At 39.7% G+C, this 288,358-nt stretch overlaps 6 protein-coding genes, 1 long non-coding RNA gene and 1 pseudogene across 20 annotated transcripts in view; 6 read left to right on the top strand and 2 right to left on the bottom strand.

The window, feature by feature from the left end:
- Positions 1 to 3,976, top strand: part of RBM20 (RNA binding motif protein 20) — a 192,833-nt gene extending 188,857 nt beyond the window's left edge. Inside the window, exon 14 of the mRNA XM_034931454.2 lies at positions 369 to 3,976. Coding sequence (XP_034787345.1) covers positions 369 to 479 — 111 coding nt within the window. The 3' untranslated portion in view covers positions 480 to 3,976. The remainder of the gene's footprint in view (positions 1 to 368) is intronic.
- A 31,358-nt stretch (positions 3,977 to 35,334) lies between these two features.
- Positions 35,335 to 62,257, top strand: PDCD4 (programmed cell death 4). Of its 3 annotated transcripts, none has more exons than XM_003825579.6 (12): positions 35,335 to 35,528; positions 39,471 to 39,575; positions 44,729 to 45,031; positions 46,500 to 46,594; positions 48,746 to 48,859; positions 51,154 to 51,375; positions 53,024 to 53,121; positions 54,048 to 54,162; positions 57,584 to 57,691; positions 57,905 to 58,015; positions 59,443 to 59,582; positions 61,535 to 62,257. In XM_003825579.6, the coding sequence occupies exons 2-12, from the start codon at positions 39,533 to 39,535 to the stop codon at positions 61,593 to 61,595; spliced, it is 1,410 nt and encodes a 469-aa protein (XP_003825627.1). In that variant the 5' UTR covers positions 35,335 to 35,528; positions 39,471 to 39,532; the 3' UTR covers positions 61,596 to 62,257. The 3 variants fall into 3 exon arrangements, with proteins under 3 accessions (XP_003825627.1, XP_003825628.1, XP_063463955.1); XM_003825580.7 differs by having other exon boundaries at positions 35,391 to 35,528; positions 44,771 to 45,031; XM_063607885.1 differs by lacking the exon at positions 39,471 to 39,575 and adding an exon at positions 39,622 to 39,742 and having other exon boundaries at positions 35,397 to 35,528.
- On the bottom strand, positions 62,237 to 83,640 carry BBIP1 (BBSome interacting protein 1). 7 transcript variants are annotated; one of them, XM_008950904.4, is made up of 4 exons: positions 82,629 to 83,072; positions 81,616 to 81,708; positions 65,024 to 65,098; positions 62,237 to 64,024 (listed from the first exon to the last, which is right to left on the bottom strand). In XM_008950904.4, exons 2-4 carry the CDS (start codon positions 81,650 to 81,652, stop codon positions 63,858 to 63,860), a joined length of 279 nt encoding a protein of 92 aa, XP_008949152.1. In that variant the 5' UTR covers positions 81,653 to 81,708; positions 82,629 to 83,072; the 3' UTR covers positions 62,237 to 63,857. The 7 variants fall into 7 exon arrangements, with proteins under 7 accessions (XP_008949152.1, XP_003825634.1, XP_054949351.1 ...); XM_003825586.7 differs by having other exon boundaries at positions 82,353 to 82,874; XM_055093376.2 differs by lacking the exon at positions 82,629 to 83,072 and adding an exon at positions 68,805 to 68,886.
- SHOC2 (SHOC2 leucine rich repeat scaffold protein) lies at positions 83,039 to 176,835 on the top strand. 5 transcript variants are annotated; one of them, XM_034931455.2, is made up of 10 exons: positions 83,046 to 83,156; positions 115,093 to 115,277; positions 127,611 to 128,547; positions 149,120 to 149,257; positions 163,887 to 164,017; positions 168,069 to 168,257; positions 170,685 to 170,807; positions 172,404 to 172,541; positions 172,872 to 172,989; positions 174,778 to 176,835. In XM_034931455.2, the coding sequence occupies exons 3-10, from the start codon at positions 127,845 to 127,847 to the stop codon at positions 174,984 to 174,986; spliced, it is 1,749 nt and encodes a 582-aa protein (XP_034787346.2). In that variant the 5' UTR covers positions 83,046 to 83,156; positions 115,093 to 115,277; positions 127,611 to 127,844; the 3' UTR covers positions 174,987 to 176,835. The 5 variants fall into 5 exon arrangements, with proteins under 5 accessions (XP_003825630.3, XP_034787346.2, XP_008949160.1 ...); XM_003825582.4 differs by lacking the exon at positions 115,093 to 115,277 and having other exon boundaries at positions 83,039 to 83,156; XM_055093374.1 differs by lacking the exons at positions 83,046 to 83,156; positions 115,093 to 115,277 and adding an exon at positions 83,495 to 83,645.
- LOC100979885 (large ribosomal subunit protein uL13-like) lies at positions 83,652 to 100,751 on the bottom strand. Its single transcript, XM_063607890.1, has one exon. The coding sequence runs from the start codon at positions 100,745 to 100,747 to the stop codon at positions 100,136 to 100,138; it is 612 nt and encodes a 203-aa protein (XP_063463960.1). The 5' UTR covers positions 100,748 to 100,751; the 3' UTR covers positions 83,652 to 100,135.
- Positions 176,836 to 239,925: 63,090 nt separating the features above from the next.
- ADRA2A (adrenoceptor alpha 2A) lies at positions 239,926 to 255,318 on the top strand. 2 transcript variants are annotated; one of them, XR_010113281.1, is made up of 2 exons: positions 239,926 to 240,674; positions 251,969 to 255,318. XR_010113281.1 is itself a non-coding variant. In XM_034931457.3 (2 exons), exon 2 carries the CDS (start codon positions 241,114 to 241,116, stop codon positions 242,482 to 242,484), a length of 1,371 nt encoding a protein of 456 aa, XP_034787348.1. In that variant the 5' UTR covers positions 239,926 to 240,674; positions 240,765 to 241,113; the 3' UTR covers positions 242,485 to 244,002. The 2 variants fall into 2 exon arrangements, 1 of the variants encoding a protein (XP_034787348.1); XM_034931457.3 differs by lacking the exon at positions 251,969 to 255,318 and adding an exon at positions 240,765 to 244,002.
- An 8,926-nt stretch (positions 255,319 to 264,244) lies between these two features.
- LOC129393142 (leydig cell tumor 10 kDa protein homolog) lies at positions 264,245 to 269,257 on the top strand (annotated as a pseudogene).
- An 8,227-nt stretch (positions 269,258 to 277,484) lies between these two features.
- On the top strand, positions 277,485 to 281,702 carry LOC130540572 (uncharacterized). Its single transcript, XR_008954567.2, has 3 exons — positions 277,485 to 277,533; positions 278,000 to 278,127; positions 281,066 to 281,702. It is a non-coding gene; the product is annotated as an uncharacterized LOC130540572 (long non-coding RNA).
- The last annotated feature ends 6,656 nt before the right edge of the window (positions 281,703 to 288,358 follow it).

Genomic DNA, 288,358 nt, shown 5'->3' on the forward strand with positions numbered 1-288,358 from the left:
TAATTTTTTGTATTTTAATTAGAGACGGGGCTTCTCCATGTTGGTCAGGCTGGTCTCAACTCCCGACCTCAGGTGATCCACCCACCTCGGCCTCCCAGATGCTGGGATTACAGGTGTGAGACACCACGCTCGGCCTGTACTTTCTACATTTGCTACAGGAGACATGTATTACCTGCAAGCTAACATAATGAGGTACTTAGCATAAGTTCTGTAGCCCCAGTGGGGATCTCTGAACCAGGAAAAGGGTAACCCCCACAGCTGGGCACAGATGCCAGGAGAGGGATGATTGAGGCATGTCCGCTCCTCTCCTCTCCATCTAGGTCCCTACTAACATGCCCCTTCCTCCACTTCCCCTCTTCTTTCCACAGAAATATTTGTCCCAGCTGGCCGAGGAGGGCCTCAAGGAGACCGAGGGGGCAGATAGCCCGAGGCCAGAGGACAGCGGAATCGTGCCACGCTTCGAAAGGAAAAAGCTCTGATGCTTCTTCTTCTGCTGCTACTGCTGCTGCTGCAAGGTTGGAAAGGAGAGCTTGCCGAAGTGGGGCCTTCCTGATTCTGGGGACAGGACTAAAGCCTGAGAGGAAGGAAAACCAAGCAGGGCACATTGCTTGGGCTTGTTCCCAGAGACTCAGTGAAATGCCCCTGATATGTCTCCAGGAGCAAGTCACCCAGGTGTGTCCAGCTCACTGAGGGTCACCAACTCTGTCCCTGCTGACTCTTGTTTCTCTCAATCTTTCAATTCGTTTTTCTCTCTTTTCCTCTTGTTCTTACTCTCCCTCCCTCCTTATGTGCCAAGGATCGTTTCCTTTTCACAAAACCCAACTTCTCAGGGATTTTCACAGTGTTTAAATTCTTGGTAGGATATAACAGGTCAGGCCTGGCTGAGTCAGGCAAGGAAAAGGTTTAATGGAAACTCCTGGGTCAGGCGAACCCCTGCAGTGAGTCTATAGCAGTATCTCTGCCTGGTGTCCCATGTATCCCCTGCATGAGGAGCTGAGTCAGGTCTGCAGTCCTGGTGAGGGGACATCACGGACAATCTGTTGGCAGAGCTGGGAGGGTCTTCATTAACCTCTTCCTCCAACTGGGCCACCCTTTTGAAAAGCCCCTGTTTTTAATAACTCTTTCATCCTCTCAGTTATTCTAGAAATCTGCCAGACTTATGCCTTAAAGTAAAATTAAATGAATTTTAGAGAAGATGAAAAGAGCCCTTCATTTTGGAAGCTCTGATAAGTTTCCTCCAAACTTATTCCCCTCCTCTTGATTTCAGGAGATGTCAGGGTTTGTTCTATTCTGGACAATGAATTTGGTACAGATTCACTGTAATTAAATATAAAAACAGAAGCATCTTCCTCCAGCTAAAGCAGCAGTTGGCGTGGGCTTAGGTTGAATGCTGGCCTCTCTGCAAAGCACAGCTTTGGCTCGAGAGGCACAGCTCCAGGCTGTGGAAAACAGAGTTGTCTTGGGGGTTAAATGAACTTATTTAAGTCAAGGAAACATCATCTGTCCTTGATTCAGCCTTGGTGCCTGCACTCTGGGGTACAACCACCTCACAGTAGGATGGTTTTTAAATGGCCCCCCAGTTGGGGGAGAAGCTAAAGAAAGAGAAGGCTGCAGATCCAGAGAGTGGCATTGCAGTTTGCTGGGTGTCTGTAGGTGGACCCTTTCCAGCTGGGCAGATAGTTGAGGGCTCCCTGGGTTTGACTGTATGTGCAGACTTTGATACCAAAATGTTATGAAAAGTCATAGTTCCCACTGCTCTTTCTGGTACTGGAGGGTGGGTACCTTCAGGCTGTGGGGTCTCTAGCCTGATATTCCATTGAAAGGGTGTGGGATAAAGGTGCTGGGGGAAATGAGGCTCTGCCACAGCCATAGAGAGGCCCTCGGGCAGTTAAGAAGGGAGCCTGGAGCTGTTTTCATGAGCAGAGATACTCTCCTGAAAGCACCCTTCATAGCTTAGCCCAGGAAAAATAAAACAAGGAAGACAGGTCACTCTCCCCTAGGCAGTTCCTGTTGTTTCTGTTCCTGACCTTGGGCAGGCAGACTGAGAAGGGACTGTGTAGGGTTTTGTTTTGTTTTTTTTCATTTTCCTTTTTATGGCATGTGAGAGCATACTGTACATTCTGTCCTCTGTACTAATAATGGAGGAAGGGCAGAGAGATTAGTTCAAGGCTAACATTTTATATCAGGTAACTGAGGCACACAAAGGGAACAAATGAAGAACATAAAATGATCAGTGTAAACCTGAAAGCACGCAGTCATCGGCAAGGGACAGACTCATGGGAGCCGGTGACAGAGAACAGTTAAGGCAAGCACCAGGGGAAAGCAGACCAACTTGAACAGATGTGATGCGGAGAGGTTGGAAGAAGCAAGAAACCTGAACTCATCATCAGGCTATTAAATAAAATTTATAGGAGGCTGTTGGTTTGGACTGAGCTCCTGCAATAGGCCCAACAGACCAAAACAAAAGGGAGTCACTCATGTTGAAGTTCTGTCTTCCAGGAAATCAGGAGAGAGAGAGAGAAAGAATAGCCAAATCCCCAAACAGGCCAGTTTTAACCAGCATGATGAAGTGTCCTTGGTTTTAACCTTTATAAGGAAAGCAGCTTTGAGATGACCAGTCTGGTTTTTGTTCTTTGTGTCTGCTTTCCTCAGCCCTTTTCTGTCTATAAAGCCAACCTCCTCCACTCAGCTCATGGGAACACTCATTCTATTTTATAGAATGACATGTTGCCCAATTCTAGAATCAAAAATAAAGGCCAACTAAGATCTTCAAAGTAAATTTGTTGTAATTTTATCTTTTGAGAAGACCATATGGGGGCTGCTGAAAAGTTGGTATCTCAAATAAAGTCTGAAGATCACGGCTCAGCCCAGATTGTTCCCCTGGCCAACTCCACAGGTTTGAACCTGGCATTCTGGACACCAGCTATGCCTCCTCCATTTCTCAGAAAACCTTTGATCTTGTGTGTCTTTCTTCCTACTGAAGGGAATTGTGGGGGCAGTTCTTTGGCCTTCTTGCTGAACTTTGCTGGAAATAGCCCACAATTTTTATCAGAGGTTAGAACTGTACATTATCAGAGAGACTGGACACTTTATCCCCTAGCAAAGTGGGAGAAGATTTTACCAGCTCATTCCACTCCACCCCGGCCTTCCCCCACCCCCCATCCCCAGCAGCATTTCCATGCAAATCCAGATGGTCGTGTAGTGTTATGGCTCTCTTGTGATAGACTGGCCTTCATATTGGAAAGCTAGGGAGAGCCCCTGGGAGGGAGAGAGATAAGGCGCTATCTGCCTTCAATCAGAACCTTCGGTTTAAAATCATCTAAGAGTCTATACTTGTGTGTACATACGTATTTATTTTTATTTATTTTTATACAATTCCATTGGCATGGTCCTTCACCGACCCTATGATTTGCACTTTTTATTCCTATGTGTGCCACACACAATGCAGTATTAATGGCAACCAGGTAAATATTGATTTATTTTTTAAAGCTTTTCTTCAGTGTTTTGTCAACCATTTCAAAGTGTCTCTCAAAAAAGGATGCTGAAGAGCAATTGCTCCCTTAAGCAACAGATTCATATTTACCCCGGGTTAATACAACAAAAGGCCTGTATAATTTTCTTTTCATTGTTAACACCCAAAATAGCATCTATCTAGACAGTATCCCCAAAGAATTTGGAAAATCTGATGGTGTGAGCAGCAGCCGTTAGTATCAGGGTTTCCCATTCTTGGACAGTCTGAGGCTGTGATCTGTTAGATAATTAGATTATACTTGAACTGGACCAGAGTTTGTTTTTTGAATTTATGAGAAAAACCAAAACACTAAGTTAATTTAAGTTTGAACTTGTAAAGTATTGAAATTTGTTGAGTGTCCTATAAATTGTCACTACTTTTCCTGATCTGTATAACTGACTGCAAAGTGTTTGTTTTTACAAAAGAGAAAAGAAAAGATTTTTAATAAAGAGAATTTGAAAGCTGTGAGTGAGTGACTCTGTGTCATGCAGGGGTCCCTGACATTTGGCTGGGGAAGGCTCATCAAGCAGAAAGGTTGAGATTTGGTCCCTTTGAATTGCGAATTATTTTCAAGGGTTGAACAGAGAGGACAAAACAGGTTTTCTTAGGGCTCCAGTTAGGCTACCAGAGAGAATCAGAGATTCTCAGGGGTGATCCTCGGGGGATGAGTCTGACTAAGTGGGGGCTGCTGTCCTTTTGGAGGCTCAGATACGAACATTTCTTGGCCTCTTATAAACTCCTAGCTTTGCCACCCAGCGTCCTGCACCAGGGTTAGGCCATTTCTTTAAGTTCCATTCCCTGTGAAGATGAATATCTGGTGGTCAATGCTGTAGTGGAAATAGCAGGCACAGGCAGAGGCCTGGCCCTGCCCCTGTTAGCCCATGACTTCCTAAGGCCCGCTTCCTTGGGTGTAAAAGAAGATAAGAATATTACTTGCTCTGGGTGTGGTGGCTCATGCCTGTAATCCCAGCACTTTGGGAGGCCAAGGTGGGTGGATCACAAGGTCAGGAGATCGAGACCATCCTGGCCAACACGGTGAAACCCTGTCTCTATTAAAAATACAAAAATTAGCTGGGCGTGGTGGTGTGCACCTGTAGTCCCAGCTACTCAGGAGGCTGAGGCAGGAGAATCGCTTGAACCCAGGAGGCAGAGGTTGCAGTGAGCCGAGATTGCACCACCGCACTCCAGTCTGGGTGACAGAGCAAGACTCAGTCTCAAAAAAAAAAAAAAAAAAAAAAAAGGTGAATCGCTTCCCAGGGTTGCTTCAGGGTTAAGATAATTGCTGGTGGAAGCACTTGGTGTGCTGCAAGTCACCGAATCTTGTTTGTTTTTGCAATCTGGACAGCAGCCCTCCAAATTTTAGGGGTTCTTAAGTTGTTTCTCAACCATTTCTTCTAGCAAAACAATGCCAGTCTTCTGGGCCCAGTTGGCCAGTCCTTTGAATGGCCCGGAACCTTCTCTGGGCCCTTCCCTTTTGTTGGCAGTGCTCCTGAGTCAACAGGGAGGGGCTGGGCAGCCTGGACCCAGAGGGCAAAGTGAGGGGGCCGCCTGCAATTCCTAGGAACAGATTGCAGGTCTGAGGAAAGTTCCTGCTGAGCCTGTTGCTGTCTGCGCCCCACCCCCACCTCCTGTGGCCATGGTGGACCAAGCTCAGGCCTCCAGTTTCCAACCAGGAGGAGTAGGGAAACCTCCTTTTCTGCAACTGCTATCTATGCCCTAGATGGCCAAAGCAGTGAATGGGCCTAGACTGGTTCTGCTGCCCTAAGTACAGGATCCAGGATGCTTGGGGGTGCCCCTGGTGCCTAGTCCTAGCATGTTGTTCTATGTGGCACAACTCTAGAGAGGGCATCCACATTGTATCCTATAGGATGGCACCCCCTGGAGTTGTGCAATGCAGACACCCAGCCAGAGACACCCCCTTCCCTCGAGTTGCAGTTGTTCCCCCAAGCCTGGGTGTTCCCATTTGCTCTCTGATATCTCTGTGGGCCCTAGAGCCTGGTTCTGAGCCAGTCCACCAGGCTGGACCTCTGACACTCAGACCTACTCCCTGTACCACACCTATCCCCAGGGATCAACTCCAGACTGCCCCTGCCTGACTCTGCCACAGCCTAGACACTGGGTTTCCTCCTCATAATGCCCTACTAGGTCAGGGCACTTGGATACTAACCTTGCTTTCTTTTCTTTGTTTGTTTGTTTGAGACAGGCTCTCACTCTGTCACCCAGGCTGGAGGGCAGTGGCACGCGATCTCAGCTTGCTATAGCCTCTATTTCCTGGATCCAAGCCATCCTCCTGCTTCAGCCTCCCAAATAGCTGGGACTACAGGCATGTGCCACCACCTCTGGCTAACTTTTTTTTGTAGAGATAGGGTTTCACTATGTTGCCCAGGCTAGTTTCAAACTCCTGGGCTCAAGCAATCCACCCACCTCAGCCTCCCAAAATGTTGGGATTACAGGCATGAACCATCAAACCTGGCAACAGCAACTGTTAACTGCCCTCTTAGGCAGTGGTTGGACATCTGGGCTCAACCCTGTCAACTCCCCATTCTCTTTTCCCACAATGACAGTCATATAAATGTGCCTATCCTGAGTGAAATTCCAAGCATGTTGGAGCAGGATGGCCCCAGAGACCCCCAAGCCTCTGCTCTTCCTTTTACAAGCCAGAAAACAGGCCCAGAGAAGAGAGGTGACTTGTTTGAGGCAACACAGCTTATTGGTATAGGGCCAAGACTAGAATCCAGATCCCTTGAGTCTTGCTGGGGCTACTTGGAGAGTTTATGATATTTCGATTACATTATCATGTGAATTTTCCAGGTCTGGTCCTAGCTGGACTTTGGCACTCAGCAAGGGACTTGAGAGAAATCATGGATTCTCATGCTTTGGGTGCATCAGCCGCACCTGGTGAGCTTGCTAAAAATGCATATTCCTGGCGCCCCCATGGAGATTCTGACTCATTAGGTCACGGGGAGGACCCAGGCATTTGCATCTTAGCAAGCCTGGGGGGTAATTCAATGCAGGTGCAGTCCACTGATGACACTTAGAGAAACACTGCCCTAGATGTCAACCAGGGACTTCCCCAGTAGCTCCTGGAATAGAAGCAGCATTTATTTTACTGGGTGGTAGGGCCATTCAAGGTAGGGGCACTTTAGTGTGAAAAAGGCTTGACAGTAGGAGGCAGAGAAAAGGAGACCAGCATGGCCATGGCAGAAGGGGCTGGTGGCAGCTGGTGGGTGGGGGAGGCGGCGAAGGATGGGGGTGGGAGCGTGTCACAGTCATCGAACTGGATTTGGGAGCATGTGTTATGATTTTTAGTTGGGTTTGGACTTACTGTGCTCAGGCAAAAGTCAATTTTCCAATGCTGTCTTTATCTTTGTTAATGGCTGGAAGTGTTGTGGTTATTAAACAGCTCCTCGAGATCTGATGGAAGCCCTGCTGCTGAAGACAGAGAGCTGTGTGGAGTCAGCAATCCTTACTCAGAGGAGAAACAAGGAACAGGGCCACTGCCCAGGGCCACGTCGCTGTCAGCGAGGAACTCTGGGGTCACACACACTTTCTCTCCCTCTTCCACGAGACACTTCTGCTGTCAGCTCAGCTCTGCTGATTCCTGAGTCCCCCTGCATGGCACACTCAGTGTACTCCATAGGGGCACTGTCTCTTGGCCTCTTCACAACTGGAGAAGCAGGTACTGTTATTCTCCCCATTTCATAGATGGAAAATGAGGCTCCGAGAGACAAAGTGGTTTGTCAAGGGTCAGACGACCAGTAAGTGGCAGAGTTGGGATTCAAACCCAGGTCCACATGACTGTCAAACCACACTCTTAGCCACTATTCTCCACTGCCTACCTCCTGTTCCTGCATCTCCCTAAAGACTCTAGACTCTGGGTCTGCCCAGAGCTGCTTGGATAAATTAGAAAGTCTAATTTAGCAATACTGCAGTTACCTATGACTGAATTCCTGTTTGTTAAATTCCAGAAACTGATTTCTCCAGTACCTCTCCTCCTGGAAAGTAAAGAAAGGCCTCCACCCACAGCACTATACCCAAAGAAATACTGTTTCTTCCTTCTTCTCACTTGGGAGAATTTTCCAGGGGAGCTGAGTCTGAGGGCAAGAGAGGAAGGAGGGCCCCGGGGGCTGCTCAAGTTCCTCCTGTTTCAGGGAGGAGAAGAAAGAGAAGCAGCTTGCTTTCTGCTCTCAGGGGACTTGGGGACAAAGGGGAGTGATCAAAAGGGGATTTCCCACAGCCCCAAAATGCTAGCCGGATTGCACTTGTGACCTCTCCTTCCTGAGTGAAACTAGATTGTTGACTTGCCTGCCACCTGTTTCCAACATGGAGTAGAGACGTTGCACATACATGATGCCAGGTGTCCAGATTAAGGCAACAAAAAAATTATAAACAAGGATTGAAGAAAGTTGGAGGCAGCAAATATATGGTCTGTAAGGGCTCACACAGCAAGAGATGTGACTAGAAGCCTCCTGGGAGCCAAGGCAGAAAGAAAAAAAAAAAACATGCTGTGTCCTTAGGCTGGAGAGAGCATTCCAGGTTATCTGGGGAGATTGTTCTACTTGACTCTATATTCTGGAATAATTCTCCTGAGGGACAGTACAGAGGAACTGAGAGGTGTTGGAAAAATCCTTAGGGAGCTCACAGCCCAACATTGGAGAAGAGCATAGTGGGAGCCCCTCTGGAGGGGACACTGGGATGGCTTCTGGTCTGTGTGAAGTGGTTCCTGATGTCGGGGCAACACCTCCCAGTGTCCGAAGGCCTGATCCTTGCTCACACCTGCCCAGCTACCTGAGAGTAAGTATGCTGGCTGGAGTTCATGAATTTTTGTTTGGGTTTATTTTCAAGCTCTGTTTTTCAAATTTCTCTGTTAAGTAGCTGAACTTCCAGGAACCAGTGTTCACAGGCCAAGGAGGAGGTCACCATCATCTCTACTACCTGAGTGCCCTGCCACACCCACCTAACAATAGAGAGCTCTAGGGTGGGGCCCCTGCTCTTTGGATTGTTGGGGAAAATAAACCTCTCCAGCATTTATTCTTTGGGGTTACCCCAAATGGATGACCACAGCCAGGAGGGAACAAATCCTGACTGGGAAGTGCTGATTCCTTCTGGCAGTTTGGGAACTGCCCCTCAAACCTGTCTGATAAGGAGCGGCCTAGGGAGGAGGGGTGCAAAAGGCGTGCCCCGTTTGCCCGTGAGATCTCTCACCATCACTGTATGCAAGCCTAGGAAGAACAGAGCTTTCTGGCTCAGGGACAGATCTCCATGCTGGGAATCAGGACCTTGAGTTCCTGGGTCAAATCCACAATGAACTCATTCTGAGATGCAGGCAAATGTTTACCTTCTGTTGCTTCGGTTTTCCCATCTGTGCATTTGATGTGTGCCAGAGGTTTTTGGGAAGAAAATACGAGTGGAGACTTGCTGTCAATCACAAGGTGGGGGGTGGTCACTTCTCTACCTGAATCTCCCACATGGGCCTGTGGGGAGCTATGTTCCTTATTACCATCCTCCTGCCCCCAGCAGGGGAGTCTACCCATGAGGCAGGCTTGCTTGGGGTCGGCCAGCCTGGTCTCTGTGGTTTTTGTCTCCTGTGCTCCTCATATGGCTTAGCTTGGCCCTCCACCGACCCTACTTAATCTTGCCTCCTCTCCACCCACCTTCTCACCCCTACAGCCTCCATTTGTGGTTCAGCCATGCTCAGTGCCTCGGGGGTTCCCAAATAGGCCCCTTCCAGCTCCTTGATTTTGTAAATGGTTTTCCCACTGCCAGGAATACCTTTTGGCCCTTTCTGTCTATCTGGAAACTATGACTTTTTTTTTTAACATTCTACTTAGATGTTGTCTTCTTTACGAAGCCTTCCTTGACTTCTCTGACCTCCCTACAGGTATTGCTGGTCCCCCACTGTGTCTCAGAACACTTTGTACCCGTAGCCCAGGCACACACACAAAGGCCCCTCTTTTTTTTTTTTTTTTTTTTTTTTCTTTTTTTTCTGAGGCGGAGTCTCACTCTGTCGCCCAGGCTGGAGTGCAGTGGTGCCATCTTGGCTCACTGCAAGCTCTGCCTCCCGGGTTCACACCATTCTCCTGCCTCAGCCTCCCGAGTAGCTGGGACCACAGGTGCCCGCCACCATGCCTGGCTAATTTTTTGTATTTTTAGTAGAGACGGGGTTTCACCATTTTAGCCAGGATGGTCTCGATCTCCTGATCTCGTGATCTGCCCGCCTTGGCCTCCCAAGAGGCCCCTCTTTTATAGCCCTTATCATGTTGCCTTGTTATCTGTTTATAGATTTGCCTCTGCAGTAGTCATTGAGTCTCCAAGGTCAAGAAGTGTATCCTGCTTCCCCTATGCACACTGGTATCCCCACCACAGAGCAGATACCAGTGAATGTTAGTTGAAGGACTAAGTTATCCGTTGCTCACCTCTGGGACTTGCTGGAGCAACAGAGACCTGAGTCCTAAGTCTCTGCCCAGTCACACACTGCCCAGGTACCAACCCATGGTACCTCTGCCCAAGTACCATGAGGACTGGCACAGCTGGCTGGCTCTAGGAGCAGGGTGGGTCCTTGAAGCAGTGCCCGGGAGCACCCTACCCACCCACCACCTTCCCTCCCCCTACCCATCCTTCCCTTCCCTGGTCCCCCTACCCCAGGGCTGGCAGTTGGCTCTGACAGTGGATAACACAGCCCTGCTTATATTGCCCAAAGCTTGGCCTTTTAACAGCTGGCTTCTTCTATAGCCACAGAGCCAGGGCTCCTGTGTAGGCGGCATCTCTGTGTCCCCAGGGGCATCTCCTCCCCAAACCTGTCTGTCCTCTGCACCTCCACCTAGCCAGGCCCACCCAGTTCTCTAGGACCTTCCCAGGCAGAGCTGAGAACAAAGCAGGGTTTATGACAGTTCTGTCAACACTGGGTAGATGGCCTTGGTTCACCCTGCACTTTGCAAACCACGCCTGCCTGCCTGCCTGCCTGATGCCCACACCTATTCAATGCCTCCAAAGACCCAAGGGCTGCAGGGAGGCTCCTGGCACCTTCCTCTCTTCATGTCTAAAAAGCATTGGGAGACTTGGGTCACTGAGTGGGAATTTCACAGCCCTGGAAGAGAGAGGCCTTGGTCTAGATTGATTAGGCCAGCCAGATGATTAATAATGAAACTTGACCTGTTCCCAGACACACACATACCCTGCAGCCAGGAATTACCAGAGAGTAGGGGCTGAGAAGGAGGCTTTGAAGCTTGGCATGGGACCAGCTCTGAAAGCCCCCAGGGAACTAGGCCTCTTAGTCTCAGGGGTTCCTGCCCACCTATCCCAGGTCTACAAATCCACCTCCTAATAAAACCTTACTGACTTTTTCCACAGGCTCTGAGCTCAGAGCAGGCCTTTGGCAATTCCTAGGGTGCAGGCAGCCTTGGCAGCTCTGCTCTGGGGTGGGATTTGCAAAGCAGTTTGGACTTCAGCTGCACCTGTGTTGACACACGATTTCCTCCTGAGCTCCTCCTGAGCACAGCCTCTCCCCTTATTTATACTCCCACTGCTGAGCACCCAGCAAAGGGCATGGCACACTCAGCATACCCAGGACTGGCTTCTTGCATGATCCTGTCACAGCAACAGCTCAGAGAGGTGGGAACTGGCCAGTCTGGGTGCAGCCCACCCACATCAGCAGGAGCCTCCTGAGCTCTCCCAGGGGTCTTCCCCAACCACGAGAACACTGAGACTGCACAGCTGGCTGCTGGACACTATAGGGGCCGAGGACCCAAACACTAGGGTGCAGCTGGGTGGCCAAAGTGGGGCTCCCTTCCTCCCTCTCTCTGTAGACTCATCCTCCCAGCTTTTCCCTTGTTTTTCCTAAGGTCCTGGGGAAGCATGATCTTCTCCCCGTAGGCTGCCTTCCTGCTGCCCCTTCCTCCTTCCAGCTCCACATTTCCCCAGTTATGAGGCTTCTTCATCTGGGGGAGGCCACTCTTCAGCATGTTGTCCAGCCTTTTGTGGCTAGTTTTTACTTCAGGTGTGGGGATAGGAGTGTGACTTCAGCCCCTATGATGCCTTGGTCTGGAGCCAGCTAGGCTAATGCAACCCTTCTGCTTTGGGATGAGGCAAATCCCCCAAGCTCTCTGCAGCCCAGATTTCCCACCTGAGACAGCCCAGCAAGCCCAGGAAAGCCATATGAACCCTATGCTGCCCATCCTGCTTCTTCCACTGAATTGCAGGGTGACTTGATTGGGTGACTTCCTTTTCTCCCACCTCCCCTCCTGACCCCCAGGCCTTTTCCTCTCTGGAAATGAGACCATCATCCTGGCCCAGCCTCCTTCCCTCCTGGTGTGACGTAGCAGAGAAAGACATCAACCTATTATTTAAACACGTGTGTGCAAGTGCACGTGTCTGTCCACATGTGCATGTGTGCAAGTGTGTATGCGTGCATATGAAGCTCCCCGAGAGCTGTCACGTTTGGCAGTTTCAAATCTGAGCCTTGCCGGAATGCCCCATCATAGGTAACACTCCCATCCATCCTGGCCCTGGGCTGCAGCCGCTCTATCTGCCTGTTTCTCTTGGCTCCTGGTTCAACAAGTATTCCTGTGGGACTATGCAAAGCCTCTATCTCTTTCCTCATCCTTGCTAAAGAAAATTTTAACTGCCAAGCATTTACTCCTCTCTCTTTTTCTTATTAAGTAGAGCAGCTCAATCAGCAGGGTTGGGGAAGAGCCAGAGGAGCGGGGCTGGGGAGAGGCCCAGCAAGGATGGTTGAGATGGACTTCCAGAGAGAAGAGGAAAAAGCGGGGGAGGAAGAAAGAGAACACCCTCTCACACTCTTTCTGGGGAAGCAGTCAGGGATGTTTTGAGGTGTTTTGGTGGAGAGTAGAGAGAGAATGTGAGGCTTCTGGGTTAAATCTCCAAAAAAAAGGAGAGATTTAACGACATGTTGCTATGTATTACATATCTGATCTCACTTTATATTCTTTCAAAGATCCAAATAATATTTTTCATCTAAGATGGCATCAATTGTAACTCTCTCATCTTTATTTTTTGTACAATTAAGAAAGAAAACAACACAGTCAATTAAACTCTAACACACATTTGTTAAATACATCCTAGTTTCAGGAATGTTAAAATGTAAAAAAAATTGTGTGTATTAAAATATTTGGATAAAGTTCTTTTAGATTCTTTAACACACAACAACATGCTGGGACTGGACTGCATGGGGCTCTTAAATTTCTTCTGCTGACAGTGGTGCATCTGGGTCAGGTCCTCTCCTCCTCACCCTGTTTTCACCCTGTAGCCCTCATAGCACCTACTGCATGTGCCTGCACATAAGACAAACTCATTTAAGCAGTTAAAGGTTGAGCAATCACGTATTCTCAAGGGGCTGTAGTCAAGTCCTCTCCTAGTCTTCATAGATTTTTTTTTTTCATTTTAATGACAATCTGAAAGATGGGTAGAAAAATAGGTACATGCAGCCAGGCACAGTGGCTCACAACTGTAATCCCATTCCTTTGGGAGGCCGAGGCAGGCAGATAACTTGAGGTCAGGAGTTTGAGACCAGCCTGGCCAACATGGTGAGACCCCATCTCTACTAAAATACAAAACTTAGCTGGTCATGGCGATGTGCGCCTGTAAACCCAGCTACCTGGGAGGCTGAGGCAGGAGAACCACTTGAACCCAGGAGGCAGAGGTTGCATTGAGCTGAGACTGCACCACTGCACTCCAGCCTGGGCAAGACAGCGAGGCTCCATCTCAAAAAAAGAAAAAAGAAAAATAGGCATATGCACAGAACCACATCCACACATTCCCCCATACCCATACCATAGTCTGGACATCTGGATGGTCAAATGACTTGACCCCTCCACCCCCCACACCCACCCATGTATGTTTAGGTTTACGATAGCGTTGGTGCCCATAGTGTATTGATTGCTCTGATTATCCCAGGCTCTTGAGGAGAATATTGTTGGAGACTTAGTACACAAAGAACATATTTGTGCATGCAGAAGGCAGTGTGGTCTGCAGTGGTTTAAGAAAAAAATGTCTTTAGAGACTGGGGACAGATCAGATTGCCTGAAGGGAAGGAGGTTTTATGGCAGAGCCCTTAAAGACTTCCATCATCTGAGGGATATGCAAAGAGTCTGAGAAGCAGCGGCCAGAGAATTAGGAGGAAATCTGGGAAAAGTATGGCATCGAGGACATCTGAGAATGAGAATATTTCAGGAGCGAAGAGTTTTGTTTACTAGAGTTGAATGCTCCTGATTGGTTGTATTAGTTCAGTGTATCAGTAATTCTGAGAGTAAGTAAGTAGATTCAGAGTGTTAAATGGCAAAAGTGAAAAAGCTCAGACAGGTCAAATCACATTTGAGTCAGTGCCATTTTTAAACTGCAATGGCTGGTGTGACATAATGAATTTCCATTGACTTATGAATGGTCTAGAGAATCATTCTCTATCCCCAGCTTCTAATATCTGAATCCCTTTTGCCTTGCTCTATCAGCCATTCCTGAAGACCCACTGGATTCCAATTCCTGAATCAAGTCTGGCTGAGATAGGGAATATATAAGCAGTCATACCCCAACATTGTTGATGGGAGCCACAGAGAGAAGCACCTGCCCTTGCAAACACACATAGTACCCACCACTGCAGACACACACACAACCTGACCAAACCTGGGTCTGGTTGCCTCATCCTGCCTGCTGGGCTAAGCCAGACTGGCTGCAGGACATGGTGCCCTCAGGGGCAGGGCTCCTGCCTAAGAATCTTTTCATCACCTTTAATCCATTCTCCTGCCTGGTGCTGGCCTCAGGTTCTCCCAGGAATAGGCCCAGCCACTAGCCTAGACACTAACTTCTTTTACCCTATTGAACTGATGTTTTACATAAGTTATTTTTGCCTGTGCAATATCCCTTCCCTCTTGTTCCTGCAAGAAAACCACTGCTCATTGCGGGAACCCATTCCCTGTGATTTGCATGGGCCCATCTGTCCTGTCCTTGCCAGAGAGGTGTTCACATGATCCAAGCCTGATTAATCAGAGAACCTCATCCTCCTCATCACAGCAATTGATTCAGGATGAGGAATATAATCCAAATGGGCCCATCAAAATCTTCCCTGTGATTTTGTCAGTACCATCAAAAAGACACACTCTAATTCTGAGGTTGCTAGCTGTAAGTCAATGGTTCTCGAAGTGTGGTCTGCAGATCCCTGCATGAAGTCAAAACTATTTTTATAACTACATTGAGATTTTATTTGCCTTTCTCACTGTGTTGACATTCACACTGATGGGGCAAAAACAATGGTGGGTAAAACCACTAGCACCTTTGCTGTTCTGTGGGAAAAAGCGAGAGGCTAGGAGCTGAGCGGTAGTCAAATGAACGCTGTGCTGCCCATGCTCTGCCCTGTAGTTAAAGAGATCATGTCCACTGTCATACAGCTCCAGGGCACCATGTAATATGGTAGTCTATGAGAGTGGTCCCATCAGAGTTGTTCAGTGCACAACCTACATGGGTGTGCCCAGTGGTCCTGAGAGCTGTGCTCTCCAAACTATGTTCCATGTGACTCTGGTGCCACAAAATGCAACTCACAAAAGAATGCCACAGTTAAATAAGCTTGGGAAGGCTGCATTCTATATACTTCTCTCTTGAGACTCTCAATGGAAAGCCACACAGAAAGGTTTCACAATCAAGTAACCTGGTTATTTTATTAATCCCTGTTTTCCCCAACTATTTCACCATGCAATCATTTTAATTCAAGAAATATTTATAATGTACCATGGAACACTGAGCTTTAGCAAATGCTCTTAAACACCATTACAAACTTCATGACAGCAGAGACTGTCTTATTTTCTGCAGTGTGCAGTATGCTCATGGCCTGATATGGTGCCTGACACATGAGACCCTTGAAAAATTTGTTGAATAGATTAATGAATCCATGAATGATTGATGCTTTCACAAGTATCTGATCTCCTTAGTATTCTCTATATTTACAAAAGGTGAAGTCCTTGTAGTGCATTATTTATGTCATTTTGCCAACACTGAACTCTGTGCTGTGGTCAGTTGTCTTCCCAAAATGATATGTTTTTCAGGATGCAATGAGATTTTATGCATTTGATTATGTTCCCTCCGTGAGCGGGGCCGGGCAAGCACAACTGTTTCCCATTACCCAGCCTCTCTGAGGCCGCCCTTCTTCTGTGGTTTGAGGTGGAGAAGCAGCACAGGCAAGCCCTTCCCAGCGGTTTTTGTGTGGTTGACAGAGAGCTAATGCCAGCTTTGGAAAAGGAAAGGCCTTTAGCAGCTCTGACTCTGCTCAGTTGGGAAATAACGAAGCCCCTGGGACCTATTCTCTGGAGTTGTCAGGCTCAGACTTGTGTTTCCTTCTTTGAGAAGGAAGGGGCACCAAGAACAGGAGTGAAAGTGTCTTGGAAACCCCAAGGTTTTAGAAAATGCAGGACTTGGAAGATTGAGGCCAGAAAGAGAGAGAGCGAGAGAGAGAGAGAATGAGAATACTTTACTCTCTAGTATCCTCAAGTGCAGGGGCTGACAAACTACAGCCTGAAGCCAAATCCAGCCCACTGTCTGTTTTTGTGCTGCCCTCAAGCTAAGAATCAATAAAAAAATTAAAAGAATATTTTATGACATATGTGAATTATATGAAAATCAAATATGAAATACATAAAATCTCTTTACACATCAGCATTAACAGATGAACATTTGCGATTGATTTTAATGATAGAACACTTTGAGCCCCAACTAAGGAAAATGCTATTTATGAAAAAAGAATTTTAATCTTCTTATTAGGAGATGTGTTTTATCTAAAAACTGTATTCATTATTATATTTTGAACTTCACTAATACAAATATCATAGGAATTTGTTTTCTCTTTTGCTTTTTAAGTACCTATATCATAACCTCGATTTTGCCACTTGCCTGGGAATCCCAGATTTGTTTTGAGACAGAGTCTCACTCTGTTGCCAAGGTTGGAGTGCTGTGGTGCCATCAGGCTTATTACCCTGCCAGGCTCAAGCAATCCTCCCAGCTCAGCCTCCCAAATAGCTGGACTATGGGTACTTGCCACCATGCCCAGCTGATTTTTAATTTATTTTATAGGGGCGAGGTCTTACTATTTTGCCCAGATGTACTAGCTGATTGCTTACAGAAAATGTCTGCCAATCCCCGCTCAAGTGGATTTTCTGCAATGACTTAAGCTGTTTTATATGGCAGGGGAAAAGGGAGCCTAAGTAGATTCTTCCTATATTCATTTAGTCACCAGGTTCTTCTAGGAGTCTTCTATGGTCCTGAGTGTGCAATTGGTGAACAAAGCGGACACATGGACATGGTCATTGTCCTCAGGGACTTTACTATCCAGAGGCAGGTCACTGGAAATTGATCAGCCTGCATGTACATGTCGATAGGATGATGAGTCAAAGTGAACCCTGACAGCTTTGGAATTTGAAGTGTGTCAGCTGGTCAGTGAGTCACATTGCCCAGGGCACGGCTACCTAGAAGTGCTCTGTGTGAAACCTTCCGGGAGGAAGGATCAGGTGAGCGCCATGAGACCAGCAGGGGAGAAGCCAAGTCCAGGAATGTCAACCAGGATAGGGCTGCTCTGTCATATTGATTCAGGCAGTTGGTCAGAGAGTTAGGCAAAAGCAGCACCAGCACATGAAAAACAAGGTGGAGAGCGGCATCCCAGGGCAAAGCTGCCTGCTAAGGCCTTCTTCACATTTTCTGCCTAGGGTAGCTAATGAGATGCCTTAGCCTCTAAGAGCTCAAGACTCCTGAGCACAGCAAGGGTGCAGGGATGGTCCTCTCAGGAGGCTAAGTACTTCTTTGTAACTTTGTTTCATTTCTTTGTTTCATTTGTAACTTCGTTTCATTTCTTCAGATTAGAAATTTTTCTTTCCTTATGGCTGCAGCCTTTAGAGGAGTCCACAGTAATCGCCTTTTGTCCTCTCAGAAAATCTGTGGATAAGACAACAGGCACATCATCTTTCTCACAACTTACCACTGAGGAAACGGTACAGAGAGGAAGAAAAAAAGCATCCCAGAAAGGCAATCTAGATCACTCAGTGACTACCGCCTAGCACCTCCAGGAACAGAGGCAAAAGTTGAAAGCAGGGTGTGTCCCCAGGACATCCCTGCAACTCACCCTTTCTCCTCTGCTTCCAGAAACATCCAAGCAACGCCTCTAGGGCTAGTCATAGACTTAATCTTGTCTGCCTGGGTCCTTAAGATCCCAGATAGAATCCTGTAAGCTATTCTTGCTAACCCTATACCTCGGGAGCAGCCTAGCAATGTGAAATGAACATGGGCTTTGGGGCCGAATGAACCTCACTCAGAGCCTGGTTCTGCTACTCAGTAGCTCCATTATTTGACCTTGGCAATGACAACTTCTATAAGCCTCAGTAAATTTACATACAAAGCAGAGAGAATACTTTCACCTATAAAAAATGCGTGTAAAGAGAAGAGTCTTCTTCCTCACCAATCCAATACCCTTCCCAGACTTGTATTAATAATGCTTTGGTTCAAATGCCTCCAGATTTTCCCTAGGCTTATACTGACACAAATATGTATAGATACAGATACACATGCATATTTTCACAAGCTACATATTACTGTACATATTGATCTGACACTTGCTTTGTTTCTATTCAACAATATGTGTGTATCATTTCAAGTCAACACAGATAAAATATTGTACTATTCAGTGACTGTATAATATTCCCTAATATGGATAAATGATAATTAACACAACCTACCGATGGATGTTTTTCTTGGTTTAAATGTTTTTCTATTACAAATCTTGCTGCAATGGATGTGCAGGTTTATGAATCTGTGTTATTATTTCTGTAAGACAGAGTACTGAACATGGGGTTGCTGGGTCAAAAAGGACACACATTTAACATTTTAGTAGATTCTATGAAATCACCTTCATCCCAAAGTTGTGCCAGTCTACACTTGCATTAGCAGTGTGTGAGAGAACTCCAGATATCCTTGCAAGCACTCTGTACTATCAAGTTTTTAATTATTGCATTTCCCTGACAACAGAGGACATCTTTTTATGTTTATGGGCCATTTGCCTTTCTTTTGTGAATTCATTGTTTATATTTCTTTCCTATTTATCTATTTGGATGTTTGAGTTGTTCTTACTTATAGGCACTTTTGTACATTAAGCATAAACATCTGTTGGCAGAGAGAAAAGACACTGTGTTTTGAAGCTCCCAGGGGTGAGTATCAGGGTCTGAAGCAGGTACTGAAGTGCCAGAGGTCTGTGTTTGATATTAGGAATATTAATCTTTCATGTTTTAAGTGTTGCAAATATTTTACCTAGGTCTATCATTTTTTAAACTTTGTGCTGTCTTTCATCATGTAGAAGTTTAAAATGTTTCAATATTCAAATCTATAATAGTTTTCTTCATGGCTTCTGGGTTTCCTATCTTGTGTAAGCAGTCTCCCCATGCTGATGTTATGTAATTATTTTCCTCTGTTTGCTTATAATACTTTTGTGGCTCCATATATTTATAATTGCATCTTTAGTATATCAGAAATTTACATTTGGAATAGATGAAGAATTTATATTCTCAGCATACAGGATGTGTTTCTGAGGTTGTCTTCTCTCATCACTCTAAATGCACTGGGGGGGCTCATTTTCGGGTAAAAGAGGTCAATATCAAATATGATCCCATTATTGTACTCACTTATATAAACAATTCTACAATTTGTTAATGTTGATTATTAACTAGAATGTTAATACTGGTTATTTCTATGTGATGGGTTGCAGATATCAACTTTTTCATCTTATCACCTATATTTTCTTTTTCTACATAAACAATTATGATTTGTGTAGTGAAATGTATTTAAAGAAAAAAGTGTCAGGAGGGCTGCTATTGTCAATATCTCATATTGGGCAGCCACCTTGGTGGCCTTGAAAAGCACCAGACCGTAAGCTCCTTGAGGGCAGCCCCATGCTTCTTGGGTGCCTCTCCTTATCCCAGGGCACAGTGAGTCCCAGACAGAGGTGTGTAGCTCAATGGGTTGCATTTTTCTACAAGCCCACAGTGTTTACCCCGATGTGAAGATAACAGCTCCACTCACTGAACAAAGACATTTCTTCTGATTGCAAATTTTATTTCCCAATTCCTCCTTTTAGTGCCTCCCACAGTGGGTGTGGCATCTGTGTTGGGAAAAGTTCACACTCTAAATACAAGTGAAGGCATAATGAATTTACGTTCCAGGCCAACTCATCAACAAGCATGTTTGTTAGTATCATTTCTAAGAAGTCTTCAAGAATAATTCAACACCAGCCAGGCATGGTGGCTCACGCCTGTAATCCCAGCACTTTGGGAGGCCAAGGCCAGTGGATAACCTGAGGTCAGGAGTTCGAGACCAACCATGGCCAATATGGTGAAACCCTATCTCTACTAAAAGTACAACATTCGCTGGGTGTGTTGGTGCATGCCTGTAATCCCAGCTACTTGGGAGGCTGAGGAAGGAGAATAGTTTGAACCCGGGAGGCAGAGGTTGCAGTGAGCCAAGATCGCACCACTGCACTCTAGCCTGGACGACAATAGCAAAACTCTGTCTCAAAAAAAGAAAGAAAGAAGAATTCCAGACCAAAGTGACTGCTCCTCACTGTCCTAGTGGTTAATTTGGGTAGTGTTTTATACATTTTCAGTACAATAGCATCTCTATTATTTGATCTGATCCTTGGACAAAACTCTGGCATGCAGAGAACAGGTATAACTGTGTCCTCCAGAGCACTCGTGAAAGAGTTACGCATTTTCCCATATATGAAATTTCAAGATATTGAAAAGTTTCCCCCTTAAGCACCAAAACTTTATTTACTAGAAACATTTGTAAGAAAATTTTCCAAAAATAACATTCGGTAAAGCCCTGCCTTGTTAAACAGTAGTTACAGAGTACAATCATTTGAAATTTCCTTGGAAAGCCTTTGTAAGCATCAATTGTCATACCAGGCTCCTAGGCAGATGGCTTTGTAGATACTGCCACGTGTAAATGCCTTTGCCCTAGTACTAAACGGTTCCCATTGCTTTGGAAGATCTTGCTTCTGCCCTACAGTTTTTCTTTCCATTTCCTTGCTCTCTCTCTGCTTTTTTATGTTTCTATCAGCAATCAGTGTGCCTATCTCTAGCAGCTGAACTTCCTGCTCATCAATTGTTTGTCATCTATGATAGGCTCGGAAGCCAGAAAACCAAGCATATTCTCAACATGTAAACCAAGAAAACACAGGCTCCAGGAGGAGCTCTAAGGGATTTTTATCTGAGTAAAGGGGATAGACTGATAAGAGAGGTCATTTCTTCTGCTCATTCACAGGTCTTTTGAGATTTTCTTTGCTTTCACACTGATGTGGTTTTACTGCACTAGCTCCATTTTACGGATGGGGACATGGATGCCAATAAGACAAGATGACTCAGTCAAGGCCACATGGCAAGTGAGTGGGTGTCTTCCTCCATCCATGGCCCTGTCAGTTTTGGCTTGGATGAGCCAAGTGGTAGAAGCGTGACTGGGGCAAAGCTCACCAGCACCTCTCCTGGACTTTTCTTCAGAAGAGAGGGTCAGCAGTAGCCCCTCTGGGAGGTTTAAACAACTCCATGATACACCTGGATCCCTTCTGCTAATGCAGCAGGCCCCTTCATTTCCAGAAATTAGAGCTTGCCAAACAGCTGTGTTTACATTCAGAGCCGTAGTTTATCGCTGCTGGTCCTGGAAGGGATTGTTCAAGCTTATCTTCTCTAGATAGCAACGTGCTGAGGGTTGCACAATTCTGACCTAGATTGAAATCAGCTGCAAAACACCTAGTCCTGAACACACACACGCACACGTTTCAGGAGACTCAAGGCACTGTAACTCACTGACACATTCTCTCCTCAACAGGCCAACTCTCTCCCATAATCCTGGGACCTGGGCCAAGGCAAGGCGGTACGGCAGCAAAGGTCCCAGGGGACTTTGTTGAGGCAGGACTGTTTCCCTGAGCTGGGTGCCGGCCTCCTGCCCCATGTGCCTCATTCTCTTGTCTTTCATGCAGGGAGACAGCTGGGTGAGAGGGCACAGAGAAGAAAGACAGTAGGCATCATGCTGCAGAAGATTCAGGGCCAGAACAAAGGGCAGCCATTGAAAGCTGCACATTTTATGCAAATCTTGAACGGTTTCATCCAGGGAACAAAACCCTTGTGAAAATGGTGGAAAAGGGCCCTTTCCCTTTTAGAAATTCTACGGTCTGACTACTCCAGATGGTAGAAGACTAACAAAAGGCTCCAGCCCCCATGGCTCTGGTCTGCCCACTGCCTGGTCAGAAACCTTTAAGAGCTTTCAACAGTTGGCCCTATAAAGTCCAAACTCATTCAAGACTCTTTATGGACTGGCCACATCTTTAGCTCCCTCCCGCCCCAGAGTCACCCTCTGCCTGCTCTCAACCTTCCTGGTCTTTTATCTGTACCCCTCCTTGTGCACTTATCACTTTCCACTATGTACAATAGTTGTTTTTATGAGTCTTATCATTCCTGCTGGCCTAGTCTATCAGTTCCTTAAGGGCAGGGCCTATGCTTGTTTATCTTTGTACGTTGAAGCTTTAGTATGGTATGCATTATGGGGTGCCCAATAAACTTTATTGAATTAAACCAGGGACTCTCCCACAGGGATGAACTTACCTTGAGAAAGACATCTAAATTCCTCACTGAACCCAGGAGCAGGAAGGACACCTTCACCCCAGCCTGCATAGGAAGTGTTTCAGATAGTAATCTCAAGGTCATGTGGTCCAACTCTTCTATTTCAGGAGATGAAGAGACTGAGATCCAAGTGCTGGGCTAGGGACAGTAGATGTTATGAGTTTCATCTATAGGTGAGGGAGCTGAGGCTCTGGCAGCAGAAGTCACTTTCTCTCTTTTTTTTTTTTTTTTGTGATGGACTCTTGCTCTGTTGCCCAGGCTGGAGTGCAGTGAAATGATCTCAGCTCACTGTAACCTCTGCCTCCTAGATTCAAGCAATTCTCCTACCTCAGCCTCCTGAGTAGCTGGGATTACAGGCATGTGCCACCACGCCCAGCTAATTTTTGTATTTTTAGTAGAGACAAGGTTTCATCATGTTGGCCAGGCTGGTCTTGAACTCCTGACCTCATGATCCACCTGCCTCGGCCTCCCAAAATGTTGGGATTACAGGCATGAGGCACCGCGCCCAGCTAGAAGCCACTTTCCTAATGTCAGGAAGGTAGAAGGTGGTAGATTTAAAGGGATTTAAAGCAGGGTCTGCCTGACTCAGAAGCTTATTTTCTGTTGTGAAGGAGCCCACCCACAGCCTCAGCCCCTGAACATCCAGCTGCCTTGCTGGTTTCCCAGAACAGGACTCTGGCTGGCCAAGGCCTGGGGCTGGTTGGACACTGAGGTAGGCAGCACCTGGCTTGGGTGCATTTGGAGCTCCGTGGCTGGAGAAGCTGTTTATGAACTCTGCCCATCCAAGGCCTGGCAGCACAGCTACCCCAGCTGGGTCTTTTCACAGAAGGCCTGTCGGGCAGGTCCTAGAACATCACACAGAGCCTTTGTCCAGAAGGCATGGTGTTTTCCAGTGAGAAGTTTGCATTGCCTACACTGGCAGGAGGCAAGGGAAGTGGAGACCACCAGCCTTTTGCCAGCAGGAGTCTGCTCCCAGAGGGAAAAGGGGAGGAGAGGGAGCTCGGGCCAAGAAGGACCCAAGTGGAAACTCGAGAGGGAAATGGCCTCGGCAGTATTTAGGGCAGTAGATTGGGAACTCCTTAAGAGCTGGAATTGAGTTTTGTGTTGAAACAGCTCAGGCTAATTTCAAATCTCAAGCCTGCCCTTTACTGCTTGTGAGGCCTTGGGCAATTTTTTTGACCTTTCTGAACCTTAATTTCCTCATTTGTTGTGTGAGGGGGATAATAGCAGTATCTTGCTGGATGTGATGAGGATCAGAGACCAAGGAGTATGCAGGCACACAACAGTCACTCAATAAATGGTGGAGTCCACATACATTTTTGTAAGCATTCCTTCTGTTTCTGGATTTATGAACTGATAAAAGGCCAGGGCTGCAGAGGACACCCAGGCAATGGTGTCACATGACTGTTAACTGAGAAAAGGAAACGAAATTACCAGGAGTAAACCCACATTTAGAGGAACTTTGGCCCAGAAACAGCTGGGGGTAAGGCAATCTGTTTCTAGTTAGGAAGCAGCCAATGGAAGAACCGTGAAATTCTTCAGTTGTTGCTAGAGCTGTTGCTTCATAAATGTTCTAAACTTAGCATGTGTATGGGGGTGTGTGTGTATCTATGTGGTGTGTATGGGGGTGTATGTGTGTGGTGTATGGCATGTATGTATGTGTGTGGTGTATGGCATGTATGTATATGTGTGTGTGATGTATGTGTATTATGTGTATATATATATGTGGTGTACATGCTTCTCTATGGTAAGATTGTGGAAGCCTTGTCTTTCTCACCTTCAACAGTGCTCAATAGTACAGGAAGGAAAGACACATATTTATTTTAGAAATGCTTGATCCTTTAGTATATGTTTTTTCTGTAATTCTCCCAGTGGCTCTCGGACAAGGAAAGTGAGGCTCAGAGAGGCTTCTTGTTTAAACTCGACCTGCTGGTTAGTGCCAGAGGTCCACCCTGGGCTTAGATCTGCTTGACAACAGTAGGCATTGTTGGCTTGACTCCTAAAAGAAGAAAGCCACAAATGCAGATACAGTCGGGGTTTTGTTCTATGGTCTGCTCTTCAGGCAACTTTTCTTGTGGTATGTCACCTAGGTACCTGTGTTCTGTTCTGGCTCTCAGACTTGCAACTTCCTGCACAGCACGTTGTCACTCTGGTTTTATTTTTGTCAGCTCTTCCTCTGAACCAGGCCTCACCCCAGAGAAGCAGACTCAGGGACGGCAGGAACAGCTCTGGGGCTATTGGGCCTAGCCCCTGGGCTGATGTAGAAGCATCAGTTCTGCCTCAGGCTGGGACAGCTGGAGTGTCAGCCTGCGCGTTCTGCCTGGGATCCAGCATGGCTGCAGTCCCTGGAGGGCTTCAGCTTCCCGCCATTCCTGGGAGGCCTCTACAGATGGCCACAGTTCACCTTCTGGCAAATTCACAGCAAACTCAAGCATGAGCTGCAAGTGCTGAGGGCAGCTTATTACAGTTCATTCTCCTGAGTAACTCCACACACACCTAGCAAATGACAGGTAGGCATCTGCCGGGCTAAACCAGGAAGTAAAACTCTGTGGGCAGCCTCAGACAGGCTCTTGTACAGAAAATAGAAATCTTATTAGTTCCTTTAGTCTTTCACCAAACATTTATTGACAACCACCTGCCTACAATAAGCCTGATGCAGGGGCAAGGTTTTTGCCTTTCAGAAGGCCACAGTCCAGTGGGGAACTGATGTCAAAACAAAGAGCTGATCTTGGGGAGCAGCATGATAACAGATAGGCATATCATGGCAGGAATGGAGGAAGAGGCTCTTCACTCTGCCCTGGCCTGGGGAAAACTTCTCATGGGAAGCATTACTTTACCTAAGCCTGAAGGATCAGTTAGATTTCAATAAGTAAAAATAATATCGAAAGCTATTAAAGTATTATTATTATTTATTAGATACTTGCAATATGTCAAGCATCCTACTAAGTACTTTACAAACATTATTTCATTTAATTTGAATAACATCCCTAATTCAACAGATACTGTAATTATCCCCATTTTACAGGTGAGGAAACTGAGGATCAGAAAATGTGAAATAACTCACTCAAAACTAGGAAATAGAAGAACAAGTAGTCAAACCAACTTCTGCAGATTCCAGAGCCCAGGCTTTTATGCTTTTTAATATGTTCAAAAAATATAATAATATAAATAGGTAAATGTCTTGTTCCCCTCCTGGCATCTCCTGCTGGTCTCTGTATATCCCATACACACCAACTGCCTACTGCCCTTATAGATGTAAACAGTTACATTGGTTTTTTTATATGTTATTCAGTGTTTATGTCAATATAAATGAGTCTGAATAAATATTCTTATTTACCCTTCTTTCTTATTCAAAAGTGGCATATATTAACACTGATTTGTACTTAGTGTAGTCTTGGAGAGCTTTTTATTAGAGTATATAGCAATCTTCCTCATTCTTTTGCACAGTTGTATAGTACTCCATTTGCTGAGCCCAGGCTTTCAAACACAAGGCAAAGTTCAGCTGGAAACATATAGGTAGGCTTTGCTAAACTGTCTAAATTTCATGAGGCATCAAGGAGCAAAGGGGTAATGATATGGATTTATTTTTAGAAGATTCCTTATATTAGGTAGGAAGATGCACACAGCACAGCCTGCCTAAACATGTAGCCCCACCTCAGTACAAAGACATGATGTGCTGCCACAGTGGTGGCTGGAGAAAAGCCCTTCCATGGAACAAGTTCTGACTTATCTCTGGCCCTGTTGCCTGCAGCCCTGTGGCCTCTGCTTTTTAAGATGTCTTCCCCATGATCTGCCTGTGGAAATTTTACGGAACAGGGTGCAGAAAGCACGTGTAGTCTTAATGTGTCACCCCGGGCTACTTCTCTGGGTGACGCATTAAGACAACTTATAATAATTGTGCAAGAGCTCGAGACGCTTCACAGGTGGTACTTAAAGTATTCCCAGGCCTCTAGTATTCCCTGGGAAAGCTTGCTGTCAGGGCTGTTACTGACTCAAATGCCTTTGAAGGTAAGCTGGAGTCAGCACTCCTTTTCTCTGAGAGAGGGGGTTCTCCCACAGAGTAACAATACCTGTGGTAATAACTTTGGTTCTTTGAAAAGAGTTTTCTCTTTAAGGTTATGTGATCACAGTTGCTAAAACCTTGGTGGCTTCAAAGAGGTTGTGTAGTTTCCGAAAATACAGCCCCATCAAATGCACATGGCCACCAGTCAGCTGCCTTTGTGTTTGCTGAGTTCTATGGCTATGGACCTACCACACATATTCATCACAGTGAATAAAGCTGACCCAGCTTTACAGCACTGGTTACATTTTGTTCTGGTGCCTCGACGTTTGCCTTATCTCTCCAAAGAGTTCTTAAGAGAAGGTAGCTTATAAGTGAAATCATTGCACCGCACAGTCTCCTGGAAGAAAATATGCATAATCGTGGACAATGGCTATAAGCAGAATCTTAGACCAGATCTCAGCCAACTCACAGATCATATTGGATAGATTACAGCCCCAGAAAGAATCTGGGAAAGGTTTTAAGTTCTACACCCTTGGAGCAATCAAATTACTCAAGGTCATACTTCCAATTAGTAGCACAACTAGGATTGGGATCCAAACCTCTTGCCTTCTCATCCAGACCTCAGTCCATTAAATGTGTTTTCCAATATATATTCCATAAGACGTTAATAGACACTATGTACAAAAGGGTGTTATGGTCAGATAAGAACAGCAAACATAGGGTTAAAGAAAATTGAACGGGTTACTTATGACAGAACTTCTCAGAGCCTTTAAAACACCATTATTTATTGTGATTTTCTAAGAGGGGAGATGATTAGCAGTTTTCCTAAACTTACTTCATCCTAAAACCCTTTTGTGGTAGAACATCTGTGGAGCATATTTTGAGAGACACCATGTAATGCTTCCTCTCTTAAATAAGTTCAAGAGTTTTTTAAAGATACACTCATGGGTAATGGGGCTGACTTTTGTTTAGGAAATGTTGGGAGGTTTGGCTTATATTTTTGGCCCACTGAAGTCACCATAATGGGAGGTAGGTGCCAGGCCTGACTGGAATGACTATGGGGTGTTCCAAGATGGCAATTCGTCTCTTTTTAGGACCACTGCTGTCTTAAAAACCAATTTTGTTTTGTTTTCCTATTGTTACTTTGAAGTACTTTGACTCTGCGCCTGGTTTGACATACAGAGGAAAGGTAAGTCTGGTGGCCTCTCTTGATGAAATACTGGTGTGTCAAACCCCTATCTACTCCAATGGGGATAGCGCCAGGATCAAGAGGCAGAAGAAGAGACCCAGAGCCAGCAAATGAGACATGGGGTTTGGCTGGGGGCTTACATACAGGAGACAGAGTCCAGTGATGGTGGGCTGGACAAGATAACTGCAAAGTGCAGTGGTGGCTGGCTGGACAGAAGAACCACAACTGATTGCAAAAGGCATGCAGTTTACATATCATTTTCACTTAGCATCCTTTCCCTAATAACCTCCACCTGGCAACCTTCACTCAACCCAAAACTCAGGGCCTCAAGCTGCTGTACAGCCCATGTTTCACAGGATGGTCTGGGGGCTCAGATGTTCCTGACAGACAAGGAACGAATCTCCTGGTTGGCCACTCCCAGATTCCCTAGCTCAGGACACACATTCAGGTGCATTTGTCATACAAGTTCATTCTCAGGGAATGCTTTAGTTATTGCTATCAGATGCATTTACCATACAAACACCCAATCTGAAAACGGGCCCAAATGTAATAACATGTAATAACATAAATGTAGAAACATATTCCAGATGTTCTTGATCTTTTCTGGGACATGATTCTTTTGGGGGCCTTATGGGAAAAAGTTATTGACCCATTGTGGCATCAAATGCATATTCATAATAAAACTTGCATAAAATTTTAGGGTGTTCTTGCACCCTCTGAAGCCAACCAATAAATCACTGGGCTAGATTTACTGTCCTCAAAGAGAGCTCTCTGAAAACAAAACATATCATAGACCTATGTAACACAAGAAACGATAGTAAGACTCTCAGTTTGTCCCCTGAGCAGTTATTTTTTTTCTTTCTTTTGAGCTCTTGGTTCTTGGAGGGTGGCCTGTTGCTTGCTAGTTCCTGTTTTGATGTTGGCTTTGTCAATTGCGCTGAATGACTGTCAATCATGTTACTTCAATTGCGGTACTTGGGGACTTCCTGGAGCTGTTGTTTACAAATGCCAGTCCTAGTTTTTCTTTCTGAATGCTGTCCTCCTAGCTTTTTGGAAAGAAAAAAAAACAGGGCAGAAGGACAAGACACATGCAGAGAACCATATGGAAAAGGAAGGCAGCTGTTGGCCGTGGAATGAGGTCCTATGGCTCTGTCTGTGTCTTGCCAGGAGCCGCACCACTTCTGTCTGGGCCTTGGTTTGCTCATTTGTTATCTGAGCAAGTTGTCCTCACCAGGTCATCTCCTGGGACTTTATTCTTTTCTCTGAACTTCTACGGGGCTAGCTTCATTTTTATTATAAACATTTCATAACAAAAAGCAACATCTTTCTTGGGTTTCCCTTGTTCTTCTCTTGCCACTACTTTTATTTATTTATTTTTGCTCAAAATAAATAGAGGTTCGATTAGTTCCATTAATTAACTTCTACCCAGCATTTGTCTCTTCAGCCATCCCCCTTCCTCAACCCTGCCTTACCCCTGCCCTTCTCTAGCCTTCTCTGTTTGTACTTCCTTATAGATTTGGCTGTCTTAATCACAACCCAAGATCATTCATTTCATTTATTTTCCAGAATGAAAAGTTCCTCATTTCTATACCAGGCTCTCTGGGCCCTACCTCCTTGTCTGGGAAGCAAGCCGACACTGCAGACATAGAGGGGAGGGGGGCATGATGGCAGCTATGTGCACTCAGGGCAGCTGGAGAAAAGAGGATTAATTCTGAGACATGTGAAGCCTAGCCCAGGATCCAGTGTTCCAGAAGAATGCAAATAAAGCCCCGAGAGATACAACTGGAGGAGCACTTCTCTACCCTGACTCAACACTATTAAATGCAGGGCGTGGCAGTTATAATAAATGCTGAAAAGCATCGGGTGGAATGGTCTGTGTTTGCAAAAGTCTAATGAACTGGAGTTTGCAAAGGCTTAGAACTTAGGCCAAGTATAGGAGATGTGGTAAAATTTGTGTTTTGGCGGGGGATATGGTGCGGGAAAGATTTCTTGCTGGAGTTCCTCAATGTTAATTGAGCTTTTTTTCTAAATCTCTAAGGTGGTAGGAGTGATTTGAGGGGGGAAAACCCCGTAAAAGACAAATGTACTAAGAAAACCTTTCGAAACCTGAATTGAGGAAATAAAATCTTAGTAGTCTTTCGATTTTTCTTGGTACATACCACAGTAAAATATTGCATCTATTTTTTGAACTATGCTTCACATTACTCTGTGCTTGCTTTTTACCCCAGGAAAGACATGCTAGAAATGCCCCTTGAAGGGTTTCTAAACGTTGTACAACGCTTACTACCCTTTCCCTCTTCCCCACTTTCAGGCCCCTGAGATGGATTCATCTGATACCAGGAGCCTCTAGGACCCAGAAATTTAACTGTCAATCAAGAGGCATGTGAGGGAAAGTCCAGCCCAGCCTGGGTGCCAGAAGGTCTGGATTCCTGGTCTGCACATTCCCTACAACGCTGGGCAGAGATCTCATATGTACTTCTGGCTCAGCTACTAACTTAGCTGTGTGGCTTTAGGTGACCCACTTAACTTCTCTGGATCTGTTTCTCCATTTGTAAAATAAAAGGTTTGGACTAGGGAATCCCCAAATTTCCTTTCAGTATAAAAGTTCCATGATTACCAGTGACCTGCTTAAGGTTCATTATTTCCCTCATGTTTAAAGCACAGAATCTTGTCCACTTCATAGGGAGGTGGTGAAATTCTATGCAAATGTGCTCAGTAAATCTTAGGGCAACACAAATGTCAGCTATCATCATTATTATAAGAATTCTTTATGCAGCTCTTTCTTCAGAACATGTTTTATATCTTACCATTTGTGCTAAAGTGCAATTTTTGCCTTAGAGAAATTCTCAAAATTCAGGCTTTGGTTTGACAAAAGGAGACAAGGCGTCAGTTCAGGTAGATGAAGTTGCTGCAAATGACAGCAGCATCTAAAATTTCTTAGGAAGGAAGTGGGCTAAGACCTACCCTTAGTCCCCAGAAAGACAAATTCTTCTCAATTTCATTTAGGGGCATGACCATTTCTTATTAAGAAACAGAACTCTCAAATGAGGCTTTACCCTAAGAATGAAAAGGCCTTGGAGAGTTCCAAAGGCATTAATAGTAAATCTAGGTGCTTATCTTTTGCCTTCAACTGTGCTTTTTCAAGTACTTTACCCAAATTAATTAATTAGCGCTCCTAAACCCACACCAGCCATCACTTTGCCTTTGGGATGGAGGGAGGTGATATTATCTGAGCTTTGCATTAGGAGAAAGCCCCTGGGTTGACAGTCCCTCTGTCCATACCCGGTGGAATCCTCTCCTGCCAACAGTGGCAAACTCCTTTGTTTGTTTGTTTTGAGGTGGAGTCTGTCTCTGTCACCCAGGCTGGAGTGCAGTGGCGGGATCTCAGCTCACTGCAACCTTCGCCTCCTAGGTTCAAGAGATTCTCCTGCCTCAGTCTCCTGAATAGCTGGGACTACAGGCATGCACCACCACGCCCAGCTAATTTTTTTGTATTTTTAGTAGAGATGGGGTTTCACCGTGTTGGTCAGGCTGGTCTCAAACTCCTGGCCTCAAGTGATCTGCCCACCTTGGCCTCCTAAAGTGCTGGGATTACAGGCATGAGCTACTGCACCCGGCCAGCAAACTTTCTTATCTCTTGTTCTCCATTCCCAGGACTCCCATGGTACCAACTCAGTACCTTGCTCAGCATCCCAGGGTGTTAGAACTGAATGGCTGCTTATGGACTCCCTGCAATGGGCACCTCCTTCTTTTACAGCACAGAAAATTGAAGCATTCAATTCACTCAGGGAGAGGAAGTGAAACACCCAAAGCAACACAGCTAGTTAGGGACAGGGTCACTACCTTGTCTTAAGAGGCGAAAAATAGGAACTATCTCCCACACTCTCCCCTGACAAAACCAAACACTCTTTGCGCCCCTCCAAGTATCTCAATACTGCTTAAGCCTGAGGAGTACGGGGAAGATGAAGTATGTAACGTTTATCTACTCACAAAGCACAGAGTTTCTGTTGCCACCTCTGAGCAGCTGTCTTGTTCTGGGCAACTGTGATCTCCCTTCCTCTCCTAAGCTCTTGGAATGAATCTTTCTTAAGGGAAATGGAAGTTGCAATTCCATTATTCTGTATAGAGTGAGTTAAGGGGAAGGCCTCTCTCCTTTTCTGTCATCTAATAGCTAAATTAACATAAGCCCATAGGCACAGGGATTCAGGTAACAGAAACCTAGTTTGTGACAATTACAACGTGAAATGAAAACGTACATTGTGGCCCAGAAGCCCGGGCAGCTCTAGGCTTCAGATATTACCTACCCTAAAGTAGTATAATGCCTTTTACCAAGAACACAGCTGAATCAACTGTGCTTTTCATAGAACAGGCACACACTAAAATATGTGTGGATTGATTTGGTAGGCAAAAATTCTTGGCACTTGGATACTTCTCCATTTTCAGCTTATTCTTAAAAAAATTTTTTTTTGTTAAATGTTTAGCTGCAAAGGCACAGGTGACTAGTGTTCAACACAGCTGGAAGGAATGTTGGTGACAGTGGCTGTCATCTATATTTCCCAAGTTGGTTTCTAAATAACACTGCTTCTGGGGTATCTTGAGAAAAAAAGGTTCTGTGTTCAAACAAGGTAGGAAACATTACTAATCTTCCTACCTTGGTCTCCCAAGATACTAAAGGCACATAGCTTATTAAAAACACTGAGAAGGCTGGGCACGGTGGCTCATGCCTGTAACCCCAGCACTTTGGGAGGCCGAGGAGGGCAGATCACTTGAGATCAGGGGTTCGAGACCAGCCTGGCCAACATGGTGAAACCTCAACTCTACTACAAATATAAATATTAGCCAGGCGTGGTGGCAGGCGCCTATAATCCCAGTTACTGGGGAGGCTGAGGCAGGAGAATCACTTGAATCCAGGAGGCACAGGTTGCAGTGAGTCAAAATAGTGCCATTACACTCCAAACTGGGCGACAAGAGCAAAACTTCATCTCAAAAAACAAACAAACAAACAAACAAACAAACAAACAAACAAAAAACACTGAGAAGAGTTGTGGGTAAAGAAACAGTTTTATTTTTGTTTAAACGAGTTATTTCCAAGACCATTTGACCATGGAACAATCCCTCCCACATTTTTTTTTGCATGATATCTATTAAAGTTCCACAAAATTCATGTTCTTTGGAAAATAACTTGGGAATTACTGATTGAGCCCAATTTCTGAATTTTATTGGTAAAGAAAAAGGTCCTGAGAGGGGCTGAAGTTCTTACAGGAAGTTAGTGGGGGAGGTAGGACGACAACCCTATTTCCTGAGTGTCTGGCCCAACCTTGTCAACCACACGCAAATATGGCAGCATTCTCAAAGGTGGGTTCTGGGATCCCAGCCATCATGGGTACTGCTTGAGATGATACGCAAAAAGGACATGAACGTTTTCCTCCCTAATGGGTCCTTTGGGGGCAATTTGCTAAAACATAACAGGTTGTTTTAGATGCTTCTTAAAATTGGTAATCATATCCCATTCTTTTTTTATCTCATAGAACTTGGGATGCCTACCCAACACAGCCTGATTATGCTATATGTGCTTAGTAAGTACATTCAATGAATGACTAAATGAAAGACAGGGAGGAAGAAGGAAACGGTCCAGAACTGAAAGGGATGAGAAGAGAAAAAATGTGGAGAAAGAGAAGGATGGGTAACAAAGGAGCCAGCAGTCACTGATCAGTAGAGTATAGGTGAGAGAGGGGAAAGGAGACAGCTGCAGATAATGGAAAATAACAAAACAAAACTGAGGTCTGGGAAGCTCCGATTTTAAAAAGTGAACATGAGTTATGAGACTAATTCAGATACTGGCCATACCAGGAGGCCCCCGCCCAGGAGATGAGGATGACCACCAACTGCTGAGAATCTTTGTAAACTCAAATCAAGGTGTATTTATTGCACAGGCACAATAAATGAACAAGGCATCTTAAGTACTACAATAACAGGTGAGTGGGTCAGGCACAGTGGCTCACGCCTGTAATCCCAGCACTTTGGGAGGCCGAGGCAGGCAGATCCCTTGAGCTCAGGAGTTCAAGAGAAGCCTGGGCAACATGGCAAAACCCCATCTCTACTAAAAATACAAAAAACTAGCTGGGTGTGGTGGCACAGGCCTGTAGTCTCAGCTACTTGGAAAGCTGAGGTGGGAGGATGGCTTGACCCCAACAGGTTGAGGCTGCAGTGAGCCAAGATTGCACCACTGCTCTCCAGCCTGGGCAACAGGGCAAGACCCTGTCTCAAAACAACAACAACAACAAAATCACAGATGAGTAAGACACAGGTCTTTCCCTAAACAAGGTTACAGTCTAATGGGCAGAAGGGCTAGGACAGGGACTCAGATGAAATAATGCCAGGTAGAATGTGATCAGTGCCCCTGGAGGTGTGGCAAGCCAATACTGTGAGGAATCAGCGGCAGGAAGATCATATCAAATCACGAGGCTCCAGAAAAACTACGAGGGTCCAGGAATGGTGGCTCACGCTTGTAATCTCAACGCTTTGGGAGGCAGAGGTGGGCTGATTGCTTGAGCCCAGGAGTTCAAGACCAGCCTGGACAACATGATGAAACCCCGTGTGTACAGAAAATACAAAAATTAGCTGGGCATAGTGAGCGGCGCCTGTAGTCCCAGTTACTCAGGAGGCTGAGGTGAGAGGATCGCTTGAGCTAGGGAGGCTGACGGAGGTCGAGGCAGCAGTGAGCTGTGATCATGCCACTGCATTCTCCTGGGCTAAAGGGCAAGCCCCTGCCTCAATTAAATAAAACAACAACAACAAAATAAAAAACTACCAGGAAGGGCCATGAGGCACAGAAGGATTGCATCAGGCAGAGATAGGAGATGAGAAGAGAGACATTTCAAGGTGATATATAAAGAACTACCAGGGGGTGAGGAAGCATATGGGGAGATGTGTGGAGACACAGCCTGAAAGTCTTGAAGTCACATCACGGAGCCTTGAATGACCGACCGAGGCGCTGACACTCAAGAGAGGCAATGGGAAGCCAGTGAGGGTTTGTGTTTGTGTGTGTGTGTGTGTGCGTGTGTGTGCAGAGAAATAGTAGCATTAGAGATGATTCCCAGGCAGGGTGACTGGGCAGCCAAGGGAAAGCGCTGGCCTGTGCGGGATGAGGCAGTTGGGTTCTGGAAAGCACAAGCGATCATTCGGTGCTGCCCATCAGACAACTGAAAAATCTGATCAGAGGCGTGGCTAAGTCCCCGCCTGGGAACACAAAGGAAGCATAAGGTTGTGGTTATCACCCTCAGGGGACCGTGACCTTGAAAGAATAAGGATAGTACCAGCCAAAACCAATGCAGCCAAGAGGAAAAGTCACAGAGAACAGTGAGGGGAGGTGGAAGTTTCAATACAGAAATTGTAGCCATGGCTGAGAACCCCAGCACTGGAGGCCGGAATTTGTGCGTTTGAACGCCAGAGGCTTGGCTTGTCATGATTAGCAAAGGAACTTCAAAGAGTTTTGGAGCCTGCTTTATATCTGTGAAATGGGAATTATTTCCATCTCAAAGGTTTGAGGGGATTCGCTGAGAGAAACTTCTTAGCATGGGATCTCCAGAAACTAGAAGCCACAGAGAAAGCAGCGGCCAGAGGGAGGAGGAATCGGACAGGCTGATCACTTGGAGGGTTCGCCTAAGCAGTGTCTAGAAATGGAGGCAGGGACCATCAGGAAGCTCAAAACCTTTGCTTCAGCCGAGTTTGCAGAACGCCCTGTGAGGAGAATGGGTGAGCTGGGTCGAGGAAGCTTCATCCTCGTCCCCATCCCCCAGCACTGCCCTTTTCCCAACGCTCCCATCCCGCCACGCCTCCCAACATACCCCCACCCCGACTTCCCGCTCAACTCCCACTCCAGCCAGTCCCAGGAGCCACATGCGCATGCGCCCTCCCGCGCCCCTCCCCAACTTTCCACGTTTCACTCCTCTCCCTTTTCCTCCTCAGCTCCGGCTCCGCCGCCACGATTGGCCAGCCGACCACCCGGCCTCGGCCAATAAGCGCCGCCCTCTCGGCCCCGTGTTACTGGGTAGAAGAAAACAAAAACAAACAGAGCGAGAAGGCCCAGAGACTCTCCGAGGCGGCGGCAGAGGCAGAAGAGCGGGGTCGGGGCCGGCTGACCAGGAACCTGGGCGAGCAGCGGCGGGGGCCCGAGGGGTCAGTACCAGTAGGCGCGGCTCACACGCTCGGGAAGACTGCGCCCTCTCCCCCATCCCTCCTCGGAGGCAGCCGCAAGATGGGAGGGGGCGGGGGCGGAGGCGTGGGGGTCGCGGCCCTGTCAGGTCCGGGCCTGCGGTGCGGGGGTCCGGCTGCCTTCTTGTAGCCCCGCAGGTCCAGCCGCGCCGTCCCCAACGCCCCGGACTGCGGGCATCCGGCCTGGTTCCCTCTTTCTGAGCCCAGCCTGGAGCGTGTCGGCGCGGGCCCGCCCCCTCCCGGAGCCATCTCCCCACTGAGAGGGGCGCGCGAGGCGCTCGCCCTTGAAGGTCCCCCTCAGTCCTCCTCCCCCTCTGGCGGAGGTTGAATTCGGGGGCCGGGATTGGAAGGCGTGTTTCCGGCTGGACTGAAATCCTGTGAGGAAGATTCGCGCCCTCCCCGCCCCCTGCCCTCCCTGGGAATCCTCTGAAGATGCGGCCCCCTGTCCGGCGTGACCCCGGAGCCCCGGCCTCGGCCCAGCCCCTTCCGGGGGCCGACCCGGGCTGGGACTTCGGGGGTCCTAGCCTGAGCCCGCTGCGGGAGAACTTGCCCGGCCGCTGTGGGGAGGGGCCGCGCGCTATCCTCGCCGGGGGCGCTGGGAGGCGAACACGTGCCCGCCGCCCCAGCCCTGCGCGAACTTCGTCGCGCCAGTCTTCCGGCAAAGGGTCTCTTTTTTTTAGTTTAGGTAAAATAAAATCTCCCAGAGAAAACAAAGCCGGGAAGGGAGCCCCCTTTCTGTGAAACGCATGCCATCTTCTGCAATTGTCAGTTTGATGCTGTAACGTACATGGGGTTTTGCAAGAGCTTCAAAACTGTCTGCAGACGTCAATTTCGCCCCCCTCCCCCTTGTGAGAACTCGCTACGTAGCCAGCAACTGTGTAGTGTCTACAAATGATGAAAACGATCAGAAATGCGATTAGGTGTCGGGGAAAAAAGGGTTTCCCCTGTTTTTAACTTGTATTTTTACTTTAATTGTTATAATCTTGATATTCTTAACGTGACTTTTTTGGGAAACCACCAAGTGCTTTTTAAGCAAGGAGTTACTGGTTTTTATGCCCTTAATATTCCTTCATTATAGGCTTATTGAATACGTTAATATCTCAGTAAGTGTATTTGAATTATAATTGACTGGCTTTTTCTGTGGTACTAATGTGAAAGGAAAAAATATTAGGACTGCAAAAATAAATGCCGCTTGAATATTATCTGTAGTGCTTGCTTTTGCATTACTGTAGTAGAATGCTTTTAGCTGGTTTTAAGCTGCTAGTTAGCTGTTTGTAGCCGAAGAATGAATACAAGTAATTCTAGTTAATAAATGGCCAAAGCTTGACTCCCCAAAATGCCAGAGCAATTTATGAGGTATATTTCAGGAAATACATATGTATATATTTCGTGGGGGAGTGGAGGGTCTGTCTCTTAGGGAATGTCTTGGCAGTTGAATACTTCTGATTGTATATTTCGTGTAACACACTGGAGAAAAGAACTGTTTAATGTCAGCCTTCATTTTCTTCTAACTTGTATGTATAGTTTTCTCATCGAAAATTCATTTTTGTAGGTTAGTATGAAGGAAATAGCGTTTGGATTTTTTGCTTTATATTTTCTTGTTTGGGCCAATTAAGGGTTGTTAAATAAATTGGAAAAAATCCTACTACTTTAAAGAGAGTAAAAACGTGGAACATGTCTTATCTAAACTCTTAAAACGTGTTTGTTGCTGTCAAATATGACTTGAGTTCTTGATCGGGTTATCATTGCCTAAAGACACAGGACTATTTTTTTTATTAAGATAACTTTGTTTTTATCTTAATAAAAGAGATGATAGTCATTTCCTGACAGTTTTGTCTGACGGAATGCCTTCTGTATAATAGTTTAAAATAATTATTTTTAGTGTTTGGAAAACAGCATTTAAAAGTTTGAACAGCAGAAGTCTGTTTTAAGAAGCTTCTGTTAACCCTTGAAAAGAATCTTCCTGTGGGATATTAAAATTTTGGATTGAACTTGTGCAAACAGTACTGGATTTGGAAGGTCTGGATTCTCATCCTGGCTGTTCCACTAAGCAGCTGTCTGTCCTTGGACATAATCACCTACCCTCTCTGAATCTGTTTAGTTGTGTGTATGGTGGAATACCTACCCAAAGGTTTTTCTGTAAGGTACATTAAATAATACATGTACAATTCTTTTTGAATTGTAAAGGGCTTTATGAACATCAATTATAATCATTTCGCTTATTAGGTTCTGCAGAAAGTATTCTCTCAAAAGTTATACCTTCATCAAGAATGAAAAAGACTTTGTAATGGAACTCTAAAAAACTGAAACACGTATCATATGACATTATTCCTTTCCTATATGTATTTCATGCATGGAATTAAAACAGAATGTAGCCTTTTCAGCCATGAAGGATGCTGAGTGTTTAGATTTGCAAACCATTTTTGTTCATATATTTATATGAATCTCTACATATTTTTAAGATTTTTTTTCATATCTAAAGTTGGCGGGAGTTATAGTGAAAAGTGATTATAAAGATTCACATATATTAATTTATTCTTAACAGAATTAGAGAATGATCTCACCATTTTCTTAAGTTCCCAAGCAATATGATAGCATATTAGTCTGAGGATTATACCATAGTAAGAAGCCTATAATTTTAACATAAGGTCCATTTGTTTTTGTTTCACAAAATAATACCCTTTTCTGAAGAAAAGGGCTATAAACTTATGTTAGCAAATAATAGTACATAATGAGGAATTTAAAAGTCAGTTTCACCTTTGAGTCCCAGGAGGCTCTGTATATATCATTGTTATCCTAAAATGACATCTAACAGTAGGTTAAGTTATATGGGAAAAAATGTGCTTTTCTGTAATTAATTTATTAGGCATTTTCACTAATTTGTGCATTTTATGTCTCTGAAGAGCACACTGCTAGCAACCTGATTGTAAATGACCAGAAGGACTTATATCCAACCTATGTGACTTAAACATACACCTAAGTACTCTAAACCACTATTTAAAAAATACTTCTAGAGAGATTCTGAAATCTTAATTTGGTTGCACTTTCTGGTAATATATTTTTTGAAAACTATTTTGATATTTCTTTCATATAACATTATTGGATCTGTATCACTAAGTTAATTGTCTAAAAGGTAACTGATTTCATCAAACCTTCCAGTATTAATAATTTTTAAGCCATTTTGAAACTGAGGCCTAAAATACTGAAATGCTTATGTCGTTGTACTTATTCCTTTCTGAAATGATCAGATTTTTAAAAAATGGATTTCTCATATAAATAATATTATCAAAGGATTTCTCATATAAATAATATTATCAAAAAAGCTGATTTTAAAAGTTTCTCCCAATCTTAAAGTCTTATTCTAGTAATTATAGAGACCTAGGTAATGAGTGGCAGATATATCTGCCTTTCAGATATGCCGTAACGTGAAAAATAACACAGTCATGTGATATTCTTTATTAACTAAAACTGTGTTGTTTTTATTTTGGAGTAGTTCTCATAATTCATTGGTAGGGAACTATCCAGTATTTATATTCCTATGTATGTATATCAGATTAATTTTGAGGCTTGGTATTCCTAAAAGATTTGGATGTGTGTATTTCTTTAACTTGACGTAAACATGTATCACAAACATATCTTTTAATTCCAATTAAAGGGGTGCTTTGGCACATGCTGAAATCTGGGATTTTTTTTTTTGACTTTGATAAATTTATCAAAAAGATTGGAACCAAATGTTAATTAGGGTAATTTGTCTTTGAAAGTAAAGTGAACTGTTTTATTTAATGGAATTATGTGTTTTTTGTTGTTGTCGTTTGTTTTTACAGTGTGTTTAAGTAAGTTTAATTCAGCTTAATTACATCAGTTTAAAAGATCTTGAAGCTTTCTTTTTTTCTTTTAAAAAAACAGATTCTGAAGGAAGATTTCCATTAGGTAATTTGTTTAATCAGTGCAAGCGAAATTAAGGGAAAATGGATGTAGAAAATGAGCAGATACTGAATGTAAACCCTGCAGGTAAGTAAGGATATCCTTTTTTCTTTTTTTCTTCGTTTTGAGACAGGATCTTGCTCTGTCACCCAGGCTGGAGTGCAGTGGTGTGATCATGGCTCTCTGCAGTTTTGACTTTCCTGGGCTTAAGAGATCCTCCCCTATCTCAGCCTCCTCAGCAGCTGGGACAACAGGTGTGTGCCACCACACCAGGCTAATTTTTTATTTTTTGTAGAGATAGGATTTCACTATGTTGCCTAGGCTGAAATATCTTGAAGCTTGACTATGTTGTGAGGAAGCTTCAGACCATTCCATATTTTATAAAAACATGATAGAAAAACTATCTTTAAATACTCTTTTATTCATGCTGTAAGAAAACAGGCTATATTATTTTTAAAGTCAAGTTTGTGATTTTTTTTTCATGGAAATTCATTACATGTCCTATTTTTCTGCCTATCCTTTCACATTCCACATATTCCTATTCTCTGTTATATAGTACAGAATAGAGAAGAATAGTGAGCCTGCTTATTTTCACATGGGCTAGTTAGTGATTTCCGTAATATAAACTTACTGGTATCTTTGATATCTTTCCTAACAAGTAATTTTTATATTCTAAATTACCTAGGGTATTTTCCCTAATTCTCCATGGTGCTTCAATAGCATGTTATTATCATAAAAATGAACAGTTTTGTGGAATAGATGACCAAATGTGAGTAACTCAAGATAATTTAAAATGTATTTAAAAATAATCTCCCAAAAAGTTAATTAGAATTGTGTAATATCTGAATAGTGAGAACAGTTCATATTGGTATACTTTGGATAATTCTTTGTCTTATAATTTTATTAATATTGAAAGCTCTCTATTTTCTGTCATTTTAAGTGTATTTCATAACTAAATACTACATCTTTATTTCCTCAGTGACTTAACTATTGTTTACAATGCACATAGTTTTCTTTGATCTGAACAAACACGTTGAATTTGAAGCTTCTTTACCATTGTTTATTTACAGATCTTTTTAAAGTATGGTAAAAAATTCAAAAAAAATTTATGTAATTAATGATCATTTCTGTGCTGCTGTATACAATAGCCGTGTGAGTATGCTTTAGGGTTATAAATGGATAATATGTACCTACTTAATTGAGATGGGGATGGTAATACAGTTTAGAATATATTTTACATATAGGTAATTGCTTCTTTTCTGCACTGTCCAGTATGGTGACGACTAGCTACATGTGGTTATTACTCCTGGGCTCAAGTGATCCTCCCTCTTCAGCCTCCTCAGTAGGTGGATTACAGGCGTGTGCACCACTGTGCTTAGCCACATGTGTTTGTTGAGTACTTGAAATGTGGCTACTCTGAGTTGAGATGAAGGTCAACTATCTCAATAATTTGTTATATTGCTTGCATGTTGAGATGATATGGTTATATTAGATTAAATAAAATATATTTAAATTAATTTCACCTGTTTTTACTTTTTAATGTGGCTACTGGAAAATTTAAAATTTCTTATGTGGCTTGCATTCTATTTCTATTAGAAATAGAAACACAGCTTTAAGATGTATACTTTTTGTTTCCTAACTACAATAAGACCTAGTTCTAACCCTGTTCTTGGTGCTTGTGTCCAGCACTGCCTTAAAATAAAAGACTTGTTCTTCAATATTTGGATAGGCCTAAGATAGACCCTCTTTGTAGTAAATTCTTCACATAGCAAATAGTCCAAGTCACACTCTTACTCTTTTACTTGGAGGAAGTAGGTTATTCTGACCTTCAGTTTTTTCATGTATAAAATTGGGATATAAATACCCTCTGTATAGATTTATAATTAGGATTTAGTGAGATATTGTATATGTGTGTTAAGTCTGTGAAGCACATACTAGGTATGTAATACATGAAAGTGTGGTAATGTTATTCTAATTATGCCACTCATTGGACACCAGTAATTGAAAATGTGATTTTCTGGTGCTGTGGTCATATACAATTGGAGTGGTTACTATTGAGATATCAGAATTCAGAAAGAGGGCACAGCAGGAAACAATTTTGAAGTCAATCACATTCTGTACTCAGCTTATCATTTTAATTTTGGTTTTCTTAAAGTCAGCTCAATAGGGGTTATGGAACTCCAACAGTTAGGTGAGTATGAGTAACAAAATATAAAGCAATTAATACAAACATGGGTTAAAAATGATAAGGTCAAATATATAAATTATACTGAGAGAATGTTTACTGCTGCAGAGACACAAACATACTTGAAAGGATGTTAAAATTGTTGAAGAAAAGAAAACTCGATTATGGGAAATAGATGTATTTAAATTGAATACTCCAAGGGACAGTTTAAGACATTTTATTATAGTTCTGACTCCTGTGTCTTCTGGACCAGTTTTGTGGTTCACCTTAATGGCACAATGATGAAAGCACTATGTTACAGGTAGATGTTTAATGTTTTTCTCAACCATCCACTCTTACACGAAAATGTCATTAATTTATGTGATCCTGGTCTTTCTGTCCCCTTCCACTTAATCATTTTTGTTTATCTCTCTTTACATTCACGCCCTTGTTCGTCTCTTTAGCTGTCAATACTCTGCTGTATTCTAGTTTTGTATTTTCTGTAGTTATATGGGATTAAAAATGTGGGTTTGAATTCTAGCCATAATCCTTTCTAGATATGTAACTTCTTGTGAAACACATTCCTTCTGTAAAATGAGGATAAACAGTTTCTTTCTAGAGCTCTTGAAGCTTATAGACCACATATGTAAAGTGCCTTAGCTAATAGGTACCAGGTAGTGTGGAATCTAATAGGTACCAGGTAGTGTGGAACCTGGTATCTAATAGATGACAATAGTAATGGTAATGATGAAAGAAACAGTACTACGACTACTTCCACTAAGACTATAATTACTACTGATGGTTATGATGATGTCCCAAACACACCATCCTAACACCGGCTTCTTACCAGTTTGAAAACTTTTAAGGCATTGTTTGACTTCTCTTTAATCCTAGATACATTCTGCTTAAAAGTCCTTCATTATTTTCTTTAAAAGCGTAACATTATTATTTATCCCACAGTTACTACCCTTGCTCTTTACCAGTTAGCTTGTGACTGAGTTACTGAAGCATTTTCTTAGCGGTTTCCTACTTTATACTTTCTCTTTTTGTAATATACTCAGTATTCTTTTGCCAAATGAATCCCTCCCATCTCTTCCCTGTGATATCTAACTTAAGCTCTGACAATTTGAGTGTGGGAGTAGTTAGCAGTGATTCTGGTGAGGTAAGCAAGATCATAAAGGACCTTAAGTTACAAGGTAAAGAGTTTACATTTTGGCTTGGTGCGGTGGCTCACGCCTGTAATCCCAGCACTTTGGGAGGCCAAGGTAGGTGGATCACGAGGTCAGGAGATCAAGACCATCCTGGCTAACACGGTGACCCCATCTGTACTAAAAACACAAAAAAATTAGCCAGGCGTAGTGGCAGGCGTCTGTAGTCCCAGCTGGGGCAGGAGAATGGCGTGAACCCAGGAGGCAGAGCTTGCAGTGAGCTGAGATTGCACCACTGCACTCCAGCCTGGGTGACAGAGTGACACGCTGTCTCAAAAAAAAAAAAAAAAAAAAGTTTACATTTTTTGTGACATAATGGGACTTCTTTTAAAGGATCTTCAGTGAGGGCATGCTTGAGAAAATCAGTCTTCATTCAGTATAGTTTGAAGACTGGAGGCAGGGAGACTACTTATGAGACTAGTGAAATAATTTGGCTCTAATTGATGATTTTCTTTAAAACAAAACATTCCTACCTTCCTAAGTATGTCAAGAATTGTAAAGATTTAAACACATGTATGCTTTTTATAGGTTGATGAAAATTTTTGGTTTCAACATGTCTTAAAACATATTAAAGCCCATGCACATAGACCTGACATGTTATAATTATCTTTAGGCATATAGAAAATGATTTGAGTGATTCAGCTCTGATTTGCGTTAACAATAATGAACAAAACTGTGGCCCAGTGGTAGCTAATTCAGTAGCCTTTCTGACTTAAAGAGCTTTCAGGGCAAAGCCAAGTGCCTCCACTTGATCTCCATGGAATTTGAGTATGAAGGACACTCTGCTAGGTGATGGGGATACAAAGAAGGACATACAGTCTGGTTGTGGTTTCTCCTTTGAAGCTTATGACTTAATTGGAAGATAAAGACTGCTATATAAAAAGAAAGTGATTTCCATGACGTGTTGAATGAATAGTATGTGAGCAATTAGTGTTCTGTAGCTAGAGTTGTTAGGGAAGTTTTAATGCAGGGAGTAAGACTTGGGCTATATCCTAAAGGATTTTGATAACTGAAAATAACAGTGAGGGCGACATTCTAAGTAGGGGAACCACTGGGAACTCCAGTATGTTGATCTCTTTCAGAAGAATCAATTTTATATAGGCTGGAAGATTTTCAGGATGGTAAGTAATAGGAGAAAAGTTTAGGGAGATGAATTAGGACTTTGAGATGATGGCTTTTCTTGAAAGCAAACTTTGTCTTGAGGCAGTAAAGCATCAGCAGTTCAGCTCAACAATCATATGCGATTATTTGCTAAATGCCTTTCATTCTCTTTTGGATTACTAATAGTTCTTAAGTGTTTATACCTAGTTATGGGACGTTTGGCAAATCATTTAAACATTCTCAGCCTTAGTTTCCTTATCTGTCTTCAATGTTACAATAATTAACTGCCAAACTTGTGCATAAATAAATGATAGAGTGTCTAGCACAGTGCCTAATAGTAGGCATTCTATAAATATTAGTTTATCTCTCTTCTCAAGATGCTTTGTCTTTTCTTAATATCTCCAATTAGCTCATAAAAGTCTAAGGGTTTTATATTTGGTGTTGCTGTTAGCATAGATTTTATGATCTAAACGTGAAATAACATGCTTCTTTTGGTAAATACAAACAAATTTGGTTTGTTTTTGGTAAGAAACAAACATGCTTTGTTAAAATTCAGTGCCTTGGTTTACTTTCCTTGATAATGTGAAAAGTAATCTTACTTAGTTGTTTATTAGATTGAAGTAGATAAAATTCCCAATATGTGACTGTAATTTACCTACAAAAATGGTAATGTCATGTGATTCAACCTAATCTAACTTACCACTATATCTATAAAACAGTAGATACTTAAAATACTTAGAATTTTTTTCTTCATTTTTCTCTTTAAGATCCTGATAACTTAAGTGACTCTCTCTTTTCCGGTGATGAAGAAAATGCTGGGACTGAGGAAATAAAGAATGAAATAAATGGAAATTGGATTTCAGCATCCTCCATTAACGAAGCTAGAATTAATGCCAAGGCAAAAAGGCGACTAAGGAAAAACTCATCCCGGGACTCTGGCAGAGGCGATTCGGTCAGCGACAATGGGAGTGACGCCCTTAGAAGTGGAGTAACTGTGCCAACCAGTCCAAAGGGAAGGTTGCTGGATAGGCGATCCAGATCTGGGAAAGGAAGGGGACTACCAAAGAAAGGTTGGTATATATCATGTCCAACAAATGGAAGATAAACAAGTGGAAAAAATTTGTCTGGTTCTTGTACTACACTTTCCTTGTTCTAGGAATGAGAGAGATTCAAAAAGCGATAATGTAAGGCTTTACAGTTTGTATATATTTTTACTTAGTAATAATGTGAGAACCATCTCACTTTTTCTTTAGGTTGATGTTTTTTCTTGTTTGAGTAGATTTAATTTTCTTGAGCAGAAGGTTAACGGTTTATTTCCAGCAAAATATACACTGATGTTTTTCACTGTTACGAGTTTTACGTATATTCTCTAAGTTTGAAAGGAGTCAGAAATCCATCATACTTATTTAATATAATTATGTCCATTACTACTACTAATAAATATACATTTGATTGATAACGTCTAGATCTGAATTTTAATGTTTTCCTAGATCTCGCAGTGAGTTCTCTTTAGCTCTTTATTTTGGGTTCTGTAGTAGATTGATTTGTTTCACTGCTGTTTCTCTAGTACCCGAAATAGTGACTAGTACACTGTAGGCAAATATTTGTTGAATAAGAGTTTTCTGACGATTTCATCACCTTCTGAATGGTGGGAACTTCAATTTATAGCCTAGGTTTCTTGTAAAATGTTTTTGTGATCTGTCAAAAATTAGTTTTGTTAAATGCCTCTGCAATCATGTTTTATATCAAAATGAAACCTGGTTGTCAGATTCTGTTTTGGTCTGATGGCAAGGATATACTTGGTACAAAATAAAAACCTCCAAAAACAGAAATGTTGGTGACATTGTAAAGGTTCTTTAAAAAATAATGTAGTACATTAGTCCTTAAAACATTTCAGTAAGTTGATGTAGAAAAGCAACTTTGAAAATTGGAATTGTTAAGCTTCTTTTGGTTGTTTTGTATTTAGAAAACAGAATTTTCAGGGCTGTTAATGCTTAAAAGCAGTTAGAATTCTTTTCTATATTTATAACATATTGCTAGTTGTATGGTTTAATGTGTACTTTTATATTTAAAGAGTACTGTATTTGACTTTAAAATATTTGATGGTGGTTACTGTCCTTTTTTGTTAAATAATTTTTCCCTTGTTGAGTTTTCTATGCTATGCTTTACCGGCCCAGAATGTTTCTTTTTGTCTTAGTCTCAAAGAAATGTCGAATAAAATTTAGAGCTCAGCTGCAATATCATCTCCTTTGAGGTCCTCAATATAGCTATTTTTTTTATCTTTATTTGTTTTTGCTTTTATTTTAAAGCATCTGCTTTTTTAGTTTTTAACTTCATAAGCTATTTTAACTTAATGTTTTTGGAAATATTGAAAGAGTGGTCTGAACAAAAACCAGTAGGGGAAGAAAACTGGAAAAAAACTAACACGTTAAATACAATTTTTTTTTAGCTGTTGTTTAACATCGGAACATTTTATTTTAGATTTCAACAAATTGATGAATTTTGTGTTTTTTCTTTCTCAATTCTAAACTTTTTCAGGTGGTGCAGGAGGCAAAGGTGTCTGGGGTACACCTGGACAGGTATATGATGTGGAGGAGGTGGATGTGAAAGATCCTAACTATGATGATGACCAGGTATCAGTGCTTTGCTTTTTCATAATATTTAAAATGTTTATGAACTTTTTTGACTTCATGTTTGTAGTTTACTCATACATGTGTCAAATCATATGTATAAATGTTTTGGATTAGGAAACCAAGTAAACTGACAGTAATACATGCATAACTTTCACTTGGTTTCTGTAGTGAGTCGAAAATAGCTCTTTAGAAATTCACTTAGGATTATTAAGTTGACCATTTTTCAGTAAATTCTGTTAATATAGTTTGTTTCTATAGTAATGATAATTGAGAATATCTTCTTTTGAATATTATGAGTTACAGATATTAGATTCCTTTTAAATATTACTGTTTAGAATGGTAACTATATAATACATTTTGTTTTGGGGACATGTGCATCTTTTAGGGATAATGCTGAAAATGTAAATTTTTAATAGATTATGAAGTGAATTTTTTATTTTTTTAATGGAAAAAATTTAAAGTAGAATAGTATAATCTGCTTGTACTCCTCTCTTAGCTTTACAAACTTAAATAATTACAAACTCATAGGCAGTCTTGTTTAATTCCATTTACTCTCCGTCTTCTATTGGCCCCTTTGCCCCCACCCTGTTTTGGATTATTTTGAAGCAAATCCCAAATGTTGTGATTATGTTTTTTGAAAATTTGTCTTTGCACAAGGTGAGACATGGTGATGGAAATTTTAGACAGGAAAACGTTAAGAGTATGTGTTAGGTTGTTTTTATTGTGTGTTGTATGTATGTATTTAAGTGTTTTAACTAATAGACATGGAAATATTTCTAAGAGAATATGAAAAATATGAAACTAGTAGGATTCAAGTACTGTAGAATCTTTGCTAAAAATGTGTTAATCTTTCAAGTATATGTTTTTAGGCTGAAGCCAGTCACAAGTTGTAAATATAGCAGTCCCCTCTTATCCGTGGTTTCACTTTCCGCAGTTTCAGTTACCCATGGTTCAATGTGGTTTGAAAATATTGAGTGGAAACTTTCAGAAGTCATTCATAAGTTTTAAATTGCATGCCATTCTGAGTAGTGTGATGAGATCTCCTGCTGTCCAGCTTCATCCACCTCATCCTGCCCAGGATGTGAGCCATTCCGTTGTCCAGTGTGTATCCGCAATGTGTACACTACTCGTGCATTCGTCACATGGTAGCTGTCTAGGTTATCGGATTGAGAAAACAGTATTTATTGGGTTCGGTACTATCTGTGGTTTAAGGCATCCTCGGACGGGGCTTGGAACATACCCCTTGTAGATAAGGGGGCACTACATTTCAGAGCTTTTTTTGCATGGGGAGAGAGGAATGGTTTGATGATGGATGTTAATTTTCTTTTTGAAATTTCAATTGAACAGTGCTTTTTTCCTTAGAGATTTTTTTTCTGTCACTACAACATTGATCTTTGTGTTATACTTTTTATTATAATAATGCTAATCGTGAAGGCTTTGGTTCCTGCTTCATTTTTTTTTAAAGTGAAATTTTAATTAAAACACCATTTATGATAGGAAGCCATCATGAAACTTTTTGATTACTAAAAGATTGGTTTTGAGAGAGACATAAAAATTTTGAGAGAAAAAATTAACAGAAGACATGGGGGTTGGGAGCAAATTATGTATTTGCTGTGGTTAATGGTTCTAATCTATATATTGGCTTATTGTATTCTGATTTTGTAAAAGAGCAGTGACATATAAATTCTACTATTTTTATTATTATTTATTATTATTATTTTTTAGCTTTGTTGTCCAGACTGGAGTGCAGTGATGAATTATAGCTCACTGCAGCCTCGAACTCTTGGGCCTAAGAGATCCTTCTGCCTCAGCTTCCTGAGTAGCTAGGACTACAGGGGCAAGCTACCATGTCTGGCTAATTTTTAAAATTTTTTTGTAGAGACAGGGTCTTGCTATGTTTCCCAGGCTAGTATTGAACTCCAGGCCTCAAGTGAACCTCCCGCCTTTGCCTCCCAAAGTGTTGGGATTATAGGTATGAGTCTCCTTGCCTGGCCTAGATTCTGTTTTTATATGCGATCAATGTATGTAGCATGTCTTTGTCTTGTGCTAAGTGGGGATTATTAACCGCTTAGAATATAAAATTGTACAACAATTTCATTTGTTTATTTGCATTTTGTTTTTTATAACTCTTACTCCCTTTTCCCCTCAAAGGAGAACTGTGTTTATGAAACTGTAGTTTTGCCTTTGGATGAAAGGGCATTTGAGAAGACTTTAACACCAATCATACAGGAATATTTTGAGCATGGAGATACTAATGAAGTTGCGGTAGGTTTAAAGTTGCAAGTATAATTTATTTAATATAGGAGAGAAGACATCTTTTATAAGCAAAATACATCTAGAATGATCTTGGGTCACTGAATAAATTTAATCATTTTCTTTTGCATAAGTGAATTTCTAAGAAATGGAATAAAATCTCATTACATTAAAACAGTTACATATTTGGGATGTGATGAGAGCTGTGTGCCATTTTCTTCTCTGAAAAATTACACAATATTTTTATAATTTTTATAATTATAATTTGTAATGTATATGAATTTATAAAATCTGTTTTTATAATTTGTAAAATATAATTTTAGCAGTTTGAGGGCACTTATAGACGCCCCCCCGAAACCTCTGCAGGGATCTCAGTTAAGAATGCCTGACATAGTTTCATTTTTTTGACATTTATTTCAAGTATGTTCAGAAGTAGGATAAAATCTTTTTGTACTTTGTCCAAAAAAAACCCCACAAATAATAAAGATTTGAAAAGGAATATACAGAAGCCATGAGAATAATCATGATTTGTTCATAAAGTAAATCTAGGATAAAACTATTGGTCTAGTTAGGATTATCGAATTAAAGTAATACGATTGTAACTCTTTAGAAGACTTTGATCATTTAGATTCTTAAAATTTAGACTGGACTTTTATGATTTGTCTGATACCGTGAGGTTTGATAGCTTTGGATTTGTAGGATTTGAATATAAGACAAATATTTGTTCAGTGCATACCATCTGGAGGAATTTGTAATAGGTGATTCTTGCCCTTTTGAAACCCAGTCAAGTGAAAGAAATGATATGTAAACAGATTATGAAAATATGTGAAACATTCTGTTATAGAGGAAAAGTTTCCATGAGTCCTATGAGGGCAGGGACTGTTGAAATCTTGTTAATCTACCTAGCATAAGGTCAATTGTATACTATGTATCTGTTAACTGAGTAGTGTTTGGAAAGCATAAAATAGAGAGTAATAGTAGAGATGATTCTCTGCTGTCTGAAGGATGTTGAGGAGTTCGCCAGTTAAGATAGTTTTCCAAGAAAGAGGAGTATTGTGTTTGAGGGTAGTGGATTAGTTGTTAAAGTGCGGTCAAGGAAGATGAAATGCAGTCAGTGAGAAGAGATTACTAACAAGGACACCAGTTACATGGCTGTGAAAATAGTTTTGGCACTCTCTTAGTAGTATATCATGATTTAAAGATTCTAAGAAAACTTTCATTAAAGAGGAGGGCACTCTAACTGAATTAGAACTTAGCTTCTAGAGTCAGACTGCCTTTATTCCACTTTCAGTTTGGCTGCTCCAGCTGTGTGCCCTCTCTCCTTTGAGTATGATAGGTGTGATAATTTAATACTCAAAGGGCTATTTGAGTATTAAATAAGATAATATAACTAAAGAGGCTATTATAATGCCTGATACATTAGTCAATAAGTATTAGCTGCAGCTATTATATTTCTAAAAGGAAATTTTAAATTTACCCCAGAATCTTAAACCAATAATCCCATTTAAAAACAGCTGTTTAAGATCTCATTTTAAACTTGATACAAAAGTGTGAAGTGAATTTTTATTTCAAGAGAAGGCTTTGAAGAAAAGTAGAATATAAATAGCTTATGATAATCTAAAATGAATTTTTCCACAAATTCTCATAAAACAATATTTATAGTAATAATAGATTGTAAGGCAGGTTAGTTAACTCCTAATACCAATCTCAGCAATATTATGTAGTTTAATGAACTAGCCATGAGCTGCATAATGACGTTTCCATGACAGACTGCATATATACCTTTGGTCTCATATAATACTCTTTTTACTGTATCTTTTCTGTGTTTAGATAGGTAACCATTGTGTTAACAGTTGTCTACAGTATTCAGTATAGTAACATACTATACAGGTTTGTAGCCTGGGAGCAATAGGTTATACCATGTAGCCTACATGTAGGCTCTGCCATTTAGGTTTGTGTAAGTACACTCTATAATGATTGCACGCTGATGAAATCACCTAAATGGTGAATTTCTCAGAATGTATCTGTGTCGTGACCCATGACAGTATTTTAAAGGTATTTCACATTTTTGAATTTAGCGATGTTAAGGCAGTTAAAGCTTGACAAAGTGGATCAATGTCTGATTTATGCACAGGGAAAGGTGTGTTTATCCTATCTCCTAAAACATGACTGGGTCTTTTGATTATTTCCAAAGAGTGAGACGTAGAGATATATAGATAAAAGCTCAATTTTTCAAAAATAAAATTTTATTGAACTGTAGGTAGTGATACACTTTTAAAATGTTTTTAAATTATTTTTTTGAACAGGAAATGTTAAGAGATTTAAATCTTGGTGAAATGAAAAGTGGAGTACCAGTGTTGGCAGTATCCTTAGCATTGGAGGGGAAGGCTAGTCATAGAGAGATGACATCTAAGCTTCTTTCTGACCTTTGTGGGACAGTAATGAGCACAACTGATGTGGAAAAATCATTTGATAAATTGTTGAAAGATCTACCTGAATTAGCACTGGATACTCCTAGAGCACCACAGGTTTGTATGATTCTTCTTTTTGTTCATTCCCTCCCACTACTATATTCCTAATTGTGGAAATAATGTATACTCCTAGGAAATTTTAGTAGATGGAAGGGGATGGCCCACATTTCCTACCACACCGAAATATCCCGCTAGCATTTTGATGTATTTTTTCCTAGTTCTTTTGTTTTTTAAACATGGTCTTCATCATGCTATAAATTTAATGTTATCTCATACTTTTCCCCTATGATCTGCATAGTTTTTAGGTAATTTTTTTTTGCCATATATATAGTCTTTGTTATATGTAGTTGTTTTATTAGCTAAGATTTTTTAAAAATGTAGGTTATGATTGAATGCTTCACTAATGTTTATTATAAAAAGTCATAAATAAGACTCTTCCCTTTTGTAGCTTTGAAAATGTGAAATTGTTGCTATTGTCAAAAGTTTTTAATCAAGGTAAAATCACTTTACTTAAAACATTAATTTAGAAATAGAATATAGGCATGTCAGTTCCTAAATGCTGTTTCTGTTATACTTAATGACAGACAATACTCGGTATGAGATATTAAGTGGTGATTCTGATGCAGACATTTTTTCCTTTTATACCAATACACATACTTTAAGAAAATTATTATATAAGTTTATATTTATTGTAGAATTTTTGAAAAATAAAAGCCAGAAAGAAGAAAGGCCAGCAAAAACTGCTACTGGTGTTAAGTTTTCCATTCTCCTTTCTGTGGGTATATATCAATGTATGGCTTCTATAAATCCTTAATTTTTTAAAATTAAAAAAAATGGAATCATACCATTATGCTATTTTATAAACTTGATTTTTCTCATACCATAAAATATGGTAAATATCTTTCCCTGTGGCCACATAGTATACCATTTTACGTGTATACCATTTAACCATACCTTTATTTTTGGACACCAATTTCCAGTTTTTATAATAATTAATGCTGTGAACATACTTTCAACTATTTCTATACAACTTTTTTTCTCCACAAGATAAATTCCTTTGATTAGTTTTTGAGAGAACCTAGTCCTTTTTTTTTTGTTTTGTTTTAAGAAGAGAGGACGTCACTTGACCTTAAATCATTCGTTTAACCCCAGCACTTTGGGAGGCCGAGGCAGGTGGATCACGAGGTCAGGAGTTCGAGACCAGCCTGGCCAAGATGGTGACACCCCGTCTCTACTAGAAATACAAAAATTAGCCAGGTGTGCGCCTGTAGTCCCAGCCACTCGGGAGGCTGAGGGAGAAGAATCACTTGAACCTGGGATGTGGAGGTTGCAGTGAACTGAGATCGTGCCACTGCACTCCAGCCTGGGCGACAGAGCGAGACTCTGTCTCAAAAAAAAAAAAAAAAAAAAAAAAAATTGATCATATGCTATGTATTCAGGCAGTGCGCAAGGTGTTAGGGATTCATTAGTGAGCAAAACAGATGTGGCCCCCACTCTGGCACTTAACTTGAAGGTTAAGATGTGGGAGTGTATGCCAGGCATAACAGGTACTACATAGGTTTTTTTTAAAAAAAAAATTCCAGCATCTTTTAGGTACTGACTGTGTACTTCAGCTAATCTTCATCATTTATGTATTTAGAAATTGTGACCTATAAAAGTTATTTAACTTTTTTTATAGCTCTTTTTTTTTTTTTCCTTTTTACAGTTGGTGGGCCAGTTTATTGCTAGAGCTGTTGGAGATGGAATTTTATGTAATACCTATATTGATAGTTACAAAGGAACTGTAGATTGTGTGCAGGCTAGGTAAGTAAATCACTTTTCCTACTTAGAATTTCAAAATAGGGGAAAATTCTACAGGATCCTATTGAAATGACACTTGTGTTAATCAGACACTCTGTACATCTGTTTGTCACTTCTCTATATTCTCCACTGTTAAAATGGAGAGACTATTGGCATGATATACCAGGAAGAGGACAGTACTATAATGGCAAAGTTCTGGAGTTTAGCTAAATCATTAATTACCTTCATGTCAAGCCACTCTTCTTTGGGCCTCAGTTTCTTTATTTATGAAACAAAACCATTGGACAGATCTTTAAGTTCTGTTTTCAGGTTCTAGCATTGTGTAGTAGTTTAATATTCTAATAAGATGGATAACCTTAAGAAGAGAGGCCTCATTTATAGTTTTATTTTGTATTTATCTACTGTAGAAATCTTAGTCAGAAAATATCTTTTTCACTCTTGTGATTTAGTATAATTAATATGATATTTGGTATAACTAAATGTGATATTTGGGAGTTATGCTATTTGATTTTTCTTAACTTCTTGGAGACTTGGACTTAGCCATATCTTAGTTTTCCTCAGGTCTATATATTAAGTTAATTTTCTAGGGCTACTTCACATCATAGTGGAATGGTGTCCCTGGGTAGGAAGGCATGGATCTAGGTGAAAGTTAATTATATGTGAAGTGTTTCTTCTCAGTGTAGATCAGTTATTTTGTAATGTGTTTTGATTTTTCTTGAATGAGAAATGAAATAGAGCATGAGAATATTAACATGAGAATCAACTTCTTTTTGCTCCTTTTTGTTTTGAAAAAGTGTTTTGAATTTTATTTTGCTTTTATGTTATGTGAAAGATTTAGGGCATATAGGATTTTGTCAGCTTTATCCCTAATTTAGTAAACTTTAGGTATGTCCAGCTATCAAACTTAAATTTTTTTTCTTTCTCTGTAGAGCTGCTCTGGATAAGGCTACCGTGCTTCTGAGTATGTCTAAAGGTGGAAAGCGTAAAGATAGTGTGTGGGGCTCTGGAGGTGGGCAGCAATCTGTCAATCACCTTGTTAAAGAGGTAATGATTGGGTATTGTTTTTAACTTAATTTATATGTATTCCTCTGAGTGAAATAAATTGTGGCTACTAGCTGGTATTTTTATGGACAAAAATTAAGTTCGGTCTTACAGCTGCAATTGGAAAATGAAATAATTTTTTTTATATGTGGCTTTATAACCTTTTATTATAAATTATATGATTAAAAAATAAGTGTTAAAATGGCTTTCATGAATAATTATAAGCAAGCCATCTATGAACTTCAAAGGAATGCCTGAAATCTTTTTCTTATATTATTAATTTTCAAATGCTGTTGAAATGAGATTTTTCTGTGTTTTAGCTATTCAATAAATATGCTTTTATATGAGCAATTTAAAACTAGATAGTCTTAAATAATGAGTTATGAATTATGAGCACTAGAGCAGATCAGAGTGTTAGATTTTTGTGAGGAAATTCACTACCCATATGCATGTTTTAAAAGAAAATTGATTGTAATCCCAGCACTTTGAGAGGCTGAGGCGGGTGGATTGCTTGAGGCCAGGAGTTTGAGACCAGCCTGGTCAACATGGTGAAACCCCGTTTCTACTAAAAATACATAATAATTAGCCAGGCATGGTGGTGCGCACCTGTAATCCCAGCTACTCGGGAGGCTGAGGCACCAGTATTGCTTGAACCCAGGAGGAGGAGGTTGCAGTGAGCTGAGATCACACCACTGCACTCCAGCATGGGTGACAGAGCAAGACTCTGTCTCAAAAAAAAAAAAAAAAAAAAAAGCGATTTATTGCATTAAAATGCCAGATTTATTCCCTATGGATTTTTTTTTTTTCTGGCTGCATTGTGGTATTCTATAACAAGAAACCAAAAAACAGAAAAAACTCCTTATCTGCAGATCTCTTTAAGAAAAGGCATGCAACTAGAAGATTTGTAGTTCATGTGCTTCTGATTTTTGAGTATAATCTTTTCATGTAACTATAATTTTGATTTTTAGTAAGTCTTTTAATGAGGGGTGTGTGTGTGTGTGTTTGTGTATGTGTATCTAGCTTAAGTGTTAAGGAGTTCAAAATGTAGTTAGAGCCTTGACTGTTTTTGCTTTTATATATGTTAAAATAGATGAGTCAGTGTTTGTAATGTCGTGATTGCAGTATCTGTTTTTTAAAAATTAAACAATTATTAGAAAAATTGAGGTATAAAAATAGTCAAGATGCCAGGGCAATTAGGCAGGAAAGATAAAAGGCATCCAGATTGGAAAGAAGGAGATAAAACTAGTTGTATTCCCAGATAACATGATCTGTATACAGAAAATTTGAATGAATCCACAACATTTTTTAACTCCCCAAAACTGAAACCAAACTATTAACTAAAAAATGAGTTCAGAAAGGTTGCAAGATAAAAGATCAGTACACAAAATTCAATTCTCTATACAGTAGGAATGAATGATCTGAAATGCAATTATTGCATTTGTGATAGCATCAAAAATAAAATACTTAGGAATAAATTTAACAAGATAAATGCAAGTCTTGTACACTGAAAACTGCAAAACAGGTTGAAAGAAATTAAGGAAGACCTAAATAAATAGAATGATCTCCCATGGTTATGGATTAGGATACTTAATATTGTTAAGATGGTAATACTCTCCAAAATTAATATTTTTGGAAACTGGACAAGCTGTTTTATGGTGTGTGAATTCTCTCTCAATAAAGAAAATTGACAAGATAAAAATCGAAATAAAACTGCCAGTATATGAGTTTGAGGTTGACATTATTTGGATATTTGCTTACATGGAAGGGTTGGATCAAAGAAGACTTTTAGAAATGTATAAATGTATTTGTAATTTATCATTCTCAGAAGTGCATGGAATTTGATGGGGGATATTTTTAATACTTCTAAAGTTATGTAACAAATGTTAAAAGTAAGTAATATAATTTGAATAACAAGTACAGTCATGTGCCACATAATGATGTTTTGGTCAGTGACGGACTGTGTGGGATGGTGGTGGTCCCATAAGGTTATAACGGAGCTGAAAAATTCCTATCGTTGAGTGATATGGAGGCAGTTGTAATGTTGTAGCACAGTTACTTTATTTTTTCATAAATTTAATGTAGCCTAAGTATACAGTGTTTATAAAGTGCATAGCCAGTGTATGGGTAATGTCTTAGGCCTTTACATTCACTAACCACTCACTCATTGAATCACCCAGAGTAACTTCCATCCTGAAAGCTCTATTCATATTGAGTGCTCTATACAGGTGTATCATTTTAAAAATCATTTACACTGTTTTTTACTGTACCTTTTCTATGTTTAGATACACAAATACCATTGTGTTCCAATTGCCTATATTATTCAATATAGTGACCTGCTGTACAGATTTGTAGCCTAGGAGCAATACGCTATACCATATAGCACTGGTGTGTAGTAGGCTATACCATCTAGGTTTTTGTGAGTATACTCTATGATGTTTGCACCATGACAGAGTCATCTAACACACTTTTCAGAATGTATCCCTGTTAAACGATGCATGACTATGCATTAGTTTGTAATTGTAAAAATACTCAAATGCTATGCTTTAAATATTTACTTACATGTAAATATTACAATACATATTTACTTACATGTAAATATTACATCCTAAAGCATGACAGCAATTAAATTTTACTTTACCTTTTATGAAAATATCTTATAGAAGTTGGAAGGATACTTAAATATGATTTTTTTAATTCAGTCAGCCAACATTCAACATTCAGACAACTAGATATGTGCCCACCAAATACAAAGGGGATTTTAACAAATAACATATAGGGAAAAATATTCCTAGTTGAAACTCTTGTGCTGAAAAAGTTCTCCCACTTTTTTGAGATGTTCAAGTTGGAGCAGGAAAATCAAGACTTGTCTCTTTAGCTACAGCTGGAAACTGAATTATTGAACATTTTAGATAATGAGTTTAAAATTCTCAGTTGTAGAGAAAAGAGAAACTATGTGGAAATCTTTGCCCTCTCTAGTAATGCCCCATTATCATCTCTCATTTTTTGGCTCTCAGTGCACTAGTAAGAGCATCTTGATAGAAGTGAAATATTTTATGCCACTTTATGTTGAAACTTTGTTAGTGCCCTCTAGTGGTGTTTAAAATCCCTTATTTTTAGTGGCACACTAGAGCATTATGGTCACAACCCAGGACGCATGCATTATAAACCTATTCGTAGATCTCAGTGATTCAGACACACTGAAGCATTGCATTTGAATCATAATTATGAACCATTTAAAAATTGGGGATTTATTTTTTAATTATGAAAAATTCTGTTATAATAGTACCACATCCAATGTATATGTTATTAGCTGTTTGTTACCCACTATTTCATTATATTAGAATGAGGGCAAATAATCCTGTAGGCAAGCACGATATTTTAAAAGTTAGGAATTCTAACACATCTCAACTTTTAAATCTAACAGATTGATATGCTGCTGAAAGAATATTTACTCTCTGGAGACATATCTGAAGCTGAACATTGCCTTAAGGAGCTGGAAGTACCTCATTTTCACCATGAGCTTGTATATGAAGTAAGATTACCTTGCCATGTCAAAGATAATTATTAAGTGTTCCTTTTTGTACTGTAGCGACTTATGCTTTTTAAATAATGTACATCCTTTTTTTAATATCAAAGGAGGAAGTGGTTATTAAATTTCTACGATTACAAAAGGCATCTAGGTGCATTTTAGGAGCAGTTTCATATATGAATTAACCAAAAATTCACTCATTGATTCAATTTTTAGGCTATTATAATGGTTTTAGAGTCAACTGGAGAAAGTACATTTAAGATGATTTTGGATTTATTAAAGTCCCTTTGGAAGTCTTCTACCATTACTGTAGACCAAATGAAAAGAGTAAGTATAACATTGTTTTTGAACAACTTTTAGGATTATGTCTTAAATATATGATTGAATACAGATTATGAATTGTCAGTGAAATTTTCTTTAGGTATGTTTAGTGTTAATATGCCTATATGTTTTGTTTTTTCTTAATGGTAATGTTTGAGGTTTGAACCTTTTGCAACCATTTCTTGGAAAGTAACACTGCAGTGTTTTTTTTTTTTTTTTTTTTTAACCTACTTTAACAAATGTAATTATGTATTCTACCTCAAGGGTTCGGTTTCTAAGATGTGACAATTTCTATTTTATATCTAGAGAGAAACAGGAACCTTTAACTTTTAACAAATTATAAAGTACTTTTTTACTATTAAAAATTTTATGATTATTGTTTTAAATGTTTGTGAGGTTTTTGTTTGCCTTGTATTTTTTTAAAAAGGTAGTAAGTGTAAATAGAGAAGTAGATGGGAAAGGAGTTTGCCCAATGTCTGATGTCTGCTTACAGCTCTTTTAAGAGAACAGTATTTAAAAAAAAAAATTTTAGCTATGTAACTAGTTTTACTTATTTTTTTATTTATATTTTTAATTTTAGATATCAGAGGGGTACATGTACAGGTTTGTTAGATGGGTGTATTGTGTGATGCTGAGGTTTGGGCTTCTAATTAATGATCCTGTCCCTCAGGTAGTAAATATAGTACCTGATAGGTAATTTTTCAACTCTTGTCCTCTTTCCTACCTCCCCACTTTTGAAATTCCCAATGTTTATTGTTCCCATCTTCATGTGTGTGTGTACCCAATGTTTAGCTCTCACAAGTGAGAACATGCATTATTTGGTTTTATGTTTGTGATAATTTTCTTAGGATAATGGCCTCCAGCTGCATCCACGTTGCTGCAAAGGACATGATTTTGTTCTTTTTTATGGCTGTGTAGCATTCCATGGGCATATATGTACCACATTTTCTTTGTCTAATCCACCATTGATGGGCACTTGGATTGATGCCATGTCTTTGCTGTTGTGAATAGTACCCGATAAATATACAAATGCAGGTGTCATTTTGGTAGAATGATTTATTTTCCTTTGGGTATACACCCAGTAATGGGATTGTTGGGTTGAACGGTAATTCTATGTTGAGTTCTTTGAGAAATCTCCGAACCACTTTCTACGGTGGCTGAACTAATTTGCATTCCCACCAACAGCGTATAAACCTTCCCTTTTCTCCTCAACCTTGCCAATGTCTGTTATTTCCTGACTCTAATAAAAGAGAACAGTTGTAAAACACTGTAACAAATCTACTTTCTGTGCTTCTCACGATTCAAATCTGACTTCAGTTTAACCATTTGAATATTTGGCCTTAAATACAGATTGATGACATAGTGATGGATTGTGTTTTATGACATTTATTTTATATGGGCTAACAATTCTGCATGTAATTTCATTGTTGTAGGGTTATGAGAGAATTTACAATGAAATTCCGGACATTAATCTGGATGTCCCACATTCATACTCTGTGCTGGAGCGGTTTGTAGAAGAATGTTTTCAGGCTGGAATAATTTCCAAACAACTCAGAGATCTTTGTCCTTCAAGGTACTTTATTTAAATACTACTTTCTCAACGTAAAATAGTGGATGAGGTCTTTGGGAAGGTTAACTGCTAAGTTAATTTATCGTTCCCTGAAGTCACTGAAGAACGTGACTCTTGTGAGTTCATGGAGAAAGAATGGCGAAGCTTGTTTTAGCCCCCTTGTAAATCTGTACAGGACTGCCTCATGAAGTCCTAGTTTATGTGAAAGAAACTAATCTTGTGGAGCAGGTCCTTTGTTGTAAGTAGTTTCAGTGTTATTTTAGAGTAGGTATTATCAGTGATAAGATGAGAAAATTGAGGCTTAGGGAGGTATAATGTACTTTTTCTAAGGTCACATGGCTAGTACATGGTAGAAGCCAAGTATGAATTCAGGACTTTTCTGGCTTCAAAGATCTGGGCTCTTACCTGTACTGGATGTGGCTTCCTTGACTTCTTTACAGGTTGGAGAATTAGGGCTAATTGGATGTTCTCACTAGAAAGTGTGTGTGTTGGGGGGTGTGTGGAGGATGTTCTCACTGGAAAGTGTATGTGTGTGGGTGATTTTCCTTGGAGCTATTAATATTTTTGCTACTAGTTGGTAAGTTTTTTTGTTGTTGTTAAAGCTAATAATGAAGCTTATAATGTAATAATATAAATGTTTAGTAATAGCTAAACTTTTTGCTTGTGTGGGTCAGTTTTATATAATCTTAAGTTCTTATAATTTTTTATCTGGAAAATTTCTTAAGCTTTGATATTTTTAAGTGCATTGTAAGAATTAAAAGTCAGAAAAATATTTCCTGGTAGGGGCCTTTGCTTTAGAATTTTAGAAGCCATTAAAAGAGAGGGAAAAGAAAGTGATGAAAGATAGTTTAATAGCTTTACTAGAAATGTTTGGAAATACAGGCGTTAGCTTGGTGATGGCAGGATTTATGAATGGATGTGCCAAGTGATATACATCAGTAAAAACTCTGAACTTTGGCCTTCTTATTATTGACTGCTTTTTCATTCCCTACCTTGGTCTCATAATATACAGTCTGAAGCCTTTATGTTCAAGATGATGTAGCTGTTTTCCACTTAGACTTAATATGAAAAGGGGCCAGTACCCTGGCACTGGCTTTTTGAAAGTTTTTCAGCCTCTGTTTGAAAGTCTGATTGTTTCTGTGTGGCTTTATTCTCAAGGGTCACATGAGGCCATAAACTTTCTGTGTATACATACCATACAGCTTTGACTTGGGTCCTTCATCTTTTAGCCTATTTGGGTGAGGTGCACATTTGTATGTGGTTTTGCATGCTTGTGCCTATTGGCCTGGGGTCAGAGAGTAAGGGCTAATGTTGCCTAAGTTCTATTTCCCACTTACTGCTTTAGGCCACTGGCCAGCTGTTCCTTCTGGGCTATTGCCACTACATGTAGCTAAGAGTGTGGTTACATTATAGAGCAGGGCTTCTTGAGTTTGACAAAGCACGAATCCCAAAATGGGGCATAGGCTGTAATTCTGATTTTTTTCCACATTCAAGTTATGGCTTTTCTACAGTTGATAAAACATTTTTTTTAAATTGCCAAACATGGATATTTTGATAGGTTCCACAGCTCCAGTTTGCATAATTCTGAATTATGTTAGTGTTTCCTATTTGGCTTACTGTTAAGCTTACAAATAATAATTAGAAATTAATTAGAAATAATTTTAAATTTCTAAATAACATGTTTTAGTTTGAGTCAAATTTTTTTAACGTGACTCTGTTTGGATAGTGAACTTACTAAAACAAAAACTCAGATTTGATATTGATGTTTTATGCTAAGATATATAGTAGGGAGTCTTTTCCAAAGGAATTAGAGGCATGCTTTTTTTTTTTTTTTTAATGGAAAACCCTTTAAAAGCTAACACGTAACGAAAAAATACCAAGTTTTTAATTTTTTTATATATTGACTATAGTCAGAATTTGTATCTGTTTTCATGTCTTTTTTTTCTTCATTACAGGGGCAGAAAGCGTTTTGTAAGTGAAGGAGATGGAGGTCGTCTTAAACCAGAGAGCTACTGAATATAAGAACTCTTGCAGTCTTAGATGTTATAAAAATATATATCTGAATTGTAAGAGTTGTTAGCACAAGTTTTTTTTTTTTTTTTTTTAAGCACTTGTTTTGGGTACAAGGCATTTCTGACATTTTATAAACCTACATTTAAGGGGAATTTTTAAAGGAAATGTTTTTTCTTTTTTTTTTTTTTTTTCGAGGGGGCAAGGAGGGACAGAAAAGTAACCTCTTCTTAAGTGGAATATTCTAATAAGCTACCTTTTGTAAGTGCCATGTTTATTATCTAATCATTCCAAGTTTTGCATTGATGTCTGACTGCCACTCCTTTCTTTTAAGGACAGTGTTTTTTGTAGTAAAATCACTGGTTTATACAAAGCTTTATTTAGGGGGTAAAGTTAAGCTGCTAAAACCCCATGTTGGCTGCTGCTGTTGAGATACTGTGCTTTGGGAGTAAAAAAAGAAAGTTATTTCTTTGTCTTAAAGAATTTTTTAAAAATTAGTCATGAGACTTATTCATCTTTCCAGGGAACATACTGATTGGTCTTAAAAGACTAGACAGTTAAGTAAAAGGTGGCTGGAACATCTATTTTTCTACAAAACTGGAAAAATGAACCTGGTTCTAGAAGAATGTACACCAAAATAAAACATGTGAAGCAGTGTTGATTCTTTATTGGGAGTACATTTTTTTAGGTCTCTTAAACTTTAATTTCACACAGTAAATTTTGAATCTCATAAGGAAGCATATTTGAACCTAGTCAATTTAATCTTAGTGTTCCCTTGAAAACTTTTTTTCCCTACAAAATTTTAAGTGAAAAATACAATAGTAAATTAAGATTACACTGGGGGAAAAAATGCAGGTATCACTTTACTCCATTGTTATCTGACCTAGAGCTTAATTAAGTTTTAGAAATATGTAATACCTTCCATCATTCCATCATCCTTAAATTCTGTTACCAAATAATGGCTAATGTTACAAAAAGTTATACTCCAGAGACCCAAAGCTTGACATTTACCTAATGTATGAGAAAATATTACCAATTAACAATAAAGAATGATCATATTTTTAACCTCTTTTACATAGCCTAATAACTCAGCAAGGCCTCAATGTCTGTGCTAATTTAAACTGCCAAATATTGACTGCAGCAAACAAGAATTATATTCAGAATTTATGAGGGTACTGTTAGGAGTATACTGCTTACAGGTTTAGATATAGTCTGTTAGAATTAAAACCAAGTTTAATGTTCATATTTACCTCATGGGCTTTATCAAGCCCATATTACCTCGGCTTATATAGTTACCATTTTTAGGTTTTTAATTGTTTGACACTTGGATGATAAATGCAGTCATTTTATTCTCAAGTGCTTAAAATTAATGTAATTAAAAGCTTAGCTGACTACAGAATAGGTGAGGGTTTCTTAAAAATGAGATTTAAGGGCTAGGCATGGTGGCTCATGCCTGTAATCCCAGCACTTTGGGAGGCCGAGGTGGGCGGATCACTTGAGGTTGGGAGTTCATGACCAGCTTGACCAACATGAAGAAACCCTGTCTCTACTAAAAATACAAAAGTAGCCAGGCATGGTGGCGCATGTGTGTAATCCCAGCTACTTGGGAGGCTGAGGCAGGAGAATTGCTTGAACCTGGGAGGCAGAGGTTGCAGTGAGTCGAGATGGTGCCATTGCTCTCGTTTGGGCAACAAGAGTGAAACTCTTGTCTCAAAAAAAAAAAAAAAATGAGGTTTAAGACAGTTTTGTCATTACTGGTGGGATCTGGTCACACAAGATCGCATTAAACGTGACATGGCACATAAAATTGGTTTAAAAATTTTGTTTTTTAATTACGTAATGTAAAAGCCCAACACACACTTTATGCAAGATTGGAATGTATCTTCAAATTCAGATTTAATAAACATGTAAAGATCCTCTGTATATAAAAGTGGTATTTAATCCCTTGTGCCCAAGAATGCTATAAAAGATCCCAAGAATGTTATCTATAAAAGATAGCAATAGGAATGGTGAACAAATAATCTGCAATTCTAAAAACATGACTTAAACCCCATAAAACTTGGTTCACAGTTTAACTGTTTATGTTCAATACAAACCAGAGTGTTTACATTCACAATACAAATTTCATCAATCTTGGATATTTCTGTATTTCTATGAATACTATCAATTTTATTGATAACACATACTTTCAGCACACAGAAGCATATTTTCTAGTTATTGTTAAATAGTAGATAAGGCAGGTTGTTCCCTAAAGTGCTCAGTTATCATTCAGTGGGTTATTTGCCGTTGATCCTTTTCTGCCATTTCTTGTTGGCGAATTGTATTCTGTGCTGCTTGATGCATTTTCTCTAGTTTTTCCAGAGTCAGAGATTTTAAGGGTAAAAGTTTGGGTTTACACAGCACCATTGTCGTTATATCTTCCACAAACAATGGCCCTAAGTTTAACAGAAATAAGAATTAATTCAAGAAAGATAACCCAGTTGTTTGGTAGTTGGATTTGCAGCTAGAATGAAGGTCTAAAAAATTAATCTCTTGTCACTGAAAAACTCTTGGACCTAAATTGAGTTTTGCTGTGGAACCAGAAAGATCATTGTCACTCTATAAGCACATTTCTTACTAGTAGGGTGCTTCTGAGGAAGACAAGTTTTGAGCGTTCTACCCAAGAATCTATGCTACCATAAGACACAACTTTTTGTGCCAGAAGTTTAATTTTAAAATAAGATTTGGCAGAATATATATATATATACATAGTGCAAAAAAATATAGCAAAGTATGATATTTAACGTAAATATTCAAATGACTGAAGGTTTAAACCTTCGGCTTTTCTTACTGTTGCTTCAGGTTTCTCTTTCTCCACTTTCAGACCTTATTTAACATAGTAAATTCCATTATTTCTTTCATTGAAGTTTCATATTGAGTCGGGCATGGTAGCTCTTACCTGTTATCCCAGCACTTTGGGATGCCAAAGGGGTTGGATTGTTTGAGCCCAGGGGTTTGAGACCAGCCTAGGCAACACATTGAGATCCCTTCTCTACAAAAATAAAAGCAAATTAGCCAGGCATGGTAGCACATGCCTGTAGTACTAGCAAATCAGTAGGCTAGGGCAGGAGCCCAGTTGTTCAAGGCTGCGGTGAGCTACGATTGTGCCAACTGTACCCAAGCCTGGGTGGCAGAGTGACAACCTGTCTCTTAAAAAAATTCATAATGTAATTAGCAATTTTAGGAATTAGCTAATTAATAGGCAATTTTAGGTATAAGAAACAATGTTTCATTTGTTATCCTTTTACTGGATGTCATGAAAAAGCATATAGTAAAAGACAGTAAATGAGATAATACGGAACACAATAGCTGCAGATGTTTAGCTATTAAGCCTGCTATGTGACACTGCCTATCACTTCTTTAATCAATGACCTCAATATTTGTGATGTACATACCTTGCTTTGGAAGAACTTCCCGGAACATTGACTTCACTTCCGCCATATCTGAGTTGTTGGATATAGTGTTTTTTCCTTCAATGAGAAATCAGTATTATTCAAGAATAAATTCCCAAAGCAGACTGCCTGAGACATTTCCATTGTAGTTTAAGAAGTAAAATCCAAATTCCTATAGAAAGTGAACTACCCTAACCTTGTATAATATTGCCATTAATTTCCTGTGACCTTGGGATAGTTTGTATAAGCATTTAGATCTTGTCAGCTTCCATTAGTCAGTTGTGGTGTTAACTACAAGGCTAGGTGTTGTAATTTTTTTTCTCTCATAGTGAAAACTTGGTAGAGCTTCAGTTTTTAAGGCAAAGATGATTAATATCATCTGAGGAAAAGGTATTTGTGTGTAGCCAGCGTGGTTCGTTGATAGCATCTCCCCTGAATGGTAGGTGACAAAAAACATGACCACCATTTGATGGGGGTGGTGAGGCAGGTAGTTAGGAAAAGTAGGAACTGGCAGGCTAACATTTCCTAAGATTCCTACTTGTCTCAACGGCCAACAGCTGGTTTCTACTTTGTGTCTAACAAAAAGAATCCTATGGATCACTGACTACACAGCTGCAATTGGTAACGAAGTAATACAATAGGTGAAATTGGCTCTTGCAGAACAGAAATAGAGTTTCAGTTTACTATTTTCCTCTCATACCGAGATTCTATATGTGAAAGGACCAACAATATTTAACTATGAGTATTTGTTATGAACATCCCAGCATATATGCCATTTTTGCCAGTGACATTTGCTCCAAGTATTACAGCCAAGATTCTGCTATGCTGTGTGTTCAAGGTGTTCTGGACTAAGCTGTAGAATGATCCCTTTCCAAACACAGATGCTTTTCTAGACGGTCCCACCCACTCAGTGATTCACCTTGCTGATGCAACCTTACCATGCATCTTTCACAACATCACCCCCACAGATTTATTATTTACAAAGTGGTGAATCTGGCTTGGTGCCTGCCTTTACCAACCGCTGCAAATTAATTATAATCAAGTGAAGCTTCTTCTGGTCTTTGTTATTCCCGCTCCACTACTTTGACATTCCTAATAAAAGCTTCCTACTCTGTATTCAAGTCTCTTCCTCTCTCTTGCTCAGATTCTTATTCTGGAACGTCTAAGTTCCTGAAAACCTCTATCTGCTTTCCAGAACTTTGTCATCAAACTTCACCCCTATACTGCTCTAACAGGGAGAGATGATGAAATAAGTAATGGACCAGGAATAAAGCAACTCATCACTAAATGGAATGTGAAATAAATACAATACACAATTTCCTTAGACTGCACAGCTTCTCCTACCATATTCTTTTCTTTTTAGGCCTGCCAGTGGTACCTAGTGATCACTGCCTTTTTTTTTTTTTCCAGGTTAGGATGAAGGTTACTAGCATTGCAGACCCCCTGATTAGCCTTGAATTGAACTATCAAAACCACCACCTAGCCTCTCCATTAAATACATCACAGTGAAAATATTCATTATGATCACATTTCTTTATTTGAAGCAAACCTGACATGATATGCCAGTGAAAGGGAGGACATTATAGATGTTGATAAATGTGAAGGAAATACACAGGAGCTAAGGATTTTTATATGTATCACCAAAATGCTAAAGTGGTAGATAAACAACTCTTAGCTGTTATATAGTGTAAGCAACTCCAGCTACTCTGAATTGTCGCTATCCTTTGTTTTCTCTTAGTCTGATACCTCTTTCACATCCAAAATCTGGCCTGACAAAAACAATGAAACTTGGTGCACTACCAAACCTCAGTTCTCTGTTTGACTAAGCTGCCATTGTTACTGTAAAGGGTGTGGAGCCAAAGGGATGGTAGGGAGTGGGCTGCGCCTAGTGTGGGGGAGATCAGTGCCAGTCACTTGCCTGGATAGAATGTCTGTTTTAATAGGGTTGGTTCTTGTTTCTAGGCCCCCTTAGGCATTGGCAAGAAAGAAACAGGAAGGGAAGGGCTAAAATAAGCAAGGTGGTGGTTGGATGGCCAGCACTGGCTGGGCTACACTTTCTTGATAATCAGCTGCCCTGGGAGTCCAGAGTAGGAAGGAGTACAGTCATGTGTTTCTTAATGATGGGATATGTTCTGAGAAATGCATCATTAGGTGGTTCTGTCATGGTGCAAACATCCTAAGAGTGTACTAACACAAACCTAGATGGTATAGCCTCTTACACAAACCTAGATGGTATAGCCTAATATAAACCTAGGCTATATGGTAGAGTGTACTGGGCCTAGGCTATAAACTTGTACATGTTACTGTACTGAATACAGTAGACAACTGTAACACAATGGTATTTGTGTATCTTAACATAGACAAAGTAAAATGTTCTGCCACAATATCATGAGCATTACAACGGGGTATGACATCATTAGGCAATAGGAATTTTTCAGCTTCATTATAATCTTATAGAACCACTGTTGTATATGCAGCCTACTGCTGATCACATGTTGGTATACAGACAGTATTTCCTTCTCCCACACGGCCTGCTAATAGCCAGACATGGGTGATTTGCTTAGAGTAATGTACTGTAAGCAGTTGTGGCTACTTTTAAGAGAACTTTCTTGTCAGGTGAGATGTATTTAAACCAGGGACAGATGGGCCAAGGGAGAAACATAACAGCTATGGCTGAAATTCATGTGTATTCTACAACTGCCATGGCCATTTAATTCAATAAATATGTGAGTTTTTTTTTTATCATATGCCAAGCATTGTTCATAATTAACAGGACAAAAACCCAAACTTTTGCCTTTTTGGAGCCTACAGTCTAGAATAAGGAGAGAAACAACAGCATGCCAGAAGGTGGTAAGAACTATAGAAAATAACGTAAAGGGGATTAAGGAATGCTGAGGGGGGTGGTATTTCAGTTTTAAGAAGAAAATCATGATGACCTCATTAAGAAGGTGACATTTAAGCAAAGACTGCTTTTGTGTGTATGAGTGCATGTGTAATGTCTTTTTAAACTGCAAAAAAGTTAAAAGTCTGATAGTATCCACAGGTAGGGACGGTATAGGGAAATTAGCACTGTTGTTAAGCTTTTTTAGAGGGATATTTTGCAGTACTGTATCTACTAAAACTAAATATGCACAATTTTGACTCATAGTAATTGGTTCTAAAGAACACAAATGTGTAAAAATAAAAGCGTGTTCATTAAAGCATTGTGTTGAATAGCAAAATGTTCAGCAATAGATGAAGCTAACTAAATGTTCACCAGCAGATCGAAGGTTAAATAAATCATGGAACATCCATAGAACGGAATACTATGCCAAATTAAAAAGTGATGCAGATTGTCAAGGCATACCTTAAGAGAAAACATTAAATTACAGAAAATGAAATTATTCTTACATTAATAGAACCAAACTTATAATGCTCACAGAATACAGTGTCCATCATTTTTTGAAGGCCTTGGTTTAGGTAAATGGAAAATAATCTGCTGTTTCCTTTTCTTACACAGATTCTAAAGTTTGTAATTTCTCCCAGAGATAATAGTTTTGATGAACAGTGCATTCCAAAATCATGACAAGGTACGCAAACCTGTTGTAGCTATTTGAGCTGGATGTCTAAAATTAATGCTGAAAAACTTGAAGGAAAACCAAATCTTTGTCATGAAATATTTTACTCTGTTTTAGGAGTGAGAGTTAAAACGCAGGTCTAGGATGGATTATTGCCTTCAAATCAATCACATACATTTGGCAAGTTAAAAATCCCTGGTGTGGGGGCTGGGCGCGGTGGCTCACACCTGTAATCCCAGCACTTTGGGAGGCCAGGCGGATGGATCACAAGGTCAGGAGATCGAGATCATCTTCATGGTGAAACCCCGTCTGTATTAAAAATACAAAAAATTAGCCGGGCGTAGTGGTGGGCGCCTGTAGTCCCAGCTACTCCGGAGGCTGAGGCAGGAGAATGGCGTGAACCTGGGAGGCGGAGCTTGCAGTGAGCCGAGATCGTGCCACTGCACTCCAGCCTGGGCGACAGAGCGAGACTCCGTCCTCCCCCCACCCTCCCCCCCAAAAAAAATCCCTGGTGCGATTTAGTTGGATAACCAAACTAAATAATGGGTGTGAGACCAGACTAGATCACTGAAGTGTCCTTCTGAACTTGGAGAATGTATTATTAGTGGTCCTCAAATTTTCTACTTGCATACTCCCAAAGAGATTTTGGAAAACTAGGTATCACTTCATACATTGATGTTTAACTTTCTTATCATAAATTTAAATTATAAAGGATATAATTTCCAGCATATTTAAAAATAACTGTTACCTCAGTCTTTTAAAAACATATCCAATATAATCTAAATATAACAGCAATTTGATAGCTACCATCATCCATTAATAAAAAGAAGATCATTTTTAAGTTAGAAGTTTTATATCATCTTTTTTTCTTCCTGGACCTCTATTTCCAACCCACTTTATTCTAGTGTAACGTATTTTCATGCCTTTTTTTTTTTGAGACGGAGTCTTGCTCTGTCGCCCAGGCTGGAGAGCAGTGGCGCGATCTCGGCTCACTGCAAGCTCCGCCTCCCGGGTTCATGCCATTCTCCTGCCTCAGCCTCCCGAGTAGCTGGGACTACAGGCGCCCGCCACCAAGCCCGGCTAATTTGTTTTGTGTATTTCTAGTAGAGATGGGGTTTCACCGTGTTAGCCAGGATGGTCTTGATCTCCTGACCTCGTGATCCGCCCACCTCGGCCTCCCAAAGTGCTGGGATTACAGAGGTGAACCACCGTGCCTGGCCTCATGCCTGGTATTTTAATGATCATCCTATCATACTTCTTTGCTACAAAAATGTTTATAAATTTAAACTTTAAAATATTTTGGATTCAGTTATTACAACTGGCACAAAATTGGTCAAAATGAATTACACATTGATAAAGCAATTGTTGAACATAAAAGTTATTGGCCATATATCTGTTAATAAGAAGACAGCTTTATTTTCTCAATTAGTTCACGTATATACATGGCTGAAATTTACTTATTGCTACAATTCTATTCTTCTTCCTTTTTTTTGAGATGGAGTCTTGCTCTGTTGCCCAGGCTGGGGTGCAGTGGCACGATCTCGGCTCACTGCAACCTCCGCCACCTGGATTCAAGCAATTCTCCTGCCTCAGACTCTCGAGTAGCTGGGGATTACAGGCGCATGCCACCATGCCCGGCTAATTTTTGTATTTTCAGTAGAGACGGGGTTTCACCATGTTGGCCAGGCTGGTCTCGAACTTCTGACCTCAAGTGATCCACCCCCGTTGGCCTCCCAAAGTGCTGGGATTACAGGCGTGAGCCACTGTGCCCAGCCCTATTCTTCATTTTTGTAGATGTAAACACTGAGATGAAAATGGGAAAATTTTTTTCAATCTTTGAACTTACGTTATATGCTAACAATCACGTAGTGACCTATCATCAAGAAATAATTTTAAATGACCAGCAGACTACTCAATTAGGTATTCCTTCAGTATTGTTGAAAGCTGAGAACAGTCTCTTGACTTGCAAAAGCACTACTTAATAATTAGCGAAGCCCTTAGTCTTTCTTACTTGAGTTACCAGTGTTTCCTTGTCTCTGTGTGTAGCTCCTAAGAGATGTTTATTTCCTGGAGCATTTTTGTCATAGTAAGATTCTACCAGGCTAGAGAGATGCCTTTCCTTCATATATCCTTAGAAAAATAATTGTGGGACTGGTGCGGTGGCTCGCATCTGGAATCCCAGCACTTTGGAAGGCCAAAGTGGGAGGATCGCTTGAGCCCCGTTCAAGACCAGCCTAGACAACAAAGCAAGACCTCATCTCTACAAAAAATTAACAAAAATTATTCGGGCATGATGGAGTGTGCCTGTTAGTCTCAGCTACTCGGGAGGCTGAGGTGAGGGTACTGCTTGAGCCTGAGTTTTAGGTTGCAGTGAGATATGATCACGCCACTGCATTCTAGCTTAGGTGACAGAGTAAGAGCTTGTCTCAAGAAAAAAAAAAAAAGAAAGAAAAGAAAGAAAAATGGTGAAAGAGGAGATAGGAAATGAGATGAAGCATGATGGTTTATCCACAGGTCCATTTTCTCAGGGAATGCATTATCAGCAGACACTACATATAAAAGTTTAGGATCTGAAAATTGATTGTTCTTAACCTCGCTTGCTTGTACACCCCTCCGATTGTCTTCAGGCATCTTGAAGGATATGCAAATCCTGGTATAAAGGATGGTGATTGATACAATAACCACGTTGTTCTTTAAGATGTTAATGGACTTTCTGATAAGATTCCATAGTTATTAAATTTGAGAAGCCCTGGGAAGGAAAAAAGTTAAATTTTCTTTTTAATAGCAGGACTGTTTAGAAACTTTAATATGCTAAAGTATGTGATACATTTCAAACAGGGAGTTGAGTATATATTGTTTCCTAAAGTTATTTGATTCTGGAATTCTTTAAAAGTGCAATTATGGGACCAGTATTGCCTAGAACACACTTTGTATTCCTAGGGCAATGTCACTTTCAATATGGCATATGTAGTAAGATGCTATATCTTAAGCACATTTAAGGAAAATACCAGTATTTACAAATAACTAATTTTGAAATTAGTAAAAGCTGTATTTCTTCTGAATGTAACACTTATTAAAATTAAGTGAAGAATGACTTTTTTCTCTGTTAAGTGAAAAGTTTAGACCATCCTGGACAAAGCTGTATTTTTATAAAGGAATTATTTAAATATGAAAAGATAAAATCTTGCAAAAGACTTGTAGACTTGGCAAAAATGACATCTTTTTCTCCTATCACAAGGATATCCTGATGTGGGGGTTTCTAGTGACACAAGTACAATATTTTGTGCCAAAATGTTAACTAATGATTATTTATGGGCCTTATTTCTACTTTCTATTACATGAACATCCATTACTAAGAAAGGGTTAAGAACTAAACTGAAGTATTCAAATAGCAAGTCATCTTATATTGAAATTTTAATTCAGCATCAAACTTACTAAGGCATAGTCTCTAGGCTTGAGGATCCTGAAGGATGGGGGTGGAGGGAGAAGAAACAGGCACATAAGCGAAGAAGCATAATGCAATATAAGTTCTATACTTAGAAGTATTTGTAAAAATGCCATGGGAACACAGAATAGGGAGCAATTGTGTCAGGTACAGATGATGGGGGAGGAACTTTAGGTGCAGGTAACAACAGTTTGTGCAGAGGCATGAAGATAGGCAACACAAAGCACATGGTGCATTATGGGGGAGGCAAGGAATGCTTAAAAAAAAAAAAAAAAGAGTTACGAGCAATCTGTCTGGAAACAAACCCTAACCATACTGCAATTAAATTGATTTTGAAGGAAATAAGGAGAACCACTGAAATATTTTAAGAATGAGAATGACCCGAACAGATCTAAAATGTATTCAGGAGGACAATTACAGGGCTATTTCAAATAGTTTAGGTGCAGGTGAAAAATGGGTGCTTCAACTGAGCACCTAGCTACGCTGTGAAATCATAAAGCTAGGGAAAGACAAGATTTAAGTAAAAGCTGTGATGGGGTGGTGATTAACTCAGGCCAGCAAAACAATGATATCCTCAACAGATTTTCCATTAATCAGGCAAGCATCTTCACAGAAACAACTTCAAACTGTAAAGACTAAGATTTATATAATTTTGTTATGAAAAGGTTGGCCTTTATTTTTTTTTGAGACGGAGTCTTGCTCTGGCACCAGGCTGGAGTGCAGTGGCGCGATCTCGGCTCACTGCAACCCCCACCTCCTGGGTTCAAGCGATTCCCCAGCCTCAGCCTCCTGAGTTGGGATTACAGGCATGTGCCACCACACCCAGCTAATTTTTTGTATTTTTAGTAGAGATGGGGTTTCATCATGTTGGCCAGGATGGTCTTGATCTCCTGACCTCGTGATCCACCCGCCTTAGCCTCCCAAAGTGCTGGGATTACAGGCATGAGCCACCGTGCCCGGCCAGAAAAGGTTGGCTCTTATGTCATCTTTTGAACTTAAATGTTGTGGACTTGCAGGAGACCTACAAGTGAAAGTCTTAGAAAAAGACAGAATCCTTCGCTAAGATCTTCCCTGCACACCTATTACATATTTGGGAAAACAGCCTAGCTCCTAGTTCTTTGTTCAAGAAAGTATAAATCTTTACAGTGGACAGAAATTGTGAGTTGATAGGCCAAATTAATGCTGTACCTTGTATTCTATTTGGAAATAAGCACTGGACAGTAAAGACTAGAGTGATAAACATGAGAATGATGTTGTTTTAGGTGACAACAAAAGCATTACTCTTTCAGAGTAGAAAACTAACAAATGTAACATAAAAATAATTTGGAATGATAAAGTACCTATACGAACAGATTTTTTCTTTCAACAAACATACTAAATGTCTATAATGTACCAGCCGTAGCTAAGTGAGAGAGACAGAGTAGGTAAAAACCAGTTCCTTTCTTTGGTGGAGGTGAGGTAGGGAATGAGACACACGTAAATAAATAATTATAATTGAATACAATGTACTTTAATAAAAGCATGCCTACTGTGCCTTAAGAAATGAAAACCATGAAAAACTTGGCTAAGGATAGGGGGGACAACGGGTGGTCTCTGAAGAAGAATTATTAAACATGACATTGGAGCTAGTCCCAGAAAGCTGAATGGGGGTTTACTAGGCAGAGAAGGAGATGTATAGCAAGGGGCAGATGTTCTAGACAAAGCGAAAAATACGTTCAAATGAAGAAGCATTAAAAAAAGTGTTCTGTCGGAGGACATGGCTAGAGTGCAGTGTGTGTACAGTGTGCATACAGTGTGCACCAGGTATTGTGGTGGGACTGACCAGCTGGAGGCCAGTTCACACTCAGTCTGCAACGCTGAATTTGGACTTCATATCCTATAGTCAGGAGGGAGCTAACTGGATGGTTCTAAGCAGTTACATGACATGATTCATGTTTTGGAAACACATATTCTAGACAAAGGAAAAATGAGAAGAGACACTAGAGGAAAGGAGATTAGTAAGGAAGCTATAATTGTTTAGGTAAGATGATGAAAGTATGAATTAAAGCAGTGATAACAGACACTAAGAGGAGAAGATATGAGGTAATTAAGGGTACAAGAAGTTGAGATTCAAACATCCTCCACCTTCCCACCCCCCACTGCCAGTGGGTGATAAGGAAATGATCACAGACGACTGAAGTGAGCTAACATGATTGTGGATATACCCATATTAATTCATACCGGAAACACAGATGAGAAGGTTGAGAAGGAATAGTAAAGACCATGAGTTCGGTTTAGATTCACAGAGTGTGGAAGTCCAAGAGGAAGGTAAAAAGGACTGAAGGCCCAGAGTCAACTGTACAGGAGTACAAGCTACAGAGGTGGATATAATCACTCAAGAAAGATATGGCAAAATGGTGAGTGGTGGGGTGATGGTAAAAAGAGACAAGGGTCTAGTGTGGTGGTTGAAAGAAGCAGCTGAAGTCAGATTAGTCACTTAAATTACTTGATTTTCTGAGCCTTCGTTTCAACTGCAAGATAAAGCTTACAACGGCATCAACTTGAGATGGCTGGTGCATTAAAGATATAATTCATATAAAGCCATTAGACCAAACCCTGCATGAGAGCTCAATGAATGTCAGCAATTCTTACCATAGTGTACCATTATAATGTTGGCCTAAAATTAGATTTTCAGAAAAAATAAGCTTATTAACATGTATTAGTTATAGAGGCTTATTACTAAAAATGCATGATGAAAAACCTATGGGCAAGCAAAAATATTTTAGAATTCTCCACCTCTTCTCTCAATACCCATACTCTTAAGAGTTATATTAAAGGCAGAATTGTTTAAATGTCAGGGCATTTACCTTAGCTTCTTTCCTTTAGTTAGCCTAGTGGCTCTTAAATTTTAGTTTGCTTAAGAATAACAATAGCAACACAGTGTTTAGTATGAAGTCATGCATGTATTTCAACTAAGTAGATATTTTAAGGAATTTTCTGCAGTAATTTTGAAAAAACTTTTATCACCATAACTGGTGATTTTGGAATTGAATTACCCATGTGCCCATCCACCTCCCATTGCATCTCCCAATTGCAGCGGGAGGTGAACGGGCACATGGGTAAAATTATATATTGGGTACACATATATATATGATGAAATTTAACAGACTAAAACAAGGTTTAAGAAGAGTTATCTTGTCCAACATCATATAGTCGATAAGAAACAGGATTTGAACTCGGGTCTGCCTTACTCAAAGGCAAGATCTCTTTTCAGTTTTCTCTATGCTACATCTGTAGGATAGGGAGATCCCAAGCAGGTTTAGTACGGTGCTTCACTGAAGGAAAGATCAACATTTAAGAAGACGGTGGAGAGATAATCGTAGACTATGGTGTGCAGAAGCCAACAAAGGCTGAAGTAACATACGATCTTCAATTTCTACTGAAATGGGAAATTTTGAAGACACTAATAACCCTTACAAAGGAGGGTGAAAATAAAATATGAGGCAAACAGTAAATCTCAGGAATGAGGTAGATGAAAAAATAAGCGCAGCATATTGACTAAAGCACATTTCTTCCTCTATAGTTTGGGAACTGTGTCACAGTCGGACCAATATATGGCTCTAACCAACATGTAGCTTTTCTTTTCTTTTTTTTTTTTTTGGTCTTCTTAATTTGAGGATTTAGCATTCCAGTTGTCATGTTTGATGCCATTCTGAAATAAATCTCTTAGGAAGAAAAACTGCTTTTTGACTCTAGATTTTGTTTATAGCATTAAATATTATTTAAACACGATGTCACTGAAACTTTCAAATCCTAAGCTTAATTAGAAATATACAACACTTTAAAAGCTTACAAATTTTGCATTTTTAAATTATTTTCATCATATCACAAATTATATGACAGCTTATATCACAACTCATGAGAAGATACTGATCTTGGGTTAAACAGCTGAAGAGGGCAATTAGCTTTAGACTGCACCTATTTTCATCTAGCCATCTGGAAAATGTAAGCTGTGGTCACACAGGGGACAGACAGAGAAGGAGACTAAATTACTAAAATTCAAACTGCATTCCTGATTACTCATAACGTATACATATGGATCAGAAACATCAAAATGAAAACATATTGTGGATGCCAAAGTCAAGTCTTGGTTTCTAAAAATGTTCAGGATGGGATTCGGATGTTTTTAAAACTGTCCTCCCCACACTAAGTCTCCTTAATCTAGTATTTGATCTTTGCTGGGAGCCCCAAGGAGCCGTTCCATGGGTCTATGTGTTTATCCTCCATAATATGTGCCTACTACTCCTAACCTGTCACTACATCTTCAATGTAATTCCTTTTTCCCTCTATTAATGCATCTAAACTTATCAGCTTATGCTAATTGTACAGACCCCAGTTTTAAAGTTAGAAATAGAATCCTCGAGCATATCCTAGGATTCCGTGTGTTTTAAATAAACTATGACAGTAAAATCCAATGTGTGACCTAAATAAAACAGAAGCTTATACTAGAGTCTGTCATTTCTTTCTAATCAATCTATTTCACCTTTATGTTTTAAATGAAGTACAGGGTTGCTCTCTGGTGCTAACTAGTTGTACTCTATTTCACATTTATACTTTAAATGGGGTACATGGTTGTACTCTGGCCATGCCGCTAACTAGCTGTGTGACCTTGAATACATTTCTTAGCCAACCAGAGGTTTGGTTTTCTCATACAAAACATGTTTATTATCTGTCCTGGGTTGTAAGGTTCAAGTGATAAGTGGATGTAAAAGTCCTTAGAAATACAGTATGACATTTATTATTCCAGGACTAATTTTCATATTGCTATAATAAAGGACTTGTTCTAGATTACCATAAGGTATCTTCTGTCTCTAAAAATCTTTGAATCTTCATAAATATCATGGTACCTATAAGACAGCATGATCTATTTAAAGGTGCTTTTCTTTAAAAACCTGTTTCACTTACTTACTTTTGAAGCAGCATGTGCTGCCAAATTGTGTTCTTAAATGTTTTAAAAAGTATTATAATAAAGCAAACCTATTTCATAATACAACTCAAAGCTGAGAAAATGTGAACAAACTTTTAAAAGGGCAGCAAAGGTTAAAACCTTTAAAATTGTAATCAAGGGAACAGAAGCTTGTTGTCTAAATTTTAATCTACCTTGAATTTTTGATGGAGATGACAGGTGACTTGTTGCCTAACCTAGAGAAGTAAATGCAGTTGACATATGGCAAAAAGAAAACATTTCTGAAGCATTTTGAGATTCTCAACAAAAGCACCACTTATGTTTTCATGTTAAGAAACATACATGTCATAAACTGGTAACCCTTGATGCTATCCACTTAAATATTTTGTTGGTTTATAGGTTTTTAAAAAGTATTTGAGCCAATGTTTAAAAATCAGGAAATTTCACAAAAAATCCAAATTTTAGCTCCACTTGACAAATCTGGCAACGTCAAGCCCACATTTCAACATGGCAAAATTTGGCTAGGGCTGGGAAGTGATGCTTCACTTAGGTAAGCACATGCTCTGGAATTCTCCAGTCCTTCCTACCGCCTATTGTTTCCTCTTACCTTACTTGCCCATCCATTGTAGGCATCTGACTTTGCAACTACAGTAAAACATATGCCAAGCTGTCTAATTTTATCATTAATGGGCATTGAGATGCAAAAATACAATCTCTGGGAACTGAAGGAGTAGTCAGGAGCAATCATGGCCATGGACTGTAAAGGATACTTTATGTAAAGAGTATTTTTCTTCTATGAATATTTATTAAGTTGGGTCCCTTAAAGTAAATTCAACCTGCCTAGTGTGGGGGTTCTGAGAGGGGGTGGTGAGAATGGTAGAATAACAAAATTTTTATCTTTTGTCTTATCCAAGACTTGTGGTTAACTGACAGATGAATTTTCAAAAACATACTAGATTTCTGAATGTAAATATGAGAAAAAGGTGAAAAGGGGAGCCCAGAAAGAATGCATTTTTCAGCAAACATAAAGTAGTAATACTCACTCTTACTCAACTGCCCACATGCTAGCAGAATGCTTAATTTGGATTGATAATGTTTATCTGGAGATGCCAAGCAACATATGACATCATATGTCATATATCGGAGACTACAGCAGATTCTATTCTGCTTTGCTATCTGGCATCTGCTGGTAGAAAAATGTTGCAACGTGTTCAATTTAGCTAATTAATTCAAGCTCATGTGAATAAAATGTGTGGTGTCTAGCTTCTGAAATGTACCTAGGCCTAAGAATGGGAATTCTTCTTGGGTGAACTTGGATGATGCCACTGGCTCTGGGAAAATCCAGTAGCAGACACTACTATTAAGTTAGTAATGATACATCCTACTCATGCAAAATGTCTTTTTCTAATAACCCTTCCTATTTCAAAATTCAGTAGTAGACAGTGGTCCTAAAAATGTTAGCTATTAACCTTTTAAAAAAAGTATTTGCTCAGCACCTGAGATATTTAGTTAGCTATTTCAACAGTGTGCAAGGAAAGAGAAAAGTTGTTTGATACTTTACAGAGTGCTTCTTAAAGCCCAGTCCCCAAATCATCGCATCAAAACTCCCTGTACAATTATTAAAAATACAGATTTTTCTGGAGTTCTTCAGAAATCAGAATTGCTGAATCAGAATACTTTTTCTTTTTTTGTTTTTTTAAGACAGGGTCTCGCTCTGTTGCTCAGGCTAGAGTGCAGTCGTGCGATCATGGCTCACCACAGCCTTGACCTTCTGGGCTCAAGTGATCTTCCAACCTCAGCCTCCCAGGTAGCTGCGACTACAGGAACATGCTACCCCACCCAGCTAATATTTTTATTTTTTGAGACAGGGTTTTGCCGTATTGCCCAGGCTGGTCTCAAACTCCTAGGCTCAAGTGATCTGCCCACCCGAGCCTCCCAAATTGTTAGGATTACAGGCATGAGCCACAGCAGCCGGATCCTAACTTTTAATTAAGTCCCCCACATTAAACTTAAGAGAACTACTGTCGTAGATTCATTCCTTCACTCACTAAATAATCAATGTCAATATGTGCCTGAATTCAATACGTCCCCTAATTGGATTGCGTTAGAAGTTATTAACTACCATAAACTGACTGCACTCCATGTGCTATAAACCGAGGTAAAGCACTTTATATATATTTGAATTAATTCTGTAAAACAATCCTTAACGGTTTTAAGGCTCGTTTTAATTTTTTTTTTTCTTTTTTGAGACAGGGTCTCGCTCTGTTGCCCAGTCTGGAGTGCAGTGCTGCAATCTCAGCTCACTGCAACCTCTGTCTCCCAGGCTCAAGTGATTCTGGTGCCTCAGCCTCTTGAGTAGCTGGGACTACAGGTGTGCATGACCAAACCCGGCCAATTTCTGCATTTTTGGTAGAGATAGGGTTTTGCCATGTTGGCCAGGCTGATCTCAAACTCCAGACTTCAAGTGATACACCTGCCTCGGCCTCCCAAAGTGCTGGGATTATAGGTGTGAGCCACACCTGGCAAGGCACTGTTTAATAGATTATTAACAGAGTGAGTAGGCTGTCCAAGGTCATCCAGTTATTGAATAGTCTTATTCCTGAAACCCAGGTCTGATGCTGAAACCTGTGATCTTAATTGGTATATTATTTTGCCTTACTTAAATCTGGATTATTTCCACACAAGCAAATTCCCTTCTACACAAAGGAAGCAACTAATGGAATGCACTACGTAATTTTCAATATGATGGCTAAAAACATTCTATACCAATCTAAGAAATTCTGTCCTCCCAGAGCATTTTCTTCTGCTCCCTTATGTGCAGTTTTTTCCTTTCACTTATCTTTCATGATCAAATATAAGTCTAGGCTAGGAGGAGTATACGACGTTGGCAGTCTTGAGTTTTCCCTTTGTGATTATGAAGTAAATTCCACAAACACTTCTCTATCCATTGGGCAGAGAACGTATCTAATGTACTAAGTGTTAAGTATAATCTTGATATTGCAATTTTTAATAGGCTCTGCTTAATGCTACCAAAAAGCTATCATAAAAACACCAGGACCAATTAAGACTTGCATGAGAATTTCAGTGAGAAAAATAACATTGCCTAAATTGGAATGTGACCAGATGGCCAACAGTTGCCTTGGTATTTGCTTTGATAACATCAAGATTCATCTGTATTTGAATTGCAGGGCCCACACATCTTTCAACAATGTCTGCAGGGTGCCAGGAGTTGAGACTCATAAACTATGCTGACATCAGTACACTTTACTGCAGAAATTCATTGCATCAGCTCCAAGAATAGGCAAAGTAGCAGCAACACTTTATTAAAGGTAGTCAACGTTGCCAACCCAAGGCACTAACACATACTCTATACACACAGGATTAAATGCTACCCTCTTCTTTGTAGGACACTGGAGAGGGGTAAGCATGCTAAGAAGTGAGATGGATTTAACCAGCAACTCACGGCAAAGGTGCGTATAGCTGCGTTTGAGAAGGCTTAGTCATGGCTAGAAAAGTGTGAATACTGTGACATATCCTTGCAAAAAAAATGTTCAGCTTAAGCCTCTAGACTAACTTCTGGTTTACAAGAAGAAAAAAGGGGGGGCCCATTTCCAAAAAGACTCCTGGCTTGAACTCTTCAAAATGCCAATGTCACAAGGGGAAAAAAAGATGGGGGAACTCTACTACATTAAAGCTAAAGAAAAATTTTGACTGGATCCTGATTTTTTTTTTTTTTTTTTTTTTGCAGGTTTGGGAAGGAGAAGGTATAAAAGATATTCCTGGGTAAATTAGGAAAATTAGCACTTGGCCTAGATTTTAAAAGTTACAAAACAGCTGAAATAATGATATTGTGTTTTGCTGGAGAACTTCAAAATTCTTAGGAAATTCATGCTGGAAATCTTAAGGGTGTCTTGCCTAACAATAAGTGTCTGCAACTTTTTATGACAATGAAAAAGTGGGGAGGAATGAAAAAAAATGGCAAAATGTTAACTGCTGCATATAGATGATGGGTACATGAATATTCATTAAATTATTTAATTCTTTCAGCTTTTAAATATATGAACACTTTCATAATAAAACATTGGGGAAAAAAATCATGTCAGAAAGACTTCACAGGGGAAACGTAAAACAAAGATTGAGTAGCAGGCGCTCAGCTGAATTTCTGATAAATTGAAGGTCTCTAAAACTTGGCTGGAAGTGTCTTGGGCATCCAAGAGACACCCGATATATTCAAACTTTCAGTAAGTATTTACCAAAATGATATCATGTGCATGGTGAAAATGACGGGAAGACGAATCAGATACAAACCATTCTATTTAGGTGCAGACATGGTAGTGAAGCTAAAAACATAAGCGCTATTATATATATAACATACTGATTGTCATAAAAGATGTACAAAAAATGCTAAACTCAGAGGAAATTACTTCCTGCTGGGAAGAATCTGGAAACACATCTCCACGGGTAACAGAATCAGATACAGAATCACAAAAGGTGACTGCTACAACAGATTTCAGTAATTAACAGCAAAGAAACAAGAGTAGTTCATTTTGGCTGGCGTGTAAGTACTAAGGAAGCAGAAATTAAGTCGAGAAGGTAGGTTTGCATCTGTATTGTTGACTGGCTGGATATTAACAATTTTCAATTTTACCTGAAAGTTCTGGTCTTTTTGCTGCAGCTTTAAGCATCCAACCCGGTATTACCAAGATGACTTAGAGTTCTTGACTCAAGCATACAGAAGAAACTACAAGATAATGTATGATAACTTTGTAAAGGGCCATATAAAAGCAATACAGTATTTTCAAACATCTTCAACACGTTGTTTAAGAAAGTGTAGACCTGCAGGATTAGGATAGTATATCCCACCACCAGAACTGCAGTCAAAGCTTACAAAGACTCAAAGGAGAGACGCGGAAAGGGGGGAAAAATCAGAATGGGAAGGCAGGTGGCAGGGGAAAAAGACTGAGGTCTTGCCCTGGTGGTAGGGGCTCATCTTTTCCTTTTATAGGTGAAGGTGGAAAATGATTTTCTGAAGTTCCCGAATTCTCCTCCCTCCAAAGGCCAAGGAGTGAAAGTACTTAATAGGAACTTGCGGAGGCGTGGTCAAGAGCTCCGTTTTGCCGGAGTTAGGAGCTCCGCCCCGAGGTCCCCGCCCATTCCCCGCTGGGGTCCTCCCGGCCGGGCTGCCTCTGGCTGGGTTAGGGCGGCCTGTAGAGCGGCCTCACCCCACAGGGAGCCTCACGGGGGCGGGCCGCCGCCAGGCCAGCCCGGAAAGAAAACCGCCTTCCAACGGAAGCGGCCCTGAGCCCCGCTCGCCATTTCAGCGCTCTGTCCCACAGGGACCGTCCGGCCCGGGTCCGGCCCACTGGTTGGGGTCCAGGGACTCACCTCACTTTGCAACTAAGGTCAAAAATAGGCATTCCCTGGGGCACGGGCGGCCAGGCTATTAACACCCTTCCGCCATGACCCAATTCGGAAGTGCCAAATGCAACTTCCGGGCAGGAGAGGGCATTTCGGAGCCCTAAACTGTTGTCCATCTCCGTAAGTGACCAGACGTCTCAGTAAAAGAAGGGCCAGGAAACTGGACGTGTAATCCGGAGTATGAATTAACTTGTCTAACATGGGATGTGTGGTCACCCACGGTACCTCTTTGGGCTTACTTACAGATGCATCCCTTCCCAGACGGCTCAGCTGTTGCCCCGGGTAACGGTGAGACTGGCGAAGGAAAAAAATCTACGTCACCCTGGAAACAGGAAGCCAGGAATCTCCTTTTGCCATTATCAGTTATGGCCGCCTTAGCTTCAACAGTAACTTCCGATCGGGGAGTTGTCACTCTACCCTGCCGGAGGCTTACTCTGTAGCCCGGCTAGCCAGCGGCGCCCAGTGGGCGGGAGACGGCGTAGAGGAACTGAGGAAAGGACAAGGGCGGAGAGAGAGAAGCTGGCGGCACTGCCCGTCTCTGATTGGGCAGCTTCTCTTGCCCCGGTTCCGCCCATTTTTCTTGCCTAGCGAGTGACGGGCCCACGCCAGAGGGGTGGGGCGGGGAGGCTGGAGCGAGAGTAGTGGCGGGGCGGGGCGAGTGGGGGAGGGGCGGGCGGGGGGCGGCGGTTGGGCAGCGTCGCTTCTTAGGAGGAGGAGGAAGAGGAGGAAGGAGGGCGAGCGACGAGGATGGCGGAGTCGGGGCTCCTGACGGTAACCCGGGGCCGATGAGGCGGAGGGTGTCTGTTGGTCGGTTCTTCCTGCCTGCCTTCCTGTCCGTCGGGCAGTCGGGCTGGCTGTCGGTAGGGGGAGGCCCCGCGCGCCCTGACAGGCGCGAGCCGGCAGCGCCGGGGCGAGGCCCGAGGGGCCGGGGCCCTGGGAGGCGCCGCCGCCGCCGCTTTCCTGGTTGCTGTCTCCGGGAGTGCGGGGCCCTTGGAGCCGGCTCGCGTGGGAGCCTGCAGCCCGGCGCGGAGAGGAAGGCGGTCGGGTGTGACAGCGGCCGGGGCCGGGCCTGCGGCGGCGGCGGCGGGCGGCCCGGACAGCGCCTGGGCGACGGCGAGCCGGCGCGAGGGCGCGGGCCGGGGGCGCCCGGCGGACAGTCTCTCTCCTCTCGGCTCCCTGGGACCCCGGGCCCAGTCCGCAGGGCGCCCCGAGTCGTGTAAATCGTTGGCGAGGGCCCGGGCGCAGCGGCGGTCATACAGGGTGGGGTCTCTTCTCGCCCCCTCCCTGGAGTCCACCTTGCTCTCCCGTTCTCTCCCTAAAATCCCTTGAGTGAAGAGTGCTGGATCGGCTCTGGGTGTGTTGCCTAGCGAAGCGAGTTGTAGCCCTTCGAGACCGCCTCGTAGAACATGCCCGATGGCAACCTCTCCCCGTGATAGCACAGCTTTTAGGGAGAGAGGAAAAGTAGTCTCACTCTTCCCCGACTTCCCCAGGCTCATAACACAAGAGGCTTTGGGGCAAGACGATTTTTCCCCCAGCACCTCAATATCCATTGTTTTTGTACCATCCCCCTCCCCCCATGCCTAGGTGGAAGAGTAATGACTCCAAAGCATTAACTTGCCTTTCTTTCTCTTTATTTCTTTTCTTTCTTTTGCTTTTCTTCCTTCCTTTCTTTAAGCAGGCAGTTTGTGTTATTGTGGAATTATGGATTTACAAACAGGTGGAATAAATACCGATTCGGGAGCTAGAAGGAAGATGCTTTGTGTGTGTGTTTAAGCCCTTACAGTTGGCAGTTTGATTTTTCTTGTCTGTTGCTTTGTATCGTAATGGGGGTGATGAGAATAAAAGAGGAAGCACTGTTTTGCAACCTACCCAAAGAAATATTTTCGAAGTCTCTGGGGACGCTGAAGCAAAATTAGGTTGCAGATGTGGACTGTATAGTATTTGCCTCCAGCGTGATAACTACCAGCAGTGTCTAGGCTTACACCTGTGCCATTTCGTATACTTTAAGAAAAGTATAGATACCGAGTGCGTCTAGTTTCTACTCAAGAGGGACTACTATATCAAAAGCTTTTTGTTACGGTTTTCAGAATCCTAAGGTACATTTGTGTAACCAAGTGTTTTTGTAACTAAATGCAGCAACACCACTGAAAAGTAGTTTTAATTTTAAAGACCTCAGTTTATTAGTGTACTTACTAATCTTTACCCTCATCCTCCATGCCGTGGACTGTAGAACTGTTACTGTGTACTTGAAGAGACTTAGCTATTGCATCCAATTTGTAACATTCAGTAAGGTTATATTTATAATTTGAATTTATCAAGTGTTGATGTTTTGCTGTGTGACAGTGAAAAGAATTTTAGGAATAAAGTATGCAAATGACCATTCGCCACATATGGAACTTAGACTGAGTATGATAAACCTTTTGTCTTTATTTGGACATAAAGTATATTGTAAACTTTTTATGCAATTATAAATACACATTTGAAAAATAGACAAAAATAAACACAAAACTGAATAAAAGTTTTGTCTAAGGTTTGTAACTTTCAAATGTCTGAAATTTAATATAAAGCCAACATATAAAACAATATTGAAATCCCAGTTTCAAATTATGGACATGTCTTTAAGGGTACTGCATTTTCCCAAGGTGCTTGTTCAGTTTTATTTTTAGTTTTTAATTGTTATGGGTACATAGTAGGTGTTTATGGGTTATATGAGATATTGATAGAGGCATACAATGCATAATAGTCACGTTAGAGTAAATGAGGTATCCCATCATCTCAAGCATCTACCCTTTGTGATACAAATATCCAATTATACTCTTAGTTATTTTAAAATGTGCAATTAAATTTATTGAGTATGGTCACCCTGTTGTGCTATGAAATACTGGATCGTATTCATTCTGTTTTTTATATCCATTAACCATCCCCACATTCCCCCTTCAGTTTTTGAGGAAACAGCTACATTAAAAGTTGACATTTGTTTTCTGATCACTCATTATTAATATAATTTTTAAGTTTAAAAATTTTTCTCATAAATTATTATGGATTAAAGAGTGATATTAAAATATACATTAATAGTTTGCAGCTAGATCTTTTTTTTTTAGTTTTTAAACTACCGTATTCAGAAAGTTCATCAGAGCTGTTTTTCTGGTAGTTGTAGCAAGTAAAAGGTCATGCATCAACTTGTGAACTACAAGCCAGTTGGAAATTTGAAACATTTCATGTTTAAATAGAAACATGAAAATTACAAATTCCTTTGTCACACTTGCTGGAATTACGCCTTTAAAATGTTACTCTTTTTTCTGTGACTTGGGTCAGGGAAGAATGACTTTTCTCCTTCCACATCAGAGAGACATAAACTGGAATTCTATGTGGAATGTTTCCAAAGATGGCTTCCGAGTAGTGATTGGTATAGTTATTGCTTTGGCTTACCTGTATGAATTATGGAGGATGGGTGAATAAACTTGAAATTCTTTATTATACAGGTGGATAAATTATAGTTATATTTGCCTTAAAAATATGCTCATTTTCAATATTTGTTGTATCATTTAATATTTCTGGAAGACTTCTTTAAACTGTTCAGATATTTTGATTTTTTTGTAAAAATATTTAAATACAGAAATCTGTGTTTTAACTAAAAGATACAAACTCTATATGTAGATATAAGGATGCATATTTTTGGAGGCTGAAGATTAAGTGAAATGTATCTTTAGAATTTGGTTTACTATATGATTCATGTATCTTTCATGTATGAAAAAGCCTTAAGATTAATGCTTATAACAAAATAAGATTTAAAAAAACCCCAAACAATAAAAAACAACAGAACAAGTTAACTCACAAATCCTTCAGTGAGTTCTGAGATTTATAACTTAGACTTGGAAGAATTTTGCTACTCGTTTATAAAATATCAATTAACAGAGGAAATTTAAATATAAATTGGATATTTTGACATTTCTTAATGAGACTAGCAGGGATTGGTATTTTGCTATAGATGAATAAATGGAAACTGTAATTTATCAGTAGAATTATACATTAAGTACTTTTATGTGATACTTAAATGAGTACTTCAAATATTAAGTGAGTTGGTATTTTTGCTTGTTGGTAGACCTGTATTTCATGCATTATGTGTTGTGCATTAGACATATAAGTTGGCTGAATCTTAGACTAATTTATGGACATATATCATCTGCTATCCTTGTAATCCCCTATTTTAACTGCTTGGCCTTCTGAATTTTGTTTCATTTACTTGTTACACTGCATCAAAGTTGTGCCCTGTAGATCTTTTTTGAAATATTTTCTCTTAATATAGTAAATTTTTATATTTTCCTACTGTGTAAACTGACTTAAAATCTGAATAATTTCTGAATTACAGAAGACCTATGGTATGCTTGAACTTCATATATTATAGAGTGTTCTTAAAAGTGTTTGTTAATCATTACAGATTGAAACATAAGTCTGAGAAACTTTTATGTTCTAAAATATATAATTGAATTATTTTAATATAAATTAATGTTCATTCTGGTTTTGTTTGGTATTTTCCCCTGGGTCTCAACTTTTTAACACAGCATCTTTAATTCAGCAAAGCAAAGTTTATACACGCAAAAGGATATTTTAATTACCAATGATCCTTAAGCTTTTGAGATGATGGTAGCGTATGTGCTTCTTGAGAAAGCATGCAGTTCCCATTATCAAGATTTAAAAGAACACTAATTCATTTTCACACTGTATATCTCATTCCAACTTCTCTAAAGGTCAGAACTGATTGCAAAAAGTAGTACATGCTCTAAAAGGTAAGGATTCATTTATGAGAAAGAGTGAACCTACTGCTTGTAGCTAAAACATTACAGGAGACCTTAAAAAGGGGTATAATGGTCCCTATGTGAAATGAACCTGAAATATTTTTATAAATTATTTGTGCATGACTATCTTTTGTTGATAGCACTAGGAAGACTTCTAATGTTTAAATACTTTATTTGCCCTCAATTACTATTTAAAAGTCCTATAATTTTAAGTAATTTTACAGCTGACAAAGATAAATATTTTTTTCTTTTAGTTTTTCTAATGTCTTGGAGGTAAAGTGGAAATGGCCTGTTTTGACACATAATTTCTAGAACTTGGAGTTAATTTGATCAGTTACATTTGGGTTTTTTTCAGTTTCCAGTTTTGTGTTGTATAACACTTCTTCCTGCTTTCAGTACTTTCTCAGTCTTGCAAATAGTCTTTAACTTTTCAATTTTGTTCTATAAATATTTCTTAGTAACTACAGTTTCACATTCACCAATGTCATGGAACTTCTGCTGAATGCCATGTGTGTCCCAGGCTCTGTGGAAACAGAGATAAATATGTTTCCTTCTTTCAGTAAGTTCAGAGTTTGTTGCATGAACCGGACAAGTCAATAGTTAATTGTTAAACAATGTGACACATGCTTTTAACAGCAGTATATACACTGGCAAACTCAGATGAGTTAAGACTCACACTGCACGTATAACTGGCAATGCCTACTGGAGGACAGGACTGGAATGAACTCTTGAGGAATAAGTAGGATAGGGGAGGGTAGTAAAAGCACAAAGGTTAGATATGTTTAGGTCCACTTGGGCAGTTAGAGAAGAATAACAGTTTGGATTCTAGTAATAATATTAGGTCATACGGTAGACTTCGATTAAAGCTTGTATTATTATTAATAATAATATTTCTTGTGTTCCTAATTTTATTTGGGCTTTGAACTGCAGATCTGTATTAATGTTGACCAAACTATTATTTAAAACTTTACCTTCAACACCTGTGAAAAGGGAAAAATTTTCACCTATTTTTCATTACTATTTTAATTAAATACAAGGAGAATATATCAGTGTAACATGGGGAATAATTCCCAGGCTTAGAACTTGGATAATGTTTCAAAATCATACTTAAGGCCGGGCCTGGTGGCTCACGCCTATAATCCCTGCACTTTGAGAAGCTGAGGCGGGCAGATCGCTTGAGGTCAGGAGTTTGAGACCAGCCTGGCCAATGTAGCGAAACCCCGTCTCTACTAAAAATACAAAAAATTAGCTGGGCGTGGTGGCAGGCACCTTTAATCCCAGCTACTCTGGAGGCTGAGGCAGGAGAATCTCTTGAACCCGGGAGGTGGAGGTTGCGGTAAGCCGAGAACGTGCTACTGCACTCCAGCCTAGGCGACAGAGTGAGACTCTGTCTCAAAAAAAAAAAAAAAAAAAAAAAATTAAAATAAAAAGCAATACTTAAATGTCTTTTCTCAGCATTTATGTATCATGTTAAGAGTAACATTTATGAACTTTCTTAGAATTCATGGTAAAGTTTTTTTTTTGTATAATCATTTAAAATGTACTCTTTTTTGAGTACACTTTAAAAAACACTTTGCATACTTACTTGACAGTGCCACTCTTTAGGTAAGTCAGACTGTATGGTCAACAGTTATACCCTAGAAGCAGGCTTTGTAATTGTCTTGTATGATTTAAAAGTTCTCTGAACTTGAGAATTGACTAATTTTTCACGCAGTATTTTTTGGGTTTTTTTGTTTTTAAGACAGGGTCTCTTTTTCACGCGTTTTTTTGGTTTTTGTTTTTGTTTTTGTTTTCAAGACAGGGTCTCGCTCTGTCACCCAGACTAGAGTGCAGTGGCACAATCATGGGGCTCATTGCAGCCCTGACCTCCCTGGGCTCAAGTGATCCTCCCACTTTAACCTCTCGTGTAACTGGACTACAGGTGTGTACCACCATGCCTGGCTAATTTTTCTATTTTTTGTAGAGACTAGCTTTTGCCGTGTTGCCCAGGCTGGTCTCAAACTCCTGAGCTCAAACAATCCACCTGCCTTGGCCTCCCAAAGTGCTGGAATTACAAGTGTGAACCACCGCGCCTGACCTTTCATGCAATATAATTTAATATTTCTTCCAGGGCGTATCATGTGAGGCCTAATTTTGGTATCCCAAACTCCATTCCCTGCAGAGCGCCATAGTTTTCTGTGTTAAAACACTCATTTGCATTTCTTGATCCTTCTAATTATTTTTATTATAGAAATCTGAGAAATTTAAAAATATTAATATTTTAGCAATTGCCTTAAACATGTTGTTACACCTCATTTATCTTGAGATTACTTATAGGAAACTAAAACTATCTGGTGTCATCGGCTTGGTTACTACCTCATGCACTCTTCATGTAGCTAAACTCTAATCACCCTTCAGGCCTCAATTTTGTATCCCAGACTTTGGGAGACCTTCCTTTCATCCCTAGTTAGGTTCTTCTGTTTGAAGGTATCCTAGTGCTTTTACTTCCTTTTTTATAACACTATTTTTGTAATGATATATTTGATGTCTGTCTTTATTGCTAGACTGTAAGCCTTAAGATGAGCATTGAGTATGTCTGTCTTATTTACTGTTCCACCAGTATACAATGTCTAGACTTTGTAGGTTCCAAGTGGAAAATTAGTTTTAGATGAATAGTCCACAGCTCCAAAACAAACTGAACAGGCCCAAAGGAAGGACAAAGACATGTCATAATGTTCTTGTTTTTAAACACACATTTTCTGTTTTTAGAGTCCTTCAAGCCTTAATTCAGGCATTTTTATTCTCACGTAGTGCACAATTTTTAAAAGTTTGGTAACCAAATGTAAAAAGGACTGAAATTACTCCTAGAGGGATAAGAGAGTTGAAAATAAGAGCAGAAGAAAAACTCGAAAAGCCAGATGCAAGACATTTTGTAAAAACAGCAGTTTATAGCAACTTAATGTTATGACAAACATGCGTAGAATCTTTCAAGACACTTTGTTTTATACATAGAATAGTATAGAAAATAATGATCTAGGATCATGAAGAAGAGGTTATTGGATATTAGTAAATTTTGTTAATAACCTCATGTATTTTGGAAAAATTCCATTCAAAATGATACAATTTAAAACTTTTACTGTGTTAAGCTTTTCTTACTGGGAAGGTTTGCTTAATGAGGTAAAACATAGTAGGTAACAGTATTTATTGAACAAAATTTAAGTTGAAACAAATAATTATCTGAAAATACTGAATCAGTGCAGTATGATATACTACCTTGTAATTTGTAGAGGTAGATACTATAATTACTATGTGTTTCTTTGTTTACTTTGCTATGAAATATGTAAAATTGAGTAGCAACATTTTTTTCTTGACCCACTTTTAATGAAAACAACCTGTTGCATTGATAAGACAAAATAAGTATTTCTTCAACTTTTATTCTGTTAAAGAAAATAAGCTTAATTCCTTGGCATTTCCTGGTTAACCGGACTGGGAAAATTAGGTTGAAAGTCATAGTTCTTTGCTAAAAGTATGTGGTGTCTGACAGATTGGGTGACCTGAAATAGATTATATTTAATTCAGTTTGGGTTTGTATATATCTGCGATATAGAATTCAAAATTTCACCAGAGCTTTAGTTCTGGTTCAAATTAATTACATTTTATTTTAATATTGTGATCTCTTGAATTCTGTGACTATAAGGATAGGTAGGAGAGCTAGTTATTTTGCTCCTAAAACAAATATTGGTTTATCTACCATGTGCTAATTGCAACTCTAAACTCATAGAAATGGGATGCTTATATACTAGGCAGCTTAAAATAGTAAGGTTTTATGATTTAATCTTGAAGACATTTATTTCTGTACTTTGGAAGTAGTGATTTGAAATTCTTAATACTAGAAAATGGCCTAGTTTCAGAACACCCACTAAGCAACTGTGGGAACTCAGTATGCTAAATGGCTGGTAGTGCTGCAGTATTTTTTAAATTTTCCCCACCTCCTGTTATATAATAGCTTATAGTAGTACAACAGAATGTGAGTATTTGGGACGAGAACAAAGCATATTGAAACCGCAAAATGATGTGAGATTGTGTCAGGCTTTGTGTTGGGCACCAAGCACCTTAAGATAGTCAGATATAATGATGGTTAGTGAATGTTTGAAATAAATCAAGTGGTAATGTTTTAGGTTGCAAATAAGGCTCATGAAAATAATTATTTGGAGGCTTGAGAAAAATGACTTTTAAAATGGAGTCACTATTTTTAAAACACAATACTCTTTTATTAGAAAAAGTTTGATAACTCTGATATAAATATTCCGTTGATGCTTGTGTACAATACTTAAAGCTTTTAGTGAAAATAGTTTTTATTTAAATATTTCCCCTGGCCAAGTGTGGTGGCTCACACCTGTAGTCCCAGCACTTTGGGAGGCCGAGGCGGGTGGGTCACCTGAGGTCAGGAGTTAGAGAACAGCCTGGGCAACATGGTAAAACCCTGTCTTTACTAAAAAAACAAAAATTAGCTGGGTGCAGTGACGCATGCCTGTAATCCCAGCTACTTGGGAGGCTGAGGAAGGAGAATCGCTTGAACCTGAGGGGCAGAGGTTGCAGTGAGCTGAGATCACACTACTGCACTCCAGCCTGGGCAACAAACAAGCAAAATAATTTCCCGAGACTGTTGTGCAACCCTGTCATTGTAGCATTGTTTCAGCCTATGAGAACCAGATACTGAAATTGATTAGAAACTATTAAAAAAAGTTCACTAGTTTATTTACTTTTTTATTCAGGAAAATATGGTTATAAAGGAATTTGATAAAACATACTTTTACTAGCTTATTTTGTTAATTTATAAAGGGACCAAGTTGAGCCTGCACTAGTTGTAAAAGATAGATTAATATTAAATGTTTCAGATAAAAGGTTTTATGATATGAAAAAGGATGGACTTAAATTTGCTTTAAACATCAGCTGTATGGCAGGCACAGTAGCTTATACCTGTAATCCCAGGAGTTTGGGAGGCTGAGGCAGATGGATCGCTTGACTCACAAGTTTGAGACCAGCCTGGGCAGCATGGTGAAACCCCGTCTCTACCAAAAATACAAAAATTAACAGGGTGTGGTGGCATGCATCGGTAGTCCCAGCTACTTGGGAGACTGAGGTGGGAGGATGGCTTGACCCTAGGAGGTGGAGGTTGCAGTGATCCTAGATCTTGCCACTGTACTCCAGCCTGGGGAACACATCCAGACCCTGTCTCAAAAAAAGTCAGCTGTATAACTCCTGTAGAGTTAGCTCTGTGAGTAGTACCTTAATGCATATGAAAAAACTTTCCTGGCTTTTTCTCAATTGGAACTCAATTATACCTGATATTTGCAGGTATATATGTGTATTATATAAATACCATAATATAACAACAATGATCCTGTGCCAAGATCTTGAAGATTTTTGTTTTATCAAAGAAAGCTGAAATTGTTTAATATAATTGAAGTTTTCTTATATTTTGTCATATTCAAATTCTTTGAAAATTGATAATCTATAAATAGTAGATTGATGTGGTAAAAATAAAAATTGTTCATTAGCACATCTTATGGCCATTATCCAGTTTTTATAACTAATTATGCAAATTGATAATATTTGAGTTGCTTCCAAGAGCAACTAAGAATCACTAATGTCAACATTTTTTTCTTCCTGGCATGATTTAAATAATATATCACTTGCTACCTGCAAATTACTACGTGATTTACATGTTTGTGGTATGGAAATTTTTTTCATATCAAAGCTTCTGATGTGGGAATCTTATTTCATATCAAAGCTTCTGATGTGGGAATCTTATTTTGAGATTTTCTTTATCTGCTCGAACTGCTATAATAAAATACCATAGACTGTGTGGCTTAAACAACAGTATATATATTTCTTACAGTTCCGAAGGCTAGAAAGTCCGAGATTGAGGTGCCAGCTGTTTCTGTTCAGGGCGAATGAAGAGTCTCTTACAGGTCTTCCTGCTGTATCCTCAGTTGGCAGAAAGTTAGAGAGCAAGTTCTTTGGTCTCCTCTTACAAGGGCATTAATCCCATTATGAAAACCCCACCCTTGTGACCTCATCTAAACCTAAGTACCTCCCAAAGGTCCCATCTTCAAATACCATCACATTGGAGGTTATAGCTTCAGCATAAGAATTTGGGAAGGACACAGTTCAGGACATAGCAGGATTATATTCACAAGATAGTAGTTAATACATACCAGTTGGGAATTGTAGGGTTGTGTTTAATGTGTTAAATTACAAAAATAAAGTATCCCTTTATGTATATTAAAACATATAAGAGCTGCCTTTCAATATCTTGAGTAACTTCTGATGGGAGAAATTCCTTATTACCCTTAAATTGAGTATGGCTGCTTATTATGTTTCTTTTGATCTTATATGAGGAAGATTTTTGCTTTGTGATATTTTTAAAAATGTAATACAGAGATAATGAGATTATATTTTTAAAACCCAAAATATAAAAGTTCTATTTAATAAACCAAACTGTCAGAATGGTAGATAAATAGTTGAACATAGAGGTCTTTTAAAGTCTCAGAAATGGACCATATAAATGTAAGAAAGGCCAGTTGTTTTATAATCATGGCAACTTACTAAATACTGACTGATACTCGAATATAAGATACCTTGAGACCACACACTCCTAGTCTTGTTATTGAGAGCGCATTTATTATTTTTTTTTTCTGACAGTTTCCGATAGTTTAAATAGAGTGAGTAATGGAAAGGATTTATAATGAGATAGACTTAGTGAAGAAATATGTGGCTTTATATGTACAAAAAAGTAGTAGTTAAATTTAATTAACATTTTTTAGTTTAAAAGGTCTGAAAATCTTTTTTTCTTTGAAAATACTATATTGAATATTGTAGTCATCTTAGTGTATGTAGCAGTTATATTTTCTCTTTTGCTTTACACTGGTAATTAAATAGCCTTTTTTTTTAAATTGCCAGTTTGCATGGGAAATGAAAAGTAAAGTATATCTTGGGAATACTTAAGTTGTGTATGACATGTTCGGAGTTCCTTGGCAAGAAAGGCAATTTAAGCAAATATTCACGAGTAAATCTTTTTTTTTTTTTGGTAGTGTTTGTGTGGCATTTAAAACTTTTCAGATAATGTTTGGTCATTTACCATTTGACATTTACCATTATATCTTTGTACTTTTGAGACTTTTAAATCCCCTCTTCCCTATCCTGCCTTTTAACTGTGAGACTTTGGTGAAGAATTTTGCAGTTTATGCATATGGTGAGTTGAAGTGTTGTACAAGAGAGCTGTAATCCCAATTATGGTTTATATGGTGGATTGGGTAAACAGGAATTTTCAGTTCTTTGCTCTAAACTCTTGTTTTCCTAGAATGTAAATTACACGTAAAGTCTTTTGCCTTCCCATAAGAAGTAATGCAGGTTTCCTAAAAAACTCCCATTTGCTGCTATATAAAATAAATCAGTCCCATGTCTCTCCATGTCTTTCCAAAATATTTTATTTTGCTTCCTTACCAAGGAGGGAAAAAGTTGAATGAATGAATTTGAAGATGCTATGAGTTGTGGACTCTTGACATAATTCTAGTTAAATGGACAAGTGTAGAACATTTTATTTTTGTGGACTATCTCTATCCCCTACCTCAGGTTCACTTGTGCTGCTTAAAGATGTGCTTTTCCATTTCTCTGTAAACAATAACGTTCTTTTGAGCATGTTAATTGTGGGTGTTTTCTCATTCTTTGGACCAATCTTTTGGTCTTCTAACTTTGAAAGTTCCTTTTTAAACTCTTAAACTGCAAAAATATATAGGTTTACATGATTTAGGTGGGAGAGCTCTTTCTTTTTATTTAAAAGAATAAGAAGCCTTTACATCTTAATAAATAATGGGAAATACAATTGAAATCTTGTCATTTTTAGGTATTCATGTCAAAATTTGAGTGACCTGGAGTTAATTTTAAGTAGGATATAGGGGAACTCCATGCATGAGATGAAACCTTGTTTATTGTTCATTTATCATGTTATTAAACCAGTATTTATTGAGCATTTATTTTGTGCTCAATAAAAGGTTCGTAATATTATGTTTAGAGTTATTTATAGAGTAAAAATTGCTGTCTAGAATGGCAGATAAAGCCAAATTAGCAAGTATTTATTGTTCTTTCAATAAATATAAGTGTTATATGTGCTAAGTATTGTCCTAAGTACTAGAATACAACTGTGAAAAAGGCAGAAGGGTTCCTATTTTCCCATTACCTTTAAATGAGAGAGTCAGACAACTAACCTGCCAAGTCTAATAATAGCATGATAAGTGTTCTGTTAGGGGAAGTTTTAAGTGGGAACACAGAGGAGGTGGTATGCAGAAAGGCTTTTGAATAATTAGGAAAAGCCTTCCCAGACCTCTAAGCTGAGGTCTGAAGAGTAAGTAGGAGTTAGCTCAGTGAAGAATTGTAAATCTGTGTTTCTGGCAGAAGAATATAGCTTGTGCAAAGTCCTTGAGACAGGAGATAGAAGACGCTGCCATGGGATGTGAAAGAAGTTCATGTGACCATAGTGCAAGATGGGAAATATTAGAGTTGTGGCAAAAGTATGCAGGGGCTAGATCTTCAAGACATGTGAATTATTATTAAGAAATTTGGGTTTAATCCTGAGGACTCCCCTCAGTTCTTTTAATTGGACATTAACCTGATTAGATTTGAATGTTTGAAAGATCACTCTAATTACAACATAGTGATTAGGTTAAGAACAGGATGGGAAAGTGGATATGGTGAGACCAGTTAGAAGGCTATTAGAAGAGAGAATTTGGTATACCTTATAGCAGGGTAATGGCAGTGAGAATGAAGAGAAGCCAATGGCATTGAGAAATTTGGGGAGAAAAATTGATAAGATTTGGTGATTGTCAGAATGTAAACATTGAAGGGGAGAGAGAAGTCAGGATGACACCACCTGGATTCCTAGCCCCCTTTCACCTTTTTTGGTTGATTCCTGCTTAGATGTTATCTCTTTTAAGAAGCCTTTCCTGATTCCCCTAACCTCCAAGGCTAATTCAGGTGCCTTCTCTTTGTGCTTCAACAGCACTTACTCGACTTTTTTCTTGCTTTACTCACTTGTGTATAAGCTTTCAGGCAAGGATTGTGCTTTATTGTTATTGCATGGTTTGCACCTTGCAAAGTGCAAGGTATACTAAGTGCATTACACTTAGTATAAATGTTGACCAAATGAAAATATACTTTTTATATTTATAAAAATTTAAATGTAATTGGAGAAAATTGGTTTTCTGAACTGCTAATATTCAAAACTTGTTTTACAACTTTAGAGTGAGTCATATCATTCCATGTACTTCTGAATGCCCCCTGTAAAAACAGTTTATATTGTAATTCTGGCTGGAAGTAGTAGATATATTAAGTTCTTTATGGGTAATCATAGACTAAATGATCTCTGATTATTATATAGATCTTTTATGCATTCAGGTTTTCTTTGTAGGTAAAGTTTTAATTGGCTTTATTAGTTTAAAAATTAACATCACTATCAGTGTTACATATATTTTGTTTCAAAATGAGAGTAGCTTTTTTTCTAATTATGAAAGGAGTGATTACTCATTGTATACATTTAAAAGATATACATACAGAGATAAAAAGTGAAAATCACCTGTAATTGAAGGATAGCATTGCTAACACTTTATGTTCTTCTAGACTTTGAAAATTTTATATATATTTATGATTATATATGATTAAGTTAAAAGAAAAATTAACAGTAAATACTTATGTTTGTACAAGATAAGGTATTAATATCATTTATAGTAAGAATCTTAATAGCCAGTATGTAGCCAAATAAACCAATAGGACTAGGATACTAAACTTCAATTATTACAGGAGACCAGGCAGGTAACATAAATGAGTGAACCCAGTAGGGGAAATATATGAGGTGGTTGAATTGTAGAACACTTGGAGAGGGCAGCTCCTTTTCAATGTCAGTTGATTTTCGTCATTAAGAAGTATGGAGCTGGGCGCAGTGGCATGCACCTGTAGTCCCACTACTCTGGAGGCTGAAGTGGGAGGATCTCTTGAGCACAGGAGTTCAAGGCTGCAGTGCACACCGATCACACCTGTGAACAGCCTAGACACTGCACTCCAGCCTAGACAATGTAGTAAGACCCTGTCTCTAAAAAACAAACAAAAGAAATGTGGATCCAGTCCAGTGATGCCCATATCTTTTGATTTTTTTTTTTAACGAAAGTTTGGATTTTTTTGTGAGGCTCCCAAAGATTAAATTCTGGCAAATTAAAAAAGCCACAGTGTGTGTTAAGCACGATGTAGCTATTAGCTGTATTTTGTTTGAATACCACAAACAGTGGAAGAATGGAAAGATTTGCACACTCTTACTAATATGTAGATTTAAATAATATATCATTTTCATATGTCAGATTGATGAAAATGATTACTAATTTGCAAGGCTGGAAGAGTATAAGTTGATGCAGGCTCTTTGGAAGAAGGCAGTTTGGAACTACGTATAAAAATTTAAAATGCATATTAGTTTGGACCTGACAGTTCTACTTTCAGGAATCTGCCTTACAGAAATATTAGTCCCTGTGGGTGAAGATTGATGTTCAGTGAAGCATTATATATCTTGGTGAAAACAAGATTAAAAAATGTAAAGGAAAATAGAAACAACCTAAATATCAGTTGATAATAGGAATGATTAAATTATGATATAGCCATATCACAAATCATAGGCAATGAAAAGATGAAATATATCTGTATTCCTGTGTGGAGAGAGTCTAGAATTTACTATTTGTTAGTTATATACAAAAATTATAATTTATATACATAAAGTTATACTATGCTGTCATTTTTAATATCTGTACAACATTGCATAGTACCATAATTTAGTCTATTGATGTACATTAGGTTATTTCTAATATTTTGCTATTTATATGCACATTGCAGTGAACACTCCCTTTACATATGTCCTTGTAGTGTTGTCTCCTAAGATATATTCCTTTTATATCTTACATGGTGACAACATTAAATATCTGAACTCTGTGACATCTTGGGGACATACATTTACCTCTGATAATTTGCTATTTGTATGACCCTTGAATTGAGTAAATGCACCCTAGGCATGGTAGACCAGAGAACTAACCAGAAAAGTGGCACTGTGTTTAGTCATCCTAGATTCTTTAAGATTTTTAAAGGTAACTTAAGTAGTAGTTTTTGTCTAGTCCATACATGCATGTGGTGTAAAATTCAAAAGATATAGAAAGGTAAAGTAAATCTTTCTCCCACTCTGAAACCTCTTCTACCCAGTTTCTGCTCCTGGGAAACTACTATGAGTTTATTCATCCTTCTGCACATATTTTATACATATATGTATATTTTCTGCACATATATGTGCATATATATGTATATATTTTAAGTTTTTTGTAAATGATAGCATACTATGCTGTTCTACAGTTCACTTTTTCTCACTTAACTATAATAATATCTAACACTTACGTAGTGCTTTGTTCTAGGCCCTGTTCTAACAAGTGTTTTTGTATTGATTACTAATCTTCATCACAAACGTGAGAAGTAGGTAAATATTATTCCCTTACCACAGAGGAAGAAACTGAGGCACAGAAACTTTAAATGACATGCTAGTAGGTTGTCAGCTGGAAGGTGAACTCCAGCATCCAGCAGTTTGGCTACAGAGTCTTTTATATTAGCCCATTTGCTATACTAACTCAATTGTTGCCTCATTCTTTTTATTAACTACATAATATTCCCTTGAAAAAACTTTAGTTTATCTAACTAGGTCCTAGTTGGTGGACATTTAGGTGTTTCCATATACTGCTGTTATAGATGATGCTAGTGTGAATATCCTGGTGCTTATAAATGCCTGTGTCATTTTGAATATGTAAATCTCTATTTCATTTTCGTCCATTCAAATTTGGGAGTTAGGGGAGTCTTGTGTTCATATAGTTACATTCTATTTTGAGATCTAATATGAGACTTTTTTTTCAATGAATGTATTTAGCTAATTTATATTTATTATATCATTATGGTTATAGCCTCATCTTTTGTAGCTAATGGACTAAGAGATAAGTCAAGGTATGTTAACAATTGAAATATACTTAAAGATGTAAAGCAGTACAGTATAAAGATATTAGCATTCCTCAGTCTATTTACTCTCTCATGTTTTGTTGGTTATATAAAAACATTATCAGGAATTGTAACAATTACATTATATTCTATAGCCATAGCCATAGTTTTAGACCAATAGTTAAGTGGATTCAAATGCTCAAAGTTTGTGATTTTCGATAGTTTTTAAAAAATCTTTTAGATGGCTGAACTTTATCATCAAGTATTTTCTTAATGTTTATGAAAACTATTCCTTAGGGTTTTGCATATTTAATGATGTTTTATGCTGGGGGTAAATTCTCGAGTACTCTAGATATTGCTTCACTGGTTTTTTTTTTTTTTTTTTTTTGAGTCGGAGTTTCGCTATTGTCGCCCAGGCTGGAGTGCAATGGCGCGATCTCGGCTCACTGCAACCTCCGCCTCCTGGGTTCAAGTGATTTTCCAGCCTCAACCTCCTGAGTAGCTGGGATTACAGGCGCCCTCCACCCTGCCCGGCTAATTTTTGTATTTTTTTTTTTAGTTGAGACGGGGTTTCACCATGTGGCCAGGCTGGTCTCAAACTCCTGAACTCAGGTGATCCGCCTGCCTCGGCCTCCCAAAGTGCTGGTATTACAGGCGTGAGCCACCGCACCCAGCCTGCTTCGCTGATTTTTAAACATTGATTCCCTCCTCCTTCACATGTTAAGATAGTAATGTTTTTTGCGTAGATTCTCAAAGGATTCTCTTTTTAAATCTTTGAGAAACAGTAATTTTACTATTGCAGTATTTATCTTGATTAGTCTGCATCAGCTTTTCTTAGGAAAGGGCATGTCCTTTTCTTTTCCTTTTTTTTTTTTTTTTTTTTTAAGGAGTTAACAGTCTTTATTGGGCTCAGACCAGGAGTCCGTGGATCTTGAGGACCTCTGTGTATTTGTCAGTTTTCTTCTCCATGTTCCTCTTGGCCTGTTTCCGTAGGCTCATGAGCTGTTTCTTCTTCCGGTAGTGGATTTTGGCTTTCTCTTTCCTCTTCTCCTCCAGGGTGGCTGTCACTGCCTGGTACTTCCAGCCAACCTCGTGAGCCAGGTGCCCCAGATAGGCAAACTTTCTTGTAGGCTTCAGACGCACAACCTTGAGGGCAGCAGGAACCACCATCCGCTTTTTCTTGTCGTAAGGCGGTGGGATGCAGTCAAACACCTTGAGGCGGTCCAGAGCGGCCTGGCCTCGCTTGGTCTTGTGGGGCAGCATACTTCGCACAGTCCGCCAGAAGATGGGGCTGGGAGCCCGGAAACGGTAGGGGCCTCGGAAAGGGTTGGTGTTCATCCGCTTGCGGAGGAAAGCCAAGTACTTCAACTTGTTTCTGTAGAAATTGCCAGAAATGTTGATGCCTTCGCAGCGTACGACCACCACCTTCCGGCCCAGCAGTACCTGTTTAGCCACGATGGTCGCCAGGCGGCCCAGGAGATGGCCTCGACCATCAAGCACCAGGACCTGTACCTCTGCCATCTTTGGCTGCCGCTTGGGAAAGCTGCTTTTTTTTTTTTGGTCCAATCCTGACTCTGTGTTTCAGTGATGCCAAATGAGGTCTGTGAAAGCTTCAAATGTTTCAAGCAAGGGACTGTTGGGTTTGCTTTTCTGACTGTCATGTAATTTACAGAACTGAACTAATAGTTTTAAGATGTGAAGATGCAAGCCATTTCCCTGGCTTGAGCTCTTCTAGCATCCCTCTTTACTTTCACTGTATTTAGTAGACCTTCTCATATATTATGGTTAGGGATATGTCTTAGTTTGTTGAAGAAGTAGTTTGTGTTTCTGTTTCTCACTCTCCTCTCCTAGTTGTTTTCAGATATTTTTAAGAGGAAAAGAGGGGACCATACCATCTTTCAAATTAGAAATCCTAAGAGCTACAGGTCAGTCCAGTTTTGTCAGAATTAAGATAACTTTAAGGGATAAAGTATGGGCTGATGTAGTTTTCCGAAAGCCAAAAATAGTTCATTTACAGAGGCTCTTTTGGATAATTTTTTTTTATTAAACAAAATCACAATTTAACATATGAATTTGATTATATCAGTTTTTAGTTATGAAGTCTTGTGCATTAAAAAGCATTAAGAATGAAACTAGTAAGTCTGCAATTAAGAATTAAGCATGAGACTAGAGACTAATGCCTAAAGACTAATAACTAAAGTTAGGGTTTAGTTTTAGAGTGCTCATCAGTTCTTCAGTTTTCCTTAGATGGTGATTCTTCTTTCAACTGAATCTGAAAATTAAACTTTCATGTACAAAGTTCTGCTACTAGAATATTTTTAAGTCCTTTAGCTTAATGAATGTTAGTTCTGGAATTATCTGGTATTCTGAATGGCATCTTGTTTTTCAAGGGAAGTGTCCATTTATTTTCCTCACTTAATTGGTCCTATATGTTAAAAGAAATATGTTTGAAAAATTTTGATAGCTAGTGGGCAAGCCTTCTTCTGTTCTCTGATTTGAACATATTCTTATATTCATTTGCCTGAGTTTCATTTTACCTGTGGCACCTGAGAGAAGCTAAGTATTTTTTCCACCCCATTTCTTTTGTGTGACTGACTATATATTTCTTAGTCTCAAATATAAAAACACATCTAACAGCTTCACAGAAAATTTTAATGCTTGGTAGATTATTGGAGCTTTCAATTTTTAGCCTTTGTTACTCTAGTTATTGATCATTTCAGTATTTTTAAAATCTCAATTACATTTTTAATAATTTATAATAATAAAATTTGATCAATGTTTTAATTTGATAATGGTGCCTATGTTTACTACTAAATAAGTGTACTTTGAGCAGTTGAAACACTATGAGATATTGATAGATATTTCCCAAAAAGGGTTTTGTGATCCAAATAAATTTGGGATATCTTCTATGTAATATAATAATGTACTTTGCGAAGAATGTATAGAACACTAATAATTTCTACTTAAAGGAAGAGTATAATTAGATTGGAAGCACTTCTTATCCCAAACCTATTTGATAGTGGAACTAAATGTTGTAGAAATACATTTTGGGAAATGCTGAGAATATATTATAGAATATTTTCAGATCAATGTGTTGTTAACGGTATTCCAGTACATGTATTTGCATGTCAGTTGCTTTTTAATAGGGATAGATGATAATTGCTGTCCCAGGATGTAAATATAATCAGAACATTTAACTGTGGTAGTATGTTTTCTATAAATCTGAGGGTTTTTTGACATGGAAATTTTGTTACCGTTGATTTTCCAGACTAAAAGTAATTTTTGAGTGCCTCCTATGTATTAAACATCAAAAATTGATCTTCTTTGGAACTACTTTCTGTTAAGTCTTAGCAGGAGGAATTTTGGAAATCTTGTAGCCCTCCCGACTTATTTTTCAGTAAAAACTGAAGCCTAGAAATGTAGCTTTTGCCTAGGTCACATTGGAACCAAACCCTATAACTCCAGATTTTTTTGCTATTTTTTTTACTGCCTTAAAAATTTTATTTTATTTATTTATTTTTTTGAGACTCGGTTTCACTGTGTCACCCAGGGTGGAGTGCAGTGGCACGATCATGGCTCACTGTAGCTCCTATCTCTTGGGTCAAGCCATCCTCTCACCTTAGCCTCCTGAATAGCTGGGACCGTAAGCACGTGCCACCATGCCTGGCTAATTTTTTTTTATTTATTATAGAAATAGGGTTTCCTTATGTTGCCCAGGCTGGTCTCGAACTTCTGGCCTCAACCAGTCCCCCTACCTTGGCTTCCAAAAGTTCTGGGATTACTTTTGAGTACATTGCTTTTGAGATGGAAAGCTAGGTGGTATCTCCACTTAACATGAGAATTGAGGTAAGATATCGAGTCATCCATATGATGTTAGATTGATGTTAGATTATGACGTATGTCAACTTTGATGTTAGATTATGACGTATGTCAACTTTAATATATGTAGAACTCAAGTTTCTAGACATCTAGTTTCCCCCTCAGTTCTCTGAATTATTTTTCTCCTAAGCAAGAGAAAAAGTAGTTTTAAAATAAGCATGTATCCTTACCAATGTTACTACTAAGGAATAATCAGTGCTAGTTTTTAAGAATTGGTGCACAGGCCAGAGATGGATGAGTCAGATTCTTTCCTCAATTGAGCTACATCATCACTTCCTAATGGTCAATTATGGAAATATTTTCCTACTATTAATGGAAAAGTGGACTTAAATGACTATGAAGTTAATCTCTAAGGTGCTGAATTAAAATTTATAGAATATATTCTTTTTAACATACTTTTCAGAAGATACCATTCTGTTGAAAATAATTGGCCTCTTGGTTATATGAATTATGCATTTAGACATAATGTATTATTGGAAGAAATTTCTCTTTTAAATAGCAGAATGATAAAAGTTATTAGTGCCATCTGTAGAATCAGGACTGAAATGATAGGAGAAAAATTTTTTTTTGAGATAGACATGTGGATTTTGTTGGCCACTCATTTTACTCAGTTTCCTAAGACTAGAAAGCAATGCTGCCTTTCCTAATCTTGTTTCATCAAAGTTTCTTGGGCTTTATGTGTCTAATTTTTACATTAATTGTGGTGTATGTTCTTCTATTTCTTCTTCTGTGCCTCTTTCAGAGATGCATAACTCTCACGTACCTTTATATTTCTCTTAGAAAAGAAATGAATCATATTAGGAAGAAGGCACATCTTTAGGGTTAGGTTCAAAAGTCAGCATATACATGAAAATAGTGTATATTAAAAATGTCCATTCAAAGTCCTCTAAATGTTCAAAGTATAATGTGATTTTGCATGTATCATGTATGTAAATTCAATTATTTATAGTTATACAATTTTATATAGAGGTTATATTAACAAATTATTCAGGTGCTGCTTAGGTATTGCAGCATGTTTATGAACATTTCAATTTACTGATTCTGTTTCTTGTCATCTTTATTTACTGTGATGATTTTATCAGTTCCTCTCTTAGTTATTTAATGGTTTTCTGTTGTCTTTAATTTAGATTTTTTCTTTAACAAATTGAGGAACTGTCACCATCCACTCAACCTGGCCACTTGGATAATTGGTATACGTTTTTTAGAATGTTTGGATATGTTGAAAAATGATTCACACACTCTTTCTATAGATTGACCACACACATTTGTCTTTCTTGAGGAAAGACAAAATAGTGGTATTTGTGGTGGTTTTTTTTTTTTTTTTGTGACAGGGTCTAGCTCTGTTGCCCAGGCTGGAGTGCAGTTAGCACAATCTCTACTCACTGCAACCTCCGTGTCCTGCGCTCAAGCAGTCCTTCCACCTCGGCCTCCCAAGTAGCTGAGACAACAGGTACATGCCACCATACCCAACTAATTTTTAAAATAGTTGGTATTTACATTATTTCTCTCTCCCCATCTCTCACTTTTTTTTTCTAAGTTGTGATAGGTGTGTAGTGATCTGTCATTGTGATTTTAATTTGCATTTTCCTATTGATTAATGATACTGAACATCTTATTTGAACATACTTGTTTTCTGTATCTCTTCTTCCGTGAAATGTCTGCTTGAGTCTTTGCCCATTTTCTGCTTGTATTATTTCTTTTATTAATGTTGAGTTTTTGTTTGTTTGTTTTGCATTTTCCTCTGTTGCCCAGGCTGGAGTGTAGTGGCGCGATCTTGGCTCACTGCAACCTCTGCCTCCCAGACTCAAGTGATTCTGGTGCCTCAGCCTCCCGGGTAGCTGGGATTACAGGTATGTGCCACCATGCCTGGCTAATTTTTGTATTTTTAGTAGAGACAGGGTTTCGCCATGTTGGCCAGGCCAGTCTCGAACTCTTGGCCTCAAGTGATCCACCTGCCTCAGCCTCCCAAAGTGAGGCATGAGCCACTGTGCCTGGCCTAATGTTGAGTTTTGAGAGTTCTTTTTATGTTTAAATGTAAGACTTTTGTCGAATACACGGTTTGCAAATATTTTCTACCAGTCTATATAACCTGTTTTTTTCATTCTCTTAACAGGATCATTTGTGGGGCAAAACTTTTTAATTTCGATGAAGTGCAGTGTATTGATTTTTTTCTTTTATGAAAAAAAATTTTTTTTTGCCTACAAATTACTAGTATTTGAAGACTTTCTTGTATGTTTTCTTCTCAGAATTTTATAGGTTTACATTTTACATTTAAAACCATGATTTTGAATTAACTTAAATTTTGGATTAGTTGAATTAATTTTATATACACTGTGAAATTTAGATTAAGGTAATTTTTTGTTTTTGTTTTAGCTTATGGATATCCAGTTGTTCAGCACCATCCAAAGAATTTTTCATTCTCTGTCAAGACAAAATTCATTCGTTTGTTTTGTACTTTGAAGGGTTCTTTACCCACGTGTGATTTTGATTCATCATACATTGGTCTTCTGGAAAATACTGGCTCTTTGAGTTACGCAGATTTTCTAAATGTTGACACATTTTATCATACAGTATTAAATAAAGACATTTGTTAATAATTCCACTGATTTCGTCAGGAAGGTCTTTAAATATTGGGTTGCTTTCAAGTTCATGGTGGTGAATGCATGCTTTCTAAAGTTCTAATTTTTATTTAGGGTCTAACTTTATCACTGGCAACAAATATTCTGTTATTTTGTTTTCGTTTTTGTTTTTGAGACAGGGTCTTGCTCTGTTGCCTAGACTGGAGTGTAGTGGCTCAGTCGTAGCTCACTACAGCCTCTAACTCCTGAGCTCAAGCAAGTCTCCCGCCTCAGCCCCACAAGGTGCTAGGATAGGCATGAGCCACTGTACCCAGCTCATTTGTTTTTGAATTAACAGGCTCATTTCCTTTATTTTCAAGAAAATGTCTGCCAAATACTAGAGACTGAAGAGCCGCACGTTCTCCTCAACTGGCTCAGGTTTTGATAATCCATACCAGGCTACCTCTCTGTAATAACATCCTCTTGGTCTACTCAGACTCTTTCATGTATATTTGAATTACTTTCTAGTGTCCTTCCATTTCAACCCAAAGTACTCACTTTATTTCTAATAGGGCAGGTCTGTTAGCAATGAATTCTTCTGGTAATGCTTTCATTTTACCTTCATTTTTGAAGGATAGTTTTTATGGATATAGAATTCTTGTTAGACAGTTTAAAAAAATTCTTTTAGAACTTTGAGTATGTCCTCCCACTGCCTTCTGGCCTCTATATTTTCTGATGAGAAATGAAATGTTAATACTTAGTATCTCTTGTACATGATGAGTCATGTCTCTTGTTGCCTTTGTTTTGAGTTTTTTCATCCTCAGTTTTCTAAGATGAAGAATTCTTTCTGTCTGTCAGCAGTTTGATAATCATCTGCCTTCATGTGGATTCTCTTTGAATTTATCTTCCTCGGAGTTTGTTAAGCTTCTTAAATGTATAGATTGATGCTTTTCTTCAGAATTGAGATGTTTTCAACCATTATTTCTTTTCCTTCTTTCCTTCTGGGACTCCCATTATGAGTATGTTAGTTCACTTCATGATATTCCACAGGTCTCTGAGGCTCCGTTTCTTTTTCTTTATTCTTTTTTTTTTTTTTTTCTGTTCCTCATACTGGATAATATAAATTGACCTATCTTCAACTTTGCTGATTCTTTCTTCTTCCTGCTCATATCTGCTGTTGAACCCTTCTAGTGAGTTTTGCATTTCCATGATTGCACTTTCAACTCCAGGTTATTTGGTTCTTTTAAAAACAACTTATATCTCTGTATTGATATTCCCTATTTGGTGAGACATTGTCCTTATACCTTCCTTTAGTTCTACAGGCATGTTTTCCTTTAGTTCATTGAACATTTTAAAAATAGCTAACTTACAGGAGATTTGATATTAAATTTTCATTTACAACTTTTACCTAAGTGAACATGGGCTATCACGACCTTCTGTGAGCCTGTGTCTTCAACTCCAGGGCGTGATCAATAATAAATGGCTGAGTTGTCCTGCTGGAACACTGAAACCTTGCTAACTCATAGAGAACAAAAAGTAGTCTCACTATGTTAAATATTAAGTGAGTAACTTGTGTTTGTCAAATTGAGAACCTATTTTCTTATATCTAAACAAGGAAGTTAATCTTGAGGCAGTAGGAATGGAATTAAGCATTCTGGTCACGGAAAGTCACATTGGCCTTCTATGGATCAGTTTTAACAGTCTGCATTCTCCTTTTCTTCTTGGCAACCCAGAATCTTTCAACCAACTCTTTTAGCACACTTCTTCCACATATTATCATTTCAGATCCTCTTTTGCCCCAACTTTGCCCCAAGTGGCTGTGGATTGGATTTGATCTCACCAGTCTCCTCTTTCTTGCTCGTCTCAAAGGAAGACCTGCCTATTATTTCCCTGCTTTTTTGTTATTACAGAAAAACTGAGAATGACAAAAACATACCTTGGAAAATTTATTATGAAATCTGAAATGTGACATGTTACAAAGTTCATAAACTCCTTGTTCCATAGTATATTGTTATCTCCATTCTTAGGATATTCTGTTGTGATACTATTTTCTGCTTTTTATTTTGAAGTTGTTACTTATCCAGGCCCTCTTACCATTTTACCATTATCCAGTGAAAATCTATGGATTCTACCTTTATGTGTGCTCCTTCTGCCCACAGTGGAAAATGAAGATAATCCAGATCACAAATGAAAAGTATGTATCTTTGAGCCAAAAAAAAAAAAAAAAGCTGACTTAGAAGTGTTTAATAAGTCCAATATCTGGATTTCCTCAGGGACAGTTTCTGTTATTTGCTTTTCTTCCTGTGTATGGTTCATATTTTCTTGTTTCTTTGCATATCTTATAATTTTTTGTTGAAAATTACATTTGGACATTTTAAATAATAAATGGTCTTTGAAATAATGTGGACATTCTAAATAATATAAAAATGTCCAAATAGTGGAGACTTAAAATAATTTGACAACTATGAAAATCACATTTTGCCCTCTCTTCAGGGTTTGTTGGAGTACTTGTAGTTGTTTCTTCATTTAATTTCTTTTGTGAATTAATTCTGCAAACTCTATTTGATGTGTGTGACTACCTCAGTAGATAATTCAGTCTCTAGTTGGTTAGCTTAGTTGTTGCTAATGACTGGACAAAGATTTCTTTACATGCCTGGAACCAGTAAACCTCCTAGTCTTTGCCAGAGGATTTTGTGTGTGTGTGTGTTGGGGCATGCCTTCAACACTCAGCTGGGTAGTTGGCAACTCTGCCTTGTCCTTATGTCCTGCTTGTGCAGAGCTTCAAAGCTTAGGCCCTTTTCAGGTCTTCCTTGAGCATGTACACAGCCTTAGGCATGTGTATGACCTTCTGGATTCCCAGTAATATGTCAGAGCTTTTCAAAGTCTGTTAGGGGTATTTCATTCTCAGCTTTTCCTTTTAAGATTTAAGTCTGTTGCTCCAACTGTTATTCACTGCCTCAAGTAGATATGGTATAAAACACTTTACTGTAATTTTTTTCAATGAATATCTCCCTGGGGAAAAGGCGTTTTGCATTGTGCAAGCTCTGAGTCAGGTCACATACGGTCAGCATTGCAAATAGGGTCTTCCTGGAAACAAGACCAGTCAAGTAATAATTTGGGGAGAATGAAGCTTTGAATGAGCTACAACTCTTGCTGCTTTTTAACGTAGCTTCTAGAGTGCACTGGGAATGTGAGCTGTCGTTTCTTCAAGACTACTGTGGATCTGGAGAGCAAGGGTTGGGACTAGGGCAAGTTAAAATAGAAAGCTCATCATTCTTAATGAGATTAAGCTTTTTAAAAATAAATGCAACTTGGATGCAAGCTTTTTATTAATTTTTAGAGTTCTGATAAAGTTGATTCTATTTTCCAGTTTTCTTTGTGCTTTTGTGGAAGAGACAATTTTTAGAGATGCTTACTCTGCTGTTTTCTGTGATGTCGCCTCCACTTGGGCTTTGCCATCCCACACTGACAGACCTCCATGTTTGACTCTTCCCTATCTCCGCCCCAACCCCACTCAGACTCTGACTCTCCATGCTAGGCTTACCCTGTGTGTGAATACCTTTTCACCTTGCTTGAAATCTTAACTGTTCATGTTGCGCAGCCTCCTCCTTAACCATCAAGCCTATTATGTAGAAATCTTCCTCACTCTCATAGACTCCAGTATCACACCCTGGTTCATCACTACCTGTGGATGTTCTTCTCACCCCCAATCAGGTTCTGATTCTCTGTGTTGAGCTATCTTCCTATGAGCATACCCACCCTATCCCAATTGGCCTCTTAAACATCTTGTGGGTTACCATCATATGTCAGTGTTCATCTCTTCCTGTTCTGACTGATACCGTACACAGAACTGCATCTTTGTGGGATTGTCCTTTTCATCCTACTCAGGCCCTGAGTAGGATTTTTTAATCAAATAAAAATCCCTTCAGTTTGAATAGTATAATCATGATATCACTCAGTGAAATCCTTGATATCTTATTATTGTAGTGGTAACTTCTGATGGGTATGGGAATGACAATTCTATACCATGCCTTCTTTATTTTTCATTTTAGTTTTACTGAGATAACAGATATTTTGAAGCTGATCATTTATATTTCTTAAAGAAGAAATTTATTCTAAAAAATTATGTCTAGATACATTAATTTGTTGTTTTATTCATGTAGTAACCATTTCTTGGGCATCTAGTATTGGCCAGGTTCTAGGCTCTGAATATACAGCTGCAAACCAAATAGTCAGAAGCCCCTGCTTTCACAGTTTTCACATTCATAGAGGAGAGGGAGATGATAGACAAAATAAATAAGTAAATATGTTTCATCAGGTAGTAAATGTTGTGAAGAAAAATAAAGCAGGGTAAAAAGAATAGGAAGACATTTCTCTTTTATATGTACATCAAGAATGAGATATTTGAGCAGGGAACAAACAATGTGGATATTTGAGAGAAAGGGCTGTATCTATGCAGATGGAATAGCTGGAACAAAGACTTCATGTGTGAGCATGTAGATCTGCATTCAAAGAAAAGCAAGATTAATATGAATGGAATGCAAGTACCTAGCGGGGAGAGTTGGAGAAAAGCTAGACAAGTGTAGGGGCTAGATCATGTGGAGTCTTAGAGGTTGGAGTAAGGGCTTGCCTTTTATTTTGAAAGATGGGATGGCATCAGATTTTTTAAGCAAGGGAGTGACTTCATCATATTTAAAAGTTAAATAGGAAGAGTGATGTTAGTAAAATGTCAGAATAGTAGTTTTCAGCATTTGTTTCTTCACAGAAGCATTTCGAATAACCACTCATAGACAAAAATACCTTCACAAGAGCTAAGGATTCCAAATGATAGATTGTAGCACCCGGGTGTAGCATAGATAAAACAAATGATGCATTGAAGAGGATAGGAACTACAGTTGCACATTAATTGTTTCACCCCTTCCCAAGCCTGTGCAGCACAGTATGGAGAAAGATGCCCTCCAAGTGGAGGAAGGAGAGTCAAGTGAGCCCCTAACTTTACTGTGAACCCCAGCACTAGAACCACCTCAGTGAACCCCAGTGCCAGGCTGGCACCCATGGACCCAGGCACCAGGCCAGATCCCACAGAACCAGTCTCCAGACCCATCCTTGCGGACCCAGTAACTGAGGCTAGCCTACTGGAGAAGTCAAGCAGCAAGCCTGCTCGTGGACTATGCCAGCCATGCTGTCCGGAATCTCTGGACAGGCTGACTGGTAAAGGGCTTCCTATGTTAAAGCTCCTCTGTAAAGACTGGAGAGGTGCCTACTTCTTCAAATATGCGGACACCAGTGCAAGTCCATAAGGATCTCAAATGATCAGGGAAACGTGACACCATCAAAGGAACAAAATAAAGTTTTAGCTATGATAATTTGTTGATAAATATATAATCTAAAAAGATATAAGTTGTGTCCTCAATAATGTAAACTTGGAGAGGGTGTGGAGAAGTTAAGAGTTTTTGTATGTGATTGAAATTAAATTTTTATCAGCTTAACAACAGACTATTATAACTACAAGATGTCTTATATACATTTCGTGGAGAAAAACCCCTGTAAATACACAAAAGATAAAGAGAAAGCAAATAAGTACCAAAAAAAAAAAAAAAAAAAATCAAATCGCAAAGGAAAACATTAAGAGAAGATGAAAGAAATAGAGGAGCTACAAGATAGTCAGAAAACAACAAAATGACAATGGTAAGACTTTATCCACAATTACTTTTAATGTAAATGGATTAAGTTCTCTAATCAAAAGGCAGAGTTTTTTAAAATATATTTTTTAAAAGATCCTACAGTATTATGCCTAAAAGAGATTCATTTTAGCATTAAGGACACACATAGGCTGAAAATGAAGAAATGGAAAAAGATATTTCACGCAAGTGGTAACCAGAAGAGAATGGGGTGGCTATATTTACGTAAGATAAAATAGACTTCAAGTCAAAAACTGTCGTAAGAGACAAAGTCATTATACAATGATAAAGAAGGCAGTTCATCCAGAAGATATAATAGTTGTAAATATATATACACTCAACATCAGAGCACCAAAATATTTTTTATAATGAGAAAGCCAAGATTCTAAAATCTTAACAGAAATGATAGGAACAATAGATAGTAATATAATAATAGGGACTTTTGTACCCCTGCTTTAGCAATAGATAGATTAGCCAGACAGAAAATCAATAAAGAAATAACAGACTTGAACAACATTTTAGGCCAAATGGACGTAACAGGCATATACAGAGCATTTCATTGAACAGTAGCAGAATATACACTCTTTTTAAGTGCACATTGAACATTCTTTAAGACACATTAGGTCATAAAACAAGTGTTAAGAAATTTGAGAAGATTGAAATTGTATCAAGTATTTTTTTGTAAGCATAAGAGTATGAAACTAGAAATCAATAACACCAGGAGGAAAACTGGAAAATTTACAAATATGTGGAAATTAACACATTCCTGAACAACCAGTGGATCAAAGAAAAAAGGGACATTTGAAAGGGTGTCTCGAGACAAAAGACAGTGGAAACACAACATAGCAAAACTTACGTGAAGCAGCAAAAGCAGTTTTAAGAGGGAATTTTATGGTGATAAATGCTTCCATTAAGGAAAAATGAAGATAATCAAATGAACAACCTTACTTTGTATCTCAAAGGACTAGAACAAGCTTGTCCAACCTGTGGGCCACATGCAGCCAGGGATGGCTTTGAATGTGACCCAATACAGACTTGTAAACTTCCTAAGTTTCTTAAAACATTATGAGAGATTTTTTGCATTTTTTTTTTTCCCCAGCTCATCAGCTGGCGTTAGTGTTAGTGTAATTTACATGTGGCCCAAGACAATCCTTCTTCCAGTGTGGTCCAAAGAAGCCAAAAGATTGGAAACCTTGTACTAGAATCCAAACCAGACGTAAAGTTGTTAGAAGGAAAGGAATAATAAAGATCAGAGCAGAAATAAATGAAATAGGGACTAGAACAACTGTAGAAGAGATAATGAAACTAAGAGTTGGTTTTGTGAAAAGAAACTGAACTGACAAATCTTTAGCTAGACTATGCAAAAAAAGGACTCAATTAAAATTACAAATGAAAGAGAAGCCATTACAGCTGATACAACAGAAATACAAATGAGATAATAAGAGACTACAATGAATAACTATACACAAACAGATGGATAGCCTAGAAGAAATGGAAATTTTTTTCTAGAAGCATAGAGTCTACCGATCATGAAGAAAGAGAAAATCCAATCACACCCAATGACTGTAAGGAGACTGAATCGGTAATCAAGAACCTCCCAAAAAAGAAAAGCTTTGGACCTGAAGGCTCCACTGGTGAATTCCAACAAACCTTTAAAGAAGACATAGCACAAGTCCTAAAACTCTTCCAAAACCTTAGAGGAGGGAATACTTCCAAACTCATTTTACAAGTCTGGTGTTGCTGTGATACCAAAGCCAAACAAGGACACTAAAAGAAAAAAAAAAATACAGGTCAGTATCTCTGATTAACGTAGACGCAGAAATCCTCAACAAAATACTACTAAACTGAATTCAGCAACACATTAAAAGGTTCACACACAGTGAGCAAGTGGGATTTATCCCAGGGATGCAAGGATGGTTCAGCATATGCAAGAACCAATAAATGATACACCACATTAACAGAATGAAGGACAGAAATTGTGTGATCTCTCAACAGATACAGAAAAAACATTTGACAAGATTATCACTTTGTGATAAAAACTCAACAAATTAGGGATAGAAGGTACGTATCTCAACACCGTAAAGATTATATAAGCCCTCAGGTAGCTGGAAGCTTGTCCTCTTAAGATCAGGAAGAAGACAAGGATTTCTTCTCTCATCACTTCTAGTTTATAAAGTACTGTACATCTGAATCAAAGCAGTTAGACCTGAAAAAGAGATAAAAGACGTGGAAATCAATAAGGAAAAAGTAAAATTGTCTTTCTGTAGATAACATGATCTTATATGTAGGAAACCCTAAGGACTCCGCCAAAAATGTTAGAATTAATAAATGAATTCAGTAAAGTTGCAAAATATAAAATTAGCATACAAAAACCAGTTGTGTTTCCATAAACTAACAATGAATAAGAAGTTAAGAAAACAATCCCCTGTACAGTAGCATAAAAATAAAAAGGAATGAATTTAACAAAGGAGGTGAGTGATCTACACAGAAATCGATAAAACATTGATGAAAGAAATTGAAGAAGACACATAAATGGAAAGATATCCTGTTTTTGAATTTGAAGAATTAATATTATTAAAATGTCCATACTACCCAAAGCAATCTATGTATTTGATACAACAGCTATCAAAATTCCAATGATATTTTACACAGAAATAGGAAAAGCAGTCCTAAAATTTGTATGTAACCACAAAAGACTCCAAGCAGCCATAGCAAGAACAATTCTGGAAGCATCATACTACCCGATGCCTCCATAATTGTTCAAAATATACTACAAACCTAGTAATCCAAACAGTGTGGTACTGGCATAAAACCAGAGATAAAGACCAGTAGAACAGAACAGAAAGCTTATACCGTGTGTACAATCAGTTGATCTTTAACAAAGATGTTAAGAACACAGAATGGAGAAGTGATAGTTTCTTCAATAAATGGTGTTGGAAAAACTGAATATCCATATGCAGAAGCATGAGCATAAAAATTTCATTCCTGTACTATATATAAAAACATGAAAATAATTACACCATATACAAAAATCAACTCAAAATAGATTAAAGACTTAAAGAGCGAAAACTGTAAAATTACTAGAAGAAAACAAAGGGAAAAGTTTCTTGAAATTGGTTGGGGCAATGATTTTTTGGATATGACCCCAAAAGCATAAGGAATAAAAGCGAAAATAGAGAAATGGTATTGCATCAACTGAATAAGCTTCGGCACAGCAAAGGAAATGATCAACAGAGTGAACAATAATTGACAGAATAGGAGAAAATATTTGCAAACCATACATTTAATAAAGGCTTAATATCCAAAATATATTTAAGAACTCAATGATACAAAAACAACCCAAGTTTTTAAGATGAACAAAGGACTTGCATTGATGGTCTTCAAAAGACAACATACAGTGTACATCAGGTATGTGAAAAAATGCTCAACGTCATTAATCATCAGGGAAATGCAAATAAAAACCACAATGAGATGTCACCTCATACCTGTTAGATGTCACCTCATACCTATTATCCAAAAGACGATAATAAGACTGTAAGTGTTGGCGGGGATATAGAGAGAATAGAACTCTTTTACACTGTTGTAAATTGGTACAGCCATGTACTGAAAAATAGTATGGAGTTTCATAAAAAAAAAGAGAACTACCATATATGATCCATCAATCTCATTTCTTTGACTTCTTGGTACATATCTAGAGGAAATGAAATTATTATATTGTGAAATGTCTACGTTCCCATGTTCATTGCAGCATTGTTTACAATAACCAAGATATGAAATCAACCTATGTCTTCATTGATGGAAGAATACACACAGAAAATGTGACGTTCAGCCTTCAAATCTAGGAAATCCTGATATTGGTGACATGATCTGATCTTGGCCCACTGCAACCTCTGCCTCCCAGGTTCAAGCTATCCTCCCACCTCAGCCTCCCAGGTAACTAGGATTATAGCCATGTCTGGCCAATTTTTCTGTATTTTTGGTAGAGGTGGGATTTCACCATGTTGGCCAAGCTGGTCTTGAACTCCTGACCTCAAGTGATCTGCCTGCCTCAGGCTCTTAAATTACTGGGATTACAGGTGTGAACCACCACACCTGGCCTAATAATGTCTTTTCAATTGATTAAAACTTACAGGCACAGGGCTGTTTTTATTTTTGATTTAGGACAGACTTAAGAGGTCATCTGTAGATTGTTAGAGACAATGAAACTACTAGTTTCTCTTAAATATTGCCCTCTTTCACACTAGTTAACCTTAATTTTTTGCCTTTTTACGTTTTGTTTTTTTCAGCTTTTAATAAAGCAGTAATTTAAGTGATTTTTTCCCAGTTAAATTTTTAAAATATAGTCTTCACTTTTAGATAAATTTTAGGTTCATAGCAAAATTGAGTTGGAAGTACAGAGTTCCCGTATATTCCCTTTTCCACCCTACAAGCGAAGTCTTCCCTGCCACCACCATCTTGCATCAGAGTAAGCACATTCATTATTATTGATGAACTTGCATTAACATATTATCACAGAAAGTGCATAGTTTACATTAGGGTTTTTACTGTTGTAGGTTCAATGGATTTTGACAAATGTGTAATGACATATAACTATCACTATAGTATCATAGGGAATTGCTTTACTGCCCTGAAAATTCCTGTGTTCCACCTATTCATCCCTCACTCCCCCAACCCCTAGCAATAACTGATTTTTTTTTTTTTAAGTTTACTTTAAGTTCCAGGATACATGTGCAGAATGTGCAGGTTTGTTACATGGGTATACATGTGCCATCATGGTTTGCTGCATCGATCAACCTGTCGTCTAGGTTTTGAGCCCTGGCTGCATTAGGTATTTGTCTTAATGCCCTCCCTCCCCTTGTCCCGCACCTCGCAAAAGGCCCTGGTGTGTGTTGTTCCTCTCCCTGTGTCCATGGGTTCTCATTGTTCAATTCCCACTTATGAGTGAGAACATGCAATGTTTGGTTTTTTGTGCCTGTGTTAGTTTGTTGAAGATGATGGCTTCCAGCTTCATCCATGTTCCTGCAAAGGACATGAGCTCATTCTTTTTTTGTGACTGCATAGTATTCCATGATATATATGTACCACATTTGTTTACCCAATTTGTCATTGATGGGCATTTGGGTTGGTTCCATGTCTTTGCTATTGTAAATAGTGCTGCAGTAAACATATGTGTGCATGTGTCTTTATATTAGAATGATTTATACTCCTTTGGCTATATACCCAGTAATGGGATTGCTGGGTCAAATGGTATTTCTGGTTCTAGATCCTTGAGGAATCGCCACACTGTCTTCCCCAATGGTTGAACTAATTTACATTCCCACCAGCAGTTTAAATGTGTTCCTGTTTCTCCACAGCCTGGCCAGAGTCTGTTGTTTCCTTACTTTTTAATAATCACCATTCTGACTGGCGTGAGATGGTGTCTCATTGTAGTTTTGATTTGCATTTCTCTAATGATCAGAATCACTGATCTTTTTATTCTCTCCCTGGTTTTATCTTTGCCAGAAAGTCTCATAGTTGGATTCATACAGTATGTAGCCTCTGCAGATTGGCTTCTTTCATTTAGAAATGTGCATTTAAAATTCTTTTGTGTCTTTTTGTGGCTTGATAGCTCAATTCATTTTAGCGCTGATTAATATTGTATTTTATGATGTACCACAGTTTATTCATTCACCCATTGAAAGACATCTTGGTTGCCTCTAAGTTTGGGCAATTATAAAGCTGCCATAAACATCTGTGTACAAGTTTTTCTGTGAACATAGTTTTCATCTCATTGGGTAATACCAAGGAGCACAATTGATGGATTGTATAACTTGTGCGTAGTTACAGTAAATCTTTGAGAGAGAGATATATATACACACACACACACACGTGTATATATATATATTTTGATAGGTTTGATGTGTATATATATTTAAACCTACCATCTTATGCCACATATTTGGTGGATTGGAGGGAATAGAAAAGGAAATATACTTGAAAAATGGATATCTGGTGATACCTCTTCTATAGTATAAAAAGGAAAATTTTTAATTATATATAATTATTACTTTTTAATATATTTAACCTAAGTGAAGTCATCTATCTTGGTTTATTTTATTTTCTAATTTGGCTTGTCTATAAGCACTGATTTAGTTTTTGTTGACCAAAAATTTGTTGAAAAATTACATTTTTATTCTAAATAATTTGTATTCAGGAAAAGCTACTGTTTGCCTCTTTTTAAGCAAAAAAAAGTCCATTGTTTTTGTGTATAATTTATTAAGGTTTATATTCCAATTTAGTGTTCACAGTATATACTAAGTTAAAATATTTACTTATATTAATATTAAATATTACAAATTTAATTTCTTTTTTACTAAAAGATATTGTCCTAGAATAGAAATTGAAATATTTGAATTAATTACATGTTTTATTTTCTGATTATACATTTTTTAACATGAGAGAGGCAGCTTGGTTAGGGTGGCAGGAGTATATTGACTATGGAATCAGAAGACTTGGTCATCTAGAATCATCTCATTCACTACCTAGTTATATGATAAATGTTTATGTTAGCATCAAAATAAAGGGGTAGTATCAGCTAGCTTTTTGCAGCAGATTCTCAAGTCACTTTGAAATTAAAAGTGCCTTTGAAATTAAAGTTTAAATGTTTTGTTATTTTAATATAGGTCTTAATCAACTACTATAAAACAGGAACTGATAAAGATGCTAACAGTATATTTGTGAACAAGACAGACCAGGTCCCTTATCTTATGGAAGGAAGTCTTACAGAGCTTACATTCTTGCAGGGAAATGGGATGTATCATAAGCAAATAAACATAAAAGAGTAAAGTAATTTCATATACTAATAAATGTTATGAAGAAAATAAAACAGGATAGATGGTCAGAGAAGGCTTTATTTAAGGGGTGAAGCTTGAGGTGAGTCCTAAATATTAATAAAAGAGTCAGCCATGCGAAGACTGGGGAAGAACATTCCAGGCAGAGGAAACACAGACAAGGGCTTGAGGTAGGAAAGAAATTGATGTTTTCAAGGAACAGTAAGAGCAGTGTTACTGGGGAATAGTAAGCCAGTGAGAGATTGGTAAGAGATAAGGTTGAAGAGACAGTCAGGGAAACCTTTTCCTAAAATATGTTAATTTTGAGATTTAATGGGGCAACTCTAAGATGTCTTTTCTTTACCTAATATTTGAAAAATTAGCCATTTCTAGTCCTCTGTAACATTTTGTGCTGCATACAGCGGAAAGCCATTAGAGAATTTGAGCAGGAGAGTAATATGAACTATTTGTTCAGTTTTTGGAGAATGGATTTAAAGTATGTGGGAATCAGCAGGCCAAGGTAGGAGACAAGGTAGTTCAAGAGAGAGATGATGAGAGCTTGGAGTACGGTGAAGGCAATGAATGTGGAGAGTAGATGATTTGTGATTCATTTTGACTAAAGTCCACCATGTTTGCCAAAGGTTTGGATATGGGAAATTAAGGAAGGAGGAATAGGAATAACTCTTAAGTTTCTTGCTTAACTGAATGTTGTCTTTTACTGAAATGGAGCAGTTTGGGATAAAGATCTGATTTTGGAAGGAAATCAAGTTTGATGCAAATGAGGTAGGTTTTTAGTGAGATTGGGAGGAAAATCTATTGATTATCTCAGTTCAGTTTAAAAGACATTTATTGAGGTCTCTGTATGCAGAGTTTTGTGTAGACTCATTAACTGCTGACTTAATAAATTCATACTTGCAATATCACGTGTGGGACATCTGTTAACCTGTAGTGTGAAAGGGAACTTCAGGGGGAAAATAGAATCTTTTAACCAAGAAATACATAATGTGACTTTGTGTCATTGCTCTGTTTTCTATAATTTTTGTTTCAACCAAAATATTATAATTTCTTTTTTACTAAATTACATTGTCCTAGAGTAGAAATTGAAATATGAGACTTAATTACATGTTTTATTTTCTGATATTACAATGTTCATTCAACACTGAACAAAGTTCCTGTTCTCGTTGAAGAGTTAGGAGGAAGGAAGGGTATAAAGACATAAGGAACAATTAAGCAAATAAAGTAATTTTAGATAATTTAAAGGTCATTGTCATCAAAATTGGAAGATATGACAGAGTTGTAAGTGATGGAAACTTATTAAATATATGCTTTTTAAGTACATGGGTCACACAACCCAAATATATGGCTATGTATGGGTAGCACATGCACCAACATATGTAGAGAATTATAGACTTTGCAGAGTCACCTGTAATAGCTTCCTCTGGTATCTGCATGTGCCTAATTGCCTGAAATGACTCCTGTGGATCCAACAGGTTTTTTACATTTCATGTCTTTTTTTTTTTGAGACGGAGTTTCGCTCTTGTCACCCAGGCTGGAGTGCAGTGGCGCTCACTGCACTCTGCCTGGAGTGGCTGCAGTCTCGGCTCACTGCAACCTCCGCCTCCCGGGTTCAAGTGATTCTCCTGCTCAGTCTCCCAAGTAGCTGGGATTACAGGTGCGCGCCAGCACACCTGGGTAATTTTTTTTGGTATTATTAGTAGAGACTGGGTTTCACCACGTTGGCCAAGCTGGTCTCAAACTCCTGACTACATTTCATACCTTAAGACCACTCTGCTTCTTTGGATATAGCCGCTTGCAATTCTGCTGCTTTGCCTAATGTCCTGTGATACTTTGCTGCTTTTTAAAAAACCTTTGTTTTTCACAGCAGTGCTCCTTGTCCTAAAATATGTTGAAATTGTGGAATAAAAAGTTTAAGACTTTTCCAGTTTGAAAACTCTTCTGACATGTTAAAAAATGATAGTCTTGTATAAAATGAATGTTTTAAATCTTACATTTATCTTGATCTGCTTGGGTTTAGATTGTCTGCCTCCGTTACCTTATATAATCATTATGTATTTCATGTTTATGAGAAATAAAAGAAAAAATAAATGATTGGGCCCTAGGAAAAATCCTTTTTTTTTTTAAATAACGAAGTATTCCGTTTAATGTTCCTTTTAATATATTGCCAGTGAAATATCTCGTAAGTAGCTTCTTCTTGTAAGAAAATTAGATATATTTGTAGCCTCTTTAATTGAAAGAAAAGGTTTTAGCTGACTTGCAGAATTAGACATCAGGGTACCTTTTCTGGTGAACCTGGAGCTTTGTTCAGAGATCAAGAAAACAAGCTCTTTATTGGGCATTTGCCCTAAGGCAACATTAACTTAATAGATATTTTCTTCCTGTAATTTGCTGATCTTTGTATTTAAGTTTGGAAATAGCAGTATTCATAAATGGGTACCTTTGGTTGTAGTATTGTTCCGTGCTTTCATACCATTTAAATGGTTCATCAAGATAAAATATGTTATTGTAGTCAGCAAGATTGGTTAGAATAGTGCCCTGAATATCAGTAGCTCTGTATTCTAGTTTCAGCAACTCAGTGACTCCAATATGTGCTTGAGTAAATCAGCTCATTTCTTTACTTCTCAAATTCTTAGGACTGTTGTGATTGAAAGCTTATTGCTTTGTTTTGCCATAATTTACTATCTTTTTAGCTTTTTAATGCTCGTCTGTTATACCGACTCTTTGACTTAATTGAACATAGTTTTTTACCTGGTGTGTATAATGCCGCATGTATATGTTTGTGGATAAATGTAAATTCTCCTGCAGGAAGAACATCAGATTCTTAATCATTAAGATACCCACCCCCAGCCCACAATTTCCAACTCACTCTTCCAGTTTCTTGATCACTCCCTTTTCCTCTAATTATCTAAGAAACTAATGGCTTATTAGGTTCACTTTTTTCTCCTTACCAGCCCAAACTGTACTGTCTGGTCCCTTATTTTTCTGCCACACTTGCCCTGTGAATCCCCTCAACTTTAAATTAATTTAGGAATACAATTTAGATTGCCAAATACAGTTTTGGAGATTGATGCCACTACAAATTAATGATATCAAAATTTATCAGACTCAGCAATTTTATTTATCTCTGGTCTATGTCCTCATACATTCCTTTTACTTCTTTCATCAACCCCTTAGCAAACTTTGCCTTTCATGTTCTCAACAGATTAATTTGCTTCTGTTTCACCAAACAAATATGATTCTGTATGTAACTGGAGATGATAATCCCACTTAACTCTCTTATTCCTCCTCCCTTCAAACAAACTTGTCTGTAGCTGAATCCATTCTCATTTTTTAATTGAAAGGAAAAAAGATCCATCTTCTCTAAGGCTAAGTTTTCTGCCAGTATGCTACATATATTTGACTACTCCTTCCTTCTAAAATTTAAATAGATGAACTGGCTGCTGCTTTGACAATACCCTTTCCTAGTTTATGTGTACCTCTGTTTCTCTTTGAGGCCTTTGTCTTCCATCCATTTCTTTCTTCTTTTTTTTTTTTTTTTTTTTTTTAAGACGGTGTCTTGCTCTGTTGCCAGGCTGGAGTGCAGTGGTGTGATCTTGGCTCACTGCAACCTCTGTCTCCCAATTCAAGCGATTCTTCTGCCTCAGCCTCCCGAGTAGCTGGGACTACAGGTGTGCACCACCACGCCCAGCTAATTTTTGTATTTTTAATAGAGACGGGGTTTCACCATGTTGGCCAGGATGGTCTCAATCTCCTGACCTCCTGATCCGTCCGCCTCAGCCTCCCAAGATGCTAGGATTACAGGCGTGAGCCACTGCACTTGGCCCATCCATCCATTTCTAAATAATTATCTTCCCCAGAGTACCAGTATCATCTTCTACATGCGTTTTGTGGATAGTCTCATCTGAAACCTTTGCTGTTGACACCAAAGCTGTATCTTTATTTCTAGCCCAGACCTCCCTCCTTTATTCTAAAATCACATTTTCAAGTGTGGACTAGACTAGAATCTAAGTATAAATTTGTTCAAAATTTTACTAATTTTCTTCTTTTTGTTGTTCCCTGTCTTGAATAATCATGCTGCCTCCACCTGATTTAAGCCGGCTACTCAGACATTACCCTGAATCCCTTCCTTCTCCCTACTCCTGTTCATCCCCAACTGCTTTCTGTCTCTAGAATTATTCCTATATTTTCCTAGTACCTTTGTAGTTTAAACCAGTTGTTCTCAAGTACATCAGACCTAATATCCCATTTATGCAACATTCTGTAACACTTCCTTACTCTTCTAAAATGATAGTAACCTACATTATTTTTAAAAATCTATGTAATTTCTTAAAGGAGATATATAAGAAAAATATTGTACATTTTATATGTTATGTAAATGCTTAGGCACAATGATATTAGAAAAAAATGAAGAATTTATTATACATTTTATGTTTCAGTATTTAAGTGTTCAGGCACAATACCAGAAAGCAATGAAGGGCAAAAGTTTGTACATATGTCCTCATGAATGTGATTGTTAGAAGTGCAAACTGATATAGACGTGTTATATTTGTGACTCGGATACCAAGATCAGTATGAGTATCAGTGATCATCAGAAATAACAAATAACTCTTAAAGAATAGTGCAAAAATATTGCAGTTTTTGTGTAAAATGGAATTAGGTGCTCAAAATTATAAACAGGTATTTCACCTAGTTATATATCTGGTAGGTATTTGAAGGTTGTACAGTATGCAAGGATAGTTCTCATCTCCAGACCTGGCCCATTAAATGCCAGTAGCATTTCTCTAAACATTGAGACAACCTAAAGTGAACCTACAAAATTCCAAAATACTGTAGCTAAAAATAGTTAGATTGTACCTTTATCATGTTTGGCATGGACTGTTGCAGTGGCTTCCAAATTTGGCTCTACATAGAATCACCTGGAAAACTCTTTAAACATACAGCTTACTGTTCCCTACCACACATATTTATTTTGTTAGCATTCTTGGATTAGGGGTTAGGATTTCTAAGCTCGCCAGATGATTCTTGCTGAAAATGTCTGGCAATGATTGAACATTAGGGAATTCTTGCTGAAAATGTCTGGCACTGATTAAACACGAAATTATTATTGCTTTTTAAATTTTCTGCCTTCCTTCTGAAGTCCTGACTGTTTACAGTCATTCTAAACATTGTCAGGTAAATTTTGTTAAAATATGACTGTAATCATAGCCTCTTCTCCTTCAGGAATCCTTTATTGGCTTTTTATATTTACTCTTGGCAGCCCCTAAGAGTACACTGCGGGAACATTAGAGTTGAAAGAATCATGATGTCTGCATGATAAAGTCCAAATTACTAAATTTGAATAACCAGCGTTTCCAAATTTGGCAGCCTACATTTTTTACTTCTTGTGTCCAATTTGCATAAAAATATAGTTCCTGAAAGGAATGATTTAAAACCTGACACTGACTTATGACAGGGCTTGGGAAACTACGGCCTGATGGCCAAATCCAGTTTGAGGTCTGTTTTTGGTAAAGTTTTATTGAAACACAGCCACTCTTACTCATTTGCATATTGTCTACTTTTATGCTAAACTGACAGAATTGAGTACCTGCAGCAGAAAGCAATCTGTCTTGCAAAGCCTCAATATTTAAAATCTGGCCCTTTACAGAAAAAGTTTGCTCACCCTTGACTTAGAAGCCATTAGAAGCCTAAATGAATTGTAATCACCACCCTCATATAGTCATGATTTGGATGTTTTATCTCTGAAATCCAACATGGGATGGGAAAAGAATATATCTGGGCTTTTGAGTCCTGACCAGGCTGACCTGGTTTTGAATTTTTCCTTAGTCACTTAGTAGGTATCTGACTTTGGTGCCTCAGTTTTCTCATCTGTAAATTGGGACTAGAGGAGCTATTCTACTTAGGAATTTGAAATTCAGAGTTTTCATAATTTGGAATATAGTTATGTTCCAGAGAAAAATGGTATCAACTCAGAGCTCCACCAAGTTTGTAGTTTTTATTTGGTTTTGTTTTTGAGGAATTTCTCTCTGTCGCCCAGGCTAGAGTGCAGTGGCACAATCTCAGCTCACTGCAACCACTGCCTCTTGGGTTCAAGTGACTCTCCTGCTTCAGCCTCCCGACTAGCTGGGATTACAGGCGCCCGCCACCACGCCCGGCTAATTTTTGTATTTTTTAGTAGAGATGGTGTTTCACCATGTTGGTCAGGCTGGTCTCGAACTCCTGACCTTAAGTGATCCGCCTGCCTCAGCCTCCCAAAGTGCTAGGATTACAGAAGTGAACCACCACACCTGGCCAAATTTGTAGTGTTTTTGTTTGGGGTCACTAATGGTTAAGTGTATTCAAGGGAGCTAACATATCAAGTGCTTCATATGCGGTAGTTATTAGGTGGAGGTGAATAAAAGAGTCCTCTGGGGTAGTAAAGATCCCAGTATAAAAACCTCCTTGCCAGCCTCAGCTTAATTATTGTTGCAATTTTATGCTTTTATCACTAGATTTCAAGCATTTTGAGACTGGGTACTGTGTATTCTATTACCTAAATGAGTGCAAGATTCAAATTTTGTGCAAATATAGCCTTCCCCCAAAACATAGTGGAGTTGAAGTGATTAAAAAACAACTATTAAATAAATAACTTATTTCCAAGAAACATGAAAGATTACTCTCAGTATGTTTTCTTATCTAAAACATTTGACAGTGTCACCTGATTCAGGTCTGAACTAGATCCAGAACTTAATTTTTGACTGTCAGATAATTTGTTAGTTCTCTTGGCCAAAAATATTTTTACTGGATGTGAAAAATTTTTAGTTAATAGCTAGGTCTGTCTGGTTAGTTAATTCCCTTAAGTAAAGCATAGTAATTTTGTCAAAGTCAAAAGCTTTATTCTCTGACTAGTTATATTTCTTATGAGCTATTATTGAACTATATATATCAGCAATTCTCATTAGGTACAAGTGCTACAGGATGAGTTTGTGGGTCACTAGTTCAAATTCATCACCACTGCAGTAAACCCATCAGACAGTTCAAGTATCAGTCTGAATTTCAGATACAGTGGATAGTATTATGGATTATGGAAAGTCCTTTTAGATTTCAATGGGAACTTTATTAATAACTTATATTTTCATTAATACAGTTTCTTTCTTGACCCACCCATTACCTTCAACATTCATTGTTTTTTAATTTTATTTGAAAAATATAATATTAAATATACTGGTGTTCAGATCTTACATTTGGTCATATCATGTGTTTCCCGAACTTGATAAGCTTTTGTTGAGGCGTTTATTTTTATAAAATACCTAGACCCCCTCTCCCTAAAATTTTGATTCAGTGATTTGTGATGGAGCCTGGGAATTTGTATTTTTAAACAAATATCTCAGGTCACGTATTTTCTTTTTTCGTTTTTATCATTAGAAAAGTTTACTTTTTATTTCTTTCCAAGTTTTCTTACCTTTTAATAGGGATAATCTTGTTCTATCCTCTGTACTTAATATATGTGATTTTACACCTTATATATTTCATTTGATCCTTATATAGGAGGTGTCCTTCTAAATTTAGGGTATACATATCTTGCTAAATAGAAATTTGATTTCCAGAAACTTGATATAATGACATTTCTTAAATACAAATTGATAAGCAATGCCTGTAACCCTTTAGCTATGCATATTTCCCATTATTCAGTTGTATGGTTTTAGTAAATGTACTTTCATATTGGCTTATCAGCATTATTTTCTGAATCAGTATCTCTAGAGTTTTTCTTAGTCTCTCTCCATCGCAGCGCAAAATAATTTTTTTCTTTTTTTTTTGAAAGGGTTGAGTAGTAATAGATAGAGCTCTCCTGGTGTGCTAGCAAATAATGATGTATTTGTTTAACTGTAGAATCTTATATACCAGTAAAGTTCATACTGTGCAGTTTCAAATTTACAGATTATTCATCCTCTACCCCAGTTCCTGTTATTTCTGCACATTTGACCATTTGCTTCAGCAAAGTGACACATTTTCAGTGTCCCGTGCAAACTAAGCTCCACTCCCTATTCTAGGCAAAACTTTCTTTTTCATGCCACCCACCTGTAATGCTTTGCCGTCTCTCCTTTACTTGCTTGAACACAACCCATTAATCCAGGACTAGTTAGCCTAAGTCCTGTATGCTTTTCTCAACCATTCTCACTGTTACAAATTTTCTCAAAAGTGCTATAGCATATGCCACTTGCCTGAGGATTTAATAATATGCTGTCTTATCAATTACTTGTTATATGTGAGTGTTTTGGCTGTCTAATTAAACTACAAGCTTGTATACAGAGAGGTTCACATCCTATAAAAATAAATTATTAGCAGAATCCTTAGCACTTAACATAATCACATCCTTTTGGTAGTCTGACAAAATTCTAATAACTGTTTTAACCTCTTAAGCTAGTCAGGTAAGAAGTTATTTTATCTTTAATCTCTAGTACCAAATAATTACCAGTTAGTTAAATAGAGTTAACAATAGAGTCATAAAATAAGAATTACTAATTTTAAATTTCAAAATGTTTAGGGAGGACTGATTCCTTCCATAAATATTTTACTAATCTTTTTGTCCTTTGCCAATCTTTTCGGCCTGTCATTTTACCAGCAGACTTTTTCTGCTTTTAAGAACCCTGTGCCATTGATCTTTCTTTTTCAGTCCCTAGAATATACACATCATTGGACATTGCCCTTTGTCACTGGTTTTCAAAGGTGATCCTCAGGTCTACCTCCATCAGAATCATGTAGAGTGCTTATTAAAGTACAGATTATTAATGCCCCTTTCCCTGAACTGTGCTGTTTTTCATACATATTTCACTTTGTTCATTTTTTTTCTTTTGCCAGACTGCTCTCCCTTCTATCGTCACCACCACTGAAATATTTTCTGTTATCTAAAGCTATCCGCCAATTAATTGTAGCTAGAACTGTTTTAGTGTAGTGGGTTAGCAACATAGGCTGTGAGCACATACTACCTAATTTGGAATATTGGCTCCATCATGTTTCCAAGATCTCAGAGTTAGTTACTTAAAAATATTTCTGTGCTTTAGTGTTTCTTTGTATAAAATGGGGATAACAATGTATCTCATAGGGCTGTTGTATGTGTTATATTAATACATGTGAGTTCCTCAGAATAATGCTAGTACATAGAAAGCACTTAATAAATATTAAGCTTATTGTTGTGGTTTCTTCCACTTTTTAGGTCTTATAAAATTTTCTAGTAAAGTAACTTACATTCATACATCTTCCTATTAGATCGCAAGTTTCTTGAAGGTAGAGCCAGCCTTATTAAGCTGTGTAGTTTTAAATGGATTTTTACCTATAAAGGATGTTCATAAATATTTGAGAATGAAATCATAGGAAAATGGCAAACTCTAATAAGATTGTTTTTCAGAGCCTATTTAATATAAATTATCTTAAGTAATTTAATACTGTCTATATTATATTTCAGGAACTCTAATGAATCATTGATTGACCAGCACTATTTTACCAGTTGGAATGAATGATCAGAAATGGGCATAGTGCTTTTAGATCCAACATGTAACAGATGGATGTTACTCCATGCTGATTACTTCTTCAAGCCAGTACTTTTTTGATTGTGTAGGATCTTTGTCTCTTCATCTTTGAATTCAATTACTGGAAAATAAAAGGAGTTCATGTAGTTTTTGTCCAGGCTTGAGTCACCATGAGTAGTAGTTTAGGAAAAGAAAAAGACTCTAAAGAAAAAGATCCCAAAGTACCATCAGCCAAGGAAAGAGAAAAGGAGGCAAAAGCCTCTGGAGGTTTTGGGAAAGAGAGCAAAGAAAAAGAACCTAAGACCAAAGGGAAAGATGCCAAAGATGGAAAGAAGGACTCCAGTGCTGCCCAACCAGGGGTGGCATTTTCAGTTGACAATACGATCAAACGGCCAAACCCAGCACCTGGGACTAGAAAAAAATCCAGCAATGCAGAGGTGATTAAAGAGCTCAACAAATGCCGGGAAGAGAATTCAATGCGTTTGGACTTATCCAAGAGATCTATACACATATTGCCATCATCAATCAAAGAGTTGACTCAATTAACAGAACTTTATTTATACAGTAACAAATTGCAGTCCCTCCCAGCAGAGGTGGGATGTTTAGTAAATCTCATGACACTGGCTCTAAGTGAAAATTCACTTACCAGTTTGCCTGACTCTCTTGATAACTTGAAGAAGCTGCGGATGCTTGATTTACGGCATAATAAACTGAGAGAAATTCCTTCAGTGGTGTATAGGCTGGATTCTCTCACCACTCTTTACCTTCGCTTTAATCGTATAACTACTGTGGAAAAGGACATCAAAAACTTGTCAAAACTCAGCATGCTTAGCATTCGAGAGAACAAAATTAAACAACTACCTGCTGAAATTGGTAAGAGGCCTTGGATTATTATTATTTGTAGTATTTGTTATGCTAAATAATTTTGAGTGCTTTCTCATGTCAAAAAATGCCTGATACTTGCCTAAAAACAGCTTATTTCTAAATTACAACTTTTTTATGGTTTACTTTATTCCATTTTCAGCACTGTTAATAGTACATGGCTTGAAATTGTTTCATAGAATTAAAAAGTGAGTTAGAAAATAGATGTAATTAGATCTTTCCCACACAAACCTAATCTTCTTTAACTTTCATTGGAGAATAAGTAAATTTAAAGAAGAAAAGATGTTTGCCTAATTTTCAAGTTGTTGCTAACTGTGTTTAAAGTATCTGTTGATACAATTTTATTAGATATATGAAAACTACATTTTCTCATTCTCTGACTTTTCCACCTTTATCTGAAAGATGTTTAAATTCACATCACTTTCTACCTAATTTACCACAAAAGGTTGACAAGTCAGAGCCTTACAAAAGAGCAGTGTCATAAGAAATAGAAAAAAAATTTTTTTTTGCATCTTGAAAGTACTTACATGTTTATTAAAAATAACACAAGAATTTAGAAGGGTAGAAGAAACGTCACCTGTAGTGAATGCAGCACTGTTACCATTTTGCTAATTTTCATTCCAGTCTTTCACATAAAGCTAACTTGTACTAAAACAAAGAAAATGTTTTTTAAAGGCTGGTAGTAGGAGAAAAAAATAGGGAATATAAACGTGTGAACATGTCAGTAAAAAATTAAAAATTAGTTCTGGCATTTTTAATTATGGAAAAACATTCTGAAACATTTGGAATATAGTAATCCATTGACATCAGTTTTGAAAAATTGATAAAGGTATTGCCTCTGTGGGCCATTTTTATAAGATTTGTAAAAATTGTCATAAAATGTTGATTATGAAGCTTTTTAAAGGATGTTTTCTTTTTGTATTAAAGGCAATTTATTCTGAGAAAAATAAAGATTATATTTTTGTTGCTTTCAGCATTGGTCTTAAAATGAGTGATAAACTTTCTGATTTTTAGGTTTTGCAGCTTTTCAAAGATATGATATTCTGTGGGTGTTTTAATATTTTGTTTAGCTTTGAAAAAAGATGTGGTTTAAATTTTAGGTATGACTTGTTACATTTAACTCTTAACTAGACAATCCAAATATTAATTAAATTTTGGTTTAATTTAATGTGTTTAGAAAATTTATGATAGGTTTTCTCAAGTAATGTACTGTAGAGTATGACTTACTCACGAGATATTAAAATATTCCCAGGAATTTCTGGGTGAAAATGTACCATTCCATGTCTTCAGATAGGAATGTGGTTGTTGAATGACTTGTTTTAGTGTCATATTTAGTCAAAATTTGACCTGCATGTTATGGCTCATTGTGGAATAGAATTATAGGCAATTGGAGAAATAAATGCTGAATTTCTACATAGAAATATAAAAGTTACTTCCTGTCTTTGTTCTTGTTTTGTGTATGTGTTACACTCAGTCCTAAAAGTCTAGCTTTAATTCACAAGTCTCTAAGGACTTTCTCCATAGCAATGCTATCAAATTACCTAGGAATTAAGAATATACATATATGTTCTTGAGCATATAGATAGCATTTTTACTAAAAAGTGAATGTATCTTTTAAAATTGGCATATTTTAAGTAATTATGTGGCTTATATTTGTGGCTACCTAATCTTTTGACCTTTATTCCTAAATTGTAATTTTAAAAACAGCCATTGAATTTGTTAATGGCCTCCTTCCCATCATTAGTGACATTACTGAAGTTTGTGTTTTTGTAATTGCTGTACTTCTGTAAAAATGGTAATATCATAAATGTTGCTTATTTCATTCTAAGCAGGGCATCAGAAAGTAAACTGCTTTTAAAAGTATAATGTTTTTCATAAGGAATTATGATTTATAAAGTTTAACTTAGATACATGGATCTGGGGCAAACATGCAGAAGTCTGGGTCATCTGTTTCTTTATAGGGAACAAGAAAATAAAGGTTAGTAAAAATAACATCATAATAATAAGAATGGCTGTTGTTTGAGCACATGAATCATAATACTATACATTGTTCTGTCCATGTATACTTTAATTATACTATCTTATATCCTTACAGTAACCCAATGAAATAGGTATTTTCCCCATGCTACTGAAGAAGGAACTGACACTGTAGAAAAATTAGGTAATTTACTGAAGATCATGCTTCTAGGTTGGCAGAGTCAGAATTTGAAATGTAAATCTTGGTCGTTTCCACTGTAGTCTCCCCACAATCTAGAAAAATGGGTACCACCCCCCATGGATTTTGATTCTCTGGTAGGTCCAGGGTCTGTACTTTTAAAGAGCAGCCTGTGTTAGTTTATGTGCAACTGCAGTTGAAAGCCATTGCACAAGATTGCGGGGGAGGATTGGGTTTAACAGTTTAATTATAATATAATTCACATACCATACAATATACACATTAAAAATAAACAATTCAGTGGTTTTTAGAATATTGAGATTTATGTAACCATCAGAGATAATGTTAGAACATTTTCAGTACCTCCAAAAGAAACTCTGAACCCTTAAGCAATCACTCCTAATTTCTCCTAACTCATTAACCCTAGGCAAACACTAATCTACTTTCTGTCTCTATAGATTAGTGTTTTCTGGATGTTTCCTATAAATAGAATCATATAATGTGTGGTCTCTTATGACAGGTTTCTTTTAATTTGCATATTTTCAAGTCTCATCAAGGTTGTAGCATGTATCAGTACTTCATTCCTTTTTATTGCTGAATAATATTTCATTATATGAGTATACCACATTTTATTTATGCATTTATCAGTTGTCAGACATTTGGGTTGTTTTTGCTTTCTGACTGTTATGAGTATAGTTTCTGTATTTGTGTACAAGTTTTTGTGTGGACATTTGTTTTCACTTCTCTTGAGTATATACCTAGTAGAATTGTTGAGTCATATGGTAACTCTATGTTTAACCTTTTTGAGGGATTACTAGACTGTTTTCCAAAGGGACTGCAACATTTTACATTCCTACCAGCAGTGTTTGAGGGTTCCAATTTCTCTGCATCCTCAGTAACCTTGTTATTATCCGTCTTTTCTTATTATAACCATTCTATCGTGTGAATTGGTATCTCATTGTAGTTTTGTTTTGCAGTTCCCTGATCACTATATATTTGTTTTTAATTCTTGAGAGCTATCTTTTATTGTAACGGAAAGACAGAAATAGTTATTTTCTGTGATGTAGATCTTGCTTTAATGGGTTTTTAATTTAAAAGAAGTTCTGAGCTCCTTGGAGAATGTTTATAATATAAGACCTGTGCTCAATGATCAAGTAAAATGGAAATTTGACATTTTTTAAAGTGTTAAACACCTTTAATGTAATTTGACTTACTGCAGAAACCCATAACAGGGAATTTTTAATTCAAAATATATGCTAATTATAATTTTGTTAAACTTTCATTTATGCATATTAGAGCTACATTATTTATAAATATATATTAAATTTATATTATATTAGATGCTTATTCTTCATTGTTTGAATAAATATATCACTTTAAATCATGCCATCCAGTTTTTATTCAGCAGTATATTTGAGGAATATAAGTTTTTTGCTGGGCACTGTGACTCACACCTCAAATCTCAACTACTGGGAAGACTGAGGCAGGAGGATCCTTGAGCCCAGGAGTTGGCTGGGCAGTCAGCTATGATTGCGCCACCGCACTTCAGCCTGGGCAACAGAGCTAGACCCTATCTCTAAAAAATAAAAATAATTTTTTTAAAATTAGGAGTTTTCGAAATAGAGCCTACTATTTAGTTTAAATAATATAATTGGAATTTAACCACTACACAAGGTTGGGCTATGCTGTTGCCTTGATAGGAAAAAAATATTAGAACATTTATCCTTTTAAGCATTAATGACATTTTTATTAATGTAATGTGATTTGATACCAGTGATACATATTCACATGGGTTAAGATTGGCAGAAAACAATAAAAAGATACTGGAACAGACTGTTCAGAGCCAGAGATCTATCAGAAAGTAGCTAAGAAAACTTTTCATTTAGTAATGTTCATTTACTTTTCTCCTTTTGTATGTTAAGGCATAGACAAATAAAGTAAGTGTCCCTTCTTTTTGGGTTAAGTAGACAAATTGAAACCTTAGTCATTGCTTTCTTTTATAGATCAGTGTTCCATTCTTCCTGTCATTCCTTCTTTCTCCATTTCTAATCTTGAAAAAGACTCTTCACTCTATACAAAGACAGTCAAGAACCCATGTTTTCAGAGGGAAAACAGGAAATAAGCACTTTTTTACCTCCTTTCCCAACTGATTGGTTCCTTTGAGTTTCTTGTAAAAGATGTGCTTTTGTATATTCTCTGTTTATGAGTGGATTAGAGCAGGGGCCACCAGATAGACAGTTTGTATAATGAATCTATTTATTCAGGCAACTCTAGACAGTGAAGTTTTAAAGGATTTTATTTTTCTGGGAAGGAAATCGTTGCTCATTGAAACCAGGTATAAACTTCATTTTGTATTTTGCTAATATTCCTGTGATTTCTTTTCTCTCTGAATTGTGGGTTTAGGATTTCTTCTCTTTCTTTAAAGTTTCCCTTATTTATTCTTCTTTATAAAAACAGAAGTTGGAGTATTTTTAAAAATGTGTTTTACCTACATTGTAGGTTCAATAAAATGCTACATATTTATGTAGTATACAATTTCATGTGGGTCTAGTTGTCAAAATAACCTTTTTTGCTTAGGAAAATTATCTAATATATTAAAATATGCTTTTTGAGAACCCATATCATTTTCTTCATTTACAAAGCAATTCTCACATCATTCATATGTATGAGAAATAATAATGAGAAATAATAATTGTACCTATTTGTGGTTTACAATGTGATGTTTCCATACATGTATACAATGTGTGATAATGAAATCATGGTAATTAGCACATCCATCACCTCAAACATTTATCATTGCTTTTCACTGGACACATTCAAAATCCTCCCTACTAGCTATTTGAAAATATACAATAAATTGTTTGCTAAAGTCACCCAACAGTGTTACAGAACAGTAGAATTTAGAACAGATAGAATTCCTCCTATCTAGCTGTAGTTTTGTGTCCATTAACCAACCTCTCCCCATCCCGCTGCTCCCCAACCCCCGCCCCCCTTCTCAGCCTCTAGTAACCACTATTCTACTCGCTACTTCTTTGAGATCAACTTTTTTAGCATGAGAGAACATGCAGTATTTATATTTCTGTGCCTGGCTCATTTCACTTAACATAATGTCCTTCAGGCTCATTCATGTTGCTGTGAATGACAGAATTTTATTCTTTTTTTGGCTGAATAGCATTTCATTGTGTATATATACCACATTTTCTTTCTTCATCTGTTGTTAGAGGTTGATTCCATATCTTGACTATTGTGAATAGTGTTGTAATAAATAAGAGAGTGAAGGTATCTCTTTGATATGCTGATTTCCTTTCCTTTGGATATATACCCAGTAGTCAGATTATTTGGTCATGTGGTAGGTTTTTGTTTAGTGTTTTGAGTAACCTTCATACTGTTTGCCATAGTGGCTGTACCAATTTATGGTACACCCACCAACAGTGTATGAGAGTTCTTCTTTTTCTGCATTCTCACCAGTATCTATCTGTTTTTGTTGTTGTTGTTGTGATGATGTTTTTTTTTTTTTTTTGTCATTTTGATGATAGCCATTCCAATAGGGTTGAGATACCTTCTCATTGTACTTTCGATTTTCATTCCCCTGATGATTAGTGATGTTGAGCATTTTTTCGTATACCTTTTGGCCATTTGTATGTCTTGAGAAATGTATACTTAGATTGTTTGCCCATTTTTAAATCACATAATGATGATTATTGTTTTGCTGTTGAGTTCTTGTATATTAATCTATTGTCAGATGAGTAGTTTGCATATATTTTCTTTCATTCTGCAGGTTGTCTCTTCAGTCTTTGTTTCCTTTGCTCTGCAGAAGTTTTTAGTTTGAAATAATTCCATTTGTCTGTTTTTGCTTGGGTTTGCCCTACTTTTGAGGTTTTACCCATAAAATCTTTGCCCAGACCATTGTCCTGAAGTGTTTCCCCTATGTTTCTTGTAGTAGTTTTATATTTTTGGTTCTTGACATTTAAGTCTTCAATTCATTCTGAGTTAGTTTTTTGTATATAGTGAGAGATAGGGGTCTAGTTTCATTCTTCTACATATATATATCCAGCTTTCTCAGTACCATTTCTTGAAGGGTCTGTCCTTTCTTCAATGTATATTGTTGGCTCCTTTATCAAGTATCAGTTGGCTGTAAATATGTGGATTTATTTCTGGGTTCTCTACTCAATTGATCTATTGTCTTGTTTTTATGCCAGTACTGTGCATTTTGGTTACTCTAACTTTGTGTGTACTTTGAGGTCAGGTAGTGTGATGCCTCCAATTTTGTCCTTTTTGCCCAGTATTGCTTTGGCTATTTAGAGTCTTCTATGGTTCCACATGACCTTTAGGATTTTTTTTTCTTTTAAGAATGTCATTGGCATTTTGATAGAGATTGCATTGAATCTGTAGATCACTTTGGGTAGTATGGATATTGTAACAATATTAATCCTTTTAATTCATGAGCATGGAATGTCTTTCCATTTTTTGGTCCCTTTGAATTTCTTTCATTGTTTTACAGTTTTCATCATAGAGCTTTTTCACCTCCTTAAATTTACATTTAAGAATCAGCATTTTAAAAATTACCTATTTGACTCATCAACATTTATTGAAAACAAAATCAGTTTCTTACTATTGTGCAATATGGAGGTGTTATATTTGATTATAAGTCAAATGATGTACATATAACCGACACATACATGTGTATATAATTAATATCTATATATAAAAGCATATTGAACAGAGTCAGCAACTTTTTCAAAAAGTTGACCTTAAGAGATTTAGTTTAACTCCTATTATGTAATTTTTCTGTGAATTTTTTAGACATTAAGTGGTAGGCTTTCAATAAATGTGGCTTGAAGGAAATTTAATAAAGCTCAGTACTATTAACCTATTTTTATTTTATATTTTAGTATTATAGTATTATGGTATTATTACTATAACTTTATAATTTATAAAAACTATAGTATTTTCAAGATTTTAGTATTATATACTTTATTTTAGTACAGCATTATAATATTTCAGTAATATTTTCAGTATTAACTAAAATTGTAACTTGTGATCACTAAAATTCTTGGAATTCTCTCAGGACTGCCGGGAGTGATACAATTGCTTATATGGTCCAGGTAACATTATTTAATAATCTCATTTGAATGTTTGTACAAATGCTAAGTAACTTACTTTAGCAGGAATGATAAATCAGTAAAGGGAATTCATAGTTGTTAATAAATAACTCCTTTTGACTGGGAACCAGCAAGAAACATTAGAAACCTACAAATGAACTCTTTACTTATTACTGTTAGGAAATTGTCGTGATTTTCACTAAACAACAAAAACCCAGAGAAATTATTATTGCTAAAGGAGGCAAAAAAACAACAACACAGAATAGCACTTTGGGAGGCCAAGGCAGGTGGATTACTTGAGCCCAGGAGTTTGAAACCAGCCTGGGCAACATGGCAAAACCCCGTCTCTACAAAAAATTAGCTGGGCATGCTGGCACACACCCACAGTCCCAGCTACTCATGAGGTTGAGGTGGGAGAGTCACCTGAGTCCGGTAGGTTGAGGCTGCAGTGAGCTGTGATCTCGCCGCTGTAGTCCAGCCTGGGTGGCAGAGACCCTGTCTCAGGAGAAAAAAAAATGGAACACAGAAAAATAGTACTTGAACTGTTTTAGAAGGACTTGATAGGATCAAAGGAGACAGTTTACTTTCCATGTGGCTGAGGTATGGGAAAGAGAGGGAGGCAGACATTGTACCCTAAAGACAGCATGTTACAAAATCAGAGGAACATTGTCACTTGTCCATGTCCCTTAGTTGCAGAAAACTTGCTTAGAAGAGCCCCTGAAGTTGTCTTTGCAATGAAAAGGAATAATTAAGCTTTTAAGACAAGTATAAATAATGTTCTGGTATAAATTCTGACCTCTCTAAATCTGTTCAAACTTGTGGGACAAGTGTTTCCAACTCTTTTTAATTATATAGTTTTACAAATGTATTTTAATAAGATTTGCTCTGATTTTTATAGAGCTGAACTCTGAATATTTGAAAAATATCCCTATAAAGAACAAGAGTTATTTTAGAATATAAGAATCCTAAATGTGAGTCAAATTAAGAGTAAAGGAAAGTTTATAACCGTGAAACAAACCTAAATTACTCATTTACCAATCTTTGATTGCCTACTAGGTACATTTTCAAAGGGCCTTTTTATATATTTCTGGATTTAATTTACTAAAATTTTGTTAAGGATTTTTTTTATCTGTATTCATCATAGATATTGATCTGTAATTTTATTTTCTTTTTTAAAAATTTTGATCATGGTTTGGTATCAGGGTAATACTGTCCTCATATCATAGAATGAGTTGAGACATGTTTCTTCCTCTTTTATATTCTAGAAGGGTTTGTGCAGAATTAGTATTATTTCCTCCTTAAATGTTCGGTAGAATTTATCAGCCATACAGTCTGGGACTAGGGTTTTTTTTGTGTGTATGGACAAGTTTTGAATTTCGAATTCAGTTTATTTAATAGACACATAGTTATTCAGGTTTTCTATTTGTTCTCTATTGAAATTTTGTAGTTTGATCTGTTAGGGCGTTTGTCTATTTTGTACAATTTGTTGATTTTGTTGGCTTAAAGTTCACATTTTTGTTATGCTTTTAATGTTCCATATATGTATATACACTATATATATATAGTGGTGTTCCCCTTTCATTCTTGAAATTGGTAATTTGGGCCTTCTCTCTTTGCTTATCAGTTTGGCTTGATGTGTATCAATTTTATTGATCTTTTAAAAATTCTTTTGTTTGTATGTTTTCTTTGTTTCTGGTCTTTATTTTTAAATTCCTTATTACTTTGGGTTTAATACGCTTTTCTTTGTTTTCTTAAGTTGGTCATTTGGATTGATTTGAGGCCTTTATTCTTTCATTATATAACTATTTCATAGCTAGAAATTTCCCTCAAAGTACTTTTTTAGCAGCACACAAATTTTGGCAGGTTATCTTTTCATTATTCAAAATATTTTCTAAATATCCCTTTTTATATCTTCTCTGATCCATGGATTATTAAGAAGTTAATTGTTCAGTTTCCAAATATATGAGAGAGATTTTCAGATTTTTTTTTTGCTTTGATTTATAAAATAGGGCTTGTCTTGATAAGTGTTCTAAATGCAGTTGAAAAGACTATATTCTGTTGTTTTTTGGAGGATTGTAAAAATATCAGCAAGGTCAAGGTGGTTGATAATGTTTTACATTCAACAGTGTCATACAGTGCTTGCATTGTATACCTTTTTCTATCTTTTTAAAATGGGTTTTGTAAACAGCATATAGTTAGGTCTTGTGTTTCTATCCTGCCTGACAGCCACTTGTTCCTTTTTTCCCTTCCTCTCTTTTCTTATGGATTAAGTATTTTTTAAATAAAAGTTTCATTTATCTCAACTTTTGGCATATTAGTTACACATCCTTGTGGGGTTTTTTTTAGTGTTTCCTCTAGTGTTTACAATACATTATCAGAACTTGACACATTTTACTTTGAAATAATATTGTATTATTTTGCATATATCCTAAGAACTTCACAACAGAACACCTTTATTTCCCTCCTTCCATTCTTCATACAATTATTGTCAATACATTTTACTTCTTCACATTATCATAAGTCCCATAATAATACATTGGTATTATTTTGCTTTAAGGTTTAAATTATGTTTTTAAACAATTTTTCAAAATTTTTTATTTTGAACAAATTCTAGACATACAGAAAAGTTTCAAAACCATTTTGGAAGATTTCCATATACCCTTCACTCAGCTTCTTGATATTAATTAACATCCTATATAACCATTGTATAGTGATCAGAACCAAGAAATTAACAGTGATACAATACAATAAACTAAACTACAAATTTTAGTTAATTTCATCAGTTTTTCCACTAACGTCCATTTTCTGTTCTAGAATCCCATGTTACTTTTTTTTTTTTTTTGAGATGGAGTCTCGCTCTGTCGCCCAGGCTGGAGTGCAGTGGCGCAGTCTTGGCTCACTGCAAGCTCCGCCTCCTGGGTTCATGCCATTCTCCTGCCTCAGTCTCCCCAGTAGCTGGGACTACAGGTGCCTGTGACCACGCCCGGCTAATTTTTTGTGTTTTTAGTAAAGACGGGGTTTCACCGTGTCTCGATCTCCTGACCTCGTGATCTGCCTGCCTTGGCCTCCCAAAGTGCTGGGATTACAGGCGTGAGCCACTGCGCCCGGCCTGTGTTACATTTTTAATAGTCATGTGTCCATAGTATCCTCTGATCTTTGACAGTCTGAAAGCAAAGACTGAAAGGCTTTCCTTTTCTTTCATGGCTTTGATACTTTTGCAGAGTACTCTTCAAATGTTTTATAGCATATCACTCATTTTTCCTTTGTTTAATTTTTTTTTTCATGACTAGTTCGAGTTTGGTTTTTTTGTCAAGGATGCCACAGTGGTGATTGTGTTGCCTTTTCCAGTGAATTATATCAATTCATATTGATAAGTCTCATTACTAGTGATTTTGACCTCGACCAGTTGGTTAATGCTTCTCCACAGCTTCTCCACAGCTTCTGCTGTGCTTCTCCACTTTAAAGTTAATATTTTTTTCTTTTTAATTTATCTTGGGAGATGTTTTTAGACTATGCAGATACCTTGTTTTTCCCTAATCTTTTGCTCACTAATTTTAGCACTCGTTGCTGGATCTTCTCTTCTTTTTTTTTTTGTGAGATGGAGTTTTGCTCTTGTTGCCAAGGCTGGAGTGCAATGGCGCAATCTTGGCTCATTGCAACCTCTGCCTCACGGGTTCAAGTGATTCTCCTGCTTAAGCCTCCCGAGTAGCTGGAATTACAGGTGTACACTACCATACCCGGCTAATTTTTGTATTTTTAGTAGAGATGGGGTTTCACCATGTTAGCCAGGCTGGTCTCAAATTCTGTCCTCAGGTGATCCGCCTGCCTCGGCCTCTCAAAGTGTTGGGATTACAGGCGTGAGCTACCACACCCAGCCTCAAATCATTTTCTTTTGCCCAAAGAACGTCCGTTAACATATTGTAGTACAGGTCTGCTCAAAATGAATTCACTCAGCTTTGTTTATTTTAAAATCTTTATTTTGCCTTTTTTTTTTTTTTGAGGCAGGATCTCACTCTGTTACCCAGGCTTGAGTGCAGTGGTGTGATTATGGCTCACTGCAGCCTCGACCTCCTGGGCTCTAGTGATCCTTCCTCCTCAGCCTCCCGAGTCGCTGGGACTACAGGTGTGTGCACCACACCCAGCTAGTTTTTGTATCTTTTGTAGAGGCAGGGTCTTACCATATTGCCCAGAGTGGTCTTCAAACTCCTGGGCTCAAGCAATCCATCCACCTCAGCCTCCCAGAATGTTGGGATTAAGGATATGAGCCACCACACCTTGCTGCCTTCGTTTTTGAAAGCTGTTTTTCCTAATATAGCAATGCTAGTTTGAAAGTTTCCTTTTTTTCCCCCTCAGTATTTTAGACACCTCTGCATTTTCTTATAGCTTGCCTAGTTTTTGACAAGAAGTCTGCTGTTATTCTGATCTTGGAGTTTATAAGCCTCTTGGATCTGTGGGTTTATGGTTTTCATCAAAATTAGAAAAATTTTGGCCATTATTTCTTGTAACTTTTCCCTTTCTTGGTCATTTTTTTTCTATTATGTGAGTCTCTTATTACATGTATATTAGACTTTACATTTTAGGTCATTGATGCTCTGTTTGTCCATGTGTGTCCATGTATATTTTAGATAATTTTATTGCTATTTTTTTGTTGTTGCTGTATATCATTTCTTCTTCAGTGTCTAAATCTTACTATTCTATACGATGAAGTTTTCATACCAGGTATTTTGTTTCTCACCTCTATACATTCCATTGGGTGTCATTTTTATTCAAGTTTTCTTTACCTTGAACATATGGAGCTCATTGTTTAACAGCTTTTTCACTGTCCTTGTCTTATAGTTTCCTCTTTTATTTTTGTTTTTATTGCTACAGAATGATTTTTCTCCTGGTTGTGGGTCATATTTTCCTGCTTCTTTGCATGTCTGGTAATTTTTTTTTGAGACAGAGTTTTGCTCTTGTTGCCCAGGCTGGAGTGCAATGGTGTGATCTCGGCCCACCGCAGTCTCTGCCTTCCGGGTGCAAGCGATTCTCCTGCCTCCCGAGTAGCTGAGATTAGAAGCATGCACCACCACACCCGGCTAATTTTGTGTTTTTAGTAGAGATGGGGTTTCTCCATGTTGGTCAGGCTGGTCTCAAAGTCCCAACCTCAGGTGATCCGCCCGCCTCAGCCTCCCAAAGTGCTGGGATTATAGGCGTGAGCCACCGTACCCATCCTGCATGTTTAGTAATTTTTAATTGGATGTGAGCTTCATAACATTTTCACATTGTTGAGTCTTGGATTTTGTTGTATTCTTTTAATAGTGCTGGACTTTGTTCTGGCATACAGTTAAATTTTTCTGTAGTCAGTTTAATCCTTTCGTGGCTTGCTTTTAAGCTTTGTTATGGTAGTTTTAGTAGCCTTTTGTCTACATCTAATTTAACCCCACTACTAAGGTAATAAATTTTGATGACTCCCTGATAAACTATATATTATGAGGTCTTTTTGTGGCTGGTAGGAATTCACACTATTCACAACCTTGTGTGACTGCTGGGAATTGTTTGGGTTGCTGCTGCTAGGTCTTTGCCTAGCCTTTGGTAGTTTGTTTGTACCTAATGCAGATAAGAATTTAGGCAAAGACTGCATAAGACTTTCTTGCAGATTGCACAAATCTATTTGCTGCTCTCTTCTGTCTCCAATTCTGCCTCCCAAATTCTAACCATCTTGGCTTTCCTAGACTAAAATCGTTTGCCCTAACTTAGTAATAACTATTGGCCCTTGTTCTATATTCCTTCCCTGCTTTTTCTGTGACCTGGAACCTGCCTCCAGGCAGTAACCTGGGGCAATCATGGGACTTCTGTTGTTTTCCTGTGATACAAGGGAATACAGTCATATATGGCTGTTGTCTGCAGTCTGCAAACCATTTTCTCAAACATTTTGTTCATTTTCTAGTTGCATCATGGTGGTAAATAGAAGACAGTCTAGTAATTCTTGATTGGCTAGTATAAATAGCTAATACTGTAACTCCTGTGGATTCCATTATCCTCTGAAAAGTATTACATTTTGTTCTGCTAGGCGGTTAAATTGCTGTTGAGTCACCTTGACCGTAGAGACTTAGATTTAGCTCTTGTAAGGGTGATGCTATTTGGTTATAGCCTTAAACCTAGGGTAAATTCCTTAGTTTTGAGATGTGATCTTTACTCTCCTATGTTATAGCCCTTTTGGAATTTTGTTTATTACTCTCCAGCAACTTGACAAGACTGAAAATCCAAACTCTTAAAGACCACAGTTGGCAACTGTTGAAATCTCTGCTCAGCTCCTTTAGCCTTCTAGCTGTGGTTCTCCCCTTGGGCTCCTTGCAGTCTCCTCTCCCACATGTATTTTCGGAGTCAGCAAGAATTTGAGGAGTGTGTATTTGAAGATTTTAGGGCTCTGCTCTTTGTGATTTCCTCCTTTACAGAGTATCCAACCTTGAATTCCAGTCACTCTTATAACCCTGAACTCTGTCCTTTGGCTTCTTAGGCAGTAGGACTCTGGCTTTTGACTTGAGATTTTTCACCTGCAGATTTTTTAGTTACTTCATGGTAAAAGCTTTATAAAAAGGCATTTATGAAAGTAAATCTCATGTGATTGCTGTATTAGTTATCTATTGTTGTGTAACAAATTACTCTAAAAGATAACTCTTATAACAACAATCATTTGTTATCTTATAGTTTCTTTGTTTTGGGTATCAGGCACAACTTAACTGGACCTTCTGATTTAGCGTCTCTCACAAGGTTTTTCAGTTATAGTGTTAGCCAGGGCTTGGGAAGACTCATCTGGGAAAGGATACGCATCCCAGCTCATGTAGTTTTTGTTAGGATTTAGTTCCTAGCAGGTTGCTGGAGAGAGGGCTTCAATTTCTTGCTGCTGGCTGGAGACTGCTCTTAGTTCCTTTTCACATGGGTCTTTTCAACATGGCAGCTTGCCTTATCAAAGCGTGTAAGCTAAGACATCAATAAAGTGCTAGCAAGGTGGAAGTCAGAATCTTTTGTAACTGAATCACAAATGTGACATCCCATCACCTTTGCCATATTCTGTTGGTAAGAAGCAAGTCACTAAGTTTAGCCCACACTCAAGGGGAGGGTAATTATATAACGTATACAATTATTCATGAGGCAGGGCCATTGGGGGTTATCTTAGAAGTCTGCCTATTACAGTTCTCTTCTTTTAAGGGTAAATTCCCTCTAGTTTTAACTTTGGTCTCCCTGTATGCCTTTAAGTATTTTATCCACAGTTTTAAATTATCAACACGACTCCACCACCCTTAGCCAGAGCTCAGTGTTTGCAGATGTTAAATCCAGCTTTCTCTTAGGACAAAAATGTTCTACCATGATAACATTTTCTTCATCTTTTTCCCCCATAGTTAGCCACTAAATATTTTACATAGATGTCTCACTGATATCTTAAATTCTTCATGACCAAACTGTAACTTCAGCTCAACTTTTCTTCCTTGTGGATTCCATTCCTCTCTCATAATTGCATCTTATCTTCTCTATCAACCCAAGCTCAGTATCTTCGGATCAGAGAATTTTGTTGTTGTTGTTCTGATTCTAGTCAAGGTGTAGCCTACTCACTAGACAGGTACTGGGCCACCAACTGTTTGTTACTAGTTTGCCCAAATTAAGAACAGAAATTGAAAGTAAGCATTTAGAATCTTACATAACAATTTGACATTGCTGAGACATCCAAGTGTGTGAGTTTGTGTTTTAAATATTCATCTACAACCAGTTGGGAACAGCAAAAGACAAAGAACCAGGCCTTCACCATATGTAGTCTGAAAAGCGTTGTTCTACCCCATTCCTGTCACTTTTTTTTTTTTTTTTTTGAGACAGTCTCACTCTGTCGCCTAGGCTGGAGTGCAGTGGCGCAGTCTTGGCTCACTGCAAGCTCTGCCTCCCGGGTTCATGCCATTCTCCTGCCTCAGCCTCCCGAGTAGCTGGGACTACAGGCGCCCACCACCATGCCCGGCTAATTTTTTGTGTTTTTAGTAGAGACAGGGTTTCACCGTGTTAGCCAGGATGGTCTCGATCTCCTGACCTCGTGATCTGCCCACCTCGGCCTCCCAAAGTGTCCTGTCACTTTTTCTTCTCTCTTGATAGTAGGCCTGTTGTTCACTCACTTACTTCCACTGCCATTGAGGTAGTATAGACCTTCACACTATTTCTCGTGGGCTAATTGCAGTAGCTTCAACCTAGGCTCTGTGTTTTTTATTTGTCTTTCTCAAGTCCATCCATTCAAACCTAGAGAAAACAGACTTTTTAGAACAGTACTCTGATTATCATGGTTTGCTTCAAAACTTTAAATTGTGCTTTATTATCTGGTCAAAATGGTCTAGATTCCTTAGGTTGATATTTAAGACCCTAGATTTCTCACTTTGTTCCCCTCCTCTCCTTATTGCTTATTTTCCCTCCCAATCCCCTGGGTCTCAGTTCAAATATGCTTTTTTTTTTCACCCCAACTTCCCCCAACAGTCAGTTCCAACTTCCTTTCCTTATGTGTTTTCTTGTTGTTGTTTACAGCAGTTATCACATTCTGACACTTTATTTCCTTATTTTATGATTCCCCACTGCATGCACACTACAGTGTAAGTTTCATGTGGATGGAAACTTGCTTTGTTTCCTGCACTGCTGAATCTTTCATGTAGATGGAAACTTGTTTCATTTCCTGCACTGTTGAATCTCTAGTAGGTGCACAGTAAGTTTTTCTTTCATGAATGAGTCAGTGAAATGGGTCACCACCTTAAAGATAAAGAACTTTGTGAATGGCCATGAAGATCCAAAAGAATGGCTCTTTAATGGTGAAATTTTATAAGCAAGCAGTGAAGGACCTATTTGGAGCAGAGACTCTCTAGCCTCCCTCAAATCACATTATAGTCTTTTTACGAATTGTAAGTTTCATGAATACAAACATTTAGTATATTGTAGTCTGTTTCTTCAGTGCCCAGTATTGTGTCTGGAAAAAGAGAATGTACATATCAATAATTTTTTGTCTGAATGAATGAATTAATGCAGTAAGTGTTCCTACCAAGCTCCCAGCTGTGGCTTCTACTCCTGGTGACTCTGTATCACATTTCTCTCCAGTTCTGGGGCAGAGGTTTGTCCTTAGATCTCAAAAGGATGTAAGAAAAGTTGATAATCTTCACTTTGTTCAGCCTTTTTCTTGTGAGGACAGGAACGATGACTTCAAAATTTTTTATGTGTTAGATTGGAAACTGGAAGTTGGCTGTAAGTTTTTATAGAAGATTTTTACTAAATTGAGGTAATTCCCCACTGTTTCTAAATTGGTGACAGTTTTTAACATGAATGCATTTTGAATTTGTTAAAAGTTTTCCTTGTATGAATCATCAAATGATCTTACTTCTTTAGACTGTTGATATGGTAAATAACATTGATTGATTTTCAAATATTAAACCCACCTTGCATATCTGGAATTAATCCTAATCATACTCGGTCATGATGTATAATCCCTTTTATATTGTTGAATTCAGTTTTCTTTTTTATATATTTATTTATTTATTTTTTTTTTTTATTATACTCTAAGTTTTAGGGTACATGTGCACATTGTGCAGGTTAGTTACATATGTATACATGTGCCATGCTGGTGCGCTGCACCCACTAACTCGTCATCTAGCATTAGGTATATCTCCCGATGCTATCCCTCCCCCCTCCCCCAACCCCACAACAGTCCCCAGAGTGTGATATTCCCTTTCCTGTGTCCATGTGATCTCATTGTTCAGTTCCCACCTATGAGTGAGAATATGCGGTGTTTGGTTTTTTGTTCCTGAGATAGTTTACTGAGAATGATGATTTCCAATTTCATCCATGTCCCTACAAAGGACATGAACTCATCATTTTTTATGACTGCATAGTATTCCATGGTGTATATGTGCCACATTTTCTTAATCCAGTCTATCATTGTTGGACATTTGGATTGGTTCCAAGTCTTTGCTATTGTGAATAATGCCGCAATAAACATACGTGTGCATGTGTCTTTATAGCAGCATGATTTATAGTCCTTTGGGTATATACCCAGTAACGGGATGGCTGGGTCAAATGGTATTTCCAGTTCTAGATCCCTGAGGAATCGCCACACTGACTTCCACAATGGTTGAACTAGTTTACAGTCCCACCAACAGTGTAAAAGTGTTCCTATTTCTCCACATCCTCTCCAGCACCTGTTGTTTCCTGACTTGTTAATGATTGCCATTCTAACTGGTGTGAGATGGTATCTCATTGTGGTTTTGATTTGCATTTCTCTGATGGCCAGTGATGATGAGCATTTTTTCATGTGTTTTTTGGCTGCATAAATGTCTTCTTTTGAGAAGTGTCTGTTCATGTCCTTCGCCCACTTTTTGATGGGGTTGTTTGTTTTTTTCTTGTAAATTTTCTAATATTTTGTTGAGAATTTTTGTGTCTTAAGTTCCTGACATAGAAATCTCATGAGAGACATTGATTTATAGTTTTCTTTTTTGTACTGTCTTTGATTTTAATATCAAGGTAATACCTCATAAAATGAGTTTGAAATTGTTTCCTCTATTTTTTGGAAGACATTGCATAAAATCAGTGTTAATTCATTTCTAAGCATTTGGTAAAAGTCTGCAGTGAAGCCATCTGGACCTAGAATTTCTTTTTTGAAAAACTTCTTAGTTACAAATATTTATTTAATGGCAATAGTACTATTCAGGTTTTCTGTTTCATCTTGATTGAGTTTTGGTAGTTTGTGGCTTTGAAATAATTAGGTTATATCTTGTAAGTTTTTGAATTTATGATTTTACTTACAAAGATTTTTGTAATATGTCCTTTTTATCTTTTTAAACACCATAGGATCAGTATTCCTTTTTTTTATTGCTAATATTTGAAATATGTGCCTTCTCCCTTTTTTATCTTTGTAAGACATGGCAGAGGGCTATAAACATTGATTTTTTTCCACCAAAAAACTATCTTATATTTACATTATTCTCTTCCTTTTTTCATTTTTATTGATTTATACTCTTATTTTTATTACCTTCCTTTTGCTTGCTTGGACTTATTTTTATCTTTTTCTGTTTTCTTGAGATGGAGACTTAGATTACTGATTTGAGATCCTGCCTCTTTTGTAATGTAAAAATTTAGTGCTATAAACTTCCCTCTTAGCACTGGCTTAGCTATGTCCCATAAGTTTTTTTTATTATAAAATATGCATAACATATAATTGATCATTTTAGCCATTTTTACTTGTAGAGTTCACTGGCATTAAGCACATTGACATTGCTGTGCAACGATTACCATTATTCATCTCCAGAACATTTTCGTCATCTGAGACTGAAACTCTGTACCTGCTGAACAATAAGTCCTCATTCCCCTCTCTCCTCAGCACCTACTAACCACGGTTCTGCTTTCTGTCTCTATGAATTTGACTATTCCAGGTACCTCATATAAGAGGGATCATAAAATTGTTTTTTTGTGTGTGGCTTATTTCACTTGGTTTATAATGTTTTCCAGGTTTATCCATGTTTAGCACCTATCAGAAATGTATTCAAGTCTGTATAATACTCCGTTATATATACATACCACATTTTGGTTATTCATTCGTTAATAGACACTTGGGTTGTTTCCACATTTTGATTATTGTAAATAATGCTGCCATGAACGTTGGTGTACAATTACCTGTTTGTGTCCCTGCTTTCAGTTCTTTTCGATATATGCCTTGAAGTTGAATTGCTGGATTATATGGTAATTTTATGTTTAATTTTTTGAAGAACCACTGTACAGTTTTTCACAGCAACTGTACCATTTCCCAACAGCAGTGCACAAAGGTTCCGATTTCTCCACATCCTCACTAGTACTTGTTATTTTCTATTTTTTGATAATAGCCATCCCAGTGGGTATGAAGTGGTATCTCGTTGTGATTTGCATTTCCCTAGTGATTACTGATGTTGAGCATCTTTTCATGTGTTTATTGCCCACTTGTATATCGTTAGAGAAATATCTATTGAAGTCCATTGCCCATTTTAAAATTGGCTTCTTTGAGGTTTTTTGTGGTGGTCTTGTTTTATTGTAGTTCTTTATATATTTTTGGATATTAATCCATTATGAGATATATGATTTGCATATATTTTCTCCCACTATATAGGTTGCCTTTTCACTCTTCATAGTATCCTCTGATGCACTAAAGTTTTTAATTTTGATAAAATCTAGCATCGATTTTTCTTTTTTTTATTATGTATAGCTTAAAAATGTGTTCCACACCCATTCTTCAGAGTTCTGTAGTTTGTGCTTTTCTGTATCTCCAACCTCTGCCTTAAAAAATAATAATAAATAGAAAAATCTTGACAAGACCAATTAAAAATGAAAAGGTTTTTTAAAGCTCAATAACACTGCAAGTAATTTAAATTGCCAATACAGAGCTTTCAACCAGAATGGAAAGGGAGAAATATACCTTATTTTCTGTTCTTTTAGAGTCCTAGTAAATTGAGAAGCAATTTTTATTTATAAATGTCAATTTATGCATTTATATAACATCAGAACACATGCATATTTGAAAGCATATGTGAGATTTCATATTTGAAAGCTGGATGTAGCTCACAATCAACTTGAACACCTTCCAAAGGAGACTGAAAACAGTACACAGATAACCAACTTTGGCAACACAGTGAACTGCTAGACCTCCTAGATACTATAGGCATGAGAGGAAAAAGAAGATACTGATAGCTATTAATAGCTAACTGGATATTAAGATTATCTTGATCCATTTTGGTAATGAAAATTCAAGATTAAAATTCACAATTATCAAAGTTGTAAAACTTTTAAGATAATATTTTAAAATCACTTTTCCATTTCCATTTATTTCCATGTCTTGAGGTAGATTATGACCCTCAAACTGAACTCAAGGTGTATCTGATATTATTGTGCTGAATTTGGTTAACAAAATCAGTACTTCAAATTTTGGAATATATGTAAACATTTGTGGCTGAATTGGTTACTTAAAGAGGTTGGAAAAGTAATCATTCAGAAACAACATTTTAATTTTATCAGATGTCATCTTGAAGTAGTGGTTTCAGATTTGTGGTTGACTTAGTTTTTGAGAAAGAAAATACAATTGTGATACAGAAAAAAGAAGTTTTTATTTTCTGGCAATGCAAGTATGTTCACTAAATGATTTAAAATTTTAAAATAAAAGTTGCCTATCTAATAAGGTTATGTTTCCAGTTGTTTGTGTTCAGAAATTATAAATTTATTTTCTTGCTTAGAAGTATTATCTAGTATGTTCTTTAATAATGCTTATTGAATTTTTATGTTGGTCAATTTACAGGTGAATTATGTAACCTCATTACGCTGGATGTAGCTCACAATCAACTTGAACACCTTCCAAAGGAGATTGGAAACTGTACACAGATAACCAACCTTGACTTGCAGCACAATGAACTGCTAGACCTCCCAGATACTATAGGTATGAGAGGAGAAAGGAGATATTGATAGCTGTTAATAGCTAACTGGATATTAATAGGACTATTTTTGATCCATTTGGTAATGAAAATTCAGGAGTAAAATTCACAATTACCAAAGTTGTAAAACTTTTAAGATAATATTTTAAAATCATTTTTCATTTCCTTTTCTTGGCAAAGAAAATAGGTTTTAGGAAATGAGCCCAATGGGATTATAAAAGAGAGAGAATATTGAGTTACATGTATATATATTCTGTCATAGTTTGAATTGCAAAATGGGTGGCTTTTTCTATTTCTGCTTATTTCTGAGTTGCATGTTATTATACTGGGTGTGGTCCTTTCTTTGCTAAAGTGTTCCATACTGAAAAATAAAACCATTGCTATTTAGTTTTTTAAACATGGCCAATATACTTTAAAGTTTGTTTATCTGTAATACTAAGGAGATAAGCAAGGAGATGACTTGAAGTTCAAAATATGTTTTAGAGACTTAGCCAAATTGCAAAAAATTGAATTGAGCTGTGATATGTTCTGTGTTTATGTAGTCTTATTTTTCCGATTGCCCATAAATTTATACCAGTAAAGTGAATTTAAAAAATTCTGATGCCTTTTTAGTTATTAATGTGGTATAAGGATACTATAATGTTTATTTAGAAAAATTACATCTCTACTTAATTTACATAATTTCAGTCATGAATATTTAGTATTTTAATTTTTTAATTTTTATTTTTTTTGAGACAGAGTTTCACTCTGCCTCTCAGGCTGGAGTGCAGTGGCGTGATCTTGGCTCACTGCAGCCTCCGCCTCCTGGGTTCATGGGATTCTCCTGCTTCAGCCTCCTGAGTAGCTGGGACTACAGGCGTCCACCACCACGCCTGGCTAATTTTTTTCTATTTTTAATAGAGATGAGGTTTCACTATGTTGGCCAGGCTGGTCTTGAACTCCTGACCTCAGGTGATCTGCCTGCCTCTGCCTCCCAAATTGCTGGGATTACAGGCGTTAGCCACCATGCTTGGTCCAGTCATGAATATTTTAGAGGCATGATTACTAAATCATTTGAGGCCTGTGATGATGTTATCTTTCTCCAGAAGAGTTTTTGTCTGCCTCTGTTGGGTACCTAGTAGAGAGGGGATCACTTTAATCAATTCGTGTTCAAGGCTTGAGATGTTTGTGGTCCCCCAAGTGATTAAAAGTTTTGCTGCAGGCTAACTGGATGACTATTTTATTTCCAGTTCACCCTTACTGGTAGGGTGCAGCTCTAGAGGGTCCCAGTTGAGGTTGATGACTAGAGTCCCCACCCTTGGCAGGCCCTAGATTTTGACTCTTGCTGGAAAAATAACTTAGCCTTTTAGCTGCATCTTCCAGTTAGGGCTGTGTTCTTAGGACAGAATTATCTCCATTGTTTTGCTTGTATCTGGGTTCCCAGCTTGTTTCTGTTCTGGTGCTTAGTCATTATGTTGTTAACTCTCTGATTTTGGTTTTGGAAGATGTTTTTATTTATTTATTTTTTTATTGGGAGAATTTATTTGAATTACCTACCATTACTTGAAACAAAGCAGTTGTTAGGGAATTTCTTAGCAGGGTTGAGTAGACTGTCTTAGGTTATACAGGACAATTATTTACAGAAAAGCAAGCTGAGACATGGATGTAATAGCCGTTAGAATCTATGTTTCCCTGATTTTTGGCCCATGACACTATCGTATTACTATTTGTAGTGGAAAGAGATTACATATTCTAGTTAACTGGTTTATGGTTTAGATGTCCCTCTGAAAGGCAAGATTGTCTCCAACACATAATGAATTATTCTATTAATATCCAAAATAAATATTCTACTAAATGTCCTGTATAAAATAAGAGAATCAGATTTCTGGTTCAAGATAATAAGGACCAAGCACAATTATTTCATGCTTTTTTTTCTCTTTAAAATCTATTGAAATGGCCAAGATGAACAAGGAGATGTGACCTTAGGAGAAAAAAAAATAGGATATTTAAACTGCATGTTTAAAATATGATGAGGCTGATACAAAAAGGGAACAAAGAATAAAATACAATTCTTAGAGATATGTTTGCCAAATCAAATTTAATGGAAAATTCCATATAACCAAATGAACACAGCCAGAGACCAAAGTGATGATCTCTAGGATAAATTAAAAGTCCCCTAGAATCTATATCAAAAAGAAATGTATACAAAAGAAGTGAAAAGTTAAAAAGTCATGGCAGATAGGACTAGACGTTCCAGAAGGCCAAATAGTGGTGATAGTTATAAAATATAATTTTATAATGTTTCCCTGAACTTGATAAAAAACCGGATAATAAGACCAAAATTGCTTACCAAGAAGAAATAAATTAAAAAGTTACATTCTGGTGGTAGTTTTAAATATTAGATGTATTTGTTTTGAATAAATAATAAATTCACATGTAATGTTATGCAACCTATCTTTACCTGGTTTTTGGTTTCAGGGTAATGCTGGCTACGTATGTTCAATTTTTGGAATAGTTTGTATGAAATTGCATTATTTCTTCCTTTAATATTTGATAAAATTCACCAGTGAAGCCATCCAGGACAGGACTTTTCTTTATGGGAATTTGTTTTAAAGCAATTTCAATTACTTTAATAAATATAGGGCTATTCAGGTTATCACTTTCTTCTTCAGCAAACTTGGTCATATGGGTCTTTCAAGGAATATATTTGTTTTATTTCAGTTATCACATTTAAAAGCATTAAGTTGTTCATAACATTCTTATTATTTTAATATCTGTAGAATCTATAGTAATGCCACCTCTCTAATTCCTGATATCAAGAATTTGTATGTTTTCTCTTTTTCTTAATCATTCTGGTTAGAAGTATATCAATTGTATTGATCCTCTCTTAGTTTTATTGATTTTCCCTATTGTTTCTCTGGTTTTTATTTCATTGATTTCCATTTTGAACTTTATTTCACCAGCTTACTTTGAGTTTTATTTGTTCTTTTTCTAGTTTCTTATGGTGGCAGCTTGAGGTCATTAATTTGAGACCTTTCTATTATTCTCATAAAGACAGTTAGCACTGTAAATTTCCCCTTAAGTACTGCTTCAGCAGCATCCCACAAATTCTGATATGTTGTATTTTCCTTTTAAAAGTATTTTCTAATTTACCCTTTTGTTTCTTCTGTGATCTATGGCTTTATTAGGTTGGTACAAAAGCATTCGCGGTTTTTGCTATTACTTTTAAAGGCAAAAACTGCGACTACTTTTGCACCAACCTGATAGAAGAATGTTATTTTGTTCCCAAAAGCTTGACAATTTTCCATGATATATTATTGACTTCTAATTTACCTCCATTGTGGTCAAGAACATTCCTGATAGGACTTGAATTCTTTCATCATGGTAAAAGTATTCCATGTGCAGTTTAATGTGTATTCTACTTTTGTTGGGTGGAGTGATCCATAAATATGAATCATGGTACAGATGAGGCAATCAATGAGTTTATTCTACTTTCTGCCGTTTCTGGAGGAGTCTCTTTTTCTTCTTATTTTTGTTAACTGCATTGTCAGCATAGGTAACATACCTTGTTGTACTAATTCCCATTTTTGTTTTAGTCTTAATGTTCATCAGCAGTCCTGTTGCCATAGTTGCCTCAGTCATTTCTTGGTTGGCTGAAGTCAATCTGGTTGGTAGTCATTTTCTCAAAAATGGTTCATGGGAGCAATATTCTCCTATAGTTCTTGTATGTGTGTAGCTTTTATAATTTAAGAACAATTTAGATAGATACAAAATAATTGGATCAAACTGCCTTTCCTTGAGGATCTCAGTAGAACTTGTTAACAGGTAGTTCTACCTTCTTCTGGAATTGAATGTACAAAAATAAGAGGCCAGTCCATTTTCTTTTTTCCCCATGATAAGTGGCTTAGTCATTTTGCTTGGCCAGCCAAAGTATTATTTCTAGATTTCTGAAATTTTAAGAACTATATTTTATTTATCAGTGTTTATTTTTCAGGATCATATTTTCCTAGTATACTCTGGGACAATTCAACATATAGGTTTAAGTTTTATTTCAGTACAGTGTTCTTCAGTATATTCAGTATATATTCAGTGTATATATGCTTTCTGTTTGCCATATATATTCAGTGTATATTCAGTATAGTGTTCAGTATAGTAAATATGTCACACAGTGACATTTAGTTTGTGTTGTATGTTTTTACATTAAAATATGTATCTGTAAGTTTGGTTAGTATGAACAACAAACTAATTGGAATGGTAAAGAAGAAAAGAAAGAATAATGCATAATCTCATCATAATCACTTTCAGTGGAATGTCACATAAAAGCACTTTCAAAAAATGACTTTATAAGATCCAAATTCTTAGTCTTAGAAAAACAAAATGTTCAAGGGCTGAGGAATGCGAGCGCACGGTGCGGGACTGGCAGGCAGCTCCACCTGCAGCCCCGGTGCGGGATCCACTAGGTGAAGCCAGCTGGGCTCCTGAGTCTGGTGGGGACATGGAGAGTCTTTATGTCTAGCTCAGGGATTGTAAATACACCAATCAGCACCCTGTGTTTAGCTCAAGGTTTGTGAGTGCACCAATGGACACTCTGTATCTAGCTGCTCTGGTGGGGACGTGGAGAACCTTTATGTCTAGCTCAGGGATTGTAAATACACCAATCAGCACCCTGTGTTTAGCTCAAGGTTTGTGAGTGCACCAATCAACACTCTGTGTCTAGCTGCTCTGGTGGGGCCTTGGAGAACCTGTGTGTCGAAACTCTGTATCTAACTAATCTGATGGGGACGTGGAGAACCTTTGTATCTAGCTCAGGGATTGTAAACGCACCAATCAGCACCCTGACAAAACAGGCCACTCGGCTCTACCAGTCAGCAGGACGTGGGTGGGGCCAGATAAGAGAATAAAAGCAGGCTGCGGGAGCCAGCATTGGCAACCCGCTCAGGTCCCCTTCCACACTGTGGAAGCTTTGTTCTTTGGCTCTTTGCAATAAATCTTGCTACTGCTCAAAAAAAACAAAAAACAAACAAAAAAAACCAACAAAATGTTGCTTTACTCTACTGCAAATCAGACAGGAGAACCAAAATTTAAGATACTTGAAATGTTATGAAGTGATTTTCTTATCCTTCTCGTTGATGTTTAGTCACTATGTATATCTTAGGATATTAAACATGCTAGACATTTTATTGTTTCTTGAACATATCAGGTAAATTCTAGCCTTGAGATCTTTGGGCTTCCCATCTCTCTGTTTAGAACTCTTTTCTCCTAAATATCTGTGTAACTTTGCCTGCTCCTTCAACTGATCAGATAGATATATATAGCATGATTTTCATTCGGCCTTCTTCTCTGTCTCAAATAATCTAACAATATTTTATTATTTAATATTTTTATATATGTGTCTGTATCTCAAACTTGTTAAATAACAGTCAAAGGGGCATGTGATTAAAGTACTGAAATGAATAATCCTGGTAAACAGAGAAAGCATAGGTGGTGATATATGATACAGTCTTCTAGTAAGTAGGATTAGTGTCCTATTGAAGGTAATTCTTCTATGTTTTAAGTGTGTTTACTAATATGAAAACATTTGATTTTATTATTAATCTCTTGTAGTTTAGATGTTATCTCAGAATAACACATATGCCTCACCTCTAGCTTATTCTATAGGGCCAGATTACAGTATTACAAATTGGAAATCAATGAGAACTGAAACATTAACAACAAGAAAATTTTAAATAACATTGCATTTACTTTTATATGCTTTGATGGTTGTCACCAAGTATAGTACAGCTGTTACTCTGAGTAAATGGCAAAGTAAATTAGTAATATTTATTGAAACTTTTTATGATATTGTAGTCATTTATCGATTACCATGTTTATGAAAATAATTACTTTATCTTTCTCCATCCTTTCCAGTCCTAGTGTTTTGATTATGTAGCAGAAGATTGAGGTTTGGTGGGAAACTTTGACGTTTGGGTCTTGGTCTGTTAAAAATTTCAACAGTTTTAATTGACCTTTGAGATTTTCACTCTCATTTATTGAAGATGAAGAATTTACCCTAAGTAGTGGAAACTTAATTGAATTATGGTTCTCCTGATACTTCTCCTTTTTTAAATCCTACTCTAGTTCTGAGAAAGTATAACTTAAAATGAAAAACAAACAGAAAGCCCAACACCTATTCTGCAGAGTTGATGCTAGTCTGGAAGCAGCTGCCCACTCTCTTTTCCTTGGACTAAAGAATCTTGCCCTAAACTTCGAACTGAAAATCAAATCTTGTATTGTCTTAAAATCACTTCCCAGAAATCACTGTATTTACTTGCCTTTTCCTTTTTTCTTATAAGTAGACCAGAATGTTTTTTACTTTTTTCTTTATTTAACATGAACATTCCTGGAGTAACTATCACTCCCCTGTGATAATTACTGCCATTTACTTCCAGGCTGAGAAGCTAGTATCGCTGACAACTCATAGGATGTGAGGAAGAGACAGAAGGAAATGGGTTGGGGATTACCAAGTTGCAGTTAAGTAAGAGAGTGCTTAAATACATATTTATAGTTTCTCTGATTTAACTGTTAGTCTGCCTTGTTGAATAAAAAAAGTATTATTTTATATGAATATTTTCTCATTCAGAAATTAGCTATGAACAGAAGAAAATATTAAGCTTTATTCCAACAGTTATTTTGTTTTAAAGTATGAACCTGATGTTTTTTAAAGCCTTCTGGTACCTCTGGTAGTTTTATGTAATCCAGGGAAGAAACAGTCTGAAGTAGGAAAAAATATTTTACTTTGTATTTCTTCTCAAAATGAGATTAGGAGAGAACTGTGCCACAAAACCTTGCCTTCAAGGCTGGAGTGCAGAACAATTCACAGAGGCCTTTTTGTTGCACTGGGCTCTGAAGAAATGTTACATTAATTATGGTTATATCAACAAGTAGCATTTTAGTCATTTTAGTAATTGGGTTTTAGGTAATTACAGTGCAGCGTATGTATAACAACTTTACTAGTTTTCTTTTTAATGGTGGTGTTCTTTGGGTTTTTAACATTCAGGAATTTCTGTGTTGCTTACTTTTCAGTTTGCTTTCAGTTTAATGTTTCTGAAAAAATAATGGTACCTTTGACATTTCATCCTTCCAACCCTGAGTCTTTCCTACTATTTTTTTTGCTACTTTGTTAAAATAAGATTATGATCATTTAAATTAGTCTTACTCAAAAGTTATACTAAATTAAACTAAAGTTGCTGGTTATATTTGCTGAAATTGAAAGAATCTAATTTTAATTCATGGCCATTTGATTTCACCATATTTTAAAAATCTGACAGCGTAAGAGAAAGTAAGCTGTCAAAGTGGAGCACAGAACAATTTATAGACAAAGTTAAGCACTTGAAAGCTAAATGCCAGTGATTGGCAGTGATCAGCCTATGTTTATATACAGGAGCTCAGCAACAATGATTTTATTTCTTAGTCAAGATGGCTCAACATTAAAGCAAGCTTGTGTTGATTTCTAGGTTGCAGTTTAGTTTGTGGTTAAAACCACTCATTGAGAGGGGTTAGAGCTGAAACCACTGCAGAGGGTGAATCACAATAAATGCCAGACTTCTGATGTTTTCTCCTGGCGTAAAAGAGTTTTGATATTTCATCCTTAATTTTTTTAACCTTTTTTATTTAGCTGAGAGTAATGGACTTTGGCAAAATGTGGATGACTCTTTGAATTTGCCAGTGGTCTCAAGTGATAGGGCCTTTGCAAATGTGAGATTTCTTCATCAGAACAGCCTATTCTCATAGATTACATTGTTAGAAATTCAACCCCTTCCACCCCAGCAAAAAGCAAAAAATTTAGATCCAAGAAAGGTGGAGGTACCTTTTAATTTAAATTACCACTGGTTTTGGTACTAGATAATGTCATGTAGCAATTTGGCTACATTATTTTTATTTTGTAATTTTTAAATTCTAGGAACCTACTCTGGTTTTAAAAGTGAGAAACTTAAGAGTTACTTGGTTTTGGATGAGAAATTTCAAGAATCTGGTTCTATTTACTAGGCTTTTGAGTTGACAAACATTTAGAATTTGGTTCCCCTACTAACCTTTGTTACCACAGAAAGTTTTTTAGTTTTCAGTGAGAATAAAAAACATTTAAAATATTGTATTTATCTACCATGATACTATAACGGGTTATTGAATGAGGCATGTCAGTTGATGGAGTAAGATCATGGAGACTTTTCTCTGTTAATAAATTCTCCCCTCTTATGGCAGAGTTCAAAGACCCCTTGGTGAAAGATTCAGCCATTTTGTTACAATGGATCAACTTTCTTCCATAGGGAAAGCAGTGATGTAAAGGAGAAAAAGGGATGGTCTTGTTTACTTCCATTTTTTTTTTTTAAAGGTTAGCTGCCTCATTTTATCTGCAGCTGCATACAGGAAATTAAAATTTTATCAGAAGGTTTTGAAGTTCTTTGTAATCAGACATGATCACTACTTGGAGGAAAATGTTCACTTCTGCTGGCCTTGCTGTAGCAGTGGCCATAGGAATGGAATAGGCAAGGGATAAAATGTTGATACCATCCCTCCCCATTTTACAAGGATGTGAGTAAATGGGGGCTATTCTTCACTCTTAGTGGAAATAAAAATGATATAGCCTTTTGTTATTTATTAAAATTTTAAATATCTATATCATCTGACACATAAATATTTTCACATGTGCACAAAGATACATGTCTAGGGGTATTCATTACATAATTCTTTTTTAAAAAATTAAATGCCATCAGTTGAGCAATGATTGGAGAGATAATGGCACACATGACATGAAACACTTTACAATGGTTACATAGAATGAGGTATATCTGTGTTTACTTAGCATAAAAATATTTCTATCATCTGTTATATGGGGGAGGGGAGAAGCATATAGAATGATCTCATTTATATGAAAGCAAACACATAAACATAAGAAATCCCTGTATTTTTATACATATAAATAAGTGCTTAGAGACAGGTCTCAATAGGTATGTATCAGACTATAAACCATGGTTATCTAAGGAAAATAGGAAGATACATTTATATATTTTATAACTAAAAGTGATGTGGTGGGGTGGGAGGAATTCAGAAAGTTGGAATTGTTAGTAGTTCCTTCCCGGCTGATACCTAAGCATGGACTGCTCAGAAGTTGGGTATCCCAGAAAAATTCCTGCAAATATTTGTAGAATGATTAATTTGTATCCAGATAGACCAGATGAACATATATATTTTTCAATTATGTCCTATAAAGTCTGTGTTTCATAGACATGCTATTTTATAAAATAAGAACGGGTTGAAGAAAATAGATTTTTATGGGCCTTTCATATAATTTTTTGTATCTTGTTCCTAATGGAAAGGAGGACAAATAATGAAATGTTTTAGTTTCTGTAATTATTAAGAAAGTATGAATTAATGCCTATTGTATGCTTAGCACTGAAACCAATTCTGTGGAGAGAAGTATAGCAAAGCTCCTCACTTACTGAGTTTTCAGTCTGGTGAGGGAGATAACTAATCCATGAAACAGTTAACATAAGACCAAATATAATTAATTGCCAACTTACGGTGAAAACAGTGTGCTGGTATATCCAGTTTACAGAGAGGTCGGTAAGAGCTTGATAAAATGACTAAGAATGGCTCAATGAACAAATGCATTGGACTCAGTATGGAAGAAAAATGCAGTCCATGAGCACAACAGTGAGGACAGTCAAACAGCATGAAGGTGAGAATGAGCACAGCATGGTTCCGTGTCAAGGAAACAAGCTGAATGGAGCAAAGTCAATGAAGATCTTGAAGGCAGATTTGTTGATAGGGAGCCAACCAAGTTGGATTCACCAACTAGCTGGTGACTGTGACAAGTTACTTCACAAATGTTATGGTAAAGTCCCTGCTGATTACCCTCAGATGGCTCTTACTGCTGCTTCCTAGGTATCTTTTTCATTTCTTTTTATCAAATGTCACAGGATGGCTATCTAAAACTTAAAACCACCATACTCATTTTTTTCACAATTTAGCTTATGTGTTCTCTTTATGGAGAAGATGACCCTTACAGTGTAAAGTGCCCAGACTTCTTACTTCTACATTTATTTTCCCTCTTTGCTTATCTTTTGTTCATTCTCTCCTGTTCCTAGAGACAGAGATGTTCCTTCTTTCTAAGATTAACTTTTTCACTTTCTTTATAAAGCCAGCTTTGATCCTTTGTGTTGGAAGTTGTCTCCCCCATCTCTAAACATTCAGAGATTTTGTTCATACTTCTTTTAGGGTATTATCATAGTCAACTAAGTATTATAGTTATTTGTGAAAATATACCACTGTACTGTAAGCCTCCTGAGAGAAGAGACTATGTCTTGTGTGGCACTGTGCAATTATACAGCAGTTAAACAATAAGTAGCTAGCTTGATGGGTGGAGGTATATTACGGGAACCCCTAGAAGCTAGCAAAGAATGTTTACATTTGATACAATAGGAAATAGGTTGTTTTTAGTATAAATGTTTTTGGCCAGGTGCAGTGGCTCACGCCTGTAATCCCAGCATTTTGGGAGGCTGAGGTGAGTGGATCACTTTAGCATAGAGATCGAGACCAGCCTGGGCAACATGGCGAAACTCTATCTCTACAAAAATACAAAAATTAGCTGGGTGTGGTGGTGCATGCCTGTAGTCCGTGCTACTCCAGAGGCTAAGGTGGGAGGATCACCTTAGGCCGGGGAGTTTGAGGCTGCAGAGAGCCATGATTGCGCCACTGCACTCCAGCATGGGCGACAGAGTCAGACTCTGTCTCTTAAAAAAAAAAAGAAATGATGAGGGTGGGATTGGAGAAGGGACAAACATGAGAAATATATTTTGAGAATACAAATAGAATTTTGTGACTGACTTAGAAGGGATGAAACTGATACTAGAAAACATTTTTAACTGGATAAATATGTACTTATTCCCTTTCTATAAAATAGTTTTATAGAATACAACCTACCTTTTTAATGTTTCTCAATTTTTGCTTTATTATAATAAACTTTCAGTAAACATCAAATACATATTACCAGTGTCTGGCTCTGCACTAGGGTTCTGACAGTGGATAACTCACTAAGTGTAAAAATGGACACAGACATGAAATAAACATTTATAATATGGTGTAATCATGATGATAGAGGTATTGGCACAGTGCTGTGGGTGCTCCTGTGCACTTGTCGAGAGGTGGGTAGAGCTTTATCACAGAGCATAGAGTTAAGTGAGTTAAGTATCAGGAAACTAGGAATTCTAAAATGAATTTTGGGCATTTTTATTTTGTTCTTTATTTGGCAAATGGTGTATACTGTTTATTGGCATTTTCCCCCTGGTCTTTGCATTGCTAAGATAGCACATTTTGAACTTTAAAACAAGTTGACTTAGAAGCCAGAATTAAGTGAAATAACCTGCAATATATAGTCTAATATACTATTAAAAACATGTACAGGCATATAATGCAAATTGGTCACATTATATAAAATATCTCTGTAATGTAAAATATTCATCCAAAAGAAAAAGGATGGTGGAAGGATGTCACAATTTTTTAAAAAATTAAAATGACTTTAGAACTATAGCTCTATTCTTATCAAAATGTTTTTAAATTTTAAAATATAGAAAATTAGGAAAAATGTAGACAAAATGAAACAAATTTTTAATTGTTCTTCCATAATTCTGCCATGCAGAGATAACAATTAGTTTTGATACATTTTCTTTCCCTTTTTTTGCATGCCTGTTTCTTACGTTGTTGAAATCATACAAAATGCACTATTTTATCATGCTTTTCCCCCCCAACTTAACATCATACCTTAAAGTCTTTCACATCTTAAAACTTTTTATAACATAACTTTAGTATGTACAGAATATTGCAGAATATAGACATACTACAGAATGAAAATTATATATTGAACATCTATTATGTATCTGTTAGTCATGGTGCTACGTATCTTATGCCCATTATATCTAACCCCTAGAGCTACCCTGTCAGGTATGTGGCATTATTTCCACTTTATGGATAAGGAACAGACACAGAGAGGTTAAGTAACTTGCCCACGGACATATAAATGATATAAAATACTTCGGTTTTTCTATTACATTGTGATGCTTCCAATTTAAATAATTATTCTTCTGTTGTTGAATATTTAGATTGTCCCTATTTTTGCCATTATATATGACTTAATTAACATATTTTGTCATAAAGCAAATTATTTTCTGCCAACCCAGCTTTTAAGTAACATTTTTATTATAGTCTTTTTTTTTTTTTTTTAATGAGACAAAGCCTTGCTGTGTCACCCAGGCTGGAGTGCAATGGCACAATCTGAGCTCACGGCAAACCTCCACGTCCTGGGTTCAAGCCATTCCCCTTCCTGAGCCTCCCAAGTAGCTGGGACTACAGGCACACACCACCATGCCCGGATAATTTTGTATTTTTAGTAGAGATGGGGTTTCACCATGTTGACCAGACTGGTCTCGAACTCCTGACCTAGGTGATCCGCTTGCCTCGACCTCCCAAAGTGCTGGGATTACAGGTGTGAGCCACCATGCCTGGCCTAACGCAGTGATAGCAATAGTGAATATTCTCGTTCGTATTTCTAACCTCTAAATTTTCTGGGGCTTTGGAAAGTCACTCAATTTTTTTTTTTCTCCTGAGGAATTGACACGTCTCACCAGAGTGTCATCAGAAAGACACTGATGAAGTCACTAAGTGAAGCATGCTTAGTTAATTTACAAAGCATTTTAAAGACTAAATTAACTTGTCTTTGCTAAGTGGTAGTTTTTTATTGTTGCTTTTGTACTCCACTTTGTGCCGGTTGGAATCTCACTTAATTAGACCCAGTAAACTCTTGGCCCAGTTTCCAAACACTATTGTACAAAAGTGATGTATTAGTAAATGAGCATAGCATACCTATGGAATAGTTCTAATTGGAAGAATTGAAGTGGTGGTTACATTTTTCTGCGTTATAGTTGACAACTTATGGCATAGAATTATGAGTATTTTTTTATTATCAGTGACTGATTCTTATCTTGAAAACGTAAAGGCTAAAAATTAGCTCCAATTACTCATTATGTGTAACTTCACTCACTTGATACTTTCAGCAAGAAGGAAAGATGCAGATGATTGATGACCAAATAAGGATCATGAGGCATAAGGAGTGCCCTCTTAAGGTGTAAAGGCTTAACTTATGCTATAGACTAATGTATGTTTTCTGTAAGTATTGTAGTAATATTGCATCTAAGAAAGTAAGTTGATCATATGACAGCTTTTTGAACAATGATTAAAGCAAAAGGAAAGAAATGGACATCAAGAGGTTGCGAAGGCTGAAAGGACTCAAAATACTTATCTCCAAAAAGTTAAGTGTTGACACAGGCTTCCACTTCTGTAATTTCTAACGCTGGAAATAACTGTTTAATTTAAAAGTAAAGGCTACATTTGACATTTTAACCTGGCCCATCCAAGTATCTCATAGCAACAGTTGTGATTTGAAGTCAAAAAAGAAATTAATCAGCCACAACAAAATAGTATATTGGATGAAATTCTTGTCTTGTTAGCTTTTTTTGTATCAAAATTAACTTATTTTTAATGTATATTGTTTGCAGAATTGAATTTGAGTTGAACCATATATGATAGCAGATGTCATTATATTCATCATTCATTATATATAGTTGGCCATGTAGTCTTGGCAAGAAAAGTAGAAAATAAAATTCTCAGCTGGGCGCAGTGGCTCACGTCTGTAATCCCAGCACTTTGGGAGGCCAAGGCAGCAGATCACTTAAGGTCAGGAGTTCAAGACCAGCCTGGCCAACATGGTGAAACCCCATCTATACTAAAAATACAAAAATTAGCTGGGTATGGTGGTGGGCACCTGTAATCCCAGCTACTTGGGAGGCTGAGGCAGGAGAATTGCTTGAACCCGGGAGGTGGAGGTTGCAGTGAGTCAAGATTATGCCATTGCACTCCAGCCTGGGTGATAGAGTGAGACTCAGTCTCAAAAAAAAAAAAAAAAAAAAAAAAAAAGAAAGAAAAGAAAAGAAAGTGCTCTTCTGTTTATTTATTCAATAATGACTATTTTGTGCTCAAGCTGGATATGCTTAGATAAAAGAGACTATAACTTTCACTTTGGTTTGTAAGTTTTGGGGAGGGGGTTGAGAAATTTTTTACCATCAGGCCAAGTTTTCAGTATGGAACCTTTCTGATCTCAGAAAATAATTTATATTTTAAACAATACCATTTTAGAAATTTGGAAATTTCTTCTCCAAAATTACGTGTACATACTTATATATAACCACTTGTTCTAAATTGGATCATCATAACATAGAACAAATGGAATAAGTATTGTAAGTTTAAAATATACACTGCTTTGATGCAGTTAAATTAGGCCTTATCTAAAGATTAACTTGTTAAAGTATGCCAATACTTTATCTAATCGTTCATTTAAAAATTAACTTAACAGCTGTGTATTTCATTATTTCTCCGAGACAAGTGAGCATAAAAGTGATTTCAATTTCATCCTAATTGATAGTGTAGTGTGCGTTCCTTGTGCTAGAAGTTAAGGAACTTGCTGAAACAGTACTTCGAAGTAATTTGTAAATAGTAGATAGCCTGTGACAGTGAGAGGCTCATCAGATTTTGTAAAAAATAAATTTCTTTTTTTGTGTGTGTTTACAGGAAACCTGTCCAGTTTAAGTCGTCTTGGTCTGAGATATAACAGACTGTCAGCAATACCCAGATCATTAGCAAAATGCAGTGCACTTGAAGAATTAAATTTAGAGAACAATAACATTTCTACTTTACCAGAGGTAAGAAGTGGATTAGAGAAAACAAGATTTGAAATGAGTCTGCAAGATAATTCAAGGAAAGCTAGTAAATCTTTATAGCAGGGTAAATAATTTGGTGATTGAGATTGTTTAAATAATGAGTATGCTGTGAATGTACCACCACCGCTGAAGTAACTCCAAACAAGAAAGAATGGGTATATGAACCTATTAAGTTTTATGATTATTATTTTTTTAATGTAAAGAAAAAGGGAAAAACTAGGAGGAAAGTAAGTGTGCTGTATTCTACTTTAGCACCATGTAAATCTTTCTCATTTCATTTTGGGAACTGACAGTAAAGGTATTAAGGAAAAACTATATGGCTGGTTTTAAAATTCAGCTACCCCACCCAGTTCAGTTATAAAAAGAAAGATGATAAGTGATACAGAATGCACTATCATCAAAATTAATATTAGCAGCAGTTCTCCTGTGACTCAAATTATTACCTTGTTTATGCAATAATATTAAGGCCTATTTAGTATAGAACAATCGCCAGAATCTTTTTTTTTTTTTAACACATTTTTAGGTTTTGTTGATTCTATTAGAAAAATATTTTCACTTATTTTGCTTAGGGATTAATTGGGTAAGATATAATACTTTTTTTTTTTTTTTTTTTTTTTTGAGGCAGAGTTTAGCTCTCGTTGCCCAGGCTGGAGTGCAATGGCGTGATCTTGGCTCAGCTGCAACCTCTGCCTCCTGGGTTCAAGCGATTCTCCTGCCTCACCCTCCCAAGTAGCTGGGATAAAAGGCACTACCACGCCCGGCTAATTTTGTATTTTTAGTAGAGATGGGGGTTTCACCATGTTGGCCAGGCTGGTCTCGAGCTCCTGACCTCCAGTGGTCCACCCTCCTCGGCCTCCCAAAGTGCTGAGATTACAGGCGTGAGCCACACAGCCAGCCAATATAATACTCTTCTTTTAAAGTTGTCTTTATCAACATTATTAGTCTTTTACTATTGACTTTCTTTTCCCACCTATTTTAGCATGTCGACAATGGATGTTTGCTTATAGTTGTTCAAGCATGTCTTTCTGTAGTAATGTAACAAAAGAATTGTGGACTTATGGATTGATTGAGCTTTGCAGAGTCTTTTTTTGTAACAAAAATGTCTTACGTAAGTGCTGCTACTATGTTTTGACTTGGTAGTTTTTCTGAGTATGTGTGTGTGTAATCAAATTAAGAACAAGGGTTCTTTAATAAGGTCAGGCGCCGTAGCTCATGCTTGTAATCCCAGCACTTTGGAAGGCCGAGGCAGGCGGATCACTTGAGGTTAGGAGCTTGAGACCAGCCTGGCCAACATGGCAAAACCCTGTCTCCACTAAAAATACAAAAAATTAGCTGGGTGAGGTGGTGGGCACCTGTAATCCCAGCTACTCAGAAGGCTGAGGTAGGGGAATGGCTTGTGGCTTGAACCCGGGAGGCAGAGATTGCAGTGAGCCGAGGTGACGCCACTGCAGTCCAGCCTGGGCAACAAAGGGAGACTTTGTCTCAAAAAAAAAAATAAGTGAAAAAATTTAAATGGATATATATCCAGTCTTATTGTCAGTGAAGTGAAACTAATAATTCCTGGGTACCTATTAGGAAATACGGATTTTCCTGGGAGCTTGTTAGAAATGTGGACTCTTGAGCCTCACTCCCAGTCCCACTGAATATGGGAAAGTATGAAGTCATAATTTAAAAGTAATCAGTGTGCTTTGGAAGCAGCATAGTCCCAATGCAAATGTGAAATTATCCGCATTTATAGTAAGGAAAACAATAAAATCCATTAGACAGCACTTATGAGATACTCAAGCTGGGTTAGGCAAGAAATCATGAAAGTGGTTTTCAATAAGGGCATATTAAATAGCTGAAATCAGAGCTGCTAAAATGACTATTTTGTCATTTGAAGACTGTCTGAAAATGGACTTATTTTAATGTAGATGTATTCATATAGAAAAGGAACTAATAATTTGAACCACATATTCCCAAGGCTTGAGTCTAGTTGCTCTGCATGTATTGTCTCATTTAATCTTTATCATAAACCTACTAGTTATTGGAGTATCCTCATCAAACAGCGAAATAAGGCTTAAGAGAGGTTATATTTTTGGCCAAATTTGTTACTTTAAATATTTTTCTGGAAGTATGGTAAGAGGTATGTTGATTATCTAATTAATCCACCAAAGTTGACAAAACTTAGTAGAAGGTGTAAAATAGAAGCCTAGATGTGTCTCATTCTAACAAAAAAAAAAAAAATGATAAGCAACCCCTGCTTCACAATGTGACTAAGAAATGAGAGCTTGAAGAGCTGGCTTCTTATTGCCCCTTCTCAAATATACTCAGTATTAACATTTTATCATAAGAGTCAATTCAATAAAGTAAGTCAGTTGTAAGAATAAAAAGAATCACATTTTTTGCCATGAGGCTCAGTAAAACTCCTTTATTTTCAATCGTGTAGCCTGTAGAGATTTTTCCTGAATTGACTGCCATGCAGTTTTCTTGCCACTGTTTTACCTCTGTTGTTCCTTTTGTTTCTGTACAACAATACACAAATTTTAAGGGTAGCTTCTTAAGGTACAGTATAAAGAACAAGTTTCAGTTCTCTGTATAGTTATATCCTCAATTATATAGTTACTTCATTCCTTCAGATGGCTTTGCCAATTATACTGTCACCTCAAGTACTAAGTTTTCAATTTGCTGATGGTGGACAACTGAAGTTTGAACATTATTTTAAAAACATACATACCTCATACAGTGCTTGCTTCTCCCTGCTTGTGCTTTCACTTTGAATCTAGAGTGTTTCTTCTATTTCTCTGAGTATTTTAAAATGTTTTCATCCTTCAAGATCTAGCTCACTGTCAACTTTCATCCTATTTTTCCAGTTATTCCAGTTTTCCTTGCTTTGAATTTAAATAGAGAAAGGACTTAAAATTTAAGCACTTACTTCCTACTAGGTATTGTTAAGTTATTTATGTATTTTATCGCTTTTAGTCTTCACTATGGCCCATAAAATATCATTATTTAAAAAATGATACACTAGGTTCGGAAAAATAACTTGCCAAAGTCACAAGCTATTTAGAGTCAGGATTCAAAACAGTTTATAGCCTGTACTAGGATTTCTCAGATGTTAATGAGCATGCAGATCACCTGGGAATCTTGTTAAAATGCATATTATGATTCAGGTTGAGTGGGGCCCAAGAGTCTGCATTTCTCACGAGCTCCCAGGGGATGCTGATATTGCTCTTCCTTGGCCCAGACTTTGAATAGCAAGAGCCTATTCTATATAATTGATTATTGATTATATACGGTTGTATATTATTTTCTAATTATTTCTTACCTATGTACTTCTATAAATAGAGCTTAATCTTCTTTACCGCAGAGATTCTTTGGTAATACCTGAATATTTTAATACTTTGGTTAAATGGTGAGAGGCTAAAGTAGGGCAAGATGGGGTTATGTGCTAAGTAAATACTTGTTTAATGGGTACATATATGCCCTCAGAAATTTTACCATATAGAAAAGCGGTGTATTATACAGTATCAGGAAGCATAATCATCTACTGAATTTAATAGTTCCTAAAAGGAATCATTATGTTAATCTTAATAATTTAGAGATAGGTATATGACTAAGACTAGGTAGGATTGGTCACACAGCCAGTGGCAGAGACAGGGCTCAGACCTGGGACTGTCTGACACTAAAGTTTCTGCAATGTAGAAGTTTCAAATTAGTCACCCATGAGGCACCTCTCACACACAGACATGTTTTCCTTACTCCATACAGTGTTTTAAATAAATTGAAGCCAAAGAATAAAAATTGGGAAAATTTTCTGTTTCCTCCTATAGAATCTGGAAATCTACATTGGTTCCACATTTCTGCAAGGCACCAAACTGCTAGAACTGTGTAGTGACTGTCCCTGTAGAGAAGTGTCACAGACTGCCCCAACCAGTCTCTGTCATTTGTCACCCCCAAAGCCCTTTGAGGCATTTGTGTTGGGACTGCTGTTCTATAAAAAATGAGTCTCATCACAGTTCTAATTCTTATGTTTATTTCATTTTTTTTACAGAGTCTTTTATCAAGTCTTGTGAAACTGAATAGTTTGACCTTAGCTAGAAATTGCTTCCAGTTGTATCCAGTAGGTGGTCCATCTCAGTTTTCTACCATCTATTCCCTCAACATGGAACACAATCGAATCAATAAAATTCCATTTGGAATTTTCTCCAGAGCAAAAGTATTAAGTAAGCTGAATATGAAGGTAAGCATATATTTGTTTACTAGGGAAAGGAATTGCTTTAACTGGTACTTCCACTAATATTTATGTTTTCTCTAATTGTGTGGGGAGTGGGTACTTGTACCTTGCTGATGGGTCTAAACTGATCATAAGACATGTCAGGGTACTTTGTATCAGATAACAAATATCTTAGAACTGAGCATACCCTTAGGATTTTGTCCTAAAGAAATCATTGTCCAGCTCAGTGGCTGATGCACCTGTAATCCCAGTGCTTTGGAAGGCTAAGGTGGGAGGATCCCTGGAGGCTAGGAGTTCAGGACCAGCTTGGGCAATATAGTGAGACCTTGTCTCGCAAAAAATTTTTTAAAAATTAGCTGGCCTGTGGTACCAGCTACATGGAAGGCTAGGGCAGGAGGATGGCTTGAGCCTGGGAGTTCAAGGCTGCAGTGAGTTATGATGGCACCACTGCACTCCAGCCTAGGCAAGAGAGCAAGACCCTGTTCCCCATCCCCCCAAAAAAGGAAATATGAATGTCTATAAAAGTATAGTTGTAGGGATATGTATTGCAGAGCTATCTATTTCATAGGTACCAACTTATTAATAGAGATTTAATTTTGTTAAGTAGTTTATCTTTAGTGGAATACTGTGGAGCCATTAAAAATCATATTTTGGTCTAAAAGAACACTACATACTAGTTGAAATATTCTCATTTTATCAAGTGGAAGAAAGTTAAAGCATGTAAAAAATCTCTTCCCACCCAGAATTTTTGAAAGCTGTTTTCAATATGCTTAATTGTATATTAAATATCTTTATATTTATACATATAGCTGGTTTTTGCCAAAAAGTTTAGAGATCAGAATTATTTATGGGTGAACGTTAGTTTCCTTTTGCTTACCCACTCTACAGTGATCGAGTTTCACCTTTGTAATGAAATTCATTGCAAAAGGAGAAAACAAATGGAAAATTATCAAATTCAGTGATTTAATTTGTACTGGACAAACTTTAGGCCCAAGGAAGGTAACTGAATTGGCCACATAGCTGATAGTATTCTTCCTGTCATGATGAACCATTTGAACATAGTTGTGGTTCTTTAAACTATAATCTTAAATGTACAATTTTTAAATTTCATCCATACTTGCTCATAAATATGGTATGTATCTTTTATGATGATTCTTTGGAAGTATATGATAAGTAAACTAATGGAAATTCAAGATACTCATACAGTTTTAACAATTGTAAAATTTCTTGTTAATCAGTCTGGTTATATGAGATTTAACAGTGGTAATGGTGTTGATTCTGAACATTCATTTTGTAGTAATAGGCTTAAAACGCAATGGTTCAGGTGTTCATTAGTTTATGCATTTGAATGTAAGTAACAGTAGTAAATTTTTAAAAATGAAAATACTTTATAAATCATACTATAAGTGTCAGTAGTTTAGGCATAGATAGGTACTAAGCTTAAATATTAAATAGATAACAAGTTTAAATATTACAATAAAAGAAAAAGTGGGTTTTCAAATGGATGCTTGCTACTTGGGATTTCTTTTATGGGTCATTTTGTGTGAAATGAGACAATCCATGTGCAATGCAGCAAATTTTAAAGATACAGATTAACATAAAGGATATAAAATAATACTGCCACTGAGAGGTAGCATCACTGTTAACATACTGACATACATTGTTGGTATTGAGCTGGATGGGGTGTTGATTATCCTCTCCCAATACCACTACCCCTAACACATAACAATGTGGTACGAGTTGTTATTGATGAAAGTATACTTTATAAGTGAATAAAAGTGGCATACTTTTTTTCTGTGGACAGCATTGTCTAATTTTTAAACCAAATTAAGACCATATTTACTGTTTCCTCTGTTTTGGTGATGAATATATTTTACCATTTTTTTCTTATGGATTTTTAAAGTGAAATGGTAAATACCTGATTAGTGTTTTAATGATTTAATTTGCTGTCTTTTTAAGACTGTTTTTCCTCCCCTGCTTTACTGCTCAGCACCTTAAGAATTCCTGAGCTCATTCTGGTTTCCTTATGGGCTGTCATTAGATGCGTCGTCTTCTATTGTTTTCATATCTTTATTTGAGCATTTATATTTTATTCAGTGATTTCTTCATATTGTGAAATTGTAAAAACATCATATTTATCATAGGATCTTTGAAATCTCCAGTGTTTCTCTGTATACTGTGTTTTTCTATTTCCATTATAATCACATAAGGAACAAACTTCCAGTTTAACTCCCGAATAAAAGCCTCATTACTGTATAAAAAACTTTGGAGGCTTAGAGTTTTCTGTTGCTGATTTTTTTTCTTTCTATATTTAAATATCAAAAAGGGGAATAAGATTTTGTTTAATTAAGAATTCTCTTTCCGAAGTGACAGGTATATATAGAACTTTGTTTTTGTGATTCTACCTTGGATGCTTCTTTTTGTCTTTGCCAGGACAATCAGTTAACATCACTTCCCTTGGATTTTGGAACTTGGACCAGTATGGTAGAATTGAATTTAGCCACTAATCAGCTCACAAAGATCCCTGAGGATGTGTCTGGTCTCGTTTCTCTTGAGGTTAGTATAAATGAGCAATTAGAGAACTTCAGAACCTTCCATACGTATCTCATTTAAAAATTTCAAATTTAAATAAGCAATTTCTATTTGGGTGAATGTCATAATTAGAAATGTTAGAACTCACTTAAACATACAACCCTAATAGGATAATGAAGTGTTGACTTAGGCAGTCTAGATTCAGTGCTTTTGAATTTCTCTTGCCTACTACAAGTTGGTGTCTTTGAGTGCCGTAAAGTATTAATATCTCTAAAAGAAAAGTTCTGTAAAAGCATCTTTTAGAACAATTTTTTTCTTTATGCTGTTTAAAAACTACACCATTGTCTACCAAAATAATTATCGATTCTCAAGACTGCCATTTAGAATGCTTTATCATACTTTTTCATCCTAATTACCGACCTGCTATTTTATTTACTCATTGATTATTGTCTTTGTTGTAAATCTGGTATGCCTATTTCTAGCCCTCTAATTTTAGTCCTATTGTTTTCTGTATCTAGAATGCCCTCTTCTCATCCCCTTAATTTTTTTCTTTTAGTATGTTTTTCCATAATTAAAGATCCATCTTATTTTCACCTCTTCAGTTAAGGATGATTTCTCCTGCTTCTGAGTTCCTAGAGTTTTCATCCCTTTGATGAAAATGCTTACTAATAGTAAATATATTGCTTTTTAAAATTTCCTTCATATCCATGTTTTTTAAAGGTCTAATTTTTAAATTATTTAATAAGGTGAAATAGTATGGTTTAATGGCTAAAAACATGGGCTTTGAAGTCTAACAAAGCTGAGTGTAATTATCTCTGTATATTTATGTACTTAACTTGCCCAAGCTTCAGTTTCTTAAGCTGTGAAATGGGGATAATAAGAGTATCTACCTTGTAGAGTTGTAGTTAGGATTAAATGCAATAATGCACATAATGCATTCAGTACAGTGCCTTGAAAATAGTAAAATCAAGTGGTGACTGCTGTTATTATTTTCTCCATCTTATTGTATATATTTATTATGGGTGGTGTAACATTAGGGAAAATAAATGAACATAAAAACTTACCCAGAACCTTACGTATCTGTTTTACCTATTGCTCTTTCTCCCAACCCAGTATTGTCTCCTTACCTTTCTGCTAGTTTGTAACTTTATCGGAACAAAGGCTATCTTCTCTGCCATTTTAACCCCCTTCAGTATCTTCCAGGATGCTTTCAGTGTAATAAGAACACCACAGATAATAAATAGAGTGGATTGATATAGCAAGTTTAGAAGGTAGCTTTTACCTTCCTTAAGTAATGGTTTGTAAGGGATTTTGAATAAATAGTTTCCTATTAGATAAACATTTGTAACTATTGAGCATTTTTTTGAAATTTCATTAAAATTAAATTGCTTCTTTTGTTTTCATTAGTTTTGATATAATCAAATAAAATCTCTTTTCTAATAACTATGGTGATTTTTTTAGAAAAGTAAGTTAAATATTTTATATGTTATATAATTGAACATCACGCTTAATATTCACTGTTTGGAAAATTAGCATTGCTTAATAGATTTTAAGCCACACAATGACAGTATATAATTTCATTTCATGATTTCCTAAACATTATCAATAATTTCTCATTAGGTTCTTATCTTATCAAACAATCTTCTAAAGAAGCTTCCCCATGGTCTTGGAAACCTTAGGAAGTTAAGAGAGTTGGATCTAGAAGAGAACAAATTGGAATCCTTGCCAAATGAAATTGCATATCTTAAGGATTTACAGGTAAACATTATGCTGATGGTTTTGTAGTTTTATAAAGTTTTTGGAATCTGTTCCAAATTCCACATTTCTCTTAAGATTTTGATGTAATTCTTGGATCAGATAGACTTTCCTATTCTAGTATTAGGGCTGAGTTTTATGTTCATATAACCTGGCTTTGTTTTCCTAACAAATGGTATTTTGTGAAAGAAAAATATGTAATGTAAGTGATTCTCATTCTATCCAATCTGGTTTCCCTGTTAATTTATTTTATTGTTTAGACATATTATTTTCAGTTTACATTAAATGTAGGAAATATATTTGTAACTCTCTTTTATTTTGTAAATCTTTTAGAAATTAGTCTTGACAAACAACCAGTTGACCACTCTTCCCAGAGGCATTGGTCACCTTACTAATCTCACACATCTGGGCCTTGGAGAGAACCTACTTACTCACCTTCCTGAAGAAATTGGTATGAACCCTGTGAATGCTTGACTCTGTACTAATAATTTGCTCTTGTGCATTCAAGCAATATTTCAGATAAATATGACAAATCTATTGTTTTTTAAACTGAGGTTATATCAGGCTTAAGATTTTTTTTTTTTAATAGAGCACTGATGGTTGATTGTTGATTGGTTTTGGTTAGGTTTCCTAAAGGCTGTTAGGATTGGTTTTAAAATTAGTACTGTATTTGAGAATGTTTTGGAATACTTACATTTCCAATAGGTTTTATGTATAACCTCATTTTAGAAGTTATTTTATATTCCTTCTAAATTTAAAATTACACAGGCTTGAATTAGTAATGTTTTATGCCAAAAGAACATTTATGAAATTTTAGAATTAATATTAATATTTAACCAATATTAACATTTGGGAATACTTAACATTTTCCAGGTGTTTTCATTTCCATTATTTTATGTAATATACATGACCACCTGGAATTTTAGACAGTGCAAGTTGTAATCTTGCTTTATAAAGAGAATTACTTGATTAAGGTCACATGGTAATTAAATGTTAGCTTTTAAATTAGTAATTCTATGCATTAATGTTTTCCCATCTATAGTGCACTGTCCCACAGGAACTATAGGTTAGTAAACACCGCATGTTCTCACTCATAGGTGGGAATTGAACAATGAGAACACTTGGATACAGGGTGGGGAACATCACACACCGGGGCCTGTCGTGGGGTAGCGGGAGGGGGGAAGGATAGCATTAGGAGATATACCTAATGTAAATGACTAGTTAACGGGTGCAGCACACCAACATGGCACATGTATACATATGTAACAAACCTGCACGTTGTGTACATGTACCCTAGAACTTAAAGTATAATAAAAAAAATGGTTTTGGAGATAATTGGCAATTCAAAATCTAGCCCTGCTGCTTATTGGCTTTGTGACTTTAGGTAAGGTATGTAAACTCCCTAAGCCTCAAGTTTCTTACCTGTAAAATAAAGATGATAATGGGAAGTTCTCACAAGGTTGTTCTGAAGCTTAAATAATATCTTACATGTAAACAAATTGATTACATACTAGCTATTATTTCTGTTATTTTCTAATAAATGCCACTGTGAAATATTCTGAATTTTGAAATTTAAAAATTGGAAACACATGAGGCAAATTTACACCTATATTTCTAGTATATTTATTCACCTGATCTCATTTAATTGCTTGAGACATTTTCCTAGAGAATACAAGTATCCTAAGAAAAAATTTTTAAAGGTCTACATAAGTCAGTTTTTGGCTTACTGCCATACATGTGATAACTCTTAGTGAAAGGTTCATATTAAGTAACAAATATTTTGCACATAAGAAATTTATTAATTTGAGAAAATGTTACATCTGCAACAGAAAAGTGGTTATAGACATTGAATATATAATAAGCTCACCTTTGGAGTTTTAAAATATATATAAGTAAATGTTATATATGTGCCAAACTATCCCAAACAGAATCTCTGGAGATGGGGCATATGTATTTTCAAAAACCTCTCCAAGCTTGAAGACCTACCATAAAGGAAGAGGTTCTAATTTAGTTTGTATGGAGTGTGACCTGGACATATAGGAGTTTAAAAAGTCTTCCAAGTTGATTTGAATATGCAGCAAAATTTGAGATCCATGGTTGTAGAGTTTTAAAGCTAAGAAAGGAGAATAAAAGGAAATGTGTGTTCAGTATATGTAATGACCAGAACAGCATCACGCCCAGTTGAACTTTTAAAATAGCAACTAATTTTTTTAAAAAAATTGATTTTTTTTTTAAACAGGTACACTGGAGAACCTAGAAGAACTGTATTTGAATGACAACCCCAACCTGCATAGCCTTCCCTTTGAGCTGGCACTCTGCAGCAAGCTTTCAATCATGAGTATTGAGAACTGTCCACTCAGTCACCTTCCACCTCAGATTGTTGCTGGGGGGCCTTCTTTCATCATTCAGTTCTTAAAGATGCAGGGTCCATATCGTGCCATGGTCTGATATAAATCTGCTGGTCCCACACACTGTTCAAAAATAGACTGCCATTAATGTTTCTTATCTATATCTGTATCTATTTATGTAGATATTGGTATATGGCAGATTTATAAAAATTGCATTATGTGTTTCTGCTAATAGAGGAATCATAGCCATTTAGAATTTTTTTTAAATTCTGTACAAAAGGCTTATATAAGTTTTCTTTGCTGAATTTGATGGATGTTTTTCTGTTGTGTGATCTGATATGCCAGTTTGCTTAAAACATTTGCCAACACATTATGAAGTTATTAAATTTAAGGGACAGAGGTAGTATAGTTAGATATACTTTCTCTTAGGAAAAATAATGGGCAAAAAATTTTGTTGCAACTTTTCATATATATTTTCCCATTACCAATTGTTGTATCCTTATAGTATTGTAGGCCCTGAAAGTAGAATTTTTCTTTAACTTATTTTGAGATTTGAGATTTAAATTTTATGTATTGTTTACAGTCAGAGTAAATCACTGGATTTCTTTTGTTTATTTTGATTTGCTCTGTTTTATTCAGTCAAATCTAGAGTTTGAATCCTCTGCTAAAGAATTTGCATCAACTGGTGTAAACAGTGAAAGGTATTTGCTTGTTGAAAAAAAAAACTGGCAAAGTGAAAAGATACAGTCAAAAATCTAGAATTTCTTTAATTTTGCTTCTCTGACGAGTTGTGAAGCAAAATACCTGAAGTGAGTCTTTGGGTAGGGGAAGGGTATTGAGACCTTTTCTAGTATGAATATTTTTTAAGTTTGGGGGAAGAGAAACTTGTAGTGAAAAGGAGTTTTTTCATTCCTGAAAGTTGCAGATCCACAAAACTAACAGGATAATTGGGCAAATAAATTACATATAAACACACACAATCTATATATGTATATACAATGCTATATAGATATGTATTTATTATATCATAAACTACAGTAGGTAACTTTAAGGATTTCTTCCTATCCTTGTACAATGACATGAATGTCTTTCTTTGAAAACTGCAATGTATGTATGTTTCAAGGTTATTTAACAGTGTACTATGGTTTTATATCTTGACTTGCCTTGTACATCTTTCAATTCTGGAATATCTGTGTCTAAGCACAATATCTTCACACTGTGCTGTATTGCTGCTGAACTAAATGCACTTTTCCCCACATATGGGGCACTGGCTTCAAACAATTCAGTTCAGTATCATTACTTTTAATCTCATCTTTCCTTTCTTGGTAGTTGTTAATACAGTTATGGAAAAGAGGCACATTGCATAGAAGCCATTGGGGAGTTCAGTGGAAGTTCTGTAAGATGTGCATGTACTATTTGATGTATTTTCTTTGCTTCACTGCTTTTAATACTTAGCAGTATTGTTGGTCTAAGTCAATTTGATTATTGAGGAGTCTCAGAGCAAGGTGCGTTCTAGATGTCATCCTAAAAAACACTTCATATATAATTAATCACTATTTTGTATAATTACATATTGCTGCTTGTGTTTTTTTTTTTTCCATTTAGTTGGGCGTTGTGTTTTACACAAAACCATTTTTGAATTAAGGCTATGATATTAAGATAGAAATTTGGACTGTTGTTCTGCTTTTCCTGGCACTCAAATTCATGACTAGTTTTGAGGTCAAACCTATGTTCGTAATTAGAGATTTTATAAGGATCAACTAAGAAATGGAAGGCAGGTGAAGATATAAAACCCTAGAATGCTTAAATGTGCTGTAAAACTATTGTAGATGTCACTGGATTTTACCAAGTAATATCCTTTCTTTTTTTTTTTCCCCCCCCATCTACTGTGGCTTTTCAGTTAAAATTTTGTTTATAAAAGGAATTTGTTTATTACAGCTCTACCTAGAGCTTGTGTGTTTGTGTGGTTTTTTAAATCTCGTATCCAGGTGTGTTTATATATTAAGATGTTGGGACTTGAACTTTAAAGGTAGTAACTAAATGTCTTTTCTTAAAAAAAATGGTTATTGTTTCTTAAAATGAAAATATGGTTTTTAAAGCATTTTTATTCCACCTTTATGTTAATCTGTAACAGTAATGTAAAATGATCAGTCTTACATGTAGAAGTCATGCTGTGTGTAAACAATATAATGACAAGTTATAAAAAATTTTAAAGAAGTATAAAATGTATATCCTCTGTAGGCTGTCACCTTGTGAGAGCCCACAAATTTCATTATTTCCCAAGAAACTAAAATGGACTCTGATTAAGATATCCCTGTGAAATCAAGATATTTAACATTTAAATAGTTTGAATATAATAAGGGATATTGTTGAAGACTACATATGAGCTAATACTTTTTCCTGAAACTGCAATGGGACTAATTGGCATATCCAAAAATTTTCCTTTCCTTTAAAGAAATTATATTTAGTCTCTCCATGAGACTCAGCAAATAAAATAAGAATGTCCAAGGATGTTACATTATAAAAACATTGCTCTAAACTTTGCTTTTTGTTAATATGTAGCAGAAAAATGGCAATGGTAATGCCAAGCTGTCCTTTTCTGAGTTTAATACTTTCTAAATCCCACATGATTATTTTATACAGAAAGGAGGAAGTGCTAAATAATTTATGAACTTTATAGATACAAGTGAAAACAGTAGATGATACAGGAAGGGAAAATACACATAAAACGTTTATTTGTACTTAAAATGTAGGTATTGCAATGGGAATGATCTCTAAAAAATGTAATTGCAAATTTCTAATTTATCTAATTGTGTAGCTTGAATCATTTAAAATAGATAAGTTATTATACATTAAAATTTATCTAGATTTTCTGTAAATTTTTGTTATAACCTTTTGCTTTTCATCTGTTACTTCCTTTTTTTTTTTCCTTTTTTTTTTTTTGAAACAGTCTCGTTCTGTCACCCAGGCTGGAGTGCAGTGGCGCGATCTCAGCTCACTGCAACTTCCGCCTCCCGGGTTCAAGCGATTCTCCTGCCTCAGCCTCCAAAGTAGCTGGGACTATAGGCGCCTGCCACCACGGCCAGCTAATTTTTCGTATTTTTAGTAGAGATGAGGTTTTACCTTGTTAACCAGGATGGTCTTAATCTCCTGACCTCGTGATCCGCCCACCTCAGCCTCTCAAAGTGCTGGGATTACAGGTGTGAGCCACCATGCCCAGCCTCATCTGTTATTGCTAAGCCATGTGTATTGAATCCAAATTTCACCTTGCAGAATTTATAATTATTTATTAATAGGAATGTATAGTAACTAAGTATATAAAAGTAGACACTTCTGAAATGAAAAGGGGGCACTACCAATAGTTATATAGGGCCAACAGCACAACAGTGGTCTCAGGAAATCAGAATATATGATCACTCTTGCATGATTAAAATTAGATAAAAGTGGATAGCATAATTCAAAATAAACTGGAGAAGTATACATTCCTGAAATCTATAAACTTTAAAATGAATTACTTGTGAGGAAAGGTCTCCTTCTGCCTTGATCAGAGGATAAGATAGTGTATCAGATGTCTTAGCTAAAACTTATCTCTTGCCTTATTCTTTTGAGTAGTTTAGTCTTTAGGAGTCATTGGGAAACGCATGGCAATCTTTAGTTGATTATGTAATCTTGGAGAATTTGAATGTGCAAGAGTTGTGACATTGTCTTGGTATCTAAGGGGGTATCTTGAACATTGTTACATTAGGCAAATATGAGAATGTTTTATAAAATAGTTATCAGTACTTTGTTATTGAATAGAAGGCCTTTCTGAGAAAAATTTCTGGGTTTATTTTTTCACTTTGAAAAATGACTTTAAAAATAAGGGATTTTTTTAATTTTTAAAAACTGGAGTTAGTTCTCATTACCCTTAAAAAATACTTTCTTTTGTATACACTTATTAAATATCCCACTGACATTATAAGTTCTGAATATAAGCAGTTTTGAATTTAAATACCTGTTTGTGATCAAGACTTCATCTGGATAATAGTTTATAGTATTTCAGACTGGAAACGTTTCCAAGTTTGGTAGGAGGAGTAGCCTCTACTGTTTAGAGTAGTTGGGGCAGGGCATGCCTTATACAGCTTTTGCGGTTTGTGCAGTATACAACAGCATAACATGTTGGGGGTGATGTTCATTCACATCATAGATTTGTATATTATCACAGTTTTTTTTAGCAGGTGTTGGTAAAGTTTCTTGTTCTAACAAAATCAATATATTATGTCACATTTCTGACAGTTAAGAACCTTAAGGAAGGAGCTTTTTTTTGTTTGTTTCTTGCACAATGGCACAAGTTTGGCTAGAGGGGAGATTCTGTCTTTGTGCAAATTATTAGAGTTCCATCCTAGGAATCCTAATGATGTAATAATATTTAAATGGCATTAGAAGCATTTTATATATTATAGGTACTCCAAAAAATCATCTTACTTGGAAAATCTAATGAGAGTTTTTGGGTGCTTTATCAGTGACCGTCATCATTTAGATGTTCTGTGTTATCTAATTTGCCTTTTATACTTATTGATGTTGTTTCTTTTTTTTTTTGAGACAGAGTCTCACTCTGTCGCCCAGGCTGGAGTGCAGTGGTGCAGTCTTGGCTCACTGCAAGCTCCACGTCCCGGGATCACACTATTATATTCTCCTGCCTCAGCTTCCCGAGTAGCTGGGACTACAGGCGCCTGCCACCACACCTGGCTAATTTTTTTGTATTTTTAGTAGAGACGGGGTTTCACCGTGTTAGTCAGGATGGTCTCGATCTCCTGACTTCCTGATCTGCCCGCCTTGGCCTCCCAAAGTGCTGGGATTACAGACATGAGCCACCGCACCTGGCTTATGTTGTTTCTTAAAATGAAAATATAGTTTTTAAAGCATTATGGAGAATTTAACCTTCCACTGGTCTGATCAAACAATATACAAGTAGCATCTGCATCAGCCATCTATACCATTTTCTTTTTATGATTTCGAAGAAATTATTATTCAAGAAATCTGTCCATTTAGCTAGTACTTAAAACCTGATGTCCACTACTAAAAATGTTTTATGTGTGGATCAAATAATTTATTTTAATATTAGTCTTGAATAGAAAAATATACTAATATAGTTTTTTTCACATTTGCTGTTTGTCTCTTCTTCCACCTCAAAACTCATTTTTAACATAGTTCAGAAAGTTATCTTATAATTGCTAAATAAGAACATGATGATGTATTTAACAGTTTGGATTTTTCTCCAGGTAAAGATCAGGTTTCCACTGATGTTTAACAGGGCTTGTACTGTGTTAAATACTTAGCTATTCTGAATTATGATTCAAGGCTAAAAGGTATAAATAGCCTTCAAATAATGTACTTTGAACTTGAATTATATTGTTGATTATTTCGACTTTATAAAAATGGCCATTTTAGTAAGTCATTCTGTATTGTTATTCAATGGAAATAATGTATTTGTAAATGTTCTGCCATAGAGTCTTTGAAAAGATTTCTAATGCTGTGTGTAACTGAAGCTGGACCTGAAGTCAGTCTTTGCAGTGTCATGAAACCATAAAAATGTGGAACTGAGAGAAATGACTTTTTACTATTATGAAGTTCTTCTGGAGAACTTTGAAACAGCAAATGGCATGTAGAAGGTATACAGAAATAAGTGCACAAAAACATGCAACATAGTATTTGATACGGTCAGTGGTGTCCTTCATTATAGTTGTTTATGTTGTTTATTATTATTTTTAAAACCCTAAATGTCAGGGTTTTTGTTGTTGTTGTTGTTATATCCTGTCATGAAGACTGTGCTCTATAATGGAGAAATGAATTCTTAGAAGTCATTCTTCCATTCTCTGAGCCTTCTAGTCCTAATAGTATTTTTATCATGATCTCCATGTTCTGTAAAGAAAATGTTTTTGTTTTCTTTTGTAAACTTTTATAAGAAAGTTTGCTCTGACTCAGCTGTTTAGGATGTCATGGTAACTAAAGGTGGAAATTGAGTGCAGGTTTCCTAGAAAAGTAAGTTGTAGTATTGGCTAATTATGTAAGTTTGTGTTTTAAAATGTTTCACAAAAACAAAAGCTATGAGGATAAAGGAGATAATACCCAATGATAACTATTTAATTGGCTGAAGAAAACCTAAGGAAGACAACAAATTTTAGTCCTTTGCACAATGTGATTAATTGTCATCTTTCCTGGTATCATTCTTTAATATGTATTTTTAAAAACCACTGTGGCTACCTTGAGAAGAATAGATTGAAGGATATCACAACTAGAGACCAAGAGGCCAGATGAGAGACTGTTAGAGTAATCCAGATGATGGATGACAGTGACTTTGATTGAAATTTTAGTAATGGGGTGGAAAGAATGACCCTTAAGGGAGTCTTAGCAAGACATATTAGTAAGAAGTAATGATTGAGTGGGTAAAATGAGTAAGGATCAAAGAATACTCCCAGATTAGTGGCTTAAGCATCTGGGTGTATTTACTAAACTAAGGAAACTTGGCAGAGGACCAGATTCTTTTGGTTTGTTTAGAGGTAGGAAGAAAATGTGTTTTAGAGCCTGTGGAACATCAAGTGGAGATACCAGGTAAGCAATTGGATACATACATGTTAGGAAGTTAGGCCTGGAAACAGATGATCCAACATATAGATGGTAATTGAAACAAGGATTCCCTAGGGAGATCATGTAGGATGGGAAAAAGATGGAATCCCTGATGAACTCCAAAAATCAAGAAGTAGCTGTAGTAGAGGCGAGAAATTGTATTTCCTTAAAGAATTGGGGTGGAGGATGCCAGATGGAGAATGTTAAGGGCAGTATAGGACTGCTTATCCTCTTTATTTAGATTTAATTCCCTTAAATCTTCTCTTTAGAAATAACATGTTAAGGATTGAGCTTATTTTTCTGCATTAAAAAAAATTTTACTGCTCTTTTCCAGACTTTTAATTATTTAATTAACCTGTTTATGCTGGGTTTTCCCTCTTCATTTTGCTCTTTAACTCTTCCTTTATTTTGTGGTTAACCTTGTGGAATAGATTGGGTTTGAGATAACTACTAGGTCTAGTTTTTAACTCATCTGCAACTCAGACTGGCTTACCTGATCCAGTTAAAGAATTAGATTTTTTTTCATAGTCTTAGCTTTATTAGCAAAATTTAGGCCTAGGAAGAGAATACCTGTATTTTGGAGGGGCCCAGTTCTAAAACAGACACACAAAATATTCTGACTTGAAAAGAATACTGTTATAAAATATAAAAATAAATTACATTTAAATGATTAGACTATTGGCTCTGTAATGCTTTAGTAGATTGAAGTGATTAGACTGTTAATCTTTTTTACCGGAATTTTTTAAAGACTGCGTAATTTATTCAAATTAGAAGTGCATATATCTGAGAACATATATACAGTCAAATGCTCTACCCCTGAGTTATACCACTGAGAACATGTAAATATTATCTTCCAAAGCAGGCATTGTAAATGTCCAGATCTTTTTAAAAAATATTTTATTTGATTGAATAATTTCCTTGTTGAGATTAAAGAATCTAAATGTTTGGATTTTTTAGTTTAGATTGTATCACTTTGAAAATTAGTTGGAAACCCCAATTTTAATGAAATTTATTTTCTAGAGCAAGAGTGGGGTGGATTTTTAATGCTCAGTGTTTTAGACTCTCAATTGCCATATTTCGTATGGCAGAAGTGCACACAGTGTTTGGGGTTTGTTTTGAAATGTAAAGATGTACCATGTGTATACGCTTGTGTACATACGAATATATGAAAGAGGAGAAAAGGGATAAAAATCATGAAGGTGAAAAATATAAACAAAAGTGAACTTTATGTGTCTCAACTCAAGCAGGTGACCAGTTTGTCAAGTTCTTCTCTGATTTTCCCTGATTTGGGACCATTATATTTTGCTGAATTTTATTTATTATGTATTCCATGTCTTTTAACTAGCACTGTTCATTAGTGCAAAATTAAATATTTATTCTATATCTTCTGTTGTCAAACACGCACTATGGACACATAGAAAATTTTGCCCTTAGATCACAAACTAATGGAATTCACACCTATTTTGAGTAATCTACTTTTTAAAAAGTAAGAATATCTGATTTAACTCAGAGTTCGATTTTTCTAACCTCCAAAGCACCTCCCGTGACTGCGGAATAAAGGACATCTTGGGGCAAGTGAGAACATTGATTGCCTTTATAGAGACTAAAATGTTAACATTGAAGATTCATGGATGAACCTAGATTTGAGGTAATCACTGTTTTCTAACAAAATGTTTGGAGATGACTTTTCTTTTTTTCTTTCTGTGATCATCAACTTAGAGGCAAGTCATAAATTTACAGATTTTGGCCTTTGATGTGCACTTCAAAAGAATACTGTACAGCCAATAATTCTGGGTAACCCTTAATTTATTTGGATTGCAGGTGAGAACTGTAAAAGCAAAATTTTTCAAATTTTATGTTTTTGTACAATAATTTATCCAGTTAATTTTCTCAGGGCATGATCAGTGTTACCATATTCATTAGGTGTTAGCGTAGATGAGATATCTAAGAATTAAGCATTGCTGTTTTTCAGTTTATATGCATATACCCATACATATGTATATTTGTTTCATTTACCACTCTTCATGGAAATTACATTTGTAGGACATTTGAATATTATTTACTAAATACCCACTTTAAAAAAATACTGTACTGTAAACAATTCTTCCAAGGGAAGCCTTAAAACAATTTGAGTTCAACAAGAGTTTGCTTGTGCCTGTGTGCCTTGGCAGTTATTTTATAGCTTTTCTCTACTATATACTATTATGTGTCCAAGAGCAAATTTTTAAAAACAATTTGTATTACTACCATTCCATTTGGGCCACAAGTTAAATTGAGTGTTGTTAAGCACCTACATTTCTTTTAAACCTTTAAAAACTTGTCATGACAATGTTGGTAATCATTTTTTACACTTCTTTAGTTTTAGTTTAGTTTGTTTATTTAAGGATCAGTTGTGTATTATTTTAGACAAATAAGTGAATCTCATGTTCCCTTTCCTGATTCTTTGGTTTCTATGTAAATCTAACTTTATTTTCAGGGAATATCCAGGGCAAGTGAATGAGTTATACATTGATGCAGCGTCATATCAGCATTGAAATTATAACCTTAGTCTTTCACTCCTTAATCAGTATTCTTTCTACTCCACTGTATTGCCTCACCATCTAAAACATGATATCTGCACTAGGCTAATTGAAATAGGCTAGCCAGGTGAAAGCTGATAAAGTGGGGCTTTGACTAAAATAGGCTAACCAGGTGAAAGCCATATCAAACACAACTTTTCTCCCATTAATCATCTAACTTGAAAAAGCATATATTGTAATAGCCATAAATTTGATTAGTTTCACATTTCTTTCCTCCTCATCCTTTTAAACCAAATGCAAGATTAAAGCCACAAAGTGCAAGACTTAAGTGTATAATCTATAATTTGCATACTTAATTGCTGTTATTTTTGTTTGGGATCTTTCATGTTGTTTATAGGGAGAATATCAAATACAATTTTTGTCTTGGACAATGACTTTAGAGTTGTAGTTTCAAAAAAATCACATAGACTGCCGCCTTTCTCTTAGGAAGATAAGACATTATCCCACTTTAAAGTAACCAAATCAAAAGGTTTTTAAGCCGACTGTCAGATAAACAGTATAGGGGTACTGGGGACCACCTCTCCTAGTATAGTATTCTTTTGATTCTATCACATTGACTGTGATTTTGTGACTTGGTGATGCTGCTTTAGCCACGATCACATTCTCTTTTCTGAAAATTCAGCTTTAGGAGAGATTGGAGCTGTGCATGCAGCATTAATTAAGAAAGAGGGCCTCCTGGCTAGCCAGTCTGATTGGCTTAGATGAATCCAGGGGGAAAAAAGGAATGACAGGTATTGCAGCCAGATTGCATTTGTTCCAAGACCAAGGAAGCCAGGTGTCCTGCAATATATATAAATGCAAATTAAAAGTTATCACAGTTGTCTTTTGTAGTATGGTTGATGTATGAGTCTACCATTCAAGTTCATTTTTTTTTTCTATGACTTTCCTAGGAAAGTCTAAGATACATTTTTTCTTTTTCTTTCTTTCTTTTTTTTTTTTTAAATGGTGTCTTGCTCTGTCATCCAGGCTGGAGTGCAGTGGCATGATCATAACTCACTGCAGCTTCCAACTCCTGGGCTCAAGTGATCCTCCCACCTCTTGTCTCCTGAGTAACGGGGGGACTACAAGCACACACTACCACACCCAGCTAATTTTATTATTATTATTATTATTATTATTATTATTATTATTATCATCATCATCATCATTTTGAGTCAAGGTCTTGCTATGTTGTCCAGGCTGGTCTCAAACTCCTGGGCTCAAGTGATCCTCCCACCTCAGTCTTCTAAATTTCAGGCATAAGCCACTGTGCCCAACTGGTATTTTTTATATCTCGTTTCTTAGGAAGAATCAGTGTGTATATCATTCAGCAAATACCTGAGCACTCACCAACATGCTGAGCGCTGATTTAGGTGCAGGATATGTTAGCAAACATAACAGACCATAGTTACATTCTAGTAAGGCAAGCAAAAGATAAATATACTAAGTAAATTTTATGATTTATTAAAGGTTGATAAATACTATTTGTAAAAAACCAATGGACTTCTGGTTTCTGATGCAGCATGTAAGGAGCTTGAAAGTTGTCACTCTGTCCTAACAAATAGCTAAACAAACTGAAAATCAACAACTCTTCTTAGATCCATCAGAGAATGGAGGTCACAGAGCAAACTGAAGCCCCCCAAATTGGAGAAAGACACGTGGATACAGAGAATCACAACTTACTGGGAACAAGCAGAAACCTCCGTGGGAACCAAGGGCAGAGTAGGAAAAACCTAAGCTATAATTGATAAACTGCTGGAAGCTCAATGTGAACAAATCTGAGAGTTAACTTGTTGTGGGGGAAGGTGATGGATATGTTAATTTGATTGTAGTAATTATCACACAATATATGTATATTAAATCATGTACACTTTGAATATATTCGGTCTTGACGAATACTTTAAAAACAAAACCTTGGAGGGGTATCAAAAATGGATCCCCTCTCTTTTCTGAGTTTTATCTCTAGGAGCCCTACCAGGTTCTCATAGTGAAGATTGAGAAGAAAAAAACCAAAATCTCATGTTTCCAGCATGGGGAGAGGAAAAGGAACCATTTTGAAATACACCAGAGCATTCTGTATTTCTTAACAAAGCCTGGCCTCAAGAGAAATTATTTTACCAGAGCCTAACCTCCTGCCTACCCAATTCAGGGAAAGGGAAATACCCAACTTTAGACACCTCTAGCTTTCCATGTGGGAGAAGGGAAATCTCCAGTTCTATACTTCTTATCTGACTTAATTGGGAGTGGGGGAAGGGAAGCTAAGAAGCATTTGTTTAGGTCACAGCACAGAAGCACTAGCTCACTAAAAGACTGAGACCTAATCCTAGGACTATAGAATGCTTCCCCTCCCCACCACACCTTAGCACTACATCACTAAAGGCCTATTTACCTCAGTTCCTTTTAACCAGCACATTGTGGTTAGCTTTCAACAAAAAAATTACAAGGCATACTAAAAAGATAAAAGCACCATTTGAAGACACAGAGCAACCATCAGAAGCAGACTCAGATATGACAGATGCTGGAATTATCAGACCAGGAATTTTAAATAAGTAGGATTAATATGCTAAGGGCTCTAATGGAAAAAGTAGACAGCATGTAGGAATAGGTAGGTAATATTAGCAGAGAGAGAAATTCTACAAAAGAATTACAAATGCTGGAAATAACACTAACAATAAAGAATGATTGGCTAGTACACTGGGCACAGCTGAGGAAGGAAGCTTGAAGATAATATGTCAGTAGAAACTTCCCAAATAAAAAGCAAAGAGGAGAAAAAACTAACTGGAACCAAATATCCAAAAACTGTGGGACAACTACAAAAGATGTAATATACATTTAATGAGAAGACCAGAAGAATAAAGGGAAAGAAGCAAGTATTTGAGGAGTAACGACTAAGAATTCACAAGATTAATGTCAACCTGCAAGGCTGTTTAAACACCAGACAATCAGTTTAACAGGCTAAGAAGAAAAATCATATATCAATAGATGCAGAAAAAGCATTTGACAAAATCTAGCACTCCTTCGTTACAACTCTGAGCAAACTAGGAACACAGTAGAACTTACTTAACTTGATAAAGAACATCTACCTGAAACCCACAGCTAACATTATATTTACTGGTAAAAAAAAACTTGAAGCTTTCCTAAGAAGACCAAGAACAAGGGAAGGATGTTCTCCCTCACAGTTTCTTTTCATTATCTTACTGGAAGTGATAGCTAATGCAATAAGACAAGGAAAGGAAGTAAAAGTCATACAGACTGGGAAGGAAGGAATAAAACTCTTTGTTTGCAGATGACATGATTGTCTATGGAAAATTCAAAGGAATTGGCAAAAACAACTGATGATAGCAAGTGATTATAGCAAGGTTGCATAATATAAGGTTTATATACAAAAGTAAATTGCTTTCCGATACAGAACAAAGAATAATTGGAATTTGAAATTAAAAACATAATACCATTTACATTAGTACCTCTCTCCCAAAATGAAATACTTTGTTATCAATGAAACAAAATATAAAACACACATGAGGAAAAATACAGATCTCTAATGATAGAAATAAGAATAAATGAAGAGAGATTCCATGTTCATGAATTGGAAGACTTGATATTGTCAAGAAATCCGTTCTTCACAACTTGATCTATAAATTCAACACAATCTCAATTAAAATCCCAGAAAGTTGTTTTGTGGATATTGACAAACTGATTCTGAAATCTATATGGAGAGGCAAAAGATTCAGAATAGCCAGTGAAATATTTAAAGAGAAGAAAAGAGTCAAGAGGTCTGACACCACCCAACTTCAAGACTTACTATAAAGCTACTGTAATTAAGACTGTGGTATTACAAATAGATCAAAGTAACACTATAGAGTCCCCAAAAAGAGACCCACACAAATATTGTCAACATTTTTGACAAGGAAGCAAAGGCAATTCAGTGGAGTAAGTATAGTTCTTTTCAACATACAGTGCTGGAACAAGTGGGGATCCATATGCAAATATAAGCAAATCTAGGCCTTAAACTTTTCACAGAAAGTAACTCAAAATTGGCCATACCTAAATGTAACATGGAAAACTATAAAACTCCTAGAAGGAAACCTAGGAGAAAGTCTAGATGCCTTTAGGTCTAGCAGTGACTTTTTAGATACAACACCAAACCACGATTTGTGAAAGACATCATTGGATTTTATTAAAATTAAATTTTTGTGTTCTTCAGAAGACACTATCGAGAGAATGAGAACAACAGACTGGGAGAAAATATTTGCTAAAGACATACCTGATAAAGGACTCACCCAAAATAGACAAACAGCTCTTAAAACTCAGCATAAGAAATGGAACAACCCAATTTAAAAATGAGCAAAAGATCTAAACAGACACCTCACCAAGAAGATATACAGATAGTAAGTAGGCTCATTAAAAGATGGTCAGCATCCTCTATTAGTTAGGGAATTGCAAATTAAAACAATGAGATATCACTGCACAACCATTAGAATAGCTAAAATCCAAAACACCAACAGCACCAATGCTGGCAAGAATGTGGAATAACTGGAAATACAATTTACTTCCGGTGAAAATGTAAAATGGTACAGTCACTTTGGAAGACAATTTGGCAATATCTTACAAAACTAAACATACTCTTACCATATGATCATGCTTTTTAGTATTTACCCAAATGAATTAAAACATCCGCACAGAACCCTGCAATTAAATGCATACAGCAGCTTTACTCATAATTGCCTAACTTGCAAGCAATGAAGATGTCTTTCAATAAGTGAATGGATAAACTGTGGCACATTCATACAATGGGATATTATTCTATAGGAGGAGGAGTGGCAAATACTGTAGGTATCACAACCAGACCCCTTGTATCCCTTTACCATTTTGATGCACTCTGGCTGCCTCTCAGGATCACATAGAGAGCCTGAGGTGTCTGGGAAATCCCTAAATAAATAAGTTATCAAGCCATAAAAAGACATGGAGGACCGAAATCCTTATTGCTAAGTGAAGAAGCCAATCTGAAAAGACTTTATACTGTATGATTCTAACTAAATTATATTCTGGGAAAGGCATATCTTTAGTGACAATAAAAAGATCAGTGGTTGACGAGAGTTTGGAGGAAGGGAGGAACGAGTATGTAGAGCACAGAGGATTTTTAGGTGGTGAAAGAATTCGGTATGATATTATGGGAGATACATGTCATTACACGTTTGGCAAAACCTGTAGAATGTACACCACCAAGAGTGAACGCTATGTAAACTATGGACTTTGGGTCATAATATGTATCAATCTTTAGTAACTGTAACAAATGTACCACACAGGGACATTGGCTGGGGAGGCTGTGGGTGTGTGTGGAGAGATATATATGGGAACTCTCTGTACTTTGCTCAATTTTGCTGTGAACGTAAAATTGCTCTTAAAACGTTTATTTGAAAAAAGATGATGTTGCTATTTCAGATAGGGTGGTCTGGGTAAGTCTGGCTAAGAAAGTGTCATTTGAGTCTTAGATGAAGTTTAGCTATATCTGAGGGAAGGGCATTTTGGGTAAAACAGCTGATTTTTAAGGAAAAAGGAGGCCTGTGTGGCTGGAGTGAGGAAAAGCAAGTTGGTAAAGAGTAGAGATAAAGTCAGAGAGATGGGGAACAGAAAAGCAGATCATGAGGCTTTGTGTGTCACGCTAAGGATTTTAGCTTTTATCCTGAATGAAGTGAATAAATGTAGCTCTGCCACTACTAGATCTGTGACCTGAGGCAAGTTATTTTACCTCATTTTTTCATATATCTGTTGGCCATTTGTATGTCTTCTTTTGAGAAATGTCTATTAAGATCTTTTGCCCATTTTTAAATTGGAGTATTAGTATTTGCTATTGAGTTGTTTGAGTTCCTTATATATCCCGGTTATTAATCCTCTGTTGGATTAATAGTTTGCAAATATTTTCTCTCATTCTCTAGGTTATCTCTTCACTTTGTCGATTGTTTCCATGGCTGTGCAGAAGCTTTTTAGCTTGAGGTAATCCCATTTGTCAGTTTTTGCTTTGGTTGCCTGTGCTTTTGAGGCCTTATGAAGTCTTTGCCCAGATCAATGGCCTGAAGTGTTTTCCCAATGTTTTCTTCTAGTAGCTGCAGGTCATATATTTACGTCTTTAATCCATGTTGAGTTGATTTTTGTATACAGTGAGAGAGATAAGTCTATTTCATTCTGCAAATGGATATCATTTTCCCAGCATGATTTATTGAAGAGACTATCATTTCTTCAATATATGTTGGTGCCTTTGTCAAAAATGAGTTGACTGTAAATGTAAGGATTTATTTCTGAGTTCTCTATGCTGTTCCATTGGTCTATGTGTCTGTTTTTATGCCAGTACCATGCTGTTTTGGTAATATATTTTGAGTTCAGATATTGTGATGTCTCTAGGTTTGTTCTTTTTGCTCAGGGTTGCTTTGGCTATTCTGTTTGTTTTTTATGATTCCATACAAATTTTAGGAATTTTTCCCTATTTCTGTGAAGAATGTCATTGGTATTTTAATAGTGATTGCATTGAATGTATAGATCACTTTGAGTAGTATGGACATTTTAACAATATTAATTCTTCCAATCCATGAACACAGGATATATTTCCTTTTTGTATGTGTGTGTCCTTGTCAATTTCTTTCAATAGTGTTTTATAGTTTTCGTTGTAGAGAGCTTTCATTTCTTTGGTTAAGTTTGTTTCTAGGTGTGGTTTTTTTGTAGTTATTAGAAATGGGATTGCTCTCCTGATTTCCTTTTCAGTTCGTTTGCTCTTGGCATATAGAAATGCTACTGATTTTTTTTTCCAAGTGCACAACTAACATCGTAGCTCCTGATTTTTGTATGTTGATTTTGTATCTTGTAACTCTACTGGTTTATCAGTTCTAGTAATGTTTTGGCAGAGTCTTTAGTTTTTTCTAAATGTAAGATCAAGTCATCTGCAAACACGGACAATTTGACATCTTCCTTTCTAATTTGGATGCCCTTTATTTCTTTGTCTTCCAGTAGGAATGGACTCTGGATGGGACTTCCAGTACTATGTTAAATAAAAGTGTTGAATATGGGCATCCTCGTTGCGTTCCAGATCTTAGAGGGAAGGTTTTCAATTTTTCACCATTCAATATGATGCTAGCTGTGGGTGTGTCGTATATGGCCTTTATTATGTTCCTTCTATACCCAGTTTGTTGAGAGTTTTTACAATGAATGGGATGTTGGGTTTTATCAAATGCCTTTCCAGCATCTATCGAAATGATCATATTTTTTTGTCCTTGATTCTAGTAATGTGATGTCACACTTATTGATTTGCATATTTTAAACCATCCTTTCAGCCCTGAGATGAATTCCACCTGATCATCATGATCTTTTTTATGTGTCGTTAGATTCAATTTACTAGGTTTTTATTGAGGATTTTTGCATTTATGTTCATCAGAGATATTGGCCTGTATTCTTTTTTAAAAATTATTATTGTATGGTTTTGGTATCAGGGTAATGCTAGCTTTGTAGAATGAGTTTGGAAGTATTCCCTCCTCAGTTTTTGGAAACACTTTGAGTAGAATTAGTTGTTTTAATATTTGCTAGAATTCAGCATGAAGCCATCGGGCCCTGGGGTTTTTCTTTGATGTTAGACTTTATTACTTCTTCTTTCTTGTTACTCATTATTGATCTGTTCAGGTTTTCTATTTCTCATATTTCAATCCTAGTAGATTGTGTGTGTTTAGAACTTTATTCACTTATTCTAGGTTTTCAAATTTGTTGGCCTACATTGCTCTCGTAATAGTCCCTAATGATCCTTTGAATTTCTGTGGTATCATTGTAATGTCTCCTTTTTTATCTCTGACTTTATTTATTTATTTATTCTTAGGTAGTCTAGCTAAAGATTTGCTTATATTGTCTTTTCAAAAAACCAATTTTTGTTTTGTTGGTATTTGTATATTGGTAGCCTCAATTTTATTCTGCCCTCATCATTATTATTTTTTCCTTCTGTTAATCTTCAATTTGGGTGGTTCTTGCTCTTCTAATTTTTTAAGGCGAATCACTAGTTTGTTTATTTGATGTCTTGCTAGTTTTTTGATGTTGTTTATTGCTAGAAACTTCGCTCATAGTACTACTTTTGTTAGGTCCTGTAAATTTTGGTATGTTGTGTTTTCATTTGTCTCGAGACATTTTAAAATTTCCTTCTTTGCTTCTTCATTGACCCATTGGTCATTCACGAGCATGTTTAACCTATGTATTTGTTTAGTTTCCATAGTTCCTCTTGTGATGGATTTCTCGTTTTATTCCATTGTGGTCAGAAAAGATACCTGATATAATTTTGATTTTATTAAATTTGTTAAAGATTTATTTTGTGACCTAACGTATGTCCTATCCTAGAGAATGTATGTCCTAGTCTCGAGAATGTTCCATGTGCTGATGAGGAGAATGTGTATTTTGCAGTAGCTGGATGAAATGTTCTGTAAATATCAGGTCTATTTGGTCTAGAGATGAAGTTTGATGTGTTTTGGTTGATTTTCTGAATGATCTGTCCATTGCTGACACTGAGATGTGGAAATCTATTAATATTATTGTATTTCGGTCTCTCTCTTTGGATTTATTAATATTTGCTTTATGTATTTGGGTGCTCTGATGTTGGTTGCATACCTATTTACTACTGTTATATCCTCTTATTGAATTGACCCCTTTGTCATCCGGAAAAGTTGTCTTATTCTCCTCTCAGGGCCTGCAATGGGGGCGTGGCTCGCTTCTTCGGTGCCCCACTGCTCATACCCCTAGGCGGAGCATACAGACGGGCTGGTGGTGGGGAGTGCTGACCCTGGGCAGTGTCTAGGGTTGAGTATTTACAGCTCCCAAAGCCCCAGTGGGCGTGTGTTACAGTGTGCTTTTCAGTTTTGCTGTCCACAGGAGGCTTGTGTTAATCAGCTCAATTAGACCCTCTGCTTTATCGCAGGGACAAAGGGCTTTTTGTATTCCAGGTTCTTGCCTTAGTGTACCAGAAAAATCGGATCACATGTGGGCTTGGAGATGAGTGCAAGGTTTTATTCAGTGGAGTAGCTCTCAGCGAGTTGAATGGGGAGGCCCTAAGGTGGATGGAGTGGGAAGGTCGTCTTCCCCTGGAGTCGGGCTGCCCAGCGGCAGACTCTCCTTTGATCGCCCTGGCTGAATTCCATGTTGTCCCGCATTGATGGCCCGTCAGCATTTGCTGGTACCTGTTGGTGTACTCTTCCACCCCTCTGCCCCTCTTGACCTCCAGGCACCTGTGTGTTCTTCTGCCAGTGTGTTCCTCTCGATGTCCAGCTGCTTGTCTCTGTGCCCGCTAGGGTCTTGGGTCTCAGGGTTTTCACAGGCATAGGATGGGGGCATGGCAGGCCAGGGTGGTCTTGAAAAATGCAACATTTGGGTGCAAAAACTGGTGTGTCTGCCCACCTAGGTCCACGGGCACAGGCCCGAGGGTAGAGCCCTTGCCGGGGACCCCTCATGTCTCTACCCAGCACTTCCCTGCCCCCCTCCCATATCATTTACATAATCACTTTGTCTTTTGATAATTTTTTACTAGAATTCTATTTTGTCTGATATAAGTATAGCCACTACTGCTCTGTTTTTGGTTTCCATTTGTGTGGATTATCTTTTTCCCATCCTTTCACTTTCAGTCTACATGTGTCATTGCAGATGAAGTGAGTAGTCAGCATATAGTTGGGTCTTGCTTTTATTTTTGTTTTTAAATCTATTCAGGCACTCTGTCTTTTGATTGGATAATTTAGTCCTTTTACATTTACCATTATTATTGATAGGTAAAGACTTAGTACTGCTATTGTGTTATTTGTTTTCTGGTTGTTTTGTAAATCCTCTTTTCCTTCTTTGTCCTCCTTTGTGGATAAGTAATATTCTCTGGTAGTATGTTTTAATTCCTTGCTTTTTATATTTAGTGTGTTTATTATAGGTTTCTTCCTTTGTGATTACCATGAGAATACCACAATTTTGAACTTTCCCCCCAAACACTGAAAAGTATATTGTCTTTTTCTTTTTCTTTTTTTAGAGTTTGACATGATGAAATATGAAAGATCATGGAATTAGTCTGAGCTGTATTATTATATTAAACTATTAATCTGAGAGTTTTATAATTTATAACTAATTATCACTGACATTTATGACGGTCACACCCAGGTACCATGGAGTTATATCTAATTCATTCTTGGATGTGAACATTACCTTTCTTTAAAATTCCTAAGAGGAAAAGACAAAATGCTTCCCAAGAAATAAAACCAATGGGAAAGGCAACAAGTAACATAAAGGCATTTGTCTTCATTAACCAAAATTGAGAATACAGTGTGTGAACTAAACTTCCAAGACTTTTAATCTAGCTAATGCTAGAATTGTAATGTGCAATATCATCAAATGCTTCTTTTTGGGTAGCAATCTTTAAATCTGGAAGAAAAACCTTGCCTTATTTTTTATATTCTTTTTTCATAATTTCTGAAAAATTTAACCCTTTATTTTGTGAGTTACTGGTTTTTGTTTTTCCTTCTGATCTTAAATGCTCTGTGTGTATGAAGGGTATTACGTTGTCAAGTAAGTCACATATATATTTTTAGTTGTAGGTAGCTTTTTTATATAAACTATAAAAGTAAAAATATATATAAAAGTACATAAATTACAAATGAGATTTATGATGCATATAATTGTAGTTTGTTCATTTGCATTGCTATATAGTATTCCATCATGTGAAGATACCACAATTTATATCACCATTCTGCTGTTGATGAATATTATGATTTCCTTTTCAGTTTCAGGCTTCTATGACTAATGCTGCTATGAACATTTTTGAATGTGTCTTTTGATAAACATATGTATGTCTCTATGGTATATACCTGAAAATGGAATTACTTATAGAATATACAGATATTCAGATTTACTAGATACTATTTGTATTAGTCTGTTTTCACGCTGCTGATAAAGACATACTAGGGACTGGGGAAAAAAAGAGGTTCAATTGGACATACAGTTCCACATGGCTGAGGAGGCCTTAAAATCATGGTGGGAGGCGACAGGCATTTCTTACATGGTGACGGCAAGAGAAAATGAGGAAGAAGCAAAAGCAGAAACCCCTGGTAAACCCATCAGATCTCATGAGACTTATTCACTATTATGAGAATAGCCACGGGAAAGTCTGGCCCCCATGATTCAGTTACCTCCCCCTGGGCCCCTCCCACAACATGGGGGAATTCTGGGAGACACAATTAAAGTTGAGATTTGGGTGGGGACAGAGCCAAACCATACCATTCTGCCCTGGCCCCCCAAATCTCATGTCCTCACATTTCAAAACCAATCAATCATGCCTTCCCAACAGTCCCTCAAAGTCTTAACTCACTTCAGCATTAATCCAAAAGTCTCCAGTCCAAAGTCTCATCTGAGACAAGGCAAGTCCCCTCCACCTATGAGCCTGTAAAATCAAAAGCAAGCTAGTTACTTCCTAGATACAATGGAGGCACAGGTATTGGGTAAATACAGCCATTCCATATGGGAGAAATTGGCCAAAACAAAGGGGTTACAGGGCCCACGCAAGTCTGAAATCCAGCAGAGCAGTCAAATTGTAAAGCTCAAGAATGATCTCCTTTGACTCCAGATCTCACATCCAGGTCATGCTGATGCAAGAGGTGGGTTCCCATGGTCTTGGGCAGCTGTGTCCCTGTGGGGCTTTGCAGGATATAGCCTCCCTCCTGGCTGCTTTCAGGGGCTGGTGTTGAGTGTCTGTGGCTTTTCCAGGTGCACTGTGCAAGCTGTCAGTGGATCTACCATTCTGGGGTCTGGAGGATGATGGCCCTCTTCTCACAGCTCCACTAGGCAGTGCCCCAATAGAGACTCTGTATGGGGGCTCTGACCCCACATTTTGCTTCCACATTGCCCTAGCAGAGGTTCTCCGTGAGTGCCCTGCCCCTGCAGCAAATTTGCCTGGGCATCCAGGCATTTCCATACATGTGAAATCTAGGTGGAGGTTCCCAAACCTCAATTCTTGACTTCTGTGCACCTGCAGACTCAATACCATGTGGAAGCTGCCAAGACTTGGGGCTTCCACTCTCTGAAGCCACAGCCTGAGCTGTACATATTGGCCACTTTCAGCCAAGGCTGAGGCAGCTGGAACACAGGGCATCAAGTCCTTAGGCTGCACACAACACAGGGATCTTGGGCTTGGCCCACAAAACCACTTTTTCCTCCCGGGCCTCTGAGCCTGTGATGGGAGGGGCTGCCGTGAAGGTCTCTGACATGGCCTGGAGACATTTTCCCTGTGGTCTTGGGGATTAACATTAGGCTCCTTGCTACTTATGCAAATTTCTTCAACCAGCTTGAATTTCTCCCCAGAAAATGGGTGTTTCTTTTCTATCACATAGGTGGCAAATTTTCCAAACTTTTATGCTCTGCTTCCCTTATAAAACTGGATGCCTTTAACAGCACCCAAGTCACCTCTTGAATGCTTTGTTGCTTAGAAATTTCTTCTGCCAGATATCTTAAATTATCTCAAGTTCAAAGTTCCACAAATTTTTAGGGCAGGGCAAAATGCCCCCAGTGTCTTTGCTAAAACACAACAAGAGTCATCTTTGCTCCAGTTCCCAACAAATTCTTCATCTACATCTGAGACCACCTCAGCCTGGATTTTATTTTCTGTATCACTGTCAGCAATTTGGGCAAAGCCATTCAACAAGTTTCTAGGGAGTTCCAAACTTTCCCACATTTTCCTGTCTTCTCCTGAGCCCTCCAAACTGTTCCAACCTCTGCCTGTTACCCAGTTCCAAAGTTGCTTCCACATTTTTGGTTATCTTTTCAGCAATGCATCACTCTACTGGTACTAATTTACTGTCTTACCCTTTTCATGCTGCTGATAAAGACATACTCGAGACTGGGACAAAAAAGAGGTTTAATTGGACTTATGGTTCCACATAGCTGGGGAGGCCTCAGAATCATGGCAGGAGGGCCAGGCGCAGTGGCTCACGCCTGTAATCCCAGCACTTTGGGAGGTCGAGGTGGGCGGATCGCGAGGTCAGGAGATCGAGACCATCCTGGACAACACAGTTGAAACCCCGTCTCTACTAAAAATACAAAAAAATTAGCCGGGCATGGTGGCAGGTGCCTGTAGTCCCAGCTACTTGGGAGGCTGAGGCAGGAGAATGGCGTGAGCCCAGGAGGTGGAGCTTGCAGTGAGCAGAGATAGTGCCACTGCACTCCAGCCTGGGCGCAGAGCGAGACTCCGTCTCAAAAAAAAAAAAAATCATGGCAGGAAGTGAAAGGCACTTCTTACATGGTGGCAGCAAGAGAAAAATGAGGAAGAAACAAAAGCAGAAACCCCTGATAAATGCATCAGATCTCGTGAGACTTACTCACTATCACGAGAATAGCACAGGAAAGACTGGCCCCTGTGATTCAGTTACCTCCCCGGGGTCCCTCCCACAACAGAAGGGAATCCTGGGAGCTATAGTTCAAGTCGAGATTTGGGTGAGGACACAGCCAAATGATCTCACTATTGAACAACTTTCCAGAGTGGTTGCATTAATTTACACTTCTACCATTTGATATATAGGGTTCCATAGCTCCAAATCTTGCCTGACATTTACTATTGTTTGACGTTTTCATTTTAGCCATTCTAGTGGATTTATAACGAGCCTCTCAAAATTTTAAGAAACCATGATTCTCAGAAATTCTCTGGTGGCTATTTTTTTTTGAGAGACGACAACTCCTGTGCACTCTCTATGAAATTATTATGGCAGTACCCTGATGCCCCAAGTATCAATAAATAGCCTCAAAATATCCTTTTAAAAATCTTTTTTTTTTGCAATGTTATCCTTATCTCTAAATATGACTTATAAAAGTCCTAGCATGCATTATTGTGCAACTCTCAGAATTACTCTTGATAATATGCTAACCTCCCCCAGATACTGTATATTGGATCCTACCACGGTAGTGAGCATAGTTAACTCCTCTTTAGCACATTTTTTCTAAAAATCATTTTATTTTGCAATTAATATTGTCAAAAATCATGTCACTTTTAAGTTTCTTTTGTTTGGTTAATGTTTGTTAAAAGCTTGTTCATTGCTTTCACAAAAACATAACCTTAAAATGGTGTTTCTGCATCTCTATGATTTTTCTATTTTAAAACTTTCACTTCTCCCTACAAGTAACATTCTTCTGACTCATTACATTCTAATGTTAGGAAGAACAGGAAATAAATATTTTGGTGATTTGAGATAAAATTGTGGAAAATAATGTAGTGAAGTCTTGTCACCAACCTAGGAGGATATTGAGGTGTTGATGGAAAAGCCATCAGCATTTGCCCAAGTTGGTGTGGTAAACTTTGTGTTGCTTCTGCCGTTTTTGCTCAGATAAACAAATTCACCCCAAAAAGAGAAAATTCAACATTAAATGCCAAAATACTGAATATAGGTTAGGACTTGGTATTTCACCATATTTGGCTACAGGGAAAATAACTTTCCAGAAATAAAAGAAGACCCGAATGGACACATTGAAGGAGTCTATTGGTTCCCCAAGAAAATTGACTAGAACAATTGACTCAGAGACACACTATAGTAAAACTATTAAAGATTCTTTTAAAAAATCCTTAAATCCTTCAGGAAAAAATTTTTAAAAGGCAAGAGATTGAGAGACATTATACTTTCAAAAATATGAAAGCACAACAGTGGAACATCATTTTGAGGAAGTTTAGTGTGAACTAAGATTATATCCATCAAAGTTAACCTTCAAGTATTAAGGCTATAAGCAGTTTTGAATGTGCAAGATCTCAGGCAATGCTGTAAACATCTACCCTTCCTGAAGAATCTACTAGATACTGAGTATTACTAAGCAAAAAGATGACTGTGAAAACAAACACCAGCTGTGAGCATTTTGTATATTTGTAGAAATAACATTAAAACCAGGGTGGAATGAAGGGCAGATGAACACTAAATATTCTGACAAAGTAGAGAGAACACAATCTAAAAAGGAGAGGTATATATATCAACACCACAAGAAGATGTCACTTCACACCCACTCAGAAGCCTATAATTAGTAAGACAGGTAAGAATACATATTGAGGAGGATGTGAAGAATCTGGAACCTTCATAAATTGGTGATGGGTATGTAAAAGGGTGCAGCCACTTTAGAAAACAGTCTGGCAGTTACTCAAAATGTTAAACAGTTACCACATGACCCAGCAATTTCACCCCTAGATATATACCCAATATAAGTGAACACATTCATCTACACAAAATCTTGTACAAGAATATTCATACAACATTCATAATAGCAAAAAAGGCAAAAATAACCCAAGAATCCATCAGTTGATTCATGGATAGATAAATGTGGTATAGCCACAGATTGAAATGTTATTTGGCAATGAAAACTAAGGAAATACTGATAATGCAACAACATGGATAAACCTTGAAAACATGTGAAAAAGCTAAGTAAAAGAAGCCAGTCACAAAAGACCAAATATTGTATAATTTCATTTATATGAAATGTCCAGTATAGGCAAACATAGACATAGATTAGTGGTTGCCTAAGGCTGGAAATCTTTGAGGAAAATGAAGAGTGACTACTAATGGGTACAGGGGTAATAAAATATTTTTAAATTGATTGTGGTGATGACTGCACAACTCTGAATATAATAAAATAGTTGAATTATACACTTTAGGTAGATGAATTGTGTGGTATGTGAATTATATCTCAATAAAGCTGTTAAAAGGGAGAAGGCAGAGAGAAAGCTTAAATAAGATCATCAATCACTGTATAGATGAAACTTGAAAGATACATAAAAGCAACATACCATATAGTAAAAGGTTAATGAGAAATAAGGGGACTAGGGCATTATTTTAAAACTATTAATACAAAGATAACCATCCAAATAAAAAGGCAAACCTTTCTAATACCTAAATAAATTTTTAAAAAGCAAGAAAGGACACATCAAGTAAAGGAACACAATGAATACAACATAAGATGACAAAATTGAGACCAAACCTGAACAGAGGTATAGTGTATTCTCCTTATGTACTGTGATCTTTTAGAGACCCACAAACTAGTATTTTACTCCACCAAATCAATTTTTGTCTTTGAGGAGCAATAATGCCACTATTGAGAATGTGTGGTATACAGAAGTAATAACCAGTTAGTTGATGCAGTGGATGAGAAAATCCCAATTATGTTAGCAAGAAAAACAAATTACCTAACAAGAAATGTTCAAAAGCTACATACACATATATAGATATATATGTACACATTATATATACACACACACATATATATATACACACACACACACACACACATATATATATATACATGAACACACTGTAAAATGCACCTGAAGGACAAGTAGACTTGAACAATTTGAAAGATAATTCTTGTTCTTGCTTAGGCATCTCAGCATCATCCAGATATTTTCCCTAAGTTACAAATTTAGTGTAAAACAAAAAAATGCCAATGAGTTTTCATGGGGCTAAAGAAGTTGATGTTAAAGTTTTTGTAAGAAAACTAATATGCAAGAATACCTAGGAAAACACTGAAAACAAAGCTATGAGCATTACCCTATCAGACAATAAAAGATACTAAAATTAAAAATGGGATACTGGCACATGTAAAGGCAGACCAATAGATTAAAGTGGAAAATTCAGAAATAGGCCCTATTACAGGTGGAAATCTATGTAATAAAGTTGATAAATCACTTGGGAAAAAATATTCTAAATAAATGGTATAAGGACAGCCGTATAGCTCTTTGAAAAAATTAGATCCATTCTTCCCACCACACACAAGAATGAACCCCCAAAGGATCAGAGACCTAAATGTAAAATATAAAACTGCAAGTAACTAGAAGATAACATAGGTGATTTCCTTTTTAATGTGGGTTTAGGGAAAACCTTTTAAACTATGACCAAAGTAGCTAATAGAATAATAGAAAAATAACCTAAATAGATAAATAGACATAAATTTGTAAAAAGGACATTCAGCTCTACTCATAAGATAAATGTAAATTAATGCATTTTTCACCCACCAGCTTGACAACATGTAAAAGTTTGACCATATGCTCCATTTGCAAGGCTTTGTAGAGAACAGGCCCTGAGGTGAACCTTTGTTGCAGTGGCAGCCCTACTGGTGGGAAAACAATATTGTACAACCACTGAAAAGGAAATTTAGCAATATTTAATATAACTAGGTATAAATTTTCTTTTCACTCCAGCAGTCCCATTTGTAGTAATTTACCCTGAAGATACATCTCTAACAATATGAAAGCTCATATGCATAAAGCTAGTCATTGAAGCATTATTTATAATGGCAAAATATTGAAAAATAATTGTTCAAGCAGATTTGGATATTAGTTGAATAAACTATGATATATCCACAAAATAGAATACTATGCACCTATACAAAATATATGAAGGGAAGTCTTTATAACTGATATGGAGTGATTTTTAGGAGACAGATTGTTCAGGAAAAAAAAAAGCAACATATATATACAATATTACCTGTTGTGTAGTAAAAGGAAATAAGCACACATTTGCTTATCTTTATAGAAGGAAGACAATTAAATTGGCTATGTACAAGTGGTGGTGATGCAATAGGATAGAAGGGTGGTCCTTCCCACAGGACAGAGAAACAACTCTGTCCCTCTGTGGACTTGTTTACAGCCCCATTTGGCCTTGGTTTTACCAACAGGACTAGCCACTAAGGAATCTGGGAGGAGCTATCCCCACCAATGTGTTGGTTAACAGGCCTTGTGATCATGGTCCAATTGCTGATTCTGAAGTGGCCCTATAACCCAATTCCAACCCCTCTCGATGGTCTGGGAGCAATTCTGCCCACCCATGGACTCACACCTGTCTGTATACTTGGAGGCAGACCTGCAGACCTCAGTTTTGGCTGTGGCACCTGAAGAGTGACTCAGCCAAACTCAATTCCAACCCCTTTCAGCCACAGTCTGGGGTCAGTCCTGCCCACCCAGGAACCCACCCAGACACCTGGTGGTAGCCCTCCCAGGGACCAATGTAAAATTTAAAACTGTCCAAGTAACTTGAAAATAAAGAAATCACTGGCAAAGATAAACATATAGTCAAATTCAGTATATAGTCACACTCATCTGTGCACTTGGCAAGAGGTCTGCCATCTCTAGACACAACTACACACCCTGAAGTGAACTCTTGTTGCAGAGCCAGCCTTACTAAAGTACTGGTGGCAGTCCCATTCACTCAGGGACCAAGAAAGATCCACACCTCTGGAAATAGGTTTGCCAACTGCAGACCCAACTGTGAACCCAGCAGCAGCCACATGACCCAGCTTCAGACTTTCTCAACTGTGATCCTAGAGGCAATCCTATCAGCCCAGGGACCCAACAGGAGATCTTTACCTACTGAGACCAGTCTGTAAATGCCAGAAGAGGTGCTTGCTCCTTCAAATGCACAGGCACAAGTGGAAGCCTACATGGATTATGAAGAATCAGGCCAACATAACACTTCCAAAGGAAACCAGTAAGGTTCTAGTAACTGATCTCAAGGCAATGGAGATCTACAAATTGCATGACAAAGAATTCAAAGTAATTATCTTAAGCTAAATGAGATACAAGAGAACAGAGGTAGACAATTAATAAAATCAGGAAGACAGTGATTGAACAAAATGAGATGTTTAATAAAGAAATAGAATATATTGAAAAGAACCAAACAGAAATCCTAGAGCTGAAAAATACTTTGACAGAACTTTAAAAAAAAAATCCAATAGAGAGCTTTAACAACAGACCTGATCATGCAGAAGAAAGAATTAGTGAACTCAAAGGCAGGTCATTTGAAATTAGCCAGTTAGAGGAACAAAAAATGAAAGAGAAAACATGTGAAGAAACCGTATGGGATCTATGGGATACAATCACATGAACAAATGTATGCATTATGGGAGTTTAAGAAGTATAAGAGCGAGAGAGAAAGAGGGTAGAAAACTTACTTAAATAATTTCCTGAATTATTTCCCACATCTGGTGAAAGAAATGTACATCCAGATCCAAGAAATAAAGGACACCAAATAAGATGAACTTAAAAAAAAAATCCACAGGAAAACACATTATTATCAAATTGTTAAAAGTCAAAGATGAAGAAAATTTTGAAACAGCAAGAGAAAAATGACTCATGTACAAGCCAATTTCCATAATGCTATCAGCGGATTTCTCAGTAAAAACTTGCAGACCAGGAGGAAGTGGAATAAAATATTCAAAATACTGAGGGGAGCTGGGCACAGTGGCTCATGCCTGTAATCCCAGCACTTTGGGAGGCTGAGGTGGGTGGATCACAAGGTCAGGAGATCAAGACCATCCTGGTTAACATGGTGAAACCCTGTTTCTACTAAAAATGCAAAAAATTACCCGGGTGTGGTGGTGGGCACCTGCAGTCCCAGGCAGGAGAATGGCGTGAACCCGGGAGGCGGAGCTTGCAGTGAGCTGAGATCGCACCACTGCACTCCAGCCTGGGTGACAGAGTGAGACTCCATCTCAAAAAAAAAAAAAAAAAAAAAAAAAACCTGAGGGGAAAGAAAACTGTGAACCTAAAATATTATACCCAGAAAATCTGTTCTTTACAAATGAAGGAAAGATAAAGACATTCCTAGACAAACAAAAGCTGAGAGAATTAATCACCATTAGACCCTTATAAGAAATGCTAAGGGAGTTCTTCAAGTTGAAATAAAAGGATGCCAAGTAACAACAAAAACATTCTTGAAAGCATTAAAATCACTGGTAAAGATAAATATATATTCAAATTCAGTATATAGTTGACTCAAGCAATAAAAGGGTTGGGGTGCTGACCCCCCACACAGTTGAAAATTCATGTATAATCTTGACTCTTTTTCTAGAAACTTAACTACTATAGCCTATTGTTGACTGGAAGCCTTACAGATAACATAGTCAATTAACACATTTTGTATGTTGTATGTATTATATACTCTATTCTTACAATAAAGTAAGCTACAGAAAAAATATTACGAAAATCTTAAGGAAGAAAAATGTATTTGCTATTCATTGAGTAGAATTGAATCATCATAAATGTCTTCATTTTCGTTGTCTTTATGTTGAGTAGGTTGAGGAGAATAGAAAAAGTAGTAGTTGGTCTCACTGTTTCAAGGGTGGCAGAGGTAAAAGAAAATCTGCATATAAGTGGACCCACACAATTCAAACCCATGTGGTTCAAGGGTCAATGGTACTCAAATACTGTAATGGTGTAGAAATCACTGTTAACTTTGCTATAAATATTTAAAGACAAAAGTAATTAAACATAACTGTAGCTATAATAATGTGTTAATACATTCACAATATAAAAAATATAAAGTATAAAATAAATAGTATAACATATTGGGTAGACGGAGAAGTAAAAATGTAGAGTTTTTGTGTGCAATTGAAGTTAAGTTGTTATTTACTTGAAATAGACTGTTATAAATATATTTTATATAAGCATGGTAATCACCAAAAACCCCTCATAGTACATACACAAAAAAGTAAAGAGAAAGGAATCAAAGCATATAAGTCCAAAAATTAACAAATCACAAAGCAAGAGAGGCAGAAAAGAGCTACGAAACAGAAAACAAGAAAATGCTAATAGTAAATCTTTACCTATCAATAATTACCTTAAATATAAATGGAGTAAATTCTCAAAATTAAAACAAACATAGTGGCTGAATGGATTAAAAGAAAAACAAGACTCACCAATATGCTGCCTACAAGAGACTCAGTTTATCACTTTAGATTTAAGGACACATACATGCTGAAAGTGAAAAATGGAAACATTCCACGCAAATAGTAACTAAAAGAGAACGGGGTGGCTATACTTATATCAGACAAAATAGACTTTAACTCAAAATCCATCACAAGATACAAAGAAGGTCACTAATGATACAGGGTCAATTTATCAAGAGGGTATAACAATAGTAACTCTATATGCACTCAACATCAGAGAACCTAAATATATAAAGAAATATGAAGAACCTGGAAGGGAAAAAAACACAGCAATGCAATAATAGTAGTGGACTTCAATACTTCACCTTCAAAAATGGATAGATTTTTTAGACAGAAAATCAGTAAGAAATAGCTGACTTGAACACTACTATAGATCACATAGAACTAACAGATATATATAGAACATTCCATCCAACAGCAGCAGAACATATATTCTTCTGAAGCACATAGGGAACATTCTCTAGGATATATCATTTTAGGCCACAAAGCAAGTCTTAACGAAATTTAAGAAGACTAAAATCATATCAAGTATCTTTACGAACCACAATAGTAAGAAGCTAGAAATAATGAGAAAAATTGGAAAATTTTTAATATCCACAAGTATGTGATAAGTATTAAGTTTTTAATATCCACAAGTATGTGGATATTAAACAGCACACTCCTGAAAAAAATAGGTCAACAAAGAAATCAAAGGGAAGTTAAAAAGTATCTTGTGTAAAACAAAAATGAAAATACAATATGTCAAAACTTATGCAAGGCAGCAAAAGCAATTATAGAATTAAAGTTTAAGACCAGGTGCAGTGGCTCACACCTGTAAACTCAGCACTTTGAGAGGCTGATTGCTTGAAGCCAGGAGTTCAAGACCAGCTTGACCAACATGGTGAAACCCTGTCTCTACTAAAAACACAAAAATTGGCTAGGCATGGTGGCATGTGACTATAATCTCAGCTTCTTGGGAGGCTAAGGCATAAGAATTGCTTGAACCCAGAAGGCAGAAGTGGCAGTGAGCTGACATCATGCCACTGCACTCCAGCCTGGGCAACGGAGCAACACTCTGTTGCAAAAAAATAAATAAAATAAAATTTAAAATGTAAAGTTTATTGTGATAAATGCCTAAGGAATATATCTTAAATAAAAAAACTCATTTTATACATCAAGGAGCTAGAAAAAGAATAATAAACTAAGTCCAAGGTTAGCAGAAGGAAGTAAATAATAAATATTGGAGCAGAAATAAATGACATTAAGATAGTAAAACAACTGAAAAGATCAATGAAACTAAAAGTTTCTTTGAAAGGCTAAACAAAATAGATAAACCAAGAGCTGTTTTTTTTTTTTTTGAAAGGATAAAATAAACCTTTAGCTAGATTAACCAAAGGGGGAAAAAAAAGAAACTCAAATAAATACAATTGTAAATGAAAGAGGAGACATTACAACTGATACTATGGAAATACAAAGAATTGGGGGTGGAGCCAAGATGGCCGAATAGGAACAGCTCCAGTCTACAGTTCCCAGTGTGAGCAACTCAGAAGACCAGTGATTTCTGCATTTCCAACTGAGGTACCAGGATCATCTCACTAGGGAGTGCCAGACAGTGGGTGTAGGACAGTGGGTGCAGCGCACTATGCGTGAGCTGAAGCAGGGCGAGGCATCGCCTCACCCGGGAAGCGCAAGGGGTCAGGGAATTCCCTTTCCTAGTCAAAGAAAGGGGTGACAGACGGCACCTGGAAAATCGGGTCACTCCCACCCTAATACTGTGCTTTTCCAACGGGCTTATCAAATGGCACAACAGGAGATTATATCCCGCACATGGCTCTCAGGGTCCTACGCCCACAGAGCCTTGCTCATTGCTAGCACAGCAGTCTGAGATCAAACTGCAAGGTGGCAGTGAGGCTGGGGGAGGGGCGCCCACCATTGCTCAGGCTTGAGTAGGTAAACAAAGCGGCCAGGAAGCTTGAACTGGGTGGAGCCCACCACAGCTCAAGGAGGCCTGCCTGCCTCTGTAGGCTCCACCTCTGGGGGCAGGGAACAGACAAACAAAAGACAGGAATAACCTCTGCAGACTTAAATGTCCCTGTCTGACAGCTTTGAAGAGAGCCGTGGTTTTCCCAGCGTGCAGCTTGAGATCTGAGAACGGGCAGACTGCCTCCTCAAGTGGGTCCCTGACCCCCAAGTAGCCTAACTGGGAGGCACCCCACACTAGGGGCAGACTGACCCCTCACACAGCCAGGTACTCCTCTGAGACAAAACTTCCAGAGGAATGATCAGGCAGCAGCATTTGTGGTTCACCAATATCCGCTGTTCTGCAGCCACTGCTGCTGATACCCAGGCAAACAGGTCTGGAGTGGACCTCCAGTAAACTCCAACAGACCTGCAACTGAGGGTCCTGACTGTTAGAAGGAAAACTAACAAACAGAAAGGACATCCACACCAAAAACCCATCTATACGTCACCATCATCAAAGACCAAAGGTAGATAAAACCACAAAGGTGGGGAAAAAACAGAGCAGAAAAACTGGAAACTCTAAAAATCAGAGCGCCTCTCCTCCTCCAAAGGAATGCAGCTCCTCACCAGCAACGGAACAAAGCTGGTTGGAGAATGACTTTGACGAGTTGAGAGGAAGGCTTCAGAAGATCAAACTACTCCGAGCTAAAGGAGGAAGTTCGAACCAATGGCAAAGAAGTTAAAAACTTTGAAAAAAAATTAGATGAATGGATAACTAGAATAACCAATGCACAGAAGTCCTTAAAGGACCTGATGGAGCTGAAAACCAAGGCACGAGAACTATGTGACGAATGCACAAGCCTCAGTAACCGATGCAATCAACTGGAAGAAAGGGTATCAGCGATGGAAGAAGAAATGAATGAAATGAAGCGTGAAGAGAAGTTTAGAGAAAAAAGAATAAAAAGAAATGAACAAAGCCTCCAAGAAATATGGGACTATGTGAAAAGACCAAATCTACGTCTACTTGATGTACCTGAAAGTGACAGGGAGAATGGAACCAAGTTGGAAAACACTCTGCAGGATATTATCCAGGAGAACTTCCCCAATCTAGCAAGGCAGGCCAACATTCAAATTCAGGAAATATAGAGAACGCCACAAAGATACTCCTCGAGAAGAGCAACTCCAAGACACATAATTGTCAGATTCACCAAAGCTGAAATGAAGGAAAAAATGTTAAGGGCAGCCAGAGAGAAAGGTTGGGTTACCCACAAAGGGAAACCCATCAGACTAACAACAGCTGATCTCTCAGCAGAAACTCTACAAGCCAGAAGAGAGTGGGGGCCAATATTCAACATTCTTAAAGGAAAGAATTTTCAACGCAGAATTTCATATCCAGCCAAACTAAGCTTCATAAGTGAAGGAGAAATAAAATACTTTACAGACAAGCAAATGCTGAGAGATTTTGTCACCACCAGGCCTGCCCTAGAAGAGCTCCTGAAGGAAGCACTAAACATGGAAAGGAACAACCACTACCAGCCACTCCAAAAACATGCCAAATTGTAAAGACCGTCAAGGCTAGGAAGAAACTGCATCAACTAATGAGCAAAATAACCAGCTAATATCATAATGACAGGATCAAATTCACACATAACAATACTAACCTTAAATGTAAATGGGCTAAATGCTCCAATTAAAAGGCACAGACTGGCAAATTGGATAAAGAGTCAAGACCCATCAGTGTGCTGTATTCAGGAAACCCCTCTCATGTGCAGAGACACACGTAGGCTCAAAATAAAGGGATGGAGGAAGATCTACCAAGCAAATGGAAAACGAAGAAAGGCAGGGGTTGCAATCCTAGTCTCTGATAAAACAGACTTTAAACCAACAAAGATCAAAAGAGACCAAGAAGGCCATTACATAATGGTAAAGGGATCAATTCAACAGAAGAACTAACTATCCTAAATATATATGCACCCAATACAGGAGCACCCAGATTCATAAAGCAAGTCCTTAGTGACCTACAAAGAGACTTAGATTCCCACACAATAATAATAGGAGACTTTAACTCCCCACTGTCAACATTAGACAGATCAATGAGACAGAAAGTTAACAAGGATATCCAGGAATTGAACTCAGCTCTGCACCAAGCAGACCTGATAGACATCTACAGAACTCTCCACCCCAAGTCAACAGAATATACATTCTTTTCAGCACCACACCACACCTATTCCAAAATTGACCACATACTTGGAAGTAAAGCACTCCTCAGCAAATGTAAAAGAACAGAAATTATAACAAACTGTCTCTCAGACCATGGTGCAATCAAACTAGAACTCAGCATTAAGAAACTCACTCAAAACCACTCAACTACATGGAAACTGAATAACCTGCTCCTGAACGACTACTGGGTACATAATGAAATGAAGGCAGAAACAAAGATGTTCTTTGAAACCAATGAGAACAAAAACACAACATACCAGAATCTCTGGGACACATTCAAAGCAGTGTGTAGAGGGAAATTTATAGCACTAAATGCCCACACGAGGAAGCAGGAAAGATCTAAAATTGACACCCTAACATCACAATTAAAAGAACTAGAGAAGAAAGAGCAAACACATTCAAAAGCTAGCAGAAGGCAAGAAATAACTAAGATCAGAGCAGAACTGAAGGAAATAGAGACACAAAAAGCACCTCAAAAAATCAATGAATCCAGGAGCTGGTTTTTTGAAAAGATAAACGAAATTGATAGACTGCTGGCAAGACTAATAAAGAAGAAAAGAGAGAAGAATCAAATAGACGCAATAAAAAATGACAAAGGGGATATCCCCACCAATCCCACAGAAATACAAACTACCATCAGAGAATACTATAAACACCTCTACACAAATAAACTAGAAAATCTAGAAGAAATGGATAAATTCCTGGACACATACACTCTCCCAAGACTAAACCAGGAAGAAGTTGAATCTCTGAATAGACCAATAACAGGCTCTGAAGTTGAGGCAATAATTAATAGCTTACCAACCAAAAAAAGTTCAGGACCAGATGGATTCACAGCCGAATTCTACCAGAGGTACAAGGAGGAGCTGGTACCATTTCTTCTGAAACTATTCCAATCAATAGGAAAAGAGGGAATCCTCCCTAACTCATTTTATGAGGCCAGCATCATCCTGATACCAAAGCCGGGCAGAGACACAACAATAAAAGAGAATTTTAGACCAATATCCTTGATGAACATTGATGCAAAAATCCTCAATAAAATACTGGTAAACCGAATTCAGCAACACATCAAAAAGCTTATCCACCATGATCAAGTGGGCTTCATCTCTGGGATGCAAGGCTGGTTCAACCTACAAAAATCAATAAACATAATCCAGCATATAAACGGAACCAAAGACAAAAACCACATGATTATCTCAATAGATGCAGAAAAGGCCTTTGACAAAATTCAACAACCTTCATGCTAAAAGCTCTCAATAAATTAGGTATTGATGGGACATATCTCAAAATAATAATGGCTATCTATGACAAACCCACAGCCAATATCATACTGAATGGGCAAAAACTGGAAGCATTCCCTTTGAAAACTGGCACAAGACAGGGATGCCCTCTCTCACCACTCCTATTCAACATAGTGTTGGAAGTTCTGGCCAGGGCAATCAGGCAGAAGAAGGAAATAAAGGGCCATTCAGTTAGGAAAAGAGGAAGTCAAATTGTCCCTGTTTGCAGATGACATGATTGTATATCTAGAAAACCCCATTGTCTCAGCCCAAAATCTCCTTAAGCTGATAAGCAACTTCAGCAATGTCTCAGGATACAAAATCAATGTGCAAAAATCACAAGCATTCTTATACACCAATAACAGAGAGCCAAATCATGAGTGAACTCACATTCACAATTGCTTCAAAGAGAATAAAATACCTAGGAATCCAACTTACAAGGGATGTGAAGGACCTCTTCAAGGAGAACTACAAACCACTGCTCAATGAAATAAAAGAGGTTACAAACAAATGGAAGAACATTCCATGCTCATAGGTAGGAAGAATCAATATCGTGAAAATGGCCATACTGCCAAGGTAATTTAGAGATTCCATGCCATCCCCATCAAGCTACCAATGACTTTCTTCACAGAATTGGAAAAAACTACTTTAAAGTTCATATGGAACCAAAAAAGAGCCCGCATTGCCACGTCAATCCTACACCAAAAGAACAAAGCTGGAAGCCTCACGCCACCTGACTTCAAACTATACTACAAGGCTACAGTAACAAAAACAGCATGGTACTGGTACCAAAAGAGAGATATAGACCAATGGAACAGAACAGAGCCCTCAGAAATAATGCCACATATCTACAACTATCTGATTTTTGACAAACCTGAGAAAAACAAGCAATGGGGAAAGGATTCCCTATTTAATAAATGGTGCTGGGAAAACTGGCTAGCCATATGTAGAAAGCTGAAACTGGATCACTTCCTTACACCTTATACAAAAATTAATTCAAGATGGATTAAAGACTTACATGTTAGACCTAAAACCATAAAAATCCTAGAAGAAATCCTAGGCAATACCATTCAGGACATAGGCATGGGCAAGGACTTCATGTCTAAAACACCAAAAGCAATGGCAACAAAAACCAAAATTGACAAATGGGATCTAATTAAACTAAAGAGCTTCTGCACAGCAAAAGAAACCACCATCAGAGTGAACAGGCAACCTACAGAATGGGACAAAATTTTTGCAACCTACTCATCTAACAAAGGGCTAATATCCAGAATCTACAATGAACTCAAATCAATTTCCAAGAGAAAAACAACCCCATCAAAAAGTGGGCAAAGGATACGAACAGACACTTCTCAAAAGAAGACATTTATGCAGCCAAAAGACACATGAAAAAATGCTCATCATCACTGGCCATCAGAGAAATGCAAATCAAAACCACAGTGAGATACCATCTCACACCAGTTAGAATGGTGATCATTAAAAAGTCAGGAAACAACAGATGCTGGAGAGGATGTGGAGAAATAGGAACACTTTTACACTGTTGGTGGGACTGTAAACTAGTTCAACCATTGTGGAAGTTGGTGTGGCGATTCCTTAGGGATCTAGAACTAGAAATACCATTTGACCCAGCCATCCCATTACTGGGTATATACCCAAAGGATTATAAATCATGCTGCTATAAAGACACATGCACACGTATGTTTATTGCGGCACTATTCACAATAGCAAAGACTTCGAACCAACCCAAATGTCCAACAACAGTAGACTGGATTAAGAAAATGTGGCACATATACACCATGGAATACTATGCAGCCATAAAAAATGATGAGTTCACGTCCTTTGTAGGGACATAGATGAAGCTGGAAACCATCATTCTCAGCAAACTATCACAAGGAGAAAAAACCAAACACCGCGTGTTCTCACTCATAGGTGGGAATTGAACAATGAGAACACATGGACACAGGAAGGGAAACATCACACACCAGGGCCTGTTGTGGGGTGGGAGGAGGGGGGAGGGATAGCATTAGGTGATATACCTAATGCTAAATGATGAGTTAATGGGTGCAGCACACCAACATGGCACATGTATACATATGTAACAAACCTGCACATTGTGCACATGTACCCTAAAACTTAAAGTATATATATATATATATAAAAAGAAATACAAAGGTTTGTAAGAAATACAAAGGATTGTAAGAGACTACAATGAACAGTCACACACCAAAAAATTGGATCATCAAAGAAATGGATAAATTCCTAGAAACATAAACATATCAAGACCAAATCATGAAGAAATAGAAAATCTGAACAAATGAATAACAAGGAGAGAGAAGTAGTAATAAAAAATCTCCCAACAAAGAAAAGCCCAGGAACAGAAAGCTTCACAGGTGAATTATACCAAAAATTTAACCCTTTTCCTGTTTGTCCTAAGAATACTCACCAGCGGCACTTGCAGCCACAGCATTTACCCCAAGATAACTTTGCTATCAAATATATTGCTTTTATTATTTTTGCATTACTCTAGTATATCAACTTTGGAAACAAAATACATCATTCTATTTGTAGCATTCTGTTTTTAGTAGGGGTATCTTCATTTACAAAATATAGTAATTCTCAATTGCTGAAAATGTCAAATCCTAGAAAGCATTGCATTCCTACACATGATGTTAACATCGTTCTTGAACAGTTGTTGACTGAAGATTCATTTGATGAATCAGATTTTTCCAAAATAGATGATTCTGATGATTGAGACGATTCTGATGTTAGTTCTGTTTAGAAATAACTCCAAAAACAGTTTTCATATTTTATTTTCACAATGAAAATCAGTCTGATTTGCTTCAGCCTAAAAGAGTGTGCTTATGTAAAATTAAATGAGTGCTGGCAGCAAGCTGCACTTTTATTTCTAAATTGGAAAAGGGTTAAAGAAGAGTTAATGGGCTGGGCGCGGTGGCTCACGCCTGTAATGCCAGCACTTTGGGAGGCCGAGGCAGGTGAATCACGAGATCAGGAGTTCAAGACCATCCTGGTCAACATAGTGAAACCCTGTCTCTACTAAAAATACAAAAATTAGCCAGGCATGGTGGTGCACATCACATTATACATCTTAAATATGTACAATTTCTGTTTGTCAGTTATACTGTAATAACTCTGGAAAGCAAAAACCAAACAAAAAAAAATAAAGATAGGAAGGTGAGTGGGAAACAAACAAAACCTGGAAGCAAACATATAAACTCAATCCTACTTGATTGTATTTCTGTCTTGGGGGTTGCAGGATGGAGGAGAATGGCATACAAACTTTTAAAACATATTTTAAGTGAAATTCACATAACATAAAATTAGCTGTTAAAGCGTAAAATTCAGTAGCATTTAGTACATTCATCGTGTTGTGCAACCACTACCGACATCTAGTTCCAAAACATTTTCATCACTCCAAAAGAAAACCCTATACCCATAAAGTGATCACTCCTTATCTCCCTCTTACCCCAGTGCCTGGCAAGCATGAATCTGCTGTCTTTATGGATTTAGCAATTCTAGATATTTCCTATAAATAGAATCATATAGTATGTGACTCTTGTGTCTTGCTTCTTTCATTTAGTATACTTAAGATCTCTGAACTCTTTATAGAAGATTCTTTTTTGGGTAGTGAGATGAGTGAAGCAACTCTTAAATTATTAATATTTTATATGTATTATAAGATTGAGCAAATGAGGAACTATGTTAAGGTTGTTAGGAGTCAGGGGCCTTATTGTGGAAGAAGGGTCATACAAATTTGGAATCAGGAAAGGCAAGAAAGAGCCCTGTGGGAATGGACAGGCATTGGGGTAACAGTGTGAACTCATGATTTATGAAATATATTTACTTATGTATGTACATGTATATGTATAGGTGTGTGTGTGTATATATACATCTATGTCTAGGTGTATATACATTCATATATTTCCTAGCTCTATCTGCTGAAAGGACCCAGAAACAGACACCTAAGCAACAATGAGCACTCCCAGCTCATTAGATGAATCTATTGTTACCTTCATACCAAAGCCAGATAAAGACATAACAAGAAAGAAAATTATAGGCAATATCCCTGATAAACATAGATTCAAAAATCCTCAACAAAATACTAGCAAGCCAAATTCAACAGCACATTAACGGGACCATAAATCATGATTAAGTGGAATTTATCCTTGGAATGCAAGAATTGTTCGACATACGCAAATTTGTAAACATAGTATATCATATTAACAGAATTAAGGATAAAAACCATATGATCATCTCAATAGATGCAGAAAAAGCATTTGACTAAATTCAACATTTTTTTGTGATAAAACACTCCAAAGTGTCTGGATCTTGGTTTCTATTACTCCATTAACAGGGAGCAGGGCTCTTTAGAGAAACAGCTGAATCTAGGGCTGAAGAATCCCTGAAACTTCTTCTTAAATCAAAGCAAGAAAGTACTCAAAAAATTGACAAGGGCGTGTCACAAGCACACAGGAACCAGCTTGAAGGGACTCTCAGAGGCCAAATCACGGATTATTCGGACACCAAAATAATTAAGAACAATAATTAGTTATAAATCATTGAAAAAATAGAAAGCCATGAATACATATCCTTGATGGATTCATAAATACTTAGGGAAGAAATTAGGATCTTTGTGCAATGCCAAAAACTGACTCAGAGAGAGTCAGAGGATAGAGTGCAGAGATTAGAAAATAATTTTTCAACCATCATAGTAAAAACAAAAGTCATCAACAGATGATAAACCTAGGAAGACATTTTGATGAACAGCAAGATATTTGTATGACTGTAAAGTAAGTCCCCACAGATTGCTTACTAGCTGAAAGGAAAAATGGTCACTACAAAAAGGAGAAATCCAAGAAACACCTTGACTATGTGATCAAAATTAACTTACCAAGGGGAGGCAGATGAACATCATTTGCTGTGGTTGTGATATGCTAAGAAGGATACAATATCACATTCATATTCCTGATGGGAATGTATAACTGGAATTTAATCAGGAGGAAATATCAGATAGACCCAAAATGAGGAATCATGTTTAAAAAAAAAACACCGTTCTTCAAAAATGTTAATGTTATAAAAGACAAAGTCTGTGAAAATGATCCGTTAAAGCCAACTACAAAGACATAACAATAAAATGTGATACGTAATCCTAAAATGGCTTTTGTAGTGGAGAAGAAATTATTATTGGGTCAGTTGGCAAAATTGAAATACAAATGGTAGCTTGATGAAAACAATGTACAGGTGTCTGTTCTGTAGTTATGTAAGATAACAGGTATATTCTTAAGAAATACACAGCAAAGTATTTAGTGGTAAAGTGCTATGATATTTGTAACTTACTCTCAAATAGTTCTGAAAAGTAATACTTGTGTGTGTGTGTGTGTGTATGTGTGTGTGTGCACATGCATGTGGAGAGAGAAAAGGAGTAGGGAGAGAGTAAATGATAAAGAAAATGGAGTAAAATTTTAACAATAGGTAAATCTGGATAAAGGATATATGAGACTTTTATTATTCTTGCAGCTTTTTTGGTAAGTTGGAAATGATTTTAAATAAAAAGTTAAAAAAATTATTCCATGATTGCCTGACATTTCCATAAAGAACTAGTTTAGCTACATGAAAAATAAGTATTTTTCATTGATTTCTTGACTAGAAACCAAAATATTTTAAATTTGGGAAAATAAAAGTCTTTTAATTCTTGATAGACATCTCTCAAAGGCACAGCCAGGCAACCCTTACCTCTACCTCCTTTTTAATGTTAGGGTGATGTTTCTTTTACCTAAAGGTTTTAAGAATTTCCATTAGCTTAGAAATATTATACTATGATTACTGTATCCTCATGCTTTATTTGGCCTGAGTTAAAATTTTGGCTTTCAACAGGAACAGGCTGAGAAGTTAAAGAGCAACCCTGAGAAGTTAAAGAGCAACCCATTCAGGGTAAATGAACTGGCCTGGGTTCTTTGCAGCCTATAGGTAGCAGCTCTGTGTAAGTATCATTGGTCAATTTGTCTACACATTGATCAATTTGTTGATATCATCAAATAACTGGCTTTTGGTTTTATTGACCTTTGTCTATAGATTTTGTTTTTATTAATGTCTACTTTTTATTACTTCCTTCTGCTTGCTTTGGGTTTAATTTACTTATTTTAAAAAATGTATATTATTTGTCTGAGAACTTGCATCTTTTTAAATGTAGTCATATAATGCTATTGATTTTCCTCTAAGCGCAGCTTTAGTTGCATTCAAAAAATTTGGTACGTTGTATTTGATTTTTCATTCCATTCAAAACATTTTCTAATTACTTTTGAGACTCCCTTTTTGACATGTGTGTTCTCCAGAAATGTGATATTTAGTTTCCAAATATTTGGGGGATTTATCCATATAAGTTTCTGTTATTGATATTTAGTGTGGCTATGTTATGGTCAAATAATATACTATATATAATTTCAATTATTTTAAATTTGGTAAGGTTTGTTTATAAGCCAGAATCTGGTCTATATTTTTTATTTTTATTGAGAGATAATTCACGTACCATTAAGTTAACCATTTAAAAGCATACAGTTCAGTGGTTTTTACTTTATTCACAAGGTTGCACAGCCATTACCTCTATTTAATTCCAGATCATTTTTCACCACCTTTAAAAGAAGCTCTGTACCCATAGCAGTAACACCATTCTCTCCTCCCAGCCCCAAGCAAGTAATTATCTACTTTATCTTTATGGATTTGCATATTTTGGACATTTCATACAAATGAAATCATATAATATGTGGCGTTTTGTTTCTGGCTTTTTTCACTGAGCCTGTTTTCAAGATTTATCCAAAACTTGAAAATGAAGTATTGGTAGTTTATTCCTTCTTATGGCTGAGTAATATTCCATTATATGGATATATGGATATACCACATTTTATTTATCCATTCATCAGTTAAAGGACATTAAGTTGTTTTGTCTTTTTGTATATGATTAGTAATGGCTATAAGCATTCATGTACAAATTTTTGTATGGACATATATTTTCTTTTCTCTTGGGTATATATTTGAGGCTGGAATTACTAAGTTATAGGGTAACTCTATGTTTAGCATATTTAGGAATTGCAAAACTGTTTTCCAAAGCAGATAACATTTTTATTAATACTTGTCATTATCTATCTTTTGAGTCATTCTAATGGGTGTGAAGTGGTATCTCATTGCATGTGTGTGTGTTTACATATGTTTTAAGAGATGGGGTCTCACTGTGTTGCCCAGGCTGGCCTTGAACTCCTGGGCTCAAGCGATTCTCCTACGTCAGCCTCCCAAGTAGTTGGAACTATAGGAGCACCTCACCACATTTGGGTTTATTGTGGTTTTAATATGCATTTCCATCTATGGAAAGTTGAAGTTTGCATATGGAAAGTTGTTGAAGGTCTTTTCATATGCTTATTAGTCACTTGCATGTCTTCTTTGGAGAAATGTCTAAGCAAATCCTTTTCCTACCTAGAATTTAGTAATTGGATCTTTTTTATTATTGAGTTATAAAGGTTCTTTAGATATTCTAGATACTAGATTCTTATCAGATATATGATTTGCAAATGTTTTCTCCTGTTCTGTGTGTTTTTTCACTTTCTTGGTGATGTCCTTTGAAACATAAAAGTTTCTAATTTTTATGTAGTCTCATATATTTATTTTTTCATCAGCTTCTTGTGTTTTAGGTGTCATATCTAAGAAACTATTGCCTAATCCAAGATATGGAGAGTTGCATCTCTGTTTTCTTCTAAGAGTGTTACAGTTTTAGCTCTTGCTTTTAGGTCCTTGTTTCATTTTGGGTTATTTTTGCGTATGGTGTGAGGTAGGGGTCCAAGTTCATTATTTTGCATGTGAAAATCCAGTTGTCTGAGCACTACATTTTGAAAAGACCATTCTTTTTCTCCATTAAATTGTCTTGGCACTCTTGCTGAAAATCAGTTGTCCATAGATGTGAAAGTTTATTTATGGATTCTCAATTTTATTCCATTAATCTATATGTCTCTTCTTATGCCAGAAACATAGTGTCTTAATTACTGTAGATTTGTAGCAAATTTGGAAATCAGGAAGCGTGAGTTCACCAACTTCTTCTTCTTTTTCAATATTATTTTAGCTATTCCTTGTTCATTGCATTTCTATATACATTTTAGGATCACTTATAAATTTCTAACAAAAAGATAGTTGAAATTTTGATAAGAATTATATTGAATCCATAGATCAATTTGGTAGGCACTATCATCTAGCAATATTAAGTCTTTCAATATATGAACACAGGTTGTCTTTCCAGTTTGGTATCTTGATGAATATTCTTTTGTTCTTGAAAAGAGTATGTATTTTGCTATTGTTGATGGAGTGTTCTATAAATGTTAATTTGGTTGACAGTTTTTTCAGGACCTTTATATATGATTACCCTGAAAGGAGTGTTGAACTCATCATTGTGAATTTGTTTATTTCTTTTTTTAAATATATCAATTTTTGCTTAATGTATTTTGAAGATCTTTAATGTGCATATACATTTAGGATTTTTGCATTTTCTTTCTTTCTTTCTTTTTTTTTTTTTTTTTGAGACAGGATCTCTTTCTGTTGCCCAGGCTAGAGTGCAGTGGCATAATCACAGCTCACAGCAGCCTTTACCTTCCAGGTTCAAACAATCTTCCCATCTTGGCCCCCTGAGTAGCTAAGACCACAGGGATGCATCATCATGCCTGGCTAATTTTTAAATTTTTTGTAGAGATGGGAGTTTTCCTATGTTGCCCTTGTCTCAAACCCCTGAGTTCAAGCAATCCTCCCATTTCTGCCTCCCAAGGTGATGGGATTATAGGTGTGAGCCACCATGTCCTGCCTGTATTTTCTTAATGTATGTAATCTTCTATTATTATGTAGTATCTCTCTTTATCTTGAAATTTTTGCTCTGAAGTTGGCTTTGATATTAATATAGCCCCACTGGATTTATTTTGATGAATATTTGCATCATATATCTTTTTTTCATCCTTTTACTTTTTTTTTTTTTTTTTTTTTGAGACAGAGTCTTGCTCTGTCGCCAGGGTGGAGTAGAGTGGCATGATCTCAGCTTACCGCAACCTCCTCCTCCTGGGTTCAGGTGATTCTTCTGCCTCAGTCTCCCAAGTAGCTGGGATTACAGGCACACACCACCACGCCTAGCTAATTTTTGTATTTTTTCTTTTCAGTAGAGATGGGGTTTCACCATGTTGGGCATGATGGTCTAGATCTCCTGATCTCATGATCTGCCCGCCTCAGCCTCCCAAAGTGCTGGGATTACAGGCGTGAGCCACTGCGCCTGGCTTCATCCTTTTTACTTTTAACCTATCTATATCATTATATTTAAATTGGGCTGCTTGTAGATAGCATGTGGTTGAGTCTCATTTTATTTATCTAATCTGATGGTCTCTGTCTTTTTATTAGTGGGTTTAGACCATTTCATTTTAATGTAATTATTTGTATGGTTGAGTTTAGGTTTACATTTTATTATTTGTTTTCTGTGTGTCACTTCTGTTCTTCATTCTTCTGTTCTCTCTTTCTTGTCTTTTTTGGATTATTCAATTACTTTTATTTATATTTACTTTTCATTTTCATATTGATTTTTTTTGGTTATAATCTTTGTATTATTTTTCTACAGGCTGATCTAGGGATTGCAATACATACCTTAACCTTTCATAGTCTTCTTAGAGTTAATGTTTTACCACTTCAAATAAAATGTAGATTGGTAAACAGTATGGATGTTCCTCAAAAAGTTAAAAATAAAAATATTGTATGCCCAGCAGTCCCACTCTTGTGTAAATATCCAAAAGAAACAAAATCAATATCTTAAAGAGATGTCTGCACCCCCAAGTTTATTGCAGCATTTTTCAGAATGGCCAAGATATAGAAATAATCTAAGTATCTGCCAACATGTGACTGGATAAAGAAAATATGAGATACACACACACACATGAGGGGGTCTTCAAGAAGTTCATGAAAAATGCATGTTATGAAAAAAACTATGTATGGTTTTCAAAGCTTTTTGCACCAAAAGAAACCTGTACTAGTTTGTTATAACATGTCTGAACAAGATCTAGTTTGAGATACTAATTTGTTATAACATGTCTGAACAAGATCTAGTTTGAGGTACTAAGTTTCAAAAGGACATCCATTTGAAAAAAGCTTCTATTAGAGCAACATGAATTTAGCTAAAATTGGAGCAAGAAGAAACATCAAATTTATGGTGAAGCTTGGGTGGAAGAATTGTTAAATCACTGATGCTTTACAAAAAGTTTAAGGGGACAATGCCCCAGAGAAATCAGCAATTTGCAAATGGATAAGTCACTTTAAGAAGGGATGAGATGGTGTTAAAGATGAAGCCCACACTGGCAGACCATACTCATCAATTTGCAAGGAAAAAATTCATTTTGTTTGTGCCCTAACTGAAGAGGACCTATGAGTAACAGCAGAAACAATATTTACTACCATAGACATCTCATTTGGTTCAGCTTACATAATTCTGACTGAAAAATTAAAGTTGAGCAAACTTTCTATTTGATGGGTGTCAAAGATCAGCTGTGCCTAGATCAGTTACAGACAAGAGCAGAGCTTTCAATAGAAATTGTAAACAAGTGGGATCAAGATCCTGAAGGATTTTTTTTCCCAAAGAGTTGTAACAGGAGATGAAACATGGCCTTACCAGTATGATTCTGAAGACAAAGAACAATCGAAGCAATGGCTACCAAGAAGTGGAAGTGGTCCAATCAAAGTAAAAGTGGGATGGTTAAGAGCAAAGGTCATGGCAACAGTGTTTTTGGGGATACTCAAGGCATTTTGCTGGTTAACTTTCTGGAGGGACAAAGAATGATAACATCTGCTTATTATGAGACTGTTTTGAGAAAGTTAACCAAAGCTTTAGCGGAATAAATGTCTGAAAAAACTTCACCAGAAAGTCCTTCTCCACCACAATAATGGGCCTGCTCTTTTCTCTAATCAAGGTCAATTTTGTTAGTTTCTATGGGAAATCAGTAGGCATCCACCTGAGCTTCCTACTTTGGTTCCTATTGATGTGTTTTTGTTTCCTTTTAAGTCTTTTGTTTTTCTTTTAAATCTTTAAAGGCACCCAGCTTTTTTTAAGTTAATAATGTAAAAAAAAACCAAAAACAAAAACCAAAAAAACAAAAAACCTACATTGATGTGCTTAAATTTCCGGGACCCTTAGTTTTTTAGGGATGAACTAATCAGCTGGTATTATTGCTTACAAAAATGTCTACTTCGATGGAGTTTATGTTGAGAAATAAACCTACATTTTTTATTTTTATCTTTTAATTCAATTTTACATGACTTTTTGAAGTCCCCTCATGTGTGTGTGTGTGTGTGTGTGTGTGTGTGTGTGCATATAAAATGGGATATTATTCTGCCTTAAAAAAGAAGGAAATCCTGCCATAGGATTCACCTTGAGGGCATTATGCTAACTTAAGCGAGACCCAGAAAGTCAAATACTATATGATCTCACTTATATGTGCAATCTTTTTTGTTTTTTGAGATAGGGTCTTGCTCTGTCATGTAGGCTAAAGTGCAGTGGCATGATCTTGACTCACTGCAACCTCGGCCTCCCAGGTTCAAGCGATTCCTGCCTCAGCCTCCCGAGGAGCCGGGACTAAAGGCATGTGCCACTGTGCCCAGCCAATTTTTTGTATTTTTTTGTAGAGACGGGGTTTTGCCATGTTGGCAAGGCTGGTCTCGAACTCTTAGCCCCAAGAAACCTACCTGCCTCGGCCTCCCAAAGTTCTGGGGTTACAGGCATGAGCCATGGTGCCTGGCCTTATATGTACAATTTAAAAAAGTTAAACTTGCCAGGCACAGTGGCTTATCCTTATAATTCTAGTACTTTGGGAGGCTGAGGCAGGTGGATTACTTAAGCTCAGGAGTTCCAGACCAGCCTGGGCAAGATGGCAAAACTCTGTCTCTACAAAAATTCCAAAAACGTAGGCAGGCATGGTGGTGTGTGCCTGTAGTCCTGGCTACCCAGGGGGCTGAGGTGGGAGGATTGCTTGAGCCTAGGAGGTCAAGGCTGCAGTGAGCTGTGATTGTGCCACTGCACTCCTGCCTGTGTGACAGAGTGACCCTATCTAAAACAAAAAATAAAAATAAAAAAGTTAAACTCATAAAAGCAGAGATCAGAATTGTGTTTGCCAGGTGACATCAGCAATATGGCTAACTCGAGATGGCTGGTGCTCATTCTCCTCAAAAGAAAGGACCAAGACAATGAATAAACAGTTAAGATTTGACTGGAGTGCTGAAGGGACAGTGCCGGAGTGCAGTGGGAAAGTGGAGATGCATCTCCAGGAGGGCAGCATGGAGGCGTGTGGATTCTGCAGCCCATCTCTCTCCCAGATCATATCTGCCCAGAGTCAGGAGGGACTTCACATTTTGGGGAAAAGGTAAGCAGAAGATCCGATTCCCACTAGTCCCCATTGCCAAATACCTATAGTCCTTACTGCAGAAGGATCCCACAGTCCTTCCAAGTCCTGAATCCAGTTTGGAGAGCTGCCAGGAATTTGCACAGCTGTATTATCCAAATAGGGTGCCCTCCACATCCCTCATCCACCACCTGTGAGCCAAGCTCCTGTAGCATAGCAGAATCTTGAGACCAGAGCCACCTCTGGAATGCACCCTGCTCTGAGGGCTAGTAGTGACTACACCTCTCCATCTTCATTCCACCAAACCCACACATGGATGAATACCAGTGTGCCTGGAGCCCAGGACCCAGATTGGCTGTAACTCTGGTCATGAACAACCCCTATTACTGCACTTCCAGCTGGAGCAATAGTCTGGCAGCCCTGCCCAAGACAAACTCACTCTTGAGCCAGTCAAACCACTGTGTGCCCATCCCCAAGTGGGAGAGACCCCTGAGCCTCTGAACAGATGCTATGTTCGTGGGGCTGTGGAGCAGCTACATGTTCATGCTCAAGACCTGAGAAACAGCCTGAAGTACCCCATTTGGCAGACACTCCCCAGGCATGGCTGAGTAGCATTGTACCCACGTGCCGCACCTGAGAAACAGCCCTGGAGGGCTGCTCCTGGTGGGCATACCCCTGAACGGGCTGAACAGCCTTGCACTCATGCTCCAGACTGAGAAACAGCCCTGTAGGCCACCCCTGGTGGGCATACCCTAGGGCCATTTAAGCAGCCCTGTACCTGCATACTAGGCCTGAGACATAGCCCCATGGGTCACCCCTGCAGAAACACCCCCAGGGTGTTTCCCTCACCCTTTTCCTTCTCTATACTTCTGGAATACCCATATACTTAGGGAACACCCATAATATGAGTATTTGTTTGCTTAATGATGTCCCATAAATCATGCAGACTTTCTTCATTCTTTTTAATTCTTTTTCTCTTTTTGTCTGTCTGTGTTATTTCAAAAGACTTGTCTTCAAGTTCAGAGATTCTTTCTTCTGCTTGGTCTAGTGTTGCTAAAATTCTTGGTTTTTTTTTATTTCATTGAATTCTTCAGCTCTAGGATTTCTGTTTGGTTCTTTTTGCACACACACGTGTATGTATATATATTATATGTACACATACATACATATATACACATACATACATGTATATATATAATTTCTCATTTGAATCGTGAATTGTTTTTCTGATTTCAGTTAACTATCTGTTTTCCCTTATATCTCACTGAGTTTCCTTAAGTATTAATATTTGAAATTATTTTTCTGGCATTTCACATATTTCCTTATGATTGGGATCTGTTACTGGAGAATTATTGTTTTCCTTTGGAGGTGTCATGTTTCCTTGCTTTTACATGTGTGATGTGTCTGTTCCTACAGTGATTTCTATGCATCTGGTGGAAGAGTCACTTCTTCCGATTTTATGGAGTAGGTTTTGAAGGGAAATACTTATTCATATGAATGGGTCATAGAGTGTTGGTTTGGTTGGGATGTGTTGCCCTTGCTTCTAGGTGGATGCAGTAGTGTAGTCTCCATGTAGTTTCTTCATCTGTAATACACACTACTGATATTTATGAATGTCTCAGTGGCCTAGGCTGAGAATTTGTGGGGGTAGTGCCAGAGTGGGTTGCTGGGTTGTTTCTCACATTGGGAGAATGTGTATGTGTGTGTGCGCACATGGTGCATTGGCCAACTTGGGTTCTGACTTGCTGAGATTGGAGCTGATACTCTGGCCAGGAGCTCAGGCACATGGTTGTTCAGTCAGCCTGGGGCATGCCTGCCAGGAGTGGGCCATGGAGCTGTTTCTCAGGCCCAGGATGCAGGCACACTGCTGCTCAACTTGTGGGGTGTGTCTGCTGGGGCAGCCCAAGAGGCTGTTTCTCAGGCTCAGGATATGGTCACATGGCTTGTCAGCTGGCCTGTGGGTGTGTCTGCTGAGGGGGTGCCCATGGGGCTATTTCTGAGGTTTGGGATTTTGGTCCAAGGCTATCAGGCATCCCATGGAAGGGTCATGCCTATCAGTGGCATCCTACGGAAGAGGGGCTGAAAACTTGGGAGACAGATGAACATCCAGGTCCAGGAAGCTCAAAGAACCCCAAATACATTCAACCCGAATAGGTCCTCTCTGAGGCACATTATAGTCAAACTGTCAAAGGTCAAAGATAAAGAATTCTAAAGACAGCAAAATAAAAGCATCAAGTCATATATAAAAGAATCCACATTGGGCTAACAGCAGATTTCTCAGCAGAAACCTTACAGGCCAAGAGAGAATGGGATGATATATTCAAAACGAAACTGCCAGTGAAGAATATTATGCCCAGCAAAGCTACCTTTCAAGCAAGAAGAAGAAATAAAATTTTCCACAGAGAAGCAAAAACTAAGAAAATTCATCACCACTAGACCAGCCTTACAAGACATACTCAAAGGATACTTGCACCTGAAAGTGAAAAGGCTATAACCACCATCATGAAAACATGGAAAAGTATAAAACTCACTGGTAGAGCCAGCACAAAAAGGAGAGACAGGAAGTAAACCTTATTACTATGGATATCTCCCGGCCACAAAAATAAACAATAAAAGAGGAAGTAGGGAACAAAGAATACACAAAACAACCAGAAAACAGTCAATAAATGACAGGGCCAGGCAGGGTGGCTTATGCCTGTAATCCCAGCACTTTGGGAGGCCGAGGCAGGCGGATCATTTGAGGCCAGGAGTTCAAGACCAGCCTGGCCAACATAGTGAAACCATGTCTCTATTAAAAAATACAAAAATTAGCCAGGTGTGGTGGCACATGCCTATAATCCTAGCTACTTGGGAGGCCGAGGCAGAAGACTCTCTTGAACCTGGGAGGTGGAGGTTGCAATGAGCCAAGATCTCACCACTGCACTCTAGCCTGGGTGACAGAGCAAGACTCAGTCTCTAAAATAAAATAAAGTAAAATAAAATGACAGGAGTAAGTTCTCACCTATCAGTAGTAACATTGAATGTAAATGGATTAAATATCCCATTTAAAACATATAAACAGACTGAATGCATAAAATTTTAAAAAAGACATAACTATATGTTGCTTATAAGGAACTCACCTTAACTGTAAAGACACACATAGACTGAAAGTGAAGAGGTGTGAAAATATACTCTTCACAAACAGAAACCAAAATTGAGCAGGATTAGATACACTTATATCAGACAAAATAGATTTCAAGTCAAAAACTGTAAAAAGAGACAAAGGACATTATATAATAATAATGGGGTCAATTCTGCAAGAAAATATAATTGTAAATATATATGCACCCAGTAAGAGAGCACCCAGATACATAAAGCAAATATTTGATTTAAAGGGAGAGATAGACCCCCAATACAATGATAGTTGAGGAATTCAACACCCCATTCTCAGCATTTTACAGATCATCTGGACAGAAAGCCAATAAAGAAACATCAAATTTAAATTATACCATAGACCAAATAGACCTAACAGACATTTATAGAACATTTCACCCAACAGCTGCAGAATACACATTCTTTTCTTCAGCACATGGAACATTCTCTAGGATTGACCATATGTTAGGATACAAAAGAAGTCTAAGCAAATTAGAAAACACTGAAATCACATCAACTGTCTTATCTGACCACAATGTTATAAGAGAAACATTAGAAACTATGTGAACACATGGAAATTAAATACCATGCTCCTGAACAACCAATGGGTGAAAGAAGAAATTAAGAAGGAAATTGAATAATTCCTTTAAACAAATGAAAATAGAAACACAACATACCAAAACCAATGGGACACAGCAAAGGCAGTATTAAGAGGCAAGTATATAGCAATAAATGCCTACACCAAAAAATGAGAATAATTTCAAATAAACAATCTAAAGATGAATCTCAAAAACTAGAAAAGCTAGAACAAGCCAACCCCACTATTAGAAGAAGAAAAGAATAAAAAAGTTTTGAGCAGAAGTAAATACAATTGGGTCTAGAAAAACAATACAAAAGGTCAGTGAAATGAATAAACAAATCATTAGCTGGACTAAAAAAAAAAAACAGAGAGAAGATCCAAATAAATAAAACTAGAAATAAAAAAGGAGATGTCACAACAGACAACACAGAAATACAAAGGATCATTAGAGGCTACTACAAACAACTATATAACAATAAATTCAAAAGCCTAGAGGAAATGGATAAATTCTTGGACACACACAGCTTACCAAGATTGAACCAAGAAGAAGTAGAAAACTTGAACATACCAATAAGTAATGATATCGACTCACTAATACAAAGTGTCCCCCCCCAAAAAGTCCAGGACTGCATTTGATTTACTGCTGACTTCTACCAAACCTTTACAGAACAATTAATACAAATTTTCTCAAACTCTTCCAAAAAATTGAAACAGAGGGAATTCTTCCTAAGCCTGCATAACCCTGATACCAAAACTAGACAAGAACATAACAAATAAAGAAAACTAGGCTGGGTACGGTGGCTCACACCTGTAATCCCAAAACTTTGGTGGGCTGAGCTGGGTGATCACTTGAGGTCAGGAGTTCAAGACAAGCCTGGCCAACATGGTGAAACCCCAACTCCATTAAAAATACAAAAATTAGCTGGGTGTGGTGGTGCACACCTGTAATCCCAGCTATTTGAGAGGCTGAGGCAGGAGGATCACTTGAATCCAGGCGGTGGAAGTTGCAGTGAGCAGAGATCACACTCCTGCAATCCAGCCTGGGTGATAGAGTGAGACTCCATCTCAAAATAAATAAATAAATAAATAAAACAATAAAACTACAGGTCAATGATGAACATGGATGCAAAGATTCTCAACAAAATACTAGCTAACCAATCCAACAACACATCAAAATGATAATACATTATGATTAAGTGATGATATATCATGATTAATCATCTGCACATTCCTGGGAAGTATCCAGGAGTACACAGATTTTCCAACATGTACAGATCAATAAATGTCACATATTGCATCAGTAGAATGAAGGACAAAAACCATATATGATCATCTCAATAGATGCAGAAAAAGCATTTGATAAAATTCAACATCTCTTCATGATTAAAAACTCTCAATAAATTTGATATAGAAAAAAAGTACCTCAACATAATAAAAGGCCAATATGACAAACACTATACTGAACAGGAAAGGCTGAAAGCTTCTCCTCTAACAACTGGAACAAGAGAGGAACACCAATTCTCACCACTCTTATTCACCATAGTACTGAAAGCCCTAGTCAGAGCAAATTAGGTAAGAGATAGAAATAAAGGGCATCCAAATTGGAAAGGAGAAAGCAAAATAGTTCCTGTTTGCAGACAACATAATTTTACATGTAAAAAAAACCTAAAGATTCTACAAAAAAGTTCTTAGAACTAATAAGCAAATTGAGTTAAGTTGCAGATACAAAATCAATGTACAAAAAATCAGTAGGGTTTCTGTACATAAACAATGAACTAGCTGAAAAAAAATCAAGAATGCAATCACATTTACAATAACTACCAAATAAATTCAATCGAGGGGAAAGATCTTCAAAAGGAAAGCTACAAAGCACAGAAGAAAGAAATAGAAGATACAAGCAAATGAAAAGACATCCCATGCCCATAGATTAGAAGAATTAATACTGTTAAAATGAACATACTACCCAAAGCAATCCACAGATTCAATACAATTCCTATAAAAATACCAATGACATTCTTCACAGAAGTGGGAAAAAATTCCTAAAATTTGTATGGAACCACAAAAGACCCAGAATAGCCAAAGCAATCCTGAAGAAAAAAGAAAAGTTGGAGGCATCACACTACCAGACTTCAAAATATGCTACAAAGCTGTAGTAACCAAAATGGCATTGAACTAGCATAAGAACAGACAAAGACCAATGCATGAAATAGACAACCCAGAAATTAATTCATATACCTACAGCCAACTGATTTTTGACACTGGAGAAAGGACAGTCTCTTCAATAAATGGTTCTGGGAAAACTGAACATCCATATCCCCCAGCTATTACACTATGTAAAAATCAACTCAAAATGGATCAAAGACCGAAATGTAAGAGCTGAAACTATAAAAGTACTGGGAGAAAACAGGGGAAATACTTGAGGACATTTGTGTTAGAAAATATGTTATGAACAAGACTTCAAAAGCACAGGCAACAAAACCAAAAATAAACAAATGGGGATTATATCAAACTAAAAAGCTTCTGCATAGCAAAGGAAACAATCAACAGAGTCAAAAAGCAGCCTATGGAATGAGAGAAAATATTAGTAAACTATTCTTCTGACTTGGAATTAATACCCATAATATACAAGGAACTCAAACATCTCACTAGCCAAAAAAATAAAAAATAAAAAAATAAACAATCTTACCATTTATTTGATGAAAAAATGGGCAAGTAATCTCAACAGTCATTTCTAGACAGAAGGCATATATATGGCCAACAGAGAAATATTAAAAAATGCTCAACATCACTAATCATTAGGGAAATGCAAATCAAAATCACAATGAAGTATCATCTTACCCCTGTTAGGATGGCTGTTATCAAAAAGACAAAAAATAACAAATGCTGGTGAGAATGCAGAGAAAGGGACACTCTTGATGGGAATGTAAACTTGTCTAGCCGTTATGGAGAACAGTATGAAGGTTCCTCAAAAAACTGCAAATAGAACTACCATACGATTCAGCAATCCCACTACTGGGCATTTATCCAAAGGAAAGGAAATCAGTATATTGAAGAGATGTCTGCACCCCCATGTTTACTGCAGCACTGTTCACAATAGCCAAGATATAGAATCAACCTAGATGTCTAACAACAGTTGAATGGAGAAAGAGAATGTGGTATATATACACAATGAAATACTATTCAGCTATAAAAAAGAATGAAATCCTGTCATTTGCAGCAACAGGCATGGAGCTGAAGGACATTATGTTAAGTGAAATAACCCAGGAAAAGAAAGTGAACACGGTGTGTTTTCATTCATATGTGGTAGCTAAAAAAAAGTTGATCTTGGCTGGGCGCGGTGGCTCATGCCTGTAATCCCAGCACTTTGGGAGGCTGAGGCGGACGGATCACCAAGTCAGGAGTTCGAGACCAGCCTGGCCAATGTGGTGAAACCCTGTCTCTAATAAAAATACAAAAATTAGCCAAGTGTGGTGGCACACGCCTGTAGTCCCACTTACTTGGGAGGCTGAGGTGGGAGAATCGCTTGAACCTGGGAGGCAGAGGTTGCAGTGAGCCAAGACCACACCATTGCACTCCAGCCTGGGTGACAGAGACTCCATCTCACAAACACACAAAAAAGGTGATCTCATAGAAATAAAATGTAGAGCAGAAGATACTAGAGGGTGGGAAGGATAGGGGAAATAAAGGGGTAGAGAGAGATTTGTTAAAGGACAAAAAATTACAACTAGATAGGAGGAATAAGTTCTAGTGTTCTATATTCTATACCATTGTAGGATGACTGTAGTTAACAATAGTGCATAGTTTCAAATAGCTGGAAGGAGGATATTGAATGTCCCCAACACAAAGAAATGATAAATGTTTGAGATGACAGATATGCTGATTACCCTGATCTGATCTGTATACATCATATGTATGGAAACATCATTATGTACCCCATATATGGGTACAATTATTATGTGTCAATTTTAAAAAAGTATAAATAAAGAACTGTAGTTACCGGGAACTGGGGAGTAGGGAAATGGGGAGATGTTAGTCAAAGGGTACAAAGATTCAGTTATTCAGAATGAATAATTTCTGGGTATCTAATGTACAATATGATGACCATAGCTAATACTGTATACTTGAAATTTGCTAAGATAGTTATCTTAAGTGTTCTCACTACACAAAAGAATTGTAACTATGTGAGTTGATAGATATGTTGATTGGCTTGATTGTGATTCTCATTTTACAATGTATATGTATGTCAAAATCATATTGTACACTTAAATATTTACAATTTTTATTTGTCATGTATACCTCAATAAAGCTGGAAAAATTAAAATGTAGAAAACTTATAAGTATATAAATTGCTTTACACTGTCCATACTATAATTGTCATATATGTTACATCTGTATGCATTGAAAGCCCTACCAGATGTAGTAATTTTGATCTTAAAATCAATCATATTTTAAAGAACTCATAAGGAAAAAATATATTTACCCTCGTTATAGATACCCAAGTGTTGGTTGAATTGTGCCCTTCAAAAAATAGATATGTTGGAGTCCTAACCCCCAGTACCTCAGAATGTGCTTATTTGGGGATAAGGGCTTTATAGAGGTAATCAAGTTAAAATGAGGTCTTTAGGAAGGCCTCTGTCCAATATGAAATAGGAAAAATTTGGGCACAAAGATACAAGCACAGGGAGAACGCCATGTGAAGACGAAGGCAGAGATCGGGGGGATGCATCTCCGCTGACACCTTGATCTTAGACTTCTAGCCTCCAGAATGATGAGACAAACATTTTCTATTGCTTACGAAACCCAGTGTGTGGTACTTTGTTATGGCAGCCTTAGCCAATGAGTATGCTAAATATTTCCCATTTCTGTTACTCCCTCATTCCTGAGGTCTCAAGCTTCCCTCTTATTTTTCCCTTCAGACTGAGCAACTTCCTTTAGCGTTTCTATTGATTTATCTTCAGATTCACTGAATTTTTCCTCTGTCTTCTCTGTTTTTGCTACTGAGCCTGTAATGGGTTGAATAGTGTTCCCCACAAACTCATGTTGAACCAGAGCCTTAGAATATGACTTTATTTGGAAATAGGATCTTTGCAGATGTAATTAGTTACGGATCTCAAGATGAAATCATCCTGGATTTAGGGTGGGTTCTACATCCAGTGACTTTTTGTCTTTATAAGGAAAGAAGAGGGAGATTTGGATAGGAAAAGCATAGAAGGAAGAAGGTCATGTAAAGATGGAGACAGATATTGGACTGATGCTGCCACAAGCCAAGGAATGCAAAAAGCCACAAGGAGCTGGAAGAGGGAAGGAAGAATTCTGCCTTAGAACTTTCGAAGGGCATGTGACCCCACGATACCTTGATTTCAGACTTCTAGCCTCCAAGGCTGTGGGAGAATATGTGTCTATTATTTTAAGCCACTCAGTTTGTGGTAATTTGTTACAGCATCCCTAGGAAACCCATACAGAGCCTTTCCAGTGAGATTTAATTTTTTGAATGAATTTTTTAGTTTTAAGATTTGGCATTCAGTTCTTCTTTAGCATGTCTATTTCAGAGAACTTCTATCTTTTAAATTACTTAATGAATACTTACCTTTACCTCTTGCAACCTGGTTATAATAGTTACTTTAAACTCTGTCAGATAATTAATTCTAACATCTCAGGTTAAACATCTGTTCATCATTTCTCCCTTCCGAGCATTTAACTGGATCTTTGTATGTTGAGCAATTCTGGATTCTGTCTTGGACATTATGAGTATTACTCTTGGTCCTGTGAAAATCTGTTTGGTTTATATTCACAGGAAATCAACCTAGTAGTTGGTTTCAAATCACAGGTCTCATCTCCCCTTCTGTAACCAGTGTTTTGATGCTGGGGGTATGAACCTTGGCAGGATCCTGCCTGCCATTGGTCACACGCATGCACAGGTCACAGGTGGGCCTGGGACTTACACCTGATCAGACACAAGGCTTAGAGGATTCCCTTCTCCAGCTCTTTTCTCTTTGGGTTCCCGTATGTAATCTTGGTCTCCCAGGGACCCATTGTCCCATTCCTCTGGACAGAAAGATAGGTTTCTTTTAGAGTTTGAGTTACCCATGATCCTGCCACCAGTTCTGCATGACTGATTCAGTCCCTGGGCAGAGTGGTAAGGTAAAAGAGCAAAAAAAAAAAAAAGACAGTAAGAGTCCTGAAATCCCTCCCCGGCTCTGCCCTTTAGAGCACAGGGTCTTTCTTTCCCTGTTCCTACTGCCAGAAAAGACCTTTTTTTTCCTCCTCAAAGTTGTAGCTGCCTATACGGCTACTGCACATTTCCCTATTTGGGGCCACTCTAGTGGCAGGATGAGGAGAATAAAAACAAGACAAATAAGAAAAAATGTTCAGAGAGTTTCTCCACATTTCCTAGCTCACAGTGGACATCTCCACCATTCTCTGTCAAAAGAGGGAGCTTCACCCTCTGAGTTGCTCATACCGGCTGCGGTGCTCAGTTCCACAACTGAGGCCTTCCGTGGATCAAACGTGAGAGACAAAAGAGGAAAAAAATCAATAGGAAACTCTCTCATGAGGCTTTCTTCCTCAATTTTTGTTTTCCCTTCCCACTCTCCCTGTTACTGTCTGCCTTTCAGATAGCTGCTTTTTGAATTTTCCAGATGTTTTAGTTGTGCTGTTTAGTCGGACCAAGAGGCTGTAATAGACTTGCTCCATCTTGCTTGGCATCGGGAGTGGGTCTATCTTTTAAAATTTCTTTTGTTTATCTTTCATTTCTACATGATTGGACAAAGGGGCGCTTCAAAGTCTTGAGTTTAAGCCACGCACAGTGGCGTAGGCCTGTAGACCCAGCTACCTGGGAGGATTGCTTGAGGCCCAGGAGTTTGAGGCCAGCCTGGGCCACATAGCAAGTCTCCATCTCTAAGAAAAGAAGAAGCATAAACTTAGAGTGCCATCATCAACTGAAAATATTTGGTGCTTAAAACCAAAACTGTTATTTAATTTTTTTGAATGTATGTAACACTAACAGAAAAGATTCCTCTCAAAGACTTTGCAGTGTATAGAAGTTATTGGAAGTTATGTTTTGATGATTATATGATCATTGTCTAGCATGGAATCTGGTGTATTGAAGATGAATACTATTTTTATGAAGTTAAGGCTCTAGCATTCATTCTGGTCAAATATTCTGGTTGCACAAAATAGAAAACAACTCCAAGAGACTGAAGTAAAAGGGGAAGTAGTTGTGTGGGCTCTGAAATCTCATGGAATCCAAGAAAAAGAAGCAAGAGGTTCATCTCAACTTCCTAGCAACAACATTTGGAATTTGGAGTGCTAGGAGAAACCAAGGCAGCTTCTTTCCCATATATATATATATATATATATATATATATATATATATATAATTTTTTTTTGGTGGGGAGGCTTGCATGATTCCTTACATTTATTACTCTCTATTTGCTTAATCCTCTTTCCTTTCTCCACAAAGTTATCAGCTTCTTAGTGACAGTACTGAGTCACTGCATCCATCTTGCCCAAAGCCAGCTCTGCCTCAGGTTAAAATAAATTTCATTTATGTGAATCAATCCATTTTCTGTTATATTTTAGGCACTTTGGGTTGGCTCGAATTGCAGAAGAAATCACCCTAAAATACCATTCGCCTCTTTATCCTATTTAAGGTTCCATCAGCTTTGAGATTCCAACTCTCTTCTCTTTCTCTAGATTTATTTTTTTATTTTTTATTTTATTTATTTTTTTGAGACAGAGTCTTGCTCTGTTGCCCAGAATGGAGTGCAGTGGTGCAATCTTGGCTCACTGCAACCTTCGCCTCCCAGGTTCAAGTAATCCTCCTGCCTCAGCCTCTTGAGTAGCTGGGATTACAGGTGCACGCCACCTTTCCCGGCTAATTTTTGTATTTTTAGTAGAGAAAGGGTTTCACCATGTTGGCCAGGCTGGTCTGAGCACCAATTAAACCCAACACTGTCTTATGTATTTTCCATGTATTCACACATTTAATCTTTGAGGGTATGCATGAGGTATGTGAAATCATTTTCCCCTTTTTCCATATGAGGAAACTGAAGTCTAGAGAAGTTAAGTACATATAGTTATGAAATGGCAGAAGCAGGACCAGAACTCAGGTTTCTCTTACTCTAAAGCCTAAATTCTTAACGACTTCACTTGAATGCCTCCCAGAAACTATCAGGCCGTGGTCCTTTTACCAAGGAAGAGTTTGTGCTTCGTGTTATCAATTAGGAAGAATGGGGAAAAAAAGATCATTTCCAGGGAGCAGTGAGAGCCAGACCATCTCTTAAATATGTCTGTGTGCGTGTGTGTGTGTGTGTGTGTGTGCGCATGGGTGTATATGCTTCAGGCGTGGCGTCTCCATGGTTTCTTTGAGTAAATGTGAAAGGTGATTTACCTTACCTAATTATATTAACGGAATATTAGCTTAAGAGTTATTAATGTTGGTGACAAATATCTCCTTCATACCCAGTGGCTCTTAGCTCACCTGTTATACCTGAGAACAAGTAAGCATTGCTCACCATAACTGTTTCAAGGTTTGCTTTTGCTCATGCTTCTGGACAAAGCAGACGAGATAATTCACCTGGATGTGGTGGAAAAGGTCACTGCTTTGTGAGGACTGACTTGGAAGACTGTGGTAGGTGATGTTAAACTTTGTGTGTACACACAAGCTCTCAAAAGTCACATTGTAGTGGCAACACAAACATGCCCTGCAGGGTGCACACCAGCGAAGAGCCAGCTGGGAGCCCAATCTTTCTTGGCATCCTCAAGGCTGAGTTGATCCTAGTACCAACTGCTGTCTTTTTGGTATTGGCCAGAAGCCCTTGCAGAGATAGAAAACACCTGGCTTAATTTTCCAGGCTGCGGCAGGATGGGTTAGCATGTTAGAAAGAGATAAAGGCGATGGCAGGACTCATCGCTTGTTTTTGTGAATACAGCAAGACTGATCCAGCAGTCAAATGATGAACATAGTAGGTGGTGAATAAGGCAGCTCCTTACAGCACTCCTGGAGTTGATGCTTTTCTTTTGGCTTCCATTAACCTTCAATAACGATGGGATTCCCAAGGGCTTCAGCACAGGTACAAAGAAGTGGAGGAATTAAGTAATAGCTTAGAGGAAGCATTAGAGTTTTCCCTACTGACTCCCTGCTTCCCCCTTGTCAGCAATACAGTGAGTTGACAGATGTTTGTAGCTTACTGCAGCATTTGGTTCCAGCTGTGCGCACGGCATGAGTAGTAGCGGGAACATTGCGTTCCCCACCTGTTCATCATGTTCAGACTAGCGAGTGTGTGTTTAAGTTCAGGCTGTGTCGGGGGCAGGGGTGGGTGGGGGGGGGTGGCCTGTGTTTATGTGTGTGTGTGACCAAATTGCTTCTATCTGTGAGGATTTTGTCACAGCCTAGGAGTCCAGGCTAAATGAGTCATGTTTTCTTTTTCTTAGACAGTCAAGTCTTTTTTTTCAAAAAGTAAGCAATTAATATTCTCTCCCAGCCAGCTCCCTCACTTTTGTTAGATGAAGTCACCATCAGAGATATAGAAGCCAAGACAAATTTTGGTATTGCCTGATACTTTAATTTCAGATATAACATGAGGACAGATGATTTATCTTAAGAAGCTTTCTTTTATTGGTAAATTACCTAGCTGATAGTTATAAATTTATCTTCCTCTACTTACATATTCCTTTTAGGAAAAAAGAGAATGAGAGAATCCTATACTTACATCCTTGAACTAGTTAAGCTACCTCAACTATTAAGAAATCCTGATTTTGGAATAAAATGCTAGCCATCGTAGTCACCAACTTCACCAACTTCTGGGCCTCTCTTGCCTCTTTGATAGCTTCAGTGTAAGTAGAATTCATTCACTCATACATTCATCCATCACACAAACATTTATCAAGTATCCATGCTCGTGTGTCTTATATTTTGGTATTTATTGAATTACTCATGCACTTGTTAAAAATGCAAACACCCAGGCCCCGCCTTCATCCTACTGAATCAGAATCTCCAAGGAGGAGGTACTAGAAATATGATTTTTAAAAAGCCTGTTTTAGAGATGCTCTAGGAATAGAGATGAAAGGACAGTCCTTTCTACCTGCTAGATCATCATACAAATGAATAGATAAGCTAGAGCAAGAAAAGTCCATCTAAGCCATGATAAAATATATATGGCACCCATGAGAGAGAGAGGTTGCTTCTACTAGGAGGAGGAGGGGTTGCCTAACCAGTTGGTGTAGTGCTTGCTCTCCATCAGCTTGGCTGTTGGGGAATGGTCAGTCTCCTAGAGTGTACGTGATGTTGCCTCCAAGAGTGGGCATTAGATACAGAAAGAGGGAATACATCTTGCCTTGTACTGTCCTAATCTAGTAGACATCAATGGACTGAAAGGACAGGGCTAGAAGGAGGATGTGCTAACTTGTCAATGCGCTCATTTCTGATGAACATTTTGCAGGTTTCTCTTTGGCACTGCGATCAAGGCTGGAGATTCACAGTAAGGAACTTAGAAAGCTCATTGGGCTTACCACCAGGAAAAATAGAGTTTGGCTCTGTCCTTGCCACTTATTAGCTGGACAGTTTACTTAGTCTGTTGCCTAGTTTCCTCCATCTACAAAGGCAGATAATAAAATCTACATTATGGGATTGTTTTGGAAATTATATAATATATAGTACATAAACTGCTTGGCATTGTGCCTAGCATGTGGTTGGTGCTAATAAGTACTATTTATTTTTAGTAATAATATAAATAATAATGGACCCCCATTTGGGTCCCCAGAAATGACTCCTTCTCAGGCCATCAAACCCAAACTCCGTATTTACAGTGGCTCTCAACTAATTGCTCTGTCCCAGCTCCCTGGAGGGCTATGACACTGTCCTAGCAGTCTCACTGGCTCAGGGCAGTGATTCTCAATCTGGGGCCCACTCTTTCTAGCTCAAGTTGGCTTCCTACCCCAGGTAATTTGGACACTGCCTCCTGTCCCCACTAGGGCACTTGCTCATCACTCCTGTCCCCCACTGAGATTTATTGCTTTGGGTGGTAAGTCTTCAGCAGGGTGTGCACACCTGCAGCTCTCAAGGAGTTTTGTCAAAATACACATGCTACATCCCACCTTGGACCTGGTGAATAATTTCCCTGGTGGGGCATTGGTAAGTGTATTTTGTCTTCCTAGGAAATGCTGATCTATAGGCCTGGTTGAGAATTATTATATTTGTGGATATCTTTCTGCTCAGCAATGTCTCACTCAGCTTGCACAGCATGAAATCTTCTAGCAAAAATTAATGGTGTCCACATAGCTTTTCAAAGCTCAGAGATACCCTGTGTGACAAACTGAGGAGGCAGAACCTGTGGTGATAAGGAACATATGACAGGAAGAAGAACTGTGTGTATAAAGGGGCCATGTATATCACCCTACACATGGTGCATACATCGTGGTACTTAATAAAATGCAGCACTTGTTATTATTGGTATTCGTTGTGTATTGGCCTCAGGGTTCCTGGCTCTGAAAAGACCTGTTCCCATTTTAGGAGAAAAGATTCCAAATCAGGGAATTAAGAAACCACCTGGCTGTTTGGGAAGCATTTAGAAAATGTGACAAGAGGTGTCATACACAGGCTAGCAGCAGAAATTTCAAGAAAGATAATTACTGTAAACTTTGTTTTTATTTCCCCTTTTGATTCTGAAATTAGGAAGAAGAGCAGTGTGTTGGAAGCTGGGGTGCAGATGGTAAGTGATGGTCTCCCAAGACTCAGTTCCCAAGTTCTACAAACAGCAACACAGCAAACCCCAGATTGCCACGGGCTCTGATTTTTGTCTCTTAGTATTCATACTTGAAGTGTGGGGTTCCTAGTTGCTGTGCAAAAATGAGTGTAGCCATGTTTCCAACTGAGCCTACTGGCGATGTCCAAAGCCCCTGCCAAGAGCCTCAGAGCAGAGACTTTAGTAGAAGATGGAAAATGAGTGACTCAACAGAGCGAGGAAATTGTCTTCTCAGCTTCCTTTAGATTGTCCAGAAAGGGAGATTAGAAAGGATCCTCAGAACTAACACTGGAAAGGGAGTTTATACCATTAGGGCAAAGATTGGGAGACAAAGGTACTGAAGTCAAATGAGACTTCTGTGAAATACTTTGGAAAGTACAGATTTTGAGACTACATGAACAGCAGCAGCACCAATAACTGTATCACTGGTGTGGGCTATAGACATCAGCTGGGAATGAAGGTGATTCTCAGGGCCCTTAATTTAGCCATCAGCCCCCAGCCAGACCTAAGCCTGCAGCTGGCTGCACAGAGAGGCAGCCTGTTCCATCCTTGGAATTCCAACTTAGGTGACTACACAAGGCATTTTGGTTTAGTGGTTCCTTAAATAAGACGACGTTCCTTTAAGTCTAATCTCTCTCCTGCTGAAATTTCCTACCCTCTTGGGTTTTACCATTAAACTGCTTGCTCTCATCTGAAAAGTGCAGCTAGCAGGGTGCAAGCTAGTGCCCTAGTGACCGTTAAAATCTATCCTAGGACAGCTAGCACGCACGGAAAAACTTGCCATTCGCCGCACACCCACACCCCCCGCCACCCACCGCTATTCTTATCAGAGAGAACACGGAAAATATTCTACTCCCTCCTCCCCTTATTGAAGGATGCTGTGTGTACATCTGAATGGGGGTGCGATGCGGGGGGGTGGAGTCTAGCTTTCGGTCCTCAACAAAAACATAATGATTCCCAGCAAGCCAGAGCTGGGCAACCAAGGAGGCAGGATCCTGGCCTCTCTCGGATCTGCAGGAAGGGTGGGCTGTGCGGGTCCAGAGTGGGATGCCCGTTCTGGCCGGCGGTGCCTGCTGAGCCCTTCCTGATGTGACTTTATTAGACAAACCCCCACTCCCGCCAGGGGTAGACACACGAGTATCTGCTTTAGGAAGATTTCTGCAACACGGCAGGGTGCAATTCAAACTCTGGGTTCTCCTTTCCTGAGCTTAGAAACCAATTTGTTCTGAGATAGGAGAAGGCTCTGTTGGCAGAAGACCTAAGAGACGGGAGGAGGCGCCTGGCGTCAGCGGGTCGCTTCTCAGCCGTGACCACGAGCGGCCAGCAGGTGTCAGTGCGTCCTCGCTTTGCCCTGGCGCTCGGCTCCTGGACCCCTCCCCACCTCGGTCTAAGGGGGCGCGGTCCAGACCCCGGGTCTTGCGTTTCCCGCAGACAGCTTCGCGGCTGGGAGGACACGTAGCCGCTTCTTCCCTAAGCGGAGGTCTGAACTCTGGCTTGTGCCACTTCCCCGTGGGTGCTGTCCATTCCGCCCCAGGGGTTCCATCCGAATCCGCGCCTTCCTCCCTCTCCAGGACCCCTTTCTCCCCAGCCGCCAGGAGCACCTGCGGACCGCGTCGGCTCTGGCCCGGAGCTGGGCTGCTCCAGATGTAACTCACACCGGAGGTTACTTCCCTCGATTTGGGCGGGGATTCCCTTCCATTTTTTTCTTCCCTTTTCTCCCAAGATCCAGCTCCTTGGGGGCACTCACGGGTGCCCGTTGCGTTCTGCTCCGTCGGCCCGGAGCTGCATGGCCAACTCCCAGCAGGGGCCGCTCCTCCCCTACCCCCCACCCCCGGGCTCCCTCTTTAAGTCTCTAGCTCAACGTACCCGCCTCTCCAAAGGGCTCGTCCCGCCTGAGGGCAACGCTCCCCGAGGTCCAGCGCTGGGCGCGGGCGCTAGACTGGCGGAGGGGTGGTGCGAGGGGCGGGGTAGGGTCGGCTTCCCACGTGGGGGCTGACGCCGTTCGCTCAGCAACGCCGGCTTGATCCTGGGGCTATAAAACGAGTCCACCGTGAGCGCAGCGGAGCAGCAGCAGCTCCAGCTCGGTGCAGAAGCCCAGCAGCCGGCGTGCCGCCGCCCGGCCACTCCAGCGCCTTCTTCCCCGCCTTGCGCTCCTGCCCCAACTCGCGCTGTCGTCGGACCCCGGCCCATCCAGCAGCGCTCGGCGCCCACCAGGCGGACGCCCAGGAGAACCCCTGCCTCCGTCGCGGCTCCTGGAGAGCTGATCGTTCACCTGCCCCGGCCCGCCTGAGGACGGGGGTGCCTTCATGCGGCCCCCACACTCCTCACCCCGCCGCCGCCGCCGCCCCCGAGCTCCGCACAGTGCGCCCCAGCCCCAGCAGGGCGCACAACTTTGGAAGTCTCGCGGCGCTCCGAGAGGCGGCAGAGTCCGCGCCCCAGCCCCGGGCCGGGCCGGGCCAGAACCGCAGCGTCTGGGGGAAGCCAGAGAGTCGGTAATCGCTTCGGGGATGTAAGGCGACAGACATAGGACCCCGAGCTCGCATCAGCACCCCTCGGCTGCCTCCCGGGGTGGGGGCGGGCCCCGCACACGGTAAGACCTCTTGCTTTCGCTCAGGCTCAAGATTCAAGATATAGATATTGATATGTATATATATATTTAATTTCCTGTCATCCTTCCAAGTTATCAGGCCACCGATGATTTTTGTTCTCCCTTCTTGAAGAATAAATCTCTCTTTACCCATCGGCTCTCCCTACTCTCTCCCGCCGCTTAGAAATAAAACTTGGCTGTATTAAGCGCTCGGAGCAAGAAGGCGCCCACCGAGAGCGTCTGAAGCGCGAGCCAGGCGCAGTTCGCGGGACCCGGGCCATGGGCCGCTAGCGGTCCTCCAGTTCGGGCCCGGCCTCCCTGCGGCCCCCTCCCTATGTGAGCCGCAGCCAGGCGAGCGGGGCGCCGGAGGAAGAGGAGGACCCACGGGCGCCGGGCCGGAAGGCAGCTGGCAGCAGGCCCAGGCCAGCGGGCGCCCGCGTTCATGTTCCGCCAGGAGCAGCCGTTGGCCGAGGGCAGCTTTGCGCCCATGGGCTCCCTGCAGCCGGACACGGGCAACGCGAGCTGGAACGGGACCGAGGCGCCGGGGGGCGGCGCCCGGGCCACCCCTTACTCCCTGCAGGTGACGCTGACGCTGGTGTGCCTGGCCGGCCTGCTCATGCTGCTCACCGTGTTCGGCAACGTGCTCGTCATCATCGCCGTGTTCACGAGCCGCGCGCTCAAGGCGCCCCAAAACCTCTTCCTGGTGTCTCTGGCCTCGGCCGACATCCTGGTGGCCACGCTCGTCATCCCTTTCTCGCTGGCCAACGAGGTCATGGGCTACTGGTACTTCGGCAAGGCGTGGTGCGAGATCTACCTGGCGCTCGACGTGCTCTTCTGCACGTCGTCCATCGTGCACTTGTGCGCCATCAGCCTGGACCGCTACTGGTCCATCACACAGGCCATCGAGTACAACCTGAAGCGCACGCCGCGCCGCATCAAGGCCATCATCATCACCGTGTGGGTCATCTCGGCCGTCATCTCCTTCCCGCCGCTCATCTCCATCGAGAAGAAGGGCGGCGGCGGCGGCCCGCAGCCGGCCGAGCCGCGCTGCGAGATCAACGACCAGAAGTGGTACGTCATCTCGTCGTGCATCGGCTCCTTCTTCGCTCCCTGCCTCATCATGATCCTGGTCTACGTGCGCATCTACCAGATCGCCAAGCGTCGCACCCGCGTGCCACCCAGCCGCCGGGGTCCGGACGCCGTCGCCGCGCCGCCGGGGGGCGCCGAGCGCAGCGCGGGCCCGGGGGGCGCAGAGGCCGAACCGCTGCCCACCCAGCTCAACGGCGCCCCTGGCGAGCCCGCGCCGGCCGGGCCGCGCGACGCCGACGCGCTGGACCTGGAGGAGAGCTCTTCTTCCGACCACGCCGAGCGGCCTCCAGGGCCCCGCAGACCCGAGCGCGGTCCCCGGGGCAAAGGCAAGGCCCGAGCGAGCCAGGTGAAGCCGGGGGACAGCCTGCCGCGGCGCGGGCCGGGGGCGACGGGGATCGGGACGCCGGCTGCAGGGACGGGGGAGGAGCGCGTCGGGGCTGCCAAGGCGTCGCGCTGGCGCGGGCGGCAGAACCGCGAGAAGCGCTTCACGTTCGTGCTGGCCGTGGTCATCGGAGTGTTCGTGGTGTGCTGGTTCCCCTTCTTCTTCACCTACACGCTCACGGCCGTCGGGTGCTCCGTGCCACGCACGCTCTTCAAGTTCTTCTTCTGGTTCGGCTACTGCAACAGCTCGCTGAACCCGGTCATCTACACCATCTTCAACCACGATTTCCGCCGCGCCTTCAAGAAGATCCTCTGTCGGGGGGACAGGAAGCGGATCGTGTGAGGTTTCCGCTGGCGCCCGCGTAGACTCACGCTGACTGCAGGCAGCGGGGGGCATCGAGGGGTGCTCAGCCTCAGGGCACTCAGAAACCCGGGCGCTGCCTGCTCTGCGTTTCCTCGTCTGGGGTGGCTCTGCAGCCTCCTGCGGGCGGGCGTCTGCTGCTCCTACAAGGGAAGCTTCCTGCTGCCAGGCCCACACATCCCCAGTTGTTGGTTTGGCCACTCTTGACCTGGAGCCATCTTCCTAGTGGGCCACCCCTAATCAGTATTGCTTCCTAAAGGTATTTTCACCCTCTTCGCCTGGTACAGCCCTCACAGCTCTTCAGAGCAAGCACTGGACTACAAGGGCATGGCTCACAAAAGGTTAATGGATGGGGGTTACCTAGCTCTGGCTAATTCCCCTTCCATTCCCAACGCTCTCTCTCTCTCTTTTTAAAGAAAAATGCTAAAGGCAGCCCTGCCTGCCCTCCCCACCCCCCACTGTAAATATACACTATTTTTGATAGCACACATGGGGCCCCCATATCTCTTGGCCTTGGTTTTGATGTTGAAATCCTGGCCTTGGGAGAGATGCCTTCCAGGCAGACACAGCTGTCTGGTTCAGGCCAAGCCCCTTTGCAATGCAAGCCCTTTCTGGTGTTATGAAGTCCCTCTATGTCGTCGTTTTCACCAGCAACTGGTGACTGTCCCTTCGACACGGACCTGCTTTGAGATTTCCTGACAGGGAAAAGATTTCTGTCCATTTTTTTCCTGTGCCTAACAGCATAATTGCCTTTTCCTATGTAAATATTATGATGGTGGATCAAGACATAAGTAAATGAGCCTTTCTGCCTCACATCAGCCCTGTGTATAAAGCCATTATTCTCTGATGCACTGTTCGCCCCAGTAACTCACTTTAAAACCTCTCTTTCCAGTGTTCCCTCTCTCCCTCCAGGGCCACTGCTTGAAGAAGAATATGTATGTTTCTATCTTGTATGTCTGTGTGCCCCTCCTGCCCCGAAAGTGCTGACTATGGGGAAATCTTTTAGCTGCTGTTTTTAGACTCCAAGGAGTGGAAATTATGTGGAAGAAGCAAACCTGATAGAATTTGCCCAAGGTAAACAGTTTGAAAAGACAGATGGGCCTGCCAAACTGTACAGTTCCTTCCCCAAGAGCTGTTAGGTATCAAAGTGTTGTCCTTTCCCCCCTCCCTGCTTTTCTGGTTGAGATCATGTCATTGATGAACTGCCAAAGTCAGGGGAGGAGGGCAGAGACCTTGTGTTTACATCTGCGTTTCTACATGTTTTAGACAGAGACAATTTAAGGCCTGCACTCTTATTTCACTAAAGAAAAGCTAATGTCAGCACATGTTGCTAATGACAGTGGATTTTTTTTAAATAAAAAAGTTTACAGATCAAATGTGAAATAAATATGAATGGAGTGGTCCTCTTGTCTGTTATCTGAGTTTTCAAAAGCTTTAAGACTCTGGGAACATCTGATTTTATGGATTTTTTAAAAATAAAAAATGTACCTTATAAAAATTTTTTAAACGTTCTATCAATAACAAAGCTACCATTTACTAAGTGTTTCTGACATGCTAGACACTGTGGTGAACTGGTTGTAGGCATTGCCTCGTTTACTTTTCTCAAGAACCCTATGAGGTAAGTTCTATTACTATCCCCATTTTACAGGTGAAGAAACTGAGTCTCAGAGCAAGTGACTTGCTCAAGGTTAACAAGTGGTGGAAATGCATTGTACCTAGCTTAATCTGGTTCTAGGGCCTGCACTCTTAACCCCAGAACCTTTCCAGAGTTTTGGCATTAGCCCTTCTCAGAACACTCCCAGTGGAGAGGTGTCTATGCAGTGTGCTATCTACACCAGGTGTGAGATATATCCCAGTATTTAATATACACAAGGTGTATACATACCCCAGTGTCTATATGACCTAATGTGTCTATATACCTCAAAGTGTGCACCTACTCCAAAGTGTGGTATATGCACCAAGTGTGGAATATACTCCAAAATGTATATCACACCTTAAAGCGTGATAATATATGACATGTAGAATATACTCCATAGTGTGGTTATGCACTAAGTATGGTCTAAAACCTGAATAGAACCATGTATTAGTTGGTGGTTTGAGTTGTCTCTGGCCAGAAGGCACGCATCCTTCTTGTTGCATTGCTGTAATATCAAAGTCTGCTCTGCTGTCTAGGAGGGCTTATGGTCCTCATACTGTGGTAATGGCACTTTGAAGCTGGAAGGGGCCTTAGTGATCCAGGAGTCCAACCCCTCATCTGACAGATGAGAAGGCAAATGCGGATGCAAGAGGAGGCGACTTGCTCAGGATCCCAAGGTGCTGGGTGACAGGGCTCTGGCTCCAGGCTGCCCGGGTTAGGGCGCAGCTGAGAGATGTGTAGTAGTAGTTCTGTGTGTGTAGTCAGATGCAGTACTGATGAATAGCCACTTATGGAGGAGGGGGGTTTGAGGGGCAAACACAAGCGTCAGGTTGTGGTTTTGGGGCAGGCCAGCTTTTGTGAGCCCAGCCACCTGTAATATGTGCGGACCAGCTTTGGACACCCCCCAGAAGCAGGTCCTCTGCACCCTCAGGGCCATACGTGCAGCATCTCCTCATCTTCCTTTGCTTCTCTGGTGCAGGAGAGGGTGTCTGTGTATGCAGCAGTGGGAGGGTGGAGAGCCCTGAGAAATGATCTGGGCACTGAGGGGCCTGGGAGAGGGAAGACCATGGCTCTGAAGGGGAGAGGAGTTCCTGCCGCCACCTGGATCCTCTGAGCCAGCACACAGGAGGATGGCCAGGTGCTGGGCTCTGGTGACCCTGGCTCAGAGGCTTCAGAAACCAGCCTCCTGGCCTGTGGCGCCACGGCTGGCTCCCTGGTCTGGTTCTGTGGCCTGCTCCCCATCCCACCCTCACCCCAGCCTCTCCTCTCCCTCCTCACTCCAGTGCACCCATCGCCCCAAAGGCAAACAGTGCCAGACAAGAGCCTGCCTGGCAAGCCCCCAGGACCCAGGCTGTGTGTCCCAGCCACAGGAGCAGATACAAACACTGCTTGCTGTTGACTCTCAGCTCTGTCCTGTCTGTCAGGGAAGTGTTTGCCTTGCCTCCACCCCCCGAGGGGGAAGAAGCATGGGCTGAGGTGCTACACGGAGGGGCCTCTGGTGTCATGCTCCCTCCTCCTCGATACAGAAGCAGAGAAGCCTCAGAGGTGGATGGAGGTTGCAGAAAGTGGGGGAGAGAGGGCTGGAGCCCAGGCATGGGTGGGTTTCTGAGTTCACTGTAGGAATCACTGTTTATTCATTTGCAAAGGGCTCAAGCAACAGTCTGCCAAGGTGTGGGGTGGGGAGGGAAATTAAGGTGAAATGGCTCCCACAGGGATCTTGGCTTAAAGAGCTAACCCCACATTTTCCTGTGCATAGTATCTGTTCCCGAGTATCTGGGCCAAGAGGGTCTGTCTTCGTGGCCGAATCTCCTGTTTTATGTAACTTTGGTTGGGATATCGAAAGCCATTGGCTTTTGGGTCTGAAGTGTGTCTTGCTAGATTTACTCATGCAAGTGTGCTGGGTTGGGGGAAGGGTAGTGCCTTCATCTGAGCCTGGGCACAAGCACAGTCTCCTCCTCCCCAAGGCTTTGTTCAATTTCTTCTATGCTAAAAGGCTGGGGGAGAGAATGATGAAAACGTGGCTTGGGCTTTCCCCTGTCTATGACTGTATAATCAAATCAGAGATTTAGAGCCAGAAGCATCCTCATCAATCCTTAACTCTTACCTTGTAGTGGCAGATCAAGGGACCTGAGACCTAGAAAAGCTGTTGGTTATGTAGCATTCCAGGAGCCCCTGAGCCCACTCTTCCATGTGACTCTCTGTCTGATGCCATATACACCCAACATGAATTCTATTTTGTTTTGGGATGTGGTGAGTTGCTAATCAACCCCAGAGGATCCCCTGTGCCTGATTTGTGTCAAGGACCATCCTAGGCGTTGCAAGGCAGTTCTCTTCCTTCCCTGCATGCACTGTGCAAAGCTCACCACTTGTCCCTGTGGAGTGAAATTAGGGCCTGCCTCTGCCCTCTGGAAGCTTTGGAGCTACATGGGGAGACAGGATGTGCCTGTGAAAAGCACTCATTAGCCACACACAGTGACAGTGTGGCAGTGGGGGAGAGGATGCTGTGTGCCCACCAAGGGTAATAGGCATCTGTACTGTGAGTGAGCAGTGGGGGAGAGGTGGCTGTGGCTGGGAGCTCAGGGCATAGAATGTGGGAGTTGGGATGTCCACACTCTGAGAAGGCTAGGCCCGCGAAGGAAGCTCTGGTTCTAGCAGCTGAGTCCTGTGGGACCAGTGCCAGGCCTGGGCAGTGGCACCTAGGCCCAGGTCAGACCTCAGCTTTCATCCAACCTCATCCTTGGGGATGGCATGACAAGGTCCTGTCCCCATTTGGGGACACCTGTAAGGAAGTCTACCTCCTTGACTCAGTAGCATAATAGGATCCAGGTACCCAGGTCCAGAGCCCAGTGCCAGGCTAGCCCTTTGCCTCTGCCCTGGGCCCTGCCACCCCTCACAGTGGGCCTGAGAGTCCAGGGTGCAGGAAGGGGCACCTTCCTTAGCAGAGGGCACGCCCGAAAGGGGGGCCACGTCAAGTCATGGAGCAAAATCACTAACACTCAGATTTGTTTTGGAAATAGCATTGATCTATTTGATTACCAGAAATCCTGGGGCTTAGAGTTAGTTAAATACAAAAAAAAGAGAATAGGGTCTGTTGGAAATAGCCTAGACTGAGGATTAGGAGGCCTGGGTTCTAGGCCCAGTTTTGTCTTTTACCAGCGATGTGGTCTTGAGCAAATCCCTCTCTTGAGTCCCTGCTTCTTCATTTATGAAATGCAAGTGGTTGGTCTAATATTATTTAACAGTGTGTTCTGTGCAGTTAATTCAACTACAAAATCTATATTATCTACATTATCTATTGACATTATCATTCTATCTGTCTCTACTGTCTGTCACCTACGTATCATCTCTTCCCTGTCTGCCACCTATCTGGTGAAATGCTGGGGTAAGCAGTCTTTAATAGGTACATCTCCTTCAGGATCTCTCAGAGCCTTTAATGTGCCTATGTGGTTTCCGATTGTCTGAGAGAGGATGATGTGGTGTGCTGTTTCCCAAACTCCCTGGACTGTGGAATTTCATTTTTTTTTTTTTTTTTACAGAGCATCTCAGTGAATCATGTTTGCTGGAACACTTCTTGGGTAATACTGGGTTAAGGGATCTCACGGGGCTTTTCTGATGATCCATTTTATAATTCTATGAAATGCCGGTCTGCTCTCTCCTTCTGTCCAGGCCATGGGTGAGGCACACTGGGCAGGGCCAAGCCATGTGCTCTCTGTAGGGAGAGCTGGCGCTAAGGGCCATTGGCCTTATTGAGGCTGGGGTAGAAGTGAGGGTTTGGCGTGTTTTCCAAACATAGGCTAAGCCTATGTGTATGTGTGTGTAACATGTGAGCGTGTATGGGTGTGTGAGTGTGTATCTCTGTGTGTGTGTAAACAGGCACCAATGGACACTGAGGACCACTTTGCTCACCTGGGCCTGGCGTGGAAGCATCTGGGCAGTTGAGGGTATACGTGTACACACCAGGGGAAGAGGTCACAAAGGGAATTAAAGGGGAGTGTGGTGCGTCTCACTGGTTGTCATGTCAGTTGGCCCCTCCCTGCCTGCGAGTCTGCTCCCCTGAGGTGGAATGCCACTCCCCTTCTAGGGCAATGGAGCCAATCTAGGAGGAGGATGGGATGATGCAATGTGCGCATTCTGGGGCAGCCAACACTGCTTCTCTGGCAGGCATATTCTGTAGCCTCCAGGCTTTCCTGTTCTCTGGAAGGAGCAGTTTATCTGACTACAGAGAATTCTGGAGGGGATGGGAGGCAAGAGTGAGAGGCTGTTAACGTTGTCCCCAGGACTTGAGACCTGAGACAACATTAAAATCTATACCTGAGAAAAACAAGATGGCACCCTGTGAAGGGATGAAAGAAGGGGAATTGAAAACGGACTGTTCGCAAGGTACAGGCAGGGTTAAGAGAAACTTACAAGGGCCAGGGAAGTACCCTGGGACATGCACAGTGGGAAGCTGTCAGCACCTTCAGAAGGGTCGAGGTGCTACCCACACTACTGGAACTGGGACTTCGGGGAAGGATGCCTGGCAGGCACTGCTGGCAGAGGACCCCTGCAGCCATTGCTAAGCTGGGTCTGGACAGGGAGAGAGCAGGGAGAATCAGCACATTCTCCACTCTCACTCCCGCACCCTGATCTGCTGGTGGCTGCCCTTAGGCAGAACTCAGAAAGCACAGAAGAAAGAGTAAGGGGGCGGCTCACAGGGCTCAACCTTCCAGGGCCCAGCATGGACAAGGGCAGAGACTATAGCCGGAGGTGCAAGTAGAGAATATCTACTGTAGAACCCAAAGCCTGAGAAAGGCAGAGTAACAGCACTTTGGGGAACAGGCTGGAGGGAGGCCAGCTGCCTGCTTTCTGCAGTTTGTCCAAGAGCCAGCTGCTTGGGTCACTGGGCATCTGTAGAAGAAAAGCACAGGCCCTCCTTCCTCCCTGACTATGCAGATGCAAGGCTATGTGTGGGGTTATTATGTGTGTGTGCACACGCGCGCACACATACACACATACACTCCCCTTCCCTGTCTTCCCTGCGACCTGGTCAGGTGAGAGAGAGAGAGCCCCAGGGACCCATGTGGCTGGCTCTTGGCCACAGTTCTCTGGGTAATCCCCATCCCATGTCTGTGGCTCAGACATAGCTCAGAGCTGCCCAGCAGTGATGGCCACTGAGGCTGGGGCCCAGGTGAGGGGAGATGAGGACTGGCCCAGGCTGATGTCCTCACCTGTCCCCTGGTTACACTGGGGAGTCTGCTGCTCTGTTCTCAGCATGCTCCCTGGACACACTTAAGGGATTATTTTTTATGCCCTAGCCCTAGAGGAGACACGGAGACATTTAATGAATGAATGATAGAGTCCTTCCTTCCTTTATTCATTCAACTATGTTTTGGAGCTGCCCCAAGCTAATGTCACTAACATCCCTCTGTTTGTACTAGGTGTTGGGGTAGAGTGGGGAACAAGTTAATTAGGATCTTTACCTCACAGAGCTTCTTTTATTGGGGGACAGCTTCCTCTTGTGTTGGGGGAGAGCTTCTTTTGTTTGGGGAGAGCTTCTTTTGTGGGGGAAGAGCCTCTTCTTTTGTTGGGGGAGAGCTTTTTATTTTGTGAGGGGGAGAACTTCTTCTTTTGTTGGGGGAAGAGCTTCTTTTGTGGTGGGAGCTTCTTCTTTTGTAGGCTCCAGCAAGTGGTAAGCCTGGTGATGCAGGTACCAGGGTGGGTGGGGAAAGCTAGCCCAGGTGAAGGCATTGGGGAGGGAGCCCAGAGAAGTGTGCAGCCAGATGAGAGATGAGAGATGGGCAGGAATAGGTCCAGCGAAGGGACTGGGAGTGCCAGGGGTGGGGGGCATTGCATATTCAAGCAACTTATGAAGTCCACTTTAATAGGACCATGAGGTGTGAAAGTGGTGAGGCTGGAGGAAGATAGTCCAGATCATGCAGCTGCAGGTAAAGGATTTTATCTTGAGGGCATGGGGAGCCATGAGAGGTTTTTTAGGCAAGGGAGGGACATGATCAGATTTTTTTTGGTTCAGAACAATCATTCTGGCTGCTGGGTGGAGACTGATTGGGGAGGGGTATTGGGAGCAGTAATTCAGTCAGAGTATTAATAGCCTGACTAGGGTGCTGACACCACAGGGAAGGCCAGGAGCCCTCACTCCCTCAGGGTCACCCAGTGGCAGCGCCAGTGTCTGTGCAGACCCAGATATTGGGATTTTAGAGCTTCCCCGGCCTGCAAAATACTGTGAACCACTGCTCCTACCCTCCGTGAATTTCCATCTTCAAGGAATGGCTCCTTGGCTCAGAGCTTCCTATTCATGGTCAAATGCAAACATCTCCTGGAGCGTGAATTCAGTCAGTCATGGTGGTATGTTGACCTAACAGGCCACGGGATCTGACCTGGTGTGACTCGCTTCTCGTTTCTGAATGTCACCTGTCTTATCGACACTACCGGCCAGGGAGGATTTGAGGAGAGACCGTGGAGCACAAGCATGTCTTGTCCCCAAAGATTAGTTGATTATGAAGGGTGAATGAGAGCTTGCAAGGACTCACCCCGGCCAACCCCATGGATTCTACTTGGGATCAGAAGATCTGATAAGCCCCAAATCTGGAACTTGCGCTGCTGACTCCTGCTCCGGGCTGTTCAGGCCCTCAAAGATAAAAGTCATCCATTTCCAAGAAGTTAGGGAACCTGTGACTTGACAGAGATGTGTACTTTGCCCGCCGTGAGGAGCTCTCAGCAGCGAACTCACTGCTCTTGGCTGGGCCTTTTCCTATGACCCTCCACATTTGCTTGTTTGCCTGAAACCTAATCCTTCCATTTTTAAAAAATATATTTTTTAATTGTACTTTAAGTTCTAGGGTACATGTGCACAATGTGCAGGTTTGTTATATATGTATACATGTGCCATGTTGGTGTGCTGCACCCATTAACTCATCATTTACATTAGGTATATCTCCTAAAGCTATCCCTCCCTCCTCCCCTCACCCCACAACAGGCCCCGGTGTGTCATGTTCCCCTTCCTGTGTCCAAGTGTTCTCATTGGGATTTTGAACACTTACTTGGAATGGAGCTGTCCCTCCCAGGAGCCCCCAGAGAGGGCGGCCCAGGTGAAGGCATTGAGGATGGAGCTTTGGGTTCTATATTAGATATTCTCTACTTGCACCTTTGGCTATAGTCTCTGCCCTTGTCCATGCTGGGCCCTGGAAGGCTGAGCCCTGTGAGCCGCCCCCTTACTCTTTCTTCTGTGCTCTCTGAGTTCTGCCTAAGGGCAGCCACCAGCAGATCAGGGTGCGGGAGTGAGAGTGGAGAATGAGCTGATTCTCTCTGCTCTCTCCCTGTCTGGACCCAGCTTAGCAATGGCTTCAGGGGTCCTCTGCCAGCAATGCCTGCCAGGCATCCTTCCCCGAAGTCCCAGTTCCAATAGTGTGGGTAGCACCTCGCCCCTTCTGAAGGTGCTGACAGCTTCCCACTGTGCAATTCCCAGGGAGGGAATGGCTGGTATTGCTGAGAAGGGCACTTTAAAGCTAAAACTTTGGAATCAGGAAGACCTGAATTAAAATCCTGGTTTCATCACATAGCTTTGGTTTAACCTTGAACAGGTGGCTAAGCACCAGTTTCTCCACATGTAACTTGTAGAAGAAGTTGCCAGTGTTTTGGTAGGTTGCTTAGGCCTATGCTTGGCATCTGGTAGAGGCTCAGTAGTGCTAACATTTTCTTCTCTAGTTTGGGAGTTGGGTGGTTCCTTTTACTCCTGTAACTGCCCTGGGCTGAGGTGGGCTGGGCGGGGCAGTGTTTTAGGGTGATTTGTGATAGAGATTTGACCACTTAGGTCTTAGCTTTCTCTTTTTCCAGCCTGATGGAAGACCTTGTGTCTTCAATAGCACAAGAGGGTGGGCCTAGAAGAGCTCCAGGACCCATACGAGACCTGTAACGACCACGATGCATTTCTAGACTTGAAACTGAGATCTCCTGGTGCCAGGTTAGTGCTCCTTGCTGCTTCGCTGCACTCCAGGTCATTTTAACTATCTTCTGAACATAATGCTCATTTCTGCCTCCATAACTCTGCTTAGATTCTCCTGCATGTGGAATGCCACATACGTGATCCCTCTGCTGCCTCCCAAAATCACACCACACTTTAAAGCCAAGATACACCACCACACTTTTAAATTTTAATAGTGGAAAGAACCTGGGGTTTGGCATCAGTTATACTGAGGCTTAATCCTTGGGTCTGTCTTCCTGTCAGTTCCACTCTCCATCTCCAAAGGTGGCAAATGCCCAATAGGGGTACATGGTGGAGGGCGCCGTGCTGCTGCTGAGAGGAGCTACTCATGGGCCTGCCCCCTGCCCTCCCATTCTCGAAAGCTCCGAGGGAGGGTCTTTTCATCACTCTTTCTTCTCATTCAGATGGATTGGAGTCAGAGACTGGTATCTTCCCCAGTTCTTCTGTGCCCACTACTGGAGAGCTTTTGGTCAGAAGAGTTTCAGAACTAAACCAAAAGGGCCGGGTGTGGTGGCTCACGCCTGTAATCCCAGCACTCTGGGAGGCTGAGGCAGGTGGGTCATTTGAGGCTGAGAGTTCAAGACCAGCCTGGCCAACATGGTGAAACCCTGTTTCTACTAAAAATACAAAAATAGCTGGGCATGGTGGCGCATGCCTGTAATCCCATCTACTTGGGAGGCTGAGGCATGCGGATTGCTTGAACTCAGGAGGTGGAGGTTGCAGTGAGCAGAGATCATGTCACTGCACTACAGCCTAGGTGATACAGGGAGACTCTGTCTCAAAAAAGAAAGAAAGAAAGAAGTAAGAAAAGACGTAAACCTAAAGGAAATCCTAAGACATGCAGATTTTCCCCTTAGAGGGGAAAGGTTTCTCCCATCTAAGCTACCCCTAACTCATGAGTTCTCCAAAGCTCTTCAGCATGGGGCTAAGAAGAGCTTAGATTTTGGTTTCTGATGGACTGGGGTTTGCATCCTGGCCTCAACTCTGGCAGTCTATGTGACGCTGGACAAGTTGTTTTTTCCCCATGGCATCAGGTAAAAATGGGTAAAATATTACCTATCTCATGGGGCTGCTGTAGAATTAAACGAGGTGATGACTTTGCAGTAATAACTCAGCATTGGATATAGAAGATGGCTTTGGTCCTGTGAGCTGTAGGTCTGGGGGCAGGGCTGCCTCTGTGTAATCTCTGGACACTCTTCGATTCCATCTCCAACACTTGCTTCCTGCTCCCCCAGTTTTGTGGAATGTGGCCTGTGGATCCATATTTCACTTCAGGGCCGCGCCAGAGTTCCCTGTTTTTGTCCCAGTGTAAGTTCTGAAAGGGCAGAGCAAATAGGAGGAAGTGAAGGGAGCTAATTGGAGTACTTTCTTTACTGCTTTATGCTTTGGTTTACTCATATGTAAAAATTTTTGCTTGCTTTTTTGGTAAGAAACAAACAAGTTAATGTAAGTTAAGTGTTTAGAACAATGTCTGGTGCAAAGTAATTGCTCAGTAATGATTAGCTATTATTTACTTATTTATTTGGCACTTACTGTGAATTTGTCACTGTGCTAAGTCCTGAGGATACAAAATGGGAAAGATCTAATTCCTGTCCTGAGTTTCATGTTGGAGATAAAGTTAATAACTAGAGTAACTCACTGTGTTATAGGCAATGGCAAGAAATTAGAAACAGTAGTTCTCACCAATAATAGTGGATTAACTGCAACGTTTATTTCATTTATATACTGGAATATTTTGTGCATTTAAGAAGAAAACCAATCTATGTGAAAACTGTTCATAATACAGATTTAAGAGAAAAAGACAGATGATAACCAATACAGTATGATCTCATAGAAATTGAAACATTAAAAAACAAAAAAACTGGAAACACCAAACTGTTAGTAGTTACCTGTGGGTGGAGTGTTTGCAGTCAATTTTTTCCTAAAATTTTCATCTTACATTTTTCTGTAATCATCATGTATAACTTTTGTAGCAAAATGAAAAATTCTTTGAAAGCATGAAGGAAACACTATAGTGTCTCCAGTTTAGAGGGAAGATATGTTGTGTCTATTGAAGAAATGAAGGCTGTGATGAGAGATGGACATAATCATTCATAAAAATTCAAAAATAGATGTTTACAGCAGAAAAAAAACCCAGTTTCACCAAAAAGGAAATCAACACAATGGGAAAAGACATTAGGTAGAAAATATTCAGAAAAATTTCCAATCCTGCACATTTAAGACTGATTCCTTATAATAAGAGGAGTTTGATATCAATGTTGATGATCGGCACATAGGGAAGTAAATGTGTCTCCATTTGGTTAATGGAAAAACTTTCTAGCAATGAAAGAAATGAGCCTGAGAACAACTGTGGGATATCTCACGGTAAAAAAAAAATATGGAAATAATAAAATCGCATAATAAAATCACAGTAAAAAGGAGAAATCATAGAATGCAAGGCCAGGAAAGCCACGGCTGTGCTGGAGGTCGACAGCAGGTGTCCGTTCTGACTGCTGCATGCTCATGCTCTATTGGGTGCTAATATTTTAAATAGCCCCCCTAGAAACACATGTCTTCATACATACCTGGTATGATATGTAAATTGGGCCTTATCTTCTGGAGAGAAATCTGGCAATATTGTAAGATGAGCCATAACATTACTTACAATATTATTTTTCTCCACTGTCACACTCTTGAAAAACACTCACTAAAGAACTAATATTAAGAGAAAAAAGATGCCCACAATAATGCTGTCTATGTTAGCAAGCATTGAAAACTATCCAATGTCCACTCATAGGGACATGGCATATTCTCGTAACACCACATATGCATCAGGGTTGTTTGCGATGCCCTCTTCATATCTGAGTTCTCGTGCAGTACCACAAGCGGGTGCATATTGTCATTCTGACTTTGTGGTGGATCTATGTGACACGCCAAAGTTACTCAGAGTTTAGTCTCTGCTCTACCACTTCTTCAGGAGCACAGTCCACAGCTTTTCCCATAGCGTGTGGCTGCATGTTTATGATGCCACATCCAAGGACTTTGTTTCCTGCTGAATCTGAGTCACCTACAACCCATAGTAGGCATCCAGTAAACATTCGGTGGATGAATGAGTGAATGATACTTAATGTGATGAAATACACCTAAATCAGTAGATGTGACCATTGAGAACCACGTTAATGCAGGAATTGTGAATGCAGAGATGAGAACCTGGTGTCAAGTGTGACAAGGCACACACGTTACATGGCTGCTCCACACCTGGATGTGCACAAAGACAGAGGGAATCGCTCACCTCACAGGGGCTAAGTTCCGCAGGAAAGAGAATGTAAGTACTTGTGTTTTAAGGACAGAGGAAGTGCTGTCCACCAGGGAAGAGCCTGCCTCCTGGCTGGCAAAGTCCTCGCTCTTAAATTATCAGTGGTTGATTTGGTACAAGGGCTAAGATCAAACCTGATGAGATCTGCAGATGTCTGACTTCCCAAGACCTGTGTCTCTGATGCATTTTTGTGCTTGAAACAACTACAGAGTGAAGATGGGATGTACAAAGACTTGTGTGGGTACAGTTTGTATTAGCCAGGGTTCTCCAGAGGACAGAACCAATAGGATATATGTCTGTATGAAAGGGAGTGTATAGGGGAGAGCTGGCTCACATGATCAGAAGGCAAAGTCTCACGATAGGCTGTCTGCAAGCTGGGGAAGAAAGAAACAAGTAGTGGCTCAGTCCAAAAGCCTCAAAAGCACGGACGCTGACAGTGCAGCTGTCAGTCTGTGGCCCAAGGCCTGAGCGCCCCTGGCAAATCACTGATGTAAGTCAAGAGTCCAAAGGCGGAAGAACCTGCAGTCTTCCAAGGGCATCAGAGGAAGAGAAGGAAGCATCCAGCATGGGAGAAAGATGAAGCCAAAAGACCCAGCAAGCCAGCTCTTCCCCCTTCTGCCTGTTCTAGCCATGCAGACAGATGATTAAATGGTGCCCATCCACATTGAGGGTGGGTCTTCCTCTTCCAGGTCACTGACTCAAATGTTAATCTCCTCTGTCAACATGCTCACAGACAACATCCAGAAACAATACTTTACCAGCTATCTAGGCATCCTTCAATCCAATCAAGTTGACACTTAATAGTAACCATCACACACCTATAGGCTGTCAAGGGCTGTGATAGGCACTGCCTGGAGGGTTGTGGAAGGATCCTCAGAGAGAACAGCTTTGTGCAGGATCTTGAAGATATGGAGGAGTGGATGTGTGTGCATGCACAAGTGTGTGTGTATGGGATACACACACATGTCATATACTATACATATACATATGCCTTTCCTCTGTCTCTCTCTGTATATATATCTATATATATATGGCAATGATTGCTTTGAGTTGGGGGAAAGTCTTAGCTTTTAAACACAGAGAGAGGGATTGAAAACAGAACCCTGATCTAGGAGTTTGCCAGTGCTCAGGACAGTGGAATTGGAGGAAGGTGTTCTTGTCCCAGCTTTTAGGCTGGAGGCAAAAGGTGGTCTCAGCTCATTAAGTAAGGATGGCCCTGGATCTGTAGGGAAGAACCAGAAAGGAGAAAGGGGTGAGAACTAATAAGCTCATATGGCTCAGGGCTTGACAGTACCATTCCTGGTCATCCTTTGTGTGTGCAGCAACAAAGGTCAGCCTTTGATTTGCTCTCTGGGTGACTCCTGTCCTCCATGCCACCCTCCATGGAACCTCCATGGATCCCTGCCTCAAAGTCAGGGTCACTTGGGCATGTATTCATAGCCACTTCTTCTGGGTTCTCTGTTGTGTGGCCTGGGTCGGGTAGGGTCTTGGCACCCCATCACTGCCCTTGCTTATCTGCAGCAGCTCTGGTGTGTGCTCACTGTTCGCAGTGTTAGTCCTGAATCACTCACCACAACTCACTTGCCTTGTGCTGTCCAATCTTACTTCAGTTGTCCTGATGACTAATGCGATCACTTCCTCTCTCAGTTCTTAATTGTTTTGGTTTGTATTTGGCACATGCTGTTGTTGTCTTCTGGGTTTTGTCTCCTCTTAGTGATGATGATGATGATGATGATACCTATTTGGTGATAATGATTCCTCACTCTCTGTCCCAGCAATACAATGGAGAATGTCTTATGCACATTTTCTCTGACCCAGCCCTGGGCTGCTACTATCATGAAGCAGGGATGACTCAGACTCTGCTGGTCTCAGCTTTGCAGATGCGATCTGGACCATTTCCCTGCCTGGGAGCAGGATGGGAGCAAAATTGATGGAAGCAGTAGACATGAGACACTCTTTGTGAGGTGTCAGCTCCAGGCTCTTTGTGGGGTTGGAGACTTTCTTGTACCTTCTGCATATTGCCTGCTTTTCTGCAGCACTCCCAGCAACCTCTTTTCACTGGGGCAGAGAGAACCATGGTGATGGTATTGAGGGGATTGGATTCAGCCTGTAGCTCATCAGGGTCATGTGTGGGATGGAGGCCACGCATGAAAATCAACCTGCTTGTTATGTGGTGAATGTATGTGGTTTGCCTCCCCAGCCATCATTCTCTCTTCTGGCAATAGCCTCACTCCCATCTATGTATTACTCTCAATCAGTGTGTTTGGGGTGGGCTCCAAGGTGACTCTATGAGCTAAGCCCAGGTTTGTAGCCTGCCAGTGTATCCCCCACTGTGACCACAATGAATGGGTCAGGGGCCCATCCCTGAATCGGTCAGAGCCAATAAGTTTCCAGAAGACTTTCAATGGAATTGTTGAGAAAGAGGCAGTGTTTTTTCCCACTGGATGTGCCATGTCCATCCACGACCTAGGCCACCATGGAAGATGGAAGAGCTCTTAAAGAGGAAAAGAAATGGAGCCCTAATGACACCAATTGAGTCCTTAATCTAGTTGTGTGTGAAGTGAGACCTATCTCTAGACTTTTAAAAAATTTCATGAGCCAGTACATTCCCATTCTTTTAATTAAGCCAATCTGAGTTGAGTTTTCTGTCACTTACAACAAGGAAGTCCTGACAGATACAGTCCTGTGACCTTTGGGTCAAAGTCACCTCATCAATATGCTCAAAGATTGTGTGAATTTGAAGTGAATTTCTTTGTTTTGCTTCTTTAGTTGGGTGTCACCTTGTCCTTGTGTTATGATCAACTTTCTAATTCAAACTATGTTGACACTGCCTTAAACGGTTCTTTGAACTTATCTAGAGTCCATCAAACCAAGGTCAGAGACCCATAACCCACGTGCTATCCTATGGGGACCAACAGGTCGAGTATATAAGGTTACTTGGAACAACTCCTTGGGAGGGTGGGAGGAACTTTCAGTTATCCATCGATTTCTGGGATTCTTTTATGTTATTGGATAGGAGGTAGAGGACTTCTGACCGTCTGGGCTTCCAGTCTCAGGGTCCAACTTACCATTTGCATGTTTCTAAAGAGGACAGAATGGTTGTTCTCACAACTATTTCCTGGCTCTACAAATAGCACAACACCGTCATCGTCCCAGAGGCATGGCCCAAATCCTGGCTGTCCTGTAACAGGAGCTGTTGCCACCAAGTGACTTATTTCATGGTGAAACCTTCCAGAAATGGGTTTAGACATCGTTGGAATGTGTATGTATTTTTGTGCATTGCATTTTGGGGACATTATTTGATCTAGTTGGCAAAGTGAAGCCAGATGAGCTGAGAGCATAGGTCATTTGGGCTGCCAGCTTTCTGCACTTAAATATTCTGCTTTATTCCCCTCACATTTCTACAGAAGTTCAGCTTTCAGAACTATGCAACAGTATTTGGACACAAGACTCTGTAAATGCCAATAATCTCTGTAAATCATCTATGTGTGTACATGAATCCAGGAAAAATAAAGGAGCATTGTGGTCAAATGTGTGGACCCTGAAGTCTGCACACCTGGGTTCCTCATTCACCTGAGGAATGAGGAATGTCTGTCTCGAGGAAGAGAGGAATGTTGGGGACCACATTTCTTTTGTCTTTCCAAAATCAGCTGGGGTGTCACTGACTCACCAAATTCCTCCGTGTTTCCCATTTACAGTCTTTTTGGGCTGCTTCATCACACCACGAAAGGGAATGTATTCTGGATCCTTGTCTTGCCATATTATTTGATTATTTATTATTTATTGGTCTATGTAAGCCTTTCCTCCCTCTCTAGCCTGAAACTGCTGGGTGGGTCAAGGCTGTGCCTATCCCGCTCCCCACCTGAGATCTATCACAGTGCCTGCATGTTGAGGGTGTTTGGTATGGCCTTGTTGACCCTTGGGCCCTTGCTGCCATGGTGATGGGGTTGGCCAGTAGGTGTGAAGGAAGAGCCTGAGGGCAGAAGTTAGGGGTGGGAGGAGAGGTGTGGGTGGGGTGGCCCAGGGAGTGGGGGTCCAGTGAAATAAGGAGGCTAGAACTTTGCTTCTTTGTCCGAGAAAGGTTCATGTGGCCCATTAGCTTTACTGAGAATGGACCTGGGTTCATGGCCTGAGGTGGAGCTAGAGACTTGGAAGGAACCACGGCCATTTAACCAAGGTCCATTGCCCTGGTGATGTGGGGTCCTTCCCCTGGGCCAGCCCTTCTCTTGGGCCAGTTCTGTTAGGTGGTCTGTGTCCTGCCCCATGGGGTCTGAAGGACATAGAGGGGCTAATGGCCAAAGAGCTATGGGCAAAGGACTTTCCCTTATTCTTCTTGGATGGGAAGCATGGAGGGGACCTGGAGTTGGTCCCTGATCCTCTACTGTCTGCAGCCGTATCCTCAGGATCTCATGGAGGCAGGAAGACCCAGCCTTGCTCTCAAAGCAGCAGCCCTGATTCCTACCACCTCTGCCTCAGCTTGCCCGCTGCGCCTCCGTGGGAGCCCCTCCTCAACTATAGGCCCCAGCACATTGGCAGCATGCTCAATTATTGACCAGGGAAGAAACTTACAGCTCACTAGAGGAGTGACCCTGCCCCTCCATCCCCCACCTGAGATGGTCTGGGGTCTCTTGCTGGATCCCAGATGTGCTTCTGTGTGTGTGTGTGTGTGTGTGTGTGTGTGTGTGTGTGTATGAGGGAGAGACAGAGAGATGGAGGGGGAGAGAGAGAGAGAGTCACTATAAAATTGGGGGAGGAGAGCAAGTGGAAAGTCACAGAGAGCACTTCTTCCCTCTCGGCTGCCCCAGTCCCCAGCCCTATGGAAGCTGCCTGTCCTGGGCATGAGGAGGCTGGGAAGGGAGTGCAGTACAGAGGGCACAGTGCTTCCAGGGCTTCTTACCTCCAGGAGTGTACTTTTGGGAAAGGAACTCAAATGTACAGCAGCTCCTCCTGGGTTACCAAGTGTGTAGACTTGTATAGGCAGCTGGGCCTGGCCCCTGAGCCGAGCCCCTGGGGCCGTGCAAAGAGGCTCTGACCCTCCTATTTACTGTCTTCCTGACTTGAGCACACCATCTCCCCTTCCACTGTCTCTACTTTTTCATCTGTAAAATGGGTATCCTACCACCCCACTCCAAAGGTTAGTCTAAGGAGACCACAGGTGAGGCAGCACTTTGCAAACTCTAATGTTCCTTGCCTCAGTGCTGATGGACATGGTGGATGACAGGGCACAGGAGCCCCACACTGAAGTGCTGGGGGTCCGCAGAGGGACAGGGAGGGACAGAAGAGGCTGCTCCAAGGAAGGGCGTTTGGTTCCCACAAGAGTCGTGGATCTTTGTTTTCTTGCACTGGGCCACAAGGAACCAGAGGCTCAGCAGGGCTTTGGGGTCGTGGATGCAGGCAGCTGCAGGGGATGGAAAAATAGGCACAGTCCCTCATTGCCTCAGATTTATCTAGTTCTTTGTCCCTGGTCGCAGAGGGTACCTTTCCAGACTGTGGTGGGAACTACAGGGGCCCTTGGACCTTCAAGTGTGATTTTATTTATTTATTTATTTTTATGGAGGTGGTTCTAGGGAACTCAGGAAGAAAGCTGGCATCCTGGCATTGGCCACCCCTAAAAATATGATGTGATGTGGCTAACGAGAAAGCATAACAGGCCTGGCTCTGCATGGCCTAATATAGCCTGGCATTCAAGCCTCAACCTTGACGTAAATGGGGATTGGTAATTGAAAGCACGAGAGGTCTCTTGGATGGGATGACGGGGAGCCTGCTGCGATCTCTGAGGTGGGCATGCCAAGGGGATCGGAAAAGTGGCCCCAGGGGACTGTCCTGGGTTTCCCAGTGTGGGTGGGGTTGGGGCCTGGATGAGGACACCCCCCTGCAGCCTCCTGCCCACACTCTGCCTAGCGGGTCAGCATCAGACTGACCAGTCCAATTAGCCCTCATGGGGAGGAGTGGTGGGCTCAGCGCCACCAGAGGTCATAAATTCCATCACCCTGACCTCTTGAGAGCAGAGTGGACCAATCTCTCCATTCCCTTGCCTTGCCAGCACCCTGGCTAGCTGGTTTTGGCCCTACATGGACTCTCTGAGAGAATGTGGCCCAGTCCTCCCCCTCAAACAGAGTATTGATGCCAACCTCGAGTGTGGAAGCATCATGGAGGCAATGCCAGACGCTTTTTCTTCCTCATCCTCTCTCCTTCTCCTGCAAAGACACAGATCCATGAGTCAGCGAAGAAGCTAAAGGACTCTGATGCTATTTGGTACTGACTTGCGACTCAGGTCTGGGGAGGTAGAGGGGGCAGAATGTGGGAGAGGAGAAACAAGTTTGGGAGTGAGAATGGTTTCCCTGGGGCCACCTTGTAGGGTGACCACTTCATCTCTGTTTGCCTTGGGCCTTCCTGGTTTTGGCACTGAAAGTCCCAAATCCCAGAAAACCTCTCAGTCCAGGGAGAACTGGGATGGTTAGTCATCCTTTCCCATCAAAACCTCTGAAGTCTGCTCCTCATGGGAGAACCATCTCTGGACTGGTGTCCCAGGTGACTCAGCCAAGGACCCAGAGCCTCCTGCTGGCAGAGCTAGGACTTGAATACAAATCCAGGGCTGTTTGCCCCCAGCCTGCATTACTCAGGTCCTTCCATGAAGTGGGACACCTGGTTCTCTCCAATGATCTTGGCCAAGGCCTTTCCCCAGGATGGAAGTGGTGGTGAAATAGCCAAAAGAGGGAGGAGAGGGGTGAATGAGTCACCCCTGGAGATAAAAAAATAAGACCCTGCAGCTCACCCTGGCTCAGAAATGTGGGATCCCAAGAGGGGAAAGATGCGATCTCTGCCCTTAAGGAGTTCATATCCTGCTTAGAAAAGTGCAGTGGACTTGCCTTTGGGTGCCTGGCTCAGGTGCCACTCAGTGCCACCTACACACACTCACCAGGAAACAATAGACAAAGGGTGTGGCTTATCAAGATTGCATTACTCTAATTTCCCTTATAGAATGTATTCATTCAAGAAATATGTATTGAATATTTGTTCTTAAGCATGCTGTTCCTTGTGTTTGAAACATACTCTTCTCTTTTTCCCTCCTTCTCCTCTTTCACCCCCACGTCCCAATTCCACCCATTCCTCAGGTCCCAGCTCAATAGGTAATATTTATTGAACACAGTATGGATCAGGTGCCATAGTAAGCACTTTGCACTGCTTTAATTGAATACATTTAATCCTCATGAAAACCATATGATTCTATTATACCCATTTCACAGATGAAGAAACTGCGTGGTTAACCGGCTTGCCCTGTGACACATGGCTGTTCTCTGTTAGGCTGGGTTGTAGCCTGGCGTGCACCTTCCCTGCAAGGAAGGCTTTCCTGAGCCCCGGTGCCCAGTTTCCAAAGCCCCTATAATTAGTCTCTGCTGGAGCACTTGTCACCAGGCTGTGACACACAGTCTCCTTGTCTTTCTCCTCCATGAGATGGGGTTCCTGGAGGGTTGGACTCCTTCCTGCTGTATCCCTGATAGTAGGCATTGAGGAGGAGTTTGGTAAATACCTATTGGATGAATAAATGAATGAATTGATGGATGAATGAATGAGTTGCCTCAATGGCCACAGGAGCTCTGAGGTCCTCAGCAAAGGCCTTTGTTTTGTCGCTGAGGGGCACTCCACACTGGCAGCATTGGGCCAAGAAGCTCTTGATGGCACAAGGCAAACAGCCCTTCTGAATAACCATATAACTGTGACATCAGGAAACAAACTGATTTTTAAATACTAAAATAAGTTTAAACTTTTTAAGGTAAATGACATTCATGAATTCTCAGGATGAAACTGAGATTTGGAGGAAATTTAATGCTTGTGTTGGTGTCGACAGACAAGTCTCAAATTTCACCCTTCACCCAGCCCCCTGCAAATTCTCCTCTGCTGTTGGAGTGATTTGGGGAAAATGTTTGAGAAATGCCGCCTAGAGTAGCTGGCTGGAGCTCAGGACATGGGATGTCTGGATTCAGCGTGGGCTGAAGGAAGGGCATTTCAGGGAGGGGCACTGCAGGAGCAAAGGTACAATAATGGGGACAGGCGGACCTCTGCTTGTTCCTTGTTCCTGGAGCTGGGTGAGCAGCCAGTCCCTGTGAACAGCTCTGAACATGCCAATAGCTGTTGCAATATACGATTGGCAGCCACATCCCGAAGTACCACCACCACCATCACTTGGAAAACCTCACACTATTTTTAGTCCCTTTAGCTCAAGAAAATATTATATCATTTCTTTTCCTCCCTACAAGCCAATTCATTGTTGATCTTGTCCCGTCGTAAAACCGTGTTCTCCTTTTTAGCTGTGCGAGACCAATCAGGGGTGGGGTGGAGTCCCTCTGCTATTTTCATATTTTGTGTCACTTGTTCACATGGGAAAAATCATGACATTTTCCCACGTTGGGGGCCCTGTGCAACCTGGCTTTGAATTTTAAGCAAGTAATCGCTCTGGATCATGTGAGGGGGCCGATGAGAATGACCGACCTGCAGGGCTCAGGGTTCCAGGCGCCTGATGTTGGCATGACTGGGGCTCGATGCCGATGATCTTGTTGATTTTAGAAGCATTTCCAAGAAAAAGAGGAGGAACCAGTGCCCTGTAGAGTGGTGGGAGAAAAGAGGGGCAAGATCCTCCGTTGGAGGAATCTGCTCTGATTCAGCAGGAAGGCCGGGAGATGCTTGGTAGTTCCAGTTCATTGCAGGTTTACAAAATGCTTTTCCACCTTGATCTCTTTTGGTCAAAGTTCTGGGAGTTGGGTTGGGCAGAAGGCATGATCTGCCTCCTACAATTGAGGAAACAGAAAGGGCCAGAAAAACAGCCCAGCGCCCCATGGAGCTGGAAGGGGCAGAACCGGGCTGCAACTGGAGCGGCGTAGTGACTGATGTGATGCGTCAGGGGTTCAGACAAACATGGGTGTGTATCAGGCTTTTCCATTTACTGGGTGAGTATCTGCACAGTCACTTCTCTTCTCTGAGCCTCAGTTTTCTCAGCTGTAAAATGGGGATGATATCCTCTCACAAGTTGGGTAGAATGTGATGATGGATGTGAAGTATGTAGTAAGTGCTCAATGTATGGTCTGTATTCATACTATCAAAACTATTTCTTGCTGCAGATTTCCCCTCTCTCTACGTATCTTGCCCAATCTTCACCTCTCTCTTTACCAGAGGGTCCCATCTGTTATCTCTTTCAACTTGCAGCCAAAGAAGCTTAAATACTATGTAAATAGTTTAAAAATTCAAGGCACAGACATGTCTGTTGTGTTCTGGATCTGCCAAGAGACATCCTTGCCATTTCTCTGCCACTTCTAGCTCCATGGGCCCCTGGGCTACTTTTCTGCCCATTTGTTTTCTCAGTTGTAGGAGGAAGATGATGCCTTCTGCCCACCCAAAATCCCAGAACTTTGGCCAAAAGAGATCAAGCTGGGAAAGCATTTTGCAAGCTGCAATGACTTGGAGATATGCGTGTCCTTTCAGCAGTGAAAGGGGATTAAGAGAAGCTGCCGCCGTGGGCCGGAGTCTGACCTGGCATCATCTGGACAATGGCTGGCATTTGTGGGGCTGTGAGTTTCTAAGAAGGAAATTACCTTGGCACCTTAGCAGTATTAAGCAATGGGCAGCTGTCTAGAGCCCCATCTGTAGGGAACACACACAAAAAAATCCACTGGAAATTTAATGTCACAGGCAATGTTTACCCAAGTGCTTTCAGGGAAAGTTTGATGAAATGGGAAGATCCTTTTTGGATAAGCTGCGTGGGATACAGCATAGTCTCCCAGAGTGAGTGCCAAGAGCATAAGATGGTCCCTAAATAGGGTGGAGACAACCATCTGAGGAGCTTTCAGTTTGCTGGGTGTATTTGGGGCCAAAGCGGAATGGCTTGGGGAACCCCTTTGCCGCGGGATATGTGGGTCTCTGTATCATGAGTCCAGGCTGAGGCTGGAAAGCTGGAAAGGGAGGAAGGTACAGTGAATATCAGGCATGTGACTGTCCTGCTATTAAGTCATTTACCCAGACTGTCCCACCCCAGCCTGAGGTTGACGTGATAGGGGCGCATATATTAGGCAGATGCTGTGGGAACTCCCTGAATGATTGCCCAGCTCTGGGGTGGACCTGGTCATGCTTAGAGGAAAACAAACACTGCCAGGCATTCAGGTGGCCCGGGAGGTGGGGGTGCTGGCAGTGAGTGTGTCTCACAAAGGCCACTGCCCTAGAGGCAAAGGCTGGTTGGAGGCTGGCCCAGTTCCTTCTGTTCCTAATCCTACAGAATCTCCTTGAAATTTCATGGGCCTCAGGGGTGACCTTGGATGAGGGATTGAACGCTCCATGGCAGAAGCTTCACTTGGTAGTGAAAACAGCAACCTCTCCACCACCCAGTACGAATGAGCCACAGCTCCAGGCCTCCTGCCATTCACATGGTCTAGGCAGATGGTCCAGCTAGTAGCTGTGCATGTGCTGAGCTCCTGCTGTGTGCCAACTACTCTGTTAGGTGGCTCCTCCTGTACCCAGTTTTTAATACTTCCAATAAGCTTGCAAAGTCAGTATTAGAATTCTCATTTTGTAGAGGAGGAAGCTGAGGCTGGGGTTAAGGATTCAGCCTCTAGGGGGTTGGGGACTCAGTCCTGGTCTAGAAGGACCCTCCCTCCCATGCATGTCTTCCAGTTCTAAAGTCCACACTGGATGAGATTTCCAGTGTCCTGCCCCGCTTGCTGGGTCCTTGTGGGTTTTCGTTGTGGGTCAGGGAACTTCAGGATTCACAGATGCCGGCTGACTTAGGGTCTGGGGAGCTGGGCTCCCACCCTATTAGGGACCAGCCATAGCTGCTGGGGCCTCCTACTTAGGTGAAGAGGAAGCAAATAGACAGTTGTTTGTGGGGCCCTGCACAGAAGGTGGAGGCGTGCTCAGGGGAATGGGGTGGGACTCCTTCTCCCTGCACCTTTCCAGCTTTTCTGGGCACTTGGTAGTGGGAACCCCAGGGGCCAGTATTGCTTTTCTTCTGCTTTTTGGGGGTGGAGCTGGGAGGTGTGAAAAGGAAATGGAGGCCCTGGGCAGAGGTCAAGCACAGAGGATCAAAAGACCAATGTGGTATTTGCTTGTCCCGTTTCCTTGCCAAAGGCCACCCCTGAAGCACAAAGCCCGGATCTTCAGAACTTGAGCCTTGCTGTCCTTCTGGAATTCTGGACTGAGACAGGGCAGGGGGCCATGGCCAGATGGATTCTTGCCTCGTTCTAGCCAGGGGAACAGCTGACTTTTTGGGCTGGACCAGGAATATGGCTGGCCCCTCACCCACTTTAGGAATCCTAATTGATTTCTTTTTTACATTGCACTTTGCAACTCCCTTCTCCTGCAGGTGAAAGGGGAAATTGGAAGGCAAAACCTGCGGTGGCAAGACCTTGAACATTTCTTATCATCTCCAAGTGCAGGGTGGAGAGAGTGACAGCTTTATGATGATTAACCTGTGGGTCTGCTGCGTTGGAAAAAAATTAATCTCGAGGCCCAAGACCCCCCCCACCCCTGGTCACTTTTAAATGCTACTTTCTCAAGGCTATGAACTTGATTCTTCCCCTCCAACTCATTGTGTTTATTTTGAATAGTACTTCTTAGGAACTTTTACATTAAGCTTTACTAGCTGATGTTGCTTAGTTTGGACTAACGTCAATAATAGGCTTATTTCCCTGGTGTAATAATGGAAAATATGCTTCATTTCATGTGCCTCCTCGGCTAAATTGTGGTAGTAACATGGAGCTCTGTATTAGGAAGAATCTGGGGCCAAGACCAGACTCACCAGAAAGTAGTGCTGTGATTGATTAGCAATGCCTGTCATGGCCATGGGAGGCAGGAGTGGGGACACCTGTGCCATCCCCTATTTAGGAGATTAATTTCCCCACTCCTATCTGTCTAGTCTGTAGCAAACAGACCTTTAACATAAAAAGTCAATGCTCTTCTGCAAGGGTCCAATATGCTGTACCCAGTAGGGCACCGTATGCACTCCAGAATGGTCTTGCTTTTCACCCAGCTTTCGGAGTGAAAAAAAAAATTTTTTTTTGAGACAAAGTCTCACTCTATCGCCAGGCTGGAGTGCAGTGGCACAATCTCGGCTCACTGCACCCTTCTCCTCCCGGGTTCAAACGATTCTCTTGCCTCAGCCTCCTGAGTGGCTGGGACTACAGGCGCCCGCCACTATGCTCAGCTAATTTTTGTATTTTTGGTAGAGACGGGGTTTCACCATGTTGACCAAGATTGTCTTGATTTCTTGACCTCGTGATCCGCCCTCCTCGGCCTCCCAAAGTGCTGGGACTACAGGCATGAGCCACTGCACCCTGCCCAGAGTTAATTTTCTACAAAATAGATACCATCAGCTCCCTGCCACCTACAGCAACACACATAGCCCTTCAACACGTGGACCCAACTTTTCTCCCTGGCCTCATCAGCAATACTCCTGCACGTGCACCTTACAGTCCAGGTGTGTGGAATTTTTCTCATTGTGTTCGGAATTCACAGTGCTCTTTCCTACATACTTGCATTCTCATGTGTGTTCCCTTTGCCTGGAACATCTCTTCCTTTCTTCTTATCCTTTAAGATCCAGCTGGCCTCTTCCGCTGCGTGCGGGATCCTAGCGCAGGGGCAGCGCAAGTTCCAGGCGCCCAAGCCAGCTAAGAGGCAGCGGCGGCCTCTGAAAGGAACCGGGGCCGCAGGAAAGACGGTCGTGTTACAGCTCCCAAGAAGGCGTGCGTCGGTCAGCAGCAAAAGCTTAAGAAGAATCTAGAAGTCAGGATCTGGAAGAAGATCGAACATGCCGTGGTGATGAAAGCCAGCAACAGCCTGCCCAAGAAGCTGGCACTGCTGAAGGCCCCGACCAAGAAGAAAGGGGCGGCTGCTGCCACCTCCTCCAACAAGACACCTTCCTGAGGACTCTGGCCCCAGCACAGGCCAACACTGCAGCCCCCACCTCCATGACGGGACCTTACAGGTGATCCCACAGGCTGCATTGTCAGGAAGACGACCCTGTCCCCCAGCACTGGGTCTCACCTAGAACTTCATTGGGGGCCTGGCCCTTGGGCAGCAGATCCTAGGGTGCTGAGAACCCAGCAATGGCCGGGAAGATACAGTCACCAATCTCATCTGCCCCTGTCCCCCTTCCCAGGTCCTACCTTCACAGGTTCAACCCAGAGCAATAAACCTGGCTTTGTCATTTAAAAAAAAAATCCAGCTAACATGTCAGTTCCTCCGTGAAGTCCTCTCTGATCCCTCCAGACAGATTAGTCCTTCCCTCCATCATCTGTATTCCCACAGCATTCTGTTCATTTTTCTGTCATAGCACAGGGACATATAGACAGACAACTAAAGACGCAGCAAGCTGTTTCCCATTAGACTGGCAGCCTCTGGAGGGCAGAGACCACCACGGGATGCCGCGGTGTAGCACTGCCCCTGGCTCCCAGAAGACGCTTGGTGAAGGATGACTGAAGCAATCAACGTGAGGATGAATGAACTCCAGGATGTGTTGTAAAGTGACTTGAATTTTGATTCCCATTTGTTCGAGCCTGCCAAGGCTTAAATCGCATTTGTTGGAATGCGAGGAAAGGAGGAAGAGTGGTGATTGAATGTGCTTGATAAAACTTCTCTAGTCTGTGTTTGGAATAAAAATGGGAAGCTTGAGATAAAACGGTACTTGTTTCGGTGCTGAACAGGCTTCTCCAAGCAGGGCCTCGTGTCTAATCCTCCCCTAGAAGTGGGGAGGGTGGCACCAGGCTGGGCACTGTCCTGGGGTCAGTATAACGGGTGGCAGTGGGATGGAGGTGGGAGACACCGTTTCCCCGGTGGGAGGGCATGGATGGTTCCACAGAGGGGCAGCCAGAGCCCAACATGCAAGGGTGGGGTTTGTCGGGTGGGGCAGCTGTTCCAGGCAGTGAACAGCATGTGCAGGGCATGAGCTGTGTGCATTAACTTCCATCACACGCCAGGCACCGTGCTGAGCAGGGGGAGCATTCCCTGCTTCTTTCTAATCCAGATCCCCAGCTCCACCAAGCTGCATCCCAAAATGTAGTGTTCACTGGTCTGTTGATTTTACTTTTCTTGGGTAGCTAGTAGACATAATTTGTGTATCTGTGTGGAATATGGCATCTCTTGGAGGTGACTGGTGTTGTAGGCTTCCTACAGAGTTGGCTGTGACCCTGTCATCATTCTCACACTTGGTGATATGGTTTGGCTCTGTGTCCTCACCCAAATCTCATCTTGAATTGTAATCCCCATGAGTCTAGGGAGGGACCCGGTGGGAGGTGATTGGATCATGGGGGCAGTTCCCCCATGCTGTTCACATGATAGTTAGGAAGTTCTCATGAGATCTGATGGTTTCATAAGGGACAGTTTCCCCTGCAAGCTCTCTCTCTCCTGCCACCTGCATGCTCTCTTCCTCCTGCCGCCTTGTGAAGAAGGGATGATTGCTTCCCCTTCACCTTCTGCCATGATTATAAGTTTCCTGAGCCATGTAGAACTGTGAGTCGATTAAACCTCCTTTGTTTATGAATTACCCAGTCTCAGGTATGTCTTTATAGCAGTGTGAAAATGGACTAATACACTCAGCTTCTCTGGCTAACGGGAAAGGCAGGGAGGGAGGGTGACACTTGCAGAGCTGCCATTGCAGCCCACCATCCCTCCCATCTCATGACCAGAAAGGGCAGAACGTGAGAAGCAGAGCTGGGATTTGAAGGGAGTCTGTGGGCCCCCTGGGGCTGAGCATGTGTAGCGAGCAGAAAGAGTTTGGGCCACTTCGAGTGTCCCCAGACCCTTCCCCCATCTCTTCCCACAGAACTGAGCTGGTGACGCTGCCTCGCAGGGCCGAGGAAGGTCAGTGCATTCAATCTGGTCCCACAGAGTCTCCCCCAGGGGGCAGCAAGGATTTCACTTGGGGCTCTGCCATGGTCATTCTCTGCTGACCCTGACCAAGGCCACGTGGGGTGGCTGGCACCATGCCCTGGAGATTACCTGTCCTCCATGTGCTCAGAGCTCAGTAGAGAAACAAGATTAATACTGACAGGCAAATAATACAGTTTGGATACAATCTGAAGCTATTTGGGACACAGGCACATCCTGTTCCTTACAGCACACCCCAGTTCAAACTAGCCACATTCAAGGGCTCAATAGTGGCATGTCCTTAGTGGCTATCATGTTGCGCAGCAAAGCCTCAAAGACTTAAACAAGTTATTTAGCCTTTCTGTGCCTCAGTTTCCTCATCTGATGGATGGGGACAATAAGAGTACCTACAGAGAATACACACATAGGGTTTAGCACAGCCCCAGGCTCAGGAAAACTTTGGTAAATGCTCATTCATTATATTGCTAGTGTTGAAGGCAGGATTGGGGGGTGTGCAGTTCTCCCACTTTGGGTTTGGCTTTGGGAAGCAACTTTCCTTCAACTTGGATCCTGTGTCCACCTCGGTATTAGCTCTTACTGCCCCTTAGTCTACTGGCCCATTCCTTCTGGCTTGCTAGGACTCCCAATACCTCCCTGGGCAACGAGCTGCTGGGCTATTATACTGGTGGGTGGAGGGGGAGATGTTTTCCAAAGGAGAGGACCACACCTCTGATCTCCTAGGGGACTACTTTGTCAGCTTGGTTTGTATCATGGGTATCTGGTTTATTAAATCCACGTGGCAGCTCATGACTCCTTTTAGCATGTTCAGGAGAAAGGCCAAAAGCCTAGGGCGGGGTGACCTGTATGGCATTTTGCCATTTGGCCGGTTTCTGTCATGTACAAATACAACAGTCCTTACTGGGCACTCCAGAAGTGGTGTTGTCCAGAGCAGAGGGGCCCAGCCTTGCTTCTTGCCCCTGGGCTGCGCTTAGTGCCTGCCAATCAGAAAGCCTTCCGTGATTAGGGTTGAAGATCAATGTTTCCTCAGCCCTTGGTAGGATCCATCAGCTCCCTGGAGAAAACAAGTTGCCTATCACAGCCAAGTAAGGGGTCAGGGCTTGGTATGGATGTCAGCCCTGGTCCTGGGCCCCCCACTGTGGGCTGCTGGGTCTAATGGGGTCTCCCTGAGGGGCCTGCTCCTTGCCTCACCTCCTTGCCTTGTCATCTTCCTTTCATCGTTTCATGGATTCCACAATTAATTCCTCCCTTTCTTCATTCATTTAACTAATATTTATTGAATACCAACTGTTCGCTCGGCACATGGTATACAATGGTAAACGCTGGATCCATGAGCTCACTGTCTAAGAGAGTAAGACACTAATCAAACAATCACACAAACAAATGTGCCACTACGACCACAGCCAGCGCCTGGATGTGAGGGAGGGCCAGCTGGCTTGCTTGGTTTGGTGTGTGGTTGGGGTGTTGGCATTGTCTTTAAAACTTTCCAGGTGATTCTAAGGTGCAAGCAGGGCTATGGCCCGCCAGCAGGGGCAGGGGCTGGGGTGGGGGTGGAGGGAGAGCATGTGGTGTGGGTGGGGGTTGGGCAGGAGGGAGTGCGTTCAATTCTATACCTGGGCACTCTCTGCAGCCCAGGTACAAAATCCAAAGCACTCCCTCCCACCCCTCTCTTCCTATCTGTGTGACTGTATGTGGGACATTTTGATACAGCCCCATCAAAATGCAAAATTGCTGTTTTTTATTTATTTTTTATTTTTTAGAGATAAGGTCTAGCTCTGTCACCCAGGCTGGAGTTCAGTGGCGTGGTCATAGCTCACTCCTGGGTTCAAGTGATCATCCCACCTCAGCTTTCCAAGTAGCTAGGACTACAGGCAGGCCACCATGCCTCGCTAGTTTTTTTTTATGTTTTATTTTCGTAGAGATGGGGTCTCACTATGTTGCCCAGGCTGGTCGTGAATTCCCAGCCTCAAGTGATCTTTCCACCTGAGCCTCCCAAATTGTTGAGACTATAGGCCTGAGCCACTGCACCTGCCCCTTCTTGCAATTTCCAAGTAACACATCCATCAGTTTTTTTTGACCTTCAGTTTTTTTTTTTTTTTTTTTAGCTTAAATGTTACCTGAGCCTCACTCCAGGATTAGGGATAGGAGGAGGCTGAGGAAGTGGGGAAGGATATTCGTTTTCACATAGTACTTGGTAAATCATGAAGAAAGTTGAAAACATAATATTACAATTTTTAAATTTATTTTTTTGAATAGGTAATATATTCATGTGGTTAAACAAAAAGGTTTTAGAGTGAAAAATCTCCCTCCCAGTTTTACTTCTGTGCAATTACCACCCCCTATCCTTAACAGGCAAGCACTTTTATTTTTTGTTTTATAAGTTTTAGTTTAAAAATCCTTTCCACCTCCCAGTTTTTTATACCAGAAGCAGTATAATGTAAACACTGGTCTGCCCCTGAACAATATATCTCTTGGAGCTCTTTCTACGTCAGCACATAAAGAGCTTCCTCATTCTTACTTTTTTTTCCCGAACAGCTGCACAGTACTCTGTTGGATGGATGTACTGTAACATCATAATTTCTTCAACCAGTCCTTACTGATGAACGTTTGTTTGTTTCCCACCTTGTTCTGCTATAATACATTACGCTGTAGTGAATAACCTTATAAATATGTCACTTCACATGTTTGCAAGTCTATCTGTGGGATAAGTTCTCAGAAGTGGGATTACTGTGGGTAAAGGGTATAAGCATTGCAATTTTGATAGATTTTACCAAATTGCCCTCTGTGGGGGTTCTTCCACCAGTAACGTGTGAGGGAGTTTGTTTCTCCACAGCCTGTCCAACAGGTGAGTTCTTAAACTTTTGGCTCTTGGCCAATTTTGTTAGACAAATGATATTATCTCAGTGTGGTTTTCATTTGCACTTTTATTATGAATAAGGCTGAGTATCTTTTCATAGAGTTAAGCGTCATTTATACATTTGTTTTCTTTTTTTCACATTTAAGTTCAGGGGTATATGTGCAGTTTTGTTATATGGGTAAACCCGTGTCATAGGGGTTTGTGGTACCATAAATTTGTTTTCTATGAACTGTCTACTCACATCCATTTGTGTGATTGTCCTTTTCTTAGCAATTTGTAAGAGCTTGTACATTTTAGAAAGATTAGCCCTCAATTTGTGATATGGCTTATAAATATGTCCGCTTAGATTTTTCTTGCTTATTGTTATTTTTTTTGAGAGACAGGGTCTCACTCTGTCACCCAGGCTGGATTGAGGTGGCACAATCACAGCTTGCAGAAACCTCGACCTTCTGGGCTTGAGCTATCCTCCCACCTCATCCAATCCCATCCCTCACCCATCCCTAGCTGGGACCATAGGCGTGTGCCACCATGCTTGGCTAAGTTTTAACTTTTTTGTAGAGACAGAGTCTTGCTATGTTGCCCAGGTTGATCTCGACCTGCTGGCCTCAAGCAAACCTCCTGCGTAGGTCTCCCAAAGGGATGGGATTACAGGCATGAGACTGCACCTGGCCTGCTTGTTATTATTTTTTTCCATGCAGAAGTTTTAATTTTTATTAATCAAATGGATCAGTCTTTTATGAGTTCTGGAATTTGAGTTTGACTAGAGATGTTACCCATGGCTTTATAGGAATTCTGCTGCTTTCGTCCAGGCATTTTGTAGTTTCATAGTTTTTAGTTTTAAGTCTTTGATCCCTTTGACGTTTATCCTGAAATATAGTGTGGGGTATGGTTCCGACTTTATTTTTCTCCAGATGGCCACCCAGTTGGTCCCATACTATTTATCGATTCAACTATATTTTCCTCACTGATCTGAGATGTCACATTTATCACATCCTCACTTCCACACATAGCGGGGTCTATTTCTTATATTTTTATTCTGTTCTATTGGGATATTTGTCTGAGCATATGCCAGTGACACTCTTATTACTGGGAATAGATAGCATGCTCTTTTTCATAGCTCTCTTTTTCCATTTCTGTGGATATGTTGGTTTACTTTTCTACACGAACTTTAAAATCAGTTTGTCTGCTCCTGTAACGTCACCCTCCACCCCTAATTGTGTTAGTATTTTATAGACAAGTGGTTAGGAATGTAGATGCTGGAATGAGACTGCCTGCATTCAAATCCCAATTGCCATTTTCTCTGTGAGTGGGCAAATTTCTTAGTTCTTTAAAACTTCAATTTCTCTATTGAATATTCCACACAGTATCCTGTTACGACAATATTCACAGAAGGAACCCAGCTAACACTGATTTCATTTACCAGGTACCAGGTACAATACACTTATTGCTGATGTTATGATTCTGATAATCATTATTGAAGTGTCTCCATGACAAATTGTCCCCACACCAGAACAACCATATCTCAATGTCATGTGTCACTGGAGGGTGGCAGAAGGAAGGGCTCTGGTAGCTTAGCTTGTCTATGACCATGAGATTGGGTGTGGAGGGCCTTCATGGCCTCTTGTCTCCAGTGGGAGAGCCTCATGTGTCCTGAGATTTAACACACATTGCAACCTCTGGGGGCTGGGAGTGTTGCCTGGACACACTGTGCCCTTCTAAATCTCAAAACACAACCCCCATCTTTCCTCCTCTCTCCACTTCTCAGCAACTTTCCTCATCATAGATATGTTCTTTGATTAAAGAAGAGAGAGGCCTGAATAATAAGAATGATGATAATAACAACATTTGCTGGTATTTCGTGTCTCTTATCCTCCCGACAACTTGGAAGGAGTAGCTGGGAAGGAATCTAAATCATGGTGACCATTCAACAATTGTCAGGATTTTTAGTTTTGATGCATAGCTTCCAATAAATCCTGTTGGGCTGGAGCTTGGCATCTTCCTCTTGCTACCTGGAGATGTGCAGCAGTGAGAATCAGTCTCAGGCCAGATTCCACCATGTGAAGAATGAGAGGTAAGTGTCCACCAAAGCATCACCCCCATGCCTGTGAGTGTGGAGGGTCCTTGGCATTTGGACAAGCACTGTGTGTAAGAACACTTCAAGAGAAGGAAACAGTGTTTTGGTGGCAGAACCTGCCATCCTTCTAGGAACACGAGGTGGCAGACCCCTCCATCACGTAGGGGTTGGGGCACACAGAACCAAAGGGAATTCTAGTCCCAGAGCTGTGCTGTGCCTCTGGGTTTCTGCATGCTTAAACCCTGTTTATGCAAAGGCTAGAATGCTGGACAGTCTTTCTAACCAGCCCCGATTCTTGACCCCTGTTTTTTATCCACGACAGGTGTGTCTGACCTACATGAGGTTAGGCTATAAGCCCTATGGTGTGAATTTAGATAAAGATAGTTGAAGTCCTTGATAGCACCTTCTAGAGCATGGGTTCCTGATAGGGAATTTCAACTGTTTACTAATTGCCTTAGGGTGAAGATGAAAGTAAATTTATACACATGTCTACATTTCCTTCATATTGTTTATACTTGAGTGTTTTAAAGTAATTAATAGATGAGATAATAGGGTCTTAATTCAACTCTGACTTCACACATGGGGAAACTAAGGCTGAAGAAGGCAAGTAACTTGCCCAAGGTTACATGGCCACTAAGTGGGATTCTGGAATTGAAACCTAGGTCTCTGCTGCCCAAAGCCTAGGCCTCTGCCCTGCCCAACTTTCCCTGAACAAGACTTAGAGCTCTCACAGTCCTAGTCCAAAGTCCCTCAGTAATGTCTGATGTAAGGTCTCTGACTTAGGGTGTCTTCAGACCCTTGGTTATGGGTCCCTGAAAGCTGGTCCCTGAAGGACTGAAGGAACTGGGGGGTAGGAGCCCAGGCCCAGATTCAGGCCCTGCAGTCAGACCTTCTATGTCCAGCTGTGTGATCTGAGGCAGGTTACTGCATGTCCTGAGCCTTAGGTTTCCCTTCTGAAGAGTGAGAAGGATGATTCCTGCATGAAATAGTGTGTATGAAGATTTAATTCAGTGCCTAGTACATACTAGATGTCCACAAACTGTTGCTGTCATCAGAAGGAATAGAGCACTCAACACAAACAGGTTTAATCACATGAAAGGTGATGTTTGGTTCATGCAACTGGAAAGTCCAGAGGTGGGTGGGTTGCAGGACTCGTTGGTCCAGGGCCTCAGTGATGTCACCAGAGACCCAGTCCTTTCCATCCCTCTATTCTTGTCTACAGTGACTGCCAGTAGGCCCATGCTTCGTGGCTGAACTCATAGACTGAGCCAGGGCCTGGTGATCCCTCTGAGTAGATGGGCTTCAGTCACAGGCTGTCTTTGGGACCAATGACCCTGGCCAGGAGATGGAATATGCCAGTTGGTGTGAGCCACTGGGGCCTACCCCTTGAACTGGAGGCTTCACTTCCTCCAGAGCACATGAGTGTGTGTGTGTACCTGGAAAGCAGGTGGCTGTTCCAAGGCCAACCAGGGTTCAGTTAGGAAGAGGAAAAGAGGGCTGGGAGATGAGTGGGCTGCTAACAAATACTGCGGTTTTTCTTATCCTTTCCCTCTTCTTCAGAAAGTACAAGGAAGGTTCCTCCTATGACCCCATCCCTACCCTGTGGTGAACCAGTTTCTTCTCTGCTGCACAGACAGCCAGGGGCCACTGCTGTCTTTTGTTGCTCGCATCTGTTTGACACCACCAACCTGTCCAAATGGGGTCCTCCAGGAGGTTTCTCTAAGAAGTCTTCTGGAGACCCCCAGCCCTCAGGGAGCCGTCCTCCTCTGAGGACCTCGGCCTCACAAGTTGGCGCTCAGGGACACTTTGTCCCACCATGCTTTTCTACCCTGTGGTGACTGACTCCTCCCAGATGAGTGGACACTTAGAAGCCATTGTTCTGACCATGCCTGTGATCCCACTCTTGACCCTTTGCCCAGCAGATGTCACCCCAGCCTTGGGTTGAGCTGCTCCTCACACCAGCGCAGGGCTGGGCACTGGCCTTGCTGCCTAAATCCTCCTGCCCTTTTCCCCCTTAGTGCCTTCACACTTGCTGCATCTTCTGCCTGAAAAGTTCTTCCCAGCGCTGGAGCTTCCATTTCCATTACAGTCTAGTGCACATGTCACTTCTTGGTGAGGCCCCTCACCACCAAAGAAAGCCATACTTCCTGTGATTCTTTATCTCAGCGCTTATGTTTCCTTCAGGCACTTTCCACAATGTGCAGTTGCTTCATGTGTAAGAACCCTGTCCCACAGAGGCTGGGGCCATGGCTGCCACATTCACTCTTTTATCCCCAGAATCCACAGCAGATGAGACAATCAACTTTCATTGAATGGACTACTGAGGGTAAGTGTTAGTAAGCCTGAAATCCAGCATGCACTTGGGGTATCCGTGTGACAACTGCTGCCGTTTATCCTCCTTCCTTGTCTCTGCCCATTGGTCTATTGTGGTTTCTGTTTGGGTCCCGGTGAACATCCCTGTTCCAGCTAGGCCTGGAGCCACCCTCTGAGTCACAGCCTGCCTGGCGGGGGTTCCAAGTTCCCAGCTAGCTGTGCCAGTCTCTGCACTTCCCCAGGAAGTGGCCTCAGCTCCTGCATCTCGAGCTTGTCAGCACCCTGAAAGCATCAGGTTCTATGGGTGTGATGGGGACAGGGTGCTTCCCCCCATTCATTGCTTCCACACCAATCTCACCTGGGAGGCCAGCCTGGTGTCTTCATCTGTTTATCTCTCTTCCTCCGCTTATCTCCAAGCAGAGGTCTTACACTAGCCCAGCTAAATTCTCCCTTTCTTCCTCTCTTCTCTCCCCTTCAAGGGCCTTGTCCTTGCTTCGTCACCCCCACTTCCCCTCCATGACAGAGCCAGGGATAGTAACAGCCACAGCCCTCGTGAGCCCTCTCTGTGCGCCAGGTGTGCTGCAGGCATATCCATGAACGAGCCCCGGTGAGTGCTCTTCTCTCCATCTCACAGATGAGGAAACTGAGGCAGGCACAGTTTGGGAAGTGAGCTGTGTTTGTTGGCCAGGACTTCTTTTGACTGGTGACTACATGGTCCAGGCTGGCTCATCAAAGCGTGCTCTTGTGAGTGGCCTGCCACCAGTGGGGACCGACGGGGTTCCCCTAGTGCTGCCAATGAGAGCGGTGGATGCCTCCATGTGGACTCCCGTCAGTAGCCCAATATTCCTGACCTCTCTTCTCCCAGGGGGATAGGTAGGATGAATGATTTCGCTGATAGGTGAATTTGGGAGAACAAACAGGTCTCAGGAACCCTCACCTTTTTCGCCTGCCTGCAGGGTGCCTGGGTTGCTACTGTTCTTGGTCACAGAGTGAGCCAGGGGAGTGGCAGCCTCCCTCCCCTGCCCGAGCTGCCCTGGAGCAGGACTGGGAGGGTTCAGGGCTGCAGGAACAGAGTAGATGATTTGTCTAGTTCTGGGGTTTGATATCAGAAGGCCCAGGTGCTTGCAGCTCTCAGCCCTATTCCCCCAAATCAGCTTTCTCAGCTGCTAAGGTGATATTTCGGTCTCTCCTCCTCTTCACTTCTCTCTCTTCACCATTGTTGGGACCTAGCAGGCAAGAGAAGGCCATTTACTGGGCCCCCTCCAGCCCTAACCCACAGCAATGAGGAGGTGCCAGGGGGTCAGTGGGGCTCTCTGACCCCTCCCAGGCCACCTCAGGGGGTGCCTGAGTGCCATCTCAGAAGGCTCTCTGGGTGACAAACCATTTTGGAGGGTAGTGTGCTGCCAGGCGAGAGAAATGAGGGGTTTGGGGTAGGGTTGCCAGATAAAACACAGGGTGCCTGCTTAAAATAGAATTTCAGATAAACAATGGGTAATTTTTTAGTATAAGTATGCCTCAAGCATAGCATAAAACATAATATGTTAGAAAAATTACTCATTATTTACCCAAAATTTGAATCTAACTGGGCACTCGGCATTTTCATTTGCTAACCCTAGTTTTGTTTGGCAACGCTAGTTTGGGTAGGCTCTGGATGTTTTGCAAGCATGACGTAGGGAGAGGAGAGGAGATGGAGTCCCTATATCTCTCAGAAGGCCTGCAGCTACCAGTAAGAAAACCCTGAGTCAAGGGGCATAGTCAGTGAGGAAATTTATCGTCGCTCATAGCAAGGAGTCCAGGGCCAGGCAGGTTTCCCCCTCAGGCTCTGGAGCTCCAGCTCTACCCACCCTGAGGCTCTCTCAGCTCTGTCCCTGGGATGCCCACCCCCAGGGTGCAGCATCCAGCTGTGGGTGTGATGGCCCGGGCCCCCTGCAAGGAGCCCTGTCCCTGTGTCCCTCCGGCAGGCTTGTGTAGACAGGGGTGGGGGTGCCTGAACTATTTGGGGTCTCCAGCTCTGAAGGAGGGGGGAGGTTGAGATGACGCCTGCCTCTCCCCTCGGGGTGGGCTTTGGTGGAGGTGGTGAGCTCTAAGATCGCCCTCTACTCCATAGAAGCTTCCAGGACACACCAGCACCTGCAGGCGCATGTCTTCCTTTCCCAGTCAGTGTTTCTCTGAGCATCCTGATTCAGATTCCAGGCACTGAAAGACCCTCCACAAATGTTTCACTGCTTCAGGTGCTCATGCCTGCCGCCCCACCAGGATTGACCCGTGCTCCCCTGTCTCTGTCCTCTGCCGGGAGTACATCTCCTCCACCGGTCTGTAAGTTCCTCTCTGAGGAACGTGCCCTGTATCCCCACGCAATCATTTCCAGGAGCCCTATGAATCTGCATTGTTACAGAATCTGTGAGAGGTCCCTGTGGACCTGCCCAGCCGCCCCAGGTGACAGGTGTTGGCGCTGCCATATCCCTCCCTCCCTCTGCACATCGAGCACTGGTCCTCCCCTGTTCCTAGCACGCAGCCTGGCACACGACAGATGTCCAACTGTTAACTGAGTTGTCCCAAATAAGCCTAGTGGCAGGAGCCCGGGCTGGCTGGGGATTGGGGGTCCAAGGCCACAGCCACCCTCAGGTCTGTCCCAATCCATAGGTCAGACAGTGGGTGGGGGTGGCCCTTTAATCGAGGGCAGGGGAGCGTCAGGCCGAGGCCAGAACGTTCAGGCTAAAGCTGCTTGAGCCTGACAGAGCTGGGAGCAAGGCCTGCTGGGGAGGTGCCTGGAAGGAGCTGTGATTTCAAGCAGCTCCCTTAGCGTAAGCTCTGGGCTTCTGCAACCCTGCAGAGCTCCTGTCTCCCTGGGTAGGGCTTAGAGGGTGAGGCCCCAGCTTTGTGACCTTGGCTCCTGCCGACAAGGGTGAGGAGGTGAGGGAGGCAACTGCCTCCCCCCCGATATCTGCTTTAGTTCAGACCCGGGAGCCATGAGTATTCTCCAGCATGATTCAGTTTAATGAACACTTGCTTAGAGCCTCCTCTGTGGTAAGGCAGGGTATCTCTCTCACGGGGTGTAATGCCCACATTTCTGCAGTACCAAATGCCAAGAATCAGGTTAAATATTTTAGGTATCTTTATCTCTTTTAACCTCATGACATCCCTGTGAGGTAGGTATTATTCTTATTCTTGTTCTCATTTTTCAGATGAAGAAACTGAGGTTCCAAGAGGTTCGATGACCTCACAAGTACATGGGCAATGCACAGCAGTGTGGAGGCCCCAGAGAGGGGAGCAGAGTGGGGCTGTTCCTGGGGGCCACTGCTACTGCTGAGACGTGGGGAGGAGGCCTAAGGGCAACCCCGAGGCCATGGAGCAGATGGCCTGTGTAGCAGTGGTTGTCAGATGGGATAGTGTGACTGTCTGACTGTCCTGGCAACATGGTAGTCCTGGTCTGGGGGTCTGGGGTAAGGACAGGCCAGTGTTTTCATGGGGAGCAGGCTGTTTGGACACTGCCACTTCCCTGGCCAGCTTATGCACTGATTCTTTTTCCCATTTGGCTCCCACAGGGCTTGGTAATGGAATTGAAGAAATCTGAATGAATTGTCTGATGCATCATGACTAAGCTTGGAATGTGCCAACTGTCCCCCAGGAGTGGCCCTTGGACAGCAGAGCTGGAATGCCGGGACTCTGAGTGCAGGAAGGAGGCCGTGCTCCGGGAGAGCCATTGACAGAGCTGCTCTGGAGTTCTGGAAGTGCTTGGAGGGTGTGGGCGTTGTCACATGAATCTGTGGCACCAGCCTGTTGGCTTTCTGGTGAAGGGGTGGTGGCACAGTCTGCTGCCGTGCCTCTGGTGGTCCACACAACCTTCACACAACCTTCTTCATTTCTGGTCAGCTTTGGATACTCCCAGGCTTTGTCACTGATCTCATTTTGACTTACCAGGAAGCTCCACATCTTGTTCTTTGTTAATTTCATGGAGGCTTGCAGGATAACTCTCACTTTATTTCCATGAACGCTCCATTTCAAGAATGTTCAGGAAGACTTTCATCACTTCTTTTGGGCCTCCACTTCCCTCCCACCTCCTTCCTACATCTGTTCCTCTCTAGAGTGAATGGTTTCAATTTTATCAACGTTTCTTCCTGTGGCTGTATGTTTAGGTCCTTTCCCCATGCTGATCACCAAATATAAGATTTATTTATATCCTACCTAACATGTACTCTTTAAAAATCAGGTGCCCATAATAATGATAGTAGCTAGGAGCTTTTATTGAGCTCAAACTATCCATGTACTTCACGTTCATATTCTCTTTTAATCTCACAATCACCTTTTGAAGTTGATATTGTTACCTCCCACGTTATCAATGAGGACACTGAGATTCTGGAAGGTTAAGTACCTCCCTTGCTCAAAGTTACACAGCAAACGAAGAGTAGAGCTGGGATGAGACCTAGGAATCTAGGCTCTGAGGCCCTCCACACTGCTACTCAAATTATGGCCCAGAGACCAGTGGCACAGGCAGCCACCAGGGCCTTGTGAGAACTGCTGACTCTCATGCCCACATCCAGACCTCCTGGATCAGGAGGCTGGTGGTTCACATACATGCTTAAGTTGGAGCAGCTCTGGGTCTAGTCTCCTTGGAAGGAAATGGGCCACTTTACTTCCATTGGTGCTGCCTTGGAGCATGTTAGATTTTGGTGTCACAGCCCCTTTTCTATACCCTTAGTTGGTGCTGTCCTCAGGCTCATCTTTGTCCTGCACAGGCCCTTCCTACAGGAGACACATTTTGTCAGAATGATAGTATGATGGTTAATTTTATGAGTCAACTTGGCTAGGCCATGGTACCCAGACATTTGATTAAACATTATTATAGATATTTCTATGATAGTATTTTTTAGATGAGATTAACATTAAATCAGTGGACTGCATAAAACAGATTATCATCCATAACATGGGTGAGCCTCCTCCAATCAGTTGAAAGTCTTAATAGAAAAACAAAACTAAAAAAACTGACTTCCCCCTTAATAGAAAAAGACTGAAGAAGAAGGATTTCTGCCAGAAAACTGCATGTGGACTTGAACTACAACTCTTCCCTGGATCTCCAACCTGCCAGCCTACCACATTCATGTAAGCCAATTATTTAAGATAAATCTTTTCCCCCTCTCTTTCTATTAATCTCTCTCTCTCTCTCTCTCTCTCTCTCCTGTTTCTTCTTTTTCTCTGGAGAACCCTAACACACCTTCTCTTTTCTGGAGTCAGAATTCACAGTTTTAAGTAGACTTGGCTCTAGGGGTCAGAGGAGATGGATGAATACAGAGGGAAGCCTGGCTGATGTTTGACCGAGGGACAACCCTTATTTCTCTGAAGAAATAGATAGTGTTCCTCATCCTATAGCTCTCACTGGGCTCTGTTCTGTAGAGATGGACAGCGGTGTGCACCTGGGCTCTGACCTGTGTTATGCAGTCGCATCTCACATGTTTACACCCATGCCTGCTGCTCCCATGGCTCTGGATCCTCCTGGTACGTATCTCGCTGGTGACCAAGCTTAAGGGTACCTCTCCTTCAAATCTGATGCTTGGCCCAGGGCAACTCTGAGGTCATAGCAATGTCCCAGTCAGACTGGTTAGGAGGAAGAGGGGTTGGGGCAGAGTGAAGCAAGGGAGGCTTTCAGCAATTCAACTATCATGTGTCAGGTTTTGCTGTTTTGTGGTTTTATTTCTAATTTTCTTATCCTACTTGAAAAAAACAGGGTAAAACACTGAGCTTCTTGGTTCTGTAAGTCAATAGTTTTCACCAAATTTGGATTTTTTTCTATTAATGTCTCCAAAGATTTTCCTGGAGAAATTCCCATTCTCTTTTCTTCTAGCATTCAAATTATAGACATACAAAGTCATTTGATATTTTCCTATTAGTCATCAAGGCTCTGGTTATTTTTCTTTAATCTCTTTCTGTTCTTCAGATTAATACTTTCAATGGATTTTTTAGTTTATTAACTCTTTCTTCTGCTCTCTCCTATTTGATGTTAAACCCATCTAGTAAAATTTTTGCATTAGCAATTGTACAGCTCTCGTTTTTCTTCCTGTTGAGATAGCCATCTGTTTATGAATTAGGATAATATTTTCCCTTAATTACTTTAAGTCTGATATCTTATTTGGGTACTCAGCATGTTAATGAGGTGTGGGTCAGAGCGCTAATGTCCACCAGCACTCTTCACCCTCTCTATTATGCTTTCAAACTTGTAGTAGGCATTCTCTGATAAGACCTAGATAGTTACACCCTGAACATATACAGCCCACTCCTCGGTTTTCAACTTCCAGGGTGCAAGACTTCTAGACTTCTGTCCTCAGCTTTTCCCTCTGTGATATCCTGCCCTGCAACTCCCAGCTTCTCCAACTGCCTCGAAGTCTGTTTTCTGCCTCCTCAGCCCATTGGTATTGCCATGCTTTGTTCAGACTCATATGCATTACTCTGAAGTTGGGAAATTTCCCTAGAAAGAGAGTAGGGGGTGATTATTGAGCATTACTTTTGTTTTCTCTAACATAACACCTAGTAAATCTTTGAATTTTTATCTTCTATCTCTTATGTTGGGCCATAGAATTGAGTAGTTTCTCTGGCCTTCTTGGTTCTCACACAATGGCATCTTGCCTTTCAGTTCATCTGATTGGTCACAAGACTCTCCTCCTCCTTTTTTTTTTTGTTTTTGAGACAGGATCTTGCTCTGCCACCCAGGCTGAAGTGCAGTGGTGCAGTCATGGCTCACTGTAACCTTGACTTTTCAGGCTCAAGTGATCCTCCCACCCATCCTAGCCTCCTGAGTAGCTGGAACTACAGGTGTGCACCACCATGCCTAGCTAAATTTTTCATTTTTTGTAGAGATGGGGGTCTCGCTATATTTCCCAGGCTGGTCTCAAACTCCTGGCCTCAAGCAATCCTCCCATCTTGACCTCCCAAACAAAACACTGGGATTTCAGACATAAGCCACAGTGCCTGGCCACAAAGGCCTTTTTTATTGTGATAGGTAGTATTTATTCCCACTATGTGACACTCACTGTGTGCTAGGCATTGTGGTAAATGCTATGCAACTATTTCTCACTCTCATATCAGTTTCTTCAGGGAGGTGTTCATATCACCCCCATTTTACATGTAAGGGAGGGGAATGTAGAGGGGTGAAAGGGCTTTCAATGGTCATAAAATAAGGAAACAGCAGTTGAGACCTGAACTCAGGACTCTTCCATCTCATCCCATGCTCTGAGCCATTGCTGTCTTGTTTCTATACACCCATAGCAGCCAAACTTCTCTGCCATTTCAGCCACTTAAAGCACTAACATAGGTTTCTGGAAAACAGTTTCCTCTGGCACTGATTGTTTCTGCCAATGTACAACACAGTATACCCCTGCACTTGATACCCCTGCACTCACCAGACACTCTCTCCTTTCCCCACCATAGCAGCCTTTGATCAAATCGTTTCCAGCACCATCTATGGGTACAGCAGTGTCCTAGGGACCCTGAGAGATGATGCAAGAACAATTTTGTTAGCTAAAGGGGTCTTAGAGACACTTAGTTATGTCATCCATTTTGCAGAGGAAAAGACTGACCTAGAAGGGACAAGCCTTGTGAAAGGCACATAGCTGCGACAGTGCCCGCACTAGAACCCAGCTCTTCAAATTTCCAGGTCTATCTGTTAAGATCCTGGCAGGAAGCACATAACACTTGGGTTGTAATTGAAGAGAATTCAGTGAGGGGACTATTTACAAAGAGTGGGCAGAGTTAAAGGACACTAACAAGGGATGATGAAGGATGCCAGGATTAGTAACAGCAGAAAACCACTGGTACACCTGTGCCTGTAGAGTTTAGAGGAGGGAGAGCTAAAGCAAAGGAGAGGGCCCCCTGACAGGAGCTATGCCCTTGGGTAGAGGAATGCAGCCCAAACAAGCCCTGGCCCATCAGGGAGGGATTTGGGGAAATAAATACCCTGACTTGTCTCTCCTCCCACCTTCTGATCTCCTTTTAGCACCTCCCATTGGCTGAAACCATCTGGAAGCCAGACACCAAGGAAACCTTCTTGATGCAGTTCATGGAGTTTGGCCTCCCTGGACAGAAAGCAGAGCAGAGAAAGGTGGAGGGAGGCTCTGGAGGGGCAAATGGAGAGTAGCCAGCACCTCAAACTGATGCCTCTACTCCCTCTGCTCCAGAAGACAGATCGTCTCTACTCTTCAGAAGTTTATAAGTCCAGATAGAGGGGCAGGTGTGAACAGGTAACCAATAGCCCAAGACTGAAACCCCTGTGTGGAGCAGAAAGGATTGGCCACCAGGCTGGATGTGCATATGCCCCAGGGGATGGGGTTCTTAGGGAGCAGTTCTCCCAGGTAGGACTTTCTACTCTCTGCACCTCTGGAGAGAATAGGATTCTCTCAATGCAATTAAATTGAACAAGCATTTATTGCATGTGTACTGTTTGTGAGGTGTTGGGTCTCTAAGGATGCATAGGCGTAATCTTCCTCTGCCTTTGAGAGATTCAGAGAGGCATATAGGTGACCAGCACAACATTACTTTTCTGCATGAATGTTGGGGGAGACTGATGTGCTTTTTGGTTCACCAGCTGACAGAGTGAGATTTCCATGATGGGTGTTGAGTGTGTGCCTGGACTTCGGCATGGCTTTGGGATAAAAAAGTTTTAAATCTCTGCCTTCTGCCCTGCCATCTCCCTCACTTTCTAATTATAAGAGGAGTGGCAAAATGTGGCCATTATGTGAGCAATCAGGGTCTGGGAACTTTCCAGGGTAGACATTTTCCTGTTTGTTCTGAACTAAGACATCTTTATCCATTGGCTACTCTGAGAGTATGGGGAGTGGGAACGGGTGATGGTGGAGATTCCCAAGTGTCTCAGGGACAGGCATTATAGGATGGTGGCTCTTTCCATATTGGAGGTGGGGGGGTCTGTGAGTGAACATCAAAGATTGGAGCTTCCAGTCCTTTGTAGGTCAAATCCTACAACGTGCCTTGATGGTATAATAGTGAAAATAGCTAAAATATATTGCCAGGCACTATGTTAAGTGCTCTGCAAGCATTCTCTCGATATATTCTTACAACAATCTTAAGTAGTAGGTACTAGGAGCAAACCGAAGCTATGAAGGATTAGGGGACTTGCCCAGGGTCACACAGTTGGTACATGGCAGAGATCGAATTCCACTCAGCCCTGTGTGCCTGTGGAATGTTACCTGGGTGTGGAGGTGCTGAGAATGGTGTTGGACTTCAGGAAACAGTTTGCCTCCTGAACCATTTTCCGCATTGTTCTCTGCTTGGGAGGATTGGACCCTCTTGTTCTGAGCACATGAAGGACTCACTGACCTTTTCTGATGCTCCTCAGGGCCCAGGGTTCTCCTCTGAGTGATAGAATATGCAGGAAGCCAGAGCAGGCCTCTGGAGGGCAACCCAACTTAAATAAGCTCCCTAAAAAGCAAGGAAGGTGGAAGGAGGTTGGGGACAAAGAATGCAATATAAAACTTCACCTCCCAGGCCTCCCTCCCCACCTGACCGGCCAACTCTCCTTCCTGTCTTTCCATAAGGCCAGGAGAAGGCATTAGAGGCAAGCAGAATTGATGTGAGACATGATGGCATAGAAGACACTCATCCTTCAAAGCTCAGACGCCCTTCCCTGGAATATGACCCTATCGTTACTCTTTGTTCTTGGTTGACCTGCTTTAGTAGGAAGCAGGATGTGCTCCACTCAGCCCTCTGGTTCACATCCTTCTCCACCGGGTGTGGTGTCAACTGTGCTGTTGACCAGTGGCTCATTCAGCCACTCATAATATGTGAGGACTCTACGGTTCACAAAACCTGTTCATGTTTCATTTGATCTTCACAACAGCCTCATGAGGAAGGAACTCACATCATCCCTAGTTTAGAAAGGAGGAAACTGAGGCTCAGAGGTGTCAGCTCATCCATCCCAAGTCTCCAAGCCAAGATGGGTCTGGTGGTTTATTCCACCAGCATTGGTTGAGCCCCTGTCAGCTCCAGGCCCTGCTAAGCAAGCTGCCTGGACAAATGTGGTGCCTGGGCACAGAGGGCAGAGTCAGCACGTTTCCCAGTTTGCTGCCTCTGCCTTCAGGAGTCAAGCCATTTCCTGAGTACCGTTTCTGAGCTAGGCACTCTGGTGGATGAGTGACGGGGACAACTGCTCAGTTACATCATTCTTGCCCTCTAAGAACCTGCAGTTTCCTTGGAGAGATGAGAATTTTGGGTGTAATAGTAACCAATGCCACTAGGCCAAATCAGGGCTGCTTGGGAGAAGTAAAAAAATTCAAGAGGCCAGTTGGCCTCCGCTGCAAATGGTCCTTAGAGTGTCAGAGGAGGTGGGATTTATGCTGTTTTCTACAGGAAGAGCAGTACATGTTCATGCAGGGAGGACATGGAATAGTATTCTAAGGAGGAAGACCATCATAATGGCCTGGAGGGAAGAGAGCAGGAAACTGGAGACAGGAAGGACAGTCTGACATAGACCAGGGGAGAAGAGGAAGGCAGCGTGGGTCTTTGTACAGGAGAAAAGAGAGATGTATTGAGTTCCAGAGGGAGCTCTCAAGCTTGGTCCTGCAGGGGAAGACAGAAGACTGAGACGGTGGGTGTTTACAGAGGGTCTTGTCCCTTAGGCTGCTGGGTTTAGCGCTAGCGTCATTTACCCTGAGGGCCTTGGCCTCAGCTTCAGGCTGTGTTGTTCTGCGAGTACAGCTGACTTTTCCCCATGTGCTTCAGGATTACTTCTGACTCCCCTTGCTATGAGGGAAGGATACCCAAGGATCTGGATCAGGCCATGAACACATACCCAGGGTCTGCACAAGCAGCCCCCCACTCACCTCTCTGAGCTCACC

Source organism: Pan paniscus, chromosome 8, assembly GCF_029289425.2.
Source record: "Pan paniscus chromosome 8, NHGRI_mPanPan1-v2.0_pri, whole genome shotgun sequence".
NCBI classification, from domain to species: Eukaryota; Metazoa; Chordata; class Mammalia; order Primates; family Hominidae; genus Pan; species Pan paniscus.

What these genes read in the sequence shown, in the direction of transcription:
- PDCD4 (XM_063607885.1), top strand. Translation starts at nt 39,664, where the DNA reads ATGGCTCTCTGCAGTTTTGACTTTCCTGGGCTTAAGAGATCCTCCCCT. An exon ending in ATACTCCTAGAGCACCACAG is followed by an intron (nt 51,376 to 53,023) that starts GTTTGTATGATT and finishes TCCTTTTTACAG; the next exon opens with TTGGTGGGCCAGTTTATTGC. An exon ending in GTAGATTGTGTGCAGGCTAG is followed by an intron (nt 53,122 to 54,047) that starts GTAAGTAAATCA and finishes CTTTCTCTGTAG; the next exon opens with AGCTGCTCTGGATAAGGCTA.
- BBIP1 (XM_063607887.1), bottom strand. Translation starts at nt 83,640, where the DNA reads ATGACCGCCGCTGCGCCCGGGCCCTCGCCAACGATTTACACGACTCGG.
- LOC100979885 (XM_063607890.1), bottom strand. Translation starts at nt 100,747, where the DNA reads ATGGCAGAGGTACAGGTCCTGGTGCTTGATGGTCGAGGCCATCTCCTG.
- SHOC2 (XM_003825582.4), top strand. Translation starts at nt 127,845, where the DNA reads ATGAGTAGTAGTTTAGGAAAAGAAAAAGACTCTAAAGAAAAAGATCCC. An exon ending in TAAGTAAGCTGAATATGAAG is followed by an intron (nt 168,258 to 170,684) that starts GTAAGCATATAT and finishes TGTCTTTGCCAG; the next exon opens with GACAATCAGTTAACATCACT. An exon ending in CATATCTTAAGGATTTACAG is followed by an intron (nt 172,542 to 172,871) that starts GTAAACATTATG and finishes TAAATCTTTTAG; the next exon opens with AAATTAGTCTTGACAAACAA.
- ADRA2A (XM_034931457.3), top strand. Translation starts at nt 241,114, where the DNA reads ATGTTCCGCCAGGAGCAGCCGTTGGCCGAGGGCAGCTTTGCGCCCATG.